Here is a 218,790-nt window from a genome sequence, read left to right on the forward strand (position 1 = left end):
CTAAATACTTAGGGACTTCCCAGGTGCCATTAGGAATACTCTAGACTAGACCTGACACATTGTTGGCGCTAGATACGGCCAGTCTCTGATGCTTTGCAGGAGGGAAGGAGAGGAAAATAATTAGGAAACAGTTTTCATTTAGATATACAGGAGCAGTCACATTCTGTTTCTCTGAAAAATAGAGTAATACTGAGCTGACTAGTGGTAAACGAGAAACAGAGAAACTTTTTTTAAAAAAACTATGCAAAAGATAACAAGTGACGCAATTTTCTCTGGTTAATTCTTTATTTTCAACATCAAATAAGTTTATAAAAAACTTGCACCAATCAGGTAGCCCACCAGGTTTTTCATTTAGACTTTTTTAGAGCTTTTTAGGTGCAAAACAAAGAAAAAAAACTCACCAAAACAAAAGGACAACAATAATTTTATATGCATCAGTGAAGAAACAGCATACTTTGAACAAATACATCACGGCAGCTGAGCCTATACCAAAGAAAGGACTTTCCATTGACAGAATAGGTAGTGCACACAAAAGCATTAGAGTATATACAATAAGGTGATACATAAAGTGGCTTGTTAATGCAAGTCTCATGACTAGCAGTCTATCCCTTCATCCTCCAATGGGCACTTTCTGAAGAAACAGACTTCTAATTAGAGGCACACAGGAGTACAGAGCATACTAACTTGCAAGATGGCAGCATATACTTTTTTTAGGCACATCTGAATGCAATTTTTTTCTTTTTTTTCCTTTTTTTTTAACACAGTGCAAAACTGAGTACCCTTATGGGCAACAATCACTTTGAAAACAACTTTCAGGATATAATACTATCTACATTTGAAAGATGAAAAAGAAGTTGCAGATAGAAAGGGTAGGTCATTAATATTGGGGAAATACTAATTTAAAATTCTTGGATCAGTTTGAGATTATGCTATAGTTACAGGTGACAACAAAGACTGATCTGTATTAAGATATCGTCTTTAACATGACCCTTCTTTTACATATGCTGAAGTTCTGTCTGTAAAGCTATATTACTTTTGTAGATAGCACTGAAAATGCTGTCTTTCTCTACTCAGATTCAGAAATGCACTTCACATTGGTTCAGCTGCGAATACCTTATATACAAAATCCCATTAGCATTAGGCTGGGTTGCATTCTCATTTCAAAGCAAGATATTACATATACAAAACAGGCTTGCCCTGTTCCTACCAAAGTCTATGATAAGATTCAGACCCTACTAAGGCAGAATTTTTACTTTGCTGGTGGTTTGTTTTATTTTAAACATTTGGCACAATTCTTTAGGAATCGATCAGCAACAACTGGCATGGATACAGGCTTCATTACAAACCCTGTTTTGGGGGTTTGGGGTTTTTTGGTTTTTTTTCTCAAAGTGCAGTGACCTGCTGGCAGTCCTTGCAATATCCTTGGGAACTCAGTTCACTTTTTCTTTTGTTTGTTGTTTAATTATATTTTTAAATTATCAAACCCTTCAGTGTACAGAAGGAGAAAAAAATCAAGAAATGTCATTGAGACATAATGGTAAATTTACCACAAACACACACCAAGAAACTCTCATTAAATTATTTTACCTCAGTACAAATCCTACTGCCCTAACTGGGAGTTTTACCTGAGACGAAGTCTGCAAGATCGCAACATGGCTCAGACCACTACAAACCAGAGCAGCTTTCACATATTGTTGGAAACCCAGACACCACTACGTGATACACATCACGTGATCTCCTCTCCTGCCTCCCAAGCTTTTCATAATAATTGAATAACAACTATATTCACAAGCAAAGCAAGTTCATCTGGTCTATTTCTGTTTGGCTTATGCTGGTATTACATTGCCTGTTTCTAGGGTTTTTTTGTTTTTTCTTTTTTTAAAAAATCCAAGTATAAACATTATAAAACAATGATTCTTTCATTAGGTACTGTCCACAAACATCACGATTAATGTTTTGGTAAAAGCATAATTAGCTGCCCTGAATATTTTTCTTTCAATTTTTTTTTTATATGCTATGTATTTTTTTTTACTATCCAGCACCAGGCATTCAGGTAGTACTGGTTTGTCAGCTGTAAATATAAAGCGTGTGTGTGTGTGTATATATATATATTTATATTTTTATATTTTTATATATATATACACACACACACACACACACACACACACACACACACAAAATAGCATCCTGTAAATTAACAATTACCAAATGTCAGGCACAAATGTCTGCATACATGATTGACAGCATAATTCAGAATTACATATGAGAAGAAAGTTGCCAGTTTTGTATTGTAGGCTTTGTTTAATCAATAGAATGGCTACATTCAGCTGTCTGATATGTGGACAATCATCTTTATAGATAATTATGTAAAGATTAATATATTCATTAAGGTGCTGCTTCAAATAAAATATCATGGACAAGTTAATGACAGAGCTTTGAAACTGCCCCAGTGTAAATGGATTACTGGGAATCACTGAGGCTTTTTGCCTGGGTGCCTTTCACTGTCATGCCCATATGTGTGGAAGGATTGGCTGGATCTCAGTTACTTCACTGCAAGGGCTGAGCCTAGGAAAGCATTCAGAATTACAGTTGGAAACTGATGATTATTTCTGGTGTTCCAAGCCGCATTTTGATACCCTCCTGTCTGCTGCCTGCCCCTTCACGAACATGCTTTCCAGCTTCACTGGAACAATTTATAGAGTACAGAGGTACTTACTCTACCTAAGTATCACCAGAATCTGGCCCTTTGTTATGAATTGCTCTTCCTGAACTAATTTGTTTTTCTTCAGGCCAAATTTGCACTTGAATTGATATAATAAATTTTCCTGGGGTGTAGGAGAGGGAGGCATTTATTTAAAACGAATTGCTGTGCAGTTTATGAACCACAAGCTTGCTCTGTGTGTTCTGTTACAACGAACACACAAGTTGCAGGTACAGTATATTTAAAGAGCAGCTCCATAGGCTACAAGTGAATCATGAGGGTGTGAGTACTTAGGTGTAACTAACTAGAGCAATTCCTGTTCCATTTGTTCCAGCCAAATCTTCACCTGCACTCATTTCAGGGCATCCAGGATTTTTCTAACAACACATTTGAAAAACAGCTACAAAACAAAGTGTGCATTTTTTTTGCAAGGCATTTAGGAGCCTCCAAAAGCCCTTAGGTACCAAATTTACACTTACACACACACACACACACACACACACGCACGCACGCATGCTCTCTCTCTCTCTTTTCACTGAATACATAAAAAGACAAATCCTTCAGCATGGTCACCAAAAAAAAAAAAAAAGAAAAAAAAAGAAAAAGAAAAAGAGAGTATAACATGCATCAGTAAAAGGCCTATTAACTTACAATGACTTCTTCATACATTTAGGCCTGGACACTTAGCTAAGGAATCTTTTTGAATATATAGCGAGCATTTATCTGCAGATTTTTGAACCGCATCTGTCCTTTACTCAGATATTTATGTGAAACTGTGATGGACATCATTATGTACATTTACTAAGAATCTAATCCTTGCTTTGGAGCACAAACTGATCCTATGCCCTTCTGCCTTCACACTTGCTCTGTAACTCAATCTCACTGTACACAGACACTGCCATTGTTACAGTGGGTGTGATTAGACATAGGCACTACCGTACTACAGTAGTCGCACTATTTCCTATATTTAGTTACTGCAGGATATGCCAATCAAGCTAACATAAAGGCTTCAACTTTACTAGTAAATGAGGCATACCCCAAACCTTTCTCTGGTGCTTTGACCAGCTGCTATGGACCAGCCTATATGCACGCTACAAACTTCCCTACTGACAGGGTGGTCACTTCCAACTGGCTATTGGAACTAGTCCCTGGTCCATGCTAACTCCCAAACTGCTCCTGAAAAGTGGAAGTGCAAGATAGCGCAGGAAAAAAAAATATTAATCTCTTAGAACAGCTCTGGTATATATATATATATATATATAAAAACACCCACATTCTAGTACTCAGCATCATTCTCTGACATGTTTAATTTACTAGCATAGAGGCAGTCGAACAGAAACACCTAGCATAGAGGCAGTCGAACAGAAACACCAGCTTCTACCTTGGACAACAGCCAATAAGGATAGATTGGTCTTTTTCTTTGAAAGTGTCTGCCCTTCACCTGTTGCTGAAGCTCTTAATATCAGAAGACCTTATGTGCATTTATGGTTGAGCTGAAGAAACTAACTAACCCTTAGAGAAAGCAGTTGCACATATGCATGGGGAAAGCTAGGTATACTTTCCTGCACCCTGTACATGCAGTGACCTGGAGTCTTATCTATGGCTGAGCACCTTGCTCAATTCTGGTGTCACAGATGAGCTGGATCTTAGCAGTGATTTTGTGAATCCCCCAATCAAAGCAGAAGCGAGTAAAAGTAATGCAAAGCCTACAGCTGTGGCTGCAACCCCAACCCTCCCCTATCTGGGTAGGCAAGACTCTGACAAGTGGAATGGGACAGTCTCACCCGGCTATGCCAACCTCGTACTAGCATCCTGGCCACTGAGTTGTTAGGGCAACAAAATAAAAGAAAGTGGGGCGTTTTTTTTTCATAAAATAGTGCTAGATCATGTATGCGTGTGTAAATTTCTTTTTTTTTTAAAGACCTCATGGTTTCTGTAAATATCTAGTCTGATTTAAGAGCAATTGTCTGTTATCACTGTTTTCCATGTTGTCCTTCATGTACGCACTACAAAGCAACAGAACGATTTAGCTTTATAGAGTCAGACAAGATGAGATGCACACAATGCAATTTGGATAGAGAGTATAGTAAGAGGACCTGAAAGCTTGGTCAGTATGACCTTGAAAGGGAATTGTCTGCTGATGTTAGCCACTAAAGTAAAAGAAACAAAAAGAAAAGAAAAAGAAAAAGAATTCACAGACAGAAGTTCTCTTCTATTGCTGGAAGAAGAGAGGTGGGAATCTACCTAAACTACCTCGGTGTTAATGAGGCAGTCACTAGCAGTGGAGTTTCACTGTGGCACACTAAGATGCCAGTCAGCTTTCCAACATGCCTCGCTCAAATACATCTGGGATCTCTACCAAACAGTTTCAAAGTTTCAAGCAAGTAAAGTATTAAACAGGCTCAGAATTCGGGATGGATACCAACAAAGGCTACCACTATGCAGCTACTCATATGCCTTGGTGGTATGGCCTATTAATTTATGGTAGAATGAATGTTTAAGTTTAGATTAGGACTTACCCTACTTACATGCAAAAGTAAATAAAAACACTGCAAATTTCAAATTAAGTTAGCCTGACAGTCGTTGTTGGCTGTCCGTAGCAACAAAATGTCTTCCATTTAGGATGAACAATCAATTTAGGCAAGCGCTTGACAAACACTCAAATGGAAAATACAGGTGACTGATGTCATTGGAGTGTTTACATAGGTGGCATTTTAGCTGAAATAAAGCATGAACTAGGTAGTATGCTGCTGGGTTTCTCATACCATTAAATAAGCTGATTCTTTTTATATTGTATTCTGCATATTCTCCTCTTCTCTGTTGCTCATATAAAAGGACTGCAAGGAATGCGATGAAGCCGATGCAGTTGTCAGCTGGCTCCGGTTCTCCTCTTCCATCGGTGCAGCACTCCTGGCTGCTGGGGCGTGCAGTCGGTGAGCGTCCAGCATCTCCAGCAAGAGATCATAGAGGGGAACTACGTTTTTGCACTTCATATTGTACAGGTGCTCCATTCCTTTGTTGCTGTGGGTTTTGATGAAAACAGAGATTACATTCCAAATGTGCTACGAAAAAGCTGTCAGCTAACAGAAGTTAGGTTCATATACATTCCACCTTATACAGAATGCAATATCTCACTTAATATTGCAGTTGCTGTAGGCTCTTTTTGCAGTTAGTTAGAAGAGGCAGCATCTTAAAAGAATAATTCAGCCTGTCCATGAGCAGATCTGCTTTCCGTGGGTGGCTCTTTTGCTCTCCTTTTCCTAAAAGGCAACCTAAAGCAAATGAACTCCTAATTTAGGCACTTTGATGAAGTGGGTGGAATGAATCTGGGCTTTCCCATAATAAAATCTAAAATACTGTCTTTTTTTCCTAGAAAATAACCTCAGTTAATTTGTTAGCAAATGCTCACTTGTAGCAATATCCATTCCCAAAACTACAGAAACATTAAATAACTTTACTGCATCTGGAACTTCCTTAATTGTGCAACTCCTTAAGAAAGAAAAAAAAAAGGATGGACCAACATGCAGACAAAGTCCACACCCCCCCTCCCCCAATCAAACACTCACACAGGTTGGCTTTTTCCTGAAGAGCTGTATAAGCCCAGCATGCAAAATCTGTATATTTCAGCATTAGTAGCTGTGATGTGGTGCTTATCACTATTCTAATTTTATTATTGAGCTAATGAAAATTAATACATGTGTAACAACATCACTTGTCACCTTAAAGGAATACAATCCATACTGTCTCTTTGTACTGTCTCTTTGTATAGGCTTCTCATATTACTAACATGCCAGCTACTGAGTGGCTACCTTAAGAGGTAATTAAGTTTACAAGAATCATTGCTGAGACCAGCAGCAAACAGATTGCCTCAAGCACTTCATCTCTAATTAGCAAAGGGCATAGTGCTCTAGACTGCGATTCAGGAGATCTGATTTTTATCTTCATCCATAAAATATCTATAATGATACTAATCTCCTTTCTAAAGTGGTTTGCAATCAAGCCACTTGTGAAAAGTGGCCATATAAAAGCAATAGTTTTATTAAACCTTATCTTACAGGAAACTAAGTTTTTAGAACTACGCTTCTGTTACATTATCATCATCTACGCAGTACTTTTCGAACAGAATAAAATCAGCACATAATGTTAGAAGTAGATACTGCTGATGGCACTATCGAAGAAGCAAAGGAAAAGAAAAGTAGAAGCAACAAATGGGGGAAAGTTTATTCCTTTCACATAGTAATCCCACATACTATTTAGCACACAAGTTCCCTCTGTCTTTATAGAACATAAACACTGATCTTTTGTTTGTTTGTTTGTTTGTTTTTGTAACAGCTCTACACAGTTCGTACTACCACTTGTGGAGGAAAGTGCTATTCCAGGTGTGCCTCTGCGTGTCTGTGAAACCTCTCTTGCATCCCTACAGCACAGCAGGGCTGGCCACGTGCTTGCTCTCACCTCATGTGCCTAATGTGCGAGAGGATGAGCAGGAGCTGAGCCAGCCGTCTGTGTTGTTGCTGCAGAGAAAGACCTGACTTAGCCATTAAGTGTATCAGAGTATCCGTGATTTTGTCCAGAACACGGTGAATATAGTCTCTCTCTTCCAGAGATTTCAAGGTGCTGGAAAGAAAAGTGTACACACCTGGAGTAGGAAGGAAAAAGAAAACAAACAAACCACAGACAAAAATTACTTTGATAGAGTCAGATTTGCTCAAGGTATGCCTCATGGCTGGCTTCTTTGGCTGCATTAAACCACAGGACCTGATGGTATGTCAGCCCTCCTTTCCCCTCCCCTCTGTCCTCTTCTCCATTCATAACCTGCTTCGGTGAGAGGCGAGCCTGGCTGCCTGAGACAGGAGTGATCCACAGCACTCACCAACCCAGCTGCTGACAGGAATAATCAGGGAGCCAGGCCCACAAAGGTGCGGCAGCACACCCCGCACCATGGCCTGGCAGGCACATTGGGTTATACACATCTTCTCATCTTCTGGCAGCTGGGAGGGACGTGGGGAGAGTCACCACAGAGTGCTGAGATGCACAGGGGAAAGCATGAACAAACCAGATCTCCCAAACGGGGCTGCCGGGACATGGAGGCATTATCCAGGAGCCTGTATGCAGAATAAATCAGTCCATTTGTGGAGCAGAATATGGAAACTAAAAACCTCACAGGTTCATAAAGAACACAACCCTTGCCCTGACAAAACTCTCATCCTACTCCAGAGCTTGATTTTGGCCACCGCGGGCAAAGAAGGAAGGGGAAGAAGGTGCCTCTTCCAAACCCAGCTCCATTCCACGGCCTGAGCCAGCTGCCCTTGGTGATGGGGGACATGCACCCCAGAGCTATACCTAACTGCAGGCTGAGTTCCTCTCACTCTGTCACTCAGCTCCAAAAACTTGAGGAGACACTGTTCCTCCTCGAGAGCTCTGCACTACTTACTTACTGGCCCAGCCCAGGCAATCGGTGGTATGTACAGTTTACTGTGTAAACAAAACCAGTTTTTATTTAGCCGCACTCACCTCAACAGGAACATCCAAACCAACCAAGACCAAACCAACCAAATAACAATCTTATAAGGTGCACTCCTTCATCTGCAAACCTGACTGTCCTTTAAAAGCCATGACCAGAGCAACTTGTGTACATACAGTCATATTGTCTCCTGAAAGTGAGCATCTAGAAATTTTATACTGGAAAGAATCTTTTTCTAGAGAGAAAAACACCTTCAAACTCACCACGCAACACCCCTCTTACGCCTTATAGAAAGTGCTCTAACCCAAACACAAAAGTTTCCACCAGTAGCAACTCTTGGGTTCATGAAGCACATCAGCTTTCTAAATAGGAAATTCTGAACTATTTTGCACTTTTTTGCAATGAATTGGTTCTGGAAGACAACACACAGACAATGTGAATGCAATGAATACAAGAAAGTGAATTAAAACTGCTGTTTACCATTAAATGACTTGAGTATACCTTAGGTCCCTTACTACCCAGACTGCAAACATGGATAGCCAATTGGTATTCTGAATTGTGCTTCATACTGTTTTTTTGAGCTCCTCAGTTTCTTCTCCTTTTGGGGGGAGGGGGAATGGGAAGAGAGAAGAATAACCTAACTGGAATTCTATGAGAAGGCAAAGCATTAAGCATTTCTATATAAAGCAGAGAATGACTCAGTTGGTAGCCTGGCAGAATTGGGAATCTGGTCTTCAGGACCAGTAAGGATGTACCTCTGAATTATCTAGACTTCACCGGTTAGTTAGATTCAGATGAAAAGAATAGGATGCTAAATATCATAAGACCTCCAGCACCATGAAGCAGATACAGGCAGTTCAGGTAGCTCACTGAAACATCAGACTCATAACTGTGAAGCCAATGGTCAGTAGTACTGAGACCATCCAAATTATTTGTGAGCCAAGAGTAAACACGAACCTATTCCACTTTGTTTGGAAAAAAAATCAAAGGGAGACAGAGACAGGAAGAGAGACAAAGAAATTTAAAAAAGGATAGCTGACATACAGCACAAGCTCTGAAAACCATCAGTCAGAGCTCTTAATTTTGGTGGTTTCCACACACTAGAATATTGCTTCAAATTTGATGTAGAAGAATAGCTCAATGACCTCTTTTCTCACACAGCTTTTTATTATTATTTTTTAACTGAAATAAATTCACTAAAAAGAAACTAAAAGTTCTTTAGGCTTTTGTCAGCTGAATGACTGTTAACCATTCTCACATACGCCTACTGATAATACTGGGCATTATAGCTTAGTAGTTTCCTGTACAGGCAACTTTCTTATATATGATTGATAAAACATAATCCATTAGAGAGAAACATTATTCTTATAATCCCATAGTGCTTCCAGGGCATCTTAGTTCAGGCAGAGAATACTAGTGTGCCCTTGTAGCAATATCCCTTAGTTTCATAACTTCGAAACCAGCAAACAAAAAAGTCCTGTCAAGAGGAATTGTTTCTCACTTAGGTCTAGTCCAGAAGCTATTAAAAATATAAATCAAAAAAACACTCAAAAAAAAAATGTAGCAACTTCAGGCAATTGCCAATCCATAACAACAGTGAAGAAAAATGACCGTTGGTTCTCATTTCTGCCCCAGGTGATTGCTCCTGCCCCAGGCCAATGACCTGAAATTTCCCCAAAAGAAATACCAGCTATCCATCACACACACACACACACAGACACAGACACAGAGAGAGAGAGAGAGAGAGAGAGATTTGGAAGAAGAGTGCATAAAAACTGCCTCAGCAAAGTGAAATTTAACAGCCTCAAAGGTCTTTCCAAGCTCTGAAGCAGAAAGAAAACCTAAATTGAATAGCTACCAAGTTGTTCTCCAACTCTATATAATATGTCAGTATTGTAAAATACTATAGGAGAGAGGCTGAAAAAGCACCGCCCTGCAAGCAAGTGCCTATCTACCTGTGTCTGCAACACAAAGTTATGCACAGAACAGATTCTCTCAGGGACTGCAGTCTTACCATGCCAGACGCTGGCAAACAGTGGTAAAGGACTTTTTGGATATTACTGGAGAGAAAAAGCCCTCTTCACCTATTCTGTCAAAACAACCCCCAGTTTAAAGCATCTTTACACTTAGCATTCAGTCCCACCAAGCAATACCCCAGACTCTTCATCCCCTTCCACTATGCCCCACTCCTACGTGTCTCCATCTGTACCAAGCCAGGCTGAGCTCTGAGCAAATTCGGCTCTGGACCATGTCCTCATTGCAAAAGAAGAAATAAATAAAAAGCACAATTTAAAAGGAGTTGGAAAAATTAAGAGAAAGGAGTAACAAACGATAGCCACATGAAATAACGCATCAAAAGGTCTGCAGGCTGCAGGAAATCAACTAAATCTTTCCATCTCTACAGACCAAACAATTAGGTGAATTAGCTGCTAAGGCAGAAGTGACTCCAAAATGAAAGCCCGTTGCTTTGCCACATAGCATCACTCTTCTCAGATCTACTCAAAAAGTAAAGGTCTGGCAACATGTTGGCCTTTGATGTTTCTAATGCTTGTCTTTCAGTGTTAAGGAGAAGGATTCTGTTATTGAGCTAAATCTGGTTTTCAAGAATGCAATTTTTTTTTTAGTTGAAAGGTTTACTGTTGCAGCTTTGAAGGGCAACTTGCATAGGATGCATGCAATGATGCATATATAATGTAGACAGCAGAGAGGCCAAAATTTATTGTGTGTTTTTCTGCCATTTCTTTAGTAAAAGTTTTATGTTTGTTTGGGTATCTAATCATAGAATACAATTTAGGTTTGAAGGCAGGGGTCTGGAGATCATCTAGTTCAATCTTCTGCTCAAACAGGGCTCACTTCAGAGTTAGATCAAGCTGCTCAGAGCTTCGCCAGTTGAATTTTGAGTATCTCCAAGGACAGAGATCGTACAGTCCCTCTTGCTGACCTGTTCCAGTACTTAACTTCTCTCTCTGTGAGGAACTTTTTCTGTTCATCTAATCAACATCTCCCTTGCTGCAGTTTGTCTCCATCGCAGCTCGTCCTTTCACCCTGCACCTCTGAGAAGAGTCTGGCCCTGGCTTTTCTATAACCTGCTCGTTAGCTATCTGAGGGTTGCAATTAAATCCCCCTTTAGCCTTCCCTTTTCAGGCGGAACAAACCTCATGCTATCCTCAGACATCCTGTACACCGCGTGCTGTAGAGAACTTCACATTTCCTGTGTGTCCAACACTGCACCTAAAGGAGGTTAATTATAGTCTGCAAAGAGAAGCATCTCCAGAAGATAGTTCAGAGTACCTGTGCTAAATAACAGTTATGCGGCTATTACACATATCCCAAATAAATGATCCTATTTATCTGTCTCTAATGTAGCCTAGCCTCCTAATTTGGGCATCTAAAGCATCTGAAAGCCAGAAACTCATGCCCACATTCCCAATTGCCAATAATTAATTCTTCTGACATTTCTAAAATTCATAGGCTATAGGAATGCAAAAAGTGGAATACAAAAGTAATTACGTTTATCCATAAAGGCAATTACAAGCAATATAGACATGCATTCTGTGAACATATATACATATATGTTTAGTTTACACTGTACTCAGATATACCACAATGGGTACAGTACACAAACTGGAATAAAACATGATCTGTATAACAATGGTGTAAATTACTTTCACCATGAACCTGCAGCAGCTTTACTTGAACTGTGCCTTCTCATCTATCCTCATCAAGACTCTTCTAAAAACACGCAACCTTCTGAGCAGCTACAAACATTTGTTTAGTGTAAAAAACAAAACAAAAAAACACACAAAATCAGATCACTGAGCTCTGACCTTGTAGCACACACAACACCATTGATCTGAAATACTTGCTGTGCAGTACTGAATCTTGCAGGAGTGAAGAGCTAATGTCTCCTACCCTCACCCAGTGGACTCATCTCTTTTATGTGCAGAAGCAAATCTGCCTCTGATTATCTAAGTCCCACTGACTTCACTTGCTGTATTTTTTTCAAAATTTTTCCTCAGAGGAATCTTGAAACAAAAAAATCCCCTTAATGAAAGTGAGATGTGCTTATAAAGTATACCTGGAAATGTCTGGCAGGGCAAACAAATCTAGTTTTCTGGATCAATACTAAATACAGCAGTGGGACAAAAATTCTTAACAGTGTGGGTCAATGACTCCAAATTCAAGACAAGAACCTTCGACACATTTTATTCACGCTTCCAATTCTATTCATGTTCTAACTTTAATGCATTATTTTTATAAATCAATTACATATTCTAGATTTACTTAAGAGGATTATTACATTTGAACATATTAGCTAAAAATCTGGAGGAGCATCACTTTTCACAATGAACTAGAAAATACTCTGTTAATTATCAAGATTATGAAAGGAGAATAAAATGTCAGACTTGGATGTCAAAGTGTGGTAACTGTAATTAAACACTAAGATAAAAAAAATAGTCCTTCATTCTTTATATGCCAGGTGCTTGTCTCAGATGTCACTCTTTGCTAATTAGTGGCAATCACAACAAAACCTGAACCACATTAATATCTCATAGAACAGCAGTGAAGTATTTTATATTTGATAACATTAATATAGCATGTTGTTGGAACTTTAATATATTTTTTTTTTCCCTGAGTAGATCAGGTCCAAATGTCCATAAAGGAATTAGTGCCTGGTTAATAAGGCAATGTCTGGCGTGTTTAGAAATAGCCTTTAGTGAGAATTAGCTGAACTCATATTTCATACAACTTGGGAAAGTGCTCTGTTAGACTACCAGATAGAAAAGACACACAGACCTCCACAGGTGTTTTGTGCAGAGGCTAATACCATCTATGAGCTTAGACCAACAGGAATAGTGGAGAACAAATGGGTGAACTTTCAGGGAGTGTCATTAAATTCTGGCATCTCTAGTTATTAGCTTAGCAGAGACTTGAGTCTAAAATTTCGACTTTGGTGCCTACATTACTGTTTTAGAGTTCTATCATTGCCATGAGAATATTGTGAGCTTCAATTCTGCATTTAAATGGAAATTGTCTGGAGTTTTTTGTCATTTTAAACAGAGAAAAAACCCTCCCGTGTGCAACAGAAAGCATTTTCTGCCACACTCCACAACTTTTATTTCCTAATTTCAGTCATGTGATGCAGAATTCATCTGAGCTAACTTTAGATATTTATGCTGTCTACACCTAAACTGGTTATCTAGTCACTTATTTTTATCTTTATATAAATACGTATCTTTATGTAACTTTTATATATATATCTTTATATAATTTTATATATATATCTTTATATAATTTTATATATATATCTTTACATAATTTTATATTTATCTTTTTTTACCCAGTCACCTATTTTTGAAGATTACTTTAGAATGAGGTTTACATCCTAAAAATACTTACTTCATTTCATCAATTATAAAGTAAAACAATCACATCAAGTTTAGATATCTGTATTTTACTATAATGTAATCCATGATCTTTATGTCAGTTTTGATAAACTCAGCCACATCTTTGCCATCATTTCCCTTTATTTTACAATCATGAAGAAAGGAAAACATAGGCCCTGTTTTTTAATTAGGCATTGCTTTTGGATGCCGTAAGCGTGGCTCCAGCTACTTCAGTCTCTCCTAGTCCACACTTTGTCATGACCTGCCAGTACCTAGTTCAAAATATTGAAAAAAAAAGATCATCCTTTATGTCTGCTGCACTCTGTATATCAACTTTTTGCATTAAATCACCAGCTCCTAAGTATACCACTGAACAGGTTTACCCTCCTTTATCCCTGCCTGGCAGTCCCACGTCGTATCTTTATTGATAGTTCCCTTTCAATTGCTGCTGTTTCAAAATGAAAACATCGTTCAGTGATAACAACCAGCATTAAAACCGCACACAGAAGCAAGAGCAATTACATGAGTGAGAGCAAAGTGCACCACTTACCAGAATTGAGCAGGATGATGGACTTAAGGCACACAAATTCCTCCCCCTGAAGATTCATCATGCGGAACCGAGCAGCAGTAGCCAGCAGCATGTCAAAGATTTCCACCATGCCCTCTACACATTTCCCTTGATTCCTGTGTGAATACCATCAAGGGGGAGATGTTCACAGCTTTAACCCCAAAGCACAAGCTTTTTAACCCTGGATCATTGTCCTGCAATTTTTTTTCTCAAACATCATCTCGCTGGCTAGCACTTGATGGCCTTACGCTCACTTGGCATACATGTAATTACAAAAAACATGATTCCCCTTACGCCACATAAAATGAAAGAAAAAATATTATTTTTCCCAAAGACATGCCAATTTCATAAACTAATCACTAGGAGGCACTACTGTGGTGGAAGGTATGAGACTAACTCAACCAAACATTCACCTGCAGGACAAAGATTTGCTTCGAAATCATTTGATTTCTTTTTTGTTTCACTTGTGTTAATTTGCATTCTCTTTCTTTCTTCTTTTTAGTTTAAATGGTTCCAATTCTGTGCATAACATTTCTAAATAATGTTTTGTACTTGTTTGTACCTGTCCTTGAAATCTGTAAAGTTCCAACATATAATAAAATGTTCCTCCCATTTTTCTTATATCAGCACTGTGCCTCCTTAAAGTCTAAAATTTATTCATGAGCTGAAGAAGGACTTTTGAGGCCAAAATCTTGTCTATATGAGGGGGCCTGACTGAAACCACAACTTCTCTCCACAAGCCTCACCTCTTTTCGCATTATAACTATAAACAAACTTAAAGTCCAAAGCTTCTGGGAAGTCTTCAACCATTCATTAATAATGGCAATTAACACTACCCTCTGCTCAAAATACTACGTATCTTCACTCAGCTAATGTTCATCTTGCACACCGAACCCACCCCACACTCTGAGAATTAACATAAATTGCACATATTTTTATTGAGAATTTTGTCTGCAACTTTGCTTATCATGAAATTTTAGATCATTTATATTACTACTATTTTTAGCTAAAACTACCCACTTCTACTTTTATTAGGATTTCCTGGGTGAAATTTTAATTTCTAAGAGTTTATGAGTGGTGAATAAATTTGCTGATTAAAAATACACCATTTTAAAATTATAGCTTTTATGAAAAGCATTTTAAAGGTCTTTATTATAGGAAACTGCCAAAGAAATTTCAAATTATTAGACAGCCATTTCATTATAATTTGTAACTCAAACACTGATTGAGCATTTCCTAATCTCTTCATAACAAAAACAACAATTTGACTACTGGCATAGATACACCTGCCTCAGTCCTCATGCAGCCACGTTGTTGATACCCTTTAGCGAATGTCTGAACTCCCACAGGACTCTCAAACAAAGCATTCACCTCCTTTTTCTGGCTGTGGTCTGAGAAAATTCTTTGGAGTTCTCAAATCATGCCTAAACCTAAAAACCAGTCAAAGGAGCAGAGAGGATATCTGTGTGTACTTATGCTCCCATCTTTCAGTTTCAAATCCCCATCCAGCTTAATTTTGTGCTTGAACTTAAATCTACAGCTCCCTTATCCTAGGGCAGTGCCCACCAACTAGTGACTAGGGCATGTGAAAGAAACTATTTCATTTTGCTGCTTTGAGAGATGTTCAAACAAAGCAGAATAGCATCAAGAAAACAAATGTAGAGACACTCCCTTAAAACAGCCAGCAGCCTTGTAGGTTAAACAATACTGATACAGATTCAAAAACCTGGGCTCCTGAGCAAGTTTTTCAATCACTGCTATAAGAGTACGTGCTCTCTGATTTTTTTTTTTTTTTTTTTTTTTGTGAGAAGAGTTGATCCTGCCTTGGGAGTGGATTCCTCCTCCTTGTTTCAGCTCTCTGTTGGCTATTAGGCAGCCGCTTGCTGAGCACTCCTAAGTGCCTAATTCTCCCCATACACTTCATCGGCACTTAGTGCTGAATTAGGATTTCCTTGGCAGGGCAGGCTGCAGTACTTGGCAATGCAATATTTACAGTCCTTCACAGATCTTAAAAATTTCACTGAAGAAATGGTGGTTTAAATTGTAACAGCTTCTCACATATGCCCAGTAACCCTCTGAAGATTTCACATATTAGGATGCTGAATGCTATGGCAACAAGTGCAGCATAAAAAAACCCTAGACAGGCAGGCAGGCTCAATGCGATGTTCCATTTAAAGTCTGTGATGCTTCTGGTACACTCATTTATGATGCCCTGAAAGAGGAACTGAACCAAAAGACTGACCTCAACCTCGTATATTCGAACGCGACTTTACTGAAATTAATAGTTCTGCCTCTTTTGTATCAAGGATGAATTTGAACTCAGACATGGAGTTTTCAATTATTTGATGACTTTTCAGCTCTACTGTTTAACACTGGATGTGGAGAGCTCTTCACCACCAAACACCTTGCTGTCTTGATGAATCCTGCCTCGACAGAATAAGGCTGAAAAACTGAACTGGCTGGTCTCAACCGTGTTTCTTCTCTGCTTGGACATTGATAAAACAAACAAAGGCAAAGGAATATTCAGTGGCACCACTGGCAAAACAAAAACAAGCAAAAATCAGGCACTCGAAATAAGGCATGAATATATGAAAATTACTACTGCTTAACTATGTGTTAAAATTTAAATCCTATTGAAGTAAAAAATGCATGAATTTTTATAGTGGGTTCCTCTGCTTCCGATACAATGAATATTTTTGCCTATAACTAGAGGAGGATTAACTTTATGCATAAAGAATTAAGCAATTTCAGAGGACTAAAAGCCTTTAATAGTTTTGCCTTAACTTAAATAATGCCCCAAACAAAAAGTTTGTTTAAGAATTTAGAATTTCAGAATTATGCAGAGAAGGAAGGGTCTCCATGCATCATACAGCAAATGGTCCATATTAAAAAAAAAAAAAAAAAATCCTTTGTGACTAGCTAAGACATTTGCTTGCTTTATAAAAACATCGAACTACTGCCAGCCACTGTTCAAAACACTTTATAATATTACAGAATCTGGACAAATTGCCAAGACCACAATTTAAAAAAACAGTAATCTCTTTGTAAAATGAGACCTTTTAAAATACCTTGTGGTCATGCATGAGATAGAAAAGATATGTTAATAACAAATAAGAATTACTGCTAGGTACTCTACAAAAATAATTTAATGGATTGTAGTTTTCAAGATCAATATTCCCATGTCTTATCAAGTCGTATAACCTCTATATTCATTCCTGTATACCTTAGGAAAATAGATCTTATTTCCCTTATTTAAATTTCCATGTCTGCATAATTTCACACCAACTGAATTCACAATAGACAATAAATAAAAAAGATGTAAAATTAAGAGATTCTAAATATCTTCTAATCTCATTTGCTTCAGTATCTGTTGTGTGTGAAACACAACATCTGGTGTCTGTGGCACCAGTGAGCTCCATAAGAAAAAACAACAGATAAAACACTTCAGGTGAAGTCAGATGTCTAGCTTTAGGTGTTCAGGTGCACAAGCAATAATTTAGGAAATTTTGTTTTGTCATCAGAGTTAGGCTGCAGATCCAGCTTCATTGAAATCAATGTGAACTGGAGGAGTGTAGCATCTTTGAAATGCAGGCTTCTAATCAAATATTTTTATTATCTTGGCTACAGCACTGGTTTTCTTTGTTACCCAAAAGAAACTATTTGAAATAGGTGTTCCAGAGGAGAAAATAACTCTGTTCAGAAGATGCTTTTCTATTTGTTTGTCTGATTTCAGTGAATCCTTTCAGTAAGGATGATTTTTACAGCAAATTACTGGCATATTATGTATGTAGTGGTGCTATCTCCAGTTCTCCTAAACTGCCTTCCTACTTTTTAACATAAACGGACAGTACTATCACAGAATCACATTATCATGTATTTATAGTTGTATGTCCAATTGATAAGGCCTAGATAACATCACTGAAGAACAGATTAAACAATAGATTTGAAGATTGTCTTTATCCCACCAACATGCTGTTGTCTATGTGTACTTTCAGCTTACTGAAAACAAAACAGTAAAGGCATGTTTACTGCAAGGTGACAAATTGCATTCTCAGAAGAATCTTTAAAATTGGCTATTGGGAAATGTTTAGGGAAATTAAGGCAAGTGAACTAGGCTGTTAAGCTTAATTGTTAAACTGTGTTAGGCTAATGCATATGAGTACTATGTGCTTGATAGTAAGTCTATAGAATCATAAATCATTCAGGCGGGAAGGGTGCTCAGAAGGTCTCAGTCCAACCCGCTGCCCAAAGCAGGGTCAGCTGTGAGCTCCAACCAGGTCACTCCAGGCTTTATCCAGTTGGGTCTTGAAAACCTCCAAGGTCAGAGACTGTACAGCCTCTCTGGGAAAACTGTTCTAATGCTTAATTGCTTTCATAGTGAATATAGCGAATTATTTTCTCTCTTATATCCAGCGACAACCTCCTCTTTACCACACTTCAGTCTCCCACCATGTGTCTTTATAAAGATATAATATAATATAATAATATCCTCATAGCTATTAAAAGGTTAGGTATCCCCAAAGCTGTCTCTTCTCCAGGCTGAGCGGGCCCAGCTCCCTCAGCCTCTCTTCACAGGGCACGTGCTCCAGCCTCCATCCATCTTGGTGGCTCTCCACTAGCCATGCTCAAGTTTATAAACATCCTTCCTGTAATGAGGGGCCCAAAACTAGATGCAGTATTCCAGACATAGTCTAATGAGTGCCAAGTAAAAGGGAAATAATCACTTCCCTTAATCTACTGGTTGCATTACTGCTGATACAGTCCAGGATACTGTTGGCTTTCATTGCTGAAAGGGTGCACTGCTGGCCCATGCTCAGCTTGCTCTCCAGCAGGAGCCCAGGTCCTATGCAGCAGAGCTGCTCCCCAGGCAGTTAGTCTCAGCTTGAACTGCGGCAGTGGGCTAAGTCCATCATTTTTGTTGCTGAATTTCATGAGGTTCCCATCAGCCTATTCTTCCAGCCTAAGTCTTTCTGAATGGTAGACCTGCCCTTGAGTATATTGACTGCACCCCTCAGTTTGGTGTCATCTGTAAACTTGATGACAGTGTGCTCCATCTCCTCCTCCAGCTCACTGACAAAGGGAACAGAACAGGTCCCACGGACCCTCTTGAGAAACTTCACTTGTAACTAGCATCCTTGTGGAGTGTGAGCCATTAACCACAGACCTAGTCATTTTATCACAGAAGGAAATTAGGTCGGTGAGGTATGATTTACCATTTGTAAATCTATGGCAGTTCCCCCTCACCTGCCTCTCCTTCCTGTGCCCAGAAATGGCTTCCAAGAGGACTTGCTCTATGATTTTCCAAGGGACCAAAGTGATGCTCACTGACCAGCCCCAGACTATCTTTCTTTCCCTTTTTGGAGCTGGGTGCAACATTTGCCTTTCTGCAGTCATTGGGGACCTCCCCTAGTCTCCACAGCCTCTCAGAGATGATAGAGAGCAGCCCTGCAATGACATCATCCAGCACTCTTGGATGTAGCCCACCCCACAGACTTGTATGTGTTGAGATTTCTCAGGAGATTCATAATTCAGTCCTCTGTTACTAACTCAGTCCTCTCCTCTTCAACTCCTGTATCCTGGCACTAATAGCCTAAATGCTATTTATGTCTTGGCAAGCCCTAGATATTGGGAACGTCTTTTACAGCAATACAGGATCAAGGGACAGACAAGTGGGAGGGAGGGGATGGACCAAACTGCCATCTACAGCTGCTTGAAAAGATGATGGAAGCAAACTTTTCTTAGTAGCGGCAGGTGTTAAAACAAAAGGCAATGGCCACAAGTTGCTGCTTGGAAAGTTCAGGCTGCATAGCAGGAAAAACTTGATCACTAGGATGATGCTGCAGCCCTGAAACAGGTACTGAGACAGGCTGTGTATTCTCCATCCCTGAAGACTTTCAAGACTCAGCAAGACCAAGTCACAGCTGGCCTAAGCTAGTGTTGGCAATGGTCCTGCTTCGAGTAGAAGATTGGACTAAATGACCTGCAACCAACATTTCTATGATTCTAAGTGAATTTCTGGAGAAGTACCTGAGAGAAGTTAGTTTCAGAGGGTTTGATTAGAAGCAAGAATTTATTACTAGTGTTGATCATTTTAACCAAGGATCCAAACATGTAGGCAGTACCTAAGTACACAATAAGAGCAAACTTTAAATCATACACTTTGAATGAGGTTTCCTCCACTAATGCAGTGGTTTAAAAAAAAAAATACAAAAGTTAACCTGACTTTCTCATAATTTGAAACCTTTTTATAAATTTAAGTTTGGATTGTATTTTGGACAAAGGTTTGGAAGGAGTGCAGTTCTGTCCTATTCATAATAATCTGTATATTATCAATACATAGCTCCTCAATATTTCATCCTCCTTACATTTAATTTACTTTTTTTATATATTTGGTTAGGATTTATTTATATTTCATTAAATTATTTGAAGTGATGGCATACAAAAGAAAATTGTTTATCTGTTCAGAGACAGGAACACAAATGCAGCGGGAGGAAACCTAAAGTAATAGCATGCACATTTGTCAGAAAGGTACCTTCAAGTATTACCTCTTGCTTTCTTTTTTTCTTTCAGTTCACTAAAATCTTTTTCAGTTGATTTAGTACACTGTTACAGTAATAATTTCATGTTGTTCAAACAAAAACAATATTTTTGGCTACTTATGCAAAATATGTGCCATTAATGTCAACATATGAATCACAGTCTGAGAATCACTAACAGCTGGGCAATTGGAGTAGTAAGGAACTGGAATTAGCATAGTTCAACATGAAATCAATATTTTTTTTTTTGCCTGAAAGCAAGAGAAAGAGTTGCTTGAATCAGAAATTTGCAATTCCAACTTAGATCTGTAAGAAATAGAACTAAAATATCAGTTCCAAACATAATTTTGAGGGAAGAAAAGCAGCAGGACCAGATGAACACCCCAAGAGCAAGTCTCTCTGGGAATCAATGCTCATGACTTCTATGACAATAAAGCCACAATTATTAGGATTAAGTCTGAGGCTCAAATGGGCAATTCCCATGTCTTTCAGCACTGACAGAGTTACCACCCAAACCTTTTATGACGTCTATTTTGCTTGCTCCTTGAGCCATCTCTGAAACAAAAGCTGCTGGCTCATCCACAGCCCAAATGAGAGATGTTAAAATAAAGCCAAACAAGACGAAGAAATTCAGGAAGGCTGGGAATAAAGGAAAAATTCAGCACAACCATGATATCCTGTGCTATTTCTGAAGCAAAGACCACCTCTGAAAACCTTTTAAGAATTCTATATGTCCTAGCCATTCAAGTATTATTGTAGGCTTTATACATAAGTGGTGCCTGTCTCCAGGCCAAGAGACAATGTTTATATATGTTAACACATTCTACTCCTATGTAAAGTGAAGCACTCCAATATCTTATGGAAGCATGCTGTTGGGAAAGCTCCATCACTAGAAATTTTGAGACCAAATCAAACAAACATCCCTCAGGATGTCTTAAATATTGCCAAATCTGCTCTGGAGCATAGAGTGGACTACTTAACTATTTGAGAATTCACCCTTTTCTACAGTACTATGATTTATTAGTAATTAAAATATGTGAAGAATATTATCCGCAGTGAAATTCTACTTCAGGCCATTCTGCACTAACCAGTAACTCTAGGGGACTGTGGAAAAGGTTGAGGTGGGGAGGAATGAGCAGGAAAAAATAAAATCTAAAAAAATAACTCCTCTAATCTCCAGAAAAAAAAGAGCAAACTCCAAAGAACAGGTGGGACAGAGAGAAACAGAGACTATCAGGAGCAAACTAAACCCTAGTATCAAATGTAAGGCCTACTGGTGACTAAAGAGAGAGAAAAGCCTAGCTCAGTTGTTGTTCTGTGTAGGTACTCATGAAGTTAAACAGCACTTTGCTTTTTAAAAGGCCATTTTGGTCACAACAATTAGACTTACACAGTCAGATGAACTTGCAGATCAGGTTTCCAACTTCTGAGAGAGAAATGAAAGATACAGGGCTTGCTCTGACATGTTTCTGCATGTTCACTTTTTAGAATCAATTTGTTCATGAGTTTTTATTACTAAAGATGATAACAAAGTAATTCACGGATGGTAACTTCTTTGACTCATCTCATTTCTCCCCAAACACTGTCTTTCAAATGACAAATCCTGAAGAATATTATAGACTATAATAAAGCACTTTACCATAAGAATAAGGTTCCCTTTAAAATTAAATTATTATTTAATTTTAATCCCCTTAAAATTAAATTAAATTTAAATTAAATTAAAATATCCATTGGTGTTATTACATCCTGCTTTTCCTGTAGCATACTAAGAGAGCCCGTCTGTTTCCTTTTCAATATAAGCTGCTCATCAGAACAAAGGCATGGATCGACTGCTGGCTAACATCTAAACATTTTAAAATAAGTCTGAGATTTAAAAGTCATTATTGCTGAATAGGAGACAATATTTGCAATAGATATTTTGGAAATGCACATTTATAGATAAAAATAAGTAACGAAAGTCTAGTTTAAAGTGTTTTTCACCTATGTGTAGTCACAGAATCACACAACAGCTGAGGCTGGAAAGGACCTGTGGAGATCATCTCATCCAAACACCTGCTTAGTGCAGGGTCAGCTAGAGGAGGATGCTCAGGGTCATGTCTAGTCAGGCTTTGAATATCTCCAAGGATGGAGACTCCATAACCTCTCTGGCCAACCTGTGCCTGTGTTTAACCACCCTCACAGTAAAAAAGTATTTTTTTTATGTTTAAGTGGATTTTCCTGTATTTCAGTCTGTGCCCTTTGCCTCTTTTCCTCTCACTGGATACCAGCAAGAAGAGTCTTGGTACGTCATCTCTACAGCCTCCCATCAGGTATTTATATACATTGGTAAGATCCTCCCTGAGCCTTCTCTTCTCCAGGTTGAACCAACCCAGCTCTCTCAGCCTCTGCTCGTATGGGACATGCTCCAATCCATTAATCATCTTCGTGGCCCTTTGTTGGACTGGGAAAAACCCTGTTTTAAAACTCTCCTTAACAGCTTGGCCAGCTTGTTGACAAAGATGCTTTTGCCCCACTTGGTAAGGTAGATCCTGCCTCTTCTTAGCCATCCTCAATCCTGAAAAGTGGTCCAATGATCATATCAGCCAAATTCCTGTTGTTGACACCAGCTGAGCAACCAGCTGTTGACCCGCAGGATCCATCCACTCCTCTGAAGCCCTTACCCCTCAGCCCCTTAGGGGGTTGACCAGCTGGGCCCCATTGCCCTTGACTATCACCCACAGAGCCATGTAGTCACACTTGAGTGTCTAATCTGGCTAGATCAGCATAGGCTCATCTACTAGGCAGATAAAGTAAGGGAGCACAATATTCATGTCAGCAGTTCTGAATTAGGTCAGAAACGTGTAAACAATTAAGTACCAAAGTACTTTAATTTTTTTATTTACCTGGGTAAAAGATGATTCTAAATGGATCTACAAATAGTTCAGATAGGAGAAATCTCTACAACACTGCTATCGTAATTCTAAGAAAACTTTACTTTTAATTTTTTTTTATCATTTCATAATTTTTATATTAGAAAATTGCTATCAAGGCTCTCCATTTAGGAGTATTAAAGCTGTAGCAGATGTCTACCACGACAAATATAACTGTCTGAAAAACTTTTATACTGGTTAACAGAAAGATCTTTTTTGGCTTCACTTGATTCACTTCAATGTGAAACAGCCTAAAACCCAAAAGGCTTCAAAATTGCCTTCATATCAGAAAGGTAAAGAAAGTTTCATTTTGGAAAGATCAGCACCACTGTTCAAGACCACTTAGAGCTGCGGACCTGAGCTTCTAGTGTCAGAGTGACTAGATAGATGATCTTACCATTTACATAAGAAATAGGGGCTATCTGTAATCCAAAAATGATTTCATTCTGAAAACTTCTGGTCGATACCTACAAGCCCACACATGGAACACTTTTTTTTTCTAACAGCTGAAGATTGAGAAGATCTTAATGGAAACATTTTTTTTAGCAGTTCATCATCACCCAGCATCTCTTCAAACTCTGGAATGATCCTTCCGACTTAATTTTTTTGAATTACAAAATCAAATAGTCTTTAAAATTTTCTCCAAGGCCCAGCAGAGATTCTGATTTCAACAGACAGAACTGATAAATATATACATAAGATCCGTAACTCTGCCTCTTGAAATGAATGTTTCATTCTCCAGGGTCTACTATATAATAATTAATCTCAAAATCTAACAATAAAGGGAAAGGTGAAAGAGAAATTAAATTATTTCAAGAGAATCACTAGTTCTCTACAGCTTGATGCATTCAGTTCTATCATGTAACCAACCTGATGACAGGATGATTGTCTGAGCTGGGTTTCCAGTGAAGAGCATATTGCAATAAAAGATGGGATGAAAATAAAATGTACTTTTTTTTCAAATTTATTTTGAATTGCAAGTTTGGATTTACTTGGTACATACGGATTTGTTCCCTAGGCAATAAAGAGCAGCAAATCACTAGCAAAGTGTTCTGAATCAAATATCTGTAACCATTTTCCTTCCATTTTTCTAAGCCAATGGTAATTGATGCACCCACAATTACACAACGGGCCCCCCACCCCCCCAAAAAATGTTCATTTGCTCTAGAGACAGACTGACTAAAGATATGATGTCCTGAGGCATTTGGAATATTTTACAAGGTGAGAGACTAGCAAAACATTCCATGATTTTATTCTGTTACTGCTTAATTGTATCTAATCTTTTGTCTGTCAAAGTGTCTGAAAGTGCTAACTGAACAAACACCTTGGGAAGACACTGTTTTCAGAAGTGGTGGGAAACTTTCAGACCATATCCATAAAAACCATAAATTATTCACAGTCATAGTGAATGCTGTAAGTCTTTATGCTATTAATGCTAGCTGCAGTAAAAAAGGAGAACCATGGCCCCCTGCCATTGCTCAGTATGGAGGTCAGTAAAGGGAAAACTCTTCAGTTTCTTCTGGATGAGAAAACGAGATGAAAAAGCTCCACTGAGCACTGGAAGGGGAAATGAACAACAGTTTCCAAATCAAAATGTGAATAGTAGACACCTAGATTTCTCCATAAAAAGAAGAAAATAACCTGATCTAAACACGGAAATATTGACTACATTTAACTGTCTTTTGAAGTCCCACACTGATTGTTTGATGCTACACATTTTTTCAATAATGATAAGAAAACAACATTAGAACATGACAGGAGAACAACCATACTGGCTCGTACCAATGGTTTATCTAGCCCTGGGTGAACTAGGCCTTTGTTTAATATTGGGTCTCCTATATTAAGAAATATCATTTGTTTGTTTTGAAATTACATTGGCTAATTTCATGTGATTACCTCTATTTCTAGGTTGGAAGAGATATAAATAGCGGATTACTATAGATCTCAATGTGCTCATGACTTTATAGAATTCCTATCAGCTCTGTTTCATTCTCCTTCCATCATTTAGGTTCACAAGTAGAACAGTTGGTCTAAATAGTTATTCTTTGTATGGAAGCTCATCTTTGTCTTTGATCACCTATGTTACCCTTCTGGGTACCTATCTCAGTTTTACAATATCCCTGTTAAAAGTGGGAAAAATCAGAAGGGCACAGTTTTCAAAGTACTGATGCAACATGGATTTACACAGTGGCGTAATGATGTTATGTATTATTTCTTTTTCCTGTCATAATGATTCCTGGGAAGGGAGGTATAGCCTATTTTTTTTTCAAACTCTCAGTTAGCAATAAATTGCTGATTCCACAGAACTGATTACTTTAACCATGAAATCTTGTTCTGGGTGGAACAATGAGCTAAGGATCCAGTTTATGAAGGTTAGGATTATTCTCTTCCTTTTGTGTACCAGTTCCTTTTGTCTACAAAAAAATTTCTCTGACTTTTTTTTTTTCTGTCAATAATTCACATTCAATATTGTGAAGGTCTTTTTGCAGCTCTCACTTGTATTAATTTGATACCTTACAGTCATCAGCAAACATTATTCAATTTACACACCTTTTTCCAGATCATGTACATATTGGTTGAATAGTATTGATCACTGTATGGATTCCAAACATGATTTACATGAGAAAACTGACCATTTACTCCTCTCTTTTCCTTTAACAATTTACTTAATCTATTTGATGACCCTCTCTCTTTTCGTATTGGTACCTTAGTTTCTTTAAGAACCTTTTATTATCAGTCTTGTTTAATACTTTCAGAAATCAAATGAGATCTCCCTTGTCCATTTGCTTGTTAATTTTTTCAGAGAACTCTTATGTATTTTTGACACATGACTTCCCTTTACAAAACACATGGTGACACTTTACCACTATGTTATATTTATCCATGCATCCACTAATTCTCTTCATTTCACTATATCCTATCAGTTTTCCCAGAGTGGACATAAGGCTTATCTGTCTGAACTTTCACCAATCTTTTTCAAAAAGCAGCACTGCATCCTACATTATGCTGGTACTGAGGCTGTTTTAGATGAGAAGTCATCCACTTCAGTTAGCAATTCAGCTATTTTAACCATGAGGTTTTTTACAATACTGGTGTGAATAGCATCTAGTTGGCAAGATACCTTTGAGTGACACTCCAAACCTTTAACTAACCGCAGATCAGAGTGATATTTCAATGCAACAAACAGTTTTTAAAAACATGATGAAATACGCCTCTTTCTTATTCCTGAAAAAACATTACATTTTCCTCAAAATTATAAACAGCCTATTGTCAGTCCTGAAAAATTTCAGTCCTGGTCTAATGACATTTTTAAGGTCTAGTTTCTTGGGAGCGCTCCAGACAGGAAACATCTGGTTCATCCCATTGGAAACCTACGCCTTTACTTCTAGATTTGCCTCATACAAGTTATTAATTATCAAAAACAGCAAATCAAAGTATTGCATTTATGAGTGGGTTTTTTTTTTTTTTTTTTTTTTTTTTTTTACTGTATTAGGTACTGCACATTAATTGCAAGCTCTTTGAGTTTTTGTCTTTGCTGATTAGGCCTATTTTTCCTAATCTAGAATTATTGTCAGTTGAGCTTTTTTAATAGCATCAATTGTACACCACAAAATGAACTAGTTATATGTGATGAGCTGACTGCTAAAGGTCCTGATCTTGAACCAAGTCTCAAGTGCTTAGGTGCTGCATTAACAGAATAAGAAAATGCGCATTACCCCACAGAACACCCTATCTAATTACAAGGCAGAATAGAAAGGGATAATGAGATGATATTCATCCATACAATAGGCAGTAGTCTCAACATATTGGCAGTTTAATTGTTCTTTTTTTTTTTTTTTTAATACGCAAAGCAAAGTTTTAAGAAGGAATTTAAAGTGAGTCAAGAAGGGCTGTTTTGCAGATATTTTCAAGGAGTCTTCCAGGTGTGAATGGTTGCATGGGAAAATCACAGAGGTATTTATTTGAAAATTTAATAAGTAGACTCTCACAGAATGGGAAGAGACAGCCTCTAAAAGATCTTCAAAGAGAAGACAAGCTGACGTTTAATATGACACAACAGGAGGCATAAACTGGGAGAACAAAAAAATCAGAGTTGCTCAAAAATGGCAAAGTAGGAACATTATTTTAAATGCTTTTCAGATAGATAGGAACAGGCAACACTGTATCTTTTCTAGCCAAGAGGGAATGAAGTTGTCCTAATGAAACTTTAAATGACCTGAGCTTTATATACAGATGGATACCAAAAACTATATCTTTGAGACTTTAGACAGAAAGAATCTGTCAGATATAAGATAAGCCTGAATGTGAAAAATGAAAGAGATGTATAAATAAGAGATGATGTGTGGCAAGGAATGATCAGGAAGAGGTAGAGGTGTAGGCAGAGCGTGGCAAAGAGCTCCCTATTAATGACATTGAACTTCAGCTGAACTCCAGAAAAAACACAGGTTAGAGACAGACCAAGGTTTTAGTGTCTGCAGTTGGTGAGTCTGGATTAGAAACAGCAGTTAAATTTGTATTTGAAATGCTGTTAACCCCATACATCACGTAACAGGAAAAGAGTGATGGAGATTCAGGATAGAATGCTGTGGATCCTCATAGAAAGATGAAAACAGTGAAAAGGTTACCCTGTTGGTTACCCTGTAACCAATACGCTGAAAGTTAAGGGCAGAAGCACAGATGAAAGAAAATTGTATTATCGTGTCCAACTTTTCCATTATTTTAACCATTAAATGGGATGATTTCATTATTTAAATCAACAACAGTAATGCATTAAACATTTGCATTCTTGCAATATTTGTCCAGGTACTTGATTCAGTGGAATGACTCCATTGACTTAAACACACTTTGAATTGTGCTCTGTTCTGTCTTCTCAAATTTGACAAAGAATATGCTTCTGCCCTATAACATTCTCAAAAGGCAAGCTTCCTAAACCAAGGCAGCACACCGCTAACACACAGTGTTAGCACCAATTAATTAGTACATCGAGAGTTAATTAGCATATCAGTTCTCCCCAATGTCAAGTACTTTTAGTATTTCAGTTTCAGCAAATATCCCCACCAAGCAGAGGGAAGCAAATATATGATGCCTTAAAAACACAAGATGTATTATGTTATTTGAAATGAGAATATATATCTACATTTTTAGGAACAGTCTTGTTTGAAAGTCAGAAAACAAAAAGCTTGTTATAAAGTTAATTGATTTATCTCTAAAATAATGTGTGGTTTCAGTTGCACCCTTAATCCAGCAGACAGTTGGCTGAAACGGCACGAATCATCTACTCCTACTCCATTTTATTCAGAGTATGGGAATTTTTACTTGTAGAGGAAGAAGTCTCATATCTTTTCCCCAGTTCTTTGTCTTAGCTAAGAGGAGGATAAACAGTACTCTGGCTCTGCTCTTCAGTTTTCACATTTTTCTTACAATCTGCATTATGAAATGTGGAATGGTTGGGTCTTTGGAAGTAAGATTACAATTTATAGTGCAGTTTTCAATAATATACTGTTTTTGCTTTCCTACAGCAGTAAATTTTACTTCTTAAGCAAACTAAGAAATTATTTTAAAAGAGTAGTGTTTTCTTGACTTTTTGCCCAGTCTAAGAAGGCCATACCTGCTATTTTCACTGCACAAAATGAGAATGTGTTTCATATGTATCTTGTTCCATGGCACACAGATCACATGCTTCCACAGGTAGAACGGGGTTTTTACTAAGGCAATAAATACATCTACTTTTTATCCCTATGAAATATTACATATTATACTGTTGGGCATTATAATTTATATTTCATTAAAATACAAAGTGTAAACTTTATTTTTTGCAAAGAGATTTTAAAAAATCAGAGGTTTAGCACAGCACATATACAGAAATGAAAGCTCAGTTTCCCACAGTCAACAGAGCAAAGCTGCTCAGAACACATAGCAACAGAACATTGTTAGTAACCTATCAGACATTTTGTCATACATTTTTGGAGCTTAATGAAGTAGTGATAGTAGATTTAAAAGAAATTTAAAAGCCCAACTGTTTTATTACTTACTATAACCTTGATGTTATCAATAGAAGAGAATCAGCTTTTCTGCTAGTAAGAGTTTTGTCTCCTTAACCTAACAAATGGCTGCAGGAGTTGAAGGCACTACCTCTTACTTTGTTCCCAACCTCTGCTATGGTTTCCTGTCCCTCTGGAAGCGGGGTTGAGAGAGCAGGGTGCACATCCAGGTCTTGGCTGCTTCACCACATATTCTAGTGCCTTAACTCAGCTCTTCCTTCATCCTCAGTTTACACCAAGTTGCCTAACTCCACATGGAAGTGACTAATGTCCACACACAAGCTCCAGCCAACTCTGCTACATGGGTGGTGACTTTCAACAGAGGAGTGCTACCAACAGCTAGGATAACTATATCTTTACCACTTGTCACTAGATTTGCCACAGTCTTTTGTCAAACTCCTAGCTTACTGTTTATTCTCCTTTAACACTCTGTCTCAGCACTGAAATTTTTTATGACTGGAAAAAAAGAACACTTGTCTATTCATTAAGATAGCTAGAACATATTTAAAGAAACACATTTTTATCTTCCCACTTTTATTCATGAAAAGACTGCCAGCTAAAATCCAAGATATTGTTGTATGACAGACACATTTTTTCCATCTCTCATTTAGAAACACCCACAGCTTCTTAGAAAGGCTGGCTAGAAGAGTCTTAGGACAGCAAGCAGGTAAGTTTTACACATTTGACTATGGTGTTCCAAAAAAGAGAACCTAATGTCTTCTCCACAAATGAGCAAGTTTATGGCCTAGACTCCATCGGGATTTTGTCCCGTAATTTTGGCTGGCTGCTTGGATCAACCAATTTTAACTTAGTCTACATGAGAGGATTTAGGCAAGCAGAAATAATTATCTGAAATAAAGTGATTAGGATTCAGGAGTTTATCCTTCTTAGTTTCGCAACAAACTATACATACTATAAGAGGAGCTTTCTGCTGCCTTTGAAAGGAAGTACTTCCAGCAGCAGATGACTTCCAGAAGTTTTCTGCATCTCCTGAACTATCAGAATCACATTCTAGAGCATGTTTAGGGTTTAAGAGAATCTTTTCTAGTCCCAACTAGGTCAATCCTGCTTAACCTACGACATACTGTCAAACTGTGATATTAGCGAGATGACTACAAGCTAAAAATTACTCTGGTTGTAGGAGAAAGAAATTAGCTTAAATAATTAACAACAATATGCAGACTGACCTGTCCAGTAATAGGTTAGGTGCAAATAAAAGCTTTCCCGGGTGTTCCATGGAGCGCCAGACTAAGCCAATCATCAGTATCTCTAACCAGGCACATTCCAGTAGATGGACCTGATCATGGAGTGTTAAATCCACGAATCCTGAAAGAATAAACAGAAGACAGAGTAAACATACTCCAGTTTTGCAAGTGGAACAAAATTATTCAGAGAATCAGGTTTAAAAGTGCATTTGAGCTGGATAACCAAAAATAAAAGCAATAAAACAGACATTTGTCCTCTTTGCCTTGTCTGGGTGAGTTTTGTTTAATTTTAAGTGCAGTGTGGCTCCATCCTACAGAGCAATGATCACTTTCCAGGGTCCTGGCTGTGCCCTGGCTGCATCCTGACACCAGAGCAGGGCAAGACACAGCGGAGCATCTCCCTCCCTGTGCCTGTGGCTCGTGGCCTGGGAAGCTGGGCACACTGCAGAAAGGAGCGTCCAATCCTGTGTTACCTGGGACATGATGAAGGCAAAATGGGAAAACAACTCCTATAAAATGCAATGATAGCTCTAATCAGCTAATCCCAGACCAGTTTTCTGGCAGAATATAGTTTTACAGGCTCAGGAACACTCAGCCTATTGCAAGTGCCACATCTGGGTTAAAGAGAGCCTAATACAGCATTTCAAATAAATTAGCAAGCAAATGCTGATCACAGCACAGTTGAATGAGTCATTTGCTTATATTTACATTGGATCACAGCATCTGAAGGAAGAAGCTGCCTTCTTTCATTGTATGTTTAAACAACACTAGAAAGAATGGATCCAAAATGAGGACATGGCTTATAGCAATAGTTAAATACAAATATGAGAATAATGATGAAGGTAGACAAGAAAGTGTAATGACAGTGGTCTTTCCTGTGTTCATTTCATGGAACAAATAATATCATTGTCTTGCTGAGAATCTCACTTTTCGTGAATGCTACTTTCAGTCCAAAGACTGAAAGTCCAAAGTCTGAAAGTTTTGGGGATTACATAACACAGTTTATTAGACCTTAGCATGAGGTATTCTTTAGTTGCATGCACTTGTTAAGAATAAAAACATGCAGAAGCTCCCTCAAAACAAATATTATTATCCTTTACTAATCGTTACATAGCAGTGCTATGGCTATCTGAAACATATTATTGATCTTTGCCACAGTTTAATATTTTTTAAAGTTGTAATTAATCCATATTGGTCTTCAGGATACAAGTTACAGGGTAAACTACCTTACCAGCCTGGTAAATGGCACTGATTTTGCTTTTGTGCAATGTTCTCACTAGAATCAATTTCAACTAGTAAACCCGACATCCTCTGGAGTACTATCGGGGGCAGGGCAGGAGTAAGGCATGTGTTTATAAAGATAACTGTTGTGCTATAAAATAAATTTTTGAAATAACAAAGAGAAAGAACAAAAAGTTCACAGAAAAAATAGAAAATGTTTCTATGGCATCTGTTCTGTAGAACAGTGATAATTTTTTCAAATGAAAATATTTGAGAGCTAATCAGTCCATTCATAAAGAATCATTCAAAAAATGGAACAGCTTTGACGTATCTGAAATAAAGCTCATATATTAACCACTAGGAGCGGATTTAGAGAGCTGCATTACCTGCTCTTTTTCTGAAAGCGGAAGCTATCGTAAAAAAATAGTTTTCTTTTTCCCCCTGTATTTTTCCTTTATTAGCGAATGCAAAGACGACTTTCAGACTTCACACAGATGGAATGGCATTTGCCTGAGTCACCAAACAGCCTGAAACAATATAGCTGAAACTTAAACCAGTAGCGCTGTTAACTATAAAGCACTAATTACAGCATTCAAGAATGAAATTGGCAAAAATAAACTGCTATCCACATATATGGAGAACAAACAATAAACACTATGTTTCTTATTAAGCATTGTCACATTTTCTTATGACAACACATCACAAGATGGAGTTTTAATTTATGATTGACAAGCACCACACCAGGTCCCTGTGTGGTACCACACAGTCCCTGTGTGGTATTTGACGTTTGCATTCAGGGCATTAAGAGTCAGTTATATTGCCATCATTTCACATGATTGCACTCTGTTCTACTGTGGAAAGTTTTCTTTGCTGCAGAAAAACTGAGTTTGTTGCAATTGTGCTAATTCACTTTACTGTAAAACTCTGCTCATTCTACAATACTCTGAGTGCCAAAATGTTTGGCAGTGCTGTAAAGTCAGAGCCATTTCTCAAGTCTAAATTCAACATAAAATGCAAGAACAAAGAAAGCCACAGATTTCTTTTCAAACTCAGTGCACATTCAACGACTTCTTACTTTTCAATAGTCTTTTCCCTCCAGAGTTTTGCAAAACATAAAACAAAACATATAGGAATAGCATCAACATGCATTGAAATGCTGCTGCTTTTCCTGGGGAGGACAGTAATTGTGTGCTATAGCAGAAACCAAACAGGAATTAACAGATCTCATAGGGCTCAAAAAATATTTGAACTTCTTTCTTCAGTATGCAAAACAGGACTCCTTTCTTCATGTAATTCAATTTTACAGCGTGTCAGTATTTTAAAAGATTAAATGATCTCACAGCCTGACATCTGCTTTGTGATATATTACAGAACCAGTTAACACAAGCCTTGATTAATACAGGTTTAACAGACTGTAGTATAATAATGAACATCAACTGTAACTCATAGAAAATCTTATCAAATTAACTCAATGGCTTTTTAGATGATATTAGAAGTTTAGTTGATAAAAATACTAGTTTTGATGAAACAGGCTTCTATGAGACATTTGATTTGACGATTCATGACATTTGATAATAAAACTTACAGGTCTCAGTATGCAATGGTGAGAGGGTAATTAAAATCCTCATTGAACTGACGTGTTTCTAGAGGAAGCCCATACTGCTCACTTCTTTGTCCTACATAACTTTTTTTTAATGATGTCATGGAAGAAAACAAATCATAATTCAGATGGCATGTAGGAAATAATGCAAAAAGCAGGTTAATAATGGAAACAACCTAGATTACTGGCTAGCTTCATGATAAAAAAACATAAAGACAAACATTTAAAATAATGAACATTAGCCATATATACAAGATGTAACAGCAGTAGCTCTGAAAAGGCCTTGGAAATGATGGAGAAAAAGCTTTCAGTGGGAAGCTGCATCTATAATGTGCTTCTCTATAAAAATCCAGGGAAACTTCAAGAAAGTAAGAAAGTTAAATTACCTTTGTGTTACCTGAATCTGGTAACCACCCTTCAAGAAGGAGGATGATAAATTGGAGAGAATGATGGAGAAACATCAAAATGACTACAGCATTGAAAAAAAAAACATGCTCTTTAGTGAAGAGTACCCAGGATTTATTTACTCTTTTGGAAGCCAAATAGGTTGAAGGGGTTACATTACTGCAATTTGTAAATATCTAAATAAGAAAAAGAAAATGTCATTACAATGATTATGACATAACTTAGAATAGCCCGTGCTGAAAGTTAAACCTGCACCAAGTCAGACTATAAATGAAGGGCAACTGTTAACCACAAAGACAGTTATTGTCCAAGAAGCATACTATAGTTCCATGAGTTTGCCATGATTAGAAATGTTAATTGAGACTTAATTATTATTTTTAAGACATATTCTTGTCCAAGCAAGTTAATTCAGAATAATGCTATGGGAGGTTAAATAAAATAATGAATAAAGCATTAGTCAATTCATCACTCAGAGCATGCTGCATTATAATGCAGCTAAAATTATGTTTACATGTGCACTGCATCAGTGTTTTTTTAATGTTGGCAAGTTTTGAAAGAAAAAGTACTTTTGGATTCTAAATTTTCAGTTATTGTGCTCTCAGGGAAAAGACAGACCCTCACTTCACTGTTGGTAAATTAATTGCAGCTTATGGATGTAACCTACACCTGACTCCATGTAACAGACTGACCTTATAAGACTTATGAAAATCCTTGTGTGGCCGAAAATCACAAGACCTAGACTGCCCTTATGCCATCATGCATCGTACACCTGGCAGGAGCGAGGCACTTGTGGTTTAAAAGGCATGGCTAGACCATCCCTATTTCATACAGAGATAAATTAATGGTACTTTTGAGTGACTGTTAATATAAAACACAATGATTGTTCCAAAAGCTCTTATATAAATATGAAAATCTGAACTTCTGAAAAGCTAGAACATGCACATAGCTCAGTTAAGGGTAGGTGGCAATTAAATTTATGTTCTTAGTATAGAACACAAAACAGCAATGTTTAAACTAAACTGATTAACCCTTTTAATATAAATTCTTCTAGCATAAAGCAGCAGTATGCACCACACCAGTAACAACATGATACAGCTCCCTCTCTGCCGGACAATAAGACATGCTGAAGCAGCAGCAGATCCATGGAGGAAAAGCTGTAAGAATCCCTACTCCAGCAAGCGAGATTTATTCTATAGAGGTGAAATAAATCTTGGGAATCCAAAATTGTATGACCCTACCATCCTGCAAGAAGAACGGCAATAACTATGCACAACAGTAATGAACAAACCCCTTTGTAAACTGGGAGTCTGAGACCATTGCCCAAAGGGAAAGGTCACAATGAAAGAATACGAGGCTTGCGGAAAGAGTGTTATTAGGTAGAATATATATCCTTGACAGCAACACAGAAAAGGTCTATGCACTAAGTTGTTTGGTTACAGTATGGAAAGATATAAAGCTCAGCTGGTTTTCATGTATTGCTACCCTTACATACATTGTGAACCATGCAATACTCTGAGACAACTGCCAACTATATATATAGATATATAGACATAGATATATGCCATATTTTACCAATCAAATATTTTGAAACTAGTAAGTTTGTAACTTAATGACTTTTGACCTAATGATTAGCTTTCTATTTTATCAAAAACAATTTTTTAATAATTAACATTCTCTGAGACACAACACCTGTGTCATTGCAGATTTAATCCTACAAACAAAAAATAATTGCACCACTGTTACTATCATCTGGGGATCATTTAATTACCATCATTTCACAGCTTCTACTAAAACTCTTAAGATGCAGGAATAAAGTAGCTATTCCTCAGACTATTTTTTTCCAGCAACAAATCATAAAGTGATCTTCTTTTTTTATCTGATCCAATTACAATCCTATCTATATGTTTATACTATACATCTTAATTACCACTATGGTACCTGAAGTATAAATTTTAGCCCATTTTCTCAAAGCAACAAGCAACATTGTGCCAGAAAGGATGATTCTCGCTCTCCAGCTGCTTTGAAGGAAAATGAAATAAAACTAGTAAAAAGTTTAAAATGCAATACCAAAAGCCCATCCAGCATATTGGATGCTTATGGCAAAACAGCTTTCTCAGGCTCCAGTGATTTGCAGCTCAGGGACTTCTGTAGCCAGAGATGGTCTCTCTGTACTTAATGTTCCTTAACCTTTTTCCTCCAAGTTTGTCCAGCTGCTTTTTGAACCCCAGCAGACTTTTCATCCACTTCAGATTTTTCATATACTCTGGCAGTAATATCCTCCAGCAGAAGTTTCACACCTTAAGTTAACACTGTGAAAATCATCACCTCCTGTTGCTTGTTCTGAAAAATCTCTTAGTCTTCTGATGTCCCTAATCATCTTATTGGAAGATACCATCATTTCCTAAGCTGTTATCTCCCGCATGATTTTATTGATTTCTATCACATCTCTGTCAATATTTTCTTTTCCAAACAGAACAGTTTTAGTATGTATTTTCAGCCATTCCTCAGATGAAAATTCCCTCTTTCACCTTTGAACATCCATACTGTCCTTCTCTGAGCATTTTCCAGTTCAATTATATTCTTTCAGAGGAGTTGAGACTAGGACTGTGCAGCGTTTCAGTCTGTCATGTGTCTTCATCACCTTAGTTGACTTAATATTTCAGCAATTATCAGCAATTTTTATCACCACTATTCACTCCTTTTTTTCAGATAACTTATGAATATGTTGAACAGAGTAAGCACATCTATCAGACTCCAAAGGTTATCTTTTTTAAAATGACCTGTCTGCTTGTCTAAAATCTCTAACCTGACAGCAACAGGAATTTTTATAGTATCTTCTATAATAAAAAATACATAATGTATACTATACAGAAATGTCATGGGAAATCAGAACATTCCACATCCTGTATCTTAAAATTGTATATATTAACAACTATCTTGTTCTATCTTATTGCAAGGTTCTGAAAAGTAGCAGCAATCACTGGAAAAGGCTGTTATTTACAATCCAATACAGTATCTCAGCTATGCAACAGTCATGTCGTAGGCCACATCTGGAACAAAACTCTAATTCGGTTGGCAAAGACAGTGGGAAAGTAGTGGTTGGTGCTGCTACATAATAGCTAGCAACCATTCGATAAAACAACCAAATTAAGATTAAGGTTAAGGTTTATACAGACACAAAATGTCTAAACAGATGAAACAGGAAAATAGAGAAATAATTCCTACAGCAAATTTCACTCTCAAGAAACAGCCAGCAAGAGGAAAACCAGCATCTGTTTCTCCTAACCTAACCCACCATGAAAGGATCAATAGCTCAGTCATCACTGTGAGAATCCAGTTTGACCAAGACATGAAACCTGTGCTGGCTGCAGCAGGGATGATGCGCAGCTGCGTGGTCAGTGTCCAGCTCTCCTTTCTGAGCAGAGAGGGGCCACCACAATGATTTACATATCTTGGGCATAAGACAAGGTTTCTGTCCAAATTTGCATAGGTCACTTGGACTGATCATGCCCTAAGCCTGAGCTAGGAGACCTCTTAGTCCAGCTAAGTGGCTAAAGCTTACACCTTGCCTACAGACTTGTCTGTACCTAACAGCAGCAGCAGAACAAAGCAAAACCCAAGGACAGGTCAGTCTGGTAATCACCAACACTATAGTCCATATTCCAGGAGTGTCAGTATTCCCAGGGCTATTTCTGCAATGCTATCTGTTCCTACTTTTTTCCACAGATCTTTACACCAAAATAATTGGAAATACTTACTGTTAACCTCTCCCTCCTCAGCACATTTGAAGAATGAAATGGACATATTGGCCTAATTGCTGACGCACCTCCAGTGTTTTAAATCAAGCCCTATTTTGAGGACTAAAGATCAATAATTTCTAAAATCCAATACTTTGGATCCAACTATTTTGCTTAATAATTACACATTCTCATTCTTTCAATTTTTAAAGAGACAGCCATGCTTTTGTTTCTGTAAGTGGGGTCCGAAAAAACAATTAGCTACAATTTGCTAAGTCCCTGAGAGAAAAGTCTGAAAGGCTGACACAGAGCAAGTGGCACAATTGTCAGAGACTCTGAACACTTTGTCTACTCTTTCTTTCAAAGTTCTCGCTCTCTTTTCACTGCCTGTGTGATTATAATATAGGAGAATACAAATCCAAACTTACCAACTCTCTCCTCTAAGTCTGTCAGAAATGAAAAGAGATGAGATCAGAGAGAAGAACGTCGGCTCTCAATTACTGTTAATTATTTAAAAACAATAAAAATTATTTCACATTTACCAGTATAAGATCTACTGGTTCTAAGCTTCTTTCTGAAAAATAACAGTTACCATTTACAGCCATAAACATAATTTCAGTTATGGATGTTGCAGGGGGTCACGTTTGTTGCTTTTGTTTTGAATCCCATTTTTAGGAGCTGGTCAATTATGTTTCCACCTAAAAGCTGCACTGTGACAACTCCAAAATGTGTTTGTTAGATGAATGAGAACTGTTTCAACCATTTTTCAGTCGCAGAAATGTGTAAAGTATTACCAGTTTGATCAATACTTCTTACTTTCACAAGAAGCACACACTTTTTCTAGGCCTGTCCAGTCCACATCTTTTCTGGATTAAGAGAAGAAAAAGCACCTGAAGACACTCCTGGTTCAAATAGCTAATGCCTCATTCAGGGAAGGAATTTCTCCTTCCTTCTTCTGATGCACTGCCCTCTAAATCATGATGCACAAACATCCAGCGTACATCACATGTAATAAATACTGTCCTACGTCAAATTTCCTGCCCCTAAGCAAGCTTGTAAAGAAGTTATCCAAGTTGGAGTTAACTTAGTCAAGGCCAATACTTTGCACCAAGCGCAACCTGGATTTAGGGCCACAAAAGCACTTAAGTGGTAATGACAGATAATCACCACCAGTGAGACATACATTATCTTCCCCAGACAAACCCTTGCAACATTTATATGATATACTGCTGTCTTGCCTCAGAAAAACGTCAGAGGTGCCCAATGCAGCACAAAGATGGCTGGCGTTTTTCCTGGGGAGATGCGCCCTGCGCCAGCCTAGTAGGGGCGCGTGAATCCCCACCCCGGGCGCTGGCTTCCAGCTTGGGAGTGCTCTTGGAGATTTGGTGAGTAGTAAACCCTGGCCGAACAGCAACCCTGCAAGAACTAGCCTATAGGATTTGATTGCCTGGGAAAATCTATCCTGAGCTGATGGATGGCCAGGCCATGTGTCCAAAGCTGAAGGCTTCTCCCTCACTGTCTCTCCCTTGCACAGAAACAGTTTGGAGAGAAGACAGCTTGTACTGAAATGTAGCTCCAGGCTATGGTGCAAATGCAGCACTGACGTACCCTATGAAGCCAAGGGTTTTAGTTTCCTGATTTTCATTGCATGTGTCTGTATGTCTGACTTGACTAAAACCCAGTTTTTATTTTGTAACTGTTTTGCTTGGTTAACAAAAGAATATTCCAGAAAGTGCATTACCAGTACCAGTTAACACAAATACATTGAGGCCTTTCATCAGGGAACATAATAAATGTAATCGGCACTCACATAGCACTTTACATTTTCAAAGGGCAGTAAAGCCATTAAGTATTATTAAATGCATTTTACAGATAGAGCACAGAGAGGTTAAGTGCCTCATCCAGGAGGAGCCAGGATTAGGATCGAGATGTGGCGGGCTCTTAGCACACTCTAATCCTTTCAGCCACAAAATCTTAGGGATGCAGAAGTCCCTTTGAAATCAAGTGCCAACTCTGTTTCTTGCAAATCAGTAAAAAGGAGACAGCCAGAAGCAACTAAACTTGTCTCAAAGAGAAAAGAAAAGAAAGCCTCACCAAATTAGAGGAGGGGGAAAATTGTTTAAAATATGAGCAGAAAACCTGGATACAATGAACTAGATAAGCTTTGATTCTTTCCTGGTTTTGACACACTCATTAATACATGAAGGCGGCCTGCCAATTTGCTAGTGAAAATTTATTATACTGTTTTTATAAAGCAAAAAGGGAGGAGTATGTATATTTTCTATACAAGAAGCAAGCATCTCAAAAGAGCAAAGCAAAATGACTTTCATTATTAAATGACAATTTCCTGCAGCACTACACCAGTCACTATTTAAAGCATGTTAATTATCATTCATCTCTGGACTGTAATCGAGACATCAGAGATTCAGGCTAGACTTTGACAAAAGTAAGATGCACCTTTACAGTGCCTTAATCACTGAGAGCTATGCTTTTTCTCAGGGATTTCAGGCTTGCCAATAAAATGTACAAGGCACTGCCTGCATACAGAGAATGAGATACCTGAAGCTGTTCCCAATGATTTTAAGTGTAGGAGCAGACTATCAGCCCTCTGCTCAGGCTTTCCATTTCAAGTAAGTTCTCTGAATCTGTCACTATAGAGGTAAAGGAGGATACTATGCAAAATGCATTAGCTGCAGGCTAAAATACACAGGATAAAGTATTATATCTCATTTTGTTTTATTGTCTCAGCAGCACATAGTTCCATTACTCTAAATTTATACCAATATTCAGGCCAGTTGCAAGTACGGTTGAGTTTATGTGAATTTATAATTTTTGAGAGGTCACTGTTATGCAAACTGTTTTCCATCAATAGCAGATCCAGCTAAAATCATTAGTGGTGCTGATCATGCATTCTTGCCTGACTTCTATGAACATGAACGACACGCTCATAAACACAAGCTGACCTCTCCACCTTGTTCTTCCCCATCCTCTCCCCACCAGGACTGCTACTCTCCTGGTTTATTCTGTTGGTTTAACTGTTCATCTAACTGCTTGAAAAAACACGGCAAGAAGAGCACGAAAGGATAGCTATGGGCAGCCAGGGAGCAGCAACCACTTAAAATGTGCCACTGGCAGAACCCTTTGCATAAACTGGCCGTGAGTTTTAAGTTCAAGTTCAGCATGACATGGATTTTTTTTTTGTATATTTGGCTGCCGCCAAGAGAGAGTATTAGCATTCAGGTGATCGCCTTACTAAAATACAAGTCTTGTGTTCCAATAACAATCTAATAAATAAGTGATGGTTTTGTGGCTGTTAAGAACAATCATTTGAGCAAAAGCTGTCTTTAAGCAATCACTCATCAGTTGTTTGAGAAAGCATATTGTCACTGGAGGGGGGAAAAAAGGTAAGGATACTGAAGTAGACCCTTTCACAGCTTTTTGGATCACTCAGGTATGTCCCTGTGAGATTTCAAATGGATCCTTCAAAACACAGTTTTCAGGGGAGAATTTTAAAACCAAAAATCAGCCTGCAACGCTTCCTAGTTGCTTTGCCCCTCTTTTATAGGCTGCACCTACAGCATATGCTTGCAGTAATTTTATAAACACTGGTGCTGGCAAAGGTCCTTTGGGTTGGCCGGTACTTAAACAGTACCGATAGGTGTAGCAATGTGTGATTTCCCGTGGCGTGGTGCAGGCTTGCTGAGAACACTGCACACGCGCTGTTTGCTACTGCTCAAGGAGACTGGCCCTTGCTGGATGAATTGTAAGAGGACTTTGAAAAACCTCAGGGTAGACAGAGGCAGCGCAGACGTTTTGCACGCTCTAATGCCATCTGGGTGACAAGATAGGTGTGGCAAGTGAATGAAACTCCAGATTAAAATGTATCTGGAGACCTACTCTGCCACAGAGAGCTCACTTTTACTTCTCTGCATCTCAGTTTCCCCACTTACATTAGAGATAAAAATATCTTCTTTGTTCAGTCTTGAGATCCGTTGATTAGAAGAGCTATAGAAAAGACCTAAAGATTATCATTACACATTTAAGAACATTTTGGGTAGGAGATACGATTTGCTTAATTTTACTTTACAAGGTAACAGACTCAATGATCAACTTCAGCCATTCTTCTAAACTACCATTATTTATATTATACAAGCAATTAGCTGCTGAAATTAATGATTGCTAACCCTATTGTTTGCCAGCTTCTAAATGTCTCTAAATTCCTGGGTTTATATTTTTGATTATTTCTAGGATTTTTTTTTTTTTTTAACTCTTCTGCAATTTAAATTTTCATCATTTCAACTTCTATCTCCATCTATGCCTGGAAGCACAAGAAATGTCAGTTTTGAATTTAACATGTTTGACTATAACAACTTTCGCTTGTTAGAATTAGGAGTTCCTCCTTATCTTCCCCGCCTCATTCATAAAACCCACAGTAAGGTTTCTACTCCACAGTCTATTCCTTCAAGGATCCACTGGACTTACTGCTGAAACAATGAACATTCATTTCAACAGCATCTGGAACTAACAGTAAAGTGGATTATTTTGCAACCCAAGGAAAAGAAGGAAAAACTGTCAAGCCTATAGTGAACGTGAAGATTAAAACTGCTTCAAGACTACAAATAGAAACTGCTCAGAACATAATGTGCTGTACCCAAGAAATGAAGCATAACCTCAGAGTTCATGGTCTGGTCATTCTTTATAGTCATTAGGAAATAAAACTAGCTAGACTAAGGCACCTGCATCCATTTTATTTCTTCAGATTGTTCACTTTTGGAGAAGTCCTACTTTTGTGTATTGCCTACCTATATGAGTAACACAAACTATGTACGTATACATACAGCTTCTTATTCATTGCATTGGTTTGTACTAGTATCAAAACAGAAACAGAAACAGAAACATATATAAATAGGGCTCAGAAGTTTATTCCCCATCCTATTCTTTTCAGCCCTACACAACTGTTTTTGAACAGAACCCAGTCTCCGAAAAATTATCCAAGAAATTGTAATGACACATCAAAGAGAAAAAAGACAGCAAAATTAATGGCAGCAATTTCCTTTAACCACTACAACAACAAGAGCATTTTAGCAGCTGTGTGGGAGTGTCACCATATGACAGAGCAGAGGAATACATTACAGGGAAAGCAAGACACTGGAATGCAGCTGACCATTTATATTCGTTTTCTTGTCCAGGGAAACCTAATAAGTTAGCAAGCTGCATGTTCCCAGAAAACGCATCATTCACTTAAGCCCCTTTTGTTGCACACTCTTCTTCAATGGATAACAAAACCACAGCAAATTTCAGCATCTGTCAAGCTTCAGACGACCTAAGGAATCTCATGTTGCATGCACCACCAACTCACGTTGCATGCACCAGCCATATGCATTTATATAAAACATAGGTATTGCACTTGGAGAATCACCTCCTTGTACTCAAGCTCCTATACTGCCTCCGAGACGTATGCTGAAGCTAGAGCTGGTTGGAAGTCCTCAGACAGAACATTTTACATGGGAAAGTGACAGGTTGACAAGTTAAAAATCTCCTAGAATACTTGTCAACTTCCACAAAACAAAAGAAATAATCAAACAGGCTACGCTGGTGCTATCAGGGGCTACATAGCATTCCTATCAGCTTTCAGCACTCTGCCCGGCATCTATTTCTCCTCAAGACTGTGAAAGGTATCTAAATGTCTACTAAATCTAGGCCCTTTTTTGCAAACTTCTCTTGTTCTGATTTTAAATAAGTGACATATCCCTGGGCAACCTGCTCTAGCTGACCCTGTTCAAGCAGGGGGGTTGGACCAGATGATCTCCAGAGGCACCTTCCAATCCCAACTATCCTGTGTGTGATTCTGTGTGTAACTAAAACATCCAAAACCTTAATTAAATGTATTCTTTTCTGTTAAATAAAATGTTTCATTTCACCTGAAACAGTTATGATCTCTCAAAAAGCTTTAAAATGGTATTTTATACTAAGCTAAAATAGTTCTTTTTTATTGTTTGGAACTGCCAGGAAACAAAGAAATTAATTGTTCACACAACTCTGATGGAGACATCTGGAAAAGCTTTGGAACAGTGTACAAGTTTGTCCAAACTAACTGGACCTATAAACCTTATTTATCATCCTGTCAGGACTGGAAAGTTGCATGGAATTCCATTACATTAAAAAAATCATAGTAATATCTTCTAATAAGTAAAACAGCATAAATTAAAGAAGAAAAAGAAAGAAAAAATAGAAGAAAAATGTGTAACTTAAAATTCAGAAAGTTATTCCTGTAATTATAATGCAATATTTTTTTCAGCCTATAAAAGTGGTAATTTTCATCTTCCCCATTTACATAGAATGTTTGATCTATTTTGTTTTTCTTCTGTCTTTCACCTGCGTATGGATCATGAATTTGATAGATACTTCTCAGATGAAAATAAAACTGTTAGCTTGGGTCAGGAGATAGAACCATTCCTTCCAGTTTAGACACAGACCAAGAGAACATTTTATGAATAGCATCACAATATTGACCCTCAGGACATGGTTTGATTAATATATAGAAGGCTTTTTCAGGCTGAAAGCCTCTGTCCTCAGAAGCAGAACTGTGTTTGGTGCATGAAACCTGAGACAGCAAATATCATCTGATTGCTGCCCAAATGATGTTGCCCACATTTGATGTTATCCGGAAGGTTTTTATGGCTGGAACTATTACACACATCTACAGCTAATATATGTTTATAAGCTCATACAAACACACTTACACATAGTCCTAGCCCTACAAAAGTCAGTTACACTTAATCCACTTAGAGAACGGGGAGCCAGGAGGCACAGTGTCAGGTTGGCAGTTTGTTACAAAAGGAGGGATCACCTCATCAGAATTATATCGAAATAGCCAGGGAAGAGCTAAGACACTTCTGACATCCCACTATTGAATTATTTCAGAGCGCTTACTGACAAGCTAATACCACTCTATCTGCCACCTACTCAAAATCAGCATTTACAAGTTACTCCACAACATTACTTGTAAATAGAGTATCTCCTAGGAAAGCTGGTAACAATTATTCACTGTCAGCTGAAGAAGGGCAGACCTGAATACATCAGATTGCAATGATGGCCTTTTACCAAAATCTCTCAGAAGGCCTACTACTGATAAAGAACATAAAAAAAGGCTCATCTGGAGTTTAAAGAAAAGAGTGCTATGACTGATTTCTCTGCTGAAATAAGATAGTAAGAGAAATGTACTTATATTGCCCAGCAGTGTCTCCTTCAGATGTTAATGTTAGGATCTTTCTTGAACACTTGCTTAGAAGTGGCCCCTTCAAAAAAATAAGAAATGTTTAGAGTGGAACAAAGGTACAAAAATAGAGAAGAAACAGAGCTAAGAAACAGAACAGATGTCAAATAAATTATGTATTTTACTATACTACATTATTTCAGGCTTGGATATAATTCAGTTTTTCTTAGAGATACCTAAATAGTGGCATCAAAGATCACTTTTCAAGATAGGCTTGCATAACACCTGGATAAAGCCCCATATAAAATTTCTGGAAGAAGCAGGAGAACTTGTGGCTAAGAGAGGCATATTGATGAGACATAAAATGGGAGCATAACAAGCATAATAAAAATGTAACAGATTTAATTCATATTCATACCTGCAGGCTAAGACTCTCTAGATTTGTTTTTGTTTGTTTCAGAATAAGTGGGTTTAGTATGCTTCACAGCACTCCCATGCAACAGATGAAGTACTGTAATACCTATTTAGGCATGGATAAACTGGCATATTTTAAGAGCTGCACAAATTTAACACAGGAACACATTGGCAGAGCCAGGAGCAAAACTAGGGTTTCCCTATGGTAAGGCAACATTCTTCCTAAAAGACGCAGTGTAAAAAAATATAACCCTATATGTATACTTGGGAAAACAAATGTGCATTTGGTATTCACATCAAAGTCAATGATTCTCTGTATCTGTATTCACATGAATACTAAGGGGAAAAAATGAAGTCACAAGAGGCATTGATAAATATGCTAGGTTTTCACTGACAGCTCTTCTCCGTCAGTTGAGACCCTGTCCATGCATACAGCTTTTAACATGTGCAAGACATTAACCCATTAATACTGGTGGCTTATTCCACCATCATTAAGTAAGATATACTACAGCTTTCCTTTTCCACAGAACTTGCATAATTCTGCCTTGCAGAAGAAGAATAGAAACCAGTCATTAATTCCCAGAGTTTGCCACATGCCTATATCGATTCAGGTCACTATCTACCACCCATACAGCACAGACTTTGCCCAGAGAACTTCTAGAATTTGGTGTCTTCCTGGAAGACAAAGACAGAAGAACAACTTCTGAAAAATAACTGATAGGACAGGCAACCACAGGGTAACTCAGCAGAAAGTAAACCAGAGTCTTCCCATATCCTCCAAATGGCACAGGCAAACGAGCAGCCGGTCTGCTTCTGCGCAGTACAGTCTCTTGCAGCCCAGGAATGGAGGTAAACCTAGTGACTGTGACCCTCTAAGAACTAGAGTGCCTCTTGATATAACAGTTTGGGGTCTTCTCCAGCCTTTCAAAACAAGCAGCAATGGGAAAATTACCCTCCTGCCTTCTCCGCTCAGCTCTCCCAGCCCCTCACAGTTCTGACATAGTATTTCAGAACATACTGCAGAACAAACAGGAATATACAAAGCAGAAGATGTACAATGTATACTTCAGCAAGCAGCATAAAGACTGTACATGTGGGCAGTAACTAGATGACTCTTGCCTTTTACATAGGAGAGATTAGAAAAGACTTCTCTGTTAAAGTAGAAATAAAGAAAAATTAAATTTGAAGAAGACCAAGTTAATGCTGTATTTTACTGTTAACAATACAGATACATGAGTATTTCTTTTTCCAGCACCTTCATCTTAACCCCTGTGGGCTCATTCCTATTCTAGTGTCAGCCTGTCATTTCAGCTGGCTGAATTTCTCAGTGGTGAACTGGACAAGGGAACTCACTCAAGTTACAGGTAACTAACTCAAAAAGAGCACATTATTTTTAATCCAGATGGATTCCTCCATCCTGCTACCTGCGCAGCTGCCCAGACACTTCTAGCACAGCCAACGCAGGGGGCAGCAGAAGGGCAGGAACTGCTTCAGTTGCACTGCCACAGGCAGAAATACATGTGAAACTACAGCCAGAGCATCTCTCCACCGTAGCTGATGTATACCAGTAACTGCAATCCCATCTTCACCCCCTCTTCCTTGAGTTGTACACACACATGTATTTCTTCGATCATGCAGTGAGGCATATTGCTGTTTTGTAGGGCCTTTTGTAGATCAGTTCCCTTCATCAGCTCATCACAGTTGCATTAACATAATGCCAATGATGCCAAGGGGCAGTAACAGCAGCTGGGGATGAGGGAAGGACTGGACCATCACAGCCAGGCTTAGAGCTGCTGAAGCTGCCATGGAAGTGCTGCTCACTATTTGCATTAGGACTAAACATCCACTTAAATCAGCAGAGATTAAAGATGTAATATTCTAGGACATAAAAGGCCAACCTAACATGCTAATGAATAATGGATTTTAATGTGCAATAAGGTTTTTTTTTTTCCATCAATGTCTGCAGACCTCCAAAGCATGTGCTATAAATCTATTTGAAACACATAAGAAATATTAGTTCTGCAGCAATCAAAGGGGATTTTTGAAATAGGTCAGACATACTCAGTAATACTATATTCATTTATATTAGCATGACGATACTAGTGTGTGTATTTTGGCTATATTCTGGTCAGTTGTTTCTAATGTAATGAACATACCCAATTAGACTGTTCAGTGTTTTAGTAAACACTTGGTTCACCTGTTGTCAGCTGCCTATGCAGCCATTTCTCAATGGGCAGCCATGCTTTCTGAAGGATAGCAGCTGCTGTAGAAAGCACTTCATTATTAAGCTATTGATAAGATTTAATATTCTCTGAAATATTTATAATTAACCCGGTATGCCACACTCGCTATCTTTGTAAATCAAATAAACTAAAGTTTCTTGAATTTTAATTTCCTAAAACACCTCAAATGCCCCAAAACATAATTTAACAGGGGGCATATCACATTTTGTCTGAAGTCTAGGCAAGACTTTGAACTGCAGTTTTCCCCTCGTTTATATTCTAATCTTATTCCTGGGCAAGCCAGTAACTCCAATTCAAGATCTTATCTCGTCCCTCCTGGTTCTAGGACTTCTTCATTCAAGGGGCTCAAGAGTCTTTAGAGCTAGACCTATGCTTTTGCTGAAGTCATAAATAATTCACCTACATCTCCCTGCTGAGGATTGTGGTGGACAGCTACGTTTCTTAAAAGCAACCGAACCATCTGTAAGGAGGACGGGAGACAATGTTTTCTTGGCTGAAAATGAGCTCCTAGAGGAACAAGACAATCACAGACTTCTCCTTGCCCATTCCAGTCTGGGATATGCTTCAACTTGCTTTTGCTAGCATAAATTCACAGCAGTCCACAACTAAAACACAGACAAAACAACATGCTCATTACACACAGTCCATTTCCTGGAGAGATAATCAGAGAAAATAAATGAACTGTGTAACAGATGTGTCATATAATGTACTACTGTAGTGATGTATCAGAAATGACAGGGTAAGAGCCTATCTAGAAGTCTACAATAAATCTTTCCTAGTTATTTTTACATATCTTAAAAACCCCTATATGTCTAACATGAGATTTTAGTGAATGACTCACTTGAACTGAAAATTAAAGCAGATAATACTGAAATAACCTCTAAGATTGGAATTACAGCCTGTTGTGCTCAGAGATGTAGCACTGGAGAGAAACTAAAAGAATTAGGCCAAAGTTATTAAACCTCAAGTAAAAGGACCAATTTGTGTGAATTATGTGAACAAGGAACAATGAGTATGTGTGCATGCACATACAGATCGCATCAGTGCTTTTTAACAATTGCATATTCTTTTTGTAAATTATTTTAAGAAATAAATAAATCAGGAAGGATCATTACTTACTGTTTACTTAGAGTGGAAATTAATGAGCGTTTCTTGGAAAGCTCTAGGGTTCAGCATAGCTGAAGACTCAAAGACAGATACGTTAGTCCAAGAGTGTAAATTACTTATCAGCTAAAGGAAAATATAAGGAAATATTTTTATAAAAGGATAAACTGTAATATTTTATTTCTAAAAGAAATAAAGTATTTCATTTCCTTAAGTTTTTGGCTAAAATATCAAAATTATTACTGCAGATGCTCATTTTTGCCTCTTTATTTGCCAAGACCAACCAAATTTCATTTTCGGATGTTTATTACCAAATGAACATGTATATTATTGAATGACCAATGAACTCTAATATGTAAGTTTTTATTGTTAAAAGAATGTTAGCTGCTCATTAGCTGCTGTATGTTATTTCTCATCGGTAACTATATGACAAAAAGGTAAACAAGATTACTCGTAGGACATTAATACATCAATTTTGGTTGCTGAAGATATTTGTTATTTGAGACAACTTGTCTTGAAGCCCCAACATTCAAAAATTCAAAATGAGAATTCAAATATTTTTTATCCTGGAAAGTTCAGAGTAGAGTTGGCCTTGTAATAGCACTTTAGGCTCCAATTCTAAAGTGACTTTGTGTATATGGAACTTTGCCTACGTTGAGTAGTTCCATAATCTTACCAAATGTATTTGGACATTTGCATATTTGTAGAAACAGAAATTTACACATTAATTTGGATTCAGGCTTAAATTTAAATTTCAGCACATAGTTCAGGGATATTCAGATGAAGAGACGAATTTGAGGTTCATTGCTCTAAAGGTCACTAAAAAAAAAAAAAAACTTGAGTAGAACATAATTATTGTGCTGAGTTAATAAATGGACAGCTTTGGATGCCTGCATTAACTGTTTTTTAAACCATTCACTTCCACAAACGAAGAAGCGAACTAAGACTAACAGCATTGAATATCCAAGGGGCAATTTCTCTTTTTTTTGGCTTAGAGTATAAAACTCTGGGAAAACATGTTGTAGCACTTAAAAAGAAATACTGGGATTCTCATTGAATAAATGTCATGCAAAAAATTGGTTAGGGAAATTCCTTTTTTTCCTAAATTTCAGAAACATGCTTCATGTGGAAAAAAAAGTGAATTTTTACTGCATATTTCACACTCACCTCCATCTTAATAGAAACTCATTTACCTAGAAGAAGGGCTACAACCATTTTCAGTCCTTTGCACAGAGAATAATAATTATAAATATGCAATATAAGTAAGAGACAGTTACTTTCATTCTATATCTCTTTATAAACTTGTATCTGATTACAGCTCTTCTAAATTCAAGGAGGCTAGAGGGTTGGTTAACATGCTTGATTCGATAGCTTTTGGCAAAGTCATCTCTCTGCAAATTAACTACCTCTGTGAGTCAGATGACATTTTCTATTTCTGTAACACTTCCCATTTCTATTCTACTGCACTTCTATACATCAGAAAGAATTACTGACATTTACTGTGCTTTTAAACAAAATACCACCTCACACGTGAAGTAGAGCTTCTAGTTATAGCAAGGTTAGCCACAAAACCTTCTTAGAAAGGGAAGCAAGCAGACTGACGAAGTTGCATAATGGCACCATGACTTATTCTTCAGAGTCTCATTCTTTTTCCAGACAAAGAAAAAAATTGGAAAGTTACAGAATTAGCTTTGGGAGTTCATAAAAAAATCTAGTAAAAATAAACAAAAAGATATGAAATGTACAGTTGCAAGATATGTATTAGAAAACACTCAAGGACTACTTCTAATCTTATTCAAAGATTCCCTTTCCTTCTGATTAGGAGCATGACATATTAAATCTTACTGATATTCCTAGAACTTAAAACAAAAAGCAAGGTAGATGTCAGGAGAGAAAAAAAAAAGATCTTGAAGGCACGTGCTTCAAGTCCAATTAAGGCAAGCATTTAGTTCGAGGTCCTTGTGTAATGGGCACGCTGGGGAAACAGTCACTACCTGGCCCAAGAAGAACGTTCATTTAACTGCAGTCCTGGAACAGCAGCTTCCTCAGCCATTCAGTGTTTCTACCTGTATAACATTTCTATCTTGGCAATGTGAACTTTAGAGTCATCTACACAGCAAGTAGAGGACACTGATAGCATCAGCTTACAGGACACTGAACATACCTCAGATGAAGGAAGCAAATAGTAATTCCTTTTATTTGCACGCATACAAATATTTCACTAAAACACAGGCTTTTACTGATCCCAGTGTTCTGTAATCTTGTTACCTGCCTCACAAGTCCATCCTCCTCTTTACATTTCTGTGACATCTTGCCAACAGCAGTAACTGCCCCTACCCCAGCTCACCTGTTACTCACACACAGTGTCTCCCCACCTCAATCTCAAAAGCCTCTCGCAGGTCCTGAGGACAGGCCCTACCCTGTGGTTCAGCAGTGCCCAGTCTCAGGTCTGGCTATGGCCTACAGACTGCGCACACAGCATTCCCCTTAATAAGCCTGAAGGGTAACATTAGCAAGTTTTAAAAATAATTTCAGAAATTCAATTTCATGGTAACTCCATGTGAAACATTTTCAGAATAGAAAATGTGATAGACAAAAGAGATACTTGATGGTGTAAACAGGCAACTATTCAACCTCCTGAAAGCCTTAACTTAGATACAGAAACCTTGGTGGTGAAAAGACAAGCTAGGACAATGGTTCTCAAACTACTTTTCTTCTTTTCACTCCATTTCCCCTGTTTGAGAATTTATGCAACTGAAATGCCCCAGTTTGAATAAACTCTTGAACACCTCACTGCCAGCAAACTCCCGGCGGAAGAGCGGGGCAGGAGGCTCCGAGCCTACTGCTAGGAAGGGCAAATGGTACAGGGAGAACAGACAACAGCACAAGTCTCTTGCTGTGGTGGGGGAACAAGCAACAAACAGACCCCTCAGCATCAAAGAGCCCCCGAATAAGTCACCATCTTCCAGCAGGAGCCCTAAAAATGAATGAGAGACCTGGGGATGAGCTGCTGAAATAACTATTGGGTCAGCTGACAGATTCCCAGCATCGTCATCTTCTGATTCTATTGTTTGTGCAGTCAATTCTTCTCCCAGCTGGAGCCTCCATGGTGCTGGTCAGCTTGCTAATCCTAGCCCTGATGCCAGCATATCCCCCCCCACCTTCCCAGGGGCTCCCTAGAGTTCCAATACCAGTGCATTAGGATATATTCCATAAATTTCCAATAACATTGCTGCTATACAAAGCCTGGCCTTCTTTTTAATTTTGCTTACAATAAATCACATTTTTCCTCCCAGTATTGTCTTCTGGTTTTTTATCATATCAAATATCCAAAGCACTGATTATTTATATCTCTGATCCCACATATACCTACAGTCAAAGTCTATGTTCCTTTCTCAACACTTTTGCTGAATTTTTCTTGGCTTTGGCTTTTTCTCTCCTGACCCTCCTATGCATATAATTCTCTCAAAATTCTTGCTGTTCTTTAGAATCAGCTCCTTTCCTTTGCTATTTCACCTGCAAACCACTGTGCCACACTGTCTGGTCCATTTTTCTACTTTAAATTTCTCTACAAGAGGAAATACAACTCACTGCGCTTCAAAAGTGCTAAAAGACAATTCTATAGATAGTAACAACACAATCTACTTGCAAGAACAAATTTGTCTCATATAGCATCCAGAAGCTAGAGGAGAAAGAGTTTTTTGTTTGTGTGGTTTTTAAACACAGTATAGACATAAACAACGAAGATGGTCTTCCAAGATGAAGAAAACAGTGATGGAAAGCTTTTAGTTGATATTCAGTAATCTTACTCTGCTGCCTCTCATAATCATGCTATTGCATGTTACCTGTCTCGATCTGGTGTTTAAATTCAAATGATGATAATATGATGTGATTGCTTTATTCCACTATAAGGATTGATTCTCATCTCTTACATTCATGGTAATGAATTGAAACTTCACAGAAATGAAACTAGTAAAAAGCAGCTTTAATGTAATATCTGGGTGCGTGTTATCATTTCGCATTTACTTGCGAATCTGTTTGCTTCCTCTATTTTTCTCCAGAAGTCAGGGGAGGAGTTAGGGTACCACTCCATCACACTAAAGTAACTGATAGGCAGAGATTTTTATAAGATTGTTACAAGTCTCCACAGCAGACCCCACTAGCCAAAGGAGAAGAGACTATACAGCAGATATTTTTGAAGCTTTATTAAAAACTATTACAGCAATTGCAGGTCATTACTTTTTTACACTACGCATAAATTATTGCCAGAAGGATCACTACACTTAAAAGCTCTATAATCCATTCCGCACCTAAAGATATATAGGATTATTAACACACTATCTAGTATAGAACTGCTTTCCTTCCACAACAAGCTCACATTTTCTCTGCAAAAGTTTGGTGTCAGTAAAGCACAGTGTAAAATTGTGGCTATTGTTGGCCTCTTTACACACTGTTCCTAATTTAACAAACAGAACAGTTTAGAAGGTCAAATAAGAAAACAATATCTTAAGAAAATAGCAACTTCTGTAGCTTTGAAATAAAAAATTCAGTGCCAAAATGTTTATCTCCTCGGTTCACGAGGCCATAAAATAAGTACAGCACCGTGAATCATCTCAAAACTTCAAAGCTTGCATGCCCAGCGTACCATTTTAGGGCTATTAAACTGTACAGCTACTGTACTTGTAGTAAATAGTTATACAAGACTGTAGCAGCAGTGCCAAAGATTTCACCCTTACAGCAAAATTTCCTTAAAGCTACACCCTTTACCAGGAACTCACTATATAAGCTCACTATGTATCTTAACATCTCAAGAGCTTCTCTACAAAAAAAGCATTATTGACTACCACATTGAAAATATCAGATTCCATTACTGAACAGAGTACTCCAGATATGGAAATTATATTATATAGACAGTAAGTGAATAATAAAATACAGTGTGTTAATTCCTTTGACATAACAGCATTACCATAGAATAGCAAATGTTCTCGCTCACTGGAACGAAGACTATGAGCAAAATTCACTAAAAACCCTATTCTATGAGAATGAAGACTCTAGTAAATCCCTAACATGTAATATAGGCCAAGAAGAGAAGAGACACATATTTTTCAGGATTATATGATTCAGAAATGAGCAGAACCTTTATTGTCTATTCTGATACCATACTTGAAAGTGATTTTAGTGATTTATCCCAGCTAAATGGAAAAAGGCTCAATTTACATGTGTGTGTATAAACTCTAGCTCATCACAATCTGTTTGCACCTGCCTTGTGTGCAGCTGCTGTCTATTCCAGCTGGCTTGGGTAATCAGAAGGCACCACTGGTGTCTTAAAGAGACCATTTGGGATGATTTAAGCCAAAATACTCATTAGGCTATGTAAAGATGTCCTGGGGAGTATCCTGAATTTTTTGCATATGTCATAGGGCACTGTACCAGGGTTTTTCTGTGCATGTCATCTGGCAAACCGACTTGCACCAGTGGCCAAGGTTTCAAAGAAAAATTAAAACAAACTTTAATGCACTTGGCATATTACGAACTGTATTATCATGGGACAACTCTCTTATGACCTCAGTTAACAGTCATGTTGTACTTAGACACTGAAGATTATTCTTCTCTATGGTTATGCACAAGAAGCTGCTACAAACTGTCTTTTCCCTAGCAATTTGTTAACATCACCAAGACTGCAGGGTCAGCTTAGGAAAACTTGTCAACATGAAGTCAAAAGTTGAACAAGTTGAAAAAAAAAAAAAAAAATCTACAATAGTTGCCACAATGACTTCCCAATCAGGGCATGCCTGTACAGGTATTCACCCCAACTTGCAGATTGTCCTCAGCACGGCACTACTACCAACCTCTGCCTCTATTATACCAGGCAGCCCATCACAAATTCATTTTCATTATTCACTTTTGCAAAATAGATTTCCATCTAACCAGTCCATCTTCTAACTAGCTGTTTTTTTCCATCAGCAGACAGACTGGTTACCCAAAACGATGACTTTACTAAATGCTTTTACATACTGCTTACAGCATATACAGCAAGATAACCTCTGAACAAATCCCTGGAAGTCCTTAGACTTACTTGTAAGCTGCATCTTCACTGCATTTCTACTCTTTTAATATCCACTTCTCAATCTACTCTCAATCCAACCACTCATATTCACTTTACTCCTTCCTTGCCTTTAGCTAAGTGCCTGCATTTAGGTAAGCGAACTTGTGCAATGTTTCCAGAGGTGCACACAGGTAAGGTTATATCTTTTAATTGCCTCTCTACCGGTAAAAAGCATAATTAGTCTTCAGAAAAAAAATCTTTTCATCCTAGATTCCAAAGCTTTAAACGTAAGTAAATTAACAGAGAAAATAATTGAGTGGAATCCCACAATGCTGCTTTACAAAATTCTTCACGTAACAGAAAAAGCAGTTTTTCAGTTCCTCTTTGTTTATGCATAAAGTATATAAAAATACTCTTTAACAAAGCAGTATTACATAATTCTTACAGTAGTATTCAAAGGCAACACACAGAAAAGGTGAAAATATGATATATATTACCCGACACGTTTCTCTTAGAGTACAGTCATTGCTAGTACATTCCAGCGGAAGGAAACTTAGGCAAACAGTCTAAGCAAAGGCTCTGCCTTTAAAAAGTGATCAGTATTTCTAAGATTTAATAGTGCTAAAGAACTGCTAAAGGTGCCAAAGATTAACTAGCTGCTAAGGATATTGAACCTTTGCTAGGACCAAGTGACAGATTCAAGAACAGATTGAAAGCTAGGTCAAAAATTGCTACTCCCAAAACCCTGTAGAGAACCTAACTGCAGACACTCTATTGGGCCTCAGCCTTTTTTTTTTTTTTTTTTAATTATTAAGCTTCTAAAACATTTTAAGTTCTGCTTTTCGTCCTGCATACAGTAATCCAAGCCATGACCCCAAGCAGCTGGGCGTTGAGCTAACACAAACTTTCAGAATCCCCAAACTATTCATACTTCTGTCTCTGTCATTTTAGGACTTTGTTTCAGTATGGTTTTTCATACAATGCCTAACAGATCAAACTGTGGCTGGGAATGGACTTTTTTTTTGACCCAAGTTCACCTGTTTTATACCAAACTTCACCTGTTAGAGTACTTACTCATGTATGTACATAGGTCATTTGTCTCAATTTCTTCTTAAGAGCTATTTTGGCACTTAACAGGCACATTTATTTAAATGTAAAATAGACAGAATGTACACAAATATGTGATAACCTTATGCATTTGCTTTTCAAATTTCAGAAGATTGTTTAGGAAATAGAGGTATATTTAGTAAAGCAAGCTTTTTTTTGATCTTTACCAGAGGCAATCATCCCGTGACAAGCAGTTTTACGGAGATTTCACAAGTAGCTTAATTAAAAATAAAGAATAGATCTGAGTTCCCTAACACAGTGGCTATGTATGTAAAGACATCTTGATTAACTACATTAACTATCCAAATCAAATGTCATAGAAGACAAATGTTTCCAGCTGGAATAGATTTAGACAGCACAATGAATTTAGAATGTAGCATATTTATGTTGGGTATAAATTAATAGATATAACAGAATTAGATTAAGTATGTGTGTAAAATCAGTAGAGAAGTCATTTGAATTTACCTGTTTTGATAATGAATAGATTTAATCAGTACAGACACATGCTCATTTTAAAAAGAATTTTGTGAAGGCATGATCCAAAGTGTATACAAATTAACAGGAAAAACTGCTCTTGACTCAAACAAATTTTGGATCACGCCTTCTTTTTTTTTTCATACATTCATACCACTGCAGCTTTGTCAAGGATAAAATTCTCACGTGATTTCCTATGAGATACAATGAGAAATGAAACACTCACAGGTTCTCATTGCTCATAGCTGGAGCCCACAAAGTGACATGTGAAAAGTGGTAAAAAGGGAACTCATGAGGACTGGAAAAGACTCAGATTTTATGGGTGGTTGATTTACCAGGAAGAGCCTTGCCAAGTTTAAAAGAAGGATGACAGGAAAATGGCATAACCTAAGTAATGCTGTTGAGGTAATACACTCCTTAACAGTAAGCAAGTGAAAACTGTGGTAGTGTTCTCACATCCCTTCATAAAACAGCTACATAATTTTTACAAAATAAATGCTTATAATAAAAATTTAAGAGACCAGAATTCCAATCAATTACAAAGTCTAAATTACCATGTATATTGGTATTACTATGAAGCTAAAATTACAGCATGCACAATATATTTTTAATAAACATTTACACATTAATTTATGACAAGTAGCCCTGCAGACTTAATTCTTTGTTTTAGCCACAGAACAGCTTTTCCATTAACAACATAATCCCCCCCAGACTGCCCTATGAGCAACTTCCAATTCTAGTGAACTTCAGAGATATTTTAAATGTCTATTCATGCCTCAGTCATACTGCTTGGATTGACACCAACTATATCAGTTGTGATTAGCATACCGCGATACGTGCATTTAATTCCAGGAGTAATAGATCAGACATAATTAGTCCATTTCACATAAATTGTTGAATCTTTTCACTGCTTTGATTTTCAGTCATGACAGACAAGGAAAAGGTTAATTCTGTGACCAAGAAATGTCTTCTGGACCAGTTAGTCCAGCGCACCTGCTTTATAATTTGGGTTGTAGCAGTTATGAAATCTAGGAATGACAGGAAAGTGAGGTTTGTGGAAGGAAACCTCGGTTGGTTCTTTTAGACCAGCTATTTAACCAGAAAAGTGAAGACGTTTTCTGGCTCAGGGTCAGTGAAATGATCCAGGTTAAAAATAGCCTCCAACTTAACTTAAAACAACTTATAATTAAGTTAATGAAGCCAGTCTAAGCACAGGATCCTCCCCAATGAGGAAACTTGCTCAGTCTTGTCTGGCATTCAGGATAGCATTAGGGTTCAGACAGCCATGTCGTTACCAGGGCAGGAACCAATCCAAGTGAAAATTCATACAGCAAAGAAAATAAAAAGAAGCTTTAAAAAATGGTGAACTTAAATTAATTATGAAACTGCTCTCTCATTTCACTGACATTAATTAATTAAACCACACAGAAAAACAGATAATGAGCATGTGTAACTTATGGCCAACCACAAATGTACTTTACTTCCCTCAATTCCAAAATTCCCTTCTAGAAATGTAGGGTTAAAGCTAAACAACCATGATGCACCAAAATGATTAAGATAAAAACATTCAGTTTCAGTGGGAAAACTTTTTTTCATAAAAAACTGCTGTTCTATCCCTCCATTTTCAGACCTGAAACTCGAGGAAGACTGAATGTTTGAAAAAGATTCCACATTCTACAGCTTGGGGCAAATAGCTTTTCCAGAATAAACCTTCCTTTAAAAGTCACTTCCATTGCCATATAGTTTTCTACCAACAAACATGACATGAAATTTATGTTTCTATGTATTTATACTTAAGTGAAAATTTGTGTGAAATTCAGAAATTAAAATCTTATGTGGAGACTGGAAAATGGTAGATGTCATTTTTTATTGATTTGTCAGATTGAGCTTTTTACAGTCCACTGGGGCTTTTTTTCCTTACCTGGAACTCTCTTTGCCCAGTTGATCATGTGCACTAATTCTCTGTCTGCAAGGTTGGTCAACAGGGTCATCATAGAGGCTTCGTTGAAAGGTCTATTAGGGTCATACTCAGAATAAACTATAGGTGGCTCAGCTTCCAGCAAGGCACTGACCATCTGCTCTGCGGTCAGGGACAGGGCCGGACTGTTCTTCTTGTTATGTTTAACTACAAGCGGACTTGTCCAAAGGGTTGGAGCTCTCAGCTCTGTAGAAGAAGCCTCTCCATTCCTGGAATCCTGTTCCTCTCTTTGACGTTTTTGTTTCATCATTCGCCCACCTCTGCGATCTTTACGGATTCCTGGAGACACACAGGAATATAATCAAATTCTTGAACACATACGTTACCTACATATGGCTTCAGCCACTCAGCAGATGTTATTGATAGACAAATGTAGCATTAACTCCTGGTTTGTTTTGTCAAGAATCCTTCCTACATATGGTATCTTACATGAGTAGTTGGGAAGAAAAATTTTTTTTAAAAAGTATAACATTAGGAATAGTGCTCTACTTGATAGAATTCAAATCAAATGGGCTTAAACACGACTCTACACCAGTGGCAATGTGCACCTACTTTTACTCCATAAAAGGAAGTCAGTAACTGGAAATAAAAATGTATTTCTTTACAGTACAAAACTTCAAAGTTATGTCCTAACCTCTAGCATTCAACAACCTGCAGCGTCTTTTTCCTAAATGATTGATCAATGATAACTTAATGATCTGGGCAAGCCAGATGGATCACAAAAGTAGCTTTTCAAAACTATCAAAGAAAGTTTTGCTCAGGTTCGCCAATTATTTTGACTAAGAAGCATGCTCTTACTGACGAGCATGTAATCTTCATAAGTACATAAGAACTATTCAAAAAGTTCTCATCATACAATGATCTTATATGGCAATAAAGAGTGCCCTATAAGCAGATAAACAGAATTAAGAGGAAGGGGAAGAACTGTAACCACAGAATCTAATGAGGGAGACCTATTGTCAAAAGGCTGTAACAATTGGAACAAAAACTGTCATTACGTTTCTGCAATGTGCTTTAGCGGTGTATGACCCTGAACCTTGGGATATTATCAAATCAGCTGTAGTAATTATAACAACAACCTAAGACCTTACAGCAGAACAAAATCTCTCTTTGTGGAAAGGTTACAAGAAAAATATAATGATAAAGCCCACGTGGACTCCAATCATAAAAGCAAGATTAAGGCTGGCTCTGAGTGGAGGAGGCACAGGCATTCTGAGGCTGAGTTAAAAACTTAGATCAATCATCAAGTGGGTGTGAGGCAAGGAATAACAAGGAACACACATGAGGAATTGAGCCAAGAGGAGAGGGCAGCTTATGATGGGACTAGTTCATCTGCAACCCAAATTGCAATCTCATTGCCGCTGTGTGGAGCAGAGTCTGCCAGGTGTTCTCTGTGGGCAGCATTGACCATCCCACTCCCCTCAGCACCCCCGGCAGTTCATTAACCCTGACAGAAGCAAGGCAGCAGAAAGCACCTGGCAGCTTATGCACTTTTACAAATGTAGAAGCTAGGCCACAGCTGCTTTCTCCCTCTCGCTTTCTTGTAGAGAAAAGATACGAAGAAGCTAGACTTCCAGATTAGATGTCTGCCATTTACAGCATGTCCCTTAGCCAACACCCAACTCTTATTTCTGAAACTCAGAGAAAAAGGGGCAACAATTTTCAGTTTGGGCTTCTTCCATTAGGAAAGCAGAGCCTTAGCTACTGACTCCCCCCAGACTGTATCACACACTGTTATAATACAGATCTTTCTGAGGGGCGGGATGGAAAACACAATCTTTCCTCAGCTTTTTTCAGGCCATCAAAATTTAATCCTCTAAGTTCCCAATTTATCTTAGCAGCATCTTTACCTCAAATCCAGTATTTCTTCATATAAATGCTCAGATGAATGGATTTTGGATCCTATCAGCAGATGTCCTTTCCCAGACTCAAGGAACGGAGGGGATCTTTAGATAAGTATGCCTTTCTGGTTTTTTTCATATGGTGATATTGTCATGGAACTAATACTAGAGGATGAAGGCTTTTGATTCTATTTTTTTTCAAAAACTAGCAGGCGTCCTGAATGTATTCTATTAATCTCTCCAGATAGAGTTCAATAAATCTTTCATCACCTCGACTACTTAACCTCTCTTTAGTTACTAATGTTTTGTAAGCCAAATGTCTTAAGTGCATTGCTGCTCCTATTTTTCATTCACTGATACCAACTTTTCTCACTCCAAAACTGCTTCTGTTTCAAAGAGAAGGGGGACATTTTTGCTTTTAAGAAAAATAAAAGACTTATTTTGGCAAAATATCATCCTAGAGTTATTCTCATTGGTAGATTACTTTAGAATACTCAATAGTAAGTCTCTTCCTACAAAAACTATTTTTAATGTGTGCTTTATATCGCTGTAATATTGTTGAATTAAAATTACCTTGTGAAACACAGACATAATCATGTAAACAAAAGCCATGTGGTTCATATACATTATATCATTTCTTAACTTTGCTACATTCCAAATTCTACAGCTGCTCATTCAATAATTTTAAAGAGTAATGAGTACAATATTAACATGAATGAGATGTTTTAGTACACTTCTCCATTATGACAAGCATGTAAGTCGCAAACATTTTCTAAATTAAGTTAAATGTGCAGATAATAAGTTCATCCTGAGGATAGAAAGAAAATGTCTGTTTTTTACAGCTGTCAGTGCTAACTAAACCCAGTCTCACAGATACTCTCTGAGAGCAGAGGACATTAGAAGAGCATATTAGCACTCTGTCATGGGTAACTCAAACTCTCAAAGTCATCTCCATCTCATAATTTTTTCATTCCAAGTCAACGTTTGACAGAAATTGTGTGTTCAGGTCAACATAGGAAAAAGAAAAATACATCCACGAAGGCAGTGGTAACTAACGTTATTTTAAGAAGGCTCCTAGCTCTGTAGTTGAAACAAGCCTGCACCTATCCCCAGTGGAGAAGACAATATAGTAGCATATGGTGCTCTTTGAGAGGGTAGTAGCGGTAGACATTTAATAATACCCTGATTAAACTACCTATTCTATGATGTCCTAATAGAAGAGTCAAATCACCACAAAGATCAGTGTAATGGAACTGAACCTGAAATGCTTTGTTTCAAAGAACGTTCATGTTATAAGATTTCCAGAATGAGAGAGCATTTCACGAGCATAGGTCATGAGAAAAAGCAGGGTAGACTGAGTCTATGTATTAGAAGTAGCCAGGAATGGGACAGTTTCTCACCAAAATCCAGGAGGACTGAATTGCAACATGAGGAACTACATAAAATGTTTGCCTCCACCGCTCTGGAGGCTTACAGGAAGTGCACCAGGAAAGAAAAAGCCAAAAACCTTTTTGAAGACCAAAAAAAAGCAGGCGCAGCTAAGCAGTAGGGTATGACAGACTATTAGAAGCAAAATAGGATCCTCCAAAGAGTTGAATGTGTGTCTGGATGAGGAGAAAAAAGAAAAAAGAAAAAAAACCTCACAGTTAAAAGTATAATGAATTTTTCAAACACATCAGGATCAAACAGCTAAAGAGTCTGGAGGGCCAGTAGATAATCAAGCTATATAAAGAGGAGTCAAAAAAGATAATGCCGGAGCGGACAAATTTAATGAGCTTTTTGTGTCTGTTAATTCTGACCAAACACAAAGGTTTCTATATCACAAGCCTTCTTTATAAGAATGCACCAAAGAACACATCTCAAACTGAAGTATTAGTAAAAGAGGTTAAGATAACAGACTGACAAAATGGACAGAAACAAATTTTCAGGATGAGATGGCATTCCCTCAAAGGTTCCTAAAGGAACTCATGGATGAAATAACTGAAATAAAATGGTGATGATGCTTATCACTTAACATAGCAGCAGGACCACAACACTAGGAGGTTGTGAAATGTGGTATGAACTTCTAAACAATGGTCCTGGTAATGATATGGGGAACTACAAATTATTAAAAACAGCGTGAATCCTACAAGGATCCTTGTTGAGACCTGTACTGTTCAACATACTCATCAGCGAACAGACTCTGAACTGACAAATTTCAGAAAAAAGATCTTGAGGTTATAATAATACTGTAAAAACATCAGATAAGTTAGTTTAAAAAAGTAAATAGAATGTTAGAAATTACCCGGAAAGGAAGGGAGCACAAAGAATCAGTATAAATCATGAATTTTATTAACCCATGAAACACACTGCAATGAATGTTATCTGCAGCTCTATTCTTCCCATTTCAAAAAGAGATATAATAGAGCCAAATAGGAAAAAGAGAAATGCAAGAAAGATGATTCAAATATAGGATAAGTTCTGTGCAAGAAATGGTTAAATTGCCTAGGACTGCTCAGCATGCAGAACCAGATACAAGTCTTCAAAATCATGAGTAGCAAGGGGATGAATGAGGAATGATCATTCATTCTTCTCTTCTAATACAAGACAGCATCAAATGAAACTACTCTGTGGAAAGTTCAGAACAGAATAAAAGAGGTTCTTTTTCACAGCATTCAGACAAAAGCTGAGCTTGTGAATACTTTAGAAGTTGGCATGTGTTAGAAAGCTATAGGTAAAATTTGAGGAAGAAAAAAATCCATAAAGTTATTAAACACAAATAGAGCATATTTGACTTAAGAAATCTCTGTGCCACAGATTACTGGAAGGTGAGAGACTTTTTTTTTTTTTTTTTTTTTTTTTTTTTTTGCTTTTTTTATACCTATTCTAGGTCTGCATTCTTAAGTAAAACAAAGAAGTGACAGAGAGAGATGGCACAGGTAAGAAGGTTTAGCTGCTAATAAATCAATTAGATGCTAAACAAGAAAAATAGTTTAATTTTTAATTCATCTGCAATTTTCCCACTGGCTTTTCTTTACACTGAAGAGAAGTGGTGTATTGAGCAGAATTGAGCTTAAGCTTCTGAACTTGGAGAAAATATCCAGTGCAAATCTAGTTTTATATTTTTATTTCAGGATTATAAAAAAATCCAGAAAGCCTACATTTGATTTTGTAGAGACCAGATCTGAAAAAAAAATTAAGGGAGAGGATGCATTCCTTCTGCATCACATCAGCAGCTTTTATGACCACAGACAGAAAGGTCTTTGAATCTGTATAACCATCACACTCATCGGAGATTTATAGAAATTACTACTAACTCTGACTATCCCCTAGATGGAGAAGCAACATAGTGATTCTATTATTCATTTTCTTGGACCAAATAGGAGTGAGTATCTCTCTGAAAAATGTAAGTGCCTCCAAATTTCCTTCAGTTTAATCAAATTTTATCTTGGTTAAAATAATAATAATAATAATAATGATGCACGTTCGCTAATTCCAAAAAAGACAACTCTCTCAAGCTACCATTTTATGGTAAAAAAAAAAAAATGCAATGATTCTGTAAGGTTTTTTTAGATATATGAATACATTAACTTTGTTTCAACAATTCAGTCAATAAAGGAACCTGAATTGCCAAAGTACTATGAAAACCATTATTCTACCAAAAATGGAAGTACTCTGTTTTGCAAAAGCACTCAAACAATTTTCAACAAAAGTTTTAAAGCTACAGCAGTCACAATTTTCAGAGACAGCTTTCTAAAAATATATTTCTAAATTTAGTGAGCCATCTAGATATGGTAAGGTAAAACTACCTTGAAGGGCAGTTTTGCTTCATGGCATCTTCTAAGGATGCACTGTGATGGCTTTCCAGCCCACATGGCCAAAAAGCCTGCTGAGCAACGACATACTCCTGGAAGTCAGTAGAACCTGATCAGCAGTGAAATTACATGCAGACTGTGGAAGCAAACTTTAACCAGGTGAAGTACTTCACTAGTGTTTTCAAACAGGTAAACAAACAAATCAAAAAAGAAAACAGGTAAAAGAAAAAAAGAAAGAAAGAAAGAAAGAAAAAATCCTGATTACTTAATTACCAAGCATTGCATAAATATTGAGTCTCAGCCATCCAACAGCCAGCTTCCTCCTATCTACTACTGAGAAAAGACTCTATCTTCTTCTCTTCTGTATTATATAAAATATTTTAAAATATTTACAGAAGGAAGAGGAGGAGAACAAACAGAATAAAATTTGTGTTCCTGTGTCAACCATAGAAATATGCCTTTTAGATTTAAAGACATATGCCTTTTAGATTTAAAGACATATGTACAATTTTTCTTAATATCAAACTCTGTTCTACTTAAAGTGTATCTCCTATGAACTGCTTTATATAATAGTCTTTAAATTCTTTATTATTATAAATTTTGTAGGAATATCTGTCAAACAAAGAATATTTATTGTTTGCATAGCATATTGTCAGCACAGTGCTTTTTAAAATTATTATTGTAAGTTTAAATCAAGAGGGAAGGGATTTCATAAAACCTCCCAAAATTGTGGTGCACTAAAGTGCAAAGTGCAAAAAAAAAGTGCAAAAGCCCTGCCTATTTGATAAAATTCAAATAGCCATAATAGCCAAATAGCCATAAAACCCAATAAAATTTTGTTGCACTAAAAGTGCAAAAGCCCTGCTTATTTGATAAAATTCAAATAGCCAGTATGTTTCTCAGTTGTTCCTACTGTTCACTACTCTGGAAGTCCAAAAACATGACAGTTATTGCCTTTTTTTCATGTTTGGAACACCTCCCTGCTGTTTGGAACACTTGCCTTACTATTTTCATTAACACGATACAATTCACACAAAAGATCTTCATCTTCTCTTTCCCCTGCATACACAACATTTGCTCTGCACATCCACATGCGAGGGGTGGATAATCACTTAGAAACTGCATCTCTCTGTCAATGTAAAGCCTATTCACCTGCTGCCTATTCATTAACCCATCTCTTCATGCTCCCTTTCAATTACGCTGGAGATCTGAACAGCTTTCCTATAACTGCAAGAAACTACAATAATATTATTTTCTACAAATAGTACTTCTTTTTGAAGGATAAAACTTTCAGTTAAATTGCGAGTTTGACCTTATCTTGTCTACCTGCAAATGCAGAAAAGAACAACCATTCCCCAATATTTTTTGAATGTAACCTACTCCAAAGGTCTACAAATAACAAATAAAGTGATTCAGAAACATTGCTGACTGAAAAATCTAGTCCTCTAACTGCATTTTAGTATGTGAATTTTCAGCAAATCAGTTTCTGACTATCTGTATCTATGATTTTCAATCAGCATGAAGGCTCCAAGTACTTTGTGTGTAAAGCATGGCCTCACAAACAAACTCTCCTGGATCTGTGATGCTTTTCTCAGAAAAGGTGAGAAGTCATCCCTGAACAAGGTACCCAATACCAGGTGTACCAGGGACCATTTTTGCAAGTTAAGCTTAGCTACAAAAAGATTGGGAACCAGTGCTTTAGAGAAGCAGGTTGTTTTATCAAATTTGAACTGGAAGGTGACTGTCAGCAGACATGCTGTTACACAAGTGAGGCCAGGAACTTGCAGAGTACGGACATCCCTGTGGTTACAGCACTTCTGCCACTCCTACACAGTGATACCTATACGGGAGTCTAAGGAAGTGTAAACCACTGAAAAGGAAAAGCTACCTTCCAGTAAGGAGGGGATTCCAAGGGATAACATAAAATCAGCATGCTCTTACATTGGCAAAGTTTATAGCCCTACTGTGCTAATTTGTTTTTGTGTCCACAACCTACCAAACTTAGGACACTCTTTACATCTCTGTTTCAAATACATCTCCATGCTTCAGTTCACAAAAACCTATAAAATCAGTTACTAACATCATGATGCACATTTAAGAGCAACAAGAGAAACAAAGCTTTGCAACTTTACTGAGGACAAAGGACACTAATAAAACCCTACCACAAAGTGGTCCAATATAGATCACACTGCTAATCCCTGCATTTTCTAACATTTTAGTAATTAACTTTGTAACCCTTAATCAACTATTAATATTTAATCAACCATTAACATACTTTATTAATATGCTTCACAATTGTATACACCATACACAAACATTGCTTTTCCAGCAACTGAGTGTAACTGTATGACACACATGAGTCATCTAAAAACACTATGTTCTACTTCGGGACAGGACATGACTATTGTATTTTATAGAACAATTTAAGTAGGCAGAATGTAATTGCACAAATTGAGAATTTAGCCAGGGTCCAGTATCTCTTGCCTTGTGATAAGTGATAAGGATGTTGCAGCTGCAGTATTTTTCCCAGCGTATTCCATTCAGCGAAACTGGTTAATCCAACTCTGTTTGGCTTAGAAGAAGAACTCACAGTGTGAAAACTAGGAGAGTTTAAAGTCATTGCCTTCCTTCAAGAAATCTAAAAGTTCATAAAGATACATTCTCTTTTGAAGTGATTTCTTTTCATAGCTCTCCATGACTATACTTGCAAAAGCATAGTAATCTCTCCCAGGTGTTGTTCAATAGGAAATAACAGCAGATTTGACTTCAGAATTACAGGTCCATATAATGGAATGATACAGTATTTTATCCTAGAAAGTGCCGTATAGAGTCTACCGGAAGTAGGAGCTTTTATTTCACGTTTTGTAAACAAAGAATTTTACCTTTTATTGCATATGCTTTCTATACGTATACATTCACAATTAAGTAAGATTTTGTTATGCCTTTGGGGGGAGTATTTGGAGGAAAAAAAAAAAAAAAAAGATGACTAGTGAGATCTCTCATCCCACCTCAGGAGCTGATTCCTGCAGGAGAATGAGAAGAGGTGGGGGGGGGGGGGGGGGAGGGACTTGTCTTTGCTCCTCTTTCTCCTTGTAATACTCAGCTTTCAAGGGACTGCTCTGCAGCTTCTCCTTCCAGCCCTGGAAGAGAGGGTGCAGCACCTAAGAATCCACAGGGAAAGCAGAACAGATAGAAAAGAAAATTGAAAAAGTCAGAAAAACAGAATTGATGGAGACACAAAGAGTCTGAAGACAACAGAACTGACATGGTGAATGGGAGGACAAGGAATAATCAATGCTTCTGGGACATAATTAGTTACTGTAGTGAGAAATAGTTCTATGGCAGAATTTTTCATCATTAGATAAATTTGCAGTACCAATGTACTCCATTCAGTTTAAATCCTGTTATCTTTTTTTCTGGTATATCATTCTTGTTTCAGAGGGAAGACATGGCAGTAGCTTTTTTTTTTTTTTTTTTTTTTTTTTTTTTTGGTGTGTGTGAGGACTGAAACAAACAAGTCTATCTTCATAAAATACTTGTTTTATAATATAGCAGTCAGAATATCCCCATCCCGTTTCCCTACAAAATGCTAACTGCATCCTTTTCTCACAATTCACTGAGTTTATACTGCATAAAACATTTTTGAAGTACTAAAAGAATAACATTCTACTTCATCCCTCCTTTCTTGGGCAGTGCCTTGACAGAAAGAACTAGTCACTTGTCTCTCTTTATAGAAACAGATTTGGGATGTATTCTGTTTTTTTTTTTTTTTCCTTCAGAAAGTAATATTGGTTCCACAATAAAAATCTACTTTTAGTAGTTTCTGTTATAATATATATCATCAGACACATCATGAGAGTAGAAAAATATATAACTGGTCACAGATTGTAGCTGTGATAAAGTTGTGAATGCTCATGCACTCTAATGTTATAAGAATACTTTTTAACATTTTCATCTGAAAATCTCAAGGGTCTTTTAGTCCTAATACTAACATCCCAAAGAACAAAAAATTAAAATCAAGGGTACAAAGACTGTAAAGCACACAGTGAGAAAATGAAAACCAACACCTAGATCACCACTGGTAAACGCTACTGACTTCATGTTGGTATGCATGAATATCTTATGTCTTACTTGACACCCATTTCTATTTAAAACTTTAGGCACACAAAAAGTTTCTGTTTCTAGTATGTGTTAGCCCTGATGCATGCAAACAGGCTGGATATCTCCAGATACGGTCTTGGCTTACACACTGTGTTTCTGTGACAACAAAAAGGCTTTTTAACATAATTACAAAAGATGATTTCAATATCAGTAATTCCATACAGTCACAATTTGAGTGGCCAGCACAGCAGTTTTCTACTGGTACCAGGAAAATTCATATTCATTCCAATTCTATTTCAGATTCTCTACTTCTTTACTGGAACTGATCAGATTAAGAGAGGAAGTCCAGGAAAATGACAAGTCAATGAACCATTAAAGCCCGTCCTCTACACTGGCGGTAGGACATGTACATCACAGTACATGTGCAGCAGTCCAGCAATCTTTGCAATTGTCAATACTCAGCAAATAACATCCACTTCATACTTGACAGATTCAGATGGCATTTCAAGCATTTAAACTAGTGGAAACACAGTAGATCTGGAAACTTGACAACAGTCAAAACATAAAAGCAAGGTAACTGCCAGAACTGGAGAACTGGAGTCCTGTTTCTAGGCAACAGCCACATAAGCAATAGCTTCTTATTCATATCAGTGCTGTTTCATATCTTATTGGAGCTAACTTGCAAAATAAGTAACTTTTAAGCCAGGAAAGAAGCTCCTACTTAAAAACTGTCTGCTCAGAAATGAGTTTTTAGCTTTGAAGGTTTTCTCCCTCATTTTTGGCTTTCTGGTAATGCAGACTTTTCTCTTTCTGTGGAATTTTGTCCATTTCAACACAGTTGCTGTGGCTCCCAACAGGAACAGCCACAGAACAGGGCTAGCAGAATCATTATGGGAAAGGAGAGCCTTATGCACAGGAAAAGGCTACAACACCTAGGTTAAATAGGATCACGACATTAAGATGCTAGGCTCATCAATGAATTGCAGGAGAAAACTCGGAGTGGGGATCAAGAGTGTGAGAGTGGAGTGGGAACTGGGCAGAACCCTCCTAAAGCATTGCTGTTGATGGACACCAGTGGAAAGCTCCCTGCTCTGCCAGTGTGCTGCCCGCCTCCACCAGTACATGGTCCATGCAGCTGTGCTGGATTCTCAATCAGTGGTTTGGGGCTACCTCTAAGGGAGAAAAACACATGGCAGGAAGGAAAATGAGTTTTGTGTCTTGGGGTTTTTTTGGTTGGTTCGTTTTGGTAAGAAGGCAATAAAAAGGTAGATCTATTATTGTTTGTACAGTGATCAGTAAACAGCCCAGTCTAGAGTAACCCTTGAATTTGAGGCTCTGTCTCCTCATCTCCGCTACTTGCCAGTGAATTCTAGATGATAATAAGCATTTGACACTTCTCTATATACACACACAGCGTGCAGCATTACTGGCCTGTAGCTTTGCCCTTACAGTGTGTCAAAGGAGTATTTCAAAAGCGCTTGGAAACACTTTCTCCTCTATACAATTTGTTACTCTTCTAACCAATCTGCCACATCCTAATGATACTGAAAAAAATCAAAGGGAAGGAATGTCCAGTGTTTAGTAAATCATACTCTGCTTTATCACTAGGTAATATTTCAGAATAAAAGGCAAAACATACGTAGCAAGGTAAAAGAGGTTATAAAGAAGAAGAGGCCCTTCAAAAAAGCCAGAGAGTCTTTAGCCCAGGTGAGGATCAACGTATTAAAGGAGCAGGCAGAGAAGAAAAGGCCATGGCAGAGAAGTCACATGAATCCTTTACATCAGTGTTCACAACGGAAGAAACGTTGGCAGTTTCTATGCCAGGAATCCTTTATTTGGGGAGCTGCAAAGGAACTTTCTGAAACTGAAGTGACAGTTGAAGATGAGAGAAATCAAAAAGACAAAATGAACACTAACAAGTCACAAATATCAAGTAATATTCACTTAAGAGTTCTAAGGGAATGAAACAGATGAAAAATGAGTTAATAAAAGTAGTATGCAACCTCTTGCTTAAAATTACCTTAAAACTTGAAGACTGGAGGGTCACAAATGTGACACCAATATCCAAAAAACATTCTGAGAAGACAACAGATCTATGTGCCCATAGTTTGTACTGAGCAAACTAGTAGAGATTGTAATAAGGAATAGACAACTGCTTAAGTATAGTCTTGTGAAGCACCAGCATGGCTTTTGTAAAGGGAATTCCTGCCTTATAAACCTCTTAGAGTCCTCTGAAGGGGTCAACTTACACGTGGACAAAGGTAATCTAATTGACACAGTCTATCTGGATATCTAAAAGGCTTTTGCAAAATGTCCTTTGACAAACACTTTAAAGGAAAAGCAACAATGGCATAAGAGAAAAGATTTGTGCATGCATAAATTGACTAAAATGTAGAAGAAATCTCTCTTAGGCATAACTGGTTAATTCTCCCAGCAAAAGGAATCTTGCAGTCCCCTGTAATGTTATGTGGAGATCTCTGTGCCATTCAACACAGTCAGAAATGACTGAAAAAAGAAAAGAGTTAAAGCAGGGAAATGAGAACATTTGCTTATAAGGCATAGATATCAGGTCAAAAAGGATGAGGACAGGCTATGAAGACCTGCTGATGAACCTTAAAAATTGAATGATTGAACAATAACCATAAAATTCAATGCAAATTAATATACAGTGACACACATAGGTAAAACTAACCTTGGCTTGATGGTCTCTGAATTGGCTTTGTTGACTTCTTACCACTTAGAAGTGAAATCTTGTGAGGGCTTATTGAAAACACAATGAATTTTTATGAATTTTTTTCATATGAAAAAATGAATCCCTGGTTTATGAGTCCCTGGTTCACCCACACCTTAAATGCTGTGTACAGTTCTTGTCCTATCATCTCAGAAAGAACATAGTAGAGCTGAAAAAAGCAGCACAAGGATGATCAAAGGTACAAATGATGTCTATCCATGCAACAATTGAATACACTAGGACTGTTCAGGCCAGAAAAGAAGTCACAATGACAGAGATCTACAAAATCGCGAGTAGCACAGAGAGGATGGCTGGGATTGACTGTTAACCCCCTTATCCAATAAAAGAGCCATAGGGCATCAGTTGAAGCTAATGGGAGCCAGGTTCAGAATAACTGAAAGCAGGTGGTTCTCGACACAATCTGTAGCAGACCTGTAGAATTTCTCACCGAAGTAGTCTCTTGGAAGACAGATCTACTGAGGATTAACAAACAGACAAAATATATCCACCTCAAAAAATAACCCCAAGTTAAAAATACTTGGAGACTAGCACAGTATTAGAAGGACATATATCATACATGATCTCCCTCTTCTTAGGCACCTACTTGTAGATACTGTTGGAGACAGTATAGTAGGCTAGGCAGACCTTTAGTATGAAACAGTGCAGACATCCTTGTGCTCTCAAGAAACAGCTGAAACACATAAGCTTGCAGTGATGGAAAGAATACATATAAGAGAACTTTTGAAGCTGGCTACTTACCATCCCCACACAGCCTCCTATAACCACATCTCTCCTATTCCTGCTCATTAAATATGACTGCCCTCTCTCAGTAGCAGAGAGAAAGTGAAACTTTCCACTACTTCTTCCCACAGCTGGAATCTCCAGCTTCATGTTCACCTTCCCCACACAGCTGCCTGAGCCTGTTTGCAGTGAGTGACCACTGAAACATTAGAAGATAGTGCAGCAGATCAGGTAGTTTTCTTCCTCTCTCACTTCCTGGGCTTTCTTAACATACTTCCATTGTGTTGCATTATACAGACATTCCTACTGGCCTCTCCAGTTACAGCCTTCTGAAGAGACAGTGGTATCCTTTTCATGAATTATAATTATTTGAGATCAAACAAGATCAGACATTGTATCAATGATGGTGAAAATGGGAATACAGGAATTATTGATCAGTTAGTTCACTGTTAGAAACTGAATGATTTAGCATTCCTCCTTGCAAACAGTTTTTGGTTTTTTTCTGAGGACCCTGTCACATCTTGAAAACAGAGAATTAGGCTTAATGACCTAAATGTTCCCTTCCACCCCTTGTGACATTCCACTATACAAATATTCTTCAAATGACAGCCATTTTAACAGCTCAGTTTCATAATATTGTTGTGTTCTAAACACAAAACACATGCAAAAAAACAGAACTCTTTTCCTAGTCCCTGTAAAGCATTTCTCTGTACTCAAATGTGTTATTCAAAATACTATATCTTGATGGAGAAAGTGTTGTACAAGGAAGAGGCTTTTAGATGATTTTGGTTATTTGGGTATATACAGAACAGTCTTTTACAGTAGGTAAAACAATACTTATAAATTTGTACTAAATGGGTGGTATTTGAAGATTCAACAAAGGGATCTTTAATGGTTCTTTTGTTTCAAAGATAGCTAAGAAAGTTCACGCAGAAACTATTAAAAAAGATTTTATGAGAAGCAGACAGAAATATTGAATACCAAATCAGACAACCATAAGGTTGAAAAAAATGGTAGAAACTGGAGGAAAAAAAAATAATCTAACACAGTAATGACCATTTTTCAGAAACTGCAAAAAGCAGAAGAAAATTCTGAAGTGCCTATGACCAACAGAGTACTTGGCTCAGCAGCACGCACACAGCAGGAAGATAGGAGCATTAAAGTTTTGATGAAACAGAGATAAACTAATCTTAAAGGAAATTTAAAAAAAAAAAAAAAAGACAGAATTATTTGCATACGGCTGAAGTTATTCTAAATCTTACCATGCAATCACTTTTGGCAAAGGCAATGCTTTCACCATTGATGAACTTGCAACATATTGAAATGACTCAAAACTTTAAGAATATAGTGATTGACAGAAGCAACTTTCTTCTTGTTCTCTTCAAAACGTTACAGCGAGTTAAAGCACCAAATGGCAGAAGACCTCTTTTAATAAAAACTTGTACATTATGGCCAGGTAAACATAGGAATTAACATATAACTGTTATATTATTATAAGTTTCTGTTAACTCTTATATTAATTGTTCCTCCTTGTATAATAGAATAGTAATGTATAGAGCAAAATATAAGAGAATAAACATTTTTAAACCAATAAATTGTGTATATATGAAAATCATCTTTATAATCATATACTAATTTGTAAGTCATTTCATCAGTGTTTTGCAAAGAAAGAGAGAGGTTTGGGGTCGACTTAGTATTGTCTTAGGGAGGCATACAATGCTTAAATATAGTCTCAAGAGCACTGAAAAGGTGATTTGGAAAAGGAAATATCTTTCACATGCTGCAATTTTTTATATAAAGTTAAAGTTTTGGAAAAAAAAAATTACATTGATTCTTTTGCTCCAGCAGACTATGACTGAATATTCAGATTTTCAATATTTAACAAACAAAAATATTTGCTTCTTAGGGATATGAAGTCTGTGTTTCTTTTTAGCATTTCTTTTTTCACTTTCAACAGATTGTAAAGTGTCACAAGCTGGAATATTTTTTGAAAATTCACAAACTATATGCAGCCTGGTTCTCGCAAATATATAACTGCTGTGGTGCTCTCATATTCACCAAGATATCATCAATACTGCAGTTGCTAAGGGAACTTGCAATCAACAATTATGCTTACATTAATCTCACTGAGAAACTTCCTAACTTTGTATTTCATCATTACTGATTAAAAACACTAATGCAGGCTGCATACGCAGTTAAAAAACAAACAAACAAACAAACAAACAAACAAAAAAACCACACACATCAGGTTTCACCTGCACACAGGCTGGTACAAGCAGTGGTGAGTCTGTACTATCTCAGGTGTCCTCGCACAGGAAGGATTCTGGTGCACAGTCTTGACTCACACTGGTGCCATGGATGAAGAGCACGAAGGTAAGGGATGGCCCAAAAATAATAGTGTGGACAAGCCCTTGGTGTCCTTACTGGAACAAAATTGAGTATCATCTAAGTACAACAGGCTTAAGGATCCGCTGGCAAGCCAGCCCGTTATGCTTCAAGTGGCTGCCTCCACACAACCTCTTACAGTTATTTTGCTTCATAGATAGATTCCATTAATCACACTTCCACTGAATTCAAGTTTCTTATTGACTTCATTGGAAATGAAATAGGACCCGAAGGCTTCCTCTAAGACCTAAGGCCACTGCTGCTGCTGCACACAAGTAGAGGTCAGGAATATAATTATTATTATTGCTACATTTATAACAGATGGAGACTTGCTGAAGCCAGTTATGGCTGCCATACAGGTCTTAATGTTATAATGTATCTCAGCATGATGGTCCTCCCAAGGAGATTTTGAGTAGTTGTGAGATTTAGATTATCTTTTCTCTATTTTGTTCTCTCTCTACATAAAAACCTGATCTGGTTACAGGAAAGGGACACTAAACATTTTCCAAATTTAAATTTTACAGGTTTAATATACTATTTTTTGGAATATGATTCAGGCAATTAGCCCCTTTATTTCACATCCATTTCTCATCAGACAAACGTAAATTGTGCTGAAAACCCAGGTGGGCTGACAATTGCTTTAAATGATAAACATCGACTGAAATCATCTAAAAAAATTAATCGGAATTTAATGTCTAATCTTAAACAGAAATGCCTCAAGCGACAGTGCTTAAAAGCCTGTTTCTGACAGGGAATCCAGGCAATATAAAGCAATATCTAGGTAATAGTATCAATAAATAACAGATTAAAGTTTGGTCTAGGAAGTACACAGAGTGTGGAAAAGGGGACAGGCCACTTGGGAGGAATACAGGAACGCTGTCAGAGTATGCAGAGGTGCAACAAGGAAGGCCAAGGCCCATTTGGAATTAAACCTGGCAAGGGACGTCAAGGACAAGAAGAAGGGCTTCTTCAAATACATCAGTAGCAAAAGGAAGACTAGGGAAAATGTGGGCCCACTGCTGAATGGGGTGGGTGCCCTCGTGACAAAAAAAGTTGACTGTGAGAAGGGAAAATGATGTTTCTCATGTACCATTTTTTCATTTGATAGTGTCGCTTTAAGTAAGTCTGAATAGTTCACATTCTAGTTACATAATCCACAATGTAACATATGTAACGGAAAGGCTGCCTCCAACTAGTACTTAACATTTTCTGCCATTCAGAAATAAGAATGAGGCACACTGGTGGAATAAGAAGCAAAATGAGTCATAAATTTATCTTCATCCTTCTGTAAATCTTAAATCATAACTGACTAAATGTATAGCTCTTAGAAGAAAACTACAGCTTGTTCACCATCTACACTGTTCTCCTGCCTTTGTCTCATACACATGCACTAACTGAATGCAGGTTATTTACTTTCCCGCAGAATTGATTTTCTGTTTCACTGCAAATCTGTAGTGAAATTCAAGACAGGTAGCCATATTCTGCACAGCAAAATAGTAGATCCTTATTTTCTTTGGCATTTGGATCACATGTCAGTGTTCCTTCTAATAATTTAAGTTTTTAGGCAGGATCCCAAGAAAATCATGCTCTCAATTCCTGATTGTTGAGAAATAGCTCCTCTTTCAACCTTGATAAAGATTACATTTTGGTTGGCCCTGGAGTAAAGTTCATTTCTGGTAAACGCTCGTGAGTGTACTGTGGGGGGAAATGAAGAACTGCAAAATACAGGTAACTTTATCCATACATTAGTGACATGATTTATTTCCAGAAGAACAGATTAGTACACAAAAATTTCTGTTCAAAATGGACCCTGTTTAAAATGGAACAATATTTGATCTTCACTCAGTAAAAGGCTTTCAGAGGTTTTTTTTTCCACTCTACCAGACTAGGTCTGTGATGGTTTGCAGAAATTTCCTATGTCAAAAACTGAAAATATCAAAAAATGTCAAAAATGAAAGTGCTTCTATAAGAATATGGAAATTTTTATCACACTGACACTAACTTAGTATCTTTATACTGTTCCTGGCCTACAGTCTTTTCACTCTCTCCCTCTTCCTTTCTCCCACCCTACCCCCATCCTACTTTTTCCTCCTTTTTGTTGTGTTCAGTACTGTTTTGGCTCTGAGTCTTTCCTGTCTGCTTAGTGGAGTTCAACCTTCAACCTCTTCAGAAATGTTTTTTGGCAATGAGACAACAAAGTTCTAAACTGTAAAAATAAAAAAGATACACATTTTCCTCCAAACTGCTGTTAATTAGATAACCTTTCCAAAAATACATCCTTTCTCTTTTAATTAATTTTATATCTACTACTTAGAAATTTATTGCTATTATATACTTCCAAGACTTTCCTCAAAAATTGCTGCAGAAACAATAACCCTGAGGCACATTTAGACCTTACTATCACCTTTCAGTTGAGTGGATTTGTTCTCCATAATCAAGAGAATATTTAGACTTCATTTCAAGGAGAAACAGAATTCCAAAACTGACATTAAAATTTTGTGGACAAGTCAGGTTATACTAAATTCAGCATGTGAATTCCTTCAGTTAGAAATTATAATGAAATAAAGGGAGGTCAAACTACAGTTTTGAGCCCTCTAGAAAGAAACCACTGTTATACCAGTGTTTGTGGATTTAAAGTACCTAACTATGTAGAAAAAACTAATTCCGCATTAAAAAAATACATAGGAAAGGTAATGGTGTATTGTATGCTTCATTTGCATGGCCTATAAAAACAGATTTGTTATAACAGGATGGGTACTTCCCCAGTTCTGAGTAGGTCAGAGAGACTTGGGAAGGAGCCAAGACATCTCTTCAGGCAATGAAGGGCAATATATTAATGCCTCCATAGTACAACAATTCTACATGTATGTGATGTATGTAGATATACCAAAACTATTGAAATTTTGCAGTATTTGCAATACTGGTTTTGTCCCTAGCCCTGTGTTACCCAACCCTGTTGTGCTTCCTTCCCCTTAGAGCCTTGTGGCTCTGGCAGGGCTATAACTATGTCTTCTCCACTTCAGCAAGGAAAAGGCCAGAGGAAAAGCAGTTAAATAGCTCTTCTGAACTCCTTGATGCTCAGTTATATCCTTGCTATGGAATTCTATTGAATGGTTGAAGAATTTACTAAAAACCTTAAAATGTTACAGAATGCAATTATCCTAAATTCAATTAGGATTTAATTTATGCAGCTTCTCTGTAACAGTACCACAGGATGGTGATATGAAAGTTAGACTAATTCTTGATATGTTCCATGGAGTGTCAATGTTTCGCATGAGACAAGCTTCAAAGGGGCTTGGTCAGCAGGCCAGCAAACACAAAAATGGTAGTGCCCACTTCAATTAACAGAACAAGTGGCAAATGAGATGTAATATATGCCCATTGCTAATATTAAACAGGTTATAAATTATCTTGATGTGGTATTTACAAGTCACTTATTGTTAATAAAAGCTTATGTAATATTTATAGGCAAGTACTCGATTGTCAAGATTCAAGTCTAATGAAAGAAACCAAAGTATTGCAGTTAGATCGTCACCCTGGAATTTGGCCTCATCGTTGAATATTGTATTCTCCCAAAGCAATAATTTTTTGCCACTGTCTATCAATAGGCAAATAAAGTCTTGAGAACATGCTTGGACAGGCACTTAAATCTCTATTTCCCCAACAATGGGTGAGGAAGGCCAGAGTCCGGCATACCTTAGTATTATATCTCTCTCTGCCACAGTAATTCACTGATGCCAAGATTGTCAAAAGCCTCCACCAATTCAGGACACTTTCATGTTTGGATACTTCACCTGGTATTGGAACTTCATGAAGTTCCCTATTCTTGCCATTAAAGGATAAATTGTATTGGACAGGGTCATATCAGATATTCATACTGCACCTAGCACACGAAATGAAAAATAACTGGTATAGTGACTGGTCAGCCAGCCAGCAAATCAGGCTTGAGATGGTTAAGGTTAGGCAACTAAAAATGAAAACTTCCAGAGTTTTTTCAAAAAGGGATCTCAACCTTTTCCAAACTGGACTTTTTTCCCCTCCATAATGAGTACTACTTTCTGAGAGAGGGAGAGGGAGAGAGAGACAGCAGCAAGGGTCATAATAAAGCCTTTTCAGGAAACGTACCTCAGCAAGGATTTGGAAAAGCCAAGTAGTTTTAGAAGCACGAGTCCAACTGCATTGTTCTCAAAATTGTGAGAAATTTTAAGAGCTGTATTTTAGAAACCTCAGAACTGCATAAATTAGATAAATTAACTTGGATATTAAAGCTAGATGACCTAATATATCAGAACTGATAGTGCTAGAGTTGAAGTATAAATGCCTAACCAAGTGAAGAATCAGAAGCTCAAAAACTCTAGGCATAACTAAAGTTCAGGAAGGAGAAGACACTAGCTATTTTGAACTTGCACAGGCTAGCTCAAAACCAGTGAGTCCATAGTGATGCCCTAAGGCATCTTTTATAAGAAGTGGAAGATGGAGCTGATGACACTGAAAGGATCCTAAGCTTCATTTAAAATTTATCAACAATTTAAACAGGGACTGTCTCATTGCTTTATCTATTACCAAGTAATATCACAACTGAAATTAAATTCCTAATTAGGAATTTTTAAAGTATGTAAATGGATAATAAATGTTAAACAAATATACAAATGTTAACAAATATACAGATGTACTTAGCTCATGCAATCTCAAACAAATGTTCAAGGGTAAAACATCAAAAATTCTGCAGTATTAGAAAAAAAAATCTTACAATACTACTATAGTGTAGAAGTAAATGCAAGACAGGTTCTCCAGTGAAAAGTTTTTACAAGAATGCTTTCTTTTTCTTTATTTGGGGGCAGAGGGGTGGGAGATTATATCTCAAGAAATTCAGTGATACTTGGCATGTGTACAAAAGGCGGGGGGGGGGGAGGGAAATCACCAAAAAGTCATATTTCAATTCCATGTTCTTTTCTAAGAGGTTATTCTAAACTGATGCAACTTTGCTTCAATGCTATTTGCGTACGTGCTTTCAGCCAATCAATTACAGCTTAAAAATATACATTTCCTCATATGTGTATCAGGCCCTGCCTGCACAGCTATTTGCCTGAGGACAGAACAGTATGTCTAATAAGTATCATAAAAGCTCTCCTCAGACAAACCAAAATAGCTTTACGTTGTTAAGCTATTTTCCTTCATTCACTAATTTCTATTTTTAATAAAATATTTCATTAAAAGATAATAACATGAAAAACTAGAAAGTCTGGAGCCCTTCCACTTGTTGCATCAGACATAGCTTTACCTCTGCTTCTGAGAATGACTTTAATAACCCTCTAGCCTTTTTTATTTGATCATTTAACATTAGCAAATACAGCATTCAGCAAGGAAGCATAGCTCTCTCCATTTAAAGACAAAAAGCAGGAGAGGTCTCTTCTGAGAGGACAATAAAATCTGCCAAATGTTTTTTCTTTTCCCTGTAAAAATCTGTCTTACTTAGAAATATTGTCACACTGAACAAGACAGAATCCCCCTGTGGCTGCAGATGGGCAGCCAGTTCAATAATATCTAAGAGAAAAGCTTAGAAGAGGAATGGCTTTTACTCCAGTCTCTGGCTGCTAATGAACATTCACAGGCACCTGGCATTTGGTTACAGCGCACAGTTACAGCAAACACAGACTTTCGCTCTCCTGGGCTGTACTGCAGTACTATGTGAAGAGTCCTCAGGTACTTCTCTGGGGGTAGCACTGGAGAATTTAGGCTTCAGATGTGCAGTAATTTCATAATCAAGAGGAATGACACTTCTCACTCTGAATTTTCTGCCTACATCAGGAAATTTCAGACTATTCAGAGGTAATAAATACCCCAATCATATACGTGATCACCATCTGGATCTGGTATATGAGTATTCACACCCTTGATCACTGCCCTTTGTATGATTTGAGGTTGGGAGGCTCTCGGAATTTGACAGTTGATAGAATCATGTAGGTCTTTACCAGGTAAATAATTGTTTTTTCATTAAGGATCTAGCAGTTAATGTTATGCTGAATTTTTGCCATAGCCCCTGATTCCACTTCCACCCTGCTGCTCTGTTTCCACATGGCATTTGATGTTAAATCTGCCTTGTCACATGTGAATGGAGGGAAAGAATGTAGTATGCTAATAACTAGAAAACCATATTCATTTATCATACTATAAAAATATTTAAATAATAATAAATATAAGGTGCTTTTGATTTCAGAGAATGGAGGCCCTTTGGAGCCAAGTCACTAAAAAGTAATTAAAACAATGAAGAAACAGAAAACAAAATCTATAGTGGAACAGATATCACCTGGACCATGTATAAGGTTGAAGCTTCAGGACTGTAACTGCTGTAAAAACTCCATTTGGACTCTGGGAATGTGTTGCAGGATCCAGCATAGTGTAAAATACTAAGTTAGAATATCCTCCTCTAAACCAGAACAGAAACAATCTTCAAGATGATGTCAGTGGACCATTAACAAAAACAAGGCTATTCTTCCCTGTTACCCAACCAGACAAAAGAGGCAAGATGACAAGGAGCTTATTTCTCATGACTGGTTTATATCCACATACAAACATAGGTAAGTAATCAATGGCGTAAAATTTTAAGGTCTTCTGGGTTTATTCAGAAAGACAGAGTGAAGCATCTGGACAAAATATGACAGCTATAAATTCTGCCTTAGATGTTGACTACATCAGCAGAGAATCTTGCTGTCTAATTGTCTCTAAAAACAACATAATAACAGATGCAGAGAAAAATACTTGTGAATAGAAGAGAAGAAAATAATTCTTTAGTACTGAAAGCAGGTTTTAAAAGATCAAAGAAAAGCTGGATGATAAAAAAGGATAAAGTTTCCACAGACTCATAAATAGAGGCTCCCAGAGTATAGCTCAGGAAACCGCTTGAGGCCTACAAATTTTCTGAATGAAGCCACAAAGACATTTTTCTATTGTGTCTGCACTATTAAAAATTATATATATGGATTTTTTATGCTGTCTTCAGTTAGCTGACTCTCTATGAGAAAAATCTCAGAAACCATAATTTATAAATTATGTTAAAGTAAACCAGGAACAATTAATCAAGATTTTATCTAGTCCTATTCCCCATTGTTACTGAAACTGAACAATATCAGCTATTGCTCAGAAGTTATATGATACGTATAAAAGTCATAACTTACCACCTTTTACAACTTCTAAAGAAAAGTTCAGCTAATTCAGTGAAAAAGTAAATTTGAGATTATGTTTAGAGAAAAGAAACAGTGCAGAAGTTTAACTGTTTCTAAAAGCCATATCATTATAAGCGAATGAATGAAGCAAGAGATATGAGTGAGATACAACACAGGTGAATATTGTTTTCAGATGTATGATAGAATTAATCCCTTTAAGCAACAGAAATTCTTCTGTATCAACAAAACAAGATTATTTCAAGAAAACTATGAAGTACTAGCAAAAAATATGGATCTTCCAGTTAACCACAATGCTGTATGGTTCAAGGGTGTTGAAGAGAAGTGTTATAAGAGATCTAACTATTACAACAGAAAAGCTTAAGAGATCTTCTCAGGGAAAACAAAACCAAACAAAAACATTTAAAGTGCCAGTCCAGATGGCATACAAAGAAGGTTCACTTAACCTTTACCTTCATCCAAGAGAAACACGATGATTAGCAAGTACTTACTGAAGGAAAGGATTTCTGTCTCCAAAGCTACTTGGATTGGGAATGAGTCCAGAAGAACCTTGAATGCTTTACTTCATCTTATATTACCTTTCCCTTACTTTAATACCTTACTTTATCTGCAGGCATGCCAAACTTAAAACCTGCAACTAAGGGATGTCAAGACACTCCTCCCAGACTTCATAAAACAAATATTCTTAAACTCTCATCTATGAACCAGTGACGTACTTTAGTGCACTATTATGGGTCCTATAAGAGCAGGCAGGATTTATGCATATGCTCTTACCGTATGCACCTTCTCAGCTTAGTTAAAAAAACAACACATTCAATATTTTTAAATTGTCGGTTGCTGTAGTGACTAGAGAAATGTTATATTATTGTAAAAAGAAAGGATGAAATCCATAGAACTCTATTATAAAGTGTGGGCCACTGTATGAAATATAAATTTCAGAACCTCTACATTAGGAAAGAAAATTTGGATATAACTGCAGTCCTTTTCTTCTTCTTTAATCTGCAGAATACTAGCTGAGAATTCTGTGCAGTTTTTATATGGTTGAACACAAATATGTATAGAACTTCACCCGTGAAAAACACTATCACAATACATATCTTAGAGAACAGATATGAAAAACATCTAAACCTGATATAGCGGATCATTCATTAAATATACATATGTATAAATATACAGTCTAAGTTTCAGAACTACAAAGAGATTAGACACCTTCATGCTACTTGCATCCCAGAACTGAGTTTAACAAAATTAATCTCAGCTCTTGTCTGATCCTTGAGATGAGAAAAATGCATATTCAGCATCAACATGCAGAAATACCTGATTAGTGACAGTGGCATTTTCCCTTCATCTTTCCCCTCTGCCCCTCAAGATTCTCAAGCTTGGCCTATTTTGCCAGCCCAGACTGGACTTACAAATGATCAGTTGTTGTGAGATGGATAAATATGATGAGGCACTCTTCTCTCTTGCCCCCAAAAGAGGTGATTTTTCATGGAATAAGTAAACATTAGTTGTGCTAGAGAAAGGGAGAACCAACCTGTAATTTAATTAGTTCCTTTCACACATAAAACATAGGTTCTAGTTCTTTCTGTTCTGAACACTTACTATTTTGCTACAGAAATAGGTTTAGATAAAGCAAGTGAATACTCTTCATTAATAAAACCAATCCGATATTTTCAGTCATCTACCACAAGGTTGTCTTCTGTTTTAGAGTGAATATTACTTATATGAAACTTTATGATTTCCTGTGCTTCTTATATATTCTTAATTTGTAAGTGCTTTTTTTTTTTTTAAGGATTAAAAATAGCAAATTTCTGCCTGCTTTTGGTAATTATAAGGTACTGTAACATAGAGGAAAAAGATAGTTATCATCATCAGTCCCAAACTATATTTCAAAAGAACTCTTCCACCTGAGAAGACACAGTAGAAATTACTCAATAGCATATATTGTCATATATTTCCAATTCCGCCTCCAAAAGTTAAACATCATTACCTAAATGAAATAAATTAGTGGTATGCCATGGTCAGCCTTATTGTTCAGGGTTGATTCTTTGCTGACATCATTATTGCACAAGTGTCTTCTAAGAAACTGTTTGGCATTTACCTCAGTTTGCGTAAAATAAGGGCGAGGCTTTTAGTATTGCAGGCTGAAATTAATACACATATTGCTTTGCAGTTTTGAAATACAGGAATTGACTCTCCCCTCCAGGACTCATAGAACAAATATTATGTATTTGGAGAATGAACATAGACTGATTTGAGACTATCAGTGCTTTTCACACTAAATTGCAAAATGATACAAAGCCTTGGGTTAAGTTTCATCCACCCTGGTCTACCAACCAGAGACCAAAAAAAAAAAAAAAAATCATACAATATTACCAGAAAAATCCTACCTCCATCAAAGACAATGTTCCTATTAACACTGATGGAAATTTGGCCAAGCATATTATCATAGGATTTGCGATGTTTCTTTATTTAATTGCTCTCTGATTTAATGTACTTCAACTCAATAAACCAACTTGCTTCCTTCTTTAGGAGCCATATCAGCCATCCAAAGAAGTTTTAAAAGACAGCAAGGCAAACACCAGGACTTGTGTTCATTGCTGTGTACATACCACCTTTCATCATTCCCACTTCATAGCATTTTCTTAGTCGGCAAGCCTGGCAACTCTTTCTTCTGTTCTTGTCAATGGTGCACTGGTTAGTAGCTGGACACATGTAGTCGTTGTGCCCTGTAAAACCAGAGGGAGAGAAAAGTAAAGACACGGCTATAAACAATCTCCAATTACAGAAATTTCAAGACTGCCTAGAATACTTAATCTTATTTCTCATTGAGTGTTTAGTACAGCACTTCATATCAGGGAGAAGGTAGGGTTATGATCACAATTTATCATGAAAGTATTGATATGGATAATGAAGCTAACATCTATTCACAATACATTTATTCAGTGCTTTAGAATTATTAAAATAATTAACAATTAAAGCAGTCAAAAAAGAGAATAGATGAATATGAACAAATCACTTGACTTCCTTGTGCTTAGTTTAACAAATACAATGCCATCTGATCTATACACCTCTTCTGACGTTTACCAACAGAGTGGGCAAAATTAATAGAGGTTTATAGAACTAAAAAGGCCTACAGAATGATATTTTTAAATATCCACCACATGTTGGGGCAGTTAAAAACAAACAGAAACAACATAAAATAGAAGCAGCAGCCATTGATTCAATTGCATCTCAGGGATAAACTGATCTTTAATTCCAATTGCATGCCTACTGATATGAAATATATGCAAAAATTTTCTATCATTACAAATTGTTAAAATTACGGTGTGGTGCAGCCTAGGTTGACATTGGCAGCTTTTCCTTCAGAGATCCCCTTCCTCATTGATTACCCTCTACATCTCAATTCTTGCTGCAAACATTGCCAGCATACTGTAATTTGTTACTGCCAACAGGCCTCTATTTTAACCTTTCTTAAAAAGAAGTATCAAATGTGTGCTTAAGTCTGCTCTAAGGTTATTTTCCAACCAAAGACGAAGTTCAGAAAGGATGAAAAACACTATCCAAAATGATCTTACTGGTTCGCTGTATTCATCTAAACACAACTAAGGTACAGCACACAACGAAACCATTTTACTGCAGAACTGTTTGTTCTTTCTTTCAGGTCAAGGGATCAGCCTGAGGTAGAGTAGGGTGGGGACTTGACAAGAGGCCTTGGTCTCATCAAATCATCTATCCTTGACTACAAATTAGAAAATAGAGTAAAAATGACTATCAGATTACACCAGGAACATCTGCTCTCTAATGCTACATAACTGGGATCCAATCAAAATAAGCAGCCAAACTGTAAACTTGTTAATATGGTGACAGCAGACTACATACTGTCTCAAATAGAATTATTATTTGGTAGCCCTGACTAGTAGAATGGTATATGACTGGAAAAATCTGAATCCACAGGCTTTGTTCCAGGACTGAGGTAAGGAAGTAGGACAGAAACACTGCCTCAACCTCACCACGAAAGACCATTTTAATTTTCAGTTCCTCTGGTATGATACAGGCTGTTCTATATCTGATTCAAAACATTTCACATGTAAGAAAAAAAAATCAAGTCAGAAAGAAAACAGTCTCAACCATATAAAGATGAAAAAGTAACGTAAAAAAGTAAAAGCCACATTTATAAGAAAATGTAATTTTATTTGGTCATATTAAACAACAGCAAAAAAAATTATTGCACCTGTCCTCAATTGTCAGCCTTGTTTTATAAGCCAAGCTGAAATAGGATCAGGGAAGGACTGCAAACTTTAATTACACCTTTTAAAAACAAAGTAAATCCTTGGCAGTTAAAGTATCTGATCTTCATCCTAGGGAAGCTAAAAGGTAAATTCATAATGGGAACAAGCACAGGCCCTGAATTCAGCAAGTCATTCAGAACAACATAACGCTCTGTAGGACAGGCAGACAAACATTCCCATTAAGGTCAAAGCTGAATACAAGCTTACCACTGTTGCTGGACTGCAGCCCATTAGGTTCCATGCTTAGAAAAAAAGTGACACTATGCAAAAATCATGTAGAATCAAAATCAACAAGACAGCTGTCCTTTTTCAGAGTGCTTAGGTAGGTGATAACCTTCTCCTTTGCTCTGAACCTGGATTTCCCTATGCAAGTTGTAAGCTTTTGGGAATAGGCTTTGGGGTTTGTAGAACAGTATACACAGAATTGTCCTATTTATGGCTGAGCCACAGTCCCTATTGAAATGAACATGATTCATATTATCATATTTTTACAGTGAAATGTTTTACTTTAAATATATGCTTTAAAGGTAATAATTACTCTGTTCTCATGCAGAAGACCTGCACCTGTGACAAGCCACACTTCTTTCAAAAGCTTGACAAACTTCACAGAATAAATCTTGCAAATTTTTGAATGAGAAAAAGAAGAGTCTGTGTGTGAGAGGCATAGTTCTTCAGATGATGAGTGCCACAACTAACTTCACTGTTTAGACTTCATACATGCTATAAATCTAGGAAGAAGATAATGTACTTAATATGTCTCACTTTTTTTTTTAATTTAGTTTAACCAACATGCCTTAAGAAGGCTGGAAAAAACATAAGGAACCTGGAGAAAAAAAACCTGATGACTAGAGTCATGCAGAAGAAACGATCTAATGCATGAAGGAAGAAGGGGAAAGGAAGGCAGGCATCTTCCCTGCTTCTCCACAATACCACCTGGTTTCAAGCATTCAGGCACAGAAAGCGAGGAAGGAAGTTTCCTGCGTAAGGAACAGAGACAGACCAGAGCATTCCAGCTTGGGATGACACGGAATGGGAAAAGATAGAAGAACACAATTAAGGAAGAGGTAGCACCCAGAGACGAGCTTTATTTTTAGTATTTAATAACTTAATAACTCTGCTGTAATGCATATTGTCTCTTAGCTTTTCTGCCTTTTCTTTTATCCTTAAAGCTTGTCTCTTGGCCGAGCTGGTACAGAATGATTTGGCTTACTAGAAGGAATCCCTCACTGTTGTGTATAGTTAACCTGCAAGTAGAAGACCTAAACAAGTGTCCACCTGCCCTACACATCATTTTCATGCTATCCCAAGAGTAATATGTGCTAAGAGAGGCTAATTAGACCACTAGAGTAGTCGGTATCAAAGCAATACCAAGAGAAAGAAACATCTTCAGTGACTAGCAATACTTCTAAAGCTAAGCATACAACACATGGACACTCAGATGTTACTGCTTCTTGAACGTAAGTGATCAGATAACCTGCACAAAATTAAAGGTGGGGAGTTTACTAGGGTAGCGCTCTTCTATTACTTACCTGACCTTGTTTCAACCCCCACAAATATTTAACCCGCAGTATCGTGAACTACAAAGAATGAGATGAGGGGAGCTGTTGCAGGGGCTTGGGGCGGGGAGCGGTCTGCTTTTTCATGGTATCTCACTCATTGTACTGTAAGGCACAGTAAAATTAAGTATTTTTACATCACTTTCCAGAACAGGGTAAGAGATTTGGCCTCTTTCCCAAAGCACTAATTTTACATGTGATATTCTGAATGATAGTGATCAACATGGGGAAGGGGGGGGGGATAAGGAAGCACAGTGTCAACAAGAAGATAATGGCTGAAATCAAAATGATTTTGACCTTACTCTAAACCTACTCATCATAATCAGAGCTGTTTCTTACTGCGCACAAAGCCTGACTTTCTATTGTCAGCATGAGTCACATGCCTAGTGTTTATGTTCACAGGCTCACATAGCTGTCAGTGTGAGGGCTCTCATGATACATGTCGTGTATGCAACAGCAGAGCATGCTTCAGGCAGAGTGGGAGTATCATTTCTCATTGAGGATATTCGCCAGCAAAACACTTCATATTTCATTTAAGTTAAGTGTTACTACAGCCAGCAGAACATTTAAGCATCTGCGTACTTCTGATGAGTATCCCCAGCACAGTACCTAGGGTTAAAGTTAAGTACAGGCCTGAGTGTTTTGCTGAATTGAAGCTTTGAAGATCCGAGTTCATTTTGTCCTTGACCAGCAAGGGTGTAAATTAGGGTCATTTTACTGTATTAATAGTAATTAACATAACACATAAATATGTTTTCTTCTTAAATGTGTAGACAGTTGCTGTGTTATACTCCAGCAACCATCAGAATTATCCTGAGAGAACAGTTAGTATAAGCAGTGAGGGAGAGGGAGGAGGAAAAAAATAGAATTAAAAAAATAAAGAAACCCACATGTCAGCATTGACAACAAATGGCTTAATAATGTTCAATAACATTTAATTCTACAAGGCCAATAAAGGAACATTTTTAGTAAGATAAATTTTGTATGACACCTAAACCAATGTAATTGAATCAATTATATTTCAAGTGAAACCAGTGATAACTATTATTCCTCTAATAACATGCATTCTTCATTTAATTGTTTATTATTTCAATCTCCACATCACACAAGTTCTTGAACTACTTTTTGCCTATCTGCACGCAGACTGTAAGCCATTACACGGAAGCACCAGGTCATTCTGTAAACTTACTGTGGGAGTGGAAACAGCAGGATTTCTTATACCTAGGTGAAGGAAGGCTAGAGTGTGGCGTTTATTCGCACCTTAAAGTGCGAATCAAAGAGCTGAGTGACAAGCAGGAGGAATGGGTTATAGAGTAAAGGCAAAACCTTGGAAAGAATAGCCTCAACAGAAAGAGGAAAGTTTTCACAAACTGTAAGGAAAAATGTGCCTGGACAGTAGTATTGTTACATATGCTAATCCAATATGAACAAATATTGAGTGTAAATTAAAAGTTACACCAATTTAGGTTAAACAATCCCATAAAAATGCATATTGATTTTAAAATCCCACTCTTTTCTAACAGGTTTCACAAAAGAACAGAAGGTCATGTCTAATTCCTTTATAATCACAGACAGTCAAATTCACAGCTTAATTACCCTCAGACAAGGTCTTTGGACTTGGAACTTAAGTTCTCTTAGCAACCACCTGACCCTGCTGAGAAGATGAAACCTTTTCTGTTTTTAAACTAGTAGGAAATTGCCATATGTGACAGTAAGGAAAAGGGCCTAGCAGATTGCAATATATATCTCCTTTGCATCTAGTGAACAAATCTTCCTTTTCTGCACACCTCTGAAAGAAAGATCACAATCCCATGAGTGAGTGAAAAAGGCAGAAACGTCAAAATCTGTATACTCTAATCTGTCATTCAGCTGTGTCACACAGCTCCCACACTGAGTGCTTATGTTCTAGTGGAAACTTCTTGTCTTCATGTGTGTATAGCATTGTTCACATGAGCAGTTAATTTAAGTTAAATCATAATGATACCAATCCTTCCTTTAACCTTTTCCTGTTTTTTGAAATTGCATAAGAAAAATGAAGAAAAAAAGAGGAACAGATATTGCATGAGGATGTTGAATTTCCTGCCACCTCAACAATTTAATAACTCATGAATATATACACCGAGTGACTTAAGTAGTAAAGCATTACTTAAGTTTTACTTTAGCTTTATAATTGTGTAATTATATACATTATATACTATACATATAAAATTTTGTGTGTGTGTGTGCGTGTGTGTGCGTGTGTGTATACACACCCCCCCATAAAATACACATATACACACACACCTATAATTACATCTTCTACTGCAGCAGAACATTTCAAAGTTTCTCTTACTGGTGTGAGTCCTAAAATTTGAATTGGTGTTTCAACTGCTATTCCAGGACTGGGATACCATATGCAAGTTCTACTTCTACCCCAACTCCAGTCTCTTCTTTTTAATTTTATAAAAGATAATGAAATAGGAAGTATATTTTTTTCCTCATGACAAAGATTCCAATCCAGATCCCAAACTCTGTAAAATCTGGCAAGGAGTGCGACATCTACTTTCTGTTTCCCTATCTGATAAATCATAATTGTTTTAAATCCTTGGCACATGATTAAACCAACAGCTGTGTTAAAGGAAAAATTCCCACAATGTATTACTCACAAGCATCTCAATATGATCCCTCCAGAGACAAAAACCATTTTCAGTAGAGAGTCATAGGCAAGCCATGGCCATCTTACTCCTGCAGACTTTAAATGTTCTCTCTCGTATTTTTAGCATCTGTTTATTTGAGCTAAAATGGGAAGAGGAGAAATTCTACTACAAAAAAACCCTTCAGCTAATATAAAGAGGCCAAAAAGTAAAGACAACTGCAAGTTATGCTTGTGCACATAAACGCAAATTAGTTATGTGCAACAAGAAAATTAATACACTTCTATTTTAATTTCACATATAACATCAATTGTTGGATGTTGAATTGTGATGGCATCTATTGAACAAGTTTTCCTAGTTTTACTTTATAGTTGCATCTTAGGTAATTAAATGGTCCCTAACACTGTAAAGATCGCAAGGAGCTGAAATGTATTTATTCTCAGAGTACCTCTGTAAGAGAAAGTGCTGGTATTTCCATTAAACAGCTGGAGGTCCAAGGGAAGGACTTTCCACTGCAAGCGACAGGGTGTGCAGTGGACATGGTGTTTCAAAGCAGAGAGTTTTCAGCATGGGAGTTTGCAAAACAAACTGTAGTCAACTCCTGGTTTGGTTAAAATATTATACTAATCTGCAACATCAGTACTTTGACAAAAATCCCCTCTTATGCTTGTGCAACACTTTCTCATGCAAAATAAAAACTAGTTACACTCTTCTTTCCTTTATTGATCTGTGGTTTAAACTAGTAGACCCATCTGATCTAAAGGAGGTTACAAAAGGTATTTCCCCTCACGCCCTGTAAAACAGAGTGGCACAGTTAAACACTTTCCTGATCAACACACAAACGTGTTCTCCTGAAATTAGCTCTTTCTTTTTCCTAGTCAATATTTTGAAAGGCTGACAGGCATAGCACCAAGCTAGGAATAATGCAAGCTTGCAAATATATAATTTGCAATGTATAATTACTTCTCTCATATTTATGTACAACTTAAGTGACTTTTTGCACTTTTGATGGCTTTCTTTCAGACCCTGTTAAGATCATCAGCACACTGATGATGGTATTTGTGACAATCTTATCCCTATTATTAAAACAGCCTGCAATATCTTTTGGCCCATGAGTTCAAATGGTCACATCAACACTTCGCAAATCCAGTCATTATGATCCTTGATATTCATAAAATACAGTCTATTTTTATGATGGGATTTTCAAGAGAGCATAAGGAAGTAAGCTCAGCCTGATCACCTGAACCCACTACCCTATTGCACTGCCCATTAATACCACTGCTTCCATTAAACAAATGTCAGGATGCACAAGGCAGGAGTCACCATACCTTGGTGGTACAGCAGCACACCCTGGCATAGTACTGTAGCAAGACCTCCCCTCCCTGCCTCTTACTCCTGCTGATCATGACTTCTTCTCACCCTCCTCACCCTCACAGTATTCCCATTCTTTCTGCCAGGGACAACAGACCTTGCCCAGTTTCTTTCCTTTCATTCTTCCCAAAAGCCTGAGAGATACAGGAAGGCAAGCAGAGGCTCCTGTGGGGAGAGAAGTCTGCATGAACTGGAATGGACACATGTTCAGTGTCCTTTATTCCAAAGCAGCAGGCAGAAGAAGGAATAGAAATTGGAGAAAAGTTGAGAACAAGAAGGCCAGAAAAGAGGGAAAAGAGATTCCTGATTCCACTCACAACTGCTCTGCAGTTTTAAAGAGCACTAAAAATAATCTCACTCATCCCTCAAAGTCCCCACTAAAATCCTGCAAAGATTTCTGCAGATTTCTTTCCTTCTCCTCTCCACATTTAACTCACTCTGCTACCTACCAAAAAACTGAATTTTTTATAGTCTGGTGAAACCTTGAGCTATTTGTCCATATATATCTGATCATACCTGAGGGATTGGTAGTTCATCCATTTTCTGAAAAGCACATTTTTACTGTAGTCACTATTAACCATGTCATTGTATTCAGTTCAGCATTTAAGCATACAGTTTTTAACCATTCTGAAGGGGCAACATGAAATACTGTTTAACTTTTTTAGTTGCTTGATAGGGCACAGCAATCAAACACACTCTTCTAGAGGAAGTAAAACACCATTAAAGCTAATAATACAGGATACATTAAGTACAGTTTCCAAGAGCTAGGAATTTTGTCTAGGAAGTGGGAAAAGCTTTGGACTTGGCAGAAGAACCACCAGTGGCTGTTTATAAAATGAGATAACAATCAGTGAATATTCTCTACTTTTTTGGCAAAGTACGTGCCCAAGTTCAGAAAGGCTTTCTGTATTGTCTAGGGTGACATTTCCTATGTGACCTAGGGAAACACAGTTCAGATGATTTCAGAAAATCAGTCAGAGAGTTACTATTATAGTTCACTGTTAAAACAGAAGCTGATATCGAATCAGGCTTCATAGTGTCTGTCCTGGATCCAGTTCTAAACAGTATTTTCCTCAGAGATGGGTAATGGACCAGATAATTTTTTATATAAAATGTCATCTGTGAATGAATAGCATTGAATAAGAACAGAGAGAAGACCAGACTACTCTTCTAGTGAGACAAAAATAAATCTGAAATAAATGCAAGTCTTCTGGCGTCTATAGGATAAAAATTCAAAGTTTTCTTGGCAAACTGGAGACAGTAAGGACCAGGACAAATCACTATGTTAAAACAGTAATAATCAGATGCACAAAACAAGATGGGGAGCAAGTTACTAGTGCTCTGGGAAAGTATGCTTGAGCTTATTCTGCATCGCACACTGACAATGAATGAACAGTGTCGTGTTTTTGCAAATAAGGCAAGCCCTACACTGTGATGGGCACAGAGGAAGGCCTAGGCCTGTAAGGTAATACTATTGCTCTGTTCAGCAATCATACATCAAGAAAAAAAGAAAACAGGACAAACTGAAGAATGTCCAAAGTAGAGCAACCAGAAGATTAGAGGTGTGGAGAACATGCCCTGTGAGAAGAGATTGAATAAACTGGGTTTCTTCAGGTTAGGTAAGAGAGACTGAGAAAAAGATGTGATAACAGTCTTCTGTGCAGAGGGAAAGAGAACAATTTGTTTTCTGTAGCATGATAGATAGGAAAATAAGTGAGGAGCTTAACATGAAGGAAGGAAGACTCAAATTTCGTAATACTCTTCAAAGATGAGGAAAGTCAAACATTGGAACAGACAACAGGTTTTTAAGAAGCTAAACAAAAACATGTAAAGGATGACAGTGACAGTTGATCCTATCACAGGACAGGAAGACAGACTAGGTCTCAAGCTCCACTCCAGCCCAATGATTTGCTCAGACCACAAAAAATAAGGAAGCGTCTTAGATGCAAACATCTTAAATCCACATGGTTACTGAATGCAGCATTTAAAACTTGTTGGAAAAGTACCGCATTCAAAGTTGATTGACAAAGGAGAGAAAAAAAAAAAAGCATTGACATTTGCCTGTCAGCAACACCTTAGTTTCTGAAACAAGATCACCATTGATAGGAATGTTGATATTCAAAATGTGCATTAAGAGGCAATGATCAGAGCATGTATTTAACTCAAGGATCTCTGCAGGAAAAAAAAATACTAAGAATCATAAAAATAAAGCAAAACACATTTCAGAAGAACCTGGCTGCTCACACACAGTTGGAACTGTCAAAGTAATGGCTAAACCCTTCTGTCTTTCCAACACATTTTCTACACTTCAAACTTCTAACAGTCACCAACCTCTGAAACTGGAACTGTGTTTTTCCACTCTAAAACTAGATACCGGTCTGCAGTCCCCTGTTATACTGGCTGTAACTGCAGAGCATGAGCCTAAGTGAGACATGCAGAGGTAGTTTTGCTCTTTCTGCTGACAACTCATAGAATCAGTGGATAAGCAGTCTTATTAGGGAGTTTCGGTCTTCTCAGCTGCAGGATCTGTGCAGCATTTGCAGCTGTTATCAAACAGATTACAAAAATACCATGAAAACAGAAGGCAGTAATGGAAAGCTAAAGGGAAGATCTCAGAAACCCCCCAAATTGACAAACTTGTAATTGCTACGTTGTGGTATTACCTGACCACCCACTTATCAGGCATGTTTTACCATTGAAAAACTTCTCCCCAATTCAGAAGAAATTATGTATGTATGTACCACTCCTAATGTTAAAAAATTTGAATTACATGCTTTCAACAAAGTACAGTTCTATCACTGTGAAGCTAAACAATTGATAACACCCAGAGTCTACTGACAAAACTCTCCTACTTGATGGTCAGATGGCATAACTGTTAAATACAATCCACTTTCAAGCCATACAACTAAAGGACTTCCCAGCTTCAAGATTTCCCACACTTTGAAGACCACTATGTCTGTGTCATTTAAGACATAAATAGTAGGCCTTTGAAATCCCTCAGGAAGGCTATTCATCCATTTTCAGATGCCAATCTATTCTTGCCTGCCTTGTATCACCTTGCATCACAGATTAATTCTTCTATAAATATTTGCAAAATTTGCCAGATTTCTGTGCGAGCCCACAGCTGTGAGAAAAGCCAGAGAAAGCGTGCATGAAAAAATAAAATCAGAAGGACATATGAAGGAGACGTGAAAACAGAACTGAAGATTTCTGAAATACTTTGGCAGTTCTGAGACCAAGATACACCTCAATGTAAGAAGTTAGTTTCATTTGTTCTGAACCCCATGTGCTCCCACTGAGGGTTCTCAGCCCCACACACATACAAGTTTGTTGGACACTAGTCAGAGATGATAAAAACAATTCCTCCCTGTCCCATACCCTTTAGTGGCTATCCAAATAACACAATTAGAAGGAGGGGGAAAGAATGTGTGAGCTACAGGTGATTTTTAATTTGTAAATGGCATTTGTGAGGCTGATGTTGAAATGCTTCATGCAATTCTGTTATCCAAATTTTAAAGAGGATTTGGGGGGAGGGGGAATCAGAAAAGGTGTAAAGATAAAGGAAGTGATTTAGTAAGTTCAGTAAGTAAACAAAGGAAGTTTACTTAAGATATCAACATGATTTGATCGTAACATATAAGAACTTTCAACAGGAGACCGATACTAGATACTAAGAGGGGTTCATGGAGTAATGTGAAAGCCAAAGTAATTCAAGCTAGAAAGATAATTTTTTTTTAGCAGATGGGAGAACAAATCACTAGAACAAGCAATCATTGGAAGCACGCTCTTGAGCCCACAAATCAAGGCTGGTGTCTTCTAAAAGATTTACCTCCATCGAGTTACTGGGCTCCGTACATGGATAACATATAAAGTTTATACTAAAGGGAGGCCAGACTTAATGATCTAATGGCCCCTCTTGGTCTTAAAATCCATAAATATTTTAATAGAGAAGTACAGTGTGCTGTGATGTGACTGCTTGTTATGCCTCTGGATTTAAGTCAGTTGACCAAGTACATTCCTGAAGGCTACATAGGCTGGGTGAGGAATAAAGCAGTTTTCTATCACCAAGCAACACAGTGTTCTTTGTGTCATATGATTTTTCTCTCTTGTGAAACAGTGTACATTAATATCAGTCTGCACAGTCTTTTCTCAAAACAAAGTCACTAAAATCACTATTGGGATATAAGCCAGCAAAAGGACTGACATCTGCAAATTTGTGAGGCATTTGAGATTTTCACCAACTGACTGCTGTTTAAACAAAATTCAGTAGTTGTATGTAGTTGAGAGACAGTCACCAATTGAAATCGTCTTTTTAGCTTTTACTATTTGACAGCAAAGAAAGACTTTAGAATCTGAAATTCAAAGAATATCTCCTCCAGAGGAAAATAAAGCTATCCATTTCTGGTAAGGTCCAATGCAGATGTGAGTTTTCACAAAATTTAAATAGCTATTTATGCAACTAGGTAAACAAATGCTATCACTAGAACAGATTACACAGTGAGAAGAACAGATTAACTATAAGGCTTGTTCATATCTGTATCCACTTTTACCTATGGTTCTATTCCAAACTACATAGAATGATTTAATTTAAGCATGCTAATAACATGGGACTTCACTATAGCAATTCTGCTATGAAATCTCTGATTAAAAGTATAAAACCAGTCCAGTCATCTCTGCCTCTATGTCTATATTGGGAAATACAGCATAGAAGAGCACAAATGTAGTGTAGTTCTCTTGCATATGAAGAGTTTTACACCATAAGCAGCAGCAATAAAAATCACTGCTTCATTGCTGAAGGAGTTCTGTATTACAATACAAGCATGTCCAGTTTTATCTCAATACAGTTGAATCGTACGATTCCCAGGGAATTTTATCCATATTTTAGGAATGCATATTATATTCATTCCCTAATAATAATGTTTACATATTCTTCTACACACACTCTTACACCTATAGCACCTACAAATGGATAGTATTAATCACAACCTCTTTTATATCATTATCATCTACAAGGTAAATGGTGTATTTTCTCATGTATGCTGAATCAAAAAATTACCATCATTTTAGTAAATTGGGCATGTGTTCAAGGAGAATATGCAACTGCGAAGGTAGATATCTCTTACAATTCCAGCAGGAAATTCAAAGAATTCCTTAGCTCATCAAGACTGGGCACCTATGACTTTAAAATTCCTTTACAGGGCTTTTCATACCAGCTGATATCAACTGATAACTACAATTCTCTCAAATACTCATATTCTGGAATTATTTTCTTGATACTAATGGAAGTCGTTTCTTATGATAGCTGTTATCCACAGAAGATGTGGATCAATTAGAGAAAGTACAGAGGCATTCAACAAATGGGATCAGAAGTCTAGGAAACATGTTCTACTGAAAGAAGTAAGTTTGTTTAGTCTAAAGAAGAGAAGACTGAGGAAAGATATGATAACAGTCTTCAACTGTGTAAAAGGTTGTTTCAGTAAGCCTTCTTCATGCCCACAAGGAATAGGGTAAGAACCAATGGGCTTCAATTACAGCAAACATGAGCTAAATTAAAGATTAAGAAAAGTATTTTAAGGAACACTAAGACCTTAAGCTTTCATTTTTAAAGCTCTCACATTTAAAAAAATTATATTAGGTATGTAAATGTAGCAAGAACTAAATTTACTAATTAGTAAGTATTGTAGAACAAGTAGATGACAGATCCATTGCTGAGAACCATAACAATTAAAGACTAGGGCAGAATTATCCAAGTCCTGATGCAGAGCAGTGGAACTAGATGAAACAGTCAGATTCATTTCTTCTTTTTTAATGGCCAAAAGCTGAAGATCTGTGCTATACAATTACTGGATAACTAGTCCTTTACTTTTGCTTAATGGTATTTCAATTTTCACTTTGCTGCCGGGTTGTCCAAAAGCCAGTAATGCCAATAACAGATGCAACAATTTGATTCTGTCAACATGGTATTGTTCAAAATGATAAAAAGAAGTAGGGAAACAAGGCATACCTCTCATACTTTAAAAAAAAAAAAAAGAAAAAAAAAAAAAGGCGTGTCCTGGGTAAGAAGCCTTAGTTCAGTTTAAGCACAAAGACAGAATTTCAAAATTCTAAAGTTCTAAGAATAATTAAGATGCAGTCAGAGGACTCGGAAAAAAAAACAGAAGAAAAAAAAGGCTCAGCTAGAAGAGCTGTTCTCCCTACTTCACAAGTTTAAATAAATCATTCTGACGTAAACAACAGAAAAGCATTTCACCCTTTCTTCCTCCGGTCTTAATTATTATTGACTGCTGGCTGTAACCACTGTCTTTTCTTAAAATCATTTAGATGTATCTGGAAAAACAGAAATACAAGTAACTATTAACTAATCGCTGACATTCAAATCATTTCATCAATGTCTCCCCCGGAGGCAATCTTTCACTTTTTTCTTTAAAGCTTGGAAAAGTTCTTGAGCTGAATGATGGAAGTCTTATTTAACTCTCCTCCGTGGTACTCATGCAACAAAACAGGCAATAATCACACCTTGTGATATGAGGCAAGAACTGTTTCTCGCTATGCTTACTTTAAAAAAAGAGCAACAGAAATTTTTGTACGTGTGTATCACCTGGAGATGTAAAAAACTACAGAGACCTAAGTAGAGCATAGTACTTTGCTGGTTTTCTATTTGGAAAGGGAGAATTTTTTTTCTATTTTCTTCTCCAGTGTAAGACAGATACTAATAGGATTTTCAGTAGAATCATAATTTCATATTACTCAGTTTAGGAGATGTTGCACAAAGCACGAAAGTATCCATTCCTCAGAGCGACAGACATTTTAGTCAAGAATCACCCTGGTGACAGCAATTAACACTGCTCCTGTTAGATGCACTCTACTCCACTAGACTCTTCACACAGTATGCTTTTAGCCATGCCATGACTGTGAACTATACCATTCCGTATGTAGTTCAAAGCTCTACTTTTCTGGCAAATACACATATAATTTCATACAGGAAACCTTCCTTTTCCACATTAACTTTCAAAAGACATCTAACATCTCCAAGTAGTTGGGCTTTGGATTGAACAAGCTTGCTAATGGAGCACTGAATATAGATTAAGAAATGGATTAATCTTCATCTGACAGGCAATTCTCAAGAAAAAGTTGTTTTCAATAAGAACTTGTTCACAGAAAGGAGCTATGCATATCCTGAAAGAGTTGTCAGCTTGACCCAATATGGATTTTTAAATTAGATTCCTCACTACCTCCATGATCAGACATACAGAAGCCAAGCAGAACACAGACAGGCTTTTTTTTTATCCCCTCCACAGTTACCTGGGACTAATTGACAACATACTATATACCTGTCAATAGCATTCACCAAACACAGTGCTAAAAACACATGGGAGAGCACAGCAGTTGCTGATGGACACCCAGTAAATTTCATTCTCCTGTCCTCAGTCTGTAATCTCAAGTAGCCTCGTAGTTTCCTCTGGAGTAAAAAGCTAAAGGGATTCACTTGAACTTATTACCTTGAATACTCCTTTTGAAAAAGGCTTTGCAGCCCTCACAGGACCAGACCCCATAATGGTAGCCTGAGGCATAGTCGTTGCACACAGCACAGTATCGCGTCTCCTTGGTGGATTCCATGGACAGGCTCCCTTTCTCGTTGGTACTGGACATCCTCTCCCGGATACTGTGGCGCCTGTTATCGGAGCTCGACCTGTTAATAACAAAAAGAACAAACACAAAACTCAGAAGTGTTAAGTCTCACCCTCTCCTGAAGACTGTAGGACAGAAGAGCAGATCTAGCTTCGAAGCAACAGCTACAGCAAAAAAAAAAAAAAAAAAACTTTCAGCACCCTCTGTCCTCTTCTAATGGAAAGGTGTAGAACAAATAAGGTACAGGAGGACTCTTTTTCACAAATTAAGTTGATGTTATTAGGGCAAAATCTCCTATCCAAAGGGAGATTGCAATATCAGCTGGTAGCGTGAAAATCCGAGGCAAAAAACACTTTACGTTTGCATCTGAATTTGCAAGCCATCTAAATTATTTATAAGGCTGTTTTCAAGTGTTATTGCACAACTACGTAGGCAAACTTTCCTTAAATTGTCAGGGATACCATATTGCATAGAATTAATCCCTATTCTCATTATAAGACCACTTACATAAAAACTGTAAAAGTGTTTTTTATGCAATAAGAAAAATTAGAACATATTAAAAATAGATGCTGAGGAGTTTTTGGCTTAGTAATTTACAGGTCCTCATGTGCAGTACATAGCTGAATGAAAACTGAACAAATCTATAGTGGAAACAGTAATAATTTTACCTCTAGTAAGAGGTTATGATGGGTAGTTACTTCAGGTTTGGTAAACAAGATTCAAAAAGATGAGAGGATGTGCAATCATCAAGAGAAACAATCTCCCTTCCATCTCTTGCTTTCCATTAGAGAGTGAGGCTGCACTACAAAGCACCCAAGGGAAAAACACAACTGGGTGTGACAGGAAGAAGCCTGCTGTATACATTAATTACCCACTTACCATGCATGCTTTAATTGCTGATTAGTGAACAGGTGGCACTTATCTCCTCAGAGCCCCATCTTTTTCTCAAACAAGCTTAGTCTGTTTTTGAGCCTGGGAAAGTGGGGGCTTTCTCTTTCAGATTCCTTCTTACATACCTAATTTTGCTGTATCCCCTCCTTCAGTGCAGCCAAACTTCCTGTGTTTTGATGAGCTGAGGCGTCTGGCACCAAGGGCACCTTCCCGCTCTAAGCCAATACTCCCCAACAGTTTTCTGATGACTCGTACACTCGAGTGCTCTCTTTCATGTAGCCAAAGTTCCCTTACATCTCCTGCTGCAGGCCGTCGCAACTCCCAGAACGTTCATACCAACCAAAGCTACCTGGAAACTCTCCCATGTGCTGCCAGCCATCCCCTGGAGACACTTTTTATAGGCTTTCTTCACCAAAATATGCTATATTTTCATTTAACAGCTTTGAACGAAGATCACAGTCACTACAGAAACTTCGAAATGTGTTAGCTAGCAGAGACTGTTACTGGCATGATTTTAGAAAGCTGCATTAAAAAGCTGGTTTTTAAATCCAAAGTTTTGCATCAAGCCTTATGTACCAGATCATTTTGAGTACTTATTTTAATACTTTTGGTTTCCATGGGACTTGTACAAGATAAAAGGAACTGAAAATGGTGAAGTGCTGACATGGCAAAATTCTGTTTTCTTGGTGAAATCAGAAAACTGGGGGAGATCAGAATTCTGACAACTTAACAAACTAAGCAGAAAAAGAAAATCCTTGCATATTTTAGATGTTAACATGTAAAAAGGTGAGAACAGTATCATTAATAAATAAATTTTTATTTATTCAACACATACATGGTTACATGTAACTACTTTTACCAACCTGCCAGACCTAGACAGTTTTCTTATTCTTCTCCATGTCCTGACTCTTCCTTTGAATGTATTTTATCTCAGTGCCTCATTTAATTGACTTCATTTTTTTCTGCCGAGCACTGATCAAAGCTGTTGTTTCTTATCTCCTCCACCCCATTCCCCATCACTTGCAGTTGAATCACCTAATCCATCCTCCCTGTATAGTTTTAAATTAACCAAGATGTGCTTTAAAAATAATAAGTTTAAGTGTGTATAAATGCAAGAACATTTTAAATATTTAGATTTAAAGAAAAACTGCAAGCAAGCAAATAACTGTCAATATAATTTTAACAGCAACAGATTACTCTGTAGATTAAGTGTACATGTCTACAGGATAGCTATTCATAATGTAAGTTGTTTTTTTCAAAACTGCTACAAATATGCATGTTACAGAAGACAAAATTCCCAAAATTGTTTTCATATCAAGAAGAAATGAAAATAAAGTACAATTTTATAAGGTCTGGCTTTTTAAATATCTTTTTAAAAAGAGTCAATTTTTTTAAAAAAGACAGGATAAAATGAAGAAAATGTCAAGTTCCAAAGTAACTGGATATTTCTGTGGACATGTAGTACATTTATAACACTCCCCACTTAGTGAAGCAGTCCTAGCTGGATGCAAAATAAAACATCTCAAATAATAATGTGAAACTAAATAGAATAACAAAATACCAGAAAGTACCTACCAAAGAGTATCAGTCACCACGTACACCAGGTAATTTAAGTTTCCAGCTTTTCAAAATATTTATTTTCACTCAGATCAGGACTACGTTCACCAAGTCATATTTTTAAAAATTGCATTTAAGAAAAGAAGAGAGTGAAAAATAGCCTGAAACAAACAATAATGATTCTTCTATCTAGAAGAGATAAGAAATCTCATGGAAAAGTGTACCCTCCAAAGAGAATAAAGATGTATAAAGACTACTGAGGAAGATGCAGTAAAGAGAGGCATACTTTGTCACGCTGCTTGAGGGGAGCCTACCCCACAGAGTCTGTCCAGCCTGCTCCCAGCATCAGGACCACCTTTCCAGAGGAAGGCTACAGACAGCTTGCTGCAACTAAGTGCACAGGGGCTCAGCCAGGCAGGGGATCAAGGAGAGGCCACTGCTCCCATCCACCCATAATGCTCCTGCATTTCTTGTTTTACTTAGACCACCATTGCCTTTCGGCTTACCCATGCTCAGTCACACACTTGTTATACTGAAAGACCACAACAGATCTCTAACGCAGACCTTCACAAAACAAGATGAACCCAAAGATGGCCTTGCTGGCTTTCCTCCCCAAAAATCAGTGCCACCCAAGCACAACTTTGAGGTAAGGTTTTGAAAACTGGCCTTGCAGAATCATCACATTCAGGCTCTAGGGAACCACAAGAGGAAGCAAATTAGAACACCCCAGTCCCATCCTCCCCAGAAATAACATCCTGCCACCTCTTTCCATTTATACCAAAGAAGCTTTGGATTATCACAACTGTAGCAGTTATTCGAGGGGATAAGGAGGCGAACTTTTGGGAAGAGAGGATCCCAGTAACACAGAGCTCGCTAAATCAAAGTACCATCTCAAATTTCATCCAGAAATCAGCTGCTAGCTAGCGCACATCACAGACCGCTGATGCTGTGTGTTGACAAAAAATAACAGTCTGCCATCCAGTTTTCAGTTAGGTTTCACAGGCTAGCCTTCTGAAGAACATATTGCAGTAACTTAACCCAACTTAAATAACTTTGGCAGGACAGTCCTACCCAAAATATAATGGCCTAACCTTTTCAACAATTTCCTTTGTAATCTATGCAAACAATAACAAAAAGAGACCAAAAGCTCTTGACAACTATGTTTACCAAACAGAAACAAAAAATCAAAAAGAGAGAAAGCCCCAGAAAACCCCCTCCCTCCAAAGCCCTCAGCAAAATAAACTAATTAGAAAGTAAAAAAACCACAGAGAGAGCATGATTTACTGCTCTTTTCTAAATGTAATAATACAGCAGACATATTAAATGGAAAGTGTTTTGGAATCTACCATGCAGGACAAACTGCCTTCTACACTCACTGTCACATTTTCTAGCTATATCCTTCACATACATTGACTCAGTTCATTAGCAAACAATGCACCTCTGCTTTAAACATTCACTGATTGCCTGCATCTGTAAATCAGTGAGAGGGATCATTAACTTCATCTTGACTATAAAGTAAAAGGAAGGTGTACATGAGGAAATTAGTTTTGTAATGTAAATTCACATTTGTACATCATAATATTCTGATTGGCAGACAGGGTGAATTTCGACTATCCCAGAGTACACAATCCATGCAAGAGTGAAGTATGGACTAATTGATTCACAACCTCAACTTTATTTGAAATAAAGAGATTTCATAGGTAGGTGAGATTAAGGTGATTAAGGTAAGAACAGTTGTTTAAATGGGTAAAGGAGACACCTTGAGAAAGTCTAGTTTTCTGACTTTACATTTATACAAACAACTTAAATCTGCAGCTGCTAAACCTTTACAAAAACAGCTTGACGTTCCCAGAGTAAAAAGCCTCAAAACCGATATTCACTTGAAATGCAACCAAAGTCCAGTCTACTTTCTAAACACTGAACTTACTATAACCCCATTCTACTATTCAATATGAAATTAGTTAACTTGCTGTTAGAATGTGAATTTCCATCTGGTGCAAAATACTTATGAAAGATTATTTGCACAGAATAAAATGCTTCAGAATATTTAAAAGACATCTCACAGAGAAGTACTGCAATAGGAATGAATGGGTATACAAAAGACAAGAAAATTGCCAAGTAAATTAAGCGCCTCAAAACTGTACTTTCAGAAAGTAACTCTAATGAATCAAAAAAAATTGCACGTTATCCAAATGAAAACGTTGGCTTAAAAGAGGTATCCCAAGATATCTAGGGTTGTAATCACACTCCATATAACTTGAAGGAGGAGAGAGAAAGTGTTATAGGAGTTATATCTCAAACTGATAGAATCATGGAATATGTTAGGTTAGAAGGGACCTTGGGGCATCAGCAGGTCCAATCCACACTCCACGCCAGGCCAGCATCGATGTTAGCTCTGTTGCAGCAGCCAGGGTGGGTGCTAGCACAGGCCCAGGAGCTGACAGTGCTGCTTGGCTCTACCTGCTCAAGTGCCTCAGGCTGGCTAGGGTTCCTCTTTGGGGCAGAGTGTGAGCCATCCATGGTCGGTGGCTCCGAGCACGCTTCACTCACACAGCTAAGCTCTCTTCCTCCCCAGGACAGGGTGGTCTCATTTATGCTGGCTGCTGGGCAAGACCCTCACATAGCTCCTACCTGCACCTGGTATCACCTGGGAGAGGGCTGCCTAGCCAGAGCAAACCATGCCTGGGAACGTGAAACAAGGGAGAGCTGTCAGGCTGGTGTTTGGGCATGGGCCCTGGCCTTGTCTAGTTAACTAATACAGATGCAGGCCTTTCTTGCTTTGCCATCCTCAGCTTATTCCCTGATCTTCAGCACATTACTGCCTCTGGTTGTAGTGTCAAAAAAGGGAGTGATTAATGTTTTCCTTTGATAATGATGACACTCCTTGCAGATTACTGTCCGCCTCATGAAACATAACATTTAAGTTCATCTGCAAATTCTTCATGGGATGAACATACACTCCTAGGTGAAAATAAGCTTTGGGATGAGAAGGAGCTGCCTGCCATTCAGATCCATATATGAGCTGCATGGTCAGCCCCTGCGCTTTCCCCTTCCACAGCCTTACGCAACTCCCTCAGCCTTTACAGCTCTTTCCACCAGGGGAAATACACGTGCAACCACAAGGGCCACTAGAGAAGACCTGCCCAGCAATTTCCTTGCCACCTATGGCAACACTCAGGAAGGAAACCTTCATGTTTGTTGTTCTAACCTCATTCATTTCAGGGGCTTGCTTCATTTTAGGGACCTGGATTCTCTCTTCTCCTTCTTCACTGTGAGTGTAGGGACACCTGAACAGGCGTGCCTGAGTAGCATGGTGAATGGATAAGGTGGAGAAATAATTGACATAAAGGAATGAGAGGCAATATGAAGAACTACTTTAAAAATAACAGAAGTTATAGGTGAAAGGAGACCAAGAAAAAAGATGGCAAGAAAACCAATTGAAAATAGGGGCTGGTTCAATGCACAAAAAGAATGAAAGGCAATTGAGAGGAGATAAATTAAGAAAAAAAGACCAAGAAGTGAAGTTACACAGAAAGCTCAATATTAAAATATTTTAAACATTTACCAGAAAATGAATTTCGCAGCCAGAAGACACAGGAATATTCTCATTAGAACTAGAATAAAGAACAATTTGATTTGGTAGCTAAAGTAAAAACTTAGGAAAAATAATTCCATATTGACCAAGAAATAGGAGTGCTGAGGACAGGCTTTATCAACATGAAAGTAAAAATGTATCTTTTTAGGTCAACAAACCTTCTTTTCCAACATGAAATCAAACATTTCCCTTCACATTAGTTTAATCATCTTCCTTCATCCTTAATTCAGGTTAATTTTAAAATGAGTGTTTGAAATACTGTACTTAGATATGCCAAAATTAAATATATCTGAAAAAAGGCACTCTACATTTATCTAAAGTTATTTGCTAAATTCAGTCTAAATCTGTGTATACTTTCAGTCCCTTAAAATTTCATTTTTGACAAATTTAAAATTTTTCTCTGGTATACCGTTAATATTTGCAGACTGGATTAAATTCTAGAGATGTGTGTGTACACACACTCACTGCATAGTCCATGAAGTCTCCAGAAACATTTAGTGCAGGTTCCATTAACCACAGAGAAAGGGTACCCAGGCTCCTGATTCACCTGCTTGATGTCCAAATTTGGATGGTTTCTATATTTCCTTCTCCCATAGTTTCATTCCAGCTATCAATTTTCCACTTTTTAGAAATATAATTAAATCATTTTGCAGTTGATCCCCACAGAAGTTTGTCCAACTTTTCTGAAAAATGTAGAAGCCTTGGGGGGATGGGGGAGCTGCTTTTTAAAAGGAGAAGGCACTCAATCTGTTTGGCAGTTCAACAGGCCTGAAATTTAAACTGCTACAAAAAATTGTTGGCAAGTCTAATATAAGCTAAAAATGGGTCTTGATCTAAATATTGAAAAAATGGTTCTGCTACATTTAAGTATGTGTTTTTGGTGCTAGCTAGCTGTTTTCTCAATTCTGTAGGAATATAAATATAAACTAAGATACAGGGTTGTTTTCTTAAGTAAAGAGTGGTATTTTAGCTGTACCTCATGAAGTAGCCCAGAACTCACAGTTCTGAAGCATTGGTAATTTCATTTTTTTCTTATGCACAGAAGGCTAATAATTTCTTGCTGTACGCAAAGTGAATACAGAGACATCCACACACATGCTTCATATAAATATACATTAAAATAAGACTAAGATTTTAAATATAGCACATGGCTGAACTGCTCCTGCAAATGCAGCTGAAACCTTCATTTATCCCTCCTGTGCATGTGCACACTATCTCTAATTATAAGATCATACTTTTCACAGGGCAAGAGCTCATTCAGTGCACATAAGGTAAAGGAATTTATTAAATGAGCTGTTACTCTGTCTTTGGTTTTCTCCTGATTGCTCAGTGACTGGCCCCATGCCTTACTATCAGCACAGTATCTGAATTCAGCTGTAACGTCAATAAATTTCCTCCCAGCATTTCCATGGAATTATAGCATTTGAGTGGTTGAGGGATGTTAATGAATGTATTTTTCCACTACCCTTGTGAGCTGAAGGGATGAAAAATAAAACTGGGAGAGATTAAAGTCAAAAGTATATTCTGACTTACATAGAATCTGAATTTTCTGAGTACTTGCCACTATATACCATTTCGCATGTTCAGAGTGCTACTTCCCTTGTCTGCAGTTGCAAGGATAAATGCTCAACATTTCCATAAATCAGACCATAGGACCTCCATTCAGCACAAAGGAAATTACAACAAAACACAAGACTACTTGTGAAGAGTTTGATTTAAATGACTTCCCAGCTTCACAAAGGCATTTGTGACAAGTGCTAGGCATAGAATTTAGTTCTTCAGGCCAGCAATCAGCTGCCTTCACATTATACTTCTGGAAATCTTTTACCTCGTTCCATTCTTAGTTACCAGTCCTTGCAGCAAATGAGTACAGAATTTACAAACAACATCCTATTTCACTATGTGAGCACGATTCATTCCAGAGTTGATCCATTTCATACACTGAGACAGAATTTCACTTCTGAATTGTCCCATAATTATAATTATTATTATTATAATATCTGCTTCATAATATGGAGGCACAAAGGGAACATTTGCACAGGTCACCTTAATTTTGATCTACAAAAAATACTTCATTTGCAAACATAATGTTTCTTATGGGTGTACTTTCTCGTCTTTTAAAGGGGACATGTAGAAAAACAGAAATTTTATCCCTTGGCCATTCTTTCACTTACCTCTGTCTTCGGGCTTTTTGGTCCAGCGTCAGTCTCCTTGTCCAGAAAGGACAAATTTCTCTCCCCCAGTGCCTGACCTGGACTGAATTTCTCTGGCTACTTTTCCTATTCAATGACTCCCCGCATCCAAAGCTCTCATTCCCCCTTCATTTGTTTCCACTTCACTTTGCTTCGCTTATATTCCCAGTATCCAGCGCTGGAAAGTCCCTCTCTCCACCATTCTCTATACCCTTGTATCCCAGTCTGCCATGATTACTTAATTAATATATAATCCTACTTTTCTTTAACGCAGCCCACCAATTTCTCAAGCATGCCCTGAGATTTGCAACTAAAGGAGGACTTAGGGACCTTAGGATTATCATTTGTTGACTACATATAATCCATTAACCATAAAGGAAGGATTCTATTTTCCATAATAACTTTCTGGAAACAAAATCATATGAATTTTTATTAAGGATGAATTTAAAAATTCTGAAGTTCTGCAATGAGCAGCTCATTACAAATGCTAGAAACTTTCAATGAGAAAAACTAAGATGTTTCAAGTCAGTCCAAATAGAATTAAAATGTTTTAAAGGTTTAAAAAAAATCACAAAAAAAATCTTTATACTACCTTTAGGACTATGAAATTTCATTTACCTATATTGCCTTGCTTTACGTGACTTGTACTTCTGTCCCTTATTTTCTCCTCCGGACTGGGACTGCGTCTCTCATTAAATCCCTTATCACAGTAATCAGTCCCGACACTTTGCCCGTGGGATAAAGTAGAGATCAGAAACACATCTTTAAAGAACCAAATGAGAAATGCCAAAATAGCCATAATACGCAATAAATGCCATAATATTTTCCTGCTTTTTTCACAGAATTTCAGTTTTGAAATAGGAAAAAGTCCTCTTATTTATGTTTTCAAGAATATCAAAAACCAATACAGAAATCAGTTTCTGCTAAGAAAAAGCTCAGCCAGGAAACTTATTTTTTAATTTTCAAGGAAATTTTCAAGGAAAAATATTTTCTGTGGGATTTTCATTTTGTGGAAAACTCAATTTTTAAAAAGTTTTGATAGAAAAACATACAAACCCCCAAATATTCTTTTTCTTTTCATACGTATTTACAAATAAATAAATATATCTATATAATATGCAAAAAGAATCTAGAGACACATTCAGAGGGTAGACAGTTCTGCAGTTTTAACCATTCAGAGAAGTTACTGCTAACTCTACCAGTAGTCAAACTGCACTGCAATCTCAATGTGAGAGTGACATGAACAGACCTGCAACGAGTGTATATTCATATTCAGTAAATCATGGACAGAATATCCCACAAAAGACTATATGTCTAGCCCAACCTCATGAGTACTTGTCTTAACTTGCCCTTACAACATTTCCAATGAACGAGCCTCTCTCTCTGTGTAGTTAGGTGCTTCACTACCTAGTGTCCAGCCCAAGTCCTCTCTGCTGCAAATTAGGCTCATTTCTTTTTGGCTATTTCCAGTTAACCTGGAGAACAGTGCAGTCACTGCCCTCTTGAAACAAGCTTCTTCCCTTGGAGGATTCCTGCCAGGTCTCCCCTCAGTCTTCAGCCTTCCTTCCACAGAGTCTCTTCTTTAGCTGTCCTATCCTCTTGTTGCTCTCACAGGAGCTTTGCCTACATCTTTCCTGAAGAGTGCACCCACAAGTGGACATAAAACTCCCAGTGAGGGCTTCCCAGTCTCTACTAAAACAGAGTATTTACCTGTTCATCTATTTTTATTGTATATGGTGCTCCGAGAATAAAATTTGTCTTTTCAGCAAAAAGAATTTTATTGTATTTAGCTTATGACCCTCTCTACCCATTAGCTCTTTTTCTACAATCTACAATTGTTTTTCTACAACTCTGTTGTCTAGCCAATAATACCACAGTTATTGCACTTGTGCATTAGATTTCTGCTTCCTAACGGCTGGGCACTGCACTGACCCGTAGAGAATTTCAGAAATATTTAATGTTTCAGATTTCATTGTGGCAAGCAGCACTAGAAAAATGTTCTTTTATATGCTTATCTATCTAGTGGCCCATTTACAGATGTCTGCTACTTTTAAAAACAGCCAAATGCCATCTGTTTATTTAAAAATCAATGGTACTATTTTATCTTTGGATTAAAATAAACAGTAGAAATTATTATTTTGGTGTAGTATTTTTGTCCCAGATCACTGGACGTCCTCCTATTCATTAAGGAACAGTTTCAGTGAAATAAATACTTACTCTAATTCCCCGGGATCCAAAATCGTGACCAGCCAACTTGCTCAGGGTTTCTCATTTCCATCTCCTGCTGGGCACATTTTTGTCTGGCTCTGTCTGTCTCTCTGACACTGTCTCTCTCATTCAATTAGGCCTCTCACAGCCTGTGGTGTATAAAGAGCCATATAATCTCAGGAAACACCTTAATCCACTGCATAAAAGCATGCCAAATGCGATGAAGAAGCTGCTGACAGACAGAGAGCGCATGTGAGCACAGCATAGATAGGATTTTCCGGAGCAACGTGGCACTGGTGCAAGGCTGTGTGGCTCTGGGAACAGAAGCAGTAGGAGCCTGAGTGTGGCAATCAGCTGCGCCCAGAAGTATCTCAAAGTGGAGGGCCTGACAGTCAAAAACTCGGGGAGGGAAAGGACATCTGACATTGGTGTAAACAATCTGAATAAAATATGTTCTAAAAGCTGGAAGCATTCAAAAAAGCTCAGCTTTAACTGAGAGTCTCTGGTGTATAGCCTGTCCAGCTTTCACACATTTAGAAATACCTATTTACCTTTGTCTCCATTAAAGTTATGCTAAGTTTCAAAGGCTATGCTGAAAAGTTGCACTATTGCTTTTTTTTATATATAAGCCTTAGATTTAAAATAAGACTTTTGTGAAAAAGCTGAAAATCAGCCTTTCCTGTAAGAATATAACACAATGTCCAGAACAAATCTTTTCTCCAGGTTTTGCTGTTTCTAGAGAACTTCCTTCAGAGTCACTCACTTCACTAGGCTAAACTCTTTCTTTTCCAGGAGATCACGTTCATGAACCTAATGTTCGGATGAGCTAGCAGAGTCTACTCAAATTTTACAATCTGGACAGAAAAGGTTAAATGCACTCAGTAGGTTAGAAAAGGGTGTTTCAGGAAATGCTGCCAGTTTCTTACACCTAGCTCCAGACTATTTCAAAGGTAAATGCCAGCAAAAACACAGGAATCAGTCATAAATCTTCCCTCACCATGTCCTTCTAGGGCTTTTATGGACTCACATGTTCCTTTTATTCTTGGGCAAGCCCTCTTTCCAAATATTTCAGATACACATGATAAGACTGCAGTTTAACCAATCACCCAAAGCTTCTTTAAATTCTTCTAAAAAAAAATCTTTCAGTGATCAAAATTAATTAGGATATTTTGGAGAAAAATGCTGGAAGGAAATAAATGTTCTTTACACCAACCTTAAAAACATATGTTAAATATTAATGCAGATTGTATACCACAGCATAAAAATTTAGATTACAATGTCTTAAAAACTGCAGTCTTAACTAAAACTATCATTTTAAAAGGATATTTTTCCTAAAATGACATTTTCCAGTCAAAATGTAACTTTAAAGGACATACTTCTTTCGAAAATGAGCTTTTGAAATAAAACACTGTTGCAGCCACATATGGTCCCAATAGAGAAACCAGAGGTCTCTAGAGCACAGGAAAATAAACTTTCATGAAATAAAAGACTATTTAAAGTGGTGCTTGTAAATTCATCAAAGCACAAATAGCCTTCTTGAGCTAGCTGATACACAAGCACAGAGCAAAAAGGGTTTACCACCCAAGCCATCTATAACACCCTATGCCAGCTGATAGCAAGAATACAGGAAAAAGCCTAGGCAGAGGTGCCACGCCTGAACACATGATAAAGGCAGGATATGGGGAGCAATCTTGGGAGCAAGTTGTGAAAATCTGCTCCTAACACAAAATAAGACACAGATGTCACCTGCATGTAAAAATGCTTATGTATCTGTGCGAGAAGATGTGGCTTATCCAGAGCTCCTTGCTCAGGCCCAAAACCAGTAAACCCTAGGAACAGAGCCTTTCAAGTCCTTGGACTAACAATGCACACTCTAAGGCCTCATGTTGAAGCAGATGAGATTAAAAGATTCAAACAGCCCTTCTACTACTATTCCTAAGAGTAGATAAGTGTATAAGTGGACTTTTATCCGAAATAGAAACAGGTAAGAAAAAGGGAGTTCCTAAACGTAGGGACCTGTTAATGTTTAAGCCAGTTTCATCAAGCCAAGTTACCAGCACATGGGACTTGCACAATCCTAGTAATGCAGAGCAGATTATCTTCCTTGTGTAGGCCGCAGCTAGCCTACCATATCAGCAGCATACAAAAGCCTCTGCAAGACTGGAAAATTGCAGGTTGTGGCTCAACACTTGACTGGCAGTCAAAAAGACAAAGGAACCGATCCTGGTTGTTGCCCATATGCATGTAATACATGCCCTAGAAACCCAAATGTGATTAATCTCTTGGATGCTTGAAAGTGTAGCAAGTGTAACAGATGGGAAAAAAGCAGATGATGAGCACATGGTTGAGTGTTATGGATCAAAGGACAGGCGACAAATGCATGATGGAAGGCAAATAAAGAGCCAGTCTGAAAACATGTCATACAAACCAGTCACTGCATGCAAGAAGGGCTGTATTTCACCTGCAGAGCTGAGCTCTAGCCTTTAGCAGGGCTATAGTGCTGTCAAGCCAAAAGAATATCCATGTGTTTAGCTTGTTATTTACCCTTCTTCCTTACTTTAGAAAAATGAATAACAAATTGTGTCAACTTTCAGTCTTTAGAGGTCTGGATCCCACATAGGGGAAGACCTCAGAGTAGCATGCTTTAGATTGCCCTTGCATTCAAAATGTAAGCAAGATGGATGGACAGATATATTAAGCCTCACAAAATTTGGGTAGTCTGGGAGGGAGGAAAGGGGGCAGGTAACATTTACCCAGCTGAGGTACTTGACTCATCCTCTGTAAATTGGTGAATTCTACTTTACATGCCAGTTCTTTCTGGGAATCTTAATAAACAGTAAACCATGTGATAAACATGTTAAGAGTCTGAAACAGAGCAATAAAGGCTGGCAATGCCATGTAGCATAGTTATAACGTGTGTGCTAACATTGAAGGCCAGGCCCTGTTGACACACAATGAAATAAAACATAGCTTATCCACTATATTTGTCATAGAGGAACTGTAGAAAGAGAAAGATAGTTATAAATAATAAATATATAATATAGTCCAAAGTACACAAAATACAAAACAAATTTAATAAGGAAGAATTAGAACCTGAACATATTGTCACATAAAGGGTACAATGTGACACACGCCCCCTCCCCCAAAACTGATTTTCAAAGTTTCTTAGATCCTACAGTTGTCCTTCCCATCAAGGAGGGTGGTAAGTATTCAGCACCTCTGTCTATCAGGTCAGAGGCTGATCATGGAGGCCACTTCTGAAAATTTACTGCTAACAGCTACAAAGGTTGTCATTTTTCTGTATGTCCAAGAAGCTCTAACTGCAAACTGCTGCCACACTGGGCAGTCTTCCTCTTCCTTCATTCTTGCTCTCCCTTCATTTCTGGCCAGAGATGCTTATGCCCAGAGTAGCAAACTAGTCCTATTCAATAAAAAGTCACAGGATTGGAGGCAAGGGAGGAGGCCGAAAGACTGGAGGGGGAGGAAGGAAGGAGTCCATCCATGCCTTAACATGGGCTTGCTCATGCAGGCACATGAACCATGACCAGAAATGTGGCAGGAGAAATGCCTTGCAGTGGCAGCTTTTGGTTAGATCAGACAAATATTTACATTGCAACTATATAAAACATTAAAATAGCAAACTGAAGGTCTGAACTGTGTTCTTTTCCTCATTCTTCTGTATCTTCCCTCCCTTGCCTGCAGACTTCAGATCTGTTCTGTGCTTCCTCATGTACATGTGTGAGGCAACTCTCAATCACTGGGGGTAACTGAATAGTAAAGAGTAATTTTTACATACCTACATTATCTTAATTACCCTGAAGTATCTGAATTATTCCTTCAGAGAATGTCCATAGACACATTCGCAATGCTGACTATGCAATAGTAACCAAAGAGCACATAGCTGTGAGCTGTGAGTTGGCTACACAACTATATGTCCTCCAACATGTAGTATATGTTAGCAAAACTGCTTGTTGACATGCCTGGGGTAACTTACACAGCAATGTGTGAAAAATGAGGTCAGGGAGCAATCCATAGACTGGCTTTTGTGTTGCTGCTAATTTTGTTGCTAGACTTTAAGAAGTTGTATTTTGTTTTTGGCAAATACCTGTCATCCATTTGTGTCATTTCTTATTCCTCATAGCAACAGAGAATAAGCTGAAATGCTTGGGAGGTGCCGTAATATAGCATCTCATTAATCTTTTTATTGTTGGTAGACAGTAATTGCTCCCTGCCCTATAAATTACAAAGGAAGGAAAAAGTCTATTAGATAGACAAATTCAAATGGGATTAAATGTAAACTATTATGGACACAGCAGCAGCACTTTCATTATGCCAGTTATAAACAAATTATGTGTGTTCATATGGCACACACATAATACCAGTGCACTAGACACAAGGAATCTTTGCTCAATTTTATCATTTTCCTATTCCAAACATGCATGATTCTTAAAAATGAACTAAAAAACAGGTTTGAACCTCTCCTTGTTACATAATAATTTTTCACATGGCTACCTATAGCAAAAAAGCCACCTGTTTATTCATTTCTAGCCCAAATAGTCAAGGATATGTTGCATACAGTTGAATGTTGCAAGCATATATTGCACTAAACTTGGCATGGCAAACCTATTAACCACCACAATCCCGCACAAGTCTCAACAGGGAAGCAGCAGCTAATAGCAGAGCTGAGAATGGAGACCAACCACAGTGCTCCCCTCCTCATCTCTGCTGGGGACAAGCAGGCAGGGCCTGCCCGCGGGTCCTCACTGCTCCTGGGGCCATCTCTTTGGGACGGAGGGGAGGAGGAGTGTGGCTTTTCTCAGCCTCCGCTAGCGGTAGCTGTCAGCCCCCCGAGGCCTGCAGCCCCCTCTGGGAGCAGACCCCTTTCCTCCATTCCTGCCATACCCTCAGCAGCGCAGATGAATACCTGTCATGTCCAAGGAATGAAAAACAGGATTCAGCAAAGTCTCAGGTGGGTCTGAGCAGAAACCAGTAGCTATAACTCACCTCTCTTCAAAACAGCCTGGCAGATTTTGCATTTCCTCCCACCATGATGGTCCGAACAGCTTTCAAGACTCTCGATTACAGAGATTACACTTCCAGAAACTCCAGGTTAATGACCTGAATGAGTGGCAAGTTAGGGCACAGCTTCAGGCTCTCATCCAGGCTTAATATAGACTTAATATGACCCATATTAAAGATTGATTTTCAAACAGTCTAAGCATTCGAAAGTATATTCCTATAAGAAAAATAGGTCAATATTTGATTCATTACCTAAAGGTCTCTGTCCTTTGATTCACTTCTGTTTCTGCTCTATTTTCATTCTAACATTAATTAAAAATATTTTGAAACCTCAATTATAGTTTTAAAATTGTATTGGCTTTCTTCACATGGTTCCATTTAGCATCTCAGGTATTCATCTTTGAATTCAAGAGTGTAGCACTAGACATCCAAGTTTAAAACCATAGTCATTTGATTTCACATACATATTTATATAGACTTAGAGGTCATAATTTTAACCAGCAACAGTGTATTGTCAAGTCAAGAATCACAGAGAGTTTGAATCAGGTTGGAAAGTATACTATGTAAAATGGAAAGGTAAGCCAACAGTGCAGAGGTTCAGCCTGAAGAGGTCTTAATCGTGTCTCTCATCCGCCAGCTTCAGCACTGCTCCACAGATCCCAGGGGGAACTGCCAGACACACCATCTCTGAGATTCCCATTTTCACTTGGTGAGGAAATATGGAGAACCATCTGCATTCCTAGTGTGGGACCTCAGTTCCAAACACCCAACACATATCCTGCAGCAGCTAAACTGTGCAAGTGTACACACAGCAGTAGGCACTGAAAGGAAGGTGTAAAGTGCCTCTTACTGTGCAGCTCTGCATCAGGCTGCATAAAGAGGACTTGCTGCTGCACATGCTAGGGAGGCAGGAGATGAGAAAAAGACACAGGAAGGGAAAGACAGAGTATCCTACCCCGCATACGATGCAACTCTGAAGACCTCTGATCACGTACCTCACTATAGAGAACAGGGCCCTGCTAAGCACCATCAGTTCTGAGCTGAACTTGTAATGGGAATAAGCACCTGCAAATAGTTTTTAGTTTAGATTTCATTTATGCTCAAAGGACGATCAAGCAAATGGTTCAGGTTCATTTAGGGTGACAGGAGAAAGCTATCTGAATCAATTTTCAGCTTGAATTCAACTCCCCTGATGTATACGTGCAGACACAAAGAGCAAAAGAGGTCTCAGACAAGAAACTGAACTGACCTAAAATTTTGTCCTAGGGGCTTAAGCAGTTGTTATTACTATTTCGAAAAAAAAGAAAGTGACTTCAAGTTCAGCAAGATTCTTAATACAATACTTTATTTCTCCTTTAAAATCAATGAGTCCCCTCCAAAAAACAGTGTAGTAACTACAAAGAGGTAATAAAGTAGCCTGGCTAAATTAATGAGTTACAATAATTCAGTCTTTTGTTATGGATACAGTGTGCTCTCATTATTATGAATTCATTTATCCCAGAAATACACTTAAAATGGGCTTAAAGATTAGATCTATGCAAAATCATGTTCATTAGGAACTGCTCTTTTTTAATGCAGTGCTAATTCAGATCAAAATTAGCCTTCAGCTAATTATATGTTAGTCTCTTCTTGGGTGTATCTGAATATGCAGGGAATTACAAACTGATCTCAGACCCTCTGACTGTAAACATAAATTAATTTTTTACTGTATCATCTTCTGCAAGCCTATGCCTTCTATACAGCAGCTGTGCACAAGTGTAATGGTAGAAATGTAACACCAGTGCCCTCAGAACATCCAAGGGTTAAAGAAGCAAAGAAAAGAAGAGCTTGAGAGCGCTGATAATACTGAAATAGGGATCAAAGGAGTAAAAGTAGCCCTTCAATTAGTTGTTCCCCACAACGTTTTTACTGTAGAGCCTTACACAGATAAAAAAGCTGGACAGCACGCTCTGTACCTGAACATTTCCCAGCTGCAGAAATACCTGCTCTAAACATTACTCTAGTGATTGCCATGTAATGATTCACAGTATTTAGTACATAAAACCCTCCATTCCTCAACTATGCTGAGATGACTGCTGTGTAAAGTAAAGCTGGTGATTTCAGATTTACTAAGCACTCAGATACCTGACCTCCTTTTCATTAGATCCACACTTTTTTGTTTCTATTCAGCATATTTTAATTGGACTAAAGTATGCCCAGCACTAAACTTCTTTCGGAGTCTCCCCTCTCACAAAAACAGTCTTGAAGACCTCTTATGGCCAGGCAGTTAAAGCTATGATGAAAGCTCTAAACTTCAATCTGGGATTCAGATTGGCCATATGGCATGGCTCTTAAGTTTACCGCTTGATATCACAAAAGGATCAACTAGTTGGCAGACACCAACCTGAGGAATTTCCCCAGGACAAGAAGATTTTCCCCAGTGAATCCGGAATCAGGTCAGCTCTTCAGAGACCACCAGCAGCGTCCACTCATTTTAAGCTACTGTGTGACTGAAACAGGGTCTTGGCAGAAATCATGAATGAGAATTGTTGGAGAGCTATTCTCACTTATTTCTCACCACATCTCCTTTGTCACAAGCCAGACAACTCATTCTGCTCTGCTCTCCTGGGTTTTATTTGTGAAACTCCTCAGAGGCATAGCTCAGACACTGGGCCAGTCTCTTAGGCAATATAGCCTTCAGGTTGCTTGTCATTTGCAGACTGATCCACATTTGTTGACAATGAAGGGAGTTAGAGAGGAAACAAGGCACGTATGAGTCAGAAAGTGGGTCATACAGGAAAACAGCTTGAACCTATTAATACCTAATGCTGCCATTTAATGAATAATAAAGAAGCTGGCGCTAGCCATACAGTGATGTTATAGTTCTTCTTCAAATGGCAGTTTTGGCCAGATAATTTTCCTAACTGCTTTTGAAAAAAAAAAAAGGGTACAGACAGCAATTATTATTTGCTTATATACTGATCTCTGTACTGATGCATCTCTTCCTCTGACGAGTAAGATCTTCAGTCCTTTGCTGAAACAAAACCAGCAAAATCCTTGAATACAGAATACAAGAAACTGAGAATAAAAGAAACTGAGACGTTTATCTCAAAGAGTACATGTCAGAAGGAAATTAGCAGACATGAAAAACTGGTGCATTAAATCCTTTCTCCTGTGCAGTCATCCGTTCCCTTATCTACCTATGAAACAAATGATGCAAGGGAACTGAACATGCAGTTCTATATGAGGACTGAAATGGAAATTTATTTATGCTGCATTTTTTCTGTGAAAAATATTGGGTATATGTCTTTCACAAGCCTGTATGACGGATTGGTTTTGGTCTGTTTAATATCATTCTGAGTTTCCAAAATTACACTCACTGACTGAACACCTACTCAGTATTTTGGATGTTTGCTTCATTGCTTATACATATCCTCATGTATTCTTTTTTACACAGTATTCAAGCCTGTTCTACTGTCTTATTGATTTTCCATGTGTGACTTTCAATAGCACTCTTCATTATAATAGCTGGGTAATTCACAGAGACCAATGAATGTTTTTTCATAAGGCTCCCATGTGGTAAAGCAGCAGTATCTTCATTTCATGTTAGAAAAGTAGGCAGACAGAGATAGAGATATACATACACAAATTTAGTTCTGGCACATCTCAGCTTTGGGAAGTCTGACCTTATAATCTTAATGATGTTACTTACTTATATATTCTCTATATGCATGAGAAATTACCTAGGTTTCAAAGAAAGTAAACCAGCAAAACCCAGGGGAAAGAAAAAAAAAAACCCTCACTGAATCATTCTGAGTGGCAGTCAGTGTTTCAGGAGTGATGGAAGATTACACCAAGACCATAGACCTCTGCCACTTGGGCTATTAGAGTAACTACCAACCGGGGTACTCCGTTACCTTCTGGGTGAATCAGTACCAGACAGGAATGAAATGCAGAAGTTTCACACATTTACTGGAAGGGTGTTCTGCATAGCCACAGATCCATATTCCCTTTTCTTCCTCTCAGCCTTTTCGCCTCATGCTTTGCAACGTGAGCTTGCTCTGTTTCAAGGCTGTTTATAAGCCCTGGCTCCTGTGCAAGCCTCAGGTCCTAGTATGTCTCAATTCCATTCCTTCCCTCTGTCTCAGGCTCAGTTATCTTTCAGAGTTTCTCTTTCTAGTTTACTTTCCTGGTCCATCCCAGTTTCTTCCAGGTCCTTACACCATCTCTACTTTCTCCTGCTAAATTGCTCCCTCATTTCTTTGTCTCAGTTTTTTTCTGCTGGTACACAACAGTCTGCTACAGCATCCTCACCTGACATTCAGAGTTTCTACCTTATCATTCCCACCAGATCTCTTCACTGTCCTCATCCTGTTCTTCACAGAAAGCTCCTCTATTTATGCCCCTTCCCATCCTACAAGTCCAGTTTTTGACTGCATTTAACTGCTGCGGCTTTTGCCAAACTGTTTAGACCTAACATAGTGAAGCAGGAAGACACTGAGAACGGAAGAAAAGCTGCTCTTCTCATGTTGTAGCCAAACTAATGAGATACTGGCTAGACAGATGAACTACAAGGTGAGTGGAAAATGGCTGGATTGCTTGTCTCAACAGGTGGTTATCAGCAGTACAAAGTCCAATTGCCGTTCAGCTATTAGTAGCATTCCCAGAGATCAATACTGAGGTGGATATTTTATTAACACCCGGAACAAAGGAACAAACTGCACCCTTAGCAAGTTGATGAACAATACCCAATTTGGAGGGGGAGAGTAGGGGGAAGCAGAGGGGTTGATACACTGCAGAGCCAGGCTGCAGAGATGGGCTGACAGGAACCTCATGACGTTCAACACTGCAAATTTAGAGCCCTGGATCTGGGACAGGATAACCCCTGGAGCAGAACAGCGGGGGCTAGAAAGCAGCATTGCAGAGATGCATCTGAGGGTCCTGGTGAACAACTTGAACAGGAGTCAGCAGTGTGCCCTGCCAGCAAAGAGGGTAAAACGCATACCAGGCTGTACTAATGCGAGTGTCGCATGGAGGTCAAGGACAGTGATTGTTCTCCTGCCTTTGGTACTTGTGACACTGTATCCAGTTTCGGGTTCCCGAGATCCTCACTGACGAACTTGAGCGAGACCAGTGGACAGCCCCCAAATGATGAGGAGGCTGGAGCAAATGACATATGAGGAGATGCTGAGAGAATTGAATGTGTTTAGTTTTAAAGGAGAAGGCTAAGGCAGGATTTTATTGCTATCTTCAAATGGAGTGGGAGAGTGTACAGGAGACAGAGCCAGATTCCTATTAGAGGTGCACAAGGAAAGGACGAGAAACAACTGACAGGTTGTAGCAAAGAAAATTGTGATTATGCATTAGGAAAAAGTGAACGTGAAAGTTTTTCACAGTGAAAGTGGTTAAGCATTGTAACAGGTTTTCCTGCAAGGATGTGGAATTCTTGGAGATATTCAAAACTCAGCTGAACGAGGTCCTGAGCAACTTGATCTAGCTTTGAAGTTAGCTCTGCTTTGAGCAAGGTGTTGACCAGATAATCTCCAGAGGCCTCTTCAAACTTAAATTACTTTACTCTTGCCATCTTACAGTAACCTGCCTCAGGCAAGAGTAAGAATTGCAAGGAAGGTCTTGTTCAATAGCCATATAGCTGTGCAAGCAGCCTTACACATTCTGTTAGAGAAGGGTTTTGCAATCAAGTCATTATAGAATTGCTGGCAGAGGATGGAGTGTGCATGATACAGATGAAATTTCATATAATTTAGCAATCAAATGCAAACAAATTCCCACTGTTTAAAGTAAGACCCTTCAATAGCTTGTAGCTTAAACTTAAACAGGTTCTCTGGGGAGAAACAAATAAAACATCCCTGACTTGACAGCATCTCCACACTACCAAATACCAGAGCTTTATCTATAGAACAGAAGTGTCTGGCCTGTCCAATGAAAAAGCTGCCTTTTTTTTTTTTTTTACAAAGTTATCTTTTATATATATAAATAGATACATATACATATAGCAAAAGAGCAAAATTCTCTTTCCCCTATCTCATACCCAGAAAGTTGAACTCTTTTTGTCAAAATGTTAAAAAATAATTCAACCTGAGACAACTACCCGAAAATATGAGCCAAAGCTGGACAGCACAAGTAACCAAAAAGAGAGGAACCTAGGCAGACCTAATAATAAGCTGCATTACTACAGATCCACCTATAAATAAGGTGGAGTTTTCCTCTGGGTTGTTAAAAAAATTCTCTGTAGAATTGCATTTATTTTCATCCTTTTTGTTATGTTTTCATCACTTGGATCAAGAAAAATAGTAATTGTAGCTTAACTTATTAATGTGCAACCTGCTTTTGACTTCTTAAACTGCAATATGCCTGGTATGTATTCTTAATACATGCCTGTTACAACTGTACTAGTTCTCAATTGTTGCCATTAAAACCTTCAATTATGTTATTTTATATGGGTTTCTATCTCACCATGTTTTTCCATAAACCTTTTTAGAGTGCTCACATGTTTTTAAGGTTCTGCTGAATAATCACTGAATTTGCATTCTTTTATCTAGTATCGATACCCTTATAGATGAAAATTAGGACTACATTTCTCATAGCATGACATGAAAAAGCTAGAAATATTCTTCTACCTATATATTCTAAATAATCCAAACTTTGCAAAACTATTGCAAGGTAATAAATGTGCTACAGGGGCTCATACGTTGGCAACATACACATTTTTCCTTGCTTGTATTTATCAGTTGGACTAAAAGGGGACTATCATTTTACTGCAGAATGGAGTAAACAGACAAAGCTCTTCTTCAACCTATTAGTTCCCTAAGGATATCAAGATCTGCACGCATGCTCAGCCATAGTATTCTCTGCAACTGCTAACCATTCTTTGGGTACAAGGATTCTGTGGTACATAATTTGAAACAGGGATCTCACTGTCAAATTCCAAGTGTAACCAGTAACCAAAGCAGGGAACACTAACTTTAATTAATTATCTTTGGACACAAGCTGATACAAATTACTGAGTAATAACTAGATACAGTGCTTGATTAAGATAGCTTGTAGTACAAGACAGTACGGTAAATACTTTAAATAAGAACGTTTACTAGCTTTATACCTGAAAATACAGATGACAAGATATTATACTTCATTTTAGTTTTGTCGAAGATCAGTTTTTATAGTACTAGTCTTCAACAGTAGAGTTAAAAGATGACCTTTAGAGTTAACACCTTCTAAGCTTACATCTGTACACAGAGCAACTATGGAGAAGAAAATAAACTGTAAGTGTCTAAAATTGGAATATTTGTCATGGATTTACAAATGAATAGATCTTACCTCACAAAGCTGAATTTCATTATAAGATCTAAAAATTGAAAGAAAAAAGAAAGAAAGGAAATAGAAAGAAAGCAGTAGATATATTCCAATTTTAACTGAGCTATATCTAAAGCAGGCAGTGGATGGTATCTGGAAAACACAGCATGAGTTTCCTAGTCTTGTTATTTAAGATTTGTGGCCTAAATTTTATGCTACATCTTCTTCTGCTACTTTTTCCACAGCACCTTCCCAACCATTTGCATCTACTATGAACTGAGACTTTTTACTGTGCTACAGTAAATTTTGCCTTTTCCTTTCTTCCTAGTTTAGAGACCCCATCATCTCAGAGAGTGCTCCATAATCATGGCTTAGCAGCACAAATCAATACTGAAGCACTGTAGTGAACAAAGCAGTGTGCAATTAATAAAATAATAGAGGGGGCACTGCAGCACAGACTGATAAGACACTGAAGGATCTTCAATTGAGAAAGACAGGTTTTCCTTAGGAAATCCAGCTAAAAGCAATTTCCCTAGCTGGATATGATGATTAAGATGGAAAAATGTACTCCTTACTCACACAGCTTATGAGCAGGAAGTTAAATATGTGAACGTTAAATGCAGCCAAGTGTTGCCTAGAAGTGCACTAATGTGTCATCCTCAAAGGAGGAAGAAGGGTCTCCTTTGTAGCATTCAACAGCTACTCTAGCCAGATGCTGCTGCCTGAGTCCTGGGAGGTAAGTTTTGACAGCCGGCAGTGCTTTGAAACAGCAACACATGGAAACAGAAATATATTCCATCAATATTGTCTGGCATGAACTAGGCTGTGCTCTTGAACAGCAATTGTATTCAGAAATAGAAGGGTATACATTCACTTTGTTATGCGGATAGGAATGAACCACTGTAGTCCTTGACACATTTGGTGTGTTGTAAAGCATATTCTGAGGCTAACAAAAGAGAATCCTTAAGATGCAGGATTAGTAGAACAATAGCAGGAAAAGTGCTTTAGGGAACTTTAATATCCTAAGAAAGAGAAGGATGAACAAGTTGTCCACTCAGGTGACAAGTCAAACTCACAGACTCAGCCAAGGCCCACCTACCTGAAGCATTGAACATAGTAACTGACCTCCATATCAAGGTTTTAACTGAATCTAAGCCTTTCTAATATGAACAAGACATTTCTCTAGTAGATGTCTTCTTACTTTCATGGTACAAATTGGACCAATAAAGAGTAGATATTAAGTGTGATTAAGAACAGTTACCCAAGCATTTTATCATTAGGTGCAATGATTCTGAGTGAAGGTTCTAGGTCACTGGTGTACAAGATCAGTACCGGGTGATCTTGAAAGTGGACTGGACACTGAGTGGCTCAGTGTAGTACAGTATTATTAGGGAGCTATTGGGCTAATCAAGTATTTGTTTGTTTTCATCTTCAGACCCTTGCTGGGAATCAGGAAAATTAGTAGGAATGTATACATCATCTCTTCCGCTGTTGGAAATTCTGCCCATAGAAGGTTAACTGGACACATGCAAAGCTGTTCATGGTTGGCCACCAACTACTTGCTTAGGAAGTCTTCTTAGTTACTTCAGACACTCGACCTTTACTGTTATTTTCTTTTGCTAATGGCTTCCAAACAATGAAAACAGAGGAGGCATCTTTTTCTTATTTACATAGACCCTGGTTGTTATATCATTAGTTAAGATTGCCACTATAATGGTTGGAAGACCACTGGAAATGTTATGTACATCTATCTAGTGAGATTTATGTTTAGGACATTCATATTTAACCTCCAAGCTGATTGAGGACACTGTTTCTTTAATCCAGTAAAACGTTAAAAAAAACTGCCCAGATTACTCCTGATTAATTTGTTAACAATATCTTTGTCAAGGAGGAAGTTTATTCTGCACAGTATGATTTTATTGTCTCTAATATGTAAGTAGTAGGAGATTAAACCTGGCAAGGAGTATCCCCTATTCTTAGTTTTGCACTGGAAGAAGAGAGATCTTCAGTCAGATGATATAAGAATCCTCCCAGCAACCAGAATCTGAACTTGGCAGAAAAGCAGAAATGCCTTGCCTGATGTTGCATTGATCAGTGTTCCTAATGAGCTATGGTAAATTATGAACCTTTGCAGCTCTCTGGAAAGCCCGTCCAAATAAACAGGGATAGTGTACAATCTCTGATGTGACTTGTCTCTGTTTAGCAAATTTTCCAAGCAGCCCGAGCAATGAATACAATGGTAACAGCCTTGCCTTTTTTCTGGAGGCTGTATCTGACATCCACATTAAGGATGTTCTGGACATTATCTGATTTTCTTTCACAATTCCCCTCAGAAAATGCCTAGGAGGCTGAGGTTTTCTAGGTGGAAAGGATCAGCACTAATATCAAATCAAAACTGGAAGCTGGCAAAACAGTGTGACAGTTTGCCTCCCATGCCTACAGAAGGCTAAGAAATCCAACTTGCAGGGATAGGGGAGTTGACTGTATTTTGTTATGTTTTGCATTGGATTAATTTTCCTTGAGGTACAGGCAGCTACTAACGTCTTTTGCTGAATTATGACGGCAAAGGTAAGAAAACATAATAAAATCACTGAAATATGTTTAGGGACAAATAATGATAGTATTTCTCTCATTTGCCTTTAGACTGAACGTTGTTCAGTAGTTTTACAAAAATATACAGTTGCTTCTAAATGTATATACTGGTGTGCAAACTGATCCTAAACAGAATTAATATGATCAGGATGCCCAAAGTGTTATATGATATAGCATTGATGATGATGTCAATTAGATATGAGCCTTTTTGTGACTAAATACCTGATTAGGTATTAGGCACTCAGTTGGCATTCCCTGGAGAATATCTTGTGTTCTAGATCGGAGGTCATTTCCAAATAATAATGTAGCAGTATCTACTCAACATCAGGGAGCATGCATAAGCCAGGCACAACCATAAAGAGCAACACTTTAAATGAGAACGCCGAAGGACAGCATCTCTGCTCTAATCTCAATTCTAATGTCTGAACAGATAACAGAAAATTCCCTGCAGACAGACCAGTGATTAGTTTCAGTATTTCATTGCCAACGATATCAAATTACTTAGTCCCACTTTGTTAGGAGAAGTGGATGCACTTCACGTGCAGGACTCTTCTCCTTTACATTTGTTAGGAGCTATGTCATAGCTCTGGTTGGCCTTTCTGGTTCACATAATTGTAAGTGCCGAAGTCCTGGCATTCAGTGTTCACTTTGCAACTGCTAAAGGAACTGGTGCCAGCAACTAATGCCTTCCCTATCAGAGCAGATATGGCCAGCAGTGTTTGTTGTTTCAATAGCCTCAGAGCAAGAGTGATCAAGGTCAATGACACAGAGTCAATTTCCCTGTCTTCCTCTCAAGGGACATAGTGCAGTGTCTATCTGAAGGGAGATTACAGATGTTGACTGTTTTGATTCCTTAGAAAAAGGAGACACATGAGTGGGGTTAATTTAATGTAATCTTGGACATCTCCATTTGTTATCCATTATCATTCAGGTAGGTTCCTATATTGGAATAAGCCACCTTAGTCATCTTCTATAGTACAGAAAAAGAAACTTGCACTTTTAGAGCCTGATGCACCTCACCTATTTTAACCATGTACCTTGTAAAGAGATGAAGTACATGCTTAGAGTGCCTCTTTCTCTCTGTCTCCATAAACTAAACAGAGAGTCATGAAGTGACTCACTGTGAAAGTCTGATGATGCTCTCCACATCTCATGCCATGTGAGGTGTTCTAGGTGATGATCCCCACTGCCACCTACCCACTCCTCTGGAAAGGCACAGGTGTGCAGTAGGTCCTGTGTCGTACCCAATAGCCCCATCAGACCTTACAGCCTCTCAAATGGCACCAGATGCCTCAGGAGCAGAAACCAGAATCAAGCCCTAGGTGTCTGCATTTAATCAGATGAACTCCATCCACATAGGTTCCTTGACCAAACATGGTTTTAGGCACAAGTTTTAAATCCATGTGGGGAACAATTTGGTATATAGAACACTTTCTGGGCCCATGGCTCATGCAGAAGATATTTCAACTAAAGAAGTGAAGAAAGTTTTCCTCAATAACTGATTTAAGAAGGGAGCTCAGAGAGAGCAAGTGAGATCCATCTCCCTACTTTGGCACAAAAAGTGGATAGTTGTGGAAGCATCACAGCTCCTTTACCCCTTTCTGCCACTGCCAAGCCTTATTTATGGGCATGAGGAGGCACAGAACTCATGTGCTCTTCAAAAATATGGGTTGGTACACGCACACTTGCAGTGGGATCCACACCAACATATTCTCTAAGGAGAGCTGCAAATATGGAGAATATTGGTATTTACATGACCCTCATAATTGTAATATGTAAGTACCTCAGAACATTTAACAGGTTTACCTTTAAAACACTCCCATGAGACAAGGAAATATGGAGTTACCTCTATCTTCCATTACAAACACTTACTGTAAAACTGACAGGGATATCGGGGCAAGCTCTGAAAAAATAAACACCGCGAGTGTTCAAGAAACTGTGGTCAAACTTTATACATCACTGATGCTTAGAGAGAAATTTAAAACAGATTGACACTTTAGAGAAAAACAAACAATAAAACAAAAAAATCCACTACCTAGTTATTCCCTCATGTTATGGAATACCTCACACTGTATAAAAAAATATATCCTTGAGTTTTGCATTCATTGTAACATTCTTTCAATTTTAAAATTTGGAAAAATTCTCTTTGTTTAGAACTCAATATGAGCAGCCACAAAGTTTAATAATGAACCAGATAAGGTAAAAATATATATATATATTAGATTAAGTTACTTCAATTTTCAAACTGTGATGGGCTTATGAATTACAGTAGAAGAGGGAACTGTCTACATTTGTAATCTTTCTCAATTTTAGAAAGCATTAAAAATTAAAGTTACTATCAGATTTGTTGGAACAACAGTTTTATAATAATTCAGTGTTAATTTCAATATGATAATTAGCACTACAGCTAAATAAACACTTTATTATTTAATTTATGCTCACAGCTTGAGGTACTAGTAGATACTCACAAATTAGCCACTGGAAGTGAGGAAGCAATGATTGATTTTTCATCTGGTATTTCTATTTTTACATTGATTTGCCCTGGCTCCATCATTCTCTACAGGTTAACTTCCTCATCAGGAAGCTGGTAGGTGCAGTCTGTTCTGCATGGGTTTGGGGCAAATTTGGAAGCAGCACCAAACACACACTACAGAGAACCTGAAAAACAGGCAAGATTTTACTTCAGATCTGAGAAGTGCAAACTGTGGAATAACACAGAGAATATCACACATTGGAACAACAAAAAGGATTCCTCTCTTCTTGTTTATAGGAATTTACTGAGATAAATTAGCTACTGAATGGCTTCTCTGTTTTTCTCTGAATGCACCAAAATCTGCCGAAATGCATAAGGAAATAATTTGACCAGAACTCACATATAATAGTTGAGATCAAAAGAAATCATTCAATTGTTTACACTAATATCCCAGAGCAAAGAATTTTCTGTAATAATTATCAACTACTACTCAGCACTTACTTAATTAAAATAACTACTAAAAAAGTGATAGAGAAAATAAAATATATGTAAGATTTGACGAGAATTAAAACCATAACCAGTGCTATGCCTTCTCCCCCTTACTGAAAGATACTGACACTGTGAGATAAGAAAAAGGTATTTTAGTTTGGCTCCCAGTAAGAACATGCACAAGGTCAGACGTAAAAGACAAGTTAAAGACAGCACAATTTGAATTAATTGAGCCCTTCTCTTTTCTCAGATTCTGCTGCCCCATTATTTAGAAGCTCCAGAAGGAAGGAGATGATTGGTGTATTTTTTGTATTCTTCTATTCTGCCAGATACAAAAGTCTGTATTAACTTGCAATAAGAGGCAGAAAAAGTCTTTTGAAATGGAAACATAATTTGCAAGATAATTTAAAAGAAATGAAATATAACTTCTGGATTAATACTTGGGTAGCTGTATGTCTCTATACAGAGCATGATTTTGAATACTTATTAACAAAAATCAAACCACGTTAAATTTTTTCCTCATTACATTCAGTACATTTTGAATTTAGCGAACTGAAGATTTTTAACATTTTATCCAAGTGTTAACAGAATATAATTTCAGCTCCAGCCTACAATGAATATTTATTGTTCTAGTCCCTTGTATCATTGAACACATTACTTGCATCTCAAGTCCACAGTACAACAGGATGCTGCAATGCAAATACTACACTCTTACAAGCCAAACAGCACAATTCTGTTACACAAAAAGGGTAAATAAGAATTCCGGAGCAGTCTTTATGGGTCTTAGGTTACATTATTTACTATAGCAGCAGGCAACCATATCATAAACTGATCGTGATCCATTTTAAATTTTGTTAGGGCTTTTGGGTTGCTATTTTTTGTCTTTACCACTCCTACTGCTATGTTGTTCCAGAAAGTCACTATTCTGGTAGTTAGACATCTTCTAATCTCCAGCATCAATTTATTCATTGCCAGATTGCACTGCCCCATGCTTTCCTTTCTCCCACAATCCAATTGAAACCAATGAGATCAGCCAAATGAATAAAGCAAATTGGAAATTCATGTGTTACAATATTTTCAAAAGAACTTGTTCTTAAACCCATGATTAGATATTCAAATATTTCCCAGACACTGAACACCTATTGAAATTATTTTTAAACAGCCTATTTGTGATTAGATCTGTGCCAAACTACAGGAAAAAAGAGCTAAAACTTAATGTGGTCAGGATGATAACTTTGTAAACACAGGCTTGCTGAAATGAAAACAGCAATGCTTTTATCAATTTAATTCCAACAATATTCAGCCTGTTAACACAAGATAATCGTAGCAAGTACTCAGATGCACATTTCTTATTACCATATAAAATGTGCTTTACAGAATTACAGCTGGAAGGGGTCCTTAAATCATTTCTAGAACTCTGTACACAGATAAACCACCTGCATATCCAAGATCATAAATTCACCCAATTACCCCTGCATTAAGCCCCATCAATTGTATATGCCTAGAAATATCAGAAATACCAGGAGATGGGAAATACAGCACTGCCCTTACATGTTTGCTCCAGTAGTCAAACTTCACTGTTTAAAAAAGTACGTTATTTCTATTTTGAAGTGTCTCCCTTCAATTCACTGTTTAAAAACTAAAAGGACATTATTTCCATCTTTCAGCTTTTCCTTCCAGATGATTCTTGTTGTGTTTTTTTATTCTCTTGAAGTAATAAGCCCTAACTATACAATATTCCCTGCTTGCATATTTCACTTCACAAACTCATTACTCCACTGTTTACTTATCTAAGGTCACTTACACCCTTTTCATCATAGGTTTGCACTGGACATTCATGTTAAAACTCTTGCAATCTAGCATAAAGTGTAGTTTCAGGCTAAAATCACTGATCCTCATGACTTTATGCTCTGACATGTATTCACTCTTCCTAGAGGTAATACATTTGGTTGTATAAAATGCATTTTGTTTAAATCAATTCAGTTAACAGATCATTTTGCTGGACTGTCTGGCATAACTGTTACCTGTCTTTTCACCAGTCTGTATTCTGTCTCCTCCCAAAAACTGATTAATCATTTTCAAAAAGTGCAATCATCATCTGTTTTTTTGGACCAGATTCGGCTGTTCTTACTCAGGTTGAATTAGACTCTCTTTAAGGACAGACATTACTGTTCACAGTAATATGTTATACTGCGCAAATAAGTCTGGCAGAGGCTGGCCCAAGAATAACGTGTTTTTATTTTTTTTAGCCTCATTCCATTTCTAGCAAACTCACTTGTATCTCCCAAATAAACAGAGAAACAGAGAGTTTAGATGAAAATTTATATCTAAGTGTTCACTTTGATTTCCTAGAGCCCAGTGTAAGCTGCTGATGCAAAACTATGCTACTAACAACAATGCGCAAATATTACCAGTGTGGATATTGGTGTGTTTGACTATATTTTCTTGGAAGCTATAGTTCTATCAACTTCATCCACTTCAGAAATTATGTAAATGTTTTCACAACTGACAGTAAATATTAAAACCAATGAAATCAATTCCCCCCATTCTAAGACACTGTTATCCTTCTATCCCAGGCAAAAAATGACCCATCCATTATGGGATAAAAATACAAGAAAAGAAATCCTCTATTTTGAAAAGCAGCATGCCAGATTTATGGCTAATATATATCTCCCTGCAATGATAAGTGCAAGTTATCAGGTATATAACTCTTACAGTAGCTCATGAGGGTGGTTAATGACTGAAATACTGCCACTGAGTCAGGTCCAACAGTTTGATTAGGAAGGATATTGTGCCTCCGAACTACTTCCTATATAAGCCACTTCTCACACTGTAAGGAAAGCCAGAGGAGAGAAAGCCTCCTACTACTAGCTAAGAGCTGAACAAACAACCTCTCATAGCTAGAAACATGTGGTGGCAGAAGTCTTTTTAGTATACCTTAGGCAGCAATTCTAATGCATTGCAACAGGGAGTTTCCCATTCTTTAATCAATTATGATTTCTTGGTTTCCCAGGAAACATTTATACTCATCTAATTTGTTTCTTATATGTGTACAGTTTTTAAAATTTACAGCCTGCAGTTGCAATAGCAATTTTGTTTTACTCTGCACTATTTTTTACAGTCTAGCTATCATGGATGATTCCGTCAAATTACACGGTCCTTTACACGTAACAAAAGTTTAGTGCATACATATTTCGACATTCTAATTTTCTCTGCATATCTGCTTAAAGAAAAAAGAAAAATTACCGGTAACATTTACCTGTAGAAGGCTGGGGGACCAGCTTCCCTCATTCCAAAGCTGCCCTGTTCGTTCTCAAGGTAATAGGGTACCTGTTGGCCGTGGTGATGGATGAAGGGCGAGAGCTGGGGCGCCGTCTGCAAGAATACCACGGGGCTCGGTGGGACATTGTTCAGTGAGTGAAATCCGGCCAAACTGCTGGACCCAAAGGACTCAGAAGTAGGGGCATAACTGAGAGTAGTAGAGCTGTACACGGGAGCGGTGGTAGCAAAATCGTAAGCGGCCCCTTCTGGGTAGTTGAAAACCCCTGCCTTGTTGCTCTCCACGTACATGTCGCTGAGCGGTCTCTCCAGGGGGATCTTCAGCTGAGGTCTGCCCAGCGTCTCCAGCTCTGTGCCTTGGATCTGGTGCAGCAGGGTAACTCCAGAGGTTTTGGTGTGAAGGGTCATGGTCATTGCTAATGGCAGTGAGCAAGGAGCATATCTGCTTTTATTGTCAACAGCGAGATCGGCAGCTGGCAGTCCACCTAAAAGAGAGACCAGAACCTACTCTGAGGCTCAGCAGAAATCATATTAAAGCAGCACTGCACAGGTATTCATCTACTCTCGGCAAGGAGGAGGATACAATCAAAGGCAGAGTGAGCACTGAAAACACACATTCTCTCTCTCTCTCCTTCTCTCTCTCTCTCTCTCTAACTTTTAAGTACTCATCTCCTCATCGGCGCTAATATGCATTACAAAGGTGCTGGCCACAAGCCAGGAACTCTTGCCTTGTGCTGACATTGGTTTAAACATCACTTCAGAAACAATTAGTTTTGGAGTTATACCAAATAATTGTCCCTCTGAATGTTACTTTATTCTTACTAGTCCTTTAATTTTTCACTTCAGAGTAGCCAGCGCTCCACAGCGACTAACGGAAAAGAACGCTTAAATCAAACCAGGAAGACTAGTCCAGTGGTCAGCCAGATTACTGCCTTTTATTTCCTCAGCAGGCTCCAATCTATCTGTGTTTATCTCTCCTCCTGTTTGATTCATTTTCATGTTTGCTAGAAATATGTAATGTGTACGTTGTAATGACCCTGGTTAGGACTATGCTGTAACTGAGATATGGCAGAGCAGAATGTGCGTGCACGCGCTTGTGTGTGTGTGTGTGTGTCTGTGTGTGTGTGTGTGTGTGTGTGTGTGTGTGTCTGTGTGTGTGTGTCTGTGTGTGTCTGTGTCTGTGTGTGTGTTTAACTAGCTTCAGTCAATAAAACTAGCTGGCAGAAATTAAAGGATGCATGATATCTATGTAGGAGAAAAGGCTTATAATATGCTTTCATCAGTAATAACAATTTGCAGCAACTAACCTAAGTGTAAAAACAACATTAAAAATGTGAGGAATAGCTTATAAATTTCTGTCTGCTTCTTTTGAGGCTGTGAAAGGATGAAACGAAGGATCGCACAGACTTTATCATAGTAAAACCCTAACAGAAAAAAATGCTTTGATGACACGGCATGTGAATTGAATGCAGGAATTCTTTTGCCTATTCCCATAAACAGAAGCTCACTAAACTTGAATTTTGAAATCAGACTGGAAAATCAAGTAATCTAAAATAATCAAAAGGGATCAGCTCTAAAATAAACAGAAATGTTTCTCAAAGTTATATTTAGAAAAAGAAAAAGGAGAGAGAACATAATGAAAAGGTGTGGCATGCATGCTTCATCTTGCAATCTCATTCCATATAATTTTAACTTTGCATAAACCAGTTGTCCTGAACCAACTAAGGGAAAACCTCCAAAAACTGTTTCGAGTTCTCTAGCATTATTGCTGTGGTCTGTGGTCCAGCCAGTGAAATAGGTTAATGCCAACCCTAAACACATTAATATAAGGGCTCCAGTTGGTATGGTTTGAACACTAGCAAAGCCTTTGCTATACTTAAACAACTCCACAGTTATTCAGCTCAACCTTCAAAAGACCCAAGAAACTGAAAAACTCAGTATGCAGGTCACTAATAACTTCAGGAAAACTTTACTAAAAAATGATTTTATTTTAATAACACTATATTTTTATAGCTACTAAAACAGCAAAAGTTATTTATATTTGCAAGGCTATATTGAAACAATATATATCTGTACCTCTGCATACACACAGCTAAGACAACAGCACACAAATAAATAGGTACTTGATGGATTTCCTCACCCACCACCCTCCCTACCCTGTTCAAATTTCAGATTGTAGACTTTGATCAAAGAGATAAGCCTGTTTAAATAACACTGGACTAAACATGTTCCTAGTTAAAAAAATAATAATCAGACAGTCCTACCCAGCAGTTCAGAAAGTCTTCGAAGAGTTATTCTGACAATCTGCCAGGCAGTGTGAGAGAAAAAAAACCGTGTGTGTGCATGTTTGCATAGAGTGGGTGAATGTGCATTTGCGGAGACTCACAAAACAGCAAGCGAGCATAGCTCTCAGCAGCCAGTCTGCTGGGCTACACAGGCTGAACTGAATGGCAGTTACAAGTTTAAGGTCAGTTACTCTTATGGATTTCATTTTGTGCTTCAAGAATACATGGAAAAGGCATTTTCTCATATTATACTGTATAATCTGAGAATTAATATGGATCAGTCTGCCATTATAAGAAAATGCCTGCTTCTACAGCTGCATACAGACTTTAATTTTTTATTTAAAACATTATCTGATATGTACTCTCTTTTAGAAACACTGTATTGACATGTAATAAAATGCTGCAGAATAATAGCTATGCAGAAGAGAGAAGATACAAGGGTGCACACACAGATTGGACTTCTGAGTGCATCCCGTGCAAACTCAGTGCTCCTTACATGCAATTTTTAAAAACCTGATTAACTATTTGAGGGGACTTGTGTGTTTTTAGGGAGATCAAATATTTTAAATGGACACCATATACAAACAGCATTAAAACACAGTGTAGAGTTAAGCAAAAGCAACATTATTTCTGCTCTGTACCACTTTGGTTTAACCAGAGTCCCTGGGACCAGCTTTCCACAGGCCAGTGTGGAAAGTTACAGTCCTTCCCCCCCGAAAAGGCTGATCAATAGGTAGCTGCAGTATCACTGCAGCACATAGCCTGGTACACATCTCAACAAAAAAATGTCAGTGTCACCAACAAGGTCCTGAGGGTTGGCTGGGCATCCCTATGATAGCAACCTGAAATGTTTCGGTTGATCTTTTTGAGGGAAGAGAGTGAGGGAGCAGGAAAGGGCAAGGACCAGGGATGTGAGACAAGGGGTGGTTAATCAAGCCAAATCCCAGGACAGTAAGTTTTTGACCCTGCATACTGTAGATTTTGTTTAGATATAAAAAAGGTGAGAAGTGCTAGGGGTTATCAAACTGGTCTATTTTCCTTGTCTTCTGTGATGATGACTCTCCTGCTTTCTCCAAATTAACACACAGAATTTCACCCTGCTTCAGAGATGAGATTGAATATGTCTGCTAGTGGGCTCACCCAAAAAAATGAGATCTAGGTTTCTAAAACCTGGCCTTTGTGCTTAAAGGCCAGGACTTCATCCACCACCCAGTTTAATCATTTTGATCTACTAGACATCATGTTTCTCATGTTACGAATATAATATGGAAATATGTACAGGATATAGCAATAATATTTGGTATTTTTCACCAGTAGATGCCAACATTCTTTTCAAAAACATGGCTACACTAAACCCCATTTTATGTATGCCTTTAAACATACATGGATCTGATAGAGCATCATCTGCCTCATTCACTGTGTAGCTAAGAAAAATGTGTAGTATCTTCAGAGACTAAATGAAAACAATATGCTGCAGCATCTTCATTTCCAGTGCCTGACAGAGGTGTTCAAAAATATTGAAATCTAGCTATTAAGATTTGGTAAGTTCTCCACTAATGTGTATTCAGTTGCAGCTAAGCCAGTCTATATATTTCTCTCAATTTAAAAAAAAAAAGGACCTCGTATTGTTTTTGGAGTTAAAAAGCACATACATAGCAGCAGAATGTCATCTCTCACTGCCTTCCTAACACCCTCATAAAATGTAGAGGTAAACTGGTTCTGCAGACTTCAAAGATTTGCTAAATTTGTATCAGGCATAGATTGGTTCTTTGCCACATTTGTGAAGTTTAGGAATGTACAAATAAAATCAGTGCTGGTTTTGAGTTAAAACACAGAAGAAATAGGAAGAAAAGAGGCAATGGCAATCGATGAATACTGAAAAAGAAAAGGGGACAGCCCGCTGCAACTACGTAGCACTAAGTACTTGTTGGCAGGGAAGATCAAAGCATAAATTCCTTCCTCATGCACAGTGATTTTTAGTGAGCCTGACTAAAAGATGAGTTTCTGAAACCATGAAGATTTAGTCACTATCATTCTCATTGAAATGGGAAATGAACTGATTAAATAAATGTAAGTGGAGGATTAAATCCTGTGTTCCCTTTTTAAAAATACTAAGCTTTCTATTTTCTTTTTCTAGATATGTCAGAGCCAATGCCAAACTCAGATTTTGCAGAGTGAGGAATTCACTTTAAACTACACTAATAAAATACAAAATGTAGAAAAATTAAAAAGTAAATCACATTTCTTTGCTAAATTAACATTGTTTAGAGCTAGAGTACATTTAGGTATGTTTCTGAAGGCAAACTCAGCCCATTTCAGTTCATTGATGCACACAGTTTGCTTCTAGTTTTTACATTTCTATCATGATTTTTGCTCATAACTGACTAGATGGATCAGATCAAACTATCAGTCATTCATAATATGTTTTGGCTCAGCTGGACCATCAATCTAGTACCCTCACCAGGTAGAAATATGTGGGTCCTGAATCAGATTCAGGACCAAACCATAATGGACAACCTGTATATATTTTTAATCAAAATCCAGAACACATCTTAGCACAAAAACAAGAGAAGTAGCCTCCTTCCACTGATTGCAAATAATGTGATGCCAGCAAAACGGACTGAGAAACAGAAAAAGGAAAAGAATAGATAGTCAAAAACTATAGAAAATATTACTCTAGCTTATCTAAATAACCAAAAGAAGGCTTTGAGATTTCCAGGGCCATCATCAGTTTTCTACCAACTAAAAGTCCTGAAAGCCAATCAGGGAATGGTTAAGAACAAGTTCAATTTACAGAGAGAAAAGAAAAACAAAAAGAAATGGAGGAAAAAACAGCCTGAACAAAAATATAGTTTCTTGATTCTAGAAAAGATACAACAGCACTTTGAGGGAGAGGGAGGTGAAAGCAAAAACAGTTGCTACCTAAAAACTATTCAAATTATAGGAATCCTTAAAGATAGCAAAACTCATAGCCCTATATTGTTTTCTTTTTTCAGCACTCGTTTCCAATTTTAGTAAGTATTCCAGCAGAAAATGGTAAACTCAGAACTGAGAAGGTATACTATAAATTTTCCCTAAACCTGCTGACAGTGAGAGACCATAAACTTCATTGGTTCAGTTCCACAACTATAAAGATAGAAGTTTTTTTTAGCTGTTGCAATTAAAGAAGAATCTATTGCACATAACAGGAGGAACATTATGTTTTTCCAAGATTCCACTGTAGCATTACAGAGAAATTATGTTGTCTTTAGTCCAGTGAGAAAACTCCTCAAGACAGACAGTTGGAGAACAGCACCATCTACCCCACTGCTTTATAAATCTTCTCCAAAGAAGAAAAAAAAAAGCCTTTGATACCGCTAGGCAAAGCATGAAGTATGCTTTAAAATTCCTTACACTTTTAGTAGAGATAAGCTCTTCAATTTGTTATTGAGAGTTTATAACACTTAAATGTTTGTAAGTTGATAAGATGATATATACTGTTTTTTTCTGATAACTTGCTAGAAACAGGCATGGCACCAAAAGGCTGGACCCAACCTTCTTAATTCTAAATTTATACTTTAAGTTGGTTTTACAGTTAAACAGAGAGCTTCTGCTTTCATATAAGAACATTTGCTTAAAATATTTTTATCCCAAACAAGGATATTAGCACATACATTTATTAATTTACATCATTTAGATATATCAGTTTTACTTGTACTCTGTGTGGCAAGATCTGTTATACACTTTGTCTGAAACTATCTGTGTAATCAAAAGAAAAATTAGTCTGGGATGTTACCATAGCTTCTTGGTAAAGTATCCTTATGCCTTTAAATTTAAGACCCTGTTTACAGCTATTTATGATACTATCAGATTTTAGCCATTCAAGTGGAAATTTTCCATGCCAGTGGTGAGCTCAGAGAGAATTATTATATAAGTATCTGAGCCAACTGGGAAGAAATTTTTTTTGTTTTACCATCTTAAAGATTTCTAGAAACCCCTTCTCGAAATGAGGAACCCTTTTTGCTATAAGCAAATGAGGTTTTTGGAGCAGGAACTTTGAATTTGGCAGGAAGCTGAAACTTAGTGTCACAAAACTGTTTTTTACTATTCCTCTTCAACTCCATCCATATTTGGCCAATGTTTAATCCCTCAAAAAACTACAAGTTTTTAAGAGCTAATATTTTTAAAAACTCTTTTCTAGCTGAGCCTGCTCTTTCCTCTCTCAAATCCTAGTCCTGACTACACTGTGCCTGAAACTTCCCAAAGGAGTGACTGAGATGCTACAGACCAGGCTAGCACAGATCCGGAAAGACTTCCCCTTTGATCACTCTTCTGGGGCAGAGGGGGAGAGAGTCTGGACATCTTGAACACAGATTACAGTGGCAGTTATCATCCTGAATTTCAGCTCCCAGATGTGCAAACTGAACTTCCTGACACCAAAATGAGTCACCATCTTCCTTTTCAATTCAGCATTAGAAAGGTAGAAACCTACCCATTTCCTAAAGGAGTAGAAGACGTTGTAATATAATTAGCTTGTATATTTCTCCAGTGTTTTTTGTACGTAAGAAAGATGTGGCAGGAATTGTGCCCAACCCATACAGGATAAATGACTTACTACATACATAAAATGGACCAAAACACTTGAGTACTCTGGACAAACTCAAAAGATCTTAGCAAATATCGATGTTTCAAAGGGTTAGCCAATGTTTTTCATGCAGACAGATGAAAATGAAGAAAAAGACATTTCTCTGCTATCCCAAACAAAATGTTTACCAGTTGTGAACAGATATTCCCTGGTAGAAAAGTGAAATTGTGATTACCAGATACCAGAAACTGTGATCACAATATTGTGATTTAACATTAAGCAACATCTTAACAAACCATTTGTCATAAATCTAGCTTCATAAAAAAAGGAATGAGTTCTGAAATGAAAAACTGGAACTTGGTATCCCATGTACATATTCATTTATTGTGTTTATATTAAAGACAAAATGAATGGAGTGACTGCTTTCCATGAATTAACATTTCCAAAGCAGCCCAGCAAGAAAACTGGGAAAGTCATTAGCAAGAAGAAAACTTTGTATCTATTAGGATTGGGTTAAGGAAGAGGCATCTTCAAAATGATTCATCAGTACCATGTCTAGGCTTCCAAAAATAGTTTGCAATGAACTACAAGGTTAATCTCATTTATGCACTGATATAAACGGTCACTGACAAGTTTTGTTTGTGAGATTCAAAGTGTGAAAGAGCAGAGGACAGAATTTCAGTATTGCCCAGCTAGGTAAGAAAGACAACTGTTCAACAACTTCTTTCTAGTTGTGAGAGGAAACAAGGAAACAAATTTGAAGAAACAAGTTTTGAAATAAACTCCTTAAATGAAGGAATAGGAGATCTTGGAGAAGAGAGGTGGGAATGGTGTGGGAAGAAAAGATTTGTTTCTGAGTTTCTGAATGAACTCTTAGGAAACCTTAAGAAAAAATGCTTGTAGAAGCAGGCCTGCTTCTCCAACCTGAGAGCATAAGCTTTGCACAAGAAACAACCCTTTAGGCATGAATTAATCGTCCTAACTAGAAGAAGCCTCTTAGATACTATCTTAAGATAAGGAGCTATATGTACAGCTTAATTTCTCTTCTTATGTCTTGTAACATTTGTTATAATGCTACACAATACAGTGTACTACCTGCATTCCACATTTGTAAATTCTTAATTTAATTTAAACTTAATGTACCCCGAGGGTGTTTTCAAGCTAACTGGCATAGACCTCGGTACCACATCCCTGCAGTTCTTTAAGCTGATAGAGGACTATAACATGCACAATCCAAGCACAGTCCTCCGGATCACTTAAAGGATAACAGGTTGTATTTCTGTTAAACTATACAGATCAATTTGAGTGTTAGTGATGCAGGGATCTATGTGGAAGAAACATCTTCCAGATACTGGGATTAGCCAGAAAAAATGCTTTTTGGCATGGAAGAACAGCAGTATGGAGCACATATAAACATGCTTCTTCCCCCTGCTTTTGCCCCCACACCTTCCCCTAGGGTCTTCCAGTGTTTCAGCAGGTTTACTTAGTGGATGTCAGCTCCGTTTGCTAATCAGTCATATTTCATAATTAATTGGCCTCATTCACAGTATTATTTGTCAAGATTAATTTCTCTGCCAAATGCTTGAATGTGTACTAGGGAGCAAAAAGAGCTCTCGGGCTTCAGGTTTAAACATGAGCATGCAAGTGCTCTTGTGCAAGTGCATCCATGGGCATGCAAAATATGCATGATGAAATTCTCTTCAGGTTAACTACTCTCAGCCTCTCCTCTCAAATACTGCACTGTATTCTCTGCCTTAAGTCTAAATTTTTCATCTCTCTTGCTGTAGTTTCAAGTTAAACTGCAATGGGTATCTAGTGGTACAGTTCAAAAGAAAGACTACCAGTAAATTTTCTAGTACAATGGATAAAAGAAGAAAGAGTTCTAGTAGCTCAAAACTGAAGCAAAATCTGTTTCAGGTTGCTTGGTAAAGTCTGCTTGAACTATTTGAAACGGTTTACAAATCATACTTGTATGCATGCTCAAGCACCATGATTTTCAGCAATGTCTTTCATTAATCATGACAGTTGGTCAGATAAAATCTTGAGGATGTCAAGACTTATAATATAAGACTTATAATCTCCAGACTTAAAGAAGGCCTTTACAGCCTTTTTTATAGCTACGTGGCACATAGCGGAAGGGCATAAACTGTCAGTGTGACTTCCTGCCACCTTTACTTCCTTTTGGGTCCCCCAGCGCAAGAAAGATAATGACATACTGTAACAAGTCTAGCAGGGGGGTTCCCAAGCTGGTTGGGGCAGAAACACATGGCCACATGGCATACAAGGACAGCCTGAGGGAGCTGGGCCTCTTCAACTTGGAGAAGACAAGGTGAAGGGGAGAACTTATTGCTGCCTACAACTACCTGATCAGAGGATACAGAGAAGATGAAGCCAGACTTCTATCAGAGGTGCACAGTGATAGACCAAGAGGCAACAGACACAAGTTGGAACATGGGAAGTTCAGATTAGATAGTAGAAAGAAAACTTTACCAGGGGGATGGTCAAATACTGGAACAAGTTGCCCAGAGACATTGTAGACTCTCCATCCTTGGAGGTGTTCAAGACTCAGCTGGACAATTCCCTGAGCAACCTGATCTAATTAGACCTGCTTTGAGGAGGGGTTTTGTTTGGATGACACCTGAGGAACCCTCCCAATCTAAATTATTCTCTGAATCCATGAATCTAATACAAGGATCTGCATCAAAATCTTCAAACAGGAGATATTAATTAGTTTGATGATGGTCTGTTTCATCCCCATTCTCCACAGATGCCTGATTTCAAGGTTCTATATCATGGTCTCATCCATTCTGCTGCTCTTTGATCAAGATGAGACATTTGTCTTTTTCAATTGGCCTGCTATTCTCCCTAAATTAGGAACTAAGGGAGCTTCATTGGCAAAATCACCCTTTTCCCCAATTCCTCTACTCACTGGCCTGATCAATGTCTTAGAGTGTCATTTCCCTTGCCTAATCTGAGTTAGAAAACAGGAAGAATCTACTGGCCTCCCCATACCTTATTAGCATTTCTGTAAAATGCTTCAGTCCTGAGCCAAAACACCTGTGTGGCCCATTACCCCAGAAATGGACTTGCCTGTTCCCAGTAGTCAATAGCGTATGCATATTTGAACCCCCCACCAAGAAGTGATAAATAGTTATCCATCTCCTGTGGCTTGCACAAAATAAAACCGGTTGCCTCTTTTAATGGAGACCACTGTCCCTTTTTTCCCATTTCCCTGAAAAAAGAACTGTCATTCCGTAGGTCTGTTTTCCTCCTTCAATGTTTTTCCATACATATATACAATGCAAGGACATGTACAGTAAAAGTGACCAGAGTGTCCAAGTGTTTAGAAGGCAGAGTCTAACCCTAAGACAGAAGATGGTATAGAATCACCTGATGACTTAAAATATTTTCTTCACTCTATTTCTCTTCTCTAGTAAAGGAATTCAAAGATACCACATTTGGCTTTATGATCTCACACATTCACATTTCTTTGCTAGAAGCCGATTGTCCAACAGAAAAGTCCCTGTCACCCTAAAAAATTACATTTATTGTGACCTTGACATCAAAATAACTCTTCTAACAAGCAAACGACTTGACAAAGTCTTGCATTCAGTGCTTCAGCATCCCATTCTTGTCCACCAGGAGCGTTGGCTTCAACTACTGGTAGCAGAAGTCCATCATTTTCTGGGCTTTTTCAGAGGACTAAGTTTGCTTTGGATATTCCCCTAATCATTGTCAATCTTTCTTCTCTACTATCTCAAGCATGGCTACATATACCCGTGCACAATCTGCAGCCGGCACATTAGGTCCTCCTGTGTAGCCTATCTTCCCTCAATCCAATCAGAAATTATAAAACAATCCATTGTCCACAGAACCACTGGACACAGAGACAGTGCCACAAAAGGACAACACCTCAGTTGTCCTCCTGGCCTATTCTTACAAAACTCAAGTCCTAAAGGAGAACTGCACAAGGGCTACCAGTTGTTGAAATAGTCAGCATTGCTACACATTTTCCTGTGTTCATGTCTGGATATCAAGAACTGGCTTGTTATTGTCACCACAGGTCCAGCAACTACTGCAGCCACATCTGGGGAGCTCATTGCTGCCGCTGGTCACCCATCTGGCACACGGTGTAGAAGAGGATAGTCAGCCATCAAGTGTTCATTAAAAGTGTTGTGCCCAGAAGGGAAGGCATTGGCTGCAGTCATCCCGTGCAGACCCCAAGCGAAACAGCAAATTCAGTATCCTAGATAGAAAAAGGCATGCCAGATGTTACAGGGAAGCATTCCTGAGTTAGTAATAGTTCATCAGTCCTTTGTTACTGGCAACAGCATATTTTGTCCTCAAGTATTATTTAAAACTATTGCTCACCAATTAACAAGATATTTTTAATTCTAACACAAATCCGACCCTTCTTGAAGAAAAATCTTATTGACAGTTGAAAGTTCCCTCAGAAGACATCATTGCTTTCAAATAGCAGAAATGTATGATCTATTTTAAAAGATGCATTTTTGAAGCTAATTAACAGCTTCTTCCATAACAGTTATAGTAAAGATATGCAGGTCCAGGAAGATCTTGAAATAAATCCTTACAAGAAATTTTCTGATACTTTCAATCTAAAAAACAATGACAGGGACTGTATTTAACATATAGTCCCAAATAAGGTTGTGCTCTATCTTCCATGTTACTTTGAATCAGTCACTGTTCTCTGTGGAGCTGAGTATGATGAGCTAAGTTAAAAGTGAGTTTAAGTGCTTTGCTGGATCAGGGCCTGAATCTCTGATCCTCACACACACATCATCTCTGACCATCAGAGAAGTCCAAAATTAACAACCACAGAGGTTATATTTCATTCTTCGGGAATAACTTGCAAACTTTCCAAAATTCTGTTTCTGTGATATAATGTATACTCCTTACCCCAGAGAAGAAGTCTAATTTTAAAATTGACTTAAGAAGACTACAGGCATGGTCAATGGAATCTGAATCAAAAAGCAATGCAAAATGTTCACTTCTACAATAATTACTATTTGTACTCAGGAGAACCTAAGATCACCATCAGAAATTAGGTCCTCATTGTGCTAAGTAAATGCACTTAGAACAAAGAATGTTTACTCAATAGCCCGGATTTAAATATCCAGGCTTACACTAATGACTGAAAATAGCACCCTTACAGAAAAAGTTTCACCATTTCTTCACCAAATTCAAATAGGCCTGATAATGATCTCCTACTTCCATTATGAGGTTGCAATTATTTAATAAAAGCAAAGACTATTTTCTAAACTCTAAAAAGAAAGTCTTTTGATCAAGCTATCAAACGATTCAACAACTGCAAATACAAGAAACCTTTGTAGCACTAATAAATTAGCACTAACAAACAGAAATTTTTCAAAAAAGCAGGGAATTACAAAGCAGACAAAGATTTCAAAGGACACTTACAAACTGGTCATAATGTAACTGAAGCATCACTACATGGTACAGCTACTGCAGACTTCAGTTCTTGCCAAAACAATATGGAATATGAGTAACAACAAAACTGTCCATCCAGCATTGTCTAATCAGCATTACTCAGAAAATGGGATCATGATCATCTGTAGTACAGTCTGTTTCAAGGGGATGAGAAACAAAACCCACCCAAACAAATGAAAACTAAGGTAGGAAAAAAAAAAAACCAAAAAGAAACCTAAGGCTTCTGGTTGGTGAAAGCTTTCAAAGCCACTTCTACGATTCTGCAGAAAAGCAAAAATGCATTGTCATCTGTCAAGCGGAACAAATGGGACCTTAGTGATTCAGTAACAGTTGTGCTCTCTTGGCAGATATTAGCTTGTTTAAGGCAGGGAAGATCAAAGAACATAACTGGATGCCAACAACAAAAAAAGGTCAAAGTTATTTATTATTTCAGCATTCCCCTATTTTTATTTGTTCTTCTACCATTTTCATTGTTTTATGCAACAAGATGGAGGTCTTCCTGAAATAGAGCAGTCAATAATTTAATGAAATGGTTCTTTTGCAATATGGACTCTCCTGTAAGTTCAGAAAACCATCAGAGCAACAGGTTTTCCATTTCTAAGAGTATGTGAAATACGCAGTTCCACATACACGTTTAGCACAATAATCTACAAGCCACAGAAGAAGGAACTATTAGCCTTTAGTATTGAAAAGGCAAAGAATGAACAGAAATCACTGGCATCTAATATAAGAATATTGATATTTGATTTGGAACTATACAAAATCCAGGGTTAGCATTCAGTAGTTGCCATTTTCCAAGGAGGTGAGATTACAGCTGAGAAACCTTTAAAAGCTGCAAATACAGCTATCAAAATTGTTACAGATGTGGTAACATTAATTTAAAAGTAATTTGTTTTGCTTGGAGAAATACCAATAAATCACAATTCTTATTATGTAACTGACAGAGTTATACCTAATATTTCCAAAATGAGATTTTGCCATAACAAAAACTGCATCAATGACTCACTGGTGCAACAGAGTGGGCAGATCTGCACTGCACAAAGAAGAGCAATACAGAGCCTCCCAAACCCTCTTTATTTGCCTTAGCTCTGGAACGCAAAGCAATACTGCTGCCACCATAGTGCCATACTCAGGGTGATAAATTCCTCTCTCACAGATAGCATAATGCTAATATGGTTATATTGCTTTGTAGACCAAGTTACTGTCTCTGTACTGTGTAATTTATGAAGTAATTCAGGCAATAATCCTGCAAGAGTCTTTCTTCCACACTCCTTTGAATAGGATGGGCATGCCTAGAATGGCCTCTTGACAGGAAATAAAAGTGCTTGGTACTGTAGACTTTTCCACTGTACTGATTTTGTTCCCAGAGTACGAATAGTGCTGATATCATTAGAGCTATATGAACTCGTGACACACCTGGACCCAGTGCTATGACACCGAGAAGGGCACCAGGAAGTCTGGAGTCCTTGTAAGGTGGTTGGCACCCAAAGGCCAGTATCAGCCACCCTCATCAGAGACGGCTGAACAACGTGAAGGTGATGGTGAAGGTGCTGGAAGTGGTATGAAGGAGTTTCCTCGGCGAAGTACTTCCTTTAAAAAACTACAGGTGGATGAAACTCCAGGCTGCTTCTATTCTAGTAAAATACAGCATACCTGCAGACACTCTTGGGAAATATAATGCAACTGTCTGTACTGTTGGAATATTCCTGGGAATAAATTTGGTATGTGCCAAGTAGCACTACCCCACACAATTCCTGAGCATAGTTCAAGTATTAGAAAATTACAGGGACCATTTCCATCAGTCAGTTTGCATCCGTCCACTGCTTTGAGGAAACTACTAGTATAGATACAGGCTATTCCAGTACAGTTGGTCAGCTGCCTAAGAAATTAATCTGGGGTGTATTTAATTTATGTTTATAAAGACTGCCCTTGACTTCTAAGTTTGGTCCAAACAGCTTGGATTTCAACCTATTTGTTAGGTGCCAAAGTTCAAGAGCAAAGCCTGGGCATGCCTCCCTCTCAGCTGCTTCTGCGTGACCTGAGCAGACACAGAGAGGGTCCCTGGGCCCTTCTGGCCTCAAGCAGCCAGGAATATTTGCAAGGTGCAGGGGAAACAAACCCTTGCTTCAGTGTTCAAGGAATTTAACTTCCTGAAAGCCAGCCTGGAAAGGCAGCCTGGGATACTTGTTGAGGCTTTAGGAGTAATAGTTTTACAATACACCTGAACTGTTGACAAAGTGGTGGTATTGCTCCTCCTACCTTTGCATTTCTGCCTCTTTCCACACTCACAGTTTAGCTAGCTGCTAAGCTAGCAGAAAGCTTTCGGTTGTTTCCTGGAAAGTGAGTGCTATGCTAATGCAGGTCCTGAGCCAACTCAGGGGAAGCTGCAGGAGCACATGGCCAGCGTGGTAGAGTGGTACCACTTTTTTCAGTAGCAGACAGCCCTTACATTAATTTAGCGATACTGTAAACATGCACGCAAACAGAACAAGCCAGAGCAGAAAGGAGGCAAACTGCCAAAGGGACATTGTCCACCACACGTTCACAGCGGTCATGATGAAACTGAAACACATACACAATGGATTAGGTATACCTATTACACGATTTATTTATGTTCTATTATCTCTATTATCCTCTGTTCTCCTTAACAAATCCTTTTGTTTTATGTAAAAATTCAGCGTTTACAAAAAAAAAAAAAGTCCCTGTTTAAGACCCCGAAAAGAGTATTTTGTTCTTCAGAAGTTTTTATGAAGATGCTTAGTTCAGTTTTTCCACATTTCTCTGTAAAAATCCATGTGGTAAAATAAGTCATTTTGAAGAGGAAGTTCTAAATACTTGAAGTTGGCCAATGTTGGTGAAAAATAATAAATCTAATCAGTAGTAAGATTATTTGATGCAATTCCACAGTGATACTGAGGTCTAATTTTTTTTTAACTAGAAGGGAAATATTTTTCTAGAATATATACACTATTCAATTAACAAAAGGGATGGATCAATGCTTTGTTCTAATACAGTATTTGCTGTATGCCTATGCCTTTGTTTTTCAGAAAAAGATTCAATACAAGCAGATCAAATTACAAAAATATTCTTTATCACACTTGTAGTAACACTGAAAGCCTGCATCTGCAATTGAAGCAGCAGATGTGCTTGTCCTTGCTTTCCACCATCAGGCACTGTTCATTAACCCAAAGTGTTCCACAGCTACAGTCTGAACTCTGCTCTGCAAAATCTGCACCACCCAGAAAGCATATGCCTAACAGCCATAACTACTCGCTGCGGACTACTGCTAAACTTTTATCAACAGTCACTGGAATATATCTTAGTATTCCAAACAACACAATAAATTTTACACAGCATTTCACCTAACTGGCAGCTGGTGCAGTAAAATGAACCCCGACAAAAATCCACACATTGCAGTCTTCATATATAAAAAAACTGCTAGAACCACATTTCTAATTCAGCCTGGGCACTGACACACGGTACACTTCAACAACATATTTGGAGGTTGATGTAAAAATTACTGGTCTCATGCAAAATTTTATCCTACAATGCTTACAGTCCTGGCTTGGATGAAAATTGCTTTGTATTCTTTCACATATCTTTCAGTGAACCATTTTTCTTATAGCATTTGAGAGATTGGTCTATTGGATTTCTGCGTATGGTTCTGGAATATATTTACTGAGATAAGGATTTTAGGGCAAGTATCTGGAATTTACTTTAACAGCTGGATTGCTTGAGCTTATCCCATAACTCAGTTGTATTAGTTTTAGAAATGAGACATGAGTTAAATTTCCTGATATGAAATAATTCGGCTATGCTTAACAATATTCTTATAGCAATTGCAAGCAAAATGTGGAAGCTATGTTTGCTCTGAAGACTGAAATGGCTGTCAGGCTGTATTTTGGATGACACATGAAAACAGTAGGTTATGAATGCACAGTATTTTTAAAATACTCATCTCCAACATCAGTGCCTGTGAACCATGCTACAAAATTTTCCAGCATATAAAATATCATTTTCCCAATGGAAATTATAACTTCATGACTTCACATACAGTTGGACACAACTCATGTTCCCAGTGAGTGCAACTACCCTTCCAAATGTGGTGTTCTTAACTTGCCGATCATTGTTTAGGATTAAATAACTTAAAGCATACATTTAAACAAAAAATAAATGCACTATTAAAAATCTACATCTGCTCTGTAACAAAATGGAAATGTATGCCAAATGCAGATGGCTGCTTACTTTATCTAAAGTATCCAAAACTTCTAAAACCACCCTTGATAAAACTGAATGGCCTTTATCTAAACTTAAAGAAGTAACTGACAAATTTGCATTACGAGCATGGCTGTGTCCTCACTTAAATCAATGAATAAATAATCCCTGTAAAAATTAATAGGATTGTTTATGAATAAATTTTCACCAATGCTAACTATGTTTAAATAATACAGTCGTCCTTATTAAAAGAAAAAATTCCAGTGCTAAGTAATATTATTTTATCCTATTTCTGCTGTGAAATACTGACTCTGAGGAAATACTGGAGCAAATGCTAAAACAGAGCCTCACTGACACAATTAGCTGCTGATTTTGTGACTGGAATCTCCTACTGATTGCTTACATTTTAGGAATCTAAACAAAAAAAAAGAAAAAAAGATACTGCAGGAACAGTGTCTGAACTTCAGCAAGGTGAATGATTTCATTATTTTCAATGCTTGGTCTTTCTGCTTTGGAGGGATAAACTCTGTCATTTATTTTAATTTCCCTTATGTTGTTAGTAATGGCTAGGGATAAGTTATAACACCTCTAGCCAAAAGAATATGTGGCTTCTTTTGCTCTCATGCTTGAAAGTCTATGCAGCAAAACAGAATAATCTTACCATTTTAAGCACATGGTAGATAAAGGTGTTCGTTTTACAGAGCAGCAACAAAATGTATCCATTTGCACTTCATGCACGTTAATAGATGCAGCAACTTTAGAAAAGACATTTGGCAAATAACGGCCTATTGTAAAATACTGTCAAAGGCATCACATTTCAAAAAATAATTTAGAGACAAGACTACCAGATCCTATAGCATTTTATTTTTTTATACCTAATATTGTTTAAAAACATCAACCTGGAGTTGAGTGCTTAAAAGAATTTGTAGCTACAAAACATGTAATAAATAAAACAGAGCCTATAGCTTTGCTAGCACTCAACAAAAATCCTGAAAATAGCCAAATCATTCTAATATCTTATATTTTTCAGCCTTTCTAAAATCCCCCAAAGCACACTTGCAATAGGACCTGCAAGTCAAAACCTTTGGCCTACACAGGACTGAGTCATGTACTTCATATTTTGGATCCGTTACTTAATAGAAGCTTCCTGTCACCAGCTTCCTTTCTCTTAAGCCAAAGCAGCACCATTACCATTTCTGGTTGAAACTACAGCAGCATCAACTTGAGGAGTGAAGTATTTTCTCTAGGAAAGTTTCATAAGCTCACATAACTTAAAAATATAACTCAGAAAGAAGCAATCAGAAGAAGAGCACATAGTGTGGAATTATCTTGGTATGAAGCTTTCGATACTATAATCCCATCTCAGAGAGATGGAAGCACATATAGCATCACAGAAATCTACCTCTAGAGGAAGAGGTTACTGCCTTCAAGGCAGAAACTGATGGAACAACATTAATTTTCATCAAAATTGAGGCCTGATCACCTCACAGCAGCTGAAAATCTAAACCACTATCAAAATTATCATCTCTTCAAGTGAATGGTGAGAGGTACATATCTGCAACTAAACGGTTAGTAATGCCTGTCATTGCATGATCCCAACTGCTTTCCAGAATCTTTGAGTTCCACATGAATATCATTCTAAACTCAAGCCACATAATCAGATCTTACTCCATTCACAGCTGGTAATTAGGCAAATTATATATTATGCCAACAGAAAAAAAAGCATCAATTGAATAACTAGTACTTTAAGGCAAACCAGTGTAACAAGAAGTAAATACCTTCTGATGTCAACAGAGTCACAAACATCATAAAACAACTTTTATATGTGTAACAGATCTACAGCATTTTGAGCACACCGATTAGAAATGTTAAAAGGTTGCTCAATAGTCTTAAATTTCTGTATCTAAATGTCTACAAACTCTGTTTTTTCTTCAAAATTCTGGATCAGCTTATCAGGTGAAAGGCAGACTTTTGAAACTATACAATCAGTTAAAGAAAGTCTGGATTTATTACATCAGTATATTGTACAGATGAGAAGTCTTGGGAAAAAGTGAGCAGAACCAATCTAGGTGGCTGGCTTTGTCCAGATCACTTTGAGTAATAGTTAGGCAAATCTGCATACATTTGTTTTAGTGGCTTCCAAATATCCTTGCAAAAGCTTCAAAAATGTGTCCTTCCATGGGTATATCACCAGGTCAAGTTAGTAGTTCTTGCTTTTGGGACTAAAAAAGCTCCTTCATGAAACAATATCATACAATCCACATACCAAGCAGTGTGATATAGGTACATTTAACAACAGTCCCTTTGAGTCCAACTCTGTAGCCTAAACATAGCCATCTAGCATCATCCGAGATCCTCTAGGACATCCAAGACAGCGTGGGGCTGGCATATATAATCCTGTACGTAGAGGAGACCTACGACCTCTGGAGTAGCTGGAGATGAAACCAAATACTCTAAGGCATGTCAATCGCCCAAAGGAAACATCAGGGTGTGGGCAACTGGCAGTTACATCTCACGGGCCATTGTGCTGCTAGAGATACACATATATACACACACACATATATATATGTTTCTCCATATGTATACATATGTATGTATGTATATCTCTCAGAGGTTAGTATTTTGGGAACAAAAGCTATAAACTCTTTCTACTGATGCTTTAAGAAAACAGCAAAAGATGAGTTGGAATAATTTGCCTGAGTAGCTCACACATAAATACAGGTAATAGAAAAATATTCATTATAGCAATCAATTCACCTTAAGATCTACCAGCATAATAAAAGGCATTTGTATATTTTTTTTAATAAAAAACCTTATTACCTATATTTCTCATACTTGTACTTTAAGGTTAAGTGTGGCCCACAGAAGCTGACATGGATAATGCAGACTGTGCTCCCATTTGGCATTAAGGTCTACCTTCTACTATTAGCACTACTTTATTAGTACTTCTTATATGGAACTCCAAATGAATTTCAAATACATATTTTGTGTACAGCTCCTTCCCCATATCAATTACAAAAGACAGCATTATAAAACATGAACTGAGAATGATCTCTATCCAGCTTAAGAAAAGATAGTAACACTTCAGTATTTTCAAAAATGTTTTGGTTTCTGGAATAAATATAACCACTACTAGTTTTTCAAATGGAATTTGTTTTCTTCTTATACCAATATTTTTTTTATTTCAAAACTGCAAAACTTGATAATGTTTAAATTGAAATTTGATATAGAGTTCTGTCCTATGATCTTTTCATTTCATGAATCAAAGGCAGGAAAAAAGCATTAATTCTACTTTTCCAGGCTACCATCAATGTTTTACATCAAATTATAAACCCTTTGGAAACTTACCAATCATCCACAACTGACTGAAAGATACAATACTCAGACAAAGCTAAAAGAAAATTTTATCAATCTACTAATTCCCAAAAGTGAATACAACACTTGGAGTGTTCGAGACACCAAGAAAGCTCAGATTCCCTAGCAATACATGACTTGAATTCAGTACATGGAAGAATGTGAATAAAGCATGTACAAAGGTGATAGTTTGTGGAAAAGTTAAACACTGAGTAACTGAAAATTGAAACCTAGATTTGAAACTTGTACTCAATAATGTTGTCTAAAGGGGTTTGCGGAACTATTTGCAAGAGTACAGACAATTACCTAGAAACAGAACAGACAAATGTGACTGGAAATGGACTGGAATGGATGTGAGATATGTAAGAATAGCCATATTGTTTCACACCCACCTAGCCCTGTATCCTGTCTTCAGCAAGCGTGGCCGTAAATGGATGCTCAGTGAAGAGGATGAATGAGACAAGTGTATCTGACATTTCTCCTATCCTTGTAGCTTCCGTCTTCTGCTTACAGGATTTGCTGAGCCTAATCCAATCATCTATTTAATAATCCTCAAAAGATCTCTCTCTTTCAAGTTGTTTTCAGTCTCCCTTCAACCTGTATAAACGATTTGCATCCATAACAACCTTTGGCAGGGAATCTGACAAACCTATTACCTATTGGGTGAGGAATTACCTGCTTTTTCTTGTTCTGAACTTCGTTTATTCAAGTTTCGCTGGATGGTTTAGGGGCCATTCTTTTACTGGAAAAACTAGTTAACGCTCAGTCCCTATCCACTCTCCTCGTTACATTTAAAACCGGGGTCCGAAAAAAGCCATCAAACCAACACCTAAGACAAAGCTGGAGGAACCTAAATTCATTAAACATCTCCCTGCTTTATCTGAAAGTTCTGGATATAATTGCATTTCTCCTTTGGCACAGCACTGAAGCTGTCCTCCCTTAGCAGCTGAGTGCCCAGTTTCATGACTAAGGCAGGGTGGAATATGAAACAGAGGCAGAACAGCATTTAAATCCTCTGTGGACAATTTAGAAGGTTGAGTATGTCTAGCACATATAGCAAAACAAAAAAAGAAGCCTTAGGAAGAGTAAGTTGTTTATTTTATTTTATTTTTAAGTGATGAAAGTATGAGTAGAAGCACGACTGTACCCTTGTGGTTAGAATTTTCACTGGGGAAAACTTGCATTTTGGTCCTGCTCCCAGAATGATTTGTGTTTTATTCAAAATCTGTTCTCATATAATATTCATAAAATAAGTTTTAGACTAACGTTGTAATGTGCAGCCTCAAAAACCAAGAAGTGTAACAGTTTCACTTGTGGTCTATTTTAGCTCTAATAGCTACATGTAAAGTATACATGAAGGACCTGTAGCAGCAAGAGAGAAATGCAAAAACCTATTGCGGACAGAGTATATGTAGCCATCCATTGCCAGTAGTAAGTTGAGGTTCCTGCTTATGGAAGAGATAGAGACTGGAAAGATCCAGCAGCCAACAAACACTCTAGTCATTAGATACAGAACAAGATTTATACTTATGATATCCCTCTCTGGACCCATCCTTCCTTGAACACATATTTAAGTGTGAGGTCAAAGAAACAAGAGTTCCCACATTCTCATTATAGTCCTGGATGACAATGCATACTTACACATGCAATCTTTCTTTCAAAACACAGCAAGGCAATTACAAAGTGTTCTAATGTTTTCTGGGGGGAAGGATTAAGGTATTACATTCACATGAATTACAGTTTTCCAACTCAAAAATAGAAACTATTTTTCATCAGATTTCTCCTCACTAATGATTAGCTTCCTGCCAAATTTTCAACTAATATTTATTCTTATGCCAGAACTACCAGGAAAACATTAGTATTTGTTGAGTGATGAAAACTAAGGAATTCTAAAATGAATTGGCCACATTACTCAGAGCATAGCTCAGATTTATATTTGTATATATAATTGCAGACCTCGGTGGATATACCATAAAAGCAGTAGTCCAGTGCTATAATACTATGAAAAGTAACGGTTAGAGTGCTGTTAACTTGTTTACTTATCCTCACTAAAGTATGCTACAGTAATTCATAAAAAACATTCATTATGAGGTTCTTTGGTGCCGGACACATCCAAAGGTTTTCACTTCCCTTTGTCCCAATCTCATATATATCCTCTAACTATGTGATACCTCACCCAATCTCACATTATAATTTATATGCTATAATATATATTTATATGCACTAACCAGTGTCTTCAAAACTGTTTTGAAATATTAAATATCAGCAATATATTTCCTTGTATGACACAGGGAAGTTGCGGGGTCCATCCAACACACACTACTTTAGTAATAGAGCAGGCTTAAACCTAGGAAAAGGAATAGTAGTTTCAAGTTTCTTGATCTAACTATGCAGCAGTTCCTCACTGAATATCATTCATCAATAAACTATATGTCTCAAAGTCCACTTTCAAGTACAATGTAATGTTTTGTAAGGTCTCAACTTCTGACAAAACTAAGAAATTTGGAGCAGAAATAAGGCAACATTTGAAAACCAAGAGCTACGAAATTACTATTCCTGCCAGCCAATATTATGTTATTCCCACCAGCACCAGCCAATATGATATTATTCTTGCCAGTAATAATATTCTTTGCTATCCAAAGGTGGCAAATACCCATGGGAATGATGTCTATCAAACAGACATGAAAGCCTATGAGAAGACACCACTGTACTGTAATCCAGACTTCTGTCTCAGCATTTCACTGCAGGATCTGCAGCTGGAAGAGATGTAACTGCATTGAGAAGTGGCAGGATTAGTCAGAACAGTCTGAAAGCCATTCTAAGTGGCTTAATAAATAGAAATATATATGTATTTTCCCTGAAGACATATTTTCCAATTGTGAAATTTTCTTATTGCAGCTACTTAGCAACAGCATTTTCCAAACAGGAATCCTCCTGGTACATTGTAAGAGCCCCAGGCAAACTTGCATACACAATATTCATTATTCTGAATGCACAAGTGGATAAAAGGTACTGAGTTCAAAATAACAGTTTATTATTTAGCAATTCTTGCAAAATATCTTTTGCCTGCATTCCAAATACAATTTTACATTATTAATCAGAATTGACTTCTCTCTATACAAAAAAGAAATTCTATAAGAAAAAGAAATTCTAAAAATCTACAAATCACTGAAATCCTTTCCTTGTCACTGCCTTCAGTGACATTGGGAGCAACAAGGAGGTACAATAGCTCTGCAACCATTTCAGATACCATTTTCTATAATTCTAGTTATAATAAGTGATCAAACATTACAAATGCTGGACACTTGCCTACTATGTCTAATGATACCGGCAGCAGGGGTACTTTGGGAAGAACAATGGAATGTTTAGAAAATTTTGTGTGTACCACCATACCACTGCACCATCAAAATACACCTACTGCAAGATCAAATCCACTCCTAGTTCGTTATAATTCACTAGCATTGTGGTTATTCAAAGGTGTTAATTAAAATCTGGCTGCACTGTTAAGCCCCATCTGTTCACCCTTCCTCTTTTACCCTGTTGGGAGATTGGTTGGAACATTCATATCCACAGGAATAAACCATGACCTGTAAAGATGGGTATCAGATTAATACAGGAATGGGTGCAGCATAAAGAAAGATGCATTGCTAATGTATAATGACTGTGAACCCAGTTCAGCAAAATCTTTAAGCATGTGCTTAAATTTCTGTGAAAGTTCTTTAAAGCCGTTGTCAAGGTTTGAATCTTTCATAAGACTGAGATCTTGCACTGTCTTAGATTTTCTTTCCAGGCTTTCAAGTACTCACTTTCAAGCAATTTGTGTCTCCATTCTTCAGCTCTTCAACATCCTTTTAAAATCACAGACAAATGAAATAGTATTTCTGTGCTCAGAACACCCTTTTCAATCCTTCATGCGGTTTCCCTTTTTCAACATGCAAGGATTACATTATCACTTTTTGTCACAACATTGCACAGGCAGATCATGGTTGCTCGGCTCCCTCCATGTTCTTTTAAGAGCCATTGTTTCTGGACACACAGGGTAAGATTATAAGAAATGTGCAAATACAACATCCGCTTGGCTCATTCTGTGATTCACCTCCAAAGCCCTGTTTCCCTGATGGACTACAGCGCTGCACTTCGGAAGTACTCTAAGTATTCTGAAGCCCTCCCAGAATAGCTCTACCCTCACGCAGAAAGGCTTGCATCTTCTTCACTTGAAACCCAGCACAAAATGCATATCCTTATCACTCTGGTACACTGGTACAACCCTCCATTTTCTAGGACATAAAAAATTACAATAATAGTGCCTCAGGGCCACATGGATGACACGTGTTCCTCATGCTAGGTGGTATGGATGTAATCAGCTCACTCTACAGAGGGCTGACTTTCAGTTCATTCACTGGTGCAATCCACAAAGACAGTATGGGCACAACCTAAGGTGTCATTTACTCTTGAATAGGTGGGTCATTGTGTAATCCAGTATAAGGAAAAAAAATTACACGGAAAAATACTGCTGCTACTCCAAAACAGCTAGATGAATGAAGTTTCATTGATGAGATGAAGTTTCTGGCTTGCTAATGCAAGCATACTGAAAAAGGGATACAAACCGAATTTGGAATCAGGTTGAACGAACTCACCTACAAATATGCTTGTCTCTACTTAATTACCAGTCACTGTGTATAGGCAAATTGAATATCGCAATGCTCCTTACCTGGCTTAATTCACTAACTCTCCAAAATGTTTGCAGGCTTTCACTTAGAAAACAATACTAAAATATTATTGTCATGATGATGCTTCAATGACTGGAGAGAATGAAGAGAAACATGTAAAAATTGGCCCAGAATGAATGCTTTCAGCAGGCAAAGTAGGATGTCATGCAACGCACCTGAAATCAGCATTTATGACATAGAATATCATGAACATTGGAGTAATACTCAATGTTGACAAAGGAAAACATATGTGAAACAGCACATTGCTTTAAGCTAATTCATTCTGATCACCTTGAAGACAGCGGTGGTTTGGCCTCTAACTTAAGCTGGAACTTTTTAATACCTTAAAAGTGAAAGCTAGGAAACAACTCAGGAGCTAGCAATGTTGGTTACAAAAGCAGTCAGCCTGAACTAGAAAAATAATATTCTCTAGAAAAACTGCAGAAAGGGAGACATTTGTATACAAGCAGATAAAAGCTGTCATTCACTGAAAATATATCACAATTACTACCATTTGAAATACAAATTCTGAAAAAAGTGTAGACATATTTAATTATCCATTCAGAATAATTATGAAACTGTTGTTCTAGCATAAAACCCCATGCTAATTAAGCCAAATCAGCATAAGGTAATTTTACTGGAGTAGGAGGGAATGGAGCAGAGAAGATCACCCATGCAAAGGCTTTAATCAAATGACTGCAGAAGAAAACAACTATGTAAGTAAGATTTCCAGGTGTAGACAAACTCTCAGAAAATACAACATAGTAGAAAGCTCTGGGTAATCCACTGAAACAAAAATGAGTACCCCTGGTGCAGTGCGGTTATAAATAAAAAAGCAATAAGCTCAGCTATTTGGTATAGGAAAAATCAGGAATGGGTAGATGGGTTACATGTGCTTACCTTTGATTTTACTACTGGAAAAGCTATCTAGGAGGATTTAGTTTCAGGATATTCTTATTTTTGTGTATTGGAGGAAAACTGAATACCATAAAGATGGATCATGAAATCAATGCAAGTACAGAAAATGTTACAAAGTTCAAGAAATTATTTCAGTACTTAGCTATCAGAAACTCTAATTGCTATTGTTGTACTAATTTTACATTCTGAAGTGAAATGGTATTTGGACAATCAATTTCAACCTGCATTTGGAGAGGACAGGGAGGGGCTACATTACGAATAATCACTTGTTAAACAAAAGTCTGGTTTGCAACAGGAACCTCCTACACCTAGAATAAATAAATCTTGACATCTAAGAATATTGGTCTGAAGTGACAGCAAATTTGTAAAAAAGATCTCAGTGACTACATTACATGATGTATCCTTTTCCAGTGCTTTCAAAAGAGAAAGCAAACATTAACAAGCATAAAAACATAGATTCATAGAGGAGGGTAGTTAGCCAACAATTTGGATATATGCCAAGAGCCTGAAAGGAAAAAAGGAATGGAGAGTAAGAATTTGTACAGATTCAAAGCTGTTGAATGAAGCAACGAAATGGGAAAGATTTATTGTTTTAAGCATTAGGCGAATGTTGCTCTGAAATTAACTGAAGCCTATGGTTTTTTTCCTCACTCAACACTCCCCCATGGGTTTTGCCATATACTTCTGTTCAGTGACAATGTAGAAATAACAACATGTGTAATCTCCATGGAAGAGTCTTTTTACAGCAAATACTCTTTTGGAATTGCCTCCTTAATGGAAATAAATGTCTAAATTTTGAAGTGCGGCAGTAATAACAGTTGTTAGCAGTAACATCAGCCTTATGGGTTAGAGAGAAATGGGGTGGTCGTCCACAGCACTGAGAGAAAGATAATTGACACAAGTGTGCTAGGCTAATTTGCCTCTGGCAAATAGGGTTTCTCAGAGAGAAATTGCTGGGGGAGACCCTGGAACTCCCCTCCTCTGAAACAACATGCCACCTTCTTCCTCACAGTTCATGAGAATGGTTCATTGCGGTAGGCCAAAAAATCCCCATGTATTCTGCTTTGTTCTTTCGAAACACATGCTCACAAATGTCTGCATATAACAGCCTTTCCACAACAATACTACCATTCTTATTCGCAAAGCTCTGCATTTTAGATTCTTTTAAGAATGGTATTACAAAGCTTACAGAGAGAGAGATCTCCCACCACTTGCCTCTCTTACAACTGTGTTTTGGACAGCAGCATGCACTGACATCTTTTTCTTCATTTCAGAGTTATGCACTTCCGCCATGTTCTACCTTCCTTGACTACCAGTCACTAAAACCTAGCATCCAGCCACTGATTTTCCTATTTGTCTCCCAGGTCACACCCTACTCACATTGTCAGTGATACACTGGAAGAGAAAGATCCTACCACAAACTCAGGAAGCCTCTGAGCTGCAAACTGCTGGAGATTGGGAGAGTATTTTGGGGAAAGTATCATAATAAACTTGTTCTATTCTTATATCCTTAACTATGCATTCACTGCTGCCACTGCTGGAGACAGGACACTGGGCTACATAGACATTTGGTCTGACCCAGTGTAGCCATTCTTTTGTTCTTGGTGTTCATTTGAACCAAACTGTGTTTGCCTAGCCTACTTAACTTCTGTTTCAGAGATGAAATCAAATGTCTTTGTTCTCAGCAGATTACAGGACAGCAAGGTGTAAGTAGACTGCACCTTACATCTATAAGAAAGCTAGTTTAGAAATGTCCTACATCTGTTGATGAAAATACATAGTAGAATAGAGGCTTAAAAAATCAAGTCTACAGACAAGAATTAAAAACAACCATGCAGACTTGCTAACTAGTTTATCAAAAACAGAGAAATCTCAAAGTAGGGGTAAACTTGCCGTAAACTCTAGTATCCACAGAATTTGATCTTATAGATACACACTTGTAACCACTGTTTCTTTGGGACACAGGAAGTGTCTTCCCTCTGGCTTCTTTTGTAGAAACTTTGGACAGGTTCGCAGAAGGCCCTGGGTCGTTTTCTAGAGGGAACCCTCTTGAAAGGAAGTGTAAATAAATTCTTCTGAAGAGCTTTAAAAGCTGCCTGTTACTTCCAAGTGATTATTACCAGCAGTTTAAAAGTTTAGCAAAGTTTACAGTCATAAAGCGCAGAAGCAATGCCACAAAAAAAAGACAGTATCGCTCAATACAGAATCCATATGTATTGAGGGCCCAGCTAAACTCCGTCTTGACTACAGTAACTCATTTCCACGGCTACAGGTGACAGGTAGCCCAAAGTGACCCACGGTCATAATGACATTCTCACATTCAAGAGGACAGAAGACATTAACTGCTTCATGTTTGCAAACAGTGCTGAACACTATAATTAAAATTAAACAAGGGCAAATGTTAAGTTAAGAAAAGCGAAATCAGGGGCATAACAATACACAGCTATATGAGCCCTCAAGCAAAAGAAAGCAAAATGGCAACCCATTTTTACAGTCTGAAGATTTCCTTTTACACAGCTCTTAGGATAGGCAAAGATCCAAACTGGGGTCTGCTCAGCTCTAAGCATATCATGCAGCATGAACACAAATGCCTCACAACCTAGAGTGCCTATCCATCCCACAAAAGCTCCTCACTAAACTGACACCTGCTTGCTCTTTTGGACTTATCTCAAGTCATATCCAGGATGTGTGGCCACTTTTTAAAAGTGTCCATCCTGACCTATTCACCTAGCCTCTGCCCTACATTTCTCTTCCTGTGTCTCCGATAACTCTGCCTTCCACAAGTTTTTCCCAAGTGTTTAGTAGTTTATGTTCCTCACCTGCAAAATACCCCACGAGTTTCTGAGGGAGCAAAAGGTGAGAAGTGGTCACAGAGTTATACCTTCTCTCTGGAAAATCGGAAGTAACTGCATCTTTTAAATGAAAGGAAAGAAAACGGATCGGATTGAAAATAGTGACTGGCCCTAGTTATCCCTCCCCAGGTTAACTAGCAGGGCTCCCAGCAGCGCAGGGCAAGCTTTCCACAGTCCCACTGGTTCTTACAGATGAACTCACTCCATGGACTCTTCTTCATTACTCAGAGATTCCTACAGATTATCCTAAAGCCAGGAATGCGTACGCATTATTTGCAGTGTTTTACAATCATGAGTAATGTTCAGAATTTTAGACACAGCACTGGTAATGGAGTTAAAACATATCCATCTACCTATCTGTCCCTGCAAAATATCTAAGTTGTATAAACTTTCTGGAATTCAGAAAGATGCTTGGACAAATTATTTTCAGACATGACATCTAAGATTCACCAAAAAAGGAGACAGATGCTGGGCATCAGGAGGTTTTGAAGTTATCAAGATCCACACTTATAAGTAGACTGTAAGCAGTACTGGTAGTATTATTGGGAAGAAAGATGACTAAGATTGTGGCTACTATTTGGTTGAAGATTGTCAAAGGGAAGGGATAGATTTGTAGTTTTATTTCTATGTTTAAAATGAATCAATATTAATTTAAAAAATCAGAAAAATTAAATAGGAATCAAGTTACCTTTTAGTGATATCATTCCAGTTTCTCTCTAGTTTTCTTTTTTTAACCTCATTTGTCTAAGTAGCAGGCTTTCCCTTTATCCTTCAGTCCCTTTACCAGCTTCTTCTCTGCTCTAAGATATAGTCCTTTGTGAACTGCAGAGAAATCTCAGCCATTCTTGTAGCAATAAGATGATGTCACTAACAAGAAGTTTCTAAGAATATACATATAGGAAAAGAAGAGATCATTTCAGAGTGAGAAGACCCATGCTGAATAACATTTTATCACTTTCCTACAAGACACAAAAAGGTGACTGGCGATTTGCTGTCCCCACATGTTAAAAGGAAGGAACAGAAAACCAAAATTTTCTTTTTTCTGATAAAGACCATCCATCCTAAGCCAGGATCCAGGGAAAAACACAGCAGTGTTTCTGGCACATAAGGTGGTTAGGAATCTCTCGTATATACTTTTACACACTTAAATATAGTTCTGCTTAAATATCTGAAAGTTTCCCTAGAAATTAACCATTTTTTATCCTTTCTTTTCTCCTTACCACTTTCCACACAGAACAGGATGCAATGCCATTTCACCAGATGACAATGCCCAAGATAACACCAGCTATTAGAGCAGATAAGCTTTTCTTCACATGTCAATCCATTTTTAATTAAATTTATTAAATGATTAAATTTATTGAATGTCATAGACATATTGTCATATTTTCTGCACGGTGCAGATAACATATGATCCTAAGAGAGAGGGGTAGCTGAACTGGAGGCAGAGAAAAAATTTAAGTTCCTATGGAACAAGTTAAGGACCAGGATTTCAATGGTGGCATTCTCTGAATACTTCCAGTATTCTGCTGATAACCAGAAAGAGAGGTGGAGGAGCAAAGATTTAATGCCTACTTCAGAAATTGGCAGAAAGAAAAGAGATTCAGATTAATCAGGAAGAAGGGCTGCTTTCTGAAATAAAAGGAACTTTAACCTGAAGAAAACAGGATCCAAAACTGCCAGTGCTTAGAACCAAGAAAGAGGTTATGAATAAGGTCTTTCATAGCAAAGTGAGAAAAGGCCAATGAAGGAAAAAGACTACACCATATAAGGTGACATCTCTGTTATGGATGAAGATATGAAAATTGAGTGTCATCCATATCAGAGGATGGAAGTAGTCAAAGAGGCAACAGCAAACAGACTGACTTTAAATAGAGCACCAAAAGAATGAAAAGGATGGTACACATATTTCTACATGAATGCTGGAAGCTGCAACAGATACGATGATGCAACTGCAATGTCTAGCCCTAAATGAAGACATGGACATCCTGGGCATATGGGAACCTTAATGGAAGACCTGTAATACTAACATACAAAATACAAAAGAAAGATAAAGCAAGCAGAGCTTCTGATAGAGGATCTGTGTATGTTAAAGAGAGCTTAATCAAAACAAATTGGCAAACTAAGCACCTCAGCAAGTAGCATAGACTCCATAGGAACTGAAATATCAGGCCTAGATAGGGAGGGCTGAGGCTGAGTCTACCAACCATAATGGTGACATGGATAGTAATACACTGAGGGACATCAGACAACACAGGGAGAAAATGCAATAATATAGGGAAATTTTGGTTAACTCTACATACATAAATAAAATGTTGTATGAGAATATAACAAAATGACCAACTTAAAGACACCATCAGTGACAGTTTCATGGAGCAGCTAGTTAGGTAGTCCACAACAAATGTAACATATGACTTGGTTCAAAAATCTTGAACAGTTGAAGAGCCTTTCTCCATAGAGACCACAACGTATCTAAATTCAACATCTCTGCAGGAGTATGAAATTCTAAACAACCATTACAATTGTCCTCAACCTCAAAAGGACATAAAAATAAGGACTCATATTAAAAAGGAACCAACAGGGGCAGCTAAGAGAATTAAATCTGCAGTAGTGGCATGGAAGCTACTTGAGGACACATCATAGAAGTCCACAGGCTGTTAGGAAAAGCTTGAGAAAGTACAGTGGGAAGTCAGCAGGGAAAGGGAGGTACAATAGAAGCAAGAAGGCAACTTTCCAAAAGCTGGGATTGTGTCTAAATGAAGAAAATGGAAAGGATGATGAGCTCTGGCAGATAAATGTAAGCAGGTCAACCAAGAGTCTAAAGACAACTGAAAAACGAAAACTAATACTACATTTTTCTTGAAATACATTAGGAGCAGGAAGCCTGCCAAAGTGTCTGGGGGCACCAACTGATAATCAGGGCAAAAAAAGGCAAGGAGAGCAAAAGAGCAATCTGTTGAAGTAGTGTGTGGAAGTAACTGGGGAGTTTTCAAAGAAAACCAGAGGTTTCTTTATGACAGACTCAGCAGAGGATCTGTCTGAAGTTCAGGTGACTATAGAACAGGTTATAGAAAAATTTGACAAAATGAACACTAACAAGTCTCCAGAAGCACTTGGTATTCACCCAAGATTTCTAAAGGAACTCAAGGATAAGATAACTATATTATAATAATGAGGAGTAAACTCTCAAAACTGCCTTTGTACATTAAGATTGGAGAGTGTCAAATATGATGACAACTTTTAAAAAATATTCTGGGAAGCTGCAGGCCTTACAGGCAAATTAATAGAGCAATAAGAATAAAATTAAAAGGGATACCTGCATAAATATGATGTACTCAGTAAAAGTCAACCTGGTTTTTGTTACGAAACATTTGCCTTATTAACTTCTTGTCATTCTTTGATCGAGCTGACACAGTCATTTTTCAAAAGCCTTTTATTGAAGACTCTTGCCAAAGCCATGAAGAACTACTGAACACCTTTACAAGATTGAGTGACTGGTCAAAAATTAGGAAATGAAGCTCAATATAAACAAAGATGAAGAGATGCACAAGAGGAAAAGCAATCCTAAATCTCTATATAAAATACCATAATGTAAGCTCTGAGCTGACCAGTAACATGAGGGTGTGATCTTGCAGTCATGGTAGATAGTTCCGTGAAAATATCAACTCAATGCTCAGTTTCAGTCAAAAGAAGCAAATCGAATGTAAGGAATTCTTAAGGAAGGGACAGAGAACAGAACAGAGAACACTACCATACCTCTGAATAAATCTGCTTTGTCTATATCTTGAATACTGGGTGCAGTTCTGACTACTTCCTGTTACGCAGGATATAGATGGACAGAAAAGGTTCAAAACAACAAGGATGCCCAGAGGTCTGGATGTACGAGGAATGTTCCTCCAGTATGAGGAATGAACGAGAAGATAAACTGGGACTGCAATCTGGAAAGGAGGTAACTTTGCGAGAGTATAATAGAGGTCAACCAAATCATAAATGACATGGAGAAATTGGGTGGGTTTTGAGGGTTTACTCTCTTCCTCACAGGGCATCAAATCAAGCCAGTAGGAGCAAGGTTCAAAACAAACAGATAGTTCATACAACAGAGAGCTCCTTGCCAAAGGATGCTGCAGATGCTAAAAGCTTACCTGGATTCAAGGGGACATGGGACAAACTTAGAAGAGAAATCCACTGCAGATTACTAAATACACAGAACCTCCACCTGGCTCAAGGAAAAACTAACTAAACTAACTGAACGCAGGGAGAGTATTAGAGGGAGTATACATGCACTTACTCTTCCTTCTTGCCCTGTTCTTACCTTTTCCCCTGGAAGAAACAGGGCATTGGGCTAAAGGGAAGAGGAAGGGCATGCTCAGCATCACTTTGAGCTTCCCTACAATGCCTGAAGCTGGATTCTAGCACATGTAGAGAGGTCTCTGAACATGTCTTTGACCTATCCTGTAGATCTTGTCCCACAGCCTCAGATTACCGCTGTGTGCCCTAATTAAGCTGTGCCATTCATAATGAGCAAAAAGACCTGGTTTGTCCAGGTGCTGCACAGTCCCAGTGGGAAATAGGAAAGAGGAAGAGGGTAGCAGTATCTGTTCCTCTTCAGCAGCACTTGATCAGAGAGAGCAGACTCTAGATTCAGTACATCGTCTTGGAACGTTAGCATGCAAATACTATCACGTGCAGAAAACCATTCTACGTCCATAGCTATTTATGCAAACCCTGTCAAGCACAAGCATTTAGACAAAAGAGGGAGAAACTCCCTCTAATAAACCTGATTATTTACTTCAAGTGCACTGAAGATTCTGCAGTCATGATACACATGAAATAGTTACACTCTGCTGCGTACTGTAATTCTTACCACTTCATTCATTTATGTGTTTAGCTCTTACGAACATTATTATTCAATTTAAAATGCAAGTCATTTGACTTCATTTTAGGAAGTAAATTACACTGCCTGTAATTAAGGTTGTGCAACAGTTCTTTTTATATTTTCAGCTGCTTATAACAGTTTGGACTGAAATTTATTGCTGTGACTTGTGTGCTGTGCACAAGCTAATTATTTTCTGGAGAATCTGAGATGTTCCCAAGGAAAATGCTAAGGAAAACCCATCATTTTGCCTGCATTAAAAAATTCAGTGGCCTTTTATTGAATATCTCATGCAATTCTGTACTTTGCAGCAGAGATCAAAAACGTAGCAAAGCCTGACCTTTGTGTCAGGAAGGTCCTCAACTTCTCGTCAAACGCACTACAGTTTGGCCAAGTTATATAGTTCTTATCAGAGAAAATCTCTCAACCTAAGAGAAAAATTATTCTAGAATCTCATTCCCCGTGTTTTTAAAATGTCTAATTTCATATTAACTTTCAGCTCAGTTGTTCTAGCATTCTTTTAGCTTAAATAGCACTTGATGATTACGGTCCTTGATGCATAGAGTTCAGTCATACCCTTCCTCACTTCTTCTACACACCTTTCAAATTATAGGTTATATATTTTTTTGCTCACTGTATTGTTCAAATTAATTTTCTGGCACATGTGTGACTTGAACAAAGCTAAAAAGGATTCTATACAATATTCCAAATGAATATATCCACTTATTATTGATGAAATCTATTTCCTTCATCTAGAAAATCTATTACCAAAAAAAGTAATCAGGTTAGTCTGGCATAATCTACCTTTGGTAAATCAGGGTTTCATTTTAATTCATTTCCTCTGTACCACCTCACTTTTATTCCTCTTTCCTTCAAAATGTGTTCTAAAGCAGAGCAAATAACTGAAGTCAGACTGTACTTAACCACTCACTGTTTTCCTTCTCAAATTACAAATACTGTCTTTGGCAGTATATAAGCACAATATTTACAACTTGACAGATGATAAAAATATCAGGTTTGGAATCTCAAGAATAATTTATCTCAAATTATCTGATCCTCCTAATTTAACTATACTCAACTCTGAGTTGTGATTCCACCTTCCTTTGGTCATCCATATCTATACTTATAGATAGGGAAATTCTTATTTCATATGTACTTAATACATATTTAATATAATACATGCTTAAATACATACTAAAACATAATTATTCTTTTCAGTTGTCCTGCCTGTGTTATCAATTCTTATTGAAAACCCAAAGAGGGTTTTTCTAATCACATCTAAATTTTTTGCAGTGACATCTTCACCTTCAGAATACCTAACCTAAGAAACCATGTCTGATTTACAGAGGAGCTGAGAACTTAAAACTGCCACTTATGCCTCAGTTTCAGATTTGTATACATAAAGTGCTTTAAAATGCCAAGTCCTAAGAAAAATAGGGCCTCAAAAGTTTCTAAATTCTACTAATATTGGGTGTCTGATTTTTATCCCATCTGGTTTTGTTTCTGTTCACCATCTCTAAAATAGAAATAATACTGCCCTCTTGGTCTCAGTGATTTTAAAGTTGTGTGTTATATTAAACCAACCAAAGATTCATTTCCTTGAAACAGTAAACAATACAAGTGTCAATAATATTTTCACAGCAAGCTTTAGAAAAAGGACTTTCCCATACATTACATAATAATGATGAAATACAGAATACTTGTTCATCAGTTATGCATCTTGTATTCTGTGCCTGAAGAAGAGATATTATGATAAGAAATATCATGCAATCATGTAATGACAATTCAATCATATACTATGCATGCACAACAAAGCTAAATTAAGGCTTCAATAGCAGTTCTTAAAAATTTTGCAGTCTTCATGCTCATCCTTTGATGTTAGGTATTTGTCTCGTGAACACACGTCACTGATAAGTTAGTTAAAAGTCTCTCTCTCATTAGCATTAAGGCATATGTATCTATGCCTACTATCTGATATTCTAAAATACAGTTTCACAGCTGAGAAAATACTTTAATGTAAATGGAGAAAACACATGGTTTCCCAGGCAACTTGCTGGAATGTGTGCCAACAGACATTGTCTGACACACTAAGAAGTGTTGTGATATCTGCCAATAAATATTAAATAGGATGAAAAAACAATCTTCCTTATTCTCATACACAACAGCATTCTAATAATAAATGTAGAGAGGAAAGAGGAAGGCAAGCAATGTTTATAGGGTAACCGCAACAAACACGCTATTCTTTTGAAAATGTCTTCAAAACTTCCCCTTGACTTGCAGTGGTAAAAAACCCACAGTCACCAAAACTTTCTTTCAGTTTACTCTGTCTGCTTTCCTTCTTCTCTTCCTGGGTCAAATCAAGAGGAAAAAAATCTCAAAAATATTAAATACACAGATGATGCAGATGATCAGTTCCCCAGGAAAATATTTCATTTATACTGTGTTCAAATGCGTACGGCAATTAATAATGGAAGATGTATTTGCTTTTACATAATCTAGTGGTTGTTTGACATTGACTCTTCAAAGCAAAATCATTCTGAATATAATAACAATAACGTATTTTGTCTAACAGAGGATCTTTACAAGTAATTTGCATTCAAACTGAAAACAGTTAAATTCAGTCACTGAATGCGGCTAATACTGATTGCCTTCAGGGGGAAAGGACACACACATTCATCACAGACCAGAGTTTGCACACTAGAAACCACTTCTGTGCCAATATGACTGGCAGAATGACACACATACTATTTCTATACAGATCAAAAGAGAAAATCTCCCTCAACTTAGATAACAGCTTCATGTCAAAACAGTCCCATAACCATTTCTCCGGTTATTGCTACGGTGGTCTCTCTAGGACTCTGCTCATGAAGTACTGTGCCTTTATTTTTTCTTTGAAGAGGTACAACAGAAACAAGGAGACTAAGGGCAAATGTGAGTAAGAGACGTGTTAGACTTACAAACCCAGAGTAGGACACAGACAGTATCGTTCTTGGTGCCTATCCCAAACCTGCAATGCCACAGTTAGAGCCATCCAACGCACTCCAGGGCCCCTGTCTTCAGCAGGGCTTCAGGCTACCTCTCTGAATCTGAGTGCAAGGCTGGATATAGGCAATGTAGCTCCTTTTCTAAATGCGCATTTTCTTAATGCAATCCTGACTTACAGGGTTCCTGACTTTCCATTTTCTGGTAGCTCCTTCTTAATCACAAGCCACTTCTCCAGCTGGGCCAGAGGAACTGTTTGTGGGTTGGATAGTTTTCTGATCCAGGATTAAAGAAAACACATACACACACTTTTTTTTTTTTTTTTTTTTTTGGAACAGTTTCCTGATCTGGATTACAGTGCAATTCAATAGACTGTGTGCCAGCACTGCTAAAGGGGCAACCCAGTAATTCTGTGAGAATCACCAGCAGGAGGGCAGGAATATGTCAAGTCAGCCTTGATATCAAACTCTTCATAATGTGAAACCACTGCCTTACTTATTTTCCTGCAATATCAAAATTCATATACCTCACCAATGGTCTTATTGGTTGTAGCTCATTCATTTTTAAACAAGTAAATTAATTTTAGTATTTTAAAGGGTATTCTTATTAGCAACTAAAATAATTTTTCCTTTTATTATTTTTAAATATAAATTCAACTCCAATCCCTGCCCCGCACCTAAAATAATTTTCATATGGATGTGAAAGGCCTTCAAAGTCTGTCTAGATCCCTTTGAAACAAACTAAAATATTGTAAAAACCTCTATGTAAATACACACACACAAACACACACACAAAACTAGCACGCATTATTATGTGTCTGCAGTTCATGCTCATTTGCAAGTTGGAGACAGGACTGATACGTGCATTTTATTCTACATTGCTGGCAGTGGGAAATAAATTATTTTACTGACTGTTCAAAAGCAGTATACCTGATTTGCAGAAAGGTTATTAAAATATTAATAGAACAGGCATTCAGAAATTACAATAAAAAGGTAATTAAAACCTAGAATCTAGGATTTAATATGTACAGTCTCAAATAACCATTTCTGGGAAAACACTGTGGTGTTGAAAAACCTTGGCCCAGGGCTTACTTCCCACAAACCATCTGTCTAATCAATTATTAGTTCATCAGAGATTCTAACACATAAACAAAAACAGATTTGATATGCTCTGTGTGAATTTATTGATGTCTCCTTTGCACTCAGGCTATATAAACATTCATGTATGCTATGTTATCGATTTACGAAAAACTGATTAGACTCATACACTTCTTTGCTGCTTATATAAATCTGAATGATTAGAGCAGGAGAAAAAGAATAGCAATTTTCTGGTTAATTAAACTGCTTTTGAGAATATGTATTTAAACCAATTTAATCTTGCATAGGACTTAAATGGAATAAGACTTATTTTCAAATAGTAAATCTTTGATTGAGAAAATTATTTTTTCAAAATCACTCCAGTGCAAATACACACATAAGTATGCATTTCTATAAATGGCTTGTATATGGGAAATAAAATCCCTACCCCCCACTTCATTCCATATTGCAAGTTCTTGCTTTTTAACAAAGGAAATCATATTATCAGTGTAAGGTTCATCATCTCCCAGGGCTGAGGTCCTTCTGTGCATTCTCTCACTCAGAGTATAAGATGCATTTATACAAATGACAACAGAAATCCAAGGACCTGTCTGAAGTCCAGTCAGGACACGCACACATACACACTGCCTCTGCCACTGAAAGAATTTACTTAAGAAACAAAACACCTAGAATGCGGAACAACTACAAAATAAAAAATAGAGTAAGTTTTATGAGCCTTCTCTGGTAACTACTAAACTTACATAGATTATAATGCATATACCTATAGCACCCCCTGGCCTCCAAAATTAAGGGAATTGTTGCAAAAAATAAGTTTAAGCTTCTTACAGAGAATTTCTAAGGAGAGAAATGAGAGAACCATGAATTGTCATTGAGCAGCTCTTCTGTGACATAGTTTCTCTATAGATGCAAAGTGATTTCTCTAGAGATAGCAATCTACAATATACAATTGTACAAAATATAAGGAGGAGACTTCCTTCATCAGGTCCAGAGACAGAGATGCTACCATACACAGATGACTATTTTTCCACATTCTTAATTGTAACTAAAGTTGCAATAACAACTATGAAAAAGACAAAAGAAGGATTTGTAGATCAGGCTGATACAGAATACTTAGGAAAACAAAAGAAATGCTGGCACTGAAAACCTGAATGCTTTGTCAAGTAAATTTCATTTCTGATTGAATCACAGTGAGACTACAGAAAACATTGCTATTTTTCCATTAGTAAAAGATGTTGCTAAGGGGACCCAGACAAACAAACAGGCAGCAGCAGAGAAAAAACAAGCAAGGATGGTTGGAAAGAAAAATTTTCACGAAGTGTACAGCGGGTGCTCTTATCTGTGGAGAATTTTGATACAGAAGCTTTTTTTCAAATAACTTAAAGTCTTTTAAAAGCAACTAAAGGCATATTGTAAAAGCATTCAAGCGCATATCTGTGAATAAAACAACTGTGCCCAGTAGTACTCAGACAGCAATATTTTGCATTACTATAACACCATCAGCATGAACATTTAAAGAATCTATCAATATTTATTAATTAAGGCTTGTATCACAGCTATCTAGCACTACCCCTGCCTAAGTAAGAAAAAACATGGCAATGAGAAATGTTCAGGTTTTTTGACCTTAGTAGATTTTCACCTGCTATCTTAATGAGATTTCTGTTATAAAATCATTGTTCATATACACAAACCAATAACTCATGACTATTTGTATTCCTGATTCCCTTTGGTAGAACCTAAGCCAGATGTTCTCCTGGAGCATTCTAAATGCTCTCCTACAAATAAAGGGTGGCCTGCTCCACAGGGCCAGACTAGAGTTATTCCAAACCAAAATCCCCCAAAATACAAACAGTGCAGAGGTCAGGTTCCTCAGTACCAGCTGCCTTGCCTTATAGACCCGTTGCTATTCTGCTTCACTCCTTGCTAATGCAGGACATCCATCGTGTGTCAGGACAAGCCTATGCTCTTTATTTCTGGACTAATCACTATTTGTGCCAAAACAAAACATGAATTGTTTGTTTGAACTTAAATAGCCAAACGATCCAGGTCACATTATACCAAGGACCTGTCTTTTTAACCAGTATTTTGTCCTCTGTAAACTTGAGTGATGGTTTGATATTCGTCCCCAAATACGACAACTCTTATTTTGTTCATTTGTTGAAATATTTGCAATATTTCTACTTCCTCCCCACTCTGCAGTGAAGAGGTATTTCTTCTATTTGCCCCTTTCTGCACTCTTGCCATTTCTAATTTTCCAATTCTGGCAGATTTACTTAGAGGTAAGAAATATACAAAGAGAGCATGTCTCTCTTTTGCCAGATTTTATAAGCACTCTGACTCTTTACACCCAATAATACTATGTCTCCACTCACCTTTAGAAGAAACAAGTTGCTATTGAATTAATGAATAATTCAGTTAAAATACTAAGCCCCCTTCTCTGCCCATAAAAAAAAATCTAGAAAAGCTCACATGCTCATGAATCAAATTTCTGTTATGAGAAAGAAGAAATCTTTATTTTTAAAGAAAAGAATGAAGGCTTCATCTTTATACACCTCTGACCTTCGGTGTCATCAGGAGAGAGCGTACAGGCACAGCAGCAACATGCTGATTTAAAATCTGTGAAGTGTACTCTCAAAAAAAAAAGGAGTGACACTGTCCAGCTTTCCCACTTCCCCAGCCGCCAGGGAATTGCCTGTGTCTGTTTTTCTAATAGTTCACATAACAACTGTTAGGTCTACAAGAGTAACTCTGTGAAGTCTGAAGCCTAATTCTGCAGGAGCAACGATCATATAAGTGGATCAGTTTAGGTATACCTGCCTGAACTAGTCTTTAATGTTTGCCTAGCTCACAGGGTTTTGCAGAACAAGCTATGCTGAAATCACTGTAAGGTGCAATAGCAACCCTTTAGTAACCTAAGTAAAACATATAGAAATCCACTCTGAATGAATATGTAAGCAACACAATAGCTTGAGTATACCTTTTCAGAGCAAAAGCAAAATACACTTTCAGGTCTGAAAGGAAAGATGTATCAAGGCAGGGAGAGAGAGAAGCAAGCAGTACCTCTTCAAAATGAACTTCTTGATATATGACGTTATCTCTGTGATAATGTCACATTTATTGTATATATATAAATATTTTTATATGCATATACATATGTATGAATATATTCATTACAGAATGAAAACCTAAGTCTTTCTCAATATCTGCTCAGACTCAGAGAAGGAAGCAGTTTTTCTCTAAAGATGAAAAGTCACTTCAAAGATAATTACACACATTGCAGCTTTGTGTTTGCTTTCTTTCATACAGATTTTATGGCAGTTAGACTTACTTTGAAGTGAGAATAAGCTGCAGAAATTTAAGGCTGTTAAATCTAGCTGCATTATCCCTTCAACTTCTTTGTCCAATCTGAAAACACTTCTGCAACCAAAACTACCTTTGAACCATGAAATAGATTGAAATTTCCTGAGCCATTCAAGGTTGGGGGGAAAAGTCAGATGCTCTTTCATCACCTGAGCAATTTGAATATTTTAAAAGTATTCTGGCCACGCTTTTCCTCCCCACTCAAGACAACTTATGCAAACCTTCCCGCCGCTCACATCTGCTGCGGAGGTGACGGAGCTGGTAGCTGCATGCCTCAGGGAGACCTCCGAATGGCCCGTGCAACCAAGAGCCCCTGTTGCTGGGAGGAGCGAGGGCCTTCCATGAAGGAGTCAGGGAGCAGCACGCATGCAGGGAGGTGTCGCACAGGGCAGAAAGCAAAGTCTTGGCTGGCAATTCACAACAGCGTCACCAGCTGAGGAGCTACAGAGAGAATGCAGGGATAGGGCAGAGGCTAGAGCCTGGAGGAAAGAAGAAAAAGAGCACAAAAGTAAAACAGGTAATGACAGAAGAAAATGAGCAAGCAGGAAAAAGTGGTGACTGTCAGCCAGTAGGACAATCATCAGCCAACGGACTAAACCTTACGAGTTTCCTCTGAACCACGCATCTAGCGTGGCAGCTGCAAACTTAGATTCAAGAAGAACAGCACGGAACACACACCTGACGCTGCTCCAGCCTGGGCATTATAACTGACTACAGCAAAGCTGAATACACCTTCCGGCCCAAGCAAAGCCCAAGTGTGCTCTTCCAGGGGATTTGTACACCAGCCTTAGCAGCAGTTCAGTAGAGCTAGTGTTAAATTCCTCCTTCACTTCACCCTGCCTCCAGTGCAAAGAACACTGCAAAGACAACCTTTTTTTGTCAGGCAGCATTGCTTCAGGTCTTCTTCACAAGCGTCTTTTACGTTACATTCTGCAGAAGGAAAGGGCTTGCCAGCAGTCTGCAAGAAATCCTTCACGGGGATGGAGGAGGCCATGTGTCTTGATTAGGCTGTGCATCACATTACCTTATAAACTGACCCACAGGGCAAAAACAAAACAAAACATAACACACACGAGGGAAGTGTCTTTACCTCACAGACTGAAACATCTGTATCAACTAAGGCAATGAAGTTTTTGGTTCAAATGCATGTCCCCAACAGAACTGCACATCAGCTTCCCTGTTTGGGTTGCCAAGCAAAAGCAGAGACAATTGCTGAAAGCAAACAAGCATGTCCTTTTGTAACTATTTTATTTTAATTCGTGACTCCCAAAGCAGGCTAACATCCTCTGAAGCTAGCAGGCAATTTGGAGAGATCTTGCTATTTAAATTTAACAGCCCTGCTAGGATGAACAGAGCAGTTCTGTTATGAGGCAGGGAGGAAGGGACTGAAGAAGATGGGATGGGGAAGAAGGAGGGAAAGGAGGAATGAGAGAACAACAACGGGAAAGAAAAGAAGCTGTCACCAACTAGCAAATAATGTCAATGCTGTCATTTACCAAAAGGGGGGTAAGGTTCATGCTTCAAGTTCGTGAATCTCAGTGATTTTCCAAGAATCTATGAACCCTGACAATGCAGAACCATGAATACATTTTGTGTATTAGCTTTTCATTTCACCGGTAATATTCCTCCATGTCCCCACCAACTGCTTTTTTAGGACAGCAGCATTAACAGTTCCATGAAGGGGAACAGATCAGGGAAACATCAATCACTGTATCCACATAGTTTTCTTAATTCCAGTATTATAACACAGGAGTTAGACTAGAAAAAAGGACAAGAAAGAAAAAAAAAGGCGTTAATGATTGCATTCCTAATCTTCCTTGATGTACATATCACTTCAAAGTATAGTCATTTTTTTCAATGCAACACGCTAGTTTTAATACTAATAAGACACTGTAAATGAATATAGTGCCAAGAATAGTAACTTTGATAACATAAATCTAACTCATTCTTCAGAGCCAAAAACTGTGGGGAAAGATGGAAAAGAATGAAAAGGGAGGGCTGGGGAGGAGAGAAGCCAAGAAAGGAAATTGCATGAGGGATGTGGGATGTGTAGACAAGGTAAGGAAATAATATAAAAAGAAGAATGAAGGATAAGAAAGTGAAAAGCAAGATAAAAGTGCTAATAAAAAAGGCAACAGGGACTATGGCCTAGATCCAGAAAAGCTCTTATGTTCTCTACGTCAAGTATGTTATTAAATATATGAAGTACACCACAAATAAAGTTAACAATATGCTTTGCAAGACTGAGGAATTAAAAAACTGACAAGGAAAGAATAGTAACAAATGAAAGAGCAATAAAGAAAGAAGAAAAAAGGTCAGCAGAAGACTAGAGTGAAACTAAATATAGACAGAATATGAGCCATCCTTGTTCTGAGGTGCTTCTTTTTGAGGAATATATGCTATTAAAGAATCTTTGGGTATCCTAAAAATCATACACAATAATTTCTCAATTCAAAAATGGCTGGACCAAACCAAGGGAAATTCCTTATCATTTGAAAAAAGAAGAAGAGATGATCATTTAACTAAAATGTCTATAATCACATAGATGCAAATGATAGCAATTTGATTGCAATAATGTGTAAATAGCATCAATTGCAAACACGCACCCTTTCTTCCTTAAATGGCATAAATTCACAGATCTGAAAACAACTAAATTCAAATCAGTTGAGAGGCAGCACTTTCCCAGAAAATATGAACAGCATTTGAAAACTTTTTTAACCAGACTTTACTAGCTGTTGGAAAAGCTACAATTCAACAAAATACTATGGTTCAAGAAAAAAAGAAAAGAAAAATCAAATTTGGTTAGAGAGTGAACAACAAGTGAAAAATTATAAATTCAATAACAGTCTGAGTTAATAAAACTTTAGACTGTCAAACTATAATTGTAAGCTTAAATATCTGCAGGGAATATATTCCTAAAGTGAACCAGGTATGAGGGACTACTTCAAGAATTCTAGAAAATTATTAACTGAAACAAAGTGACATAAAAAGAAGACTATGGGTCATAGATAAGGAAATTAAGGCAGCTTCCTAAAATATTTAGGGGAAAAAAGGAATCCTGCTATTGGCACCAGACTACTTTCGGGTGAAACATTCTCAGGCGAGAGTTCTCAGGCAAAACATCGGTATTCTCAATAATAGTGATGGAAAAGAAAAAACAAAGGAGCCTTCATTAAATCTGTTTTTGTTTGGGGGGAGAAGCCAGATGATACTGTACTACTCTCCATCCTTGTAGCAATTCACAAGAATGTTAAGCAGCAGTTACTGACTTTACATTTTTTCAGCTAGCATGTCCAAAAAAATTGCTGAAAGATTTACAAGAGCTGGCCAATGACTTCTCTGCACATTAATTATGATTTCAATAAATCCTGAAACACTGTGGAAATTCCAAAGACTATGGAAAAAAGCTAATATTGTACCAGAATTTTAAAAAGAATAGACAGGATGAGCCAGGTGACGAAGTCCTGATATCTGATTCTACTTCAAGGGAAATCAGGGTTTTAATTAAGAACTGTAGACTAATATAATAAATATCAACCAATAAAATTATACAAGGAATCACTATATGCCTATAGTGATTCCTCTTTAACTAAGGAATTATTCATTCAAGATATTTGGCTGATGAAAGTGATAACACTGTGCAATGTACTTTGCCTGCTGTAAGGCATGTGATATAATAGTCTGACAATTTGATTAAAGTAAAAATATGAAACAAAATAAACTGTTACATATTAAAGAAACATCGACCCCCTCCCCCCAGGCATGTCCTACTGGGGTTCCACGGGGATTGCTTTGGCTCTTATATGATTTTGTATTTCCCTCAGTGTCACAACCACAAGAATAATAGCATTACTGATGAGATGTACAGAAAACACAGTGTTCGGAGGAATAATATACTTACAATGACAGAAAAAAAGAATGGATTGTTTTATAACCTGCCCTCAGGCAAACAACAGAATTTCCCCTATAGTTAAATATAAGAGCATATACCTAGGACAGAGTGCTCTGACTGAGGAGAAGCAACCAACAAAGACTTGGAGTAGGGGCCGTCAGCTGAACACTGGCTGCCAATGTTAGCCTGTGGTGATGGGGCTCATGTATGTAGCTCCATCAGGAAACACCGAAAAGAAAGGAGAGTCACATTTGCTTCTATTTCTCACTAATGCAACATCTACAGGGATAATACATCTAAAGACTAGAAATAAACAGCACATTTTAATAGCACAGATAATTGGCCATTAGAAAACTAGTCTATGCTTCTCAGCAAAGAGGGGTTTTTTTTCCTAAACCATATATAATTTCAAAAATAAAATAACTCAGAGAGATCCTACAGGTTGTGCTACATGGGAGGTCAGCCAAGGTTATCAGAATAGCTCTTTTCAAGTATGTAATCTCTGAAAACAGGATTGCAAAAGGCCTGTGCTCATACTGTGAGAATTCTCCCTAATGCCAATGCTACAGAAGACATGTTGCGTGATGTGCCTCTTGCAAATCCTCGCGCCATTCAGATGCCAAGAGAAAGCAGAGCCAAGAGGAGAAAAACATGTTTGAGGTGGACTGCAGCACACAAAGATGTGAAGAAGCTAAACAGCACCAAGGCAGAGGGTTGTCTAATTGATGGTGAGGCTTTTCTGGCTCCTTCAGATGGCCACAAGGGCACGAGGAAGAAGTGGAGTTCTGTCTACTGTGCCTACACATACTTCAAATACAGAGATTCGGTAATCTCCACCCCAGCACATCACATTCAGTAACTTGGACACCACATACATCAGAAAGATATTGTCAGATTGGAGGGTATTCAGAAAAGAAAAACATCTCAGCTAGTAACATATCAGCAATTAATAAAATAAAATCACTAGGGCATATTTAGCTGGCATATTTTAGAACATAACATATTAAAAGAATATAACACAGAAGATGCATCATACAACACAACTTAAGAAGGTATATTTAGAATGAATGAAGAAACAGAAAACTTAGCTGTAAAAAAATTTACTTAGTAGAGGGATATTCAGCTGTATAACACTATTTTAGGGAAGAAGAGGAAAACCTTTTTGAAAAGCTACAGTACTAGCTAGAATACTTTTAGATTATAAAGCTAGAATACTTTAAAAAGGCTAGAATATTAAAACAATCCAGCTCTGAGAGAGAAATGAACTGGAACACCCAGTATGCCTATACTATTCCTGATTTCTCTGACTAGACTGTAGCTGATGACTGGCTGTATATTCTAAAACCTCAGAGTCAAATTAACCATGTTGGTAGACTTCAACTGCTCCCATATCGATCAAGCAACTATCACATTTGGGCACAATTGCAAAACAAAACCTTCAGACACTGTAAAAGAATGCTTCGAGGAGGAGCTAAATAGGCAACGCACAAGATAAGCAGATATTAATTTGATTGTGCCAAGTGTGTAGGACCTGGTACAAAATGTTACTACTAAAGAGCTCATACATAATGGCAGTCATAACATACTTAAATTCAGCATCTATGTAGGAGCAAGCAAAGCCAACAAATCTCCTAAAATACTACTTGATTAGAAAATCAGAAATTGCATAGAAATAAAGGAGCTGTTAGAAGGGAACTATCAAATGTGCAGACAGAAGAGCAAAATGCTTGTAGGTAGTGCACAGAATAAATTGAGTGATGCGGAACAAACATATGCAAAAGCAACACAGCTAACTACCAATGTAGGGAGGTTATTTGACACAGTTCTTGAAAAAAAATGAAGTTCTTGTCTTAGGGCAATTGAAGAGAAAATAAAACTCTGGCAGACTAAATGTAAAAATGCAATAGGACAGGCCAAAAGGTTTGAGAAATAACTTGCAGGTTTTGTTGTTGTTGTTATTGTTGTTGTTATTTTAAGTACAGCAAGATCAGGAAGCTTGCCAGAGTGTCTGGAGGTCTGACGTATAAAGGAATAAAAGGAGCACTGAGAGAAGATAAGCCTATAGCAGGCAAATTACATGAAGTTTTGCATCCATGCTCATAATGAGGACCTTGAGAGAAATTCACACAACAGAACCTTTCTTAAGGGGTGCTGTTGAAGGATCTGTCTGAAATGAAAGCATCAGTAAAAGAGGTTACAGAAATATCAAAAAAGAGAACAATAAAAAGTCACCAGGACCACCTGGTATTCATACAGGAGTTTTAAAAGAACTCAAGGGTGAAATTCTCAGTATCAGAAGACAGGAAAGAGGCAAAATGGGATGCCAATTTTTAAAAGTATTAAGGAAAGAAATAGGAAGGGAGAGGTAAATCTAAGGTAGCTATGAAGTGGTGCCCAGACAGCTCTACCAGGCAAACTGACAGAAATTGCTACCAAGAACACAATTAGATCATTTGTAAGTACAATGTTTGAAGAGTCATCATAGAAGCTTCTATAAAAGGAAGCTGATTCTGGAGTTGATACAAATCTTGAAGGAAATTAAATTTATTTGGATTTCCAGAAGTAGTTCAACAAGCTCCAAGGATACTCAGAGAAACTGAGATGCCATAGAAAGGTCCCCACGGAGCTAAATAATTGGCTAAAAAGTAGGACACAAAGGCAAGCATTAATCATTAGGGGTTTTTCAGTGCAGGGAGGTCATGAGGGAAGTCTTTTTATTAGTACCTGTGCTGTTTAATATATTCATAAGTGACCTGGAAAAGGGGATGAGTAGTGGGGCAACAAAGTTCTCTGATGATAGTAAGTTGGGGTAGTAAAGGTAAGGGCCAATGGCAACGAGTTGTAAAAAGACTTTACAACATTAAGTGACTAGATGATAAAATGGCAGCTGGAATTCAATAAAGCTCTGAAGAGTGAAGGGCATATTAAACAAATGGAGGCTAAAAACTCAGCTTACATAGACTAAAAAAAGCAAAGATGAGAGGGAATCTGACCACTGTCTATAAATACAACATTGAGCATAAACACCAAGAGGTAAAAGAGCTATTTAAGCTAAAGAAAAAAAGCTGGCACAAGAATAATTCACTGCAAACAAATTTAGGATAGAAATTACAAGACTCCAAACTGTCAGAGGGGTGAAGCTCTAGATCAGCCTGTCCATAAGAGAAAGGAAAAACAGTCAAACTAGGGTTTAAGACGAATGTGGATAAGCACTGTGAACAAATTACACAATCCAGTTGCTATGACAGCTCAGTGCTGAGTTAGCTGCTCAACTTAGACTGGATTCAGTAAGCTGAACTAAAGCAGAAACTTAGCAGCATGCAGCAGATGCACGATGACTTGTATTTTTGGCGAAGTATGTCATAGTGCATTACCTACGCTGAAATAAATTTCTGCTTAATGCCATAAGATATTTCTGCTTCTCTTTTTAGACTGAGAGAGGTGAGCTGCTTCGCATGCAGGAAGCCTTGGAGGTAACAAACAGTAACTCGGTCATGTGCACAACCCTTCTATCACTAGAGACATAATTAGATTTAAGGTATTTTTCCTGAGAGAGAAAGAATGCTCTGCTTTTATCAAAAATGCCTGCTTTTCTCTTTGATTATGTTTCTATGACAGCAGAGATGGCTTTAAGTGTAGAGATACAGAGGCCCAAATGAAGGCCTGGTCTTTTGTGAGCAGTGGTTTGACTGGCTGAAGCAGATCCAGTGCTGAGACAAATCAGTGCTTTGTTAGTTAGCTGCCACAGAGAAGGCCATCAGTTAATAAAACCAAGTTGTGTCTGTGCTACCACTTTTCATAAGAGCAGTAGTGAGATTTTGAGGTGATTCCCCCAATGTTGTGTTGGTTTGGTTTGCAGAGCAGCTGCGGTGTAGGTAAACTAGATTACTTTTCAGGTAAATTAAGCTAGAATCCATGCTCCAAAGGCGTACCAAAGGCACTTCAGCCCCTGAGGGGGACATGAGGGTCTGGACCCACATCTGGTCCTTTGGACAGTCCCAAACCATGTGCGTGATAGGGCCCAGCCTGCACTGTGGAGCAGCCGTGTGCCATCGCCTGCTGGCCAGGACACCCAGCCTTCACTCCCCCGCCACAGCACTTCCACATTTGGACGGTGCCGGACGCCGACGGCTGCAAACTCCCCTGGGAGGGCCGTGCCGGGAGGGCAGTGCGAACCAGCCCCATCCTACACTAATAACCCAGCAGGAGGCATTTTCCCTCAAACAGCCCACTGTTCGCTAAAACTAGAGCACCCTGGTTATTTTACAGCAGCAGCAGGTTGGTTTGAAGGGTTTTATAAAAACAGACAACTGATCGTGGCTCATTTCATAACATATACACTTCCCAAGCATAAAAATTCTGCCTGGAACATAATTAATTGTCCGGTGTTTTGTCTGGTTTTCAGTAATCTCATTTACCAAAGATCAAATTTGCTTCATGGTTTATCTTATTTGCCTCAGTTTCATCCCACAGGGAAGAAAAATCAGTTTTTACTACTTACATTTTTTCCTCTCCTAAAAAAAATCACAACTGACTCACCACCTGATTCATAAAGCTTCTTATTTGAGTCTCTCTTGACTCAGCTTTATCTAGCTTTCTCAGTACATCCTTCATGTTGCTAGGTTTCAAGAGAAAAGACATGAGAGAAGAAAACAATTCAGTATTTTTTTTAAAAAAAAACCAGCCCTTTGACAAAAGGCCAAAAGAAAGTACAAAAGTAATCTTCTTCTATCACATATGTGCCAACTTTCCCAATGCATTTTTTTTTCTAAATTACTTTTTTGTTGTTTGTGATATACACAAAACTGTGTCACTGAGCAACAGGGAATGCTTTATTAAGAGGAATTCTACCCAAGCAAATCAGGTGTTAATGAAATAATTATGATTTCATATGATTCATATGTCCTGTAATTATGCAACTGCATTTATGTGATGCCATTAATGTCCTTCTGCTTTACAGAGCATGTGTGTGTGTGTGCATGTGTTTGTGCGTAAGCACGTGTGTGTCTACTCAATCATTACATAAGGAAACATGCCCAAATGCAGTCAACGTCTGGTACAGAAGAGCTGCTTAACAGGAAACAGCAATGTATACAACAGTTTAGGACAAGAAGCAAACACATCCAACATGTATCCACTTCAAATTGCAGGATGAATTTAGGCTGGGACAGAAACATTATCATTCCTTACTGTTGTGAAACATGCCATCAGCTCTCTAACAACCATGTGAAATCAAGACCTCTTACATCCAAAAGCAGGGTATCAATGCCTGAACAGAAGGGCCCTGCAGACAAAGCCAGAGGTAGTTAACACAAGCCAAGACAGACTGATTTCTTGGAACAATGGGGACATGGTGTGCCACCGGCTGTGGGTATATGCATGTAGGGGGCAGCAGCACCGTCTGAGATTTACGGTATTTTTTGAAGGAATAAACAGGTTACTGATTTATAACAATATAGCAAGATGAGCCCACAAATATTGAGTCCATTACCTCACACTTGGTTATGCTGAGAGAATGAGACCCAGCTATGAAACACTGACTTACTCTTTTATCACCGCAAAAAAAAAAAAAAAAAAATCTCAGTGATCTTGTTTACAAAGCTGTGTCCGGTTTTTTTATATCTCCACTTGAAGAACATTCAAGGCAAAAGTATAAGCATTTGACCTAGAGTTATGCACAAACTTTCAGAGACCAGACAACATCCAAAGCAGATTCTTGCTCTCTCTTGGTTTGGATTTCAAACCAACAGCTTTGAAAAAACTGGCAAATTCAAATCCTAGCAATTTTGGCTTCACCGTATGTTTAGCTGCCATACTGGATATAAGACTGAAGCACAGAGTTAAGATAGTCCACAAACTATCTTGACAGATCTCGCCTGTGACTGACTCTTGTGCTATTGAAAGCTGTAACAGTTGTGAATGAAAGCTATTTCGAATTTAATAAACACAAAACTAATATTTGTGTACAGAAATTTAATTAGACTCTTAAAAATAAAATATTTGAAACATACCTACATAATTCTAGATTTATTCCTTCATAGATTTTTCTTCTTCAACTATTCAACTTTTTAGGACAGTCAACCACAAGATAAAGGAAATTTTTATTACCGGTAGGATTTTTCCCCAAGATAATTAGTAAAATTTGCACATTAGTACAAATATAGAAGAACCCCCACAAAAATATACTTTTGAAAAATAAGATTATGTTACCTTAAAAAAAATATGCAAGGTTTATCATTTAGACTTCAGAGTCTTAAATGGAGAACTGATAAAAGTCTATCCTTTTATTCTTTGATCCACCTTCTGCAGTAATGGTAACAACAGAAACCACTGGGAAAAAAAAAAAGAAAAAGGTAGCAGAGACAACCCAAATTATAGCTCCAGGAACTTAGAAATGAAATTACTTAACTCAGGTAAACTTAGCACCATAAAGGAAAAAGAGGGGGGGTTTCCAGATCAAAGAGATCTGCAAATCTGAAAAGTTATAATATGCAAGTGTTTGCCACAAAAAATAAATAAATAAATCTTGTAGAGCTAGAAAATAGTTTACTATCTTGTAATTCTTTAAAAACCTTATCATCCAGTTTTATTTTCTTCCTCAGACTAGATGCCAGCATGAGCTGAATGTTACCAAACTGAGCTGTTATTGATACTGGCTCTTCAGAATGTGTTATTTTTTTCCTAAAACAAATAAAGAGGATCATTGTACATTTGCAGAAATCAAATGCACATATCCATTAACACAAAAGTATTGCATGAATTTCTCTCACATTCATCTGTAGTGTTGCCCTCCAAAAACAAACAAAAAAAAAGTGAAGTAATTTGGTGAAAAAAATATGGTCATATTTTTAAGCTGCGCCTGATTCAGAACAAAATACTGAGTTTAAATTCCAATCATACTATTTAGCCATGAATGGAAATGAGATTCTGAGTCACAGAGCGTAATCCTTGCTACCAAGCCTTCGCCTCCCTGTAACCTGTTTCATAAACTCACTGCGCTTCTTATAAACAGGGACATGCCTTAGCCTACCCCTCCCTTTGGAAAACTGAACCAAACTGCACTGATGAAAAGGAATCATCCATCATATTCTCCATTTCCCACTCCAGGCTGAATTTATTCACAGTAATACCTACTTGTTTTTGTATCAACAATGTCCTTGAGGGTAAGTATTTATGTCTCATCAAGATAAAAAAATACAAGCAAAATCATCACCTACACCATTATGGCAGAAAAGATAACAGTCGCCTTTCCTAAACACAAGTCAAGTTGTTGCCATTTGGTATTTTAATTTAAAATTGATGTTTATATGTCAGTGTGAGTGGAATTAAATGAACTGTCTATGCTTTAATGTTTGGCAAGTACATTTTACCTTTTTTGTGTATATGCCTCTATATACATACATGTGTGTGTGCATGTGTGTGTGTATATGTATATATATATATATAAAAAAAAAACTTTGTTTTCATCTTTTACTGTTCTTGTAGGTTTATTTATTGCCAAATGATCTCATGTTTCCCTGCATCATTCACAAGACCACTGGAGTACAACTCCATTTACATCATGTAGGTTTAGGGCTTAAAGTTTTCTGCAGCCACTGAAGACTTCCATGACATTTGCTTCCTCACTTCCTTTCCCACATCTTGGCATTTCCTTTGCAAGCTCCTGTATCACTTCCTCAGTTTCCAGAGGTTCCTTACTATAGTAAGATACTGCATTCAAGTACAGCGATAAGACATTTATAGGAAGCTAGTGCACACTGGCATCTGTCCCTCCACTTTCTATTTATGCTTTTTCTGCAGTAGTCTCATCCTCTGTTTTCTCATTCTCTTTCCGCTAATGTCTTGCTGCTCTCTCTGGTGCTGTCTCCACCACCCTGGAACTGCCTCTAGACAGTAAAGCTTATGGTCATGAAGAGCTAGAAAGAAATGGCTACACTTATGCCTCCAGGACCCCTCTCTGCTCTGCATGCTGCACAGCAGTGCCCGAGGAGACGGCACGCAGAAGAAATGGGATAAGAAGCTGCTGCCCAAACAGAGGATCAGGAGTAGCTTTGAACAGCCAGGAGGAAGAGGGCAAAAGGAAACCCTGTTCACTGCCTGCAGCTGCTTATAAGTGACATTTCAGACGGCTGGCATGAGACAGTGCCAGCAAGACATACATGGCCATTGCTCCAAAGGAATGATTAATGACTGACCCAAGACAGCAAAATGATAAGGTCTAAAATACATAAGGTCCTTCTAAGATTCAAGTTCACATGTGACTTCTGGTCTCCCCTCAAGTTAACAATGTTGTCTGCCCCCCCAAATTGCAGGGGGAGTTTTTCACAGAATCACAGCATGACTGAGGTTTTGAATCTCTGCAAGGATGGAGACTCCAAAGCCTCTCTGGGCAACCTCTGCCACTGTCCAATCACCCTCAGAGTAAAAAAGTTTTTCTTATGTTTAAGAAATACAGAAGATCATTAAGCAAGAACAAAGTCTGGAAATAAACCAGTACACATAAAAAAAACAAGAAAAGTGGCAACACAAATCCTCTAGTTTAATTCACTGCATCTTCCTGGTTGTGATTTCTTTGGGTATCACAGAAAAACTGACACATCTGTCAGTCTGGGGGCTCATGCTCACAAGCCTTAGTGCTAAACTATGGGAAGCACCACAGAGTCCAGCTCTTGAGGTAATGTCTCAAAATTCCAGTTATGGGCAGGCTGGAATTGCACAAAGCCTTGAAGCAAAGGCAGCTATGTAAAACTGAATTAGAATTTGCTTTATCATCTTATGAACAAGCATATTTTTTAAAGGCAGTGTAAACACTCTCCTCTCATGCCCACGCAATACTTTATCAACAAACACAACAGTTTAAACTTTTAAACAAAAATTTCAGTAAGATTGGCTCCTAAATTTGAGAAGATGGCTTTTTATTTCTAATTGGTTTTGGTACCTGGAGTCAGGTATTTACACCTGGAGGCTGTTGTGCTTCTGACACTGCAGGAGGGAGGAGGAATATTTAAGTTGCAGCAATTCAACCAACACATAATTCTGAACACAGAATTTTCTTCCTTCACCTATGACAAAGGGAGGAACTGGGTTGAAAAAAACAACATACTTCGCTGCTACTCTTTCGACTTCATTGTAAATATTAAGTGAAATTTCTCTACTCACAAAGGACTTTTAGAAAAAAAATCAGAAAGGTTTCAGGCAGACATGTCTTTCACCTAATCCCCGCCGATTATGGCATATATCAGCAACGCATACAGAAAATAAAGAAATGTGCAGTGATGGCCTCTGCACCTACAGGTGATGCAACACGGGGTCTAATCTACAGGCCATGAAGGGAAATCAAAATATTCCAACTTATTTCACTGGGTCTGTTTCACAAACACTTGTTCTCAAACTGTATGCAAATTCCAAGATTTATGTAGGAAGCAAACACATATCAGCGATCCAAATTTAAAACAGCTCTTTGAAAATGAAATGTAAGCTACAAAGAAAGCATCTCTAATTTGAAAAAAAACCAAAGAAATAGAAAAGGAGAAATAAAATATATTTATAGCTTACTATGGAGGAGAAGGGTTTTGGGAAAATCATATGTATCCAAGAAAAAAAAAATAGGTCCATTAAACAAAGACACTACTCACTAGTAATTACCAGGTAAGTTTTGCCTATTGAGCTTACATGCTGTCTCAAAAAGTGGAAAGACAAGACTCCAACATTGTACCAGGAGCAGGCTCTGAGATGAAAAGAAAATGACAAACCTCAAGAAACACATGATTTAAATATCAGATACTGTAACTATGATTCAGTAGCAGCTGAGCTCAAAATACAGTATTTCTGTTCATTCATAAGCTCCCCAGCAAATGATACACTGCCTTGTGCATACGCCTGCCTTTTAATTGAGTTCTTTTAATCGTTTAGTCCCAGCCAATTGGCCAAGACATGATCATGTGACTTCAAATCATTTTTGTTTACTATTGCTCCCTACCTAAATGATCGATTTTGGCTAAGGGAGGGTCATGTGATTCTTTCTGAATTGCAATATAGGATTTTTGACACTATCTGTAACAGAGATTAAACAAAGTACTGCTACACTTGAAATATTCCCTATTAACCTTAAACTGGACTTTAGGCAACACTTGGAATGCATCTGTTTTGTTTTCTGTTGCTTTTTTAGGCTTCTCAACTACATTGCAGAAAAATACAGGAAAAAAGGAACATAAGAAAAAGTAACGTTAGAAAAAGAGTAAAAATCCCAAAACGAACAAAAAAAAACCCTCCTAAACATTTCCATCGGCATTACTAGGTGTGCCCAGCAAATTTGGGGGTAAAAGCAGCATTTAAAAGTGAGTGTGAGGGACAGAAACTGAAAAAAACTAAGAGTTTTTTTCACTTACATTTATCCAAGAAGGTTGTTGCCATTACTTCTGCCGGGCTCTCACTGGCTGGGAAGATCATGTGACCCAGGGAACTAAAATAGAAAAGTCTCAGTAGCGAGGAAACTGAACCAGAAGCGCCTTTGCGAGAAAACACATATCACGGGCATAATATCATGCACTTACAAGCAAAAGGTGATAAATTTAGAAGCAAACCTATCGTGTATGGAAAAATGGGCAATGCCTTGAACCTTACAGCCCAGTATCTGTCACCTTTTCAAAGCATGGGAAATGTTTTTGCTATAAATCTCAGTTCATGTCAGGACATAACTAAACCTGGTAACTGCTCTAATAAATCTCAAAAAATTACCAGACCTTAAAAGAAAATATGATCTAGTAAATTTAAAAAAAAACTTCCACTGCCGGAACCATTTTCATGTTCAGACTATGGTTTTTACAGTTGTTTGTACCGAGAAAGGAAGCAATTTTTTAAAAAGCATATGTTCCTAACATAATCGGGAGAGCTGTAAGCGCATACTTGGGAAGTCTGCTTTCAATTCTTTTACAATTAAAAAATACAGTTGCAGATCTGCAGACTATTAGAACATACACTATAAATCTGCAAGTTACAAATCAAGAGCTGGTTCAAGGAATCCGAGGCAAAAGCTGTACAGAGGAATTAGTGACCAAATGCAAGTTCCATGCAGTGATATAATACTGTCCGATTTTGAGGCTGCTGTTTAGTTATCCCCGTCAGCAGAGCATAACCTCCAGTTTTGTAAAGCTTTCAGAACATAAAATTCCAGCTCAGTACTGCTGTTTGGATTATAAGAAATACGCACATTAACTTTTGTAACAGTTAACTTTTCACCATTTACTAGTTTACTTTAAAGTAGGTTACTCTGGTTTTATGTTTATAAAATGTCAAGCATCTGCTTGTTACTAATGCATGTCTTGACAGTTATTGTAGAGGGAGGTTTTATTGAAAGATGCAGGCAGCAATATGAAGGAGAGTGTGATCAAGGAAGAAGGGAAATATGCTGTAATACACTAACAGAACAAGGGCAGCAAAGAATTTATTGTTCTAATCCTTTAATGGAATCACCCCCATCCTGCAGTTATAAGACAAAATATTGAAATTCCCCGCCTTTCAAAGCAAATGGCTCATAAGGGCTTTTGGATAAAAACAAAAGACCACAAAGCAAAATCCTTCACTGCAGACTCCCACAGTACACACACACATATTTATATGTATAAAATTGGAGAACATTTCCAACCAAGACAGACAACTTTGATTTTACATAACCAAGATCTATCTTATTCTACAGGATATCCCAAGACTTACACTGGGCATTTCCCAAAGTGAAGCAGCATTCCCCGTAATCATGGTAGCATGAAAAGGCTGCTCTTATCTTCCCTATTCTTATTAGAAACTGTGAAAGGAAACATGAGCATTGACTTGAAGTAATAGAATGGAAGAATACATGTGAGCTACTGTCATTATTTGAACATAAGGGAGAGCTTTCCAAAGATACAAAGTCTGAAATATTATTAATTTTATGTTTTCCTGCAGTTCATATCAGCGTGTACATACATCCTAATATACTATCAATCAGGTACACATGTTTTTATCACTGCAGTCTCAAGAAAAGCTTTGAATAACTTGAATTGTGCCATTTAGCAGATCATGTGGCAAAACTGAAGTCAATGAAAGTTTTGTATTGATTACAAGAAGAGGATTGGGGCACTGAAATTGGTACACAAAACAGTGAATTCTGTCATAGAAGAAAACTGACTCCATTTATGTACTGTTCATTGATTTAAAAGGCCTAGATGAAAAATCATTTCTTGGATCAATTTTAAATGTAACACTGGCATGCCTAACCATATTTTGGAGAAGGTCTAGATAGGTGCGAACAGAAGCCTTCTCAGAGTATTCTCACTGCACATCCCACACACGCTGCAAATCATCTCAGCAACCCCTTTGCAGCCAAAAATTTTGGTGTGGATGTCCTGTGTTATATTTTCCCACATTTCATTTTTCAGCTTGAACTTATGAAGGCTGCAAAACTCATGGAGGGGGAGGGCTAAATATACTGGAATATAAAACTAGATAGTTAATGAGATGGAAAAGTAATTAGAAGCAAAACAAACCTACACACAAAGAAGATGAATCATATAACTACAGGAATGCCAAGGCAGGGAAAGAAACACACCGTTGCAGGGGAAAAGTGTGGCATGGAAGAAGTACACCATTTCCCAGACAGAGTGGAGAGCCTTAGGTAAAAACAGAAAGTCAGTAAATGCTGGGGCCTAATACAAAGTGAGCAATATTAGGATCAGAGTAAAATACCTGTTTAAACAGCTGCAACGATTCACCTGTGGCATTAGGTCTGTGTTACACTGCACACCTATATCCCCCAGCTGTATTAGCACTCAACATAGCCATGCTCGTCCCTGCCCTGAAGGTACATTCTGACGTTCAAAAATCAATTTAGAACCTGATGAAGAATGCTATTAAAACTAAATACTGTGCAGAACAATTTTACTGACTTAACTCACTAGAATCATACTTTGTGGAGAAGAGTCAAAAACATATCCTTATTTTACTCTTTTACTGGCCAATTTAATTCTTGAGGTAGTAGAAACCAAGTAATTTTTTTCAAGCTGTGGTGTCACTTACTTCCCAGAGTTATAACTAGATTGAACGCATTTTGTGAGAGTCTCTTTATAAATTAATAGAATACTTACAAGCAAAATAGCAAGGCCAGCAGGCTATTCCAGATCTATTTTTAAACACAATATTTTGACCCCTTTTTATTCACAATACTAATATATTCTCAAAGTTTCTCCACCAACTTCAAAAAACTTAAATCTTACTACTATCACCAAGTTTCCGTATGTCCTAAAAGGAACAGTTTTCAGTAAAATCTCTAGGAAATTCCAGCAAAAATGTACAAAAATAGAATAATAACCTGTTCATCTTTCCTTATGTACTTAGATTAGACCAGTTCTTTTCCAAAAGAAGAGGAAAAATTAGTTATGCATTTTAGTCTTAACAGACATACAAAGCAAGAGTAAATTATATCACTCATTTCATCTCTCCAGTGTATAAGTGTAATCCACAGCCATTTGAACAAACTCTGATAATCCTGGTGTTAAAATTGGCCTTCAGGAGCCTAAAGATAAGCCTGTGTAACAGATGGTCCCCTAATTTATTTAAATTCACCCCACAAATCTCTACAAATCTACTAGTATCTGGTGATACATCTGCTCTAAACGCTAACATACATAGGCTACTCACAAGCTGCTCTCCTGCAAAACACCAGCCTCATATATTTAAAACCATTTAGTGACCTTCAATGATTTAAAATACCAAGTAGTGGTACATAACTAAAAAAAGATCATATACCTTCCCTCCTGAAAAAAAGAAAAAAAACTACTCTATTCTAATGGAATAATAAAACCTAATCCTCCTACTCTAAGGATGACTTTGTCTACTAAAGATTTTTTCTGCTTGTTTAAATTAATTTTATTGCTTCCAAAGTAATTCTAAATTCTCATCCTTGCCAGATAAAGCAATTTCTAATAGAAACTCAAACATTAATTGAGTAATTTTGTGCGGTAAGAAAGAGGGGAATGGAAATAAGAAACCTTTTCTAATCCATTTACGTACATAAACAGAATAATACTTCATACATCTGAGACAATAACTCTTTCACCATCTTTCATATAGTATTCTCAATAGACAAGCCAGTTTCATGCAGTATTATTTCTGCTAAGAGAAGTAGAAGAAAACTGCAAAATATCAAGTTATATAGAATTATCCAATACCTACTGTCTCAGCCATCAGTATTTCACAGCTACAATCTCGTCCACAGAATTATTGCAAAGATTAGAGATCTAGAAGTTATACTATTTTTAAAAATTGCTACAAGGATATTTTCCAATTGCATGCACAAGTTAAAATAAAAAGATATATGCAGGAAATATTTTAAATGTAACTTTGTGACTTTGAGTTATTTTGATACAATGCAATTCAATGGGGTATTTTACTAGAGTAGCACATGCAAATTCAACCTCTTAAAAACTGGAAGGTCCTTACCTAGTTCTTTTTTGTCATCTAATACTAATAACCAGTTTAAACTCTGGGCAACTAAAATTTAGCCTTTAATACAGCATTAGAAATGTATATTGGGGGAAGAAAAAAGATCAGAACAGTAGGCATCAAGCATCTACATAACTAAGAGTCCAGTCAGTGATCAAGAGCGGGCTAACTCTTATAGAAAATCTCAGCTGACAATAGATTTGTTCAAATAAATTCATTTTTATGATCAAATTAGGCTCTTGCTTGATGACTACCAATAAAATGTTATCTAGGCCACACATTTCCCTTATGTCGCTCAATAACAATCTCATTGTCATCATTATCACCATCTGTTCAAGAAAGATCAGGATTTATGCTAAAAAAAAACATTCCTAGAAACATGATAGTAGACATGATTTAAATCAAAAGGCTATGGAAACTCACTTCCTTGTTATGGCTGCTGAACATTAAGGTGAGGGACAAAGACTATTCAAGTCAGGGGAAAGATTCCCTTTTCCTTCAGTGAGCTTTATAATGCTCTCAGGAGTATCTGGAAGCTCTTTTTACCTAATCTGTTTTTCTTCTAACACTAAGTTTGTGAGTGCCTAATAGCAAACCAGAAATAGGTCCTGGTTTTAGCAAAGGTATCTGAACTAGGTGAACCAGCATGATTTACATTGTATGATTTTCACATCTGAAGCATCTAGCTACAGAATAATTTTTTCTTTATAGCCAAACCAACTTCACTGTCTTCCACAGGAACATGGTTACACATAAACTGTGAGAATTTTTCCTATCATTAAACCGATGTCCCAGGAAATACATTCCTATTTGATCTGGCCAATCTAGAAATTACTTTGCCATTAATGACAAAATCCCAGAAGCCTACACTGTTAAAAGCCACAAGTGATTTTTTATTACTTCAAAATGTGAGTACCCATTTAGGCACAGATTAAATAGATCGGGTTTTCGTAAAATTGTAAACATACAGTCTTCGTGAGAGATACAGGAGGAAAGGCTATGAAGCTGGGAGAGCAAAATGTTACACTAGAAATATACATTGCGAGTCAGAGCTTCATTAAATAAAGTAATTTAACAGGGAATGCCCTCATTTCTATAAGATATTTAAAATAAACTAGAGAATGTGCTAATGAAAAATTGTATTGCATTGTGAGAGTAGAGACTAGCTTAAAAATTTTATACAAAGTTGATCAGTCTTCATTTACTTTAATAGTATCTTTGGGTATATGTGTTTCAAGTACATATGATCTATCTGAGGTCATCAAACTGAAACCTGCATTGTGACCTCCTGCCAAAAAGAGACATGATGAGTGAGAAACTTGCAATAAATTGAGGCCTTTTCAGCTAATTCAATACCCACATGTTGATATGGCCCATTTCTAACTGAAAGAAACATTCTTTTCAAAAGAATTAATTCAAAAGAAGATAGCTATTCACTGGCAAACACAATAAAGGATTTGGCAGACATTAAAGAACACAGATAATACAGGTGTATGTCTATGGCTGGAAAGTATGTATAAGCAAAAAATCTTAAATAAGGAGAAAATGTGAGGAGATTAAAAAAAGGAATAGATAAAAATTCACAGGGATGTAAAAAGCTACATGAGCATGAACATACTACTGTATGTTCATTCTATTATTCCCTATGCAAGGCTGAATTTTCCTGGTGGTCACTGCATCTGTGCAAGACAGGACTGAATTCTAGCATACACTCATACACATGTATATAAGACACAGACTAATTCTACCACTTGCACATATGCACCCACAAGTGTATATGTGTGTATTTTTTGTATATACAAAAGCTCCATGAACATTTTGATTCACTTCGCTGTTGTCTCTCTTCCAGGCCTTGCTTTATGATCCTTATCCAGGGGAAAAAACAAAACAAAACAAAACAAAACAAAAAACCAGCCCTCTCCTCCAGCTGCCCACAGTGATTCCTGTGACTTCTGTGAGGAGAATTATAAAAGAGAAAATTTATACCATCACCCAGAAATACAGCTGAGGCAACAACCCTTCTCCTACATGGGATGAGGACTCACATGGGCATGAGCCAGGAACCAGTAAACATCAGCATTTATGAATCTTCAGACAGCACAGTGTTGCTCACTTCAGCTATACCACATTTGTTCAGTAGTACAGGCTACTAAGAAAATAAATAATAGAGCTCCATGTCTCTATCTTGATCTTCCAGAGGCCCATTACTCTTAGTCTTGGATATCAAACAACATCTAAACCTTTGGGACGCAGGTGAAAAAAGCTAAATTGCACAAGAGACCAAGCTATTTTGTAGCCAATGCAAGACTGCAGAATAAGCTCCTAAGTAAGAATATGCTTTAATTGCTTAAGCCAAAACCCTGTACATAATGATCAGATCTGGACAGTATACTGGCAGTCAGATGATTCCATGAAAATATTTCTGCCATACCCGTCCTCCTGACAGACTGAAGCTATCACAGATACTGAAGCTATGTAATTCATTTTCCCTTTGAAGATTAGACAGAATTGACTGCCTACATCTGACCTTCCTCCACATACACCTGACTGCCTGGTTCCCAAGAAGCAGGTTTCCAGCTGAATGCAAGTTATGTGCCATGCCATACCGATCCTCGTGTCACCTCGAGCCACCACTAGAAGCAGTGCTGAGAGCAAATCATGCCCTCCCTATGTAGAGGAAAAATGACCACCAGGTATTTTGTCAGGCCATGCTGGGTCAGACAACCATCCGCCTCACCTCATAGCCTGCCTCCAAGACTGTCCAAAAGCAGATGTCTAGGGAAGAGTAAGAACAGGCAAGCATATAAGTCACTTCTCCTGGTACTCACCCAACCTCCAACTATTTCCAGTTATGGAGACTTCCTAAGCCAGATGCAGCTTCTGCAAACCATGTATAGAGCATGTGTATAGCACTGAGAAGGTTATTTAAGGAAAAAGGACCAGAACCCAAGGACCTCCCTCTCCAGTCTAGCTTAATACTGTATTTTCAGTAAACATACTCTTGAAAAAATCCACATAAAGCCAAAACCTGTGGCAATAGAGAAATACAAAGGATAAATAAAACAAGGATCTTCTGTCCTGTTCTCAAACCTACATCTTAGAACAACTTAACACTATGTATCATCAAATTTAGCCTTAACCACATTCTTTGTATTTTGATACACCTTTAAACCACTTTTATTAGAAATTAGCATATTGTTTCTTTTTAAATTCCAGGCAGCTCTCATGCAGCTGATGAACTTTTCCCCAGTAAAAATATGAGTAGAAAAAAACAGGTTTTATTATGACTCTTCAAAAAAAAAAAAAAAGAAAAGAAAAGAAACAGGAACATATTGACAAATTTATAGGGACTGACAGACTGATTTCTAAATCTTTGTGACCGTGCACTCCCTAAGCAGTAGGAAGCAGTCACTGCAATGAAGCAATGAATGCTTCTTTAACATGCAAGCCAAGAACATTCCTTGAATCTTCTGCCCTATGTAGGCATTGCTTCTTGGAAAAGAAACAAACTTTGTTTTTGATTTCAACTTGTGTCTGAAATAAAGATGAACTGAAGAAAAAAAAGTGTATTAAGCTTATAATAAGTAGTTGTAACCTAATAACAAGTTAATTCACACTACATGAACAGAATAGCCCCTTTGTTCTGTTTTGTTACACATCTCTGTCCCAGCAACAATGCAACTAGGCTGTTGAGTGATAAACTGATGTGATGTTGCAAAATTCAGGCAAATTTACTGCATTAGCAACACCTGTGACACACACATCTTTATACAACAATCCATCAGAGGTGGTTAATCCTTTGATAGGGTGCCACCTCAACCATAACACTGTCCTTTCATTCAAATCTTCAGAGAAAAAATTTCAGTTATCTGCTTTTAGCACCTAACTCTGTAGCAGAATTGCCTCAACTCTTCTCAGAAACACAGGCAATGGAGCTCTGCAAACTCAAGGATAAGCATGTGGGCTGGGGTGCAGGGAAAAGGAGGGGAAGCAAAAGAGATAAGACAAAGACAAGGGGGCTGAGGTAGATCCTTAAAAAGCCAGACTTGCTGCTCCTTGACTGCCGACACCAAGGGGCCGGGGGGGGGGGGGGGGGGGCCTGTGAGCACTGGCTGCAAGCTCTTCTTCCAGCAACAGCCTCTGCCCACCCCTGGGAGGACAGTGGCAGCAGCAGCAGCAGCGACAGCTCTCCTGCCTTTCCAGAGCTCTGGCACCAGCAAAATAAGCAGTGCCATCCACTCTTGCCCACATGGGTCTGCTCTGAAATCTAATGGCTAAATTCTACCTAAAAAGTAGGAAAGGCCTAAAAGTTAAATCACAGTAAAACTAAGGAAAAGGAGAAAAGGGAACTGTTAAGGGTGCCCTAACTGTGAAAACAGTAAATCTAAAAAGTGTGACCTCCCCAGCTGAAGTTCAGTGCAGAGTCCAAGTGACTGCAGTAACTGGGACATATGCGCAGAGCTGCCTTATTTTAGACAAACTGTTACTCTACAGATAGCAAGCTGCCAAACTTTATGCTCAAACTTTATGAGCTGCCAAACTTGTTACATAAAGAGTTCAGAAATACTGTATTTGAAATCTTAATTAGTATAGGTGTAATGGGCACTCTCTCCAATACTGTGATTGGTTTACATGGTTTATATTCCACATGGGCCAAAGAGCTAAATCAAGAGCAAGCTGAATGCATCTCAGCAAGCAGAGGTTCTTGTGCTGTCTTTCCCTTCAAGCATACTTCTTACCCCAGACCGCTACTTCAAAGTCCTCATTCTTCCTGTTCCCAATTTACTTTTTTTCCCAAAAAAACTTTCATTCCACATGATTGCCAATCCCAAATATCCAAAAATTACATCTTATTTGAAAACAAGTTATGATCTGGTTTGGTTTGGTTTGGTTTGGTTTTTTTAACCAGCCCTCAAGTCCCTCCTCCCCACAGCATCCCTTCTCCAGCCCATTCCCCCTTCCCAAACCTCACGCTTCAAGCCCATTCGGCAGCCCTAACCCCTTGGGGCCACTTGCTGGCCCTAGATGGCACTGCCAGATCCTCCCTGTCCTCTGCCACCCCTTGCCCCCAGTGTGACCAACGACGAGGCCTCTCCTGGTGGCACTAATGAGGAGAAGACACAAATGGCGGAAGCATGGCCGCTGGCCTGTGGGAAGCAGCTTACCAGATTGCTGCCACCACACAAACCCGATTGGGATGAGCGTTGGCCGGCTGCAGCACAAGGTTATCTGGTCACCTCTGTCTTCCCCCCAGGGCCCTGCAGCTCCTCACATGGCTCCATGACAACTTCCCACCACCACAGGCACCAGCTGGGCCTGGTCCCACTGCCTGGGCCCGGAAGCCCATCTCAGCTCAGCCTGGGGCTGTCAGTCCCTGCCCCAGCGATGCTGTAGGTTTGTCTGTTTCAAGCCCGGCCTCTGGCCCTGCCTCCTGGATGGGCCTTGGCCCTATGCTTCGGTAACTCATCTCCTGGATGGCCCCCTCGGACATGCGCTGTAGCCTTGTCTCCAGACCTGTCCCTGGCCCCATCTCCATTTGCTCCTGGCTGGAGCCTGGACCTGGCTGATCCCCTCACCGTGCCTGGGGCTGTCACAGGACCCTGCTGGCAGCACCCAGCTCTGCCTGCTGTGTTTGGGCGCTGTGAGACAGCACCCCTGGCTAAGGACATGGCTGTACCGGGGTCGCCCTCGGCTCCCAGCTCCCTGCCCTTCGCAAGCAGCCGGCCCTCGCTGCACCTGGACACCTGCATCCTGGCCAGGTGAAAATCCAGAGGAGAGCTGCTGTATCCCGGCTGCTTCCTGCACGCACCCATTACTGCTTCTCAAGCTTTTCATAACTTCAGCTTCTGCAGATTTCCAGTCTTGATACTTCACTGCCTGTGCTGCTGGGTTCTCCTTGCAAAGGCCTAGTGATAAACGCACTCCTAACATGTTGTCTGCATATATAGGAGTGATCTTTTTTTCTCCCAAGACAATAATTTCAGGGAATTATAATAATGTCTGGCATTTAAGACAATGAAGAAAAGAGATAGATGCCAGATATGGACATGCAGACTGACAAACAGATAGACTGATGAGCAAAATAGTGAAAGTAAAGACCATTCTTACTGCTGAACCAAACAAGCAACTGGTGTCACATTTTGATTAATATCACAGAGGAGAGTGAATTTCAAGGCAGGCTCCAAAGCCTCCAAGAAGTACTCCAAAGAGTAATTTTCTGGATTTCATTGGGAACAATGAATTCTTCCTGTGTGGGAGGAACTCTCCAAGTGGGGGGAAGAAAGCACAAAACATCATCTGGCTTGAAATCTAGTAAGTGGTACAGTCTAGTATCACAGCCTAGTTAAAATTGGGGATTAAGATTCAAAGTTAAACTGCACATGCCAGTCAGATTTCCAAACCAACACTGACACCCAGGCCAGAGCAACATGAAGGATGAGAGTTTTGTCCACAGTGATCAAAAAAGGAAATAAGGGAGCATGGAGAAGGAAGAGGAAAAGGAAGAAGAATGAAAGAAGACAAAAAGAGTTCTGTTTTAGCTCTTCTTACTTCGAGCTGATGGTCAAACACCCATGAAGAATGCTCCAAGACTGCATTAAACTGAAAGAAGAAAAAGCTGTAGTAGAAAAAGTCAGTGCTCCTCTCCTTCCTTCCAGTACCAGGAGTACTAGAATGTAGTTATAAAGGGGAAGGAACTAGTTGTCTGCAGGACAAAGTGCAAAACTGCTTTAAAAAGAAAGAAGAAAAAAAAAATTAGAACTGAAGACTTCAGAAGAAAACCTGTGGGTTACTGCCAGGATTAAGGACATCTTTTGTTTGTTTATCCAAATGTGGAATAAAACAAATCCTAGATCTGTTATTAATTGGAGATGATAAAATTGTTAGTTGGGAAGAAAGGAACTCTAAAAAAAGAACAGATTGATGTGTTTGCATTACTGGAGACAACAAAGAATTTTCAGATCCATTTGTAACTGAGAAAGACATTAAATGACAACTATTAGAGATAAACCTTTGAAAGGTTATAATCCAGGTCACTGTTTGAGCTAGCAAAAGAAACCTTTGGCTTTCTAATGGAGCTTCAGGATAATTCCAAAAGACATTCTTGATGCTATTCAGAAAATTTCCACAGAGATGTGTGCTAGTTCATACCTATTCATCAGTGATTTGGAAGTAAATATGAAATCTGAAAGGATAAAATTTGCACAGGATTTGAAGATTGGTCATCATACACAGATTTTGTTCACTTTATAGATTTTCATCACTTAGTACTTCGGGCTCATTCAAATCAAACCCAAAGCATCAAGGAATTAATGTAGGTCACTGTGATTGAACAGCGGACTTTATCCTGTCAAGTAATGACTCTGAAAAGGTTTGGGCTGCTCAGCATCACTTCTGTCACAGTCATGTTTAAACACCTGGTATTAAATGGTCCACTAGTCTAGCCAAGCATCCTCTTCAGTTCCCCCAGTCTGAACAACATTAAGACAATACATAGGCTTTCTGGCCTTTTAGCTACAATCGTAGGAATAATGTTTCTCTATCCAGCACCCTATCTAAGAGCTGAGACTGAAGTTATCAGCTGCATTGATCTAGCACTGGATCTCAGTTTCCCCAAGAGCTTAAAAACACTCTTTTCCAAGCCTACAAACTCTCTGGTTCTCTGGCTGGACACTTAGAAAGAAAGGCCTGAAGAAAAGTAGGAGGTGAACAGAAATTTAGTAACATCTGTACAGTGGTACAGACAAGGTACCCCATAGCAAATTATGAGAATTTTCTTGTTGAGAACAGCTGCCAATCTTTTTTAAAAGTTATTAATATCTAGGGAGATGTTAGAAGAAAGGAGAAAAACAAGTAAAGTACTTTCCAAAAAAGAAGAAGAAAGAAAAGAGAGTAGTTCTGGTAATCTTCCTGTAAATATATCTTTATTGTTAAACAAGTAATGCAACAAATATTAAGAAAAATATTTACTGGCTAGCAATAGGGTTGTGTGAACCAAACAGTATTAAATTATAAAGGAAAAAGCTTGTCAGAAATCCATGACTCTTTCCAAAAAAGCAATCATAAATGAAAGGAGTGAATACATTAACAAGTAGTGTATGTGGCAGTAACAAAGACATTTGATATATGATAAAAAGCATAACTTAAAAATTAATTCCAACTGACCTGGATAGCAGCATTGCCAAATTCAGTGAAATTATCTATAGTTACATTATTATGACCATGTAAAATTTGCAAAGGATATAGAACGCAATCGGTAAAAGGGTAAGTTTTAAGACTTGTCTTACTTATCATCCATGAGATGGAGAAAACAGCATACTTGTTACATTATTGTATTAATGCCCTTCCAACATCATAAAAGACACGTTTTTCTTTAAGCCCCATGTAAATAGACATAGTTTAGTTTCATGTTGCAGTTTTCCCTCTGCCTAGTGGTGTTCCTCCTTTGACCCACAAGCCAGGCACTAACCTCTTGACATGCTAACCTCGTGCTGGCAAAAATATCTTGAATCCTCCAGCCACCACCAGCTTTTGGGTTAGAGATGATTCCACCCTGCATGTCCACGGTTACCGCCTGCTCACCACACATTCGGAGAATGTTTCCAACAGAAAACAATGAGGGGGGAAAGAAACAAGCCGCAAACAAGCGGCATCCTGTACTGCCTCCAGAGGGGACAGCATGTGCCCAGCAGCACTGGCAGCTGGCTGCACAGGTTGCCTGGCGTGTGCAAAGAGGAGAGGAGAGCAGAACTGGCCTCCAAGGCACACTGCGAATACCTTGTCGAGAGTACATCTTTTGGTTCACCTGAATAATATCCACTGAAATTCCATGCTACTGCAACACCTACAAGAAACTAGCAGACCTAAGAATTGCTAAATTGAGAGTAAGTAGTAAAAAGATGCTTTCACTGTATACCTTTGCTCTCTTCCATTCAGCTCATGCATCTGCTGAACTGTGAGGTTGAAAGGGGAAAGATGGCATATTTCAAAACATTTGTAGCAAGAAATAGGGTTATGGTGCACACATTTGCAATATGACAGGATTCTCTTACTGGCTTTGGGACATTAAGATATTAAATGAATTTTGGGGAACCTTTTTAACCATAAAGGTCTTGACAAGGTGAAATCCTGAGTGGAAGAAAAAAAACAAATAGGAGCTGGCATAGATGATCTACAAAGAAAGATATTAAAAGTCACATAATGTACTTTGGCTAAGTAAGTGATGCTTAAGAGTTCAGTGGTCTGGAAAAATCTGAAAGGTTCTGAAAAAAAATATTTAACAAGGCGTGACAAAACATAGGTGTAACACAGGAAAGGTGGGATGAAATTAAAAGGAAAAGATAGGATTAATGAAATCTTCCTGACTGTGAAATAGGCTTTCAAAGCAGTCAACAACTAATGTCCTGGGATTTCCAAATCTTGAGCAGGCCGGATGCTTACAATCAAACCTATGGAAAATATACCCAAAGATACACAAAAGGATCTGACACAACTTTTCATCTCCTAGCTTTTCGTTCTGTTCACCAGAGTACTACTTTACTCCTTAACCAAACACTGGCTTGGACTTAAATAATTTGAATTCTGTTATAGGCAGGATTAAAACATAACTTGCACCAAAGCTCTGTAGAGCAGTTTTTAACTGTTTCTAGGACCCCGACTGCTAAATTTGAAAGCTCCCACAACCTCCATATTACAATGAACAATCTTTCTCTTATCTGATTGCTGAGGAACGGTCATCTTGTGTTCTGTCTTCTGTTCTGAATTTAAAAATTTACTCTCTTCCACAAATTCTTCTGGATTTAAAAATTTACTCTCTTCCACAAATTCTGTCTGAATAGGCTACCTTGTGCTGTATGACAGGCCCAATTATTTAGTCCTTTATGTCTCACAGAAGAAAGTAAGTTGCTCCTTTGGAAGATTTACTACCCTCTCTGTTTTCACTGATACAAAAAATACTTTCTCTGCATTTCTTTAAAGAATCTTTGTATGCAGCTCCTCCAGACCCGTGAACAAGCTTAATGAGTGCAGACGAATGCTTTAAACTACTATCTGTTTTCCAAGGTCCGAGACACAGATGTCTCTTTTTAGTAATGCTGCCTGCCATTGACCTCACTGCAAATTTGATGTCTTCCATTGGTACACCATCCAGACATGATTTGCAGGGGAACTTTGGGGGGTTTGGATGGTTTTTTTAGAAGCTAATTTGAGTTCCCAGGCTGCTTTTAAAGAGTTTATCTCAATACTGTTGCGCTTTTTCAGCAAGTGATTTATTCACAGAGATACTGCCATTCATCAAGTTATAAAAGGTATTAACCAGTGAAGAGAGAAATCTGCATTTAAAATTCTTTTCAGTTTTGGATCTTTCCCCATTTTTTAAGTTTTCTGATTCTTTTCTGATTCTTTTTCTGATTCTTTTTTGATTCTTTTCCTTGCCAGCTTTATCATTTTATCTATATTTTGCTATTTGGGAGAACAGATTATGACATACATACATGTATGTATAATGCAGTTACATACAATTCTGAAAAGTTGCCCTTTCTTTGAATAAAGCCTGCACAGAGTAAACTGGTAGGTTTGGGGATTTATCCTCTGCAGTTTCTTTTAATAATCTGTATATTTTCCAGTTACTTCTTGAAATGCAAAATTAATTCTATTTCTGAAGGAGGCACTATTTTCTTTCCTGTTCCACTAAATCACAGTAGTATTTATTATGTTAGATTACATTTTATGCCCCTCACAGATTACTCAAAAACTTGCATGGTGGAATACCTCCTGAAAGAGAGTTGAAATAAAGCCTGATGAAATAATTTGTAGAGGTACCACTGGAGGAGTGAAATTGGTGATTCTGTGATTCTGTTAGGAAACTGCCTTGGTTTCCAGTAGCATGAGAGCATTAGAACTGGTCTATTGGTTCATACCAAGGGTCCATTTCTCCTAGTATTTCACCTCCAGCACTGGTCAGAAGCAGATACTCAGGGAGGAAAACGAACAAAACAAGTACCTACGCTACTTCTGAGTACATTGCTACCCTCCAGCTATTCTCAGCTCAGGGAATTTTCTGAAATGGATCTGGTTTATGCATTTACTAACCCTGGGTGGCGCTCTCTTCAAGACTTATCCACTTTCCCTTGAATATATGCAAACTATCACATATGTGAATTATCACATATGTAAACTATCTGTAACATCCTTTGGCATGAATTTCTAATGTCCATCAACTGCTGCATGAAAGAAACATCTCCTTCTGTTTGTTTTGAACCTGGCTCCTATTAGCTTCACTGTACTGAAAGAAATGATGAACAGTAAATGCTACTCATAACTTTGCAGGTTTCTATCAAATACCCCCGATTCATCTCTTTTCAGGGTGAAGAGTCCTAACCTAATTAATTGTTCCACATTCGATCTTGCAGCATGAATAAAATTGACAAGTTTGTGAATCTCAAGGGATATTATTAATAAAGTTGCGTAATTCTGTATTTATCAAATATAATGAAAATACTGTTAACAAAACACAATTTTTTAATAGTCATACTTGTTTGTTCCACAGCACCTTTTGATTAGGACGTACCTGAGGGGCAGTTTTTCATTTCTATATTTTATATTCATTTTACGTTAAGCGAAACCAAACTATGGAGTACAAAGTTCTAGAAAACAATCAAGTTAAATGTACAAACACAAGACAGGGAATATTTGGCTAGGCAGTCAAAGCATCACTTGTATTCACAGGAAGGCATTATTTTGCTGTATTTGTCACTGACGAATTCTCAGAAGGAGAATTAATTTCACCAAATTTCAATAATAATGCAAACAAATCAGAACCCAGAAGAACATAATAGTATTAAAGGTTGTAAACAGAGGACCAGACCAAAAGATAAGAAAGACTGTACCGATTGGGTTTCTTTTCTCTGAAGAAGTGGAGTCTGAGGATAGATACAATAACAATCTTCCAATATGTAAGAGCTCAGTGATCAATAGCTTACAAAGGCCAGCATGAAAAAGAGAATTTGTAAGATGACTTAAGACTGGAAATGAAGAAGACCTTTCTAACTGTCAGGGGAGAGAAATACCAAAGTAGTTTATCTGAAGAGATCTGGAATCCCCTCTGCTGAAAGCTTTTAATATCTTCAGGGATGATATGCTTGATCCTTTCCCGGTCTATGGAGATATGTAAGTGATCTAAAATTCCTGTTAGATCTGCCTTTCTGTGGTTCCTTATTGATGTAACATGTGGCTTTAATGGGAGACAGCTGCCTAAAAGCATTTTACAAGTTCTGGTAACTAGCCAAAGGACCAATCTATGGACCTGCAAATGGCAGGAACAGGACACAGGAACTATTGTTCCTAGTCATATGGTTTTACTTGTATGTTACTTTGTTTGAAAAGATTAAATCTTGCCTATTCACTTTTGTTTAAGGCATACAAAGTGGGAAAATAACATAATTGAAGGAATAAACATAATTGCAATTTTGCTCCAATTAAAACATTTTTGGCTGTTTTTGTTTCTCTCTGCTTACCATTGTAATTACCTAGGACCTTAGGGACCTAGGTCAATTAGGTTCAACTGACCTGTCAGGAACTCGAGCATCAGCATATTCTCCAAAACTATGTCCATCCCACTTCTTCATAAAGTATAAAATCACAAATCTTCCATTTCCTGTGGCAGAATTTTCTTTGATTTTGCAGACAGAAGTGTATGAGCAATGACTGGTGCAGCTACTGGAAAATGGGCTCGTCATCATTAAGGCCTTCTCATGACAGCTCTGTACTGGGAAGTGTGAACACACGTTTGTCTCACTAGACACTAACAGATAACTATCCAAAAATATCACACTGGTGAACTTTAATTTGACAATGCTACCTTATTCTTGATATGCACATCTCATTTGAGTTTTCTATTTAATAGGAAAAGTGAAAAGAAGTGTATGCTATTCTACAAACCAAACTCTCTCCATTGAGTAGACAACTAGATACAGTTCCTAACAGGCACCCAAGTTAGATGCATGAATCTTCTCCTTTGGGTGCAAGATATCACTGCCAGGTAAAGAATATTATGTGTGAGAGCTTTGTTCTGCTGAGGAGCTCATTGTCTGCTGATGAAGCAGTGGCAACATTTTCTGACAGCAACAGCTGCAAACCACCCAGTAAGATATAATAAGAACAGAGATCTAGATAAACACTTGCAAAAAAATATACACATTTCATTCTTCCAAACAGATCTCAAGAAGTAAAGTAAAACTCTATATACACCTTCCAATTTGCAAGGAAAAAAGCATCGCTGTTTAATGTGTTTTAATTAAATACTGATCTTGTGGTTAAAAAGTAATTAAATTCTCCTTTATTCATCAGAGGCCATAATAATAGCTTATATGTGAAATTTTCTGAGTTCATCCTCATTTATTTCATCTGGTAACTATGTAGAGTTCTTACGTACCTTTAGGTAAAGTCTACAGTGACAGTTTAGTCACTGTCAGTTTTACTCTTAGAGGCTGATCCACCATCACCCACTCTGTGCATAGTATTTCACTGCTGGGCTCTCTTATGGAGAAAACCCACTAGTTTCCTCCAAGACAACAATTAAAAGAACACTATTAAGGTCACAAAGTCAGACACTCAAAGGTTAAGTATTGCCAAAATGGAAACCAGTCGTCTTTATTATTTCCCTTTGTATGTCTTCATTGCCACTTAGCTGCATACTGCTGTTCCCTGGATGGCTCTTGTTTCACATAGTGAAACTGTTTCACATATTGAAGGAGCACAGACTGGAGATGTCTCACATAGCAAGCGACTACTCCGAGCTTTACACTGATCTGAGTGTTCACACTCTGGCTCCTCGCCACCTTTCCCTGTTGCACCCATTCAGTTCCTCCTTTGAACACTTGACGTCTTCACAGTCTTTCTCTAAACGCGTATCATCGCAGTGTGCTGAACTTAGCCCTTTGTTATCACAAATAACCATAGCACATAATATCTTTCATAACATGGTCAAACTCTTTATTTGAAATTAAGTGATGTTTTGCTCCTACAACTCCAACAATTCCTGCCATTTTAGAAACTTACTGTTGTCACGATTGAAACCTTATTCTCATTTGCAGCCTCTATTTGTTTGTAGCCATTTAACAGCTACTTGTTCTGGTATCAATGTAATGCCTTGGTATAAATAATGCCTTTACCTCTTGACGTATTACAGATGACAGATTCCTTCACAGTCTGTGTTTTAGAAAGCCAAAAAGGCTAAGATTAAACTAGTGAAACTTGAGGAATTTGGTCTTTCTAACCTCATATGATGTGTTCAATGTCCTCTCTGATTAACCTTGTATTTGCATCTATTACATCAACCTCACTGCATCTAATCCAGTCTGAGTTTGTCTTCTCTGAAGATAGACCGTGAGTATTATTGCAGATCAGGGTTGGCCCACGGCTTATAGCAGAGTATTAGTATTTCCCTATCTGTACTGAAATCATATCATTTTTTTTTCTGTTGGTTCCAGCTTATTAGCTCAGTCTTTCAAATTGTTTCTTTCATAATTTGTTCTAAAAGTCTGACATATTATTCAGGTCAGAACAAAAGCTTCCTTGTCACCTTCTGCCCTCCACCTGTTTAAAATATATGTTATAAATGGTAATTCTCTAATGAAATTACCAGCCAGTGTGATATATGTGTAAAAATTCTTTGCTGTTGGCCTTACAATAACATTAAAAGAACCAGGACATGGTCTTTCAGACTATTCAGTCCCCCCATTCTGTCCATGTGTTGTACAACGAAAAATTTTTTCAGGATGTGCATGAACAAAAAGTCCAAAATAAAGACTGCACAGGCTATTTTAACTCTGGAATATAACTGAGTTACTGACGCTGCAGTATTGGTAATACATTTAAAATAGATTTTGTGTACAACTTTCTACATTTGAAAAACAAACTAATGAATTATATTCCTCTCCCCAAAATTCAATTATGTGCCTTCTGACACCCTCAGTTCCTGTGGAGAGCTAAGAATTATAGATCCACCACAAAAATCTCTTCTGTCCCTTCTCTTACAGCCTTTCTTAGGCTGTCTTTTCCTCACTCACAACTCTTTCCATTTTGCCTTTCTTAGCTAGTCTTGGTCTTTACTACTTAGGCTTAGCATCAGAACTCATCTCCTCTCAGACGCTGGAGTGGAACACCCTTTTTCCGCTTCCAGTTCCTCTCGCAGGAAACACCTGCTTAGGCTGCATGTCTAGTCTTTTTGCCCTGCCAGTCCCATTTCTTCTGTTCAAGCGTTGTAAGAGCAGTCTCCCCATATTTCCTCCAGCTATCTCCCCTTAACTCCTTTCCCCATTCCTCATCCTAGTCTCTTTATCCAGCCTATGCTGACTGCTAAATCCTGTTCTTTTTACCCATCGAATTAACCCCAATGCCCAGTTTCTACTCCCCCATGAAACCTCCAGTCCCAGGATCTCATGGTCTTCTACACCCAGACCCCTCGTCCCAGGCTATTGGCTTGATACTTGCACCAAGATCAGGCTATCCACTGTCATTCTTTCCAATCTTAGGCAGCTTCCTCTTATATGGTGCATAGGTAATGAAGAGAAAGAGCCCCTGGGCTTCACACGGATGTCCATAGCCAGCACAGTCAGGAATACCCAGGAACTCCAGCTGCAGGAGCAGTCTGCTCAGCCCTACGCAGTTCCAGCCTGGGCACACAGAGAAAAACTTTAGGGAATGCAGTGGAAAGCATGTAGCAAATGTGAGCATTTTTTTAATTACGTGTTCTTTAAAAAACTTAGAGCTTAGCCAGATTTGGGATGATTTCACAGAGATAAAAGCTACCCTTGAGCCAATGGCTGCTTCTCTTCCAAGTGTCAAGACTCCACTCAGAAAGCACAGGGGTACTTGTGCAGGGAAGCTTTCCTTTAAGGAGGGCCGAGCAGGACTTGAAAATACCTTTGACAGGCCACGTGGAATACATGCAAAAGTTCGTTAGGGTCCACATTTTCTGCACTAATACAAAGCCTACACTGAGCCTCATTCCACTGAGATCATGAAACTGTGACTTGGAGATCAAAGGTCCCACAGCTATGTTAAAGTTCCACAAAGAAAAGATTATCTTCACTGAGCAAAACGATACCATTTTTCTAGTGACATTTCTGAAAGAAAATTATTGGCTAATTTTTTAATGAAATAATTTGCCTAGAATTTTTCCCAAAAGACATGCTTCAGTCAAGCACTCCAACCAACATAAGAACAGATCAGATTTCAACTCGAACAGTTAAAATTTGACTGTATTATAAGCATCTGAAAACAAAGTCCTTAATGGGAAGTGTCAGGCAACTTTAATAATAGGTGGGGCTGATACAACCTCTTTATCATAGGGAAACACACTACTTATGCAGGGAGATCAGCCATAAAATAACCTCCTTCCCGTTATTACACTCAGATCCAGTAGCTCCCACACTTGAAGCCACTTGAGTTTTGGCAGCCCGGTGACTAACAGCCAGAAGCACAATTTCAAGCTGATGATAAAGCGTGAACCTCACAAAACAACTAGTAACGGCTTTTCCAGCTTGTGATTTTAAATGGACAAAATTACAGTAGCCGTACACTTGCTGCTACATGAAGTGCACTAAGTCATCGGTAATTCTGGAAACTTCTCCAAATCTAAACCTGTAGCTAATAGATATTTTCTTGAACTGGCACTGATACACTCAATAAGCACACTTTGAATCTATGTAAAACATTATTATGTATTTCTAAAGGTAAGGTTATCTCATATATACTTCCCCAAGCCAGTGCACACACTAAAAGACTGTTATGATGCCAATGGGTATTTCTGCAATATGGAACTTCAAAGGAAGCTGCATACAGTATATTTTGCTTGGGGTATGGCAGGTGAGCTGTCATTGCTGCTTGGAGGAAAGGCAATCCTACATCTTAGTTGGTTATGGCTCTAGCAGCCAATTTTCACGGAAGCAGTTTCAGAGTCCCACTCTCATAAACTACAACACAGATGCACCATAGGTACAGCACAAAAAAAATGCACACCGACCTACTGTACATATAAATATACACATGCACTTAAGTCACAACAGATATGAATCAAAACAAACAACAACAACAAAAAATTAGATTACCTACTTTGACAGATTCATACCTGCAGTCTTCTCATTTTAAAGCAAAAAGCCAGGAGAGAGAATATTCAAATTTCTTGCCCATTTGGGTGGCTTCTTTGCACATGTTCCTGAATTTTCAGCTATGATGAGATCGCTCATTGGCAGTCACCAAGAGGCTGATACGACCATGAAATGAGGAAACATAGTGAATGAAAAATAAGGTACTAGCACCACCATTTGCTGAGGGCTGGAAAAACTAGCAGAAACTTTAAGAGACCATGTAGACCTGTTTCTATAATGCACGTTGCTTTTAACTCACTCACTACTGCTGCTATTGGAATTGCTTGATCAAAATTTGTTGTCAACATTAATAATTTGCCAGGAAAATTCTAATGAAGTCCAGATGATGATTTTTATTCCCAGCGCTATAAATCTTGATGTTTAAAAACAGTTTTATACAAGGGCTATTTTTAACTATTTGAGTTAAAGGAAAATACTACTATGAACTAACCATATTTTGGAAATGAACATATAGTGGCTGGCAGAAGGGGAACGAAACAGTTTAAGAGACTTATTATGCCCCTGGGAAACAGGTATTTTATTGTCACTCCTTGCCGCCCCAGTGAAGAAGTTGGGGGTCTCTGCGAAGTGACCCTCGAAGAGATTCGTCCTCTGCCTGGGAACCCTTCCCCTCTGTCACATGGTGTTTCCATTTCTGCCTCCTGTTTCCTGAAGCAATTTGCTCCTGAGAAAGAGGAGGTCTGTAAAGCAGAAAAGCACCCCAAACCATATTTAAGCAATTTAAAGGGGCACAGTCTGTTTTTAAAATAGACTTATTAAGAAACACATTTTGACATCTGTATTGCAAGCTACAAATGAGATTATCAGAGCTGATGCAGAGTTTTAGAACTGAATTCACTTTTGCCATCTGTGCTGTTTGCTAGTTTGTTTCATTTTGCCCTTCTTGGGCAACAGATGCAGCATTTACTTATGACCATCTTTAAATGAATTCATGAAAATGGATATGTTAAATTTTCCATTGTTTCGGGGAAAAAAACGTGCATTGTGGAGGGTAAATGCTTTAATCTAGCAGAAAAATACCTCTACAATTAGCATTTTTTAGAAAATTAATGGAAACATTTCTATTGCACTAATATGCTGATAAACTTTTCTGTTATCAAGACCTAGCTGCCACCTAAATGACTTAGTAATGTCCCTTTTCCAAAGTTTTTTAAAAGTTCACATTTTTAATTCCTTACTCTAGCTTCCACTTTCTTTATGCAAAAAAAAAAAAAAAAAAAAAAAAGATCAAAACCAAAACCAAACATTAAAAGCTTTTTGCTAGATTTCGACATGAGGAAAGGATAAAGAGCAAAAAAACCATGCTCCTAATAATATTACCTGATGTCTACTCAATGCAAAGTAAGTTCAGAGGATGAAAAAGAGAAATTAAAAAAATCTTCATCTGCTTTTCAAATCTTTCCTAAAAACTATTTAGACCAGCACACCCTCCCCAGATTACTGTTGCAAATCCGTATCTTAATACCTTCCTCTGCTATAATATGTCAAATCTTTCCACAAACAGCACGCTTCCATCATCCAAAAGCATCACAAAAGCAGATACTTAAAGCTACCAGGTAAGCCAGGGTGCAGGTGACAGTTTGTATTCTAGTTCTTCAGAAGCTGAAGATCCATAAGCAATTTCTCACAGTCGCAGCCTGTTGGTGTAAAGCCTCAGCTTACCTGGTTTAACAAAGCATCGCCTAGATTTGAAGGCAGAATTGAGTCATAAAATAAACATACTAGGTAATGAGAACAAAGAAAGATGAGTAAAGAGTTCTTTAAAGAGAATTCTTATTTAGGGCCTCATCTTTGGCTGGTGTCAGGCAGCATAACCCGAAGGAAATCAACAGAAACCACCTTGATGTATGCAAGCTGATGCCCTCGCATTAGATACACAAAAGGACACACACAAGTACTTGTACTGTTTGAGTAGTATAGACAAAGAAAAAGCAAGAAAGCACAGGCCAAATTTTTTAAAAGATGTGTGTTTTTTTATCAGAATTTCAATTATTTCTTATCTTCTGTCTGACTTGTGCAGTTTCATAGAATCAAAATGGATTTAAAGCTATTTCCCTTTATTCCTCAAACATTTTCCCCCCTCAGATTTCTCTCTACTATGTAATCACTTCCAGAGCCTTTTTAGAAAGCTAATACAAAGACTATGGATTTCTTGGAGAAGTATACTCAGGACTTGTTAGACTCCTTATTGCCATGAACTTTGTTTCAATATACAATATATATTTTCCAATTTTAATATCATCCCATTTCTTCTGATTCTGTTGACAAAACAGTTATTCTTCTCTTTGATATTTCTGACTTAGAAATTGCATTCATGCAATTCAAACCAACTCAAATCACAATGAATTGCCATAGGCTTTACATTGTGTGTTGATTTCACATCCTCATTGATTGGCCTTAATTTTTTCAAAGTCTAGGAAAATCCTAAAGCTACATTTCTCAAATATTTTCAAAAATTTTCATCACTTGCCCCAAATCACAGCTGACTCAGCTGTATTTGTCAGACTCTTCAATCAAAAAAGAAAAAGAGAAACTAAAACCTCAACAGCCTATCAGGTGATGGAAAACTGGAGTGGAGAAAGCTGCTGAACAAATATCCTGTTTGTCCTCCAGGAAGGCAGAAAGAGTGAGATTACTGTGATGTGCTAAAACTGAAGGCTTCAGGCCCCAAAACGCAGCCAGCTTGACTCATGTCAAAGCACATCAGAAGACGGGAACATCTTCATAGATAAAACTGTAGTTTCACATACACTATTCTCTCAGTGCCACATATGCATAGAGAACATACTGTTAATATACACACTTGTACAGGCAGTCATAGTACAGCATCACTATATATACTGGGGAAAACATACAATCTTACCTGAGTGGCTTATAATGTGCAGGTAGTAACATCTTTTCCACAGTAATGCTGACATTACTAAAAATATTGCTCACAAACAAGCACATAAATCAAAAATATTTGTTACTCTCCAGCTTCACAAGACTACAGAAGTAGAACATAAAACAAGTATAAAATGAGGATTTAATAAGTAGAAGTAAATTGGCATTTTCAAGATGCTGAAAATGGCACCACTTGGGCAATTGCGGAATTAGCAGATGTGTCCAGTAATCATTTATTTACAGCAATCATTTAAATATACATATACAGCATAATTACCCAGGTTTTTTTGAGAGGTGCTTTTGTCTAATAGTAGCACACTACATTTATTTAATCTGTTCTGTGAATCTACACATGAAATTCCCCTTCCTACTTAGGGACCATTATATCCTATCTTAAAGACAGAGTAAATCTCTAATCCTTCAAGAATTCTTTTTAAATCATGACAGTATTTTTTGCTTTTATTTGAAAGGGAGAATATGGATGTAATAGTCATCATCCTCATAAAGGAAGTCACAGCAGATAATACGTGCCAGAACAGTGGAATGTGAGAGGACAGAAGATATGACATAAGAAGCTATCAGCTTAACAGAAAAAGCAGCTTCACTGTTTTAATAAGGAACATACATTTCCAGTATTTTATAAAACAAATATAAATATTAAAAGAAAAATTATAATCTACCTATTAAGACAGCATGTCTAGTTTCCATTATGATTTTACTGGGAGCTTCAGGTTTCTGAAACCTTTACAAAAACAAAAACTGTGTAAGTCTTGAAATATTATGTGTTCCCTGGTATGAGAAACACTGCAACAGACACATGGAAATCAAAAATACTTCCTCAGTGCAGGCATGGCATAGAGAGATTTAGAATAGCATAGGGGTGTAAACATTTAAGCTAACTCATAGAGTTGAACAGGTAGAGTTGAAGGTATCACATGCAACTACATTCTTAACATGTATTATTCCTATTATTTTTTCCTAAAAGAATGTAAGCATAATATTGAAAAAAAAAGCAACCGCTAACCAAGAGTAGGAGGGAATTTCTTTGTCTGAAAAAGTTATTTCTGTACAAACTTCTTCATGTTGGAAAGTTGCTCTACAACTGTCCTCCTTCAGTGGCATCTAATATTGGTTATTTCCTTACATAAGCATCAGACATTAGAGAACAGTGATCTGCTTTGCTATGGCAGGTCACATAAATATGTTTCCTAGGCCATCAGTTTTCTATAGAGAGTTAAATCAGTCTGAAATCATTTCAGATGTAGGCAAAGAAAAAGCAGTCAAGGCTTTATTCTGCAATTTGAAAGGTAAATCTCTACATAGAATAGTCACACATTCTTCTTTTTCCCCTTGTCAGTTCTACTCAGTCAGTTTTACTATTGGGAAGAGTTGTTTGACTAAACTAAAAGTATGTAACATTTTTAAAGGGTCAAAACATAACGTTTTATTTAAACCAAGATTTTTGCTGTCAATATACACAGAGAACCTCTGATGAACAAGAAGTACCACTAGGAAACTGGTTATTCATATTTCTGCCATGAAATTTTATAAAAGATTTTTGAATTGATTCATACCAGGTACTTCTATGAAAATAGTATATTTTCCTTTCAAAACACCAAATGAACTTATGACTGCCCAGGTCACTTAGTTTGTGTACTGACTCACTGGATTCTCAATAGTTGACCTTTATCAGATTGGCTGACTGACAGTTGTTTGGTCGGTCATTCTGTTAAAGGTAAATGAATGTTTTGTGGCCCCCAAAGAAAAATGTTAATTAGCAAACATTATATCAGCCTTCATTTCAGTTCAATATCCTTTTGTTGTTATTGTTGCTAGTATCCAGTTTCTTGGTGTTGCAGATTTAGCTAAATTGTAAGCAATAAAATTAAAGTCCATTTAAATCAATAATTGTATTTAGAAAATTCCTACCAAAACTATAAATAGATACCAGTGCTATGGGCTATTTCCAACAGGGGTTAAAAATGTAGGCTACTCAAAGACAATATTGACTCCATGAGTGACTGGACTACTCTAATTAACACAGAGATTTTTCTCACCATGAGGAACAAAACTCCACAATTGAACTCTTTTCAATGTCTGCATTGATACATAGTTTGATGTTTTCTTTAGTTTAAATTTACCAGGTCTTCATAGTACAAACACATGGATTCTGATACCCTTGATGGGAGAAATGCCTACTGAGCATGTTTGGAAGTGACTGCCTTCAGCTCTTCAGGCTTTTGCTCCTCTAAGAGGCACACACACACTAAGCAGGCAGCCACTGCTGGCTAGCAGCAATGCTGAACTCACTCCTGCAGAGAAGATGACCATCTGACGGGTGATCTAATCCACATGGCAGTGGAAGCAGCAGCTAATTGATCTATATAATATGCTGATCCTAAAGTTGCATGATCCTAGCGAACTGAATGTGTTAGTGTGGCAGCCTTTTGAAGCAATGAATGAATGTCCTGGGAAGCCCTGGCACCATACAGTTATGTAACTGCCTCAGAGTCTTGCTGCCTGGTAGCAGGGACCCTTGTAGCACTTTGTCTCTCAATCATTTTGGATGTTCTCTACTAATATCGTCAATATTTTCCGTTCAGTTGTTCTGAGTTTGAGTTGCATCCATGACAGCTATTGCCTACTTCCTGAATAGTAGTATCATACTGACTTTGTACCCATAAGCTGATTTACTTGGGTTTCCAAATGAAGATTTCCACAAATGCATGCTAATTCCTTCCTCCTACAAAGCCAGCTCCTAAATTGTATTATGCACTGGTGTTCATATTCCTACTATTCTTACATTATTAGCACTATAAGACAGCATTTCCCTGTTCACAATAGCACTTCTTGCTAGACTAGACAGTAAAATATGACACCTACAGTAAGTACCCATTGTAGCATCCTGCCAGCATTTTAGTAATAGACTAATAATAGGCTAAAACGCATAAGTACACATATAAAGTACACATTACATTATAATGTAATGTTAAAGAAATTACATTTGAAAAGCTAAAGGGTATTATATTACAATTATTTTGTACTACCTAAGTTTCTGAGCAGAAGAAAAGAACACTTAAAAGCAGTTAAATAATAAATCCCACAATAGCCAAAATATTGAACTTATTGCCAGAAAATGATTACCTTCATTTTCAATTTGACAGCTCGTTTTGCTTACTGTAACTCTTTCAAAAGCAGAAGTGTTACTCTGCTACGGATAAGGTTTTAAAAATAATTATAAATAAAATACTGGAATTACCTTCAAACTGCAAAAGCTGAGCATAAAAACAATACAACAAAGATGTTACTATAGCTATTTATATTGATGCAAATATTACCAACCTTAGAAAGATCTCTAAAACGTAATGAAATTATGTATTTCTGGATGGAAAGAACCTTATATCCATCTACTCCAGTCCCTCTTCTTGTGACAGGAATGATCAGATTCTCCTCAGGCATGTACACATCTGTCCCGCTGACAGTCCTGCCATACCTTAATCACAGCAACTACCGCAAGTTGTTGTGACAGATTTTTCCAGACTAATGACCCTTTTGGTAAATAAGCTCCTCCTTTGCTGGCTGTTTATTACTGGTCTACCAATATGCTCTTTACCAAACTTTCTGCAAACTATTTCCATTTCATGACTACAAGTCTTTTAAGCAGAAACAAGAATCGATAATTACTAAATGAGTTGCCTTCAGTGTGAGTACGAAAACATTTTGAAGGCACCCCAAATTACCCCATTTTTTTCAAGCATACATTTTATCTGGATTACAAGAATAATAAAACACCATATAATTGATTTTACATAAAATTGACAATAGCTGAGTTAGATATGGCATAAGAAGTAACAAACACCATCTTACCCTATCGGATGAGTACACACCACAGTCCTACGACCTGGAATCATTACATACTAAAACACAAATAATGACAATCACATGATTGGAGATATGTGAGAAATATACATTAAATCCATGTGGAGGCTTAATTAATTCAAATATTTCAGGTAGGTCTTCTGCACTGGCATCAATTTATCACTTTCTGATCTGGTCCCATTGTGTTTCTTTTCAATCCAGGTCTCTGTGCCACAAATCTCTGGATCCCGCAGGCCAACTCTTCACACCTTCACACCTAACCTCCAGTGTTTATTAGAGGAACCAGTCTTCACTTGCCTCCTGATCACTGTTACTTCCGGGCTTTTACAACTCTTTTTTTTTTTTTTTTTTTTTTTTTTTTTCCCAGACATTTTGGGGGTGAAAAATGTAACTCTTTGTTTATATCAAATATGTTGAGCCTTTCACTTCTTTTTCAGACTCATATATTAAAATTACAGTTGGTTTTCATGTGGATTGTGAAAAACAGCATGCCTAGCTGGAAAAGTACTATGCACTTCCAGGAGAGAGAAAACCAAACACATCCTGAGGTAATCAGATCTAGGATTTTAATATTTGACTGCTCTTAATTATAAATTTAAAGTCTCCTAATGTAGGTTAGAACCAGGTTGTTCTTGTCAAGACCATCCCACACGGGAGTTTTCTCTTTCCTGCCAGCTTACCATATAGCAGCATTCCCTGCCTGAGTAACTGACAGCCACTTCCCCATTTGCAAGGCTTTGCTACCTGCTCTACCTGGCTCTTTAAATCCCAGAATTTCTTTCCATTCTCTCTGAAGATCAGGTGCCATTGCCTTTACTCTTTTCAAATTAATTTATCTTTTATGCCTTTACTTTTTCCAAATGAATTTATCTTTTAGTCCGTCACGGTCCTCTTCCGGTTCTTGTAGACATGGCTGCTTGGCCCGTGGTCATCTGTTTGTTAATTGCTTACTGAATTAACCACTTCTTTGCTATATATGGCCTGTAAATTCCACTGTGAAATGTAAACTTGCTTCCTACAATACTCCAGGGCATCTGTGGATCCAAATGTGAAGCTTTCCAGTATCTTCTGGAGACTATTTTGTGATTTAAGACTGCCTGTAATTTTTTCCAGATGTTCCTCTTAGTTTCATTACTTGTATTAGAAGTCCTTATATAAGTTTGTACTCATGTCAGATGTATTGCAGACTCTTTGCACTTACAAATGTTTATTTGTCATTTATGAGTCACCTTTTATGCCTTTGGAACTAACCAATACCTATTTACTTTTTAAAAATTGTATTTCTTTATCATTTGGTCTCCAGTTTCTTGCCTGTGATAAAATACCTCTTTTCATTAGACTGCAAATCCTCTGTTTCAGATTTCTCCTCTTAGAGTATAAAAATCATATTTTTTTCTAAGCTGCATTTTATCATATCTCCTGTTTTTATTTCTAACTCCTCTGGATCTCTTTTTATACCAGTTAGTGATATTGAAAAGCATGTTCTATTCAGAATTATTTACAAATCCTTGTGGCAATGCTATTCAGATATTTTGGAAGGGACAGTAAGAGCAATGTTACAATTACACCTTAGCTAAATACAATCCCTGCATAATTCCAAACCCCTTTCCACATGGTCTTCCAAGCAGTTGTAAGTTCAAGTGATGGTATGCAGATTGCAACTGAGCTGAAGTGCTTTTCAAATGTTTCATCGAGAAATGCATCTTGTTTTAGTGAAGCAAACATGGTTACTTTAGCAATTGTAAATTGGTAATTTGTGGTATTGCAGGAAGTACCGTGCTCTTACTAATTTCATGCCAGGAAATATAACCAAAAAAAGAACCACAAAAAAGCAGTGAAGCAATCACATTCAGGCATAAGACAGAATTAAGGATCAGCACTGGGACAGAACTCGGATGATCCAGAGAACCGCTTCATGCTTTGCTGAATTCTTCAGCAAGTAGCTTCACGTTATTGTAGTTTCTCTATCTGTAAAGACAGAAACAGTGGCCCAGCATTATTCCCTTGTGAAGTATTCTGGGATCCTGTCATAGAAAGAGCTATGTCAGAGTATTAATAGATATTTGTATTTAAATCATAAGTAATTATTAATGATTTATTTTACTACATTTTAATATAGTCTAATTATAACTATAAGTAAGTTATTGTTAAAACATTTACTAAGAGATGTATTTACTAAAAATAATAAGCCATCATTAGGATTTTATTATCACCATCAATTTTACTCTTATTTGGTGGAAAGCACAATCTGTATTTCCTGCTCATCACGTCATTACATTTTCACATTCTGACACTTTTTCTTATAATGTTCATTTCATTTCCATATGGGCGATGGACTTGGTGCTAAACCTGAGTTTAAGATCTACAGGATGGCACAGATAAAGGGAATACATTATCATGGTATCCATTATTTAGAGTTGCTCTCTTAGTAGGTTCTCTAAAAGTCATCAAGGTGGTTAAAAGGAAAATGTTACTAGCAGCAGAAAGCACCAAGTTTCACACCCAAGTGCTTTGTATTCCCTTATTCTTCAAACCTAAGAACACACTTTCAGCTTCCCAAAACATAAGAAGAAATGGTGGAGGTTTAGGCAGTTGCACCACTGCTATGTTTTTTCTCTCTTATGTTTACAAAAAATGGGAAGATTATCATGAGAAGGCTTTTTCTGTTTAACATCGAATAACAAGATCACTAACCTGTACCTAGCTGAGAAACAGCACAGTGGTAAAACCAAAGGAAGTGTTAGCTTCTGACTACAATTCCACTTTAAGACAAGCATATTCTTATCTGTGAAGTATTTATTTAAATCTTGCTATAGTCAGATATTTATTCTCTAAGTAGCCCAATTTGCCCATGAAGGTATGTGTCATATATAAGAAACTTTTCAGAACAGCTTAAACTAGTATTCTTTCAACATTAAAAGACTGCAATTTCTGGGCCACTAAAAATTACGACCTATCTTAGAAATAAACCATTACATTTTATTGCAAGCTAAAAGCAAAACTAGAAGCAAATAACATAGACCTACATTTTCAAAAATTTCTAAAGAAAAAATTCACCAAATTATAGGGAGTTATAGGTAACTAAATATAATTTTATAATACTCTAGTGCTTCATCTACAGAAATTTTAAAGACCTTTCTAAAGGTGGGTAGGCAACTGTAATTACCTTCCTTTTAAACAGAGAATAAAATCTTCAGTGCTTAACCTTCACAGAACTGGAGCCTTGGCCCATGGAACAGTAAGGAACTTTCTCCTATTATAAAAAAAAATTTTCTCTGGCAAAAAATAGCTTTTAAATGTATTTTTGAGGTTTATCTATGACAGAAATATTGGCCAAAGTACATGACAAAATGTATTCTGTACATGCTGAAGTCTAAAATAATTCTGACATTCACAAAGTTTTGCAGCATCTGACTTATACAAGTACTAAGTCATGAAGTACATTTGTTGCTATAAAGATAGACTTTCAATATTTGAGGTGGCAAAGGGGAAATAGCTATTTGCTAGAGCACTGGGATTTGTAAAATGGAATATGATGTTTATGAAATTTTCCTCCTTAAAACAGTAGTATAAACAGTAATTATATATTTTGTGAACCATGCTATGGATGTTGATAAGGACTTTTGATAACCACCAGTAATGTTTTTTTTCCCTGTGGGAAGCATTCATTTATTAAATTCACTAGTTTATTTTATTAAGTTGGGTCTTTGTGGTGATATAATTATAATTATCTTTCATAGAATACACAGAGAAAAGATTTTTAAAATCCTATTTCATTTAGAAACTATAAAATTAATTTCTTTATCATATCTAGGAGATACAGGATTCTCTGCTGCTATGCAAAGCTGCAGTTCATCAGATCTCCTGCATTTAATAACACAGTGAAATGAGATCCATTGGTCAAATGTTTCATTCAGCCAAAGCTAAGGAAACTCCCTGAGACACCAGCAACAAGCCAGGAATTCTTCCAATGGAAAAAGTGACTTTTCTTCATGATAATACTTTCTCATGGATAAGGTCACCTTCTGAACATTTTGCAGTTTTCCAAATAGAAGAATCAATATTCCAGCCATGTCCTTGTGAGACTGCTCTCCTAGGAGAAGCCAAGTAGTGGTGGGCAGGTAGGTACGAGAAGCTTTGCTGGGGACAGTCAAAACACGGCACTCTTCTACCACATGGTGAGACTGCGTCTTGGTCACCTGTTGAGGATGAATGGGCAAAAGACTTCTGAAGGTGGCAGCAAGAAAGCGAGGGATTTCCCTTTCGTTTCTCACTTTTCCGAACCGAAACTGCAGTCGCCATTATAGTAGGCAAAAAGTTGAAAAGCACGGGTTGCAGAAAATTATTTTTTTCTCGGACTATTTTCAATGCAGCTTTTTCTTCATTTTTCTCCATTTTGACAGTAATGGTGAAGTCTGCCAGAGGCAGGAAGCAGATTGTTCTATTTTTGGTTGTATATGTTTTTTGAACTCAGTTCATGTCCCTAAAAAGAGGACCTGAGTGTCAGGGAATATGCACCCTCATCACTCCTATTGATTTTAACTGTCATTCTGGGTTCTCTGCACCTCGAAAAAACAGATATCAAAGGCCTTCTGATACAAAGAATACCTGCACGTAAAGACGACATTAAAAGAAGACTATAAATTGCACTGTCAAGTCTGCAGATCATGCAAAAAGCTGGAAGTATGGCTGCCTGTGCAAACAAAATTGAATCAAGACAGTCCTTGTGAGAAGTGAATAAGGAAACAAAAGCACTGCACGAATGGCAGATCACTTCTAGAGGACACCTTAAACACCTGCAATGATACACACAAAGTAAGACTTCAGTGAGAACAAAATGCTATATAATGCATGGTTTCATATTGCATTTTCCATCCTCTGTCACCTTGCTTCCTCCTACTCTTTTTCCTTCATTCATACACGAGCACCAATTTTCTCACATCATTCTCAGTTTTTCCCCGTACTGCACCCAACAGTCTCAGTGCTGGTCTCTGTCTCGCGGCTTCTCTGATCTCTGCCTGCCCCCCCTTCTCCCCATGGCTGCCCCTTGCTCCCCAGTTGCTTGGCTCCATTAGGAGCCTCCTCTCACCACCGCTGATGCCCACAGCCTGACCCAGCCGCTCGTGTCCCTCCCCTCGGGCTGTGGTTCACCTCTCCTGTCTCTCTCCCGTGCAACTCCCTTTTTCTTCCCTTCCTTGTAAAACCTCAGCTTCAGTCAAACGCCTTCTTTAGAGGCGCCTTGCCATAATTAGCTCCTTCCCAAGCCTGTCTCACAGCCCACGTGGCTTTCTGTCAGGCCACTCTTTCACTCCAGTGGGGTTCTTGTGAAAAGGCCCTTAGGAGCAGAGAAGAAACATGTTAATTTTTATCCTGGCCCAGAGCAGCCAGGAGCAATCATTATAAAGAAAGTCAGTTTTCGCTTTGAGCAGAATTGCTCCATGCTGTCAGATGTATTTTTAGACATAAGCAGAATTATGGATTTGTCATTAGTCTTATTCTTAGGAATGTCTGAACTATTTTGGTTTGAATTTTCAAATGAATAAATTCTAGCCAAAGCAGGGAGCTGGCATGGAAAACCTTGTGCATATTGCACATAAATAACAGGGAAGTTTTTTAAAGGGAAGCATC

The 218,790-nt window shown here is 37.7% G+C and overlaps 1 protein-coding gene across 2 annotated transcripts; it reads right to left on the reverse strand.

The window, feature by feature from the left end:
* Window positions 1-272: 272 nt before the first annotated feature.
* Window positions 273-185,206, reverse strand: ESR1 (estrogen receptor 1). Of its 2 annotated transcripts, none has more exons than XM_026122228.2 (9): window positions 185,146-185,206; window positions 130,177-130,681; window positions 98,482-98,672; window positions 83,746-83,859; window positions 58,300-58,635; window positions 30,794-30,932; window positions 14,103-14,236; window positions 7,157-7,340; window positions 273-5,722 (listed from the first exon to the last, which is right to left on the reverse strand). In XM_026122228.2, exons 1-9 carry the CDS (start codon window positions 185,204-185,206, stop codon window positions 5,488-5,490), a joined length of 1,899 nt encoding a protein of 632 aa, XP_025978013.2. In that variant the 3' UTR covers window positions 273-5,487. The 2 variants fall into 2 exon arrangements, with proteins under 2 accessions (XP_025978013.2, XP_064365208.1); XM_064509138.1 differs by having other exon boundaries at window positions 83,743-83,859.
* Between the last annotated feature and the right edge of the window lie 33,584 nt (window positions 185,207-218,790).

This window comes from Dromaius novaehollandiae, chromosome 3, assembly GCF_036370855.1.
Source record: "Dromaius novaehollandiae isolate bDroNov1 chromosome 3, bDroNov1.hap1, whole genome shotgun sequence".
Lineage (NCBI taxonomy): Eukaryota > Metazoa > Chordata > Aves > Casuariiformes > Dromaiidae > Dromaius > Dromaius novaehollandiae.

Bases quoted from the DNA above. Each gene is read 5' to 3' on its own strand.
- ESR1 (XM_064509138.1), bottom strand. From the start codon at position 185,206: ATGATCTTCCCAGCCAGTGAGAGCCCGGCAGAAGTAATGGCAACAACC. The intron at 58,636-83,742 runs GTATGTACACAG...GTGTGTCTCCAG, and splicing joins AGTGGGAATGATGAAAGGTG to GAATCCGTAAAGATCGCAGA. The intron at 7,341-14,102 runs GTAAGTGGTGCA...TTCCTACTCCAG, and splicing joins CATCATCCTGCTCAATTCTG to GTGTGTACACTTTTCTTTCC.